At 37.1% G+C, this 288,358-nt stretch overlaps 3 protein-coding genes across 21 annotated transcripts; 2 read left to right on the top strand and 1 right to left on the bottom strand.

Annotated features, from left to right (window-relative positions):
* Positions 1–76,330: 76,330 nt before the first annotated feature.
* Positions 76,331–112,257, bottom strand: DNAAF6 (dynein axonemal assembly factor 6). Of its 3 annotated transcripts, none has more exons than XM_023634484.2 (7): positions 111,937–112,257; positions 105,279–105,434; positions 101,624–101,696; positions 99,515–99,620; positions 96,646–96,742; positions 81,733–81,818; positions 76,331–77,342 (listed from the first exon to the last, which is right to left on the bottom strand). In XM_023634484.2, the coding sequence occupies exons 2-7, from the start codon at positions 105,429–105,431 to the stop codon at positions 77,213–77,215; spliced, it is 645 nt and encodes a 214-aa protein (XP_023490252.1). In that variant the 5' UTR covers positions 105,432–105,434; positions 111,937–112,257; the 3' UTR covers positions 76,331–77,212. The 3 variants fall into 3 exon arrangements, with proteins under 3 accessions (XP_023490252.1, XP_005614448.1, XP_070114069.1); XM_005614391.4 differs by lacking the exon at positions 111,937–112,257 and adding an exon at positions 111,638–111,780; XM_070257968.1 differs by lacking the exon at positions 111,937–112,257 and adding an exon at positions 110,741–111,090.
* Positions 92,927–205,955, top strand: NUP62CL (nucleoporin 62 C-terminal like). 14 transcript variants are annotated; one of them, XR_011434527.1, is made up of 11 exons: positions 92,979–93,120; positions 156,127–156,231; positions 157,749–157,850; positions 162,134–162,290; positions 171,241–171,391; positions 171,649–171,698; positions 171,842–171,976; positions 173,707–173,818; positions 174,496–174,545; positions 177,297–177,363; positions 205,014–205,945. XR_011434527.1 is itself a non-coding variant. In XM_070256677.1 (11 exons), exons 3-10 carry the CDS (start codon positions 156,174–156,176, stop codon positions 174,541–174,543), a joined length of 813 nt encoding a protein of 270 aa, XP_070112778.1. In that variant the 5' UTR covers positions 92,981–93,120; positions 105,425–105,460; positions 156,127–156,173; the 3' UTR covers positions 174,544–174,545; positions 205,014–205,945.
* Positions 205,956–210,221: 4,266 nt separating this feature from the next.
* On the top strand, positions 210,222–272,600 carry RBM41 (RNA binding motif protein 41). 4 transcript variants are annotated; one of them, XM_023634190.2, is made up of 8 exons: positions 210,222–210,401; positions 211,985–212,101; positions 213,007–213,199; positions 213,488–213,692; positions 215,568–215,639; positions 243,520–243,923; positions 267,028–267,175; positions 268,796–272,600. In XM_023634190.2, the coding sequence occupies exons 1-8, from the start codon at positions 210,394–210,396 to the stop codon at positions 268,960–268,962; spliced, it is 1,314 nt and encodes a 437-aa protein (XP_023489958.1). In that variant the 5' UTR covers positions 210,222–210,393; the 3' UTR covers positions 268,963–272,600. The 4 variants fall into 4 exon arrangements, with proteins under 4 accessions (XP_023489958.1, XP_001492854.2, XP_070114068.1 ...); XM_023634191.2 differs by having other exon boundaries at positions 210,367–210,714; positions 268,796–272,142; XM_001492804.6 differs by lacking the exon at positions 215,568–215,639 and having other exon boundaries at positions 210,344–210,401.
* The last annotated feature ends 15,758 nt before the right edge of the window (positions 272,601–288,358 follow it).

Below are 288,358 nucleotides of genomic sequence, written 5' to 3'. Positions count from 1 at the left end.
CTCGCCATGGAGAGAGAGTAATGAGTAAGGAGGCAGAAGGGATAGGCCAGGGCCAGATCGCGGGGGGCCTGAAAGTCACCTGAGGACTTTGCACTTCATCACAGGCAATGAGGAGTCGCTGCAAAAAGTGAAGAAGGGGTGGGACGTTAAATTAGGCGTAGCCTAAGAGAAAGGGAGGTGGTGGTAAGAGCAGAGGGCAAGGGCTGTTGGAGTCATAGCGCCCTGGAGCTGGAAGGGATCCTGGAGCTCACCGTCGTCACTCATCTGACACGTGAGAAAACTGTGGCGCAGAGAGGGGAAGTGAGTTGCTGAAAGGATGCTTGCTGTGGGGCACTGCCCAGCTCTGCCTCGACCCTCAGCGCCGAAGCCCTCAGCTCCCCAGCTGTAGGGAGTGCTGCTGATCGACAGTGCACAGCTGAGCCCCTCACCAGGAACGGCCCTTAGCTGAAGAGAGCCACTGCGCCCAAGGTCGTGCACCCATCCCAGGTGGCAGCCTGCATCCGTGACGGGTCAGTGCAGAAGCTAAAGCCCTGGCCCCTTTACCACAGTGTAGGACAACTCCGAGGGCCACGCTGGCTCCAGAGCTCCCCGTAGGAGGCTTTGCTGTGGCTGCATGGCAGTTCCTCTTCCTCCTCTGCCCGGTCCTGCTTTCTTCACCCCCCATGGGTGTGGATCCTGAGAGTGCCCCCCATCCAGGAGCTCGGGACAAGTGACCTTAGAGACTGGGTCAAAAGATGCTGGGAGAACCCTGCCTCATCCCCCCGGGAGCGCTCTGCATGGTAACAAGTACATGGGTGTGTGGAACAATTAGAGCCACCTGTCACAGGAGGAAATGCCAGGTGCCTCTCTGGCTCCTCCGCTTGCCTGGGACAGTGGCTAGGGGAACTCAGCCTGGACCAGGATGAAATAAAAAAGATCATGTGGGTGGCTCAGGGTTTGGACCCAAGCGCCCCGGACCAGGGCAAGGCTGACCTTGAGGTCCAAAGCTTTGCCCCAAGACAGAGGGAGTCAGGCCAGGGATTCTCAGAGCGCCCCCACACCTGGCTGAAGCACTTCTCTGCTCCTCATTTTGCAGCAAGACCCAGGGTTTCACAACTGGCGCCCATGCTGTGCCCACTGACACGCCCTGTTCACTGGAGTCCTCCCTCACCATGTGCCAGCAGCTGCTGCAGCCCTGTTTGGTGGTGAAGTATGTGCAAGCTCGCATTGTGGCCGCTTTAGGGGCCTGTGGAGCCACAGGGATGGGATCTGTTCGGATTCATTTGCCGCTTTGTTTATTGCTGTGCGGCAGCAGCAGAGCCCAAAGGAGGCCAAACTCGAGCCTTTCAGCAGCTCCCTTGGCCCCTCGGGACCACCCGTCTGTCTCGGGGAGCTGGTGAGGGGCTGAGAGGAGGCCTCTGACCCCAGCTGCCAATCAGGAGGCCAACTACCTGGGAGGACACAAAGCTTTTGTTTAAACACCAAATCCCCCAAGTAGTAAACACGCCAATACTTAGTGCCGCATTCACGATGCTCCAAAGCAAGCGAGACAGATGGGCCACACACCTTAGAAGAAGGCAGTCAATGGCATTTTCAGAAGTTCTAAGACTTGAGTCGAATAAGAGTGAGGGCCAAGCAAGGCGCTTTTTTTTGGTGCTTTTCCTTTCCTCTCTTTCCTTTGTTTTTGATTTATTTATTCTATTGCAGTACCTGGTTTTTAACAGTATATAAATTTCAGGTGTACATGATTATGTATTTTGATTTCTGTGTAGATTACAACATGTTCACCACCCGAAGACCAGTTACAATCCATCACCACACACGTGTGCCCTGTCACCCTTTTTGCACTCCTCCCTCCCTCCTCTCTTTCCCTCTGGTAACCACCAATCCAATCTCAGTTGCTATGTGTTTGTTTGTTGTTTTTATCTTCTGCTTGTGAGTGAGATCATATGGTATTTGACTTTCTCCCTCTGACTTATTTCACTCAGCATAATGCCCTCAAGGTCCATCCATGCTGTCACAAATGGCCAGATTTCATCATTTCTTACGGCTGAGTAGCATTCCATTGTGTATATATACCACATCTTCTTTATCCATTCATCCCTTGATGGGCACCTAGGTTGCATCCAAGTCTTGGCTATTGTGAATAATGCTGTGATGAACATAGGGGTGCATGTATCTTTACTCATTCGTGTTTTCATGTTCTTGAGATACCCAGCAGTGGAATAGCTGGATCTTACGGTATTTCTATTTTTAATTTTTGGCAGAATCTCCATATGTTTTCCATAGTGGCTGCACCAGTGTGCACTCCCACCAGCAGTGTACAAGGGCTCCCTTCTCTCCACATCCTCTCCAACACTTGTTATTTCCTGTCTTGTTAATTATAGCCATTCTGATGGGAGTGAGGTAATATCTCATTGTAGTTTTGATTTGCATTTCCCTCATAGTTAGTGATGTTGAACATGTTTTCATGTGCCTGTTGGCCATCTGTATATCTTCTTTGGAGAAATGTCTGTTCAGATCTTTTGCCCATTTTTTAACTGGGTTGTTGGATTTTGTTGTTGAGACGTATGAGTTCTTTATATATTTTGGATATTAACCCCTTATCAGATACATGGTTTGCAAATATCTTCTCCCAGTTGTTAGGTTGTCTTTTTGTTTTGCTGTGCAGAAGCTTTTTAGTTTGATGTAGTCTCATTTTTTTTTCCTATTGTTTCCCTTGTCTGGTCAGACATGGTACTTGAAAATATGCTGCTAAGACTGATGTTGAAGAGCATACTGCCTATGTTTTCTCCCAGAGATTTAATGGTTCCAGGTTTTACATTCAAGTCTTTAATCCATTTTGAGTTAATTTTTGTGTATGGTGTAAGATAGTGGTCTAGTTTCATTCTTTTGCATGTGGCTGTCCAGTCTTCTCAGCACCATTTATTAAAGAGAATTTCCTTTCTCCATTGTATGTTCTTGGCTCCCTTGTCGAAAATTCTCTGTCCATGGATGTGTGAGTTTGTTTCAGGGCTCTTGATTCTGTTCCACTGATCTGTGTGTCTGTACCATGCTGTTTTTGTTACTATAGCTTTGTAGTATATTCTGATATCAGGGAGTGTCATACCTCCAGCTTTGTTCTTTCTCTCAGGATTCCTTTGGCTATTCGGGGTCTTTTGTTGTTCAATATAAATTTTCGTATTCTTTGTTCTATTTCTGTGAAAATGTCATTGGACCTTTGATAGGGATTGCACTGAATCTATAGATTGCTTTAGGAAGTGTGGACATTTTAACAACGTTAATTCTTCCAATCCAAGAGTACAGAATAGGGGGCCGGCCCCTTGACCGAGTGGTTGGGTTCGTGTGCTCTGCTTCGGCAGCCCGGGGTTCCACTGGTTTGGATACTGGGTGTGGACATGGCGCCGCTTGTCAGGCTGTGCTGGGGGGGCATCCCACGTGCCGCAACTAGAAGGACCCACAACTACAATATACAACAATGTCCTAGGGGGATTTGGGAAAAAAGAGGAAAAATAAAATCTTAAAAAAAAAAAAAGAGCACAGAATATCTTTTCATTTCTTTGTGTCTTCAATTTCTTTCAATAAAGTTTTATACTTTTCAGTGTACAGATCTTTCACCTCTTTGGTTAAGTTTATTCCTATATATTTTATTCATTGTAAATGTGATTGTATTCTTAATTTCTCTTTCTTCTACTTTGTTGTCAGTGTATAGAAATGCAACTAATTTTTGTATGTTGATTTTGTATCCTGCAAATTGACCACATTCATTTATTATTTCTAAAACTTTTTTAGTGGCGTCTTTAGGGTTTTCTATATGTAAAACCATGTCATCTGTAAATAGTGACAGTTTCATTTCTTCTTTTACAATTTGGATCTCTTTTATTTCTTTTTCTTGACTGATTGCTCTGGCTAAGACTTCCAATACTATGTTAAATAAGAGTGCTGAAATTGGTCATCCTTGTGTGGTTCCTGTTCTGAAAGGGATAGCTTTCAGTTTTTTTCCATTGAGAATATTTGCTGTGGGTTTGTCATATATGGCCTTTATTATGTTGAGGTACTTTCCTTCTATACCTATTTTATTCAGACTTTTTACCATAAATGGTTGCTGTATCTTGTCAAATGCTTTCTCTGCATCTACTGAAATGATCATGTGATTTTTATTCTTCGTTTTGTTAATGTGGTGTATCATGTTGATTGATTTGCAGATATTGAACCATCCCTGCATCCCTGGAATAAATCCCATATGATCATGGTGTATGATCTTTTTAGGGTATTGTTGTATTCAATTTGCTAGTATTTTGTTGAGGATTTTTGCATCAATGTTCATCAGTAATGTTAGCCTGTAATTTTCTTTCTTTGTGTTGTCCTTGTCTGGGTTTGGTATCAGGGTAACGTTGGCTTCACAGAAAGAGTTAGGAAGCTTTCCCTCCTCTTCAATATTTTGAATAAATTTTAGAAGGATAGGTATTAAGTCTTCTTTGAATGTTTGGGAGTATTCACCAGAGAAGCTGTCTGGTCCTGGACTTTTATTTTTTGGGGAGGTTTTTGATCTCTTTACTGGTGATTGGTCTATTCAAATTCTCTATATCTTCTTCATTCAGTTGTGGAAAGTTGTATGAGTCTAAGAATTTATCCATTTCTTCTAGATTATCCAAATGTGTTGGTGTACAGCTTTTCGTAGTATTCTCTTATAATCTTTTGTATTTCTGAGGTGTCTGTTTAGTTTCTCCTCTTTCATTTCTGATTTTATTTATTTGAGCCTTCTCTGTTTTTTTTCTTGGTGAGTCTAGCTAAGGGTTTGTCAATTTTGTTTATCTTTTCAAAGAACCAGCTCTTGGTTTCATTGATCTTTTCTATTGTTTTTTAGTCTCTATTTCATTTATTTCTGCTCTGATTTTTATTATTTACTTCATTCTACTGATTTGGGGCTTTGTTTGTTCTTCTTTTCCCAGTTCCTTTAGGTGCATTGTTAGATTGTTTATTTGATATTTTTCTTGTTTGTCAAGGTAGGCCTGTATTGCTCTAAACTTCCCTCTTAGAACTGCTTTTGCTGTATCCCATAGATTTTGGCAGGTCGTATTTTCATTTTCATTTGTCTCCAGGTTTTTTTTTTTTTTGATTTCTTCATTGACCCAATTGTTGTTCAGTAGCTTTTTGTGTAATCTCCATATATTTGTGGCTTTTCTGATTTTCCTCATGTAGTTGATTTCTAGTTTCATACCTTTGAGGTCAGAAAAGATGCTTGGTATTATTTCAGTCTTCTTAAATTTATTGAGACTTGTTTTGTGGCCTAATATGTGATCAATCCTGGAGAATATTCCATGTGCATTTGAAAAGAATGTGTATTCTGTGGTTTTTGGATGGAATATTCTGTATATATCTACTAAGTCCATCTGGTCTAATGTGTTGTTTGGAGCCAATGTTTCTTTATTGATCTTCTGTTTGGATGATCTATCCATTGGCATAAGTAGAGTGTTAAAGTCCCCTACTATTATTGTGTTACTGTTTATTTCTCCTTTTATGTCTGTTAACATGTGCTTTATATATTTAGGTGCTCCTATGTTGGGTGCATAGATATTCACAAGTGTTATATCCTCTTGTTGGATTGTTCCATTTATCATTATGTAGTGCCCTTCTTTGTCTCTGATCACAGTTTTTTTTTCTTTGAGGAAGATTAGCACTGAGCTAACATCTGCTGCCAATCCTCCTCTTTTTGCTGAGGAAGACTGGCCCTGAGCTAACATCTGTGCCCATCTTCCTCTACTTTATACGTGTAACATATAAACACAACCACAGTGTGGCGTGCCAAGTGGTTCCATGTCTGAACCTGGGATCCGAACCAGCAAACCCTGGGCCACTGAAGCAGGATGTGCGCACTTAACTGCCACGCCACCCCCAGTTTTTGTTTTAAAGTCTATTTTGTCTGATATAAGTATTGCTGCCTCAGCTTTCTTTTCTTTGCCATTTGCATGGAGTATCTTTTTCCATTCCTTCACTTTCAGTTTGTGAGTGTCTTTAGGTCTGAGTGTGTCTCTTGTATGCAGCAAATATATGGGTCTTGTATTTTTATCCACTTGGCCACTCTATGTGTTTTGATTGGAGCATTTAGTCCATTGACGTTTAAAGTAGCTATTGATAAATATGTACTTATTGCCATTTTGTTACTTTTTTTTCTGGGTGTTTTAGTAGTTCTTCTCTGTTCCTTTCTTCTTTTCTTGCTCTCTTCCCTTTTGGTTTGATGGCTGTCTTTAGTATTATGTTTGGGTTCCTTTCTCTTAATTATTTGCGTATTTATTACAGGTTTCTGGTTTGTGATTACTATGAGGTTCATATATAATAATGTACCTATATAGCAATCTATATTGAATTGATAGTCTTTTTAGTTTGACGTCTTTCTAAAAGCCCTACTCTTTTACTCCTCTCTCCCTCATTTTATGTTTTTGATATCATATCTAACCTCTTACTTTGTGTGTGTATCCATTACCCTCTTATCATTGAAATAGGTAATTTTAGTTCTTTTGTTTTTTGACCTTCATATTATCTTAATAGGTGGTTGATCTGCTACCTTTACTGTATTTTTTTCCTTTACCAGTGATTTTATTGCCTTTTTTTTGGGATAAGTTTCTTATTCCTATTTGTGCTCTTTCCCACTTAAATAATTCCTTTTATCATTTCCTGTAAGACTGGTTTCTTGATAATAAACTCCTTTAATTTTTGCTTGTCTGGGAAACTCTCTCTCCTTCCATTCTGAATGATAACCTTGCCAGGTAAAGTATTCTTGACTATACGTTTTTTCTTTTCAGACTTTAAATATATCATGCCCCTCCCTTTTATCCTGTAAGGTTTCTGCTGAGAAGCCAGCTGATAGCCTTATCGAGTTTCCTTTGTATGTCACTTGTTGCCGTCCTCTTGCGGCTTTTAGAATTCTCTCTTTATCTTTAATTGTGGACTTTTTAATTATAATGTGTCTTGGTGTGGGCCTCTTTGTTTGATACTCTCTGTGCTTTCTGTTCTTGGATGTCTGTTTCCTTCCTTAGGTTTAGGAAACTATTATTTCTCCAAATAGATTCTCTGCCCCTTTGTCTTTCTCTTCTCCTTCTGGGACACCTATAATACGAATGTGAGTGCACTTGATATTGTCCCAGAGGTCCCTTAGACTGTTCTCATTCTTTTTAATTCTTTTTTCTTTTGTCTGTTCAGCTTGGGTGATGTCCTCTAGTCTTTTGTCCAGCTCACTGATCTGTTCTTCTGCTGTTGAGTCCCTCTAGTGAATTTTTCATTTCCACTATTGTATTCTTCATTTCTGATTGGTTCTTTTTTATATTTTCCAATTCTCTGTTGATGTTCTCACTGTGTTCATCCAGTCTTCTCCCAAGATCAGTGAGCATCCTTTTGACTTTTTGCTTGAACTCTTTGTCAGGTAGATTATTTCTGTTTCATTTAGTTATTTTTCTGGGGTTTTGTCTTGTTCCCTTGCTTGGAGCATATTCCTGTGCCTCCTCATTTTGCCTCTTTCTCTGTGCTTATATCTATGTATTAGGTGGGTCAGGTATGTCTCCTGATCTCGGAGAAGTGGCCTTATGTGGGAGACACCTTTTGAGGCCTAGCAGTGCGCTTCCCTCTTGTCACCAGTTCCAAATGTCCCAGGAGTTATCCCTCTGTGGGCTCCATGTGTCCTGTTCTGGCAGGATTGCTCTTTCTGCAGATGCCCAGGGAGTCTAGGCTGTCTCCCTGATCAGCTGGTTGTAGTGCTCAGCTGTGTGTGGCTGCTATGGACCCTTCAGTCAGTTTATTAGGTTTGGGAAGCCCCGGCACAGTTGGCTGCAAGGTCTAATAGCACATTCCTGTTGCAGTTTTCTGTTAAGTGAATAGGCCCCTAGTGTGGCTGGTTGCAAGTCTCAGGGGCTTCTAATTGCTGTAGACCTCTGGCCGGCAAGGTGAGCAAGCCTTTTGAAATAGTGAAGAGATAGCAATGGGTGACTCTGCAAGGAAGATCATGAATGTTCAATCCAGACATAAGGGTTTTGGTTAAAAATCACCAAAATGGACGTTTATTGTCCTTGCTTCTATGTCCTGCTTAATACATTTCCCTCATCTGTAAAGACCAATCTTTCTCTTATTAAAATATTTTATTATGAAATATTCAGATATACAAAATATATAGAATAGTATAATGAACACTCATTTATTCACCACTGTTTAAGAAATAAAACCTTACAAATATAATTGGCATCTCCTTTTTACCCCATTCCCATCCACTTCTCTACTCCCAAGAAATAGCACCCTGATTTTGCACTTTATCATTCCCATGCATGTGAAAGCCCTTTCTTTGATCTCTGTTATCCATATTCATGAGTAATTTCAAACCAAGTACAAAACTCACCTCCTCTGCAAATCATCCCCGATTAATCCCACCTCACTTAAATTTCTTTACTCTCTCTTCTCAGACTTACATATTCCACTTTTTCACTCTATTCCCTTTTACCTTTGAAGTTGCTCCTTGATAACAGTACACTTCTTTAATAGGCTTCCTTAATCCCTCCAGCCAGCACTTATGTCTGTTCTGTCTGTTCTGAAGGGGAAATGTAGTTGGCTTTTAAGTTGAAACAGTCCTGGATTCAGATCCTGACTCCATCACTTACTAGCTCTGTGACCTTGAGCAATCAACTCCTTTCTTTGGGCCTCTAGTTTCTCATCTATAAGGTAGGGGTCACATTAAGTTTGCTGTGAAGATCAAATGCGATAGCATATTGAGATTTATCATCCCCATACATGTGAAAGTCTTCTTCAATGTATTGAAATGTACAGCCATCATCAATTTCAAACCTGTAATCATTGGTTTGGGTGCCTGTGCTTATTTGATTGACCTTTTGGTTACATACTGCCTCCTGATATGCTATAATTGCTCCACATGCATAAATAAGTCTTGCCTGCCCAGAAAAGCGGTATGCTTGTGAAAAGCAGAGAGAGAGCTACACAGAATGACAATATAATTTATCACCCAAATCAAAACATTATTGAGAGTTGGGGTGGGTGCTATTAATAATTGTACTGGGCCCCAGCATAAACCAGGACTGTCCCAGAGGAACCAGGACATATGGTCACCCGAGTCATATATCTCTTCAGAATTTCCCCCAACCCTCAGCCCAGTGCTAGGTAGGGAGTAAGTGTTGCTAAATCAATACTGTGGAGTGGAATTGAAGGACTGCCAGCCTTGGAAGTTAACAAACATGGCTAGTCTTGTACAGCTCATCCCTTCCTTCCTCTGTCTCTTGCACGCCCTTCTCCTTATTCAGCACTAATGTCACCCCCAAATGGCACATTCATCATCCCAAATTAGCCATTATTAAAGCCATCCATTTGCTGGGCTGCAGCTAAAATGAATTGTGTTATTATTCCAGTTACGGCAATGAATGGCTGAACATCAAAAGCCATTTTGATTTTGCAGCAAGAAGGCAATCAATTATTGTGTCTCACTGGCTTGTCCAAAGCAGCATCCAGCTTGCTACTGGTGAGGACAAGCCTCCTTCCCCATCCAGTAATACACACACTTCCTTAGGCCCCTGATCATGCTTGAGAGCCCAGGAAGGGGAAGGATATATTCCTTCTACCAGTCTGGATCAACTCCCTTTCTCAAACCTGGGATCTTATTGCTTTGAGGCTGAGGTATGAGGCTCCTCCAGGCTTACATTGCTTCCATCTCTCCTCTGATCCTGATCCCTACAGACCTGGCCAGTGAGGCAGCTCAGGGTGAGGTGCTGGTTCCATCCCCTCCACTGCCCTACTTACCTACACTACAAGCTAGTCTTGTCAGAGGCAACCTTGTGAGGTCCAGCAACCTCATTTCTGGGGCCTTCTTCTTGAGTCACACAGTTCTCTGGACCCCCACCCCAGCTGCCCAGTGCCCTCACATTGCAAAGTGATTGATGGATGGGAAAGGCTTGAGGCAGATCATCTCCCAGAAAATGTCTGCATCTTAATAGGGTCTTCACTGCTTTTCCTCAAATGAGCGATCTAAGCTCCCAGGGTAGCACAGTGCAGGTTGGGGTGGGGTGATGGTGGAAACCCTGCCTGGACAGGGTATTGATCAATAGGCCCTTTCTATGGTGGGAATAATGATGATGGTGATGAGAATAAAAGCAGTTACTGGTTTTTGACTGTTTACACTGTGATAGACGTAAATTGAGCAGTCCAGGCTCCTCCAAACCCCACTGTGCACAGCCTTGGGCTGTTGGGAAGATTAAATGAACTAAGGTATTCCAACGCTTCAACGCATATTTCCTGAGGGCTGCACTGGGTGAGGTGCTGTGAGCTTGGCTACTCCTCATCACATAACACTGCAGTTCTGATGCCTGTAGCCAGAGCTCCTCATTGATAGCCCCATCTCCCCATCACCCCACTTTGCTTTAGGAGTCAGGCCTGGAAGTAAGACTCAGCAGGAGTATGCGAGGTACAGAAACTTTCCCAGGCCCTTCTCCCCATCAAAAAGTAGTGGGGAACTGGGGCCACGTTAATTAGCTGAAATTAAGTTCTCAGCTGGATAGTGCCCTCAAGGGCCACTGGTATAGAATTCATTTGCCTGTGCCCAGTGACAGAAATTACACAAGCCCTGGCATCTCCCCCAAGCCCCAGAAACAGAACTGTGTGCAGACTGTCAGCCCCATGCATCTCTGTTCACCATCCCCCTCCCCTACTCCTGACCCTGCACTTCCTAATGTGTGTGTGCGTACAAACACACACACAGCCACACACACCTCCCACCCACACCCACACACATCCACCCACACCCCCTGACTCACACCCCCCCACATATACCCACACCCAATGCACACCCACACCCTCACACACCCTGAGGAAACTTTCTGGCGAGATCCTTCCAAGAAATGTGCTGCAAGGACAGAAACAGTCCTCAAGTGTTGGCCCCCAGATAGTCTCTGGCTAGTATATAGATTATTGATCTATATTTGCATTGCTTATGGGAACACAAGCAAGATTGTGGAATATCTAATCAATGTTTTTGTTTATTTTTTTTAACCCAATTCCTGCATTACCACTAAGAGGAAGGGTAGAAGGTATCCTCTCCATTTACAGGTAAGAAAACAAGTATGTGAGATAAGTGACTCGTCAAAACTATGTGACAAATCAGAAACTGGACTGAAATGACAATGTAGCCTCAGATTTCTGATGTGTTTCTTCACTTTTAAGTCATATTTGAGTTGAGAGTATTCGTTTATTGTTCTGTTGGGCCAGGAATATCCAAAGCGTACTATGATTCTCCAAGTGTTTGTGCTACTCAGATTCAAGTACAAAGTTCTCACTTCTAACCTTTTATCTCCCAAAAGGGAGCAACAGCTTTCAAAATGCAAAGACCGGTCCTTTTAAACATGTACTATTTTTTATAATTTAACAACAATACAGGCTCATTTTAGACAGTGGAAAATGAAGATAAGCAAAAATATACACAACCAGCAATTCCACCACTCAGAGACAACTGCTGTAAGCATTTGGTGCATTTCTATTTTGTCTTTTTTCTGTGCGTGTATGTGTGTTTCATATCATATTTCCTGCATTCTAAGACACATATTCCTCATTTCTGAAATCAGAATGCATCTTATAATGGATGTCAAACGTGACTTGCAAATGGCCAGGCAGAGGAATCCACTGTGATATTCTTGTCATTGCTCGTGTGTGTGCAGACTTAGCTGGGCATAGAGGGTATCTGTTCATCTGATTGTCACTTCAATTGAGTTATTTGCATTGGTAGCACCACTCATGGTTAAATTTTTAACTTAAATTTGGCTTTCTCCCTAATTGTCACTTAAGATGTCTTCTAAAAATTACACTATGATGCATCATTGAAATGAAAAATTATTGTGTCTGCAGAAGATTGCCTGTCACATGCCAGACAATGCAATTAAAGGCAGTAGAAATTGCCAACTCTCTTGGAATAGATCATAAAATTTTCAAAGCTAGGAAAGGTTGGTGTGACCGTTTCATGCATTGTGAGGGACTATTACTCAGGCGCTGAACATCTATCTGTCAAAGCTTGTGAGTGACTTTCAAGAGAAACTGATTGATTTCTAGCTAATGTAATTGAGTAGAAAAAAAAAGACAAAGGAAAGAAAGAAACTATGAGTTTAACCAAACAGGAAATGCGGATGAACTCTCAAGGATTCTTCTACATGCTTTGATATGATCTTGTCACATCATAACAAGCCAGGGTCATGAAAAGCAGCCACATGTCACCACAATATGCTACATCACTGGCAGTGGCCAAAAGTAACTCAGAAGAATCTTTAGAATCTGAAACGTGAAAAAGCTTAGATTCTACTTTTGGTGGTGTTCTTGAAGAAGAAAGTGCTATATAATTGTATGGATATATGTACTTTACTGTCAGCAGAATAAAATTTGGATATATTAAAGGTAATGTTTCTTTCCTCCAAAGCTATTAATAAACAAATGTCTAACAATCTATATCATCTCTGAATTGAAAAAAATAGTTATCATACTATATGTAATTTTGGATTATGCTCTTTAACTTAATATTATATCATGAGTATTTTCAATGTCACTAAATATTTGAAAACATGATTTTTTGGCTTGCTGTTTTTTACTGTATGAGTAATTATAATTATTTTAACCATCCCTCTACTATTGGACATTTAGTGTTATAGATAATGCTGATATCAACATCCTTATCTTTTATCAGGTATTACTCAGTTGAAAGACATAGAAATTGTTAAGGTTCTTGATACATATTAAAAAATGGCTTCTCAGAAAGGTTTTACCAATTTGCAGTACCACCTGCAGTGAATGAGAATGTTTCCCCAACGACACATGTTTTAAAATTAAAAACATAGTCCTTTGCTAATTTGACAGGCAAAAATATAACATCTCATTTTTATTTACAGTTCATTGATTACTACCAAGGTTAAACACTTAAAAAAATATAATTGTTGGTCATTTATATTTTTTGTGTACAATTTGTCAGTTCCTGTCCCTTGCTCATGTGTCCATTGGGGTCTCAAGGTCTGTCATATGTGTTTTCAACAATGCACCAGCTGCTATTAATGCCTCACCTCATATTCCCCCAGACCACCTGATTTCTCCTGCAGCTGCAGTTTCCAGCATTCTGACAGTCTTCCATCTCAAGTAGCCTGTCTCTCTTCTCTGCCTGAGGCTTTCTTGGGCAATGGAAGCTTGCTCTGCCTGAGCCAGGTGCAACCCGGAAGTGCAGGATAGTAAACATCATTGGCGCTGACCTTCAACCAATGGGGATGGAATAAATATCACACACTTCTCCTCCGATGGGATGATTCTGAGGCATGGTCCACATGGTTTATCAGAGAGTCTCCTGCAAGACTGAGTCCCAGCTGCCCACAAGATAACTTGCTCGTTAACGTACTTGTTAGTAGCTTTTCTCCCTTCTTTGTCTCACTTTCCCCATTTTCTTCTTGTGCTCCTGAGATCACCTCCTAAATAAACCACCTGTACCCAAATTCTTCTCTCAGGGTCTGATTTTGGGAAATGAAAGTAAGAGAAAACAAAATGAAAGGAGAACATTTTCTGTCCACACACCTTTTTACAGCCCTGTTCCCCCTCTGTCAGATTGACCTCCTCAATACAGAAGGCATATTTGAAACCAAATACAGAGGAATGAACACTATCTCCTTAGTAAACTTTGGAGTGCAGGATACAGCAATGCAGAGGGCTCTTCCACCTGGCAATTGCCAGTTGGCTGCTTCCAAAAACCTTGCAGGAGATGGCTGGGCTCTTAATGTGGAGACAAAACTAGCTTTCTGAGCTGCAAGGCTAAAGACCAGAATCTGTACTGAGTGGATTCAATAAGGTAAAGTTAACTTAAGCAGGTTCATATGCCTTTTTGATATATAGAGACTGTTATTTTAGCATTTGTATTTATATCTATGCTCTCTCTTTCTCTCTCTCTCTCTCTATATATAGAGAGAGGCATTCTGATCATAGCATATATATATATATATATATATATATATATATATATATGCTTGGATGCCAACTTATTAATTTACAATGAGAAATACAATTGTTAAACAGGCCAAAATGCTTGAGTAGGCAGATCAGTGTATTCTTTCCCTGTGGGCAAGTTGTGTGGGGAGCCAAATAAATTATCAAAAGATTGCTTGGTGAGCATAAAATCAGAACAAGTGGAGTTAGTTGATCATAAGAACGGTCTCTCAGATTAGACAACTTGAAGCACTCTCATCAACTATAGGGCCCGCCTTGCCAAGGAACCCATAATGCTGGGTTCACTTGGCCAAGATCATTCTCTTGGATGGAGCTGGCTGGTAACAGTCATTTCTTTGCTTCTAGCTGGCCAACTACTTTCTATTTACTCCAAGCAGTGTATAATACAATTAATTTGGTTTCCACTTACAAAATTACAATTGCATTCCGGTTCTGCCTCCTTAAGATTTGTCCTAGATCACCTTGAGCAGAGTTTTGAGAGTTCTCGAAGTTTCCAGATTTACAGATAATTTCCTGGTTGATTCCAGATATCTAATCATATTCCTTGCATGAGAATTTTACTAGTTTAACTCCCAGGTAGCAACTTTATTTACTTTTTGTGGGAGGGGGTAAAATGTATATAGGGAGCATCATATAGCTACCCCCTCCTGTTGAGATGAGAACTAATTTCAACTCAACAGATTTCTACTTTCTTTTCCAGCTCCGTCTCCCACAATCCCCCTAAGTTCCAGTCACACCCTTCAACTTGCCATCCCCAGAATAGTCTATGCTCTCTCTTTCCCATATTGCACACGTGCTAGAATGTACTTCCTGCCTCATTTCCCAATGAACTCATCCATTCTTCAAGATCAAGCTCAAACATCACTTCCTCTAAGACGACTTTCTTGAACCACCTCCATCCCCACTCCAGCACCAAAGAAATGGACCGTTTCTCCTTAGTGTTGCTACAACACTTAATTCAAACTTCTATCATAGCACTTACCCACTATACTACATTCATTTATATGTCCATTTTACCGACTAGACTATGGGATCCCTGAGGGCCAAGGCTATAGTCTTATTTATTTGTTATATTCTCAGAGCTTAGCGTAGCGCCTGGCCCTCAGTAAATGCTTGAGTAAATGAATTATTCAAAGTCTGATAGCTGAGCATCCAGGGCTGTTTTATTTTGAAAACTGTGGTATTAGAAGCTATATGACAGAACATCATCTTGGATCATGTAGCAAAGTTGACAGAGCGCTATGAGCTAATATCATGTGCCTTCCATTCATTCATCAATGAATATTTGTTGAGCATTTACTACGTGACCAGCACTGGGGACACAGTGATGAGCAAGACACACCAGGCCTCTGTTTCACAGAATTTGCATTCTACTGGAGGGGGGAGACAGATGATAAGCCATAGATAACTAAAATAATTTCCAGATTGTGGCAACTATAGTGAAGAAAATAAAATAGGGTGACATGAAAATAGGTGACCTGAAGAAAAGGTTATTCTTTTTTGATTGGGTGGTCAGAGAAAGCTTTTTTGAGAGAGTGACATTTGATCAGGTACCAGGCAGAAGGAACAATAGGTGCCAAATTCCTGAGGTAGATATGGGCTTGTGGTTATAAGAACAGAAAGAAATTCTGTCTGGCTGAAGAATTTGTGAGTGCTGGGGACATGGTTCAAGGTGAGATGAGAAAGGCGGCAGAGGCCAGATCATGTAAAGTTTTGTAAGCCACAGGAAGATGTTTTGATTTCATTCAAAGTACGATGGAAAGCCACTGGAGGACTTTCAGTAGAAGAGTGATATGTTTTGACTTACATTTTTAAAAGCTCACTAGCCTGTTGCAGGATAATTATACATAGAAACCAAGATTCCCGTTAGAAAGACAAATCTGAAAGCTATCACTGAATTCTTCTACTTTGGCGGCACTCAGTCATACACTGATAGACATGGAAGTGAATAACCAACTTAAAGTTCCAGTGTATCCTCCAGAAAGTTAGTTGAGTGGCATCAATTTTACAGAAGGCTGAAGCAGGTCATGGAAACCTTAGTCCTTTAAAGAGAGGCCTTTAAACTAGAGAATGCAGAATCCACTCCAGCTATATACTTAAAGGAGGGAAAAGGAAGAAGAGTAGTCCACAAAATTGCCTAGAATAGGTTAGGGAGAAGATTCTTTGGTCTGCTGGCATATTTCATCATTAAGGTATTAGTAGCTTTCAGCTCACTTATAATGGTGGATAATCTGTGCTGAAAACCCCACCCAAACTCCCTAACTAAGGTTTAGGAGTTGAAAGAGAAAAAGACTAAGCAGGAAGCTGTCCACAGAGCATCTACTTTCCCTTCCTGATAAATCACTGCAGAGAAACCATACAGAGTTTGCTCTCATTCTCAGCTCCTCTCTGCCAACTACAGGATTTGGAGCAATATAGGCACCATTACAATTCCAGCATAACATAACCTGTGAGCCCTGTGACGTTCTGTATGTGAAATTTCCCTTGAATAAATCTTAGGAGAGGTATGGGAACTGAGGCCCACTGAAATACTCTGTCAGAAGTTGGGCTTTTTCTTAGTGTGAACAAAGAAGACTGTTCTCTGTTGAAGTCTGAGCAAGACAGAACAACATTACCAACTAGGGAAGGATTTTGAGAGGGCAGAACCATGGAGGTCATTTCAATCCGAACTTTTTCCTTCAAAGAGGCAGGAGATTTGGATAAGGAAGGCAGACCTAGGACACATACCTTAGAAACTGTACATATGGAGAGTTGAGCCCAGAGAGAGAAGGCAGATTTATAAGACAACAAAGAAGAGGTCCAGATGGATGCTGCAAACTGCCAGGAATCTAAGGTAATGGACTGCCAGATGTACTAGTGATGCTGACAAGACAAGGTCTTTGCATGAGAAAGAAGAAAACAAAAAGTCCAAGGCATTGGGACTGCCTAGGTGGAAGAAGGAGGCTACTAATATAATTTGTCCCCAAAGGATATTTAGAATCCAGGGTGTTACAGGCAAGGGGATCAGGGCCCAGCAGTTAAAGGGAGAAAAGGGCATAAAATTCTCTCCCCTAATGGGTACACAAAAATGAAGGTAGCATCCAGGCCATGCATGCAATTGAAACGTCAGGCGGGAGAATTGAAGGTGCTTCTGAAAAATCAGGGTGGTTTGGCCATGTAGATTAAATTCAAAAATGCAAAGACCTTAATCAGTAATCTGGAATTTATCTGGGGGCCCCCAAAAAGGGAAGGGCCTAACATTTTAAAAGTGAGCACCTGGGGGGGAGGTTATGCTGGGCCTTCAGTGAAAAGGAGCCCCAAGAAGAGGGCAGGAAGAGAATTGAATAGAGGAGCTACATGCTGTGAGTAAAATGGCCTACCCAGTGAGAGGAACCTAATGGAAGTGTGTGGGAAGGGCTGATTAATTAACTAACTCATATGGAGGGATGTAATTATAAATCCCCCACAATTCTATTACAGTGACTCCAGTAGGGGCAGCCATTTACTTCATGGCCCTTGAGCATCTGAGTCAACAGTGCATACAGTTCTTCCCCCTTCATATGAGACATCATCCCAAATGGACTGGAGAGGATTACAGATTGGGTATGAGCAGTGCATGGAATTGTACTAAGTCAGGCACGTGAGGGATGAAGTATGGAGGGAGAAAAGTGACCTCCAGGTGGGGAGCCCATTTTTGAAGCTGCGGATTGGCTATTCAGGTGTTAATGGCCTATTAAGAAATATCTGTATCAGTTGCAACCTGCCCCTCCTCCCCAAAATATTGCAAAGCTCCTTCAGCCTAGGGAAATATGACACCTGGTAAATTGGTGGGAAGACAGAGTAGCAACTGGATGATATGCTCTCCAGAAGACAGCTGAAGCTGCAGGTTGGGTGCAGGACATTAGAGGAAGGAGTGAATGTCACAGTTCCTATAAAGGGACATATCACAAAAGAGTCAATTTTTATTATATTGTTTGACCTGATGTGCTTGAAATATAGCAAACTGTCCAACTCTATGACACTTGAAAGATTTTGGCCTGACAGTTCCTGATCCCTTCAATATGGGTGGCATTTCATTTAGAAAAATATATGACCATTGCCAGAGGAGATATAAAGCTGAGAGGGCTATCCCAGCAATAGGTAGCCAATGCCATTTTCCTCAATCTCGTGTTGATCTGCCAAGTCTAAATTGTGTCGTATTTTCACAGAGTCTTTAGTTATTCTTCCAAAGTGCTCCGAGAGGTGGTGGGCTATAGGGGTAGAACAGTGAATTACGTTCAGGCCATCTGAGTTCTTTTAAGTACCAGAGCCGGGATGTGAGTAGCTTAACCACTCTAAGCCTCAGTTTCCCCTATAAAGAGGAGTAACACCTCATCTACCTCACAAGTTTGTTTTGAAAGTCAGCCGAGAGAAAATGAATGTGCCTTGTAAACTGAAATGCACGCTATAAATCTAAGGAATTATCATTTACCATCACCATAGGGCAGGGTCAATGATCTGTTTTTGTAAAGAGCCAGATAGTAAATATATTAGATTTTGTGGCCCACAAAAGGTTTCGTCACATATTCTTCTGTTATTGTTGCTTCTAATCACCTTTAAAAATGTAAAAACCACTCTTAGCTCATAGGCTTTACAAAACAGGCCACTAGCCAGATTTGGCCTGTATACTGTAGATTGCTGACCTCTGTCCCAAATTATCAACATACTGTGGGGCTGATGATTGGCCTTCTCTGTATTTTGTAAGGTTCCCCAGAAAGTCTACTATCTTGCCTGTAAGACTATAAGGATTATTTGAATCTTTCCATTTTTATAGAGGTAAATTCTCACAACATAAAATTCTCCATTTTGACTATATTAAAATGTACAAATCGGTGGCTTTAAGTACATTCACAATGTTGTGCAACCATCACCACTATCTAATTCCAGAACATTCTGATCACCCCAAAAAGAAACTCATACTACTAAACAGTCATTTCCCTTGTTATTTTCTATTTTTTAAAAAATTATAGCCACCCTAATGGGTGTGAAATGGTATCTCATTGTAGTTTTGATTTTCATTTCCTTAATGACTAATGATGTCATGTACTTATTGGCCATTAGTATATCTTCTTTGGAGAAACGTCTATTCAAATTATTTGCCCATTTTTTAAATGAGTTGTTTGTCTCTTTGTAGTTGAGTTGTAAGAATTCTTTTATGTATTCTCGACACTAGACCCTTATCAGATATATGATTTGCAAATATTTTTTGCATTCTGTGGGTTGTCTTTTAACTTTGTTCATAATGTCTTTTTGAGGTCCACAAGTTTTTAATTTTCATGTAGCCCCATTTATCTATGTTTTTTCTTTTGTTGCTTTGCTTTTGGTGTCATATCAAAGAATTCATTGCCAAATCCATGAATCTGGTTTTGTTCTCTGGAGAACAAAATACAGACGGTGTGAGGTAAGGGTCCAACTTCATTTTTTTGCATGTGGATATCCAATTGTCCCAGCACCATTTGTTGAAAAGGTTCTTCTTCCCCCATTGAATGGTCTTGCCTCCCTTGTAGTAAATCAATTGACCATAGATGTATGGGTTTATTTCTGGATATTTAATTCTATTCCATTAATCTGTATGTCTATGGTTCTGCCAGTACCACAGTGTTTTGATTACTGAAGTTCCGTAGTTTAAGTTTTGAAATCAGGAAGAGTCCACCAACTTCGCTCTTCTTTTTCAAGATTGTTTTGCTATTCAGAGTCCCTTGCAATTCAATATGAATTTTAGGATCAACTTATCTCTTTCTGCAAAATGTAGGTGGAATTTTTATAGGCATTGCATGGAATCAATAGATCAATTTGGGAAGTATTGTCATCTTAACAATATTAAATCTTCTAATCCCTGACAGTGAAATGTTTTTCCATTTATTTTTATTGTTTTTAATTGAAGTATAGTTGACCTACAATATTATGTTAGTTTCAGATGGACAACAAAGTGATTCAACATTTATATACATTACAAAATGATCACCATGATAAGTCTAGTAACTGTCAGAGTGCAAAGTTATTACAATCTTATTGACTGTATTCCCTATGCTATATATTACGTCATTGTGATTTATGTATTTATAGCTGAAACTTTGTACGTCTTAATCCTCTTAATCTCCTTTACCTATTTTGCCCAACCTCCCTCTCTACTCCCCTCTGGAAACTACCAGTTTGTTCTCTGTATCTATGAGCCTATTTCTGTTTTATTTTGTTTGCTCATTTGTTTTGTTTTTTAGTTTCCACATATAAGCAAAATTATACAGTATTTGTTTTTCTGTCTGACTTATTTCACTTAGCATAATACCTGCTAGGTCCATCCATGTTGTCACAAATGGCAAGATTTCATTCTTTTTTATGGCTGAGTAATATTCCATTGTGTATATATACCACATCTTCTTTATTCATTCATCTATCAATGGACACTTAGCAACTTAGGTTGCTTCCATATCTTGGCTACTGTAAATTATGCTGCAATGAACATAGGGGTGCATAGATCTTTTCGAGTTAGTGTTTTGTTTTCTTTGGATAAATACCCAGAAGTGGAATTGCTAGATCGTATGGTAGTTTTATTTTTAGTTATTTAAGGAAACTTCATACTGTTTTCCATAGTGACTGCACAAATTTACATTCCCACCAACAGTGCACAAGGGTTCCCTTTTCTCCACATCCTCACCAGCAGTTATTACCTCTTGTCTTTTTGATGATAGCCGTTCTGACAGGTGTGAGGTGATATCTCATTGTGGTTTTGATTTACATTTCCCTGATGATTAGATATTGAGATCTTTTTGTGTGTTGGCCATCTGTCTGTCTTCTTTGGAAAAACATCGATGCAGGTCCTCTGGTCAATTTTTAATTGGACTATTTGGTTTTTTGATATTGAGTTGTATGAGTTCTTTATATATTTTGGATATTAACTCTTCATTGGATATACCATTTGCAAATATGCTTTTCCATTCAGTAAGTTGCCTTTTTGTTTTGTTGATGGTTTCCTTCTCTGTGCAAAAGCTTTTTAGTTAGATGTAGTCCCATTTGTTTATTTTTGCTTTTGTTGCCCTTGCCTGAGGGGACAGATCAAAAAAAATATTGCTAAGACCCATGTCAAAGGGTTTACTGCCTATTTTTTATTATAGGAGATTTATGTTTCAGGTCTTACATTTAAGTCTTTAATCCATTTTGAGTTTACTTTGTATATGGTGTAAGAAAGTGGTTCAGTTTCATTCTTTTGCATGTAGCTGTCCAGTTTTCCCAATACCATTTATTGAAGGGACTTTCTTTTCTTCATTGTATGTTCTTGCCTCCTTTGTTGTAGATTAATTGACCATATAAGCATGGGTTTATTTCTGGGCTCTCTATTTCATTCCGTTGATCTATGTGTCTGTTTTGTGCCAGTCCTAAACTGTTTTGATTACTATAGCTTTATAGTATTGTTTGAAAAGAGGGAGCATGATACCTCCAGCTTTGTTCTTCTTTCTCAAGATCGCTTTGGCTATTCAGGGTCTTCTGTGGTTCCATACAAATTTTAGGATTATTTGTTTTAGTTCTGTGTAAAGTACCATTGGTATTTTGATAGGGATTGCATAGAATCTGTAGATTGCTTTGGGTAGCATGGACATTTTAACAATATTAATTCTGCCAATCTATGAGCACAGTATATCTTTTCCATTTATTTGCGTCTTCAATTTCTCTCATTAACGTCTTATAATTTTTAGAATACAGGTCTTTTACCTCCTTGGTTAAATTTATTCCTAAGTATTTTATTCTTTTTGATGAAATTATAAATTATAAATGGGATTGTTTTCTTAATTTTTCCTTCTGATAGATTATTATTATGGTGTATAGAAACACAACATATTTCTGTATATTAATTTTGTATTCTACAACTTTATTGAATTCATTTATTAGTTCTAATAGTTTTTTGGTAGAGTCTTTAGGGTTTTCTATATATAGTATCATGTCATCTGTAAACAGTGACAATTTTACTTCTTCCTTTTCAATTTGGATGCCTTTTGTTTCTTTTTCTTGTCTGATTACTGTGGCCAGGACTTCTAATACTATGTTTAATAAAAGTGGTGAGAGTGGGCATCCTTATCTTGTTACTGATCTTAGAGGAAATGCTTTCAGCTTTTCACAATTGAGTGTGATGTTAGCTGTGGGTTTGTCATATATGGCCTTTATTATGTTGAAGTACGTTCCCTCTATACCCACTTTGTTGAGAGTTTTTATCATAAATTGATGTTGAATTTTATTAAAAGCTTTTTCTGCATCTATTGAGATGATCATATGATTTTTATTCTTTGTTTTGTTAATGTGGTGTATCATGTTGATTGATTTGCAGATATTGAGCCATCCTTGCATCTCTGGGATAAATTCCACTCCATCATGGTGTATGATGCTTTTAATGTATTATTGAATTTGGTTTGCTAATATTTTGTGGAGGATTTTTGCATCTATGTTGATCAGGAATATTGGCCTGCAATTTTCTTTTTTTGTAGTGTTTGTCTGGTTTTGGTATCTGGGTAATGCTGGCCTTGTAGAATGAGCTGGGAAGTGTTCCTTCCTCTTGGATTTTTTGGAATAATTTGAGAAGGGTAGGTATTAACTCTCTTTAAATGTTTGGTAGAATTCACCTGGGAAGTTATCTGGTCCGGGACTTTTGTTTGTTGGAAATTCTTTTATTACTGATTCAATTTCGTTACTAGTTATTGGTCTGTTCAGATTTTGTATTTCTTACTGGGTAGTCTTAGAAGATTGTATGTTTCTAGGAATTTATTCGTTTCTTCTAAGTTGTCCACTTTATTGGTGGATCATTGTTCTTTGTAATCTCTTATGATCTTTTGTATTTCTGTGGTGTCTGTTATTGCTTCTCCTCTTTCATTTCTGATTTTATTTATTTGGTCCCTTTTTTCTTGATGAGTCAGGCTAAAAATTTATCAATTTTGTTTATCCTTTCAAAGAACCAGATTTTAGTTTCATTGATCTTTTCCATGTTCTTTTAGTCTCTATTTCAATTACTTCCACTCTGATCTTTATTATTTCCTTCCTTCTACTAACTTTGGGTTTTGTTTGTTCTTTTTCTAATTCCTTTAGGTGTAAGGTTAGATTGTTTATTTGAGATTTTTCTTGTGTCTTGAGGTAGGCCTATATCACTATAAAATTCCCTCTTAGAGCTGTTTTTGCTACATCCAATAGATTTTGGAACATTGTGTTTCCATTTTCATTTGTCTCAAGGTATTTTCTGATTTCCTCTTTCATTTCTTCAATGATACATTGGTTGGTTAGTAGCATGTTGTTTAGACTCGATGTGTCTGTGTTTTGTCCAGTTTTCTTCTTGTAGTTGATTTCCTGTCTCATATTGTTGTGGTCAGAAAAGATGCCTGATATGATTTCAACCTTCTTAAATCTATTGACACTTATTTTGTGGCCTAACATGTGATCTATCCATGAGAATGCTCGATGTGCACTTGAAAAGAATGTGCATTTTGTTGTTTTGGGATCGAATGTTCTGTATATATTAATTAAGTCCATCTGGTCTAATATTTTGTTTAAGGCCAATGTTTCCTTATTAATTTTGTGTCTGGATGATCTATCCACTGATGTAAGTGGGGTGTTAAACTTCCCTACTATTATGGTATTACTGTAAATTTCTCCCTTTATGTCTGTTAATATTTGCTTTATGTACTTAGGTGCTCCTATGTTATGTGCATATCTTGTCTTTCCACTTATTTAGGTCTTCTTTAATTTCTTTCAACAATATTTTGTAGTTTTAAGTATATAAGTCTTGCACCTCTTGGTTAAATTTATCCCTAAGTATTTTATTCTTTTTAATGCTTTTATAAATGGAATTGTGTTTTTAATTTGCTTTTCAGATTGTTCATTTCTAGTGTATAAAAATACAGCAGATTTTTGTACATTGTTCTTGTATCCTACAAATTTTCTGGATTCATTTATTAGCTCTAATAATTTCTTCTTATATGGATTCTTTAGGGGTTTCTATATGTAAGAACATGTCATCTGCAAGTAGATATAGTTTCACCTTTTCCTTTCTAATTTGGATGCCTTTTATTTCTTCTCCTTGCCTAACTGCTCTGGCTGAAACCTCCAGTGTAATATTGAATAGCAGTGGTGAGAGCATACATTCTTGTGTTGTTCCTGTGTCTTTCAAAATGAAGTATGATGTTAGCTTTGAGGTCTTTTTTTTTTAAGGGAGATTAGCCCTGAGCTAACATCTGCTGCCAATCCTCCTCGTTTTTTTGCTGAGTAAGACTGGCCCCGAGCTAACATCCGTGCCCATCTTCCTCTATGTTATATGTGGGATGCCTGCCACAGCATGGCTTGACAAGTGGTACATAGGTCCGCACCCGGGATCCAAACTGGTGAGCCCTGGGCCACTGAAGTGGAATGTGTGAACTTAACTGCTGCACCACCAGGCTGGCCCCAGCTTTGAGTTTTTAATAGATATACTTTATCAGGTTGAGGAAGTTTTCTTCTATTCATAGTTTGATGAATTTTTTTTTAAATTTTATTTTCTTTTCCTTTTTCTCCCCAAAGCCCCCCAGGACATAGTTGTATATTCTTCCTTGCGAGTCCTCCTAGTTGTGGCATGTGGGACGCTGCCTCAGCGTGGTTTGATGAGCAGTGCCATGTCCGCGCCCAGGATTTGAACCAATGAAACACTGGGCCGCCTGCAGCAGAGCATGCGAACTTAACCACTCGGCCACGGGGCCAGCCCCTGATGAATTGTTTTTATCATGAAAGTGTATTGGATTTTGTCAAATGCGCCTTCTGCATTATTTGAGGTGATAATGTGTTTTTTTTCTTCACTGTTTTAGTACGGTGCATTATATTATTGATTTTTGTATGTTAAACCATGATTGCATTCCTGGGATCAATCTCACGTGTTCACGTTTTATAATCCTTATAACATGCTGCTAGATTTGGTTTGCTAGTATTTTGTTAAGGATTATTTAATCTATTTTCATAAGGGATATTGGTCTGTAGTTTCCTTTTCTGGTGATGTCTTTGTCTGGCTTTAGTATCAGGGTAATGCTGGCCTTAGAATGAGTTAGGAAGTGTTCTCTTCTCTATTTTTTTCAAAGAATTTGAGAAGGATTCATTTTAATTCTTCTTTAAACATTTGATTGAATTTGCCAGTGAAACTATCTGGTCCCAGGCTTTTCTCTTACAATTATTTTCCTTTCTGTAGGATCAGTGGTAATGTCCCCACTTTCATACTTGATTTTAGTGGTGTGAGTCTTTTCTCTTTATTTCTTGGTATGTAGCTAAAGATTTGTTAATTTTGTTGATCTTTTCAAAGAGCTAACTTTTGTTTTTTGTTAGTTTGAATTGTTTTTCTGTCCTCTATTCCATTTATTCCCTAATCTTTTTGTTTCCTTTCTTCTATTTGCTTTGGTTTTGGTTTGCTCTTCTTTTTCTGGTTCCTTAAGGTGGAAGTTTAGATGATTGATCTGAGATATTTCTTTTTTTTAATATAGGCATTTCCAGCTGTTTCCCTCTGAGCATTGAGTTAGCTCCATCCCATAAGTTTTTGAATGTTATGTTTTCCTTTTCATTCATCTTAAAGCATTCTCTTATTTCCCTTGTGATTTATTCTTTGATCCATTGGTTGTTTAAGAGTGTGTTGTTTAATTTCCACATATTTGTGAATTTTCCAGATTTCCTTTTGTTATTAACTTCTAATTTCATTCCATTGTAGTCTGAAAACATATTTTGTATGATCTAAATACTTTAAATTTATTGAGTCTTGTTTTATGGCCTAACGTGGTTTATCCTGGAGAATGTTCCAAGAGCAACTGAGAAGAATGCATATTCCCCTCTTGTAGGGTGGAGAGTCTTACATGGTTTTTAGGTCTGGTTTGTTTATAGTATTATTTAAGTCTTCTATTTTGTTGTTTATCTTTTGCCTAGTTGTTTTATCCATTACTGAAAGAGGGATGTTGAAGTCTCTAACCATTATTGTTGAACTGTCTGTTTCTCCTTTCCATTCTGTCAGTTTTTCTCTCACATATTTTAGGGTTCTATTGTTAGCTTTATATATGTTTATATCTTCTTGATTAATTGACACTTTTATCATTATATAATGTCCTTATTTGTGCCTTGTGACAATTTTTCTCTTAATGTCTGCTTTGTCTGATATTCATACCAGCTCTCCTTTGGTTACTGTTTGAATGGAATACTTTTTCCATTATTTCACTTTCAACCTATTGTATCTTTGGTTCTAAAGTGAATCTCTTCTCTGCAGTGTATAGTTGCATCATGGATTTTATCCATTCTTCCAATTTCTGCCTTTTATTTGGAGAGTTTAATCCACCTGCACTTAATGTAATTACTGATAAGGAAGAGCTTACATCTACCATTTTAGTATATATTTTCTATATAACTCACATCATTTTGGTTTGTCAATTCCTGTATTACTGCCTTCTCCTTTTTAGATATTTTTTAGTCTCCTAATTTGATTCCATTTTCATTTCTTTTGCTATATAATTTTAGTAATTTTCCTGGATATTACAATTAACATCTTAATTTACAACAATCTAGTTCAAATTAATAATTTCAATAGTTTACAAAAAATTTTCTCCTATATAGATTTGTTCTTTCCCCTTCATATTGTTTGGATCACAAGTTACATTTTTACACATTTTGTGCTCATTAACATAGATTTATGATTACTGTTTTATCTTTTAAATCATATAGAAAAAAGGAGTTACTAACCAAAAATACAGTAATACTGACTTCTATATTTACTTATTTAATTATCTTTACCAGCATTTTTTATTTCCTCATATGAATTTGAGTTACTGTCTAGTCTCCTTCCATTTCAGCCTGAAAGACTCCCTTTGACATTTGTTGTAGAACAGGTATACTAGTGACTGACTTTCTAAGATTTTGGTTATCTGGTAATGTCTTAATTTCTCCTTCATTGTTGAAGGATAGTTTTGCCAAGTATAGAATTATTGGTTGACAGTCTTTTACTTTCAACACTATGAATATGTCATCTCACTGTCTTCTGTCCTCCATGGTTTCTGATGAGAAATCACCTGTTATTTTTTTTTTTTGAGGAAGATTAGCCCTGAACTAACATCTGCTGCCAATCCTCCTCTTTTTGCTGAGGAAGACTGGCCCTGAGCTAACATCCGTGCCCATCTTCCTCTACTTTATATGTGGGACGCCTACCACAGCATGGCTTGCCAAGCAGTGCCATGTCTGCACCCAGGATCCAAACCAGCCAACCCCAGGCCACCGAAGTGGAATGTGTGAACTTAACCACTGCACCACTGGGCCAGCCCCTCACCTGCTTATCTTAATGAGGATCCGTTGTATGTGAGTTGCTTCTTTTTTGCTGCTTTCTGAATTATCTTTGTCTTTGCACAGTTTGATTATAACATACCTTGCTTTTAATCTCTGGATTTATCCTTCTTGGAGTTCTTGAACTTATTGGACATGTAGATTTGTGTACTTTCATTATATTTGGGAAGTTTCGGTCCATTATTTCTTCAAATATTCTTTCTGCACCCCCCATCTCCTCAGTAACTACCTTTAAGCGTATGATGGTACACTTGATGGTGTTCCACAGGTCTCTGAGGCACTGTTCATTTTTCTTCATTCCTTTTTCTCTATGCCCCTCAGACTGGATAATTTCAATTGTTTTATCTTCATCTATTCTTTTTCTTCTGGTTCAAATCTACTGTTGAACTCCTCTAGTAAATTTTTAATTTCAGTTACTGTAGTTTTGAACCTGAGAATTTCTATTTGGTTCCTTTTTATAATTTTCATCTCTTTATTCATATTGTCTATTTGGTGAGACATCATTCTCATGGTTTCCTTTATTTCTTTGTACACAGTTTCCTTCATCTCTTTGAGCATATTTAAGATAGTTGATTTAAAGTCTTTTCTAATAAGTCCAATGGGATTCCACAGGGACAATTTCTATTAATTTCTTTTTTTCCCTGTGTATAGGTCCTACTATCTTATTTTTTTTGCATGCCTTGTAATTTTTTATCAGAAACTAGACATTTTGTATATTATGATGTGGCAACTCTGGAAATCATGTTGTCCACTCCTCCACATAGTTTTCTGTTGCTGCTTGTTGTGGTTGCTCTTGTTGGTTAAGTGACTTTTCTAAACTAGTTTTGTAAAATCTGTATTCCTTGTTGTATATGTCCACTGAAGTCTCACTTAAGTCAGCTTAGTGGTCAGTTAGTGAGTAAAGAGTCACAAAATCTCTCCTACAAAGATTCAGCCCCACTTTTTCTTGGTAAAGTATTTGCCTAGTTGCTGTAAACCTTTGATTAGTTCTCAGAGTTCCAATAAAGTTGATTCTGATAGTTTTGGGCCATTTATTCACTGTTTTTGTGGAGGGATGGGTCCTTGGAGTTCCCTACTCTGACATTTTCATGGACATTACCTGAATCTATAATTTTTAAAGAGAATTATGAATCTTCAACTGTATGCAGTTTTTTGGATTGGATAAGTAATCAAAATAATGGTATCATATGACAAATCCTGGACTCAAATCCTAGTTTTTTTTAATTTACCTTGTTTGTTTTTATTTAACCATTGGTGGCCACTGGTGATTGATCTGGGATAAAATTATAAAGTAAAAAGCTGTCTTTCCTGCCTTCTCACTCTACCCCTGTCCCTAGGAGTCTTCTAATACTTAAATAAAAACAGTGTTCTGTTAAACAAAAACAAACAAGTTCAATTGATCAAGTTTAACTTGTTCAATTTACTTCACCTCTCTGGCCTCAGTTTCCTCATATGATAAACAGGAAGAATACAACCTACCCAATAGGTTGTTGTGGAAATTAAACAGTGCAATCCAGCACAGTAGGCTAGCAATATATGTTGTTGGGGTTTTTTTTTAGCAATATACATTTAACAAAATGCTATTTGGAAATAGTATCACACTAAGCTATTATGGATCATTCCCTCCTTAGCTGTAATTGGTTTCCCAGGAGAAGGTAGATCTTGAGATAAATGTGACATAGGAAAGGGAAGTTGGATTAAGTATAGGACAGCAACTTGGATGCTACTCTGTATCTCCTTGAGAAATATTAGAACACTCTCAGGCACAGGGGTAGAATGAGAATGCAAGAAAGATAACTCTTTATAATTTTATCCTAGAGCAATGACCAGAGGCCACCAGTGGACTTAGCCCCACAGAAAGCCTCTCAAACACATAAAATACCAAGATAAGCAAAAGCAAAATATCCTTTGCTTATTAAGACCTCATTTAACTTCCTACCTTCTCCCCAAAACTTTTCTGACTTGTCCAATCTACAAAGATTTTTCCACCTATAATCTGACTTTTGTTTGTATCACTATTTTGGCATTAAATCATAAATTGTTTTTGTACCATTGTAGTGTTAACTTTTCACGTATGCCAACTCAACTCATCCTCTACTGCCCCTCCCTAATTGTACTAGAATCTCCTTGAGAGTATATTTTGACATGTATTTCTTTGTATTTGTTATAGCACTCAACACAGTGCTATGCACATAGGAGGTATCCAATAAAAATTTTTTTTGAAATAGTTATAGCATGATAAAAATCTCTATTTCAAAAAAAAATAGGTGGAATTCTTCCAGCTATCTCCATGTCAATGCAAATTTTTAAATGGTAGTTACTTCTCTGAGCTCAGGTACAAGCTCTGACATGCTTCAGCAGAGAACAAGGGTCCTAACTAATACTCAAAATGCAATAAAATTCTTGGCCCAAATCAAAGAAATTCTTTTTTAGTGAGAACACTTCTATCTCCATATCCTACTTCTCCCTGTTAATCCAGAGTTACTTCTTGCCCTATCAAAAGTCTAGAAGTTTTTTTAGCCCAAACAACACTGGTTTCAAAGTCAGACTGCCTGGTACATTGTGTTGATTCTCCATGTCAGACCTTTTAAGAAGCAACAGAAACTTTGCACTTGCCGGTTTCTCCACAATCTATCAGGTCAGTTACCTCTGGGATGCATCAGCCCGTCCTGCTAGTATCCAGCTGTCAGAAAGTGATCATTAATGGCAGGGACTCCTCCTCAGCCTCTTGGTTTCCTTACCTCTCTTGATTAGACAGGGCAACCTGGCCCGTTCTACAGAGCCTCTTTCAGCCATCATATTATTGGCCCTTAGCTATGAAAGCTTTTGCCTGGAAAGCTGTGTCAGAGGTTAATGTGACTATTTTTTTTTCTCTCCCCAGATTCACTTTACTGGAAATAAACTCCCAGAATTCTGCTTAGATAGTTATTTATCTTTATAACTTGAAAAGGCCATGTTCATGCTAGGGGCTCTTGGTGAATCTTACCATTGTTATTTTTTCCTCTGTCACCTCCCACCAGTCTCATCAGTTACAAGGATCCAAAACAGACTGTGAAAGAGAGTAGGTCAATGGGATGCAGGCTTGGCTTTCTAAAGGGCATGGCTTTTTTTCCCCAAAATGGTTTGTCACTGGACACTGGAAAGCAAGGACATGGATGGCTCTCTAGGGTTTTTCCATCTTGAATTTGAATGAGCCTGGCACAGGGTGAATCAATAATGATCTTTGCTTTATGCTTTTCATCCACCTAATACGCTGCTCAGAGCAACATCGCTGTTAAAACATAGGGTGGAAGGCAGTTTCCTTGTATTGGAAAGAAAGTCACATTTTCTTTCCAGTTCAATCTTCAACTCAGGATTTTAGCTTACTGCTTTTTCTGAGGCTTGAAGTTTGGGGGGATAGTAGGTGGTCCACCCTAGTATTTCAGAAACCAGATTGCAACTTCTCTGGAGATGCCTCCTTTATCTGGAAGGACAAGAATACAAAAATTTGATCTGTCCTGGACATGGGAGAGCCACAGGGCTGGATGGGGAGCAAGGACTGGGCCAGCCCCAAAACCTGGTTCAAAGGCTTCCCTCTGGGAAGATTTAATAGTTCTCTCCTTTGTGTTTCTAGAGCAGTTAAAAAAGCCTGAAAATATTATTTATTAATTTTTAATTACTCACTAAATATATGAATACATTCTTATTTTAAATGATTCAAATGATGCAGAAAAAGATAAAAACCCACTTACCCATCTCCTTGCTCTGCAATTCCAATCCCTCTCCAGAGGTAACCTCTGTTACCAGCTTGGTGTATGTCCTTCCAGACTTCTTGTATGGACATGCAAACATGTATATACATTGAAAACATGTAGTTTTATCATGCTGTACATTTCATCCTTCAATGTTTCTTCTTCTAAACCAGTGGTTCTCAAATGTCAGTGTGCATCAGAAACACATGGGGGGCTTGTTAAAACAGATTTCTGGTTCCCACCTCCAAGGTTTCTGCTTCAGTAGGTCTGTGGCAAGGCCCAAGAATTTGCATTTCTAAAAAGTTCTCAGGTGAGCTGAAACTGTTGACCCAGGGACCACACGTTGAGAACCACTGCCTTAAACACTATGCCTGGAGATCTTCCCATGAATACACTTCACTCTTATAACTGCTGCATGGCCTTCCATAATAGCATGTTGTACATACCTCTTCTATACTGTTTATCATGTGGCATTATATTTAACAATTCTGGGGGCTGGCCTGGTGGTGTAGTAGTTAAGTTTACGTGCTCTGCTTTGGTGGCCCAAGGTTTGCCAGTCAGATCCTCGGTGTGGACCTGCACTTCACACATCAAGCCATGCTGTGGCGGCATCCCACATAGAAGAACTAGAAGGACTTACAATTAGGATATATAACTATGTACTGGGGCTTTGAAGAGAAAAAAAGAGGAAGATTGGCAACAGATGTTAGCTCAGAGCCAATTTCCCTCACCAAAAAAAAAATTATCTTTGCCATGATTGCCTCCACCACCCCTACACACTCACAATAGAGTGAGTTCTGTGAGAGAAGAGATTGTATCTTTGGTCTTTATAGCCCTCACAGTGGCTGGCATGTACAATACAACAAATACATTAATGAATGAAAAGAATGAATGACATACTGATCTGAAGGGTGATTTGAAGCTGAGTATTTGTCTTTTAGGGGAGGTCCAGTAAGATTTAGGGGCACTAGACATCTTGAACTCCTTTGGACTCTGATGAGAGACTGATAGATCAGTGAGGAGGATGTGTGTTAGTGTGGGGATGGGGAATGTATACTTGGGGAAAAAGCTTGTAACATGATTTCTATATCTCCCCAACCTCTTCTCCACCCTTCCAGCCCCCACTGTCCACCTGCCTTTAAAAAAAAGAAGTGGCTACATCAGGGTGAAATAAATGGTCTCTCTATGTTCTCAGATGCTAATTATTTGCTGGTTACATGTTACCAGAGGTAGAAATCACTCATCTTGAACTCTAGTATTCTCATCTGTAAGATGGAATGCTACTGAGAGAAGATATTCATTTTACACCTTGAATTTAGCACTTTTCCTTTGGGAATCATAAGGCATTCTTATCTCTTTGGTCCTTATCTCCTCTTCCTAGGGCCTGATAGTTTGCTATCAGAGAGACATTCACTACAGTCATATGCAGATACCTGATGTATCTCCAGTGGACGTGAACTATGTTTCTCAGTCACATTTTTTTACTAAAGTGTGAATTACAACCCTGTGCTCACTGAAGGATGTAACTGAAATTATTTATTCATACTATTACCTACTACTAGCATAGCATCATGCTAAAACTTGAGGACCATAGAATAGTTTTAAGGCTAGATTTCCGTTCTCAAGGAGCTTATATATTAGGTGGAAAGATTAGACATTTACACATGAAACATTCAAGAAGCAATACATGATGATGTATGATTAGATGATGATATGCATAGTATAAATCTATGTTGTTCAATACTGTAGCCACTAACCACATGTGGCTATTGAGCAACTGAAATGTGACTAGTCCGAATTGAGATGTGCAGATTTCAAAGACTTAGGACAAAGAAAAGAATGTAGAATATCTCATTAAGAATTTGTATATTGATTATATGTTAAAATGATAATATTTTTGATATATTGAGTTAGATAAAATATGTTATTAAATTTATTTCTCTTGTTTCTTTTCACTTTTTAAAATGTGGCTACTAGAAAAATTACAATTATATATATATATGTAGCTCACATTGTTTTTCTATTGAACAGAGCTGGTATAGACAGTTAAGTGCTGTAAGAATTCATAAAAAGAAAAGACTAATGAGTTGGAGTGATCACAGAGAAGATGGGACTTTTGGTTACAAATGATGAAAACTCAACTCGGACGTCTTAATTAAATAGACATACACACATACACACACTACAAAAGATAGGGGAGTACTTCATTGGCTCAGTTAACTGGGAAGTCTGCAGAGTATATTCGGGACTGTAGGAGGCCATCTCATGCACCATGTGAAAAGCACACAGTCGAGACAGGCAGACTTCTGATGATGCTATTTTGAGTCCCAGACTCACGATGTCCTAGGTAAGCAACCTGAGCAGGAAAAAGAGTCTTTTTTCCTATAGCTTCAACAGACAAGTCCTGAGGAGGACCCTAATCGGCCCAGCCATACCTATGGTTGGAAAAGGCCAGAGCTCTGTGATTGCTAGCTTTATTAGGGTCACATGGTGAGGGGGACGTGTTCTCTAATGGAACCAGAAGAAGAGACGTAGGAGAGTACTCAGAAGAGAAAACAACATAGCTGCTGTATCCTGTACAGCTGAACTATACATATGTAAATACAATTTAGGTAAAAATATAAATACACTTTAGATAAGCTAATGTGCTACACAATGCCAGAGACAGACTTGTTTCTTTCTTTTAATTAACTTTCTTTTCTTTTAATTAAAGTCAAAGAAATAATTTTTTTGGTTTTGCCTCACTGCTTTTCTCTGGCATGTAGTGTTGCCTCCCCTCTAGATAGCCAGCGTGGTATAGTGGAAAGACAAGATTTGTATTGAGCTTAGATCAAAGGCTGAATTAGGGCTCTGTCATTTACTTGACATGCAACATTGATAAAATACTTAATGTCTTGAATCTTAGTTTCCTCATCTACAGTATGGATAGAATAATACCTACCTCAAAAAGTTGTTATGAGAATTCTATGAGCTACCAAATTTAGTAGGTCCTCAATTAATATTTCCTCATCTCCTTCTTTTTAATGGTAGCGAACTAGCTTTGGAAAGAAATGTACAGCATTGTGCTAATAAATGTTTACCAACCAATTCCCTGGATCAAAATTCTCTGATTTGTGGTGTTCGCCAGTTTCTGTGGTGTAAATACTCCCGCCATGGCAGATTTCAAGCTACCAACGTAAGGGTCACCCAACACAGAGTTGGGAATAGATGTGCAGAATCAGCTCTATTCATCCCACCTTTACAACTCAGTTCTCTCCTTGTGCATTTAAACCAAACCACTGCCCCCTTCAAAGAGGAACGTAGAACAAAATGGAGATGTCATTATTTGCAAATATTGTCCCAGAAATTCTCTTCCTAGATCTTTTCTCTGTCTGGATCTTCTGATTACCTCAGATGAATCGCCTGTACATCCCTCAGCTTTGCTTTGGGCTTAGGAGAAGACAAGCAATTATTTTGTGGTTTTAGGATGACTGGCTCCCAGATGAATGGAGATCTTTTGTTGCAAAAGTTCAAAATGGCTTTCCAGGCAAAACCAGTCAGGATGCTTAAACTGAAACAATAAGAGATCTTATCTCAAATAAATTTCAAAAGTTTCTCTCCTCAAGTTTGCTTCTTTTAAAAGTAAAAGATTGGTATCACTACATACCCATCAAAATGACTAATATAAAAAATAGTGATACCACCAAATGGTGGTAAGGTTGTAAAGAGACTGGACCACTCCTACATTGCTGGTGGATGTGTAAAATGGTACAGCCACTCTGGAATACATTTTGGCAGTTTCTTAAAAAACTAAACATGCCACTACCAAACCACCCAGCAATTGCACTTCTGGGCATTATCCCAGAGAAATGAAAATTTACATTCACACACAAACCTGTGCATGAATGTCCATAGCAGCTTTTTTCCAAATAGCCAAATACCGAAAACAGATGTCCTTTAGCAGATGAATGGTTAAACAAACTGTGGTACATCTGTGGTGGTACATACCATGGTATGTGGCATGTGGTGGTACATACCATGGAATACTATTCGTCAATAAAAAGAAACAAACTATTAATACACACAGTCACTTGAATGAATCTCCAGGGAAGTTGTGCTGAGTGAAAAGAAACAATCACAAAAAGTTGCACACTTCATCTATATAACATTCTTAACAAAATTATAGATTTGGAGAACAGGTTAGTAGTTGCCAGGGGTCAGGGATGGGGATATGGTGAAAGGTGGAGGTGAACATGGCTATAAACAACAACATGAGGGATCTTTGGTGTTGGAGCTGCTCAGTATCTTGACTGTTGTGGTGGATACACGAACCTACACAGGTGATAAAATTGTATAGAACTGCATACACACACACAAAATCAGTACAAGCAAAATTGAGGAAATCTGAGTAAGATTGGTTGGTTATACCAATGTCAACATCCTGGTTGTGATATTATACTATAGTTTTGCAAGATGTTACCAGTTGGAGGGACCTGGGCAAAGAATACAAGGGCTCTTTCTGTATTATTTCTTACAACTGCATGTGAATCTACAATTCTGAATAAAAATTTCAATTAAAAATAGGTCAGAGGGGCCGGCCAGTGGCTCAGTGGTTAAGTGTTCATGTTCCACTTTGGCCGCCCAGGGTTCACCGGTTCGGATCCCGGGTGTGGACGTGACACTGCTTGGCACGCCATGCTGTGGTAGGCGTCCCACATATAAAGTAGAAGAAGATGGGCACGGATGTTAGCTCAGGGCCAGTCTTCCTCAGCAAAAAGAGGAGGATTGGCAGCAGATGTTAACTCAGGGATAATCTTCCTCAAAAAAAAAAAAGTCGGAGAAAAGCTGAAAAAAAAAGCAAAAGAATGAAAGAAGATCCTCGATCCCAGAGTTCTCCAATACGACAAAGGCCTTTAATCTATTTGCTTCCTCCAGATGTCTCATCCTGTAGCACTGACCTTTTTGTCCATTAACGTCTTCACTTAAATGCCTATACTTTTTCACTTGCCCCCAATTTGCTACTGTGTAGTGTGTGTGTCATGCGCAGCATTTCTTCTTCTTCTCCTGTCTATCTCACACACTTCTCACATGTAGTATTCTTATTGGTGGACTGTTTGTCTGTTTATAAATCTGGTGACTTAAAAACAACAATGTTGAAGACACTAGCCCAGGGCATTGCACTGCCAGTCTATCTCAATCTGATCTGGCAGCCTCACTTAATCCTCCAGGCCAGGCCTTGCTTAAGCCATGCCACTCTCCTGTATGTAAAGGGAGGTAGTCTAGCAAAGTCTCTATTTTCATCATTTTAGAGTATGCTGGTTAAGACCAAGAGCTTTGGAACTAGACCTAGGTTTGAATCAAGGATTTCCCACTTACTAGATGTGAGCTTAGGCTACTGTGTCTGTTTCCTCATCTGTAAAATGGAGATAATAATAACATGTACCTCACAGGCTGCTGAGGATGAAATGAGATAACGCATGTCAAATGCCTAGCGTACTGTAAGTGCTTGTTTATAATTATTCCATTACTGTTGCTCTCTCTGTGCTTAGACCTCACAGCATGCGAGCTTTGCACCCACAGGCTTTTTTGTGTATCTAAGGCCAGGATCCATTTTTCCAGTCTTTTGCCTCCCAGCACCCTGCATGCTCTTGCTACCTAGTGCCTTTATGAAGCTAAAACAGATGACTGTGGGCAGCATAGTGGAAGAATGTGGCTACTGACCAGGGATACCTCAAGGGTCAGACCCACCCGTGTTTAAGCCCTAAGCCTAGACTCTCCTGCAGCCTCTTCTTGCCTTCTCAGCCCTTGGGTGGGTTTAACAACACCCCATCTAGACCGCCATATGTGTGGGGTAAACATCAAGGAGCTGGTAGGCTTATCCTTGTTTGCAGACCCACCATGTCTCTCAAGCCCTAGAGCTCAATTGATCTCTCCTGCACTAGTCAGAAATATGGTTGCTTTACTCAGCTAATTCTGGACAGGGTGGGAAGATGATTCTTCCCCCACAATCGAAGGGAGAATCTTTCAAAGCCGGCTGGAGAAAGCGAGCAATACCAACAGCATTATCATGAGCATTTCTTTCTGCATGAGAAGTAATATACAGTAGGGCGGTGGTTCTCAGACTGTGCTCTCTGGGCCAGCAGCGTCAGCATCACCTGGGAGCTTCTTAGAGATGCAAAATCTTGGGCCCCATCCAGACCTTCTGAATTAGAAACTCTGGAGGTGGGGCCCAGCAGTGTGTGCGTTAACAAGCCCTCCACGTGGCTCTGATAAACACTAAATTTTGAGAGCCACTAGTGTAATGGTTAGGAGCACAGATTATGAAGTCAGATCGCCTTGATTGAACTCCCTGCTCTTTCATTGCTAGCTGTATGACCTTGAGTAAGCTACTTATACACTCTCATGCCTCGGTTTCCTTCTCCGTAAAATAAGAATAATAGTACTCTCTCTCCTTGAAACTCCCGTTTGTTTCCCTCTTGGCTTCAGTGACACTACGCTCTCCTGGATATCTTATACCTCACTGGTCCCTCAGCTTTTTTGCTGGTTCCTTGTCCTCTGCTTGACCTCTAAATGTTGGAGGCTTCAGGGCTCAGTCCAGGAACCTCTTCCTCTTTTCGGTTCCATTATCTCCGAAGATGATGTCATCCAATCCCAAGGCTTTAAATATCATCTATGTGCCATTGACTGCAAAATTAATTTATATCTCTGACTCTGACATCACCCAGAGCTTGAGACATGTATGTCTAACTATTTGACACCTCAGTCGGGAATTTTGTTAGGCATCTCAACCTTTACATGTTTAAAACTGAACTCTCGATACCTGATCAGCCCCTTCTCCTTGAGTCTTCCCCATTTTAGTAAATGATCCCACAATTCACCCAAGTTAAGAACTGGGAATACCCTTGAGTCTGCTCTTTCCTTTTATACCCTACATCCAGACCATCACCAAAGCTGTTGGCCCTAACTCCAGAATACTTCCGGAATTGTCCTTATCTCTGCTCCCCACCACCTTGCTCCAAGTCGTCTCTTGCATTGTCTACTTGCAATTTCTCCTCACTGGTTTCTTTGCTTCCACTCTCACTATATTATGGTCTATTCTCAAAAAGTATCAGGGAGATCTTTAGCAATATAAATCTGGTCACCTCACTCCTCTGCTTGACCTTCCAATATATTCTCTGAATGAGTATTCAGAATAAAAATGAAATCCAAGCCCCTGACCCAGGTCCACAAAGTCTCCATGATCTAAACCCTACCTGCTCCTTCAACCTCCTCTCACAGGACTCTCCCCATCATTCATGACACTCCTGTCACCCCAGCTTTCTCTGCGTTTCTCCAACATGCCAGCTCCTTCCTGACTCTGGGCTCCTGTGCTAGCTATCCCCTCTGCCTGGAACATTCCTCTCCCAGGTCTGCAAATGGCTGGCTTTTTCCATTCAGATCTTGGCTCAAACGTCACCTCCTCAGAAAGCCCTGCCCTTACCAACCAATCAAAAGTAGGCCCTCTGTCTCAATCACATCACCCTGTGTTTATTTTTTAATAGCTCTTATCAAAGCACCTGTCATTATATACTTGTGTGTTTGTCTTTCTGCTCTAGAGTGTAAGCTCCTTGAGAGCAGGGACCTGCCTGTCTTGTTCACTGTTGTATCCCAGAGTCTAGCACTGTGCTGGCACAAAAAATACCCTCAATAAATATTTGCTGAATTAATGAATATTCTCAAATAGTTGTAGTTCTCAGAAAATGAGTATTTCTCAACTATATGCTGAAACACGCCAGACCTGTGTTCCTACATGCATATGGTTAGGTTCATACCTAACCATAGGCTCTTTTTTTCTCTGAGCAATTTATGGTTCAATGTATATATTAGAAATGTGCTCAATTAATGTTCATGGGATGAATAAATGAAAGAATGAACTTCCGCAACCTCCTCTCTGTTTCACCTAGCATATAGATGATCCTGATTCTAGCAACAGTGGTGATCCTGGTATTTGCTTAGCCATTATTTTGCCCTAAAAGCACTGCTCTCCAAATGAAGGAAGAAGGCTTCCTACATGTAATACTGGAAGAAGGTAACAGTTAAAGCAGTTATCAAAGGCAGTGTCAGAATGAGCCTGCTGCAAACTGGGCGGTGGTCCTCAGTGGGGAATGGAGGAGATGGAGAGCTTTAGTCACTGCAGTGGTTCTCAAACTTCAGTATTTATAAGAAAGCAGTGATTCTGATTGACTAGGTCTGGGGTAGGGGGGACCACCCATCCTAGCTTGCCCAAGTCTTTCCCAGCTTTAGTACTGAAAGTCTGGTGTCTGGGGAAACCTCTCAGTCTAGGGAAAACCCAGATGACTGGTCACCCTAGTTCTGAGTGGGTTATTTTAAAACAACACCCCCAGCTGTTTCTGATGCAGGTGGTCCCTCGGCCACACTTTGAGACAGTGCAACATGAGTAAAAAGCTTGGTGGCAGCCCAACTTACCTCACTAACTCTGATCTCCACTCTGATACAAAATAACAGGATTGGCTCAGCTGCTGCTGTTCTCTTTCCAACCTTAGCTAAAAGGAACACTTTGTAAGGCTTCAATTGATTCAAGAAGATTGAAAATGCAGGGCTAAGTGATTAAAGCTCTTACAGATGGAAGAACATTTAAATGCCTAAATTGCCTGAATACTTTAAAAATAGGGGAAAATGGCCAAATTGTATCACCCCAAAAGTTCTAAATAATCAACTAAAAGGAACCACTCAGAATGTGAGTGGCATAGTGTCATTTTTTCCTAGTCTGCTGACCTCTTCACTTCAATGGCTGTGGGCAGAGTTGTTAAGTGATCTATGAAATGTTAACCTTTCTATCACGGCTGTGGATGCTGTCACGGGAATAAATTTGAATTCAGTCAATGAAAGGGTGTCAAAGGACACCAGTCTCTTTTTCCTCAATCATCTCCAATTCTTTCAAAGATTTTCTGCTCAGTTGTCACTGCAACGCGAAATCCATTTCAGTTTCTTCACCTTAGATTTTATATTTGAAGTGTGTACAATTAAGGATAAATCTTTAGTTTCAAATAAGCCAGGGGGAAAAGAGCCAACTATCTAAGTGAAGGCATATTTTCAATATAGATGCTGTTTATGGTTTGTAGTATGTGTTGGCGGGGATGTGGAGAAATTGGAATCCTCATACATTGCTGGTGGCAATGAAAAATGGTGCAGCTGTTATAGAAAATAGTTTGGCAGTTCCTCAAACAGTTTAACATAGAATTACCACATGACCTAGCAAGTCTACTCCTAGGTATATGCCGCAAAGAATTGAAAATGGAGATTCAAACAAATACTTGTATGCAAATTTTCATAGCAGCATTATTCCCAATAGCCAGAAGGTGGAAATAATCCAAATGTCTATCAATGGATGAATGGATAAACAAATTGTGGTGTATCCCACATACAGTGGAATATTATTCAGCCATAAAAAAGAATGAAATCATTTCATCCATAGTGGAGATCAGATACATGCTACAAATGGATGAACTTTAAGATGTCAGGCTGAGTGAAATAAGCCAGACACAAAAGGACAAATATGGTATGATTCCACTTATATGAAATATATTTAATAGGCAAACTCATAGAGACAGAAAGTAGATTAAAGGTTACCAGAGGCTAGGAGGAGAAAGAAATGAGGAGTTATTGTTTAATGGGTACAGAGTTTCTATTTGGGGTAATGACATAGATTGTAGAAATTGTTGTACAACAATGTGAATGTAATTAATGTCACTGAATTGTACACCTAAAAATGGTTAACATTGTATGTTATATGTATTTTACCACAATAAAACAGGGAAGACCTGGTGGTGAGAAGGAACTAGGAAGTTGGGCAGGGGTGGGGAGGTTGGAGGAGAGCATGAGAAGCTTGATGACCTGAAGGTAGTTGCCTGGTAGCCTACAACTTTGAAGATAGGGATTATCCAGGGTCTGGAACACTGCAACAAAGATACAGAAGGTGGTATATGAGGTGCCACTCAGGGGAGCCATGCAGGTAGTCCCTGGAGCATACTTCCACAAACTGCAGAGTTCATAGATGGATAGGTGATCAACAAAAGTCACGGCACATGAATATTCGAGTGACTGAACTAGTATCTAGGAGCCTAGCACAGCACCTAGTAGATGCTCTAAAAAGATTGTTGCATTATTAATTGATGGGAGAGGATGGAATGCTCAATTAATGTTTTTGAATAAATAAATTCTTATCATTGCCTCTTTTTGAGATGCCTTCTTCCTACATCTCTGGGGAATTCCCTTCTCTATCCCTCAAAACTTGGCATAAACACAGCCTCCTCTGCGAAGCTGCTCCTGATTTCAAGTCCCCTACTCTAAATAGATGTGACCTCTCCTGTGACTATGAGGAGTTATGGAGAGGTGTTAGTGCTGGGATTCAAGGACGTACTGGCACTGGGAAAGGACAGCTAGGCTGGGAATGTCAGAAGGGATCACACTTTTGCTCTTGGAGTTTGTGCACAAGACTTAGCGGTTCCTACAAGGGCAGGAAGCTTAGGGTCAACCAACAACAAAGTAAGTGAAGGCAAGCCCCCCTGATCTGTCAGAAATGTCAACGCAAACTACAAGTTGGAGGGAAACCAGTAAACCGATGACAATGTAACCCAGGCCTAGCTCCCTGATTGGTCCCAGTGACAAATTCAAACCATGTAGTAACCACCCTCTTTACCTTTACATTAATGGCCTTGCTTCCTTTTGGAATATTCTTTCTTTTCATATTTCTGCATCTGAAAATTCTGTCCTGTTCTTCGAGTTCTCCAGGTCAGACTGGAGCCCCTTTTATGAAGCTATCTCTGTTTTCATGTCTCCTGTCTGCAATAGGAAGATGAACCTGCTTGTACTGCAATGAAAAGGAGATATGGGGGCACAAGACCTGGGGTGCAGAGCATTGTTGGAGGTGCTGGGATAAGAGTACTGAAAGGAAGGACTGAGGTTTTGTATTAAGATTTTGCACCTGGGTTTGTTCACTTATGTTGTGATTACTATAAATTATGGCGTAGCCAACCCAGATCTCTGATGATAAGCTCTGAGCCAGTGAGGTAGAAACACATAGATGAAGGCAGGGAGTTGGCAGTGACACCTGAGAAGAGCAGGTAAAACTACTAATCGGTGGGGCTAGGATTGGAACCCCTGTTCTTCTGGCTCCAAAACCCGTGGTGTCATCCTCTACATCAATTGTTCTCAGACTTCAAGATGTATTCAAATTACCTAGGGAGTTAGTTAAAATGCAGATTCCTGGGCCTCACAACTGAGAGTTTGCTTCACTAGATGGGGCCCAGGAATTGACATTTTAACTAACTCCCCAACTGATTCCGAACTCAGGTGTCCAAGGACCACATTCTGGGAAACTTTTCTCTATTTCCTGGTGCCAATGACCTCAATCCTTAACCCACGTTCATCACTCATATTTAGCAATGTGATAGATATCTCATTTTAGAAAAGACTATTTTTTCCCCATTGATTGGTCTTGGTAGCCTTGTAGAAATTCAGTTGACCACACATGTACACGTTTATTACTGGGCTCTCAATTCTATCTCAATTTATATTATATCTTGATTATCTATATGTCTATTCTTATGCCAGTACCACACAGCCTTTTCATATTGAGGTAAAGTGTATATCACATATAATTCACCAACGTAACCATTTTAAGTGTACAATTCAATGGCTTTTAGTACATCCACAATATAGTGCAACCATCAACAATATCTGATTCAAGAACATTTCTATCACACCAAAAAGAAACCCTATACCCACTAAGCAGTCACTGTTTGTTCTGCTTCCCCCCAGCCCCTGGCAACAACTAATCTGCTTTTTGTGTCTATGGATTTGCCTATTCTGGACATTTCATGTAAATGGAATCATAAAATATGTAGTCTTTTGTGTTTTGAAGATTTGTCCATATTGTAGCATGTATCAATACTTTATTCTTTCTTGTGGCTGAATAATATTCCATTGCATGGATATACCACGTTTTGTTTATCCATTCATTAGTTGATGGACAAGAGGATTATCTCCACTTTTTTGCTATTATAAGAAATACTACCATGAACATTTTTGTACACATTTTTCTATGGACACATTTTTTCACTTCTCTAGGAGTGGAATTGCTGGGTCACATGGTAATTCTATGTTTAACTTTTTACTGCCAAAATGTTTTCCACAGTGGCTGCCCCATTTTATGTTCCCACCAGCAATGTATGAGTGTTCCAATTTCTCCACAACCTTGCCAACTCTTGTTATTTTCTGTTTTGTTTTAAAATTATAGCCATCCTAGTGATTTGCATTTTCCTGGTGACTAATGAGGTTGAGCATCTTTTTGTGTGCTTGTTTGGCCACTTGTATGTTTTGTGTGGATAAATGTCTATTCAACTCCTTTGCCCATTTTAAAACTGGGTTTGTCTTTTTTTGTTGTTAAGTTGTATAGGTTCTTTATACAATATTTATACTAAATGCTCTTCAGATATGTGGTTTGCAAATATTTTCTCTTATTCTATGGGTTGTCTTTTCACTTCCTGGATAATGTCCTTTGATGCCTCAAAGTTTCAATTTTGTAAAGTTGAATTTATGTATTTTTTATTTTGTTGTCTGTGCTTTTGGCATATCTAATAAGAATCCATTGCCAAATTCAGGGTCATGCAGATTTTACCTCTATGTTTTCTTCTAAGAGGCTTATAATTTTAGCTCTTGCATTTAGGCCTTTAATCCATTTTGAGTTAATTTGTGTATATGGTGTGAGGTATGGGTCCACCTTCATTCTTTTGCATGTGGATATCTAGTTGTCCCAGCACTATTTGTTGAAGAGACTCTTCTTTCCCTATTGCATGATCTTGGCACCTCTTCAAAAATCAATTGAACTTAGAGTGTATGGGTTTCTATCTGACTCTCAATTCTATTTCACTGGTCTATATGTCTAGGCTTATGCCAGTCCCACACTGTTTTGACTACCATGGTCTGTAGTAAGTTTTGAAATTGAGTTGTCCTCCAACTTTGTTCTTTTTTTTTTTTTTGAGGAAGATTAGCCCTGAGCTAACATCTGCTGCCAATCCTCCTCTTTTTGCCAAGGAAGACTGGCCCTGAGCTCACATCCGTGCCCATCTTCCTCTACTTTATATGTGGGACGCCTACCACAGCATGGCTTGCCAAGTGGTGCCATGTCCACACCTGGGATCTGAACCAGCAAACCCCGGGCCAATGAAGTGGAATGTGGGAACTTAACCGCTGCGCCACTGGGCCGGCCCCCAACTCTGTTCTTTTTCAAGATCATTTTTCTTATCCAGGGTCCCTTGCAACTCAGTATAAACTTTAAGATAATCTTATTCATTTCTGTTAAAAAAAAAAAAGGCAGTTGCATTTTGATAGGGATTGCATTGAATCAGTAGATAGCTTTAGATGGTACTGTCGTCTTAACAATATTTAGTCTTCCAATCCATGAACCCAGGATGTTTTTCCATTTATTTAGGTCTTCTTAATTTCTTTCAGCAATGTTTTATAGTTTTCACTATACAAGTCTTGCACCTCCTTGGTTAGATTTATTCCTAAGTATTTTATTCTTTTTTATCTTGGAATAATTGCTTTCTTAATTTCCTTTTCAGATTGGTCATTGCTAGTGTATAGAAATACAAATGATTTTTGTATGTTGATCTTGTATCTTTGCTGAATTTATTTATTAGCTTTAGAAGTTTTTTTGTTATTTAGAATTTTCTATATATAGGATCATGCCATCTGTGAGTAGAGATAGTTTTTTTTTTCTTTCTAGTTTGGATGCCTTTTATTTCTTTTTCTTGACTAATTGCTCTGGTTGGAACTTTCAGTGCAGTGTTGAATAGAAGTGGTGAGAGCAGACATCCTTGTGTTGTTCTTGATCCTGGGAAAACCTTCCAGGCTTTTTACCATTAAGTATGATGTAAGCCATGAGTCTTTCACATATACTCTTTATCAAGTGGAGGGATTTCCCTTCTATTTTCAGTTTGTTGAGTGTTTAAACCAACCTTGCATTCATGAGATAAATCCCACTTGGTCATGATATAGAATCCTTTTTGTGTGTTGCTGGATTCATATTGCTAGTATTTTCCTGAGTGTTTTTCTTCTATATTCATAAGGGATATCGGTCTATAGTTTTATTTTTGTGTAATATCTTTCAGTTTAGTATCAGGGTAATACTTCATAAAATGTGTTAGGAAATTTCCCTTCCTTTCTATTTTTTTGGAAGAGTTTGAGCAGGATAGGTGTTGATTTTTCTTTAGACATTTGGTAGAATTCACCTTTGAAGCTGTCTGGTCCTGAGTTATTCTTCATGGGAAATTTTTTTATTAGTAGCTCAATCTTTACTTGTTACAGGTCTATACAGATGTTATATATCTTCTTAAATCAGTTTCAGTAGTTTGTGTATTTCTAGGAATTTATCTATCTCATCTAGGTTATCTAATTTGCTAGCATCCAATTGTTCATAGTAGTCCCTTGTAATACTTTTTATTTTCATATAGGTTGCTAGTAATGCCCCCTTTTTCATTCCAATTTTAATAATTTCAGTCTTCTCTCTTTTTTTATTGGTCAGTCTAGCTAAAGGTTTGTTAACTTTGTTTATCTTTTCAGAGACCAAATTTTGGTTTCATTGATTTTCTTTATTGGTTTTCTATTCTGTATGTTATTTATTCCCTTTTAATCTCATTATTTCCTTCCTTCTATTTGCTTTGGGTTTAGTTTGCTCTTTTTTCCTTGTTTCTTAAGGTGGAAAGTAAGACTTTTGATGTGAGATCTTCTTTTCTAATGTAGGCATTTACGGCTATAAATGTCCCTCTGAGCACTGGTTTAATTCTATCTTGTAAGTTTTTGAATGTTGTTTTTTCATTTTCATTCATCCCAAAATATTTTCTTATTTGCTTTGTGATTCTTTTTTGATCCATTGGTTGTTTAACAGTATTTTGTTTAATTTCCACATATTTGTGAATTTTCCAGATTTCCTTTTTTTATTGATCTCTTATTTCATTCCACCGTGATCCGAAAACATATCTTCTATGATTTAAATACAGTATATTCCATGTGCATTTGGGACGAATGCATATTCCTCTGTTATTGGGTGAAATGTTTAGATGTTTGTCATGTCTAGTTGGACAATAGTGTTGCACAAGTCTTCTGTATCCTTACTGATCTTCTGTGTAATTGTTCTATCTATTATTGATAGTGATATATTAAACTCTCCAACTATTATTGTTGAATTGTCTATTTTCCCCTTCAATTCTGTCTGCATTTGCTTCAGGTACTTTGGATCTCTGTTGTTAGGTACATATATGTTTGTAATTGTTGTATCTTCTTTTTGGATTGATCATTTTATCCTTATAAAATGTCATGCTTTGTCTCTCTAAACAATTTTTGTCTTCTTGTCTATTTTGTCTGTTATTAGTCTAGCCATTCCAGCAATCTTTTGCTTACTGTTTTCATGATGTATCTTTTTCCATACTTTTACTTTCCACATATTTATATCTTTGAATCTAAAGTGAGTCACTTGAAGAAAGCGTGTAGTTGGATTTTTTTTATTAAGTTTATGAAAGTTAACATCCTTGTGAAATTACAGTTGTATATCATTATTAGTCATGTTGTAGGTACACCACTTCACCCCTAATGCCCTCCCCCCACCCCCCTCTCCCCTGGCAACCACCGATCAGTTCTCTTTGTCTATATGTTAACTACCACCTATGAGTGGAGTCATACAGAGTTCGTCTTTCTCTGTCTGGCTTATTTCACTCAACATAATACCCTCAAGGTCTATCCATGTTGTTGTGAATGGGACGACTTTGTCCTTTTTTATGGCTGAGTAGTATTCCATTGTGTATATATACACCACATCTTCTTTATCCAGTCATCACTTTCTGGGCACTTAGGTTGGTTCCATGACTTGGCTATTGTGAATAATGCTGTGATGAACATAGGGGTGCATGGAAATGTTGGAATTGCTGATTTCAGGTTCTTAGGATAGATACCCAGTAGTGGGATGGCTGGGTAATAAGGTATTTCTATTCTTAACTTTTTGAGGAATCTCCATACTGTTTTCCATAGTGGCTGCACCAGTTTGCATTCCCACCAACAGTGTATGAGGGTTCCCTTTTCTCCATGGCCTCTCCAACATTTGTCACTCTTGGTTTTGGATATTTTTGCCATTCTAACAGGTGTAAGGTGATATCTTAGTGTAGTTTTGATTTGCATTTCCCTGATGATTAGTGATGATGAGCATCTTTTCATGTGTCTATGGGACATCCGTATATCTTCTTGGAAAATGTCTATTCATGTCCCCTGCCCATTGTGTAATTGGGTTGTTTGATTTTTTTTTGTTGAGTTGTGTGAGTTCTTTGTATATTATGGAGATTAACCCTTTGTCGGATACATAACTTGTGAATATTTGTTCCAAATTAGTGGGCTGTTTTTTTCTTTCAATCCTGTTTTCCCTTGCCTTGAAGAAGCTCTTTAGTCTGATGAAGTCCCATTTGTTTATTCTTTCTATAGTTTCCCTCATGTGAGTGGTTACGGTGTCTGAAAAGATTCTTTTGAAGCTGATGTCAAAAAGTGTACTGCTGATATTCTCTTCTAGAAGACTTATTGTTTCAAGCATAATCTTTAGGTCTTTGATCCATTTTGAGTTTATTCTGGTAAATGGTGAAAAAGAATGGTTGATTTTCATTCTTTTACATGTGGCTGTCCAGTTTTCCCAGCACCATTTTTTGAAGAGACTTTCTTTCCTCCATTGTAGGCCCTCAGCTCCTTTGTCAAAGATTAGCTGTCCATAGATGTGTGGTTTTATTTCTGGGCTTTCAATTCTGTTCCATTGATCTGTGCACCTGTTCTTGTACCAGTACCATGCTGTTTTGATTACTGTAGCTTTGTAGAATGTTTTGAAGTCAGGGATTGTGATGCCTCCAGCTTTGTTCTCCTTTCTCAGGATTGCTTTAGCAATTTGGGGTCTTTTGTCGCCCCATATGAATTTTAGGATTCTTTGTTCAATTTCTGTAAAGAATGACATTGGAATTCTGATTGGGATAGCGTTGAATCTGTAGATTGCTTTAGGTAGTATGGACATTTTAACCATGTTTATTCTTCCAACCCATGTGCATGGAATGTTTTTCCATCTCTTTATATTGTTGTCGATTTCTTTCAAGAAGGTCTGGTAGTTTTTGTTGTATAGATCTTTCACTTCCTTGGTTAAATTTACCCCAAGGTATTTTATTCTTTTTGTTGCGATCGGGAATGGGATTGAGTTCTTGAGATCTTTTTCTGTTAGTTCATTGTTAGCATATAGAAATGGTACTGATTTATGTATGTTGATTTTATACCCTGCAACTTTGCTGTAGTTGTTGATTGTTTGTAATAGTTTTTCTATGTATTCTTTGGGGTTTTCTATATATAAGATCATGTCGTCTGCAAACAGCGAGAGTTTTACTTCTTCGTTGCCTATTTGGATTCCTTTTATCTCTTTTTCCAGCCGAATTGCTCTGGCCAAAACCTCCAGTACTATGTTGAATAAGAGTGGTGAAAGTGGGCACCCTTGTCTTGTTGCTGTTCTGAGAGGGATGGGTTTCAGTTTTTGTCCATTGAGTATGATGTTGGCTGTGGGTTTGTCATATATGGCCTTTATTATGTTGAGGTACTTTCCTTCTATACCTATTTTATTGAGGGTTTTTATCATAAATGGATGTTGGATCTTGTCGAATGCTTTCTCTGCATCTATTGAGATGATCATGTGGTTTTTGTTTCTCATTTTGTTAATGTAGTGAGTCACGTTGATTGACTTGCAGATGTTGAACCATCCCTGTGTCCCTGGTATCAATCTCACTTGATCATGGTGTATAATCTTTTTGATATATTGCTGTATTCGGTTTGCCAAAATTTTGTTGAGGATTTTTGCATCTATGTTCATCCGTGATATTGGCCTGTAGTTTTCCTTCTTTGTGTTGTCTTTGTCAGGTTTGGGGATCAGGGTGATGTTGGCTTCATAGAATGTATTAGGGAGTGCTCCATCTTCCTCTATTTTCTGGAATAGTTTGAGAAGGATAAGTATTAAATCTTCTTTGAATGCTTGGTAGAATTCTCCAGAGATGCCGTCTGTTCCTGGGCTCTTATTTTTGGGGAGGTTTTGGATTACAGTTTCTATTTCTTTACTTGTGATTGGTCTATTCAGATTCTCTATTTCTTCCTGATTCAGTTTGGGTAGGTTGTATGAGTCTAGGAATTTATCCATTTCTTCTAGGTTGTTCAATTTGTTGGCATATAGTTTTTCATAGTATTCTCTTATGATCCTTTGTATTTTTTCAGTATCTGTTGTGATTTCTCCTCTCTCATTTCTAATTTTATTTATTTGAGACTTCTCTCTTTTTTTTTAGTGAGTCTGGCTAAGGGTTTGTCGATTTTGTTAATTTTTTCAAAGAACCAACTCTTTGTTTCATTGATCCTTTCTACTGTCTTTTTTGGTTCAATGTCATTTATTTCTGCTCTAATTTTTATTACTTCCCTCCTTCTACTGACTTTGGGCTTTGTTTGTTCTTCCTTTTCTAATTCCGTTAGGTGTCGTTTGAGGTTGTTTATGTAAGATTTTTCTTGCTTATTGAGGTGAGCCTGTATTGCAATGCATTTCCCTCTTAGGACTGCCTTTGCTGCATCCCAAATCATTTGGTACAGTGTGTTTTCATTTTCATTTGTCTCAGATAATGTTTGATTTCTTCTTTAATTTCTTCAATAATCCATTGTTTCTTCAGTAGCATGTTGTTTAGTCTCCACATTTTTCGCCCTTTCCCAGCTTTATTCTTGTAGTTGATTTCTAGTTGCATAGGATTATGATCAGAAAAGATGCTTGATATTATTTCAACCCTCTTGAACTTATTGATGCTTGCTTTATTTCCCAAGATATGGTCTATCCTTGAGAATGTTCCATGCACTCTTGAGAAGAATGTGTAACCTGCTGTTTTTGGATGAAGTGTTCTATATATATCTATTAGATCCATCTGATCTAATTTTTCACTTAATTCTATAATTTCCTTGCTGATTTTCTGTCTGGATGATCTGTCCATTGGTGTTAATGGGGTGTTGAGGTCCCCTACTGTTATTATATTGCTGTTGATGTCTCCTTTGAGTTTTGTTAATAGTTTCTTTACGAATTTTGGTGCTCCTGTGTTAGGTGCGTATATATTTATAAGTGTTATGTCATCTTGGTTCAGCGTCCCTTTTATCATTATATACTGCCCCTCTTTGTCTTTCTTTATCTGTTTTGCTTTGAAGTCTACTTTGTCTGATATAAGTATGGCAACATCTGCTTTCTTTTGTTCATTATTAGCTTGGAGCATTGTCTTCCATCCCTTCACTTTGAGTCTGTGTTTGTCTTTGGGGCTGATGTGTGTTTCCTGGAGGCAGCATATTGTTGGATCTTGTTCTTTGATCCATCCTGCCACTCTGTGCCTTTTGATTGGAGAGTTCAATCCATTCACGTTTAGAGTGATTATTGAAACGTGGGAGCCTACTGATGCCATTTTATCACTTGTTTTCCGGTTGTTTTGCATTTTGTCCTGATGGAGAGCTGTTACTTTGTGGTATTGTCCTTCTCCTTATCTCCTTTGTTCTGGATTTTGTAACCCCTTTCCTTTTTTTGATTTTTCAGGAATGAGGTTCTTCCTGAGCATTTCTTGAAGAGGAGGTTTTATGGCAATAAATTCCCTTAACTTTTGTTTATCTGGGAAAGTTTTTATTTCTCCATAATATTTGAAGGATATTTTCACTGGGTAGAGTATTCTTGGCTGCAGGTTTTTGTCCTTCAGAGTTTTGAATAGTTCATTCCAATCTCTTGTAGTCTGTAAGGTCTCTCCTGAGAAATCTGCTGATAGCCTTATGGGGTTTCCTTTGTAAGTTATTTTCTTCTGCCTGGCTGCCCTTAGTCTTTTCTCTTTGTCATTGACTTTTGCTAGTTTCACTACTATATGCCTTGGGGTTGGTCTTCTTGTGTTAATAAAGTTTCGAGATCTATTGGCTTCTGTCACATGAAGTTCCATCTCTCTTCCCAAGTTTGGAAAGTTCTCAGCTATTATTTCTTTGAACAGGCCTTCTGCCCCCTTCTCCTTCTCTTCTCCCTCTGGTATACCTTTAATCCTTATGTTGCATTTCCTAATTGAGTCAGATAATTCTCGGAGAGTTTCTTCATTTCTTTTTAGTCTTAGTTCTCGCTCCTCCTCTGTCTGCAGCATTTCTATATTCCTATCCTCCAAATTGCTAATTCTGTCCTCCATATTATCGACCCTACTGTTCAGAGAATCCAGATTTTTCTTAATCTCTTCCATTGTGTTCTTCATCTCCAGTATTTCTAATTGGTTCTCCTTTATAGTGTCAAGCTCTTTTGTGACATAGCTCCTGAACTCATTGAGTTGTCTATCTGAATTCTCTTTTAACTCTTTGAGTTTTTTAATAATGGTAGTTTTGAAATCATCCTCATTTAGGTTATAGATTTCATTGTCTTTGGGATTGTTTTCTGGGTGCTTCTCATTTTCCTTCTGTTCTGGAGATTTAATGTATTTTTTCATACTGCTTGATGGCGTGGATTTGTGCCTCTGCATAGAGATAGAGTTTAGTCGCTGCTTCCACTTGTTGCGACTGTTGTGGAGGGGGGCAGCTGTTTAGACTGCACCAACCAGGAACCCTGTCAGCTGTTACTGACTGGACCTGGACCCCTCCTTGTAGTCACAGTGGTCCTGTGGGGTCCCTCGTCGGTTGTGGGGGCAATTGCAAGGGGGCCTCAGGCTCTGATGCCTACTGTTGCAGCCCACTTAGACGCACTCCCTCCTTGGGGTCTGCAGCAGTGCTGTGGGCTTTCCCAGCAGCCAGGAGCAGGATCACCTATAATCACCACTTTGTCCCTAACAGAGCCCACAAGATCACACTTGTCCACTATAGGTCCCAGCAGAGCTATGGGTATCTTCCACAGTCTGTCGTTAGCTCACCTAGCTGTGCTACTTTTGCCCCAGGGCCTTCCTGCCTTGCGATTGCCAGTCGGGACTTCTCCACTAGTGCTGTGCAGAGGCTTTTGCTGAGGCTGCTGTAGGAACCTGGAGTTCCCCTGTGGGCTACATAGCCATTTCACCGGAGCTCTACTCTGCCCCACTCCACTCTCACGGGATCTCTGGGAGCCCCTTGCCTCGTCTGGGACACTGCCAGAATCCCTGGGCCTTGCAGTGGCTTGTAAGCTGCTGCCTTACAGGGAATTCTGCTCTAGGGAGCTTCCTGGTGTTCCGAATGCTGGGCGGGGCCTCCCTGCCAATGGCGAGCAGAGGCCCTCGCTGCTGGGGGGTGCGGGATGCTGGAGCATACCCCCGGGCCGCAGAGCCGGGTGTTGGAGCTCCACCCAGTCCCCAAGCACGTCCACGGGAAGTCTGCTCACCCCCTGCACTGACCTGTGCGCTGGAGACCGTGGGCCCAGCAGCAGCTGGTGGTCTGGTACAGTGCCAGGGAATCCGCCTGCCAGGAGCTTCCCTTTGTTCTGGATTCTGAGCGGGGCCTCCCAGCTAATGGTGAGCAGAGGCTTCCTCTGCCAGGGGAGTGCGGGACCCCGGATCCTCCCCCCGAGCCACAGAGCTGGGCGCTGGAGCTCCAACCCTGTTCCCAAGTATGTCCATGGGAAGTCTGGGTGCCCCCTGCAGACGCCAGAGTGTGCCGGAGACTGTGGGCCCAGCAGCAGCTTGTGGTCTGGTGCCGTGTTGGGGAATCTGCCTGCCAGGAGCTTCCCTTTGTCCTGGATTCTGGGAGGGGCCCTCCCTGCTAATGGTGAGGAGAGGATTTCCCTGCTGGGGAGGTGCGGGACCCCAGAACCTCCTCCCAGGCCACAGAGCCAGGTGCTGGAGCTCCAACCGTGTCCCCAAGCACATCTCTGGGAAGTCCGGGCGCCCCCTGCACCGACCCGTGCGCCGGAGACCGTGGGCCCAGCAGCAGCTTGCGGTCTGGTGCCATGCCGGGGAATCCTCCCACCAGGAGCTTCCCTTTGTTCTGGATTCTGGGAAGGGCCTCCCTGCTAATGGCGAGCGGAGGCCTTCCCTGCTGGTGGGTGCGGGACCCTGGGGATTCCCCCTGGGCTTAGGCGTAATCGCGGGGGGCTTGAGTAGGTCTGTTGTCACCTGTTTCCACCATCGCTCTGCTGGTGAGTGCACACTCCCGCCCTTGGTGTGTGGCGATGCTATGGAGGAGTCCACTGGAAGAGAGCCTTCTGCAGGAACTAGGCTGTCCGTGGGTCGGGGGTCGGGGGTTGGAGAGTTTTCACCTATTTCCACCTCCTCCCGGGGGGAAGTCCGTCCGCTTTCCCATGTATAGTAGTACGAGACTCTTAGGCATCTTGAGATGCTATCTGGATATCCTTTGTTAATCAGTGAATGTCCAATTAGTTGTAGATTCGACGGGGGAAAGACAAAGAAGACCACTCACTCCATCATCTTGGTCCTGCCTATTAGCACACTCTTATTGCAATTGTCCTCTTAATTGGGTTGGTACCAGTGTAGCTGGTTGCTAGGCTCAGGGGCGTACAGTTGTGATAGGCCTGAGGCCAACAAGGCGGTTGTCAGTTCTCTTAGGAGTGCAGCTGAGTAGGGCTAGCCCTTGGAATGGGGGCACTCAGTTGTTTCAGGCTTTGGAAGGTGGGGCTGATCCTTTTTATGGCTATTTGTGAAGCACAAGTCTTCTGCTGCTGATAAGCCTCACCCCACTCTGGACCACATACACTGTCAGCACAGTCCTGGTCCGTGCACACTTCTCAACCCCGTGGAGCGTACCCCACCGCCACCCTGCAGAGGCCCCCACCTCTGCCCCAATACCCCCCACAATTCACCAGGTCCTCACACAAGCCCTGCCCCACAGAGGCAGACACCTTTGCCTGCCTGTAGAGGATCAAGGCATTCAGTCAATGCAGGCTGAAAAGTAGCCTGAGGGCTTGCTGTTAGGCAGGGCCAGTCCCTAGGGCGGGTTGCCTGCCCTGCCTGAACTGGATTAAATCTATGCTCTAGTGGGTGTGGCAGACCCCTGGGCTAACAGCCCAAGGGATGCACCTCAATGGCTCCCACCTGTGTCCGTATCAGCGTGCCTGGACCAGCTCAGAACAACGGCCCCCACCAATGTCTCATTCTCCAGAGAGGATCCTCCTCTCACCAAGATGCCCCCAGGGCCCACCAGGTGAGTCTTGTTTCACCAAAGGACAGTCAGCCTTCTCTCTGGTGATTTTAGGTTGCTGCAATGAGTGAGTTTCTGCGTGGGCCCTTTAAAATCCGGATCTTTTCGGCTTTCGGCTGATAGCTTTTCTGGGGTGTCCTCACTGCAGTTAATAGCCAGCAAAGCCAGACAGTAAGACCCCCCTCTCAGTTGGGCTGAGTCCAAAGGATGGTTACAGCAGTATTGCCCCAGCTCCGAACCTCACTTCTCCAGGGAGGGCAGCGTACCTTAGGTTGGCTCCCACCTGGCCAGCTGAGAATCTCCGCTGCTCCCAAAGGTGACTTTTTTCCTCTCTGGCTGCACTTACTGCCTCTTCTGCTTTTGTCAGGACTGTCCCTTGTTGTGGGGGTTCTTTTTATCCAGTTTTCAGTAATCAATCTGGGTGATTCTTCCTAAAATTGTTGTAACCTGGTTGTGTTTGTGGGAGGAGGCAAGTTCAACGTCTGCTCACAGCGCCATCTTGACGAGAACTCCTCGCGTGTAGTTGGATTTTGATTTTTATCCATTCTGCCAGTCTCTACGTTTTGATTGGAGAGTTTAATCCATTTACATTTAATGTAATAACTGATAAGTTAGGATCTATGCCTACCCTTTAGCTATTTTTTCTATGTGTCTTATGCTTTTTTTGTTTAACTGTTACTCAATTACTGCATTATTTTTTGTTTAATAGATATTTTCTAGATATTTGAATTCCTTGTCTTTTTTTTAACTATATGTTTTTTAGTATTTTTTCTTTATGGTTGCTCTAGGGAGTATAATTAACCTCTTCATTTATAGCAATCTAGTTTATATTAAAACCAATGGAGTTTTGGGGCCAACCTAGTGGCATAGTGGTTAAGTTCGCACATTCCGCTTCAGCAGGCCAGAGTTCACAAGTTTGGATCCCGGGTGTGGACATGCATGCTGCTTATCAAGCCATGCTGTGGCAGGCATCCCACATATAAAGTAGAGGAAGATGCGCACAGATGTTAGCTCAGGGCCAGTCTGCCTCAGCAAAAAAGAGGAGGATTGGTGGCAGATGTTAGCTCAGGGCTAATCTTCCACACGCAAAAAAGGAAAAATAAATGGAATTTCAATAGTGTAAAAAACTTCTCTCTTATATTGCTTCATCCACCCCTCTTTTATCCATATTATTGTCACAAATTACAGGTTTATATATTGTGTCCATCAACATAAATTTGTAATTATTGCTTTATGATGTCTTTTAAGTCAGGTATGAAAAAATGGAGTTACATACAAAAAAATACATTTGTACTGTCTTTTATACTTTCTGATGTAATTACCTTTGCTAGTGCTCTTTATTTCTTCATGTTGATTCAAGTTAATATCTTGTGTCATTTTATTTTAGCCTAAAAAACTCCCTTTAGTATTCTTGGAAGACTGTTTTGCTAGAGACAAACTCTCTTAGTTTTTATCTATCTGTGAGTATCTTACTTTCTCCTTCATTTTGAAGATAGTTTTGCCAGATATAAGACATTTTGTTGACTTTTTAAAATTTTTTCTTTCAGCGCTTTGAATATGTCATCCTACTGACTTCTGCCTTCCATGGTTTCTGATGAGATATCAGCTATTAATCTTATTGAAGATTCTTTATATATGATTAACCACTTCTCTCTTGCTGCTTTCAAAATTCTTTATCTTTTAACAGTTTGACTATGATGTATCTCAATGTGGACCTCCTAGTTTGTCCTACTTTGATTTCATTGAGCCTCTTTTATGTGTAATGTTTTTCTTCCAAATTTGGGAAGTTTTCAGTCATATTTCTTCAAATATTCTTTCTGCCTTCTTTTCTCTTTACTTTCTTTCTGGGGCTTACAGTATATGTGTGTTGGTATACCTCACGATATCCCACAGATAACTGAGGTTCTGTTCATTCTTCTTCATTCTTTTTTCTTGTTGTTCCTCAGACTTGATAATTTCAACTGATCTATCATCATATTCACTGACTCCTCTGTTGAAATATGCTGTTCAGCCCCTCTAGTGTAATTTTCATTTCACTTATTGTATTTTTCAACTCCAGTATTTCCATTTGGTTAATTTTTATAATTTCTATCTCTTTATACTGTCTGTTTTGTGACACATTGTTCTCATAATTTCTTTTAGTTTTTTAGACATAATTTCCTATAAGTCTTTGTACATACTTAAAATGACTGATTAAAAGTCTATGTCTAGTAATTCCAATGTCTGAGCTTCCTCATGGACAGTTTCTATTGCTTGGTGTTTTTCCTGTGTTATGGCCATATTTTTTTTCTTGTCTCATAACTTTTCATCAAATATTAGATATTTTAAACAATATAATTTGACAACCCTGGAAATTATGTAATTTCGTCTCCCTAGGATTTGTAGTTGTTTTGCTTATTTTTGTTGTTGTTTGCTTATTCAACGAATTTTCTGAACTAATTCAGTAAGCTCTGTATTGTTTGTTATATGTGGCCAGTGAAGGCTGTGCTCAGTTTGCTTAGAGGGCAGCTAATGATTAGATAGAGATTTCCTTGAATGCCTAGAACAAAAATCTCCCAGGCTTTGCCAAGGGGCTGTTTAAGCATGTTGGGCACACCTTCAACTCTCAGCCAGACAGTTTAGAGCTCTGCATTAGCCTGCACTTCCTGCTGCACAAAACCTCAAAGTCAGCCAAAGGTGAAAGCTTTTGGCTTTCTCAGGTCTTTCCTGAATGTGTGCACAGCCCTCCACCTGTGCCTGGTCTATAGAGTACAAGGAATATGTAGTGGCTTTTCAAAGTTACTGTGGACAACTCATTTTTCAGTTTTTCCTTTTAAGCTTTTTAGGTATTCTATTGTTTACTCCAACTGTTATCCATTACCTCAGGCATCCATGCCACTAAAACACTTGCTGAAGTCTTCACAAAGTTAATTCTTCAATACTTCAAAGCAACATATCATTTTGTTTACATTATTTCCTAGAAAACCAATGAAAGGTAAATTTTAGCTCAGTTCAAGTCAAACTATTTGAAAACAATTTTATAAGCATAAATGTAACTGAGGCTCAGGTTAGCAAGCTTTTCCAGAGTCTCATTGTTCAATCATTCTAGGCTTAAAAAGAAAAGAAGAATATTTTTAATAAGCAGTATGTGGGAGAATGCTAGCACAGTTAATGAAAGAAAGTGACAATGATGCCTTGCCATCTGAAGATTCAAAGGTATTAACTAACTTCAAAGCTGTGAAATAGTAAAGGTGCAGTAGTCATAGTGAAAATAGTCTGAATCACTATTCAGTCCTAGGTCTGTCTGACTCTAGAGCTTATGCTCTTTAATTACTAGGTTATGAATTGCCTCTCCTCTCTGTATCATGTCAATTATCTGATAAAAATCTGGATTTACTGGATCAAAACTAAACTCCTCTACTGACTTTCAAGCTCCTCTCTAATTTTTCCTCCACCTATCTAGCCAGATTTATTCTCTGCTAATCCCTAAAGAAATCATCCAATTTAGTCAGATCAGTTTCCATACTGTGCTTCAAATCTGTCATATTAATTTCTCATCTGGGCCTTCATTTACCTAGAGTGCCCAAATCTCAGCTATCCTACAAAAGCCAGATCAAGACTCATCTCTTGTACGAAGCTTTCCCTGATCTCCTATTCCTCTGAAAATCTACAGAATTTATCATCTGTAACATATAATTTTTTCATCTGGTTTATTTTTTAATGATTTTTAAAGTTGTTATAATTTGCATACCATAAAATTCATCCTTTTAGACTGTACAACTCAGTGGTTTTTAGTATATTCACAAAGAGGTACAGCCATATTTTGATTGCCTACTCTTTACCCCATTGTTGAGAAAGGGAGTCCCACTCTGGGATTACGGGGATGGCCAAGCACATGACACCTGACACTGGACAGATGAGACTGACAGCAGTTCATTAATCACATATACTCAAACCCCAGGAGAGGACACAGCATGCCACACAGGGCCACATGGGAGTTGCACTCAGGAATAGAGTGAATAAGCAGGGGCTGTGGGAGGCAGCCTTTGTAGTATCAGGAGGGTGGAGTGGCACTTGGTTCCCACAAGAGCATGTGATTTGTTTATTTGAATAATTTCACAGAGTGGCAGGGAACTGAAGCATTTCACTTATGGATAAGCAGGGATTTTGCCTGGCCCTGTGATAAGGAGGGTTGTTTGGCTAGGGGACTGCAACCACAAGAGTAGATTGGGGAGGATGGCTTGCAGTTAAGACATTAGAGCCATACTCTCCCCCTTATTTCAGATGTCAAGGCAGTACATAATATTGAACCATAAACCATCACCACTTCTTAGTTTTAAAACATTTTTGTCACCCCAAAAAGAATCCCCATGCTTATTAGCCCATTTCTCTGTGTTCCTCCTTTCCCTAGACATAGGCAAGCTCAAATCTCCTTTCTATCTCTGTGGATTTGCCTATTCTGAGCATTCGTGATCATGGTATGTTTGTAGTAAGTATTGAAATCGGGACATTCTCCAACTTTGTTGCTCTTCAAGATTGTTTGGCTATTCCGGTTCCCTTGCATTTCCACATAAAATTTTAGAATCAGTTTGCCAGTTTCTGCAAATAAGCCACCTGGGGTTTTGACAGGGTTTGTGTTGAATCTGTAGATTAATTTGGGGAAGTATTACCATCTTAACAATATTAAGTCTTCCAACCCACAACCATGGAATATCTTTCCACTTATTTAGGGCTTCTTTAATTCCTTTCAACAGTATTTTGCAGTTTTCCATGTACAAATCTTGAAGTTCTTTTTTTTTATAAATTATTCCTAAGTATTTCATTTTTTAATGCTATTATAAATGGAATTGTTTTCTTAGTTCATTTTTAGATGGTTCATTGCTAGTGTATAGAACTACAATTGATTTTTGTATGTTGATTTTGTTTCCTACAGCCTTGATAAACTCATTAGCTCTGAAGGGTTTTTTTTTTTTTTTGAGAAAGATTAGCCCTGAGCTAACATCCACCCCCAATCTTCCTCTTTTTGCTGAGGAAGACTGGCCCTGAGCTAACATCTGTGTTCATCTTCCTCTACTTTATATGTGGGACGCCTGCCACAGCATGGCTTGATGAGTGGTGCGTAGGTCCACACCTGGGGTCTGAACTAGCAACCCCCAGGCAGCAAAGCAGAGTGTGCAAACTTAATCACTATGCCACCAGGCCAGCCCTAAGAGGTGTTTTTTTTTGAGCGTTCTTTAGGTTTTTCTATATACAAAAATCCGTATGTTTTTTTCTATATACAAGATCATGTTATCTGTGAATAGAGTTAATTTTACTTCTTTCCTTCCAATCTAGATAAATTTATCTCTTTTTCTCACATAATTACCCTGGCTAGAATCTCAGTAAAATGTTGACTGGAACTGGCAAGAGTGGACCTCCTTGTCTTATTCCTGATCTTAGGGGGAAAGCTTTCTGCCTTTCACCATTTACTATGTTAGCTGTAAGTTTCTCATAAATGCCCTTTATTAGCGTGAGGAAATTTCCTTCTGTTCTTAATTTGTTGAGTGTTTTTTTCATGAAGAGTATTTGATTTTGTCAAATGCTTTTCTTCTGTATCTATTGAGATGATCGTGTGGGTTTTGTCCTTTATTCTGTTAGTATACTGTGTTACATTGATTGATTTTCATATGTTGAACTAACCTTCTCTTCCTGGGACAAGTCTCACTCAATCATGGTGTATAACCCTTTTTATATGTTGCTGGATTTAGTCTGCTATTATTTTGTTGAGGATTTTTGCATCTATATTCATAAAGAATATTGGTCTGTATTTTTCTTGTCTTGTGATATCTTTGTCTTGTTTAGGTATCAGAGTAATGCTGGGTGTGGAACTTTGAAGGAGCTCTGTATTAGGGCTCTCTAGAGAAGCAGGACTAATAGGAAATATATATATATATATATATATATCTGTGTCTACATATAGGTGTGTATATATATATATATGTATGAAGAATTTTGTTATAAGAAATTGGCTCACACAATTATAGACGCTAAGATGTCCCATGATCTGCCATCTGCAAGCTGGAGACCCAGGAAAGCCAGTGGTGTAATTCAGTCCTTGTCTGAAGTCTTGAGAACCAGGAGAGCCAACGATGAAGATTCCAGTCTTGCATCTGAAGGCCTGAGAACCAGAAGCACTGGGGATAAGAGAAGATCAATGTTCAAGCTCAAGCAATCAGGAGGAAGGGCCAAATTCTCCCTTCCTCTTTGTTCTATTCAGGCCCTCAATGGATTGGATGATGCCACCACATTGGGGAGGGCAAACTGCTTTACTGAGTCCACAGATTCAAATGCTAATCTCATCCAGAAACACCCTCACAGATACACTGGGAAATAGTGCTTAGCCAAATATCTGGACACTCTGTGATCCAGTCAAGTTGACATCTAAAATTAACCATTACAAGCTCCCACCTCATTTTGCTCCCTCCAGTGGTTTCCAGACTGCTTGTTTTCGCCGGGATTGTGGTCCATTGGTTTTTAAGGTTACTGTGGAGCTGGGGAGAGGGTGGATGTGGCAATAGGGTAAGTTAAAATGCCACAAATCTTGCTGATGTTACTCGGGTTCAGCCAGTCTTCTTGAATAAACACTGCCTGTATTGTTGCAAGCTTTTGGTTAATTTCCAGAGTTCTTGGAAAGTTAATTCGTAAGAGTTTTTGCTAGTTTTCTCATTGCTTTTATAAAGAAGAGGATTTTCAGTGGTCCTTACTCCACCATTTTCACTCTGTCCTGCAGTACAAAATTTAACACTTATATATTGTTTTGTTTGCTTTTGTATTATGTGCTACTCATGTTTTTAAAAAGTAACTAAACTGTCGATTTTTTGTACACTTCTGTACCCCACCTCCATAGTGTCTAGTAAAGAATTTCATTAATCAACCTTATTGGAATTGAGATTGAGCTCATTGTTTCTTTATGTCTTTATGTAAAATAGGCTGTATTTGGGAAATAAACTAGCTGTCATCCACAAACAGGTTCCCTGTTTGGTGGAGTTTATGCAGCAAAAATTGAAACATACCACGGGTGAGGATGGCAAAAAGTAGAGTTCCAAGCTGCAAAGGAAGACAGAGCAGTGATGCCATGATCATAATCCTGTAGCTGACATTTTAAAACAAACTTCTTATTTTGAAATAATTTTAGACTCACAAAAATTGTATAGAGTTTTCATAGTTCACCCAGCTTCCCCTAATGGTAGTATCTTGCATAACTATAATATAATTATCAAAACTGAGAAATTAACAATGGTACAATACTATTAACTAAACTACAGACTTTATTCAGATTCCTCAAGTGACTTTTAAAGTCTGTAGTGCAGCAAGGATTATAAAGGAAAATAACAAGAGGAAGCAGAGAAGGACTGCCTGAAGTTGCATAGGGCCAAAGCGATCTGAGCAAAAGGAAGCAAGTTGAGGCCAAAAGTCAGCATAAGCACTGTTTAGTGCCTTTTGCTAATTAGCCTCTGGGGGTCGTGCCTTTTTATACTTGGTCTGTTGTGGAGGGCATTTTCGGGGGTCTTTTTGTCAATCCGTTGCAGGGGGAAGGTTTTCCTTATTTGCATAAAGATTCCACGTTAACCTTGGCCTTGCCTTTCCCTGTGCTGAGTATCCACAAGGTAAATGTTGTAACCAAAAAAATTACCTTCACCTTTACTACCCATCTGTTCAATACCCCCCTCTTGAATGTGGGAATAAACAGACAGTGTGTTTAGAACAAGCAGTGCTTTGCTTGAAAGGTGATACTGTCCTTTTCTGCATGGAGTAAGAAACAAAAACAAATTAAACAGATTGGCAAGATAAGGAAAACAGGGTGCTTTCCAGCACCTCTCTACTTGGATGTTCATTATGCGGCTTCTTAAATTTGTACTGAAATAAACTCAGTGTAAGACCTATTCATATATATGTAACATGTATTTTAAAGTTAAATAGAAACATTTTAAAATTATCTTGTCAGAAGAGTTGACTAAAAGTGCTTTGCACTTGTGGGGGACTGGCATTGGCCACCCCAAGATATGTCTCTTTGGCATGATGATTATTTGGGGCTGGTTACTTTTAATAAACTGCAGACAGGAAAGGAAGTCTTGAGAAGCAGAGTTTACTTACCCTGTGTTAAGAGACATTTACATTGTGAAGGAAATCTCCATCTGTAAAGGTGTCTCCCTCTCTGCACCAGGAAGAAGGCGGGTTGACCTTATCTCTAGAAACTCTTAATCAATGCCAAAGGAAAGGACTTAAACCTGCATTTGTTTACTATACTTGTCTGGTAATCTCCTGTAACTGACTCCCCCCATGCCCAACATCCTCCTTTGTCATTAGCTGAAGATGATATTTAAGGTGGGGGGCTTCAGCCATTTTGGTGAGTTGCTCAGCTTGCCTGAGCCTCTCTCATGTGTACGTGTTATAAAGCTTTGTTTAATTTTCTCCTGTTATTCTGTCTCAAATGAATTTAATTCGTTCTCCGGCCAGAAGAACCCAGAGAGGGTAGAGAAAATGTCTTCCTCCCCTACACACTCAAATTCTGTTACTTTATAATATATTACAAATCATCAGTTACTCTCCTAACAGCATAATTTATGGATGATTTTATGGTAAAATTAAGTGGGAGAAGCCAGAGTGTGACAGTCAATGTTTTAAATGCATTTGTAATGCTCAACTCTAGTATTACAAGGCTAAAAATTAATTGCTCTAAAATAAATTCCAGATGGATACATTAAAAGTAGAAGATTAAACCTTGAAACCACCAAAATAAAAATAAGTGTATAATCTGTCTATGAATATACTACTTAAAAATAAAAAACTTCCTATTAAAAATATTATAAACAAAATTCAAATGCTAAAGAACATCCTGGGGGAAAAGATATTACCGATAATCAAATTTGATACTCTTACTATATAAGAAGGTTTTACAAATAAATAAGAAAAAGTTAAGTATTCTAATACAAAAATGATCAAAAGGAAAAACAGTCCTCAAAACAAAAACATAAATGTCCACTAAATGTAAAAGAAATTGTTCAACCTCGCTAGTATGTTTGTAGCATAAGTGCTTGACAATTAGTTTTTTTGACTGTGATATAAATGCTAACATTAAGCTTTTGATTGCTGGGACATCCATTTCGAAGTCATCCATCATGAACAAACACAAGGCAGCTACACAACCAGATAAAGAGCCAGGCTGCCCCACCCATAAAGTTCCCCTTTTAGAAAGCTCTGGGGGACCTAGATAATCAACCCCCTGCTTTTCCCTTCCTGCGCTTTAATTCCTGCTTTTATGTTTTAAATTCACCGATAAAGCATGAACCTGGGAAACACTAGGTACCCTACCCTTGACCCCAATAAAAGCAGAACCCTAGGTCCACACTCTCTCTCTCTTTAACTGTGACCTCGCTGTGTGGCCCTGGCATGCCGTGTATCCTCCAGAACCTGTAAGTAATAAACCTTGTCTTTTCAAAGTTCCCTGATGGTTGTTGGTGATGCGTGCCTTGCAATCCTAAGAACCACAAGGGCTGGTCCAGCCACAACATTGGCTCTGGTTTGGGAAACATCTTTGGGAACTCTCCAGAGGTAGAACAGGTCCAGGTGAGGGCCCCAGGCATTTCTAACCTATAGCATCACTATCAGTAGGCTGAGACCAACACAAAACAATGTCAAAGAAGCAAATTTGTGAGAATGATATGATGTTATTTTTCCTTACTAAACTGGAAATGATGAAAAGTGACAAATCAAAATGGCAAGCAATAGGATATATTGGAGTATATGAGGAAGCCATTTGGTGTAAACCTAATTCAGCCTGACTTTGTTTTTCCAAAAGGGCCTGATGAGGCCATTGAGCATGCATTGTATGTCTGCTTGAAACATTTCCTATGGCAAGAATAAATGCCCTTAAGATAAAGGTGCAACTTCCCCCCACACTGGCATTTCCTTAAGGATAAGCATCTTTCTTTAGGCTAGGAACTGATTGCTGTGCTCACCTTTGACCGCCCAGCTCACCTGTGACCACCCAGCTCGAGACAACAGACCTGCCACCCTGCTGTGCCCACTGAGACAGCAGACCTACCTGCTGTGTCCATCAATCCTGTGCCGACAGAGCAATCTCACAACTATTGTAAACGGGACATTTCAATCATATGTGAAACATCCTCTTTGAGGGTATATAACCACTCTCTACACTCCACTTCTTTGGTGCACTTTCTTCCTTCAGGAAGAAAGGCCCCAGGCCATGGTCCTCACATTTTAGCTCAGAATAAACTCACCCAAATTTTCATTTATAGATTGGTTATGGATTGTTTTTGTCGACAAAAGGCATGATGATATTCAGGATTAGAGAAATGCATACTCATATACTGTTGGGGAAGTACACACTAATATAAGTTTTTTGATAGGCAAATTGGCTAAATTTATGAAAATATTTTAAAATGTATATAACTAGCAATTTCACTTCTTTTTTTTTATTGAGTTAATGATAGGTTACAATCTTGTGAAATTTCAGTTGTACATTAATGATTATCATTCATGTCGTAGGTGCACTACTTCACTCTTTGTGCCCACCTCCCACCCCACCTTTCCCCTGGTAGCCACTAATCGGTTCTCTTTGTCCACATTTTTAAATTCCTCATATGAGTGGAGTCATACAGAGATTATCCATCTCTAACTGGCTTATTTCACTTAACATGATTCCCTCAAGGTCCATGCATGTTATTGCAAATGGAATGATTTTGTTCTGAGTAGTATTCCATTGTATATATGTACCACATCTTCTTTATGCATTCATCTGTTGATGGGCACTTAGGTTGCTTCCATGTCTTGGCTATTGTAAATAATGCTGCAATGAACATTGGGTGCATAGGACTTTTGGAATTGCTGACTTCAAGCTCTTTGGATAGATACCCAGTAGTTGAATAGCTGGATCATATGGTAGTTCTATTTTTAATTTTTTGAGGACTCTCCATACTGTTTTCCATAATGGCTGCACCAGTTTGCATTCCCACCAGCAGTGTATGAGGGTTCCTTTTTCTCCACAACCTCTCCAACATTTGTTACTATTAGTTTTAGATATTTTTGTCATTCTAATGGGTGTAAGGTGATATCTTAGTGTAGTTTTGATTTGCATTTCCCTGATGATCAGCAATGATGAACATCTTTTCATGTGCCTATTGGCCATCCGTATATCTTCTTTGGAGAAATGTCTGTTCATGTCTTGAGCCCATTTTTTGATCAGGTTGTTTGATTTTTTGTTGTTGAGTTGTAAGAGTTCTTTATATATTATGGATATTAAGCCTTTGTCAGATATATGACTTGCAAATATTTTTTCCCAGTTAGTGGGTTGTTTTTTTGTTTCAATCCTGTTTTCATTTGCCTTGAAGAAGCTCTTTAGTCTGATGAAGTCCCATTTGTTTATTCTTTCTATTGTTTCCCTTCTCTGAGAAGACATGGTGTCTGAAAAGATCCTTTTAATACTGATGTCAAAGAGTGTACTGCCTACGTTTTCTTCTATAAGGCTTATGGTTTCAGGTCTCACCTTTAGGTCTTTGATCCATTTTGAGTTTATTTCGGTGAATGGTGAAAAAGAATGCTCAATTTTTATTCTTTTACATATGGCTTTCCAGTTTTTCCAGCACCATTTGTTGAAAAGACTTTCTTTTCTCCATTGTAGGCCCTCAGCTCCTTTGTTGAAGATAAGCTGTCCACAGATGTGTGGTTTTATTTCTGGGCTTTCAATTCTGTTCCATTGATCTGTGCACCTGTTCTTGTACCAGTACCATGCTGTTTTGATTACTGTAGCTTTGTAGCATGTTTTGAAGTCAGGGATTGTGATGCCTCCCGTTTTGTTCTTTTTTCTCAGGATTGCTTTAGCAATTTGGGGTCTTTTGTTGCCCCATATGTATTTTAGGATTCTTTGTTCTAATTCTGTAAAGAACGTCATTGGGATTCTGATTGGGATAGCATTGAATCTGTAGATTGCTTTAGGTAGAATGGACATTTTAACTATGTTTATTCTTCCAATACATGTACATGGAATGTCTTTCCATCTCCTTATGTTGTCCTCCAGTTTTCTCAGAAAGGCCTTGTAATTTTCATTATATAGGTCCTTCACTTCCTTAGCTAAATTTACCCCGAGGTATTTTATTCTTTTTGTTGCGATTGTGAATGGTATTGTGTTCTTGTGTTCTTTTTCTGTTAGTTTGTTATTAGAATATAGAAATGCTACTGATTTATGCAAATTGATTTTATACTCTGCAACTTTGCTGTAGCTGTTGATTACTTCTAAGAGTTTTCCAATGGATTCTTTGGGGTTTTCTATATATAAGATCATGTCATCTGCAAACAGCAAGAGTTTCACTTCTTCCCTCCCTATTTGGATTCCTTTTATTCCTTTTTCTTGCCTGATTGCTCTGGCCAGGACCTCCAGTACTATGTTAAATAAGAGTGGTAATAGAGGGCATCCTTGTCTCGTTCCTGTTTTCAGGGGGATGGCGCTCAGTTTTTGCCCATTGAGTATGATGTTGGCTGTGGGTTTATCATATATGGCCTTTATTATGTTGAGGTAGTTTCCTTCTATGCCCATTTTGTTCACAGTTTTTATCATAAATGGCTGTTGGATCTTGTCAAATGTTTCCTCTGCATCTATTGAGATGATCATGTGGTTTTTATTCCTCAGTTTGTTGATGTGGTGTATCACGTCGATTGATTTGTGGATGTTGAACCATCCCTGTGTCCCCGGTATGAATCCCACCTGATCATGATATATGATCCTTTTGATGAATTGCTGAATTCTGGTTGCCAAAATTTTGTTTAGAATTTTTGCATCTATGTTCATCAGTGATATTGGCCTGTAGTTCTCTTTTTTCGTGGTGTCCTTGTCAGGCTTTGGTATCAGCGTGATGTTGGCCTCATAGAATGTGTTAGGAAGTGTTCCATCCTCCCTAATCTTTTGGAATAGCTTGAAAAGGATAGGTATTAAGTCCTCTCTGAAAGTTTGGTAGAATTCCCCAGGAAAGCCATCTGGTCCTGGGGTTTTATTCTTTGGGATGTTTTTGATTGCTGTTTCAATCTCTTTCCTTGTGATTGGTCTGTTCAAATTGTCTGCTATTTCTTGAGTGAGCTTTGGGAGATTGTAGGAGTCCAAGAATTTATCCATTTCCTCTAGGTTATCCATTTTGTTGGCATATAGTTTTTCGTAGTATTCTCTTATAATCCATTATATTTCTGCAGAGTCTGTTATTTCTCCTCTTTCATTTCGATTTTGTTTATTTGAGATTTCTCCCTTTTTTCCTTTGTAAGTCTGGCTAGAGATTTGTCAATTTTATTTATCTTCTAAAAGAACCAGCTCTTTGTTTCATTTATCCTTTCTACCGCCTTTTTCATTTCAATAGTATTTATTTCTGCTCTGATTTTTATTATTTCTCTCCTTCTGCAGACTTTGGGCTTTATTTGTTCTTCTTTCTCTAGTTCAGTTAGCTGTAGTTTAAGATTGCTTATTTGGGATTTTTCTTGTTTGTTAAGATGTGCCTGTATTTCGATGAATTTTCCTCTTAATACAGCTGTATTCCATATGAGTTGGTATGGCATGATATCATTTTCATTTCTTTCCAGGTATTTTTTGATTTCTTCTTTAATTTCTTCAATGATCCATTGCTTGTTCAGTAGCATATTGTTTAGTCTCCACATCTTTGTGCCTTTCTCAGCTTTTTTTCTTGTAATTAATTTCTAGCCTTATAGCATTATGATCAGAGAAGATGCTTGTTATTATTTCAATTCTTTTAAATTTGTAGAGGCTTGCCTTGTTTTCCAACATATGGTCTATCCTTGAGAATGTTCCATGTGCACTTGAGAAGAATGTGTGTTCTGCTGTTTTAGGATGAAGTGATCTATATATGTCTATTAAGTCCAATTGTTTTAGTTTTTCGTTTAGCTCCACTATTTCCTTTATGATTTTCTGTCTGGATGATCTGTCCATTGATGTGAGTAGGGTGTTGAGGTCCCCTACTATTATTGTGTTGTTTTTAACATCTTCCTTTAGGTCTGTTAATAGTTGCTTTATGAACCTTGGTACTCCTATGTTGGGTGCATAGATATTTATAAGCGTTATTTCGTCTTGATGAAGTTTCCCTTTGATCATTATATATTGTCCCTCTATGTCTCTCTTTACCTGCCTTATTTTGAAATCCATTTTGTCTGATATAAGAATTGCAACACCTGCTTTCTTTTGCTTGCTATTAGCTTGAAGTATTGTCCTTCACCCCTTCACTCTGAGCCTGTGTTTGTCCTTGGGGCTGAGGTGTGTTTCCTGGAGGCAACAAATTGTTGGATCTTGTTCTTTAATCCATTTTGCCACTCTGTGTCTTTTTATTGGAGAGCTCAATCCGTTTACCTTGAGGGTGATTATCGATGCATGTGGACTTAATGCTGACAATCTGTCGCTTGTTATCTGGATTTCATGCATTATCTTTGTTTCTCATCCTGTGTGCTTTAGCCTACCCATTGACTACTGCAATTTCATATGCTGGGTTTCTTAGATTTTTCCTTATTTATGTTTTGTGGCTCTGTTCTGTTTTTTAGTTTAGTGGCTACCTTGAAGTTTGTATTTAGAATCTCGTGTATAATATAGTCTATTCTCTGGTGGTCTCTTACTTACTTGGCCTAGACTGATTTAGTCCCTTTGCTCTTCCCCTCCTAAGTTATTATTTTCATTTCTTATTCCAACTCGTGTTATGAGTTTGTAGTTAGAGTGATAAGATTGTCTTTGCTTTGGTAGTTTCCTTACCTTTATCCTAATGCTATAGTTGAATATTTGCTATCCTATTCTGGTTCTATCTATCTGTCTCCCTACTCTGTGGTTTGTGACCCATTTCTCCCTTTTTTCTTTTTTCAGGTATGAGAGCCGTCTTGAGGATTTCTTGTAATGGAGGATTTTTGGTTACAAATTCCCTTAACTTTTATTTGTCTGGAAAAGATTTAATTTCTCCCTCATATCTGAAGGATATTCTTGCGGGATAGAGTATTCTTGGCTGAAGATTTTTATCTTTTAAAGTTTTGAATATGTCACTTTATTCTCTCCTAGCTTGTAAGGTTTCTGTAGAGAAATCCAATGAAAGTCTGATAGGAGTTCCTTTGTAGGTTATTTTCTTCTGTCTTGCTGCCCTGAGTATTCTTTCTTTGCCTTTCATTTTTGCCATTTTTACTACTATACGCCTTGCAGTAGGTGTTTTTACATTGACAAATCTAGGAGATCTGAAAACTTCCTCTACACACATTTCTCCCTCAATCCCTAGATTTGGGAAGTTCTCTTCTATAATTTCATTAAGCACACTTTCTGCTCCATTTTCCTTTTCCACGTTCTCGGGAATTCCTATGATACTTAAATTCTTTCTCCTCATTGAATCTGCTATCTCTTGGAGATTTTCCTCATTTTTTAAATTCTTAGTTCTCTTTCTTCCTCTGTCTGGAGCCATTCAGCCTGTCTATCTTAGATTATGCTAATTTGCTCCTCTATGGTATCTACACGGGCATTCAGGGAATCCGTATTCTGTTTTATCTGGTCCATTGTGTTTTTCATCTCTAGTAATTCTGTTTGATTCTTCTTTATAATTTCAATCTGTTTTGTGAAGTAACTCCAGAATTTGTTGGCTTGTTTCTCTATCTTTCTCTCTACCTCATTGAGTTTTTTGGTTATAGCTACTCTGAACTCATTTTCACTTAGTTTACCTATTTCCAAGTCCTCAGGACTTAATTCTGTGTTTTTATTGTTTTCCTTCTGTTCTGGAGCTTTTATAAATTGCTGGATAGTAGAGGAACGGTTTTTTCACATAGTGGTAGAATTCGGTTGCAGTTACAGCCTGCCGCCAGTAGATGGGGGGTCGAGAGCCACGAGTTCTGAGCTCTCCGCCTTCGGACAAGATGGCGGCACCCAGAGTGGTTTGCCAGTGGGGAGGGGCTGTTTTTCTCATGCACCGATCTGGATTCGGATCAGTTCTGTTCTCTGGTCTTCTGGGGCCCTGGCTTTATGGGGTCCCCGCACACGGAAGCTTTCCCATGTCAGTGGGTTTCCACTGTACCGGTGGCGGGAGTCCTGGACGATCCCCCAGTCGCGCGGCCCCTCCCCTGCTCCTTCCCACACCTGCGGCAGCGATCCCAGTATCTAAGGGACAGAGCGAAGTTATCTTTTATCCCGTTCCAGCTCCTCCGAGGCCGGCTGCAGCCTCTCCATCCTCCAGCTTTTTGGTGCTGTACGTCTCTGACAGTCTGGCATTAGGTTTATTGGCTGAAATTTAGTTTTTTCCAATCCTTTGTTGTAGTCTGGAGGGGAGAGAGTCCCGGTTCAGCTCACCCTGCCATTTTGCTCTGCCCACCAGCAATTTCACTTCTTGGAATTTAATCTAAAGGAAAAAATAGGAGATGTTGACAAAGAGAATGTATAATAATGCTCATATCAGTATTATTGATATAGAAAAAAATTAGAAATACCCAATCCATTGTTGTTGGATACTTAGAGTCCATAAATTATGTTATATCCATATGAAGAGATGTTCTGAAACCATTAAAAATCATTGTAGTGGACACTCTTATGTGCATCCAGATCCCTCTTCAAGACAGGAGGACTTATTCGTCAAGCTGCTGCGAGGGCTGCTGGCAGACAGTCCTTAGCTTTCAGCCTCCTCTGGGAGCTTCCCACACCTGAAGAGAGTGACCTATCCCAAGGTTACACTGCCTTCTAAGGTGCAGCTTGCTTCAATGACTAGTCAATGCTGTGGTATAAAGGTTTGGCCTCCTTGCTCCAGTTAGGGACAATTCTGGGAGATTATTCCAGATCCAGAGCTCCCCATGTGATCTGCTGAGGGCTTGTGACTGCAGTGCAGCCCAAGCTCTGTCTTCGTCCAATCTTGTTTCCTTTTCTTCCTCCCACAAGTGTTGATCCCAAAAACACTCTCCAATACACTTTTGCTTGACTTGGATTCTGATTTTGGGGAAATTGAATTTACAACAATTATACGGAAGAATATTTATTAACATGAGAATATATTAAAAATATTTTGCTAAGTTAAGAAAGCATACTGGTCATTTCCAGCAAAATGACCAACTAAAATAACTGGAAACACTTTTCTTTTTTTGAGGAAGGTTAGCCCTGAGCTAAGATCTGCCACCAATCCCCCTCTTTTTGCTGAGGAAGACTAGCCCTGAGCTAAAATCTGTGCCCATCTTCCTCTATTGTATATCTGGGACACCTACCACAGCATGGCTTGCCAAGCGGTGCCATGTCCATACCCAGGATCCAAACCAGCAAACCCTGGGCTTCTGAAGCGGAACATGTGAACTTAACTGCTGTGCCACCAGGCCGGCCCCTGGAAACACTTTTGATAAAAAGTGCAAGATAAAATATACAAACACGCTTTTAATTTTAAGCTGGGCTCACAAGAAATAAACAAAAACTACCAGATGCCAGAAATAACGAGGAAACTGAAAATCCGAGTTGTAATCTTGTGAGTGGAAGTTGTGATTGCCCCAAGAAGGGAGTTTCAACTTTTAAGAACAACAGGGACAAGAGCTGAGGTCTCAGACCCAAGGATCCCATCATAAAGTTCCCCTGGAACGTCTGTACTCTCTGTAAAAGGTTGGACTAGAAAAAATCTGCATCTTTGGCATAAGGAAACTTCTCTCTCTCTAAGTCCTAGGTGGAAGAAAAAAGTTCCTCTGAGAAAGCACAGGAACTCACAAGGGTTTTAGGTTTTAATTTATACTACCTGTGTGACCAGGAAACCTTTACCCTGTGGCTCTTGGCAGAAGCAAAGATAAAACTGCTTTGAAGGGGTGCTCCCACAAGACAGACCACAAGAAGTTTTCACAGAATTTTGTAAAAACCTCATTAAAGAAGATATTGCAGTAAAAATACTACAAGAGTAAATTATCTACCATGAGTGAGAGTCAGTGGACACAGTCACCAGCAAGATTAGAATCCTGAGCATCACTGAGCTTGAGGATAGATTTGAGAAAATTACACAGTGTTAAGAACAAATAGAGATGGAAAATATGACAAGAGAGGCTAAAAGACATGGAGGATAGAATGAAAGATCCAACTTTAAACTAAGAGGCATTCCAGAAGGAAAATAGAGAAAATGGGTGAAAGACAGTATAGTCATCCCTTGGTATCCATGGGGGATTGGTTCTAGGACACCCCCTGAGGATACCTAAATCTTCGGATGCTGAAATCCCTTATGTAAAATGGCATGTTATTTGAATGTAACCTGCACACATCCTCTCATATACTTTAAATCATCTCTAGATTACTTACAATACATAACACAATGTAAATGCTATGTAAACAATTGCTATACCACATTATTTAGGGAATAATGGCACGAAAAAAAAGTCTGTGCATGTTTAGTACAGTTGCCACCATTGTAGGCCTTTCAAACCACAGTTGGTTGAATCCATGGATGTAGAACCTGCAAATAAGAAGGACCAAATGTATTCAAGGAGATAACGGCTGAGGATTTTTCAGGATTGATGAAAGATTTAAGAAGCACAAGTGCCAAGTAAAACAAATAAAATTAAGTCTATATCCAGACATATTATAGTCAAACTGCAGAACACCAAAATCAAAGAGAAAAATCTTTAAAACTATCAGAGAGAATAGACAGATTACCTCCAAAAGAACAACAATGAGAATGAATAGCAGACTTTTAAACTACAAAATATAGTCCAGAACACAGGTAAATAATATCTTCAAAGTTCTGAGAGAAAGTATCTGTCAACGTAGATTTTTAAACCCAGCTAAATTATTATTGAAGACTGACTGCAGTAAAATTATTTCCAGAAATGAACTGAGAAAATCAAGAACTCACAAACCATTGCTGAAAGAAATACTAAAGTATGTACTTCAGAAAGGAAGCACTGATGTGGAAAAAGGAATGGGGAGCAAAGATATTGTTAAATCTGTGGGTTGATCTAAATAAGCATTGGTTGTAAAAACAATAATGATGATAATGAATAATTTAGGGGTATAAAAACAAAGTTGGAGAGGCATAGTTTGGTTAAAACTTTCTAAGTCCTCAAACTGTTTTAAGGGAGGGTAGAACTATTGAGAAACTTTAGACATTTTAAGTGGGGAAAAAAGGAGAAAGAAACTGAATGTATAACTTCCAAACCAGTAGTAGAAAAAAAGAATTTAAAAAATTGACTAATGCAAAAAAAAGGCAAGAAAGGAGGGAAAAAAGCATAGAATAAAGCAGAATAAGAGATAAATTCCATGATAAGGTAATATAAATAAACCTAAATGTATTATTAATCACAATAAATGTGATTAGACTAAAACTTGTGAATTTAAAGAGAGCATTTTGCTTGTATTTAAAAATCCAAAATTTAGGTAAATTCTGTTCATAAAAGTCATACCTAAAATATGAGGTCATGGAAGGTGATGCAAAAAGCTATCCAGGCAAATACTAATCAAAGTTCACGTAGCTATGTTAATGTTAAGCAAAACATACTTTGAAAAGTAACAAATATTATTAGGAATAAGGAATCTTATAGCATATTGATAAAATGAATAATCTACCAGGAAGATAAAACAATTCTAAATCTGTCTGCATCTAAATATAATGCCTCAAAACATATAAAGCAAAACTTGACAGAATTACAAGGAGATAATAACAAATCTATCATCAGTGGTAAATTTTAATACACCTCTCTATGTTGATAGAGAAAGCAGACCAAAAATTAACAAGAATGTGGAATATTTGAACACAATTTTAAAAACCTTGAATTGATATATAGAATTCTGTACCCAATAATTATAGAATACTTACTTTTTAAAAATACACGTAGATCATTTATCACACTCTTTTATCTAGATGCAATAAAATTAGAATTCCCAGAAACAAACAATGAATAAAAAAGAATACACTTGGAAATTTAAATAAAGTAGGTTAGGGACCAGCCCCGTGGCCGAGTAGTTAAAGTTTCGTGCACTCCACTTCAGCAGCCCCAGTTCGTGGGTTCAGATCCCAGGCAGGGACCTACTCCACTCACCAGCCATGGTGTGGATGTGTCCCACATACAAAAAAACAGAGGAAGATTGGCACAGATGTTAGCTCAGGGCTAATCTTCCTCAGGAAAAAAAAAGAAAGTAGGTTATACAACCAGTTCATGCAATATCATCTCATTTGGGGGAAAAATAATATCCATGTTATGCATTGAAGAAAAAAGTTGAAAAGAGACTAAAAGTGGTAAGAGTGATTATTTATGGTTTGGCTTACAGGTGATTTTTAATTTTGCTTTATTTTTAAAGAGCTTTTCTGTATTGTTAAAGTTTCCTGCTTAGAACATGTAAGCATGTGTTTTTTTTCTAACTAGAAAAAAATCAACAATGAATTTTACTTAGGATAACATGTAGAAAAATAACTTGCCTGGGCTATTGCAGTAGCCTCCTAACTGGTCTCCCCATTTCCATTCTTGCCTCCTAATGCATTCTCTTCCCCTAAGCACTTAGAATAAAATCCAAATTCCTAACTTTAGCCTGCAAGGTTCTACATGACATTGCTGCAGACTACATTTCCAACTTTACCTCCAGTCACACTTCCCAGGTTCACTCTACTCCAATCACACTGGCTTTCATTTCCTTGAACTCTCCAAGTTCTTTGCATCCTGAGTCTTCCCATTCGCAAGCCCTTGTACCTAGAAGCCCCACTGCCCTCCTTCCCCCAACACTCTCTTTGCCGGCCTAAGTCCTAGGTATTCCTCATGTTCCGTATGGAGAGTTAAATCCTTAGGGAAGCCTTTGCTGCTCTCTCTCCAGACTAGGTTTGGTTTCTCTGATAGATATTCTCAAAGCACCCATTCTTTTCTGTCATAGCAGTAACAGTAAACTTGAAAATGCATGTTTATGTGTTTACTTGATTACTGTTGTCTCCCTTGCTAAACTGTTTATTTTGTGAGGACAAGAACCACATCTGGTTTGCTATTGCTATATCCCCATCACCTAACTTAGTCCGGGCATGTGGTATGTGCTCAGCGGATATTTGTTGAAAGAATGCATAAATGAGTGAATGAATGAATGATTGAATCCTCACAAACGCTACTGGAGATTACCGAACCAAAACATGAGGTAAAGAAATTCAGGAAGGAAAAGGCAAATGATATGCTGCAATTGCGGCTTTAACTTTCAGTTCTCCTGGTAATGACTGAGATTCATTGAAAAATGCTGACAAGATAAATTTCCTTTTGTATTTTCTTTTTCTACCTTTGCTTTAGTGGGCTATTTCTTCTTGAAGGAAGAAAGTCCTGTGAATTGGTTTAAAAACAAAACAACCACCACCACAAATTTGTTACTTCTGAGGCCAAGGACAGTGAAGTAGGATGATCTGTAGATGGGTATAAATTACCGGACCACATTTCATTGTCTGGAAACTGTTTCATTATATAATTGATACAATACCACACAACCAAAGCCCGATTCAAGCTGGCCTGGATATGCTCTATCTTTTTTCTTCCAGGGACAACTTGTACATATTCAGTCAGCTTGAGTAATAATGGTCTTTGCAATTAGGGCCAGTGCATAGGAAAAAGAGATATATTTTCCACTGATTCACTGTTGCTCTCTAGAGAAGAAAAATATTGGTTACTCCTTAGACTTTCTCCACAGTTTACACTTTAGGGTGCAATCTTAAATTCTTAAAATACAGCCTTTAAAAAATATGCTAAGAGAGCAAAGTCAGACACTCTTTTGATCCTGCAACATCACAGACTTGAACTCACAGACACTAGTTTCCTTTCCGTTAATCTTACCCTCAATTCTTGCCCCCACAGAAGAAAGTCATGGTGGTAATTTCAACGTCAAATTCTCTACAACAGCTTAGTGTTTTAACACAACCATTTTTTGCAAAATCTCAGTCTTTTCCTTCTATTTGATCTAGTCACAAACTAGATGCACAGTAGTTATCTGCATAATTAAGTCTAGAAAATACCTGCTTGAGTATTTAATCCCTTAATAGTTCACATAGACGAAATAAATATCTTCCAGTTGTTCATCTCTTTTCAAAATTTGCTCTTTTCAAAATTTTCAAAATGTAACTCCACAGTTCTACAGTGATGTCTGAGGCAAAGTCACACAAGCTTTAAAATATAATTTATTCATAAATAATTCTGAAATAAACTTATGTAATACAGTACAGAAGAGGTAAGGGGCATTGGCATAATTCATGAAAACAGATATTTCCAATTAAGAATAAACATAGGAAATGAAAGGGAAGAGGATTTGTAAATGTGCCACTCTTTTCTTTATATTCCTTTTAAATGTCAAGGATTTCCATTACTAAATATAAACACAGTACCCCAAAAAGCATTGTTAATAACTGTTATTGCACAAAAGGAAAAATATTTTTAACCTAACTAGATCCAAACATTGAGAGCAGAACTGGGGAAGCCAAATAATACTGTGTACTCAAGACTTTTTCTTATTCAAGTAAAAAACACGTAGTTCATATGGTGCATCAAACTATTTATAATCCTTTATTTGTATATTCCAGAACAATAGTGAGAGCCTAAAGAGAGAACACTCTAATAAATCATTTAATCAAATCAATGAAAAGACAACCAAATAAACTTTTCTGGTGATAATATGACCAATTGCTATGCAGTTGATTGTATCATAGTACAATTAATTGGCTGAAGTTCTTCAGACTACTAAAATAAGTGGACTAACAATTTCATGGTCATATTTTGGTTAATTGACCATGTAGTAATCTAACTGGTTAACCTACAAATTCTATCCAGCTATCACTATAAAAATGGAATAGCTTGTTAATATGAGAAAACAATATTTCCTACCAGAGTAATAGAAATGACTGTAAATGATCAGAATATCACTATAATTGAATTCAAGCCCTTTCCGAATATGTCAGAAAATTAAAGAGAAGATAGAAAACATTAACCAACTTTTTCAAAGTGTGTTATTATTTCTCAGTGCCCTTTTACCACTTATTCATGTATTTTCAGAAGAAATTAACAAAATCTAACTCTCTCTTCATAGGTATGGTGACTTCGAGAGTCTCGGTCTCCTGGACATAGAAAGCTTTGGCACTGTTGCATTCCACAGGATGGGGAAGGGTTATCAAGAGCTTCCTAAAAAACAAAAGAAAAGAAAAACCTAGAATCAGCTTCCTAAAGTGTTATCAAGAAGATATCACTTTTAATAAGGCAATGAAAAGCAGCATAACATTGGAATGTTAGGAACCAAAAAACAATATTTAGACAGTATAAGTACTGGGTCAAAATTACACCTAAATAACACAAATAGTATACTAGTTTTTTGGCCTTAAAAATCCAAGCAGTGGTTTTGATTCCCACCCCCTTTTTTTCTAAATTGACTTCATTTTGCATAATATAAACATAGTCTCAGGCTATGTTTATAGGCATAGAAATAAAACCTCTGCAACTTTCAGTTGGTTCGATAGATGTGTTGCCAGTCATACTTAGGTGCAGATGGAATGTAGCTGACTGATACAAATTTTAAAATTGGAATGGTTCTATAATAATTCTGCTGGCACAACTTCAGGCTGAGTCTCTACAGGTATAGTCATTGAAACTCAGGCTTGGAAGGATTTCAATACCAGATCAATGAAAGCGCTTCTCTCTGCTTGCTTCTGGTTCTTTCTACTACACATTGACAAGAACTCCCTGGGAGAGACTGCAGGGTTATTTTGCAGTTTATGGCTCAGTTGCTGGATAGCTGTATACCTTAAATGCATTGCTGGGATGAGACATCCATAATTCTGTCATAGTGGTATGAATCTGAATTATGCATGGGGTCAGCACATGCTGGTGTCTGAAGAAAATTAAATGCATGAAACACTTGTTACCTCACATTCTCAGCAGAGAAGCTTGAGTATCTCTCTAAAAAGTGGACAGAAAAGCTCTTTTAGAAGGGATAAGATCCAAATCAGCAAAGGAAACTGGTATTTTTTAGGGGTACTTATTGAATACCTGTATAAAGAACTAGTATTTGAAAACAAAACCCTTGAAAATCAATTGCCTGTTTACTCATTTGCAAAGACCTAAGTTCAGGAAACTGGGCTCATTAAAATTATTTATCACACATCTCTGGAACCTAAAGGAGAAATTTTCTGTGACTTTTGTCCCATTCCAGATATTTGGAGTAGGAGAAACAGCTCTCTTCATCTGAAGTAATGTATTTTAATGTAGCCTGTAATATTTGGCATCTCAAAAAAAAATGGGTGCAAAAAATTGATAGAGTCTACCTTTTTAAAGTTGTTTACAACATAGGTTGTGCTAGAGTTCGATTTGCTTTATCCCTTATTCTACAAATGATAATACATTCACTTTAAAAGGAAAGCAAAGTTCAGTGGTGGTAGCTTCATCACACCAAAAGACAAGTATAAATCAGCTGAAGAAGGAGTTCCAATGATAATGTGCACTTCTCTGTCCAGAGGGAAATAAATTCAAAGGAGACAGTTAGTGGCCATTGGAATGATCCATCTATGCCTGCATTTCTGTCCAGTCCTTAGTAGTATGGCTTCACATACTAAAACTCTGAACAATAGCACCTGTGCAACTTATTTCGGCTCTTAGGAGAAGGGAAGTATTTTTGTCTAGTCTGTTTTACTGTCTGCTATCTGAACTGAGATTTATATTTAAACAAAACAAAATTCTACAAATTCCTCTCCATGTACAATTCATTCAAGGACAGGAGTGTATCTTATCTTGGTGTCCCCCTAGTCTCTAGCAGAAGAGTTTATAAATGTTTGTTGAGTGAATAAATAAATGAATGAAAAGCAAATAAGTCTCCACAAAATGGTATTTGAATAACTACTATAGATTAGTACTAAAAATATGAGTAAACATTTAAACCCAAATCCCTCTACCTCTACATTGATAATATATTTGCTTTTTAAGAAGCTACAGTTTAGGCACTGATCAAATGTTTATTCGGTGTTAATTTTTGTTAGAGATTATTTAAATGCAAACAATAATGTATGAAAGGAAAAACAAAAAAATTATACAGTGAACTCTAGAGAGTTACATACTTACATTTACATTTGAGAATTCAAGTTGATGTTGCTTGCAAGAGATTTTTTTAAAAGACAACCTTGTTCTGTGCATATTCACATAATGCAGTTTTTATTTCATGTTATTATTATTAATAAATTATTTTATTTACATATCTGAGTTAAAAACAGATATGGCCTTCTTAAGGTTTCCTATTGGAGACACAGCTATTTTCAAAGAAAGTGCAGAAATAGCCACTGAGCTGCAATTCCCTATTCCATTTAGAAAACTTTTTTTAGGTATCAATGTCTTTGGACATCAGTCAACTCTCAAGCTGAATTAAAGGAGCTCAGCAAAGGTGAGAATCAGCTAAAGCAGAACTCGACCAAAAATTAGCTCATGCTTGTCTTTAGAATGCGTTTTTACTATCACATTCAAGGTATTCATTTATGATATTCTTAGAATTCATTTAGAAAAACAGTAAAACCCCATATGAAAACAAAAGACAAGAGATTGTGGGAAATTATCCAATTTCCCCCATCTTTCCTCCTTTCCATCTATTCCATGTTAGGAATCTACATGCCAAAACAACCAGTTTAAAAAAATGAAGAATTCAGTAAAGTGTGTTATTTCTTTTGGTTGTATAATGTTAAATGTCTTGTTTTCATTGGTAATTATAATGCAATTTGACTGATACTATTAGTCGATTTGATTAAAATGATTTCACTTGTTTTCTGCCATATAGATACATGAACAGAATGTCCTCTCTTATCTTTCTTGGAGTGAGTAAACATAGTGTTACATACATAGTGGTGTTGAAATTAGAAACTAAAGAAAGTTGATGTAAATATCAATAAACTCAAAAAGAAGATACATTTCCAATAATACAATTTCAGATAGTAGCATCTCTCCCAAGAAGGCTCTAGTGTTTAGGAAAGGTGTTAAAACCTTAATTCTATCTTTTGTCTTTTATCTTAATTAATGAATTTTTTCTTAAGAGAGTACATTTCTGCACTGAGCATTTAATATATAAGTGCGGTATGAGCCAAATGACCTAGTGCAGCCTACATTCTATGTGGAAGAGTATCTCTGTGTGAGTCTTTCATTTAGTGGACTCTGATAGGTATCTGGAATGACAGCACAGCCAGAGCAGCTGCCTAAAGATTGATGGAGACAGTGAGAACTGCTAGGGGAAGGGAAATTAATACCATGGTGTGTAGATATGAGTGTGCTTTTAACAAGCACACAAATATCATGGAAGATTGAGTGTTCATTTAACCAACTTTCCTTGCAAAGCTTTTGTGGAAGAGTAAATGTATGTATAATATGCAATGAAAAAATTACAATACTCCTTGAAGTGAATGGTAGAAATAATGGATGTAATTTTTATAACACGAGACAATTTTTTTGTGAGAATACATTTTTGAAATTATATAAGCAATGAGAAAACATTTGATATATATTCATCTGTAGATCATTTGGGGTAAATGCATCCACTGTAGCAATCAAGGTTAAGCTATGTATGAACATTGGGTTGTTTACACATAGAAATCCTTTGTACGAGGGATCTACTTTTTATTTTCTTGAAGCCCTAAGATCAACAAAGGAGAATGATAGGTACTGATACTGGAAGAAAAGAATGTGCCAGCAGCTGACTGCTCCCCACAGCTGGTTTGAAATGTTTATGAGTTACAGAGAAAGAACCACTGCAATCAACCAAAGTGTGCTCACCGCTATACATCCAGATGAAAAGTGGACAAAGCAAGGAGATATTTAGATATTTTATCTAGCACACACCAGGTTCCATCGATTCCCTTTTTATAGAGCTAGTTTTGAGAGACAAGACTGATTTATCCAGGTTTCAGGATCAACATTTTATACCAGAATTTTACTGCCTGTGTTGTGTTTTGGGAACATGATTTGAAGCTGTGTAGTAACAAGACTATTTTGAAAATATCCAAATTTTTAATTGAATTATTCCATTATCATCTGTATGATATTTAAAGGTATTCACACAACTTGAGGATCTAGTGATAATTAGCTGTTAGAATTTTTGTTTTACGTAATTGATGACAAGAATTTTTTGTTGATATTTAGATGAATATAATCAAATTTAACCTTAAAGCCCACAGTATCTAAAAAGTTTAAAGATACTGCTCCTCTGTGCTATCACTGTACAGAAAAACACATGCAATACTTAACACCTGGATTTTTCACCTCTAGCTATTTTTCCTGACAGATAAGCAAACTATATCTGAAGGTCAAGGACTGTGTTTCGGTAGTATCCACCAACTCTAAATGTATGGATGCAAAGTAGAAAAAAATCTAGGTATTTCCAAATATATTTATATTATGTAGATCAAACATCTGAATGGCTAACTGACTTTTTTACTTTTCTTCAGACTTTAGGGGTGATGCAAAATCACGATGTACACTTTGAAAAAGAATATTGACTAAAGATTCATTAGTATTTTAATACATTATTTTAGTTCTAAGTTTTACTCACTTATTAGGAGTACGAAGGTCAAGGATCATTTCCTGGACATCAATTTCAATTTCAGAAGGGTTCGTATTTGGCAGTTTAATTTTAACCTGAAAGAGAAAATGAGAAGAAAAATACCATTGTCTTGAAGAACAGTTAATTTGAAGAGCATAAGAAAATATGGGGAACTGAGAAGTAACATTTATTAAGTGCTAACTATGTGCCAGGTTCTGCTATTTCCTCAGAATGAGCTTGAGACGCAGAGATTATTACCCCTATTTTACAGATGGAGAAACTGAGATACAGAAGTTTAGTGAGTGGCCCAAGGAGAGCCGTCTGTAATTTGTCTAGGGTTTGACTCCAAAGTTATATAGAAAGAGTTTGGTTATTTGCCATTAACCTTCATTGTCTGAAGGTGCATACCAGTGCACCTCCTAGAGTTGGGACCTTCAACTGCCTTAATGGCAGTGGTTACTTTGTATAAAAAATGGCTAGTTCTCATGTTGGGTGTGGGTTGGTGATTTTGTCTTGTAATCTCCTGGTATAAACTCCCATACCACATTTCCTAGAGAAATGTAGGAGTATAGAAAAGTTGTTAATATAACAAAAGAGAAATAACAATATGACCCTTACACACAAAAACAGGGGCTATTTGTTGGTTTCATAAGATTTCACTTAAAAATGTCTCATTTCAATTACTACATGACCTAGCAATTCCACCCCTTGGTACATACCCAAAAGCATTTAAAGCAGGTGTCCAAACAAAAACATGTACATAATGTTTTTGTCCACAGCAGCATTATTCATAATAGCCAAAAGGCACAAATAACCCAAATGTGCATCAAGTGATGAATGGGTAACCAAACTGTGGTATATCCATAGAGTGGACTATTATTCAGCCATAAAAGGGAATGAAGTGCTATTATATGGATGAACCTTGAAAGCATTAAGCTAAGTGAAAGAAGCCAGGCACAAAAAACCACATATTGTAGAATTCTATTTATGTGAAATATCCAGAATAGGCAAATTCATAGAGACTGAAAACAGATTGGTGGTTGCCAGAGGCTGGGGAGGGAGTAAAGAGGAGTGACGATTTAACGAGTACAATTTCCTTTTGAGTTGATGACAATGTTCTGGAATTAGATATTGGTGATGGTTGCACAACATTGTGAATGTACTAAATGTCACTAACAGTAAATTTTATATTCTGTGTATTTTACCACAACACAAAGTCTCAGCCCTCACTCTAACTTAATTATCTTTTTGAGAGAAGTTGATGATCTCTCTATTTATCTATCCATCTATCTATCTGAGAGGACACGGCATATGTTTTCCATAAACAAAGAAAAAACAACCTAAGGTTAAGGTAAATTATGAAACCTTCTCTAAAATGAGCTAGAAGACTTGAAATATTGGACATCTGTTGATTTCAGAGCTGGACTGGCAAGGATAAAAGCAATAGGTTATGAGGGAAATACATATCAAATAAGTAATGTGAAAAAAATGGAATTCCTCGTAAGAAGCCTAAAGTAGGCAATAGTGTTTTTGCAATATAAAGTATGTGGACTAATACATGTCTGTGAGTTATATTTTACTTTATTAATTCTCTCTATAAAAATACTTGTAAATAGAGCCCTAGAGGTCCTACTATCTAAAGATAGCCTATGGTTAATATTTTCATTAAACAAAGAATTATCTCCTAATTGATATTTTGAAAATTCAAATCTTCATAATTAGAGATGCGTTAAGTGAGAGAAATAGAATATTTCTCAAAGAGGTGGTTATAGGTGCTCTACTTCAAAGTCATTGAGCATTCTATCAGACAAAGAAAGACTCATTTTTGCTGTAATAACATTCAGATCTGACAGTCAAGTTTAGATGTCCTTTAGTTGCAGGATGATTCATGTCACCTGGACCAAGGGATATAAATATTTGTTTCTTTAGTCTGAAACATTTACATCTCTCAAGGAAAAAGATTATTTCCCCAGGGTCGAAATGACATTTGAGGAAGGAAAAAAATTATGACTTACGTGAAATTTAGATACAACTTCTGGATAGAACTTCAAAGTGGTTCTTAAAATCATTTGCAACTCCAGTGAAGGGTAATTAAGAAACAACTCACTAAATTTTCCTCTTGAGGAAATTAAAATTGTGTACTAAAATGGTTTCAGAGGAAGGACAGGAAAAGGAATAAATTAAGTGGAATGGTACGCATTAATATCTCATAAGATGGAAGATTCAATGAGGAATCTTAACTGAAAAACTCCTCCTGAAAGATGAATCAGATTTCTTTAGAAATACTTTTAATGAATTCCTGGAAAATAGACATGATTATTTATTGACTTCTAACTGTTTGTACCCAAGACCTAACTTGTCCCACATTAGTAAATACAGTATGTCACTGACAAGCAAGTAAACGGGTTGATGTTCCTCTCTTTACATAGGAGGCAAATAGAATTTATTTCAAAGAATAAATTATTTTAATAGGTAAACTAAGGAAAACTGCTAAAAATTTCATTGGGAAACTTTCAACCTTTTGAGAGCTCAACTTCCGGAGTCAAACTTGGGTTTGAATTCTGATTCTGTCACTATTAGTTCTTTATTGTTTATTAACAAAAACCAACTACACCTCCTCCCAATTTATGGCTCAAAACAACAATAAACAGTATCTCACACATTTTCTGTGGGTTAGGAATTTGGGGGTGGCTTAGCTAAGTAGTTCTGGCTTAGGGTCTATCATGAGGTTGTAGTCAAGTCATTGGCTCTAGCTGCAGACATCTGAAGGCTTTACTGGGGCCAGAGGGTTTGCGTGCAAGATGGCTCACTCACATGGCTGTCAGCAGGAGGCCTCAGTTCTTCATCACATGTACTTCTCCACAGGGTTTAGGGCTGCTTGAGTGTCCTTATGACACAACAGCTGTCTTCTCCCCAGAGTGAATGATCCAAAAGAGCAAGGCAGAACCAATGTGTTTTTTTTTTAACCTAGCCTCAGAAATTATACTTTTTCATTTCTGTAATATCTTATTGGTTATACAGGTCAGCCCTGTTCAATGTGAGAGGGAACTACACAAGGGAAGAATATCTGGAGGTGGGAATCATTGGGGGCCATCTTGTAGGCTGGCTACCACAGTACCCATCACTAACTTCAGTTCAAACCTCTGCCTTCTGGCCTTGTAAATAAAAAGGAAAAGGAAAAAAATTCACTAATTTAAGGTTTGTGAGATCCCTTCTTCCCACTTTCAGCTTGTCTTCAGGCAAGTAGTCAAAACTACTCAGTCTCTGGGAATACATTTTGGGGCTTCCCCGGACAGGTAAAGCTATGTTAAATTGCTTATAAATTGTTCTCATAGTCCTTCGTTTATCCTCTTCTATGTGTTGTAACAGAGCTGGCTTAATACTAAAGCCTTTGGGGGGGGGATCATTAATGCGTGATTATTGTTTTGATTTTTTTTTTAAAGATTGGCACCTGAGCTAACATCTGTTGCAAATCTTTTCTCTTCTTCCTCTTCTTCTCCCCAAAGCCCTCCAGTACATAGTTGTATATTCTAGTTGTGGGTCCTTCTGGTGGTGCTCTGTGGGACGCCGCCTCAGTGTGGCCTGATAAGCGGTACCATGTCCATACCGAGGATCCCAACTTGCGAAACCCTGAACGTCAAAGCAGAGTGCACAAACTTAACCACTCGGCCATGAGGCCAGCCCTTCATTTTGAGTTTTAAGTTTCCTCTTTCTTGTCTTGTTCTTATGATAGATTTATATAACAAGATGGCTCCTGGGGAGATCATATTCCTATAATCTGTAAGTGATTAATACATGTTCCCCAGCTCCTCAGATAAGTATTTATGATCATATTATGTTTGAAAATTAAAATGAGAAGGCCAAATAGCAAGTGTTCCATAGAGGTCATTGGTTCTAGATTTCCTCTTGAATTGTCACTTCCTCACTACCAGAACAGAAGAATAAGTGACACACATCTTATATGTAACTTGGCCAGTCTATGGTATTTATTGAAATTTCAGTCAACCTTAAGATATACAGAAGGGTTTGGGCTGACTCTTTGGAAGATACTCTTATTTAATTTATGGGTTCTAGATACTTAAAAACATTTTTATTTGACAGAGATACAGCAACCACCACCAATATAGTATTTGATTCTTAGCAAAGAAGTTAAGACTATTTGAGTTTCCTTTTGAAACTTAACAACATTAGGATATTTTGACTAACAGAAAAAGTTTGGGTAAGCCTCATTTTGAATTGCTTCAGTGATTTAATTTCCCATTGTTTAACTATGGAAGCACAAGTGAGATATTTTTTCAACTGCAGCTAAGTATTTTATAATTTTATAAGTATTTTATAAAAACTGTCATGAGCAATGTAATCTGTAGGAAAATGAAAAAAATCTAAAGGTGATGGATCCTCACTGTGAAGTTAAATAGAATAAAAACATAGAGTTATGTGTTTTCCAAAACTAGGGCATAAAACCAATACATATCTTTTTAAATTAATGGATAAATTTTCTATAATGTTACCATTTTGAAACATTCCAGTACTATATTGCCATGCCTGTCTTATAAGATGATAGAAGCATGACTCTTCTCTCACAGGAGTTAAGAGTAAGCTCTACGCATTCTGGAGTAAGACCACTCATCTATAGGACCTCTGTACCTCTATTGGCACCCACGCTTACCCCCAAACACTCACAGCCTCACCACCACCAGCTGTCTTGAGACTACCAGAACTAAATTCGTTATACTTTTATCTCTATCCGTCAATAAACACAAGAAGCCTCAGATTCCCAAGTCCTTCCTTATCACCTAATAATTACCATCTGGATCTTCATATCTCCTATTTTGTTTCCATTTCCTACCCCTTATCAACTCATGAAACCCTTCCATTAGGTCCTCTGGAACACATAGTACATTATCCCTTATCTCATAAGCCTCTTTGAATATTCTCTTCCAACTTCTTAGACTAACTGAAATCTGAATCTCCCTTGATGACACTGCTTCCCTTGTAGTCTTCTCAGTTGATGCCTGTTTTTTTCCTCCCATCCTCCTTATATCACTGGGCCTGCTCTTCCCTCCAGTTTTTTGAAATAAATCTCAAGTCTTCACACTATACCACCAATACCCTCATTGTTGCAATCATCTACCAATTCCTGAGTTACCCCCCACCCCGATTTCTCTAAGAATAGTTCTTTGTTCTCTATTGATGTTTCTAACATTGACTTTTGTCTTAAATCTTGGTGATTTAAATATCCACTTAGATAACTTTTTTTTAAACATTCTACATTCACTTCTTCATCTCCTTCAAGTCTTGGCACAAGTATTGCCTTCTTGATGAGGCCTTCCCTCACTACACTATTTAAAATTGCTGCCACTACCAATCCTAGTACTCCCTATCACTTCTCCTTGTTCTTTTCCCTTTCATAGCATTTATCACCTTCCAATGTGTAATAAAATTTATGTGTTTATTTTGTTCCTTTATATCTCCTATTAGAAAGTATGTTCTGTGAGGGAGGTGATATTTGTGTTTTTTTTACAGTATATTCAGTGCTTAGAATAGTAACTGTGCCTCGTAAGCACTCAATAAATACTTGTTGAGTAAATGAATAAATGAATGAATGCAAGGATGGTTCAATATTAGGAAATTTAATATAATTTACCAGTAGATCAAAAGTAAAAATATCATATGATCTCCACATATGTTAAAAAGGCATTTGACCAAATTCATCATCCATTCTTGCTTAGAACTCTTAATAAAATCAGAATCGATGAATAGTTCCTTAATACACAACCAAAAAGTCAGTATCAGGCCAAATGAGGAAACACCAGAAATATTCTAATTAAAGTGAGAAATAAGAAACAATGACCAATATTTACCACTATTATGTAATGTAGTTCTGGAGGTACTAAGTGATGCAATTAAACAAAGAAATAGGAGGTACAATTATCGTTATGTGAGAGAAGAACATTCTAAGTGGAATGAACAGCAAAGAATCAGGAAATAATTTGACATATTGAAGGATCACGAAGAAGGCCAGGGTGGCTAGAAAATAATGAACAAGGAAAAAATGTGGTATTAAAGGAAACTGAAAGACTAAGTATGGTTCAGATCATATAGAGCCTCAAAGGTTAAGATAAGGAGTTTGGATTTTGTTCTAAGTGCAATAGGAAGCCATTGAGGGTTCTGAGCAAAGAAGTGACATGATCTGATTTACTTTTTAAAAGGATCTCGTTAGACACTGTAGAAAGGCTACAAGGAAGCAAGAATGGAAGGAGGGAAATGAGTCAGGAGGGAATCATAATGGTCCAGATGAGAAATGATGGTGGTTTGGAATGTGATGGTAGTTGTGGTGGTAATGAAAATTAGATGGATTTAGAATATATTTTGAAAGTAGAGCCAAGAAGACTTGCTGATGGATTACGTATGAGGTATAAAGGAAAGAGGAATGAGGGATGATTTAGGTTTTTAGCTTGTGCAGTTGGGTAAATATTGTTGCCATTTCCTGAGGTGAGGATGATCAATGAGAAAGAGGTTTGGGAAAGACAATCAAGAGTTCTGTTTTGGACATGTTAGGTTTGAGTTGCCTAATAACCAAGTGGGAGATGAGAAGTAAGCAATTGGTTATAAGAATCTGAAGCTCATGGGAGAGGTCAAGACTAGATTGATAAATAGTATTTAAAGCCACGGGACTAGATGGAAAGAGAATAGAGAAAAAAAGACATAGGTCTTTTTCAGAGACCTAGAGGACTTCAGACAGGAGACGAAGAGCCAGTGATTTGGGACCAAAGGAGATGAGGAATTCCCAGTGATTTTTGAGGAAAACCAGCAGAGAGTGGGGCATTAAAGTAAAGAAGAAAACATGTTTCAAGAAGGAGGGAGTAATTAAGAGCATGGAATACTGCTGACTGGTGCACCTTCTGTTCAGGACAGGACAACTCTTCATTTTTCAGGACTGTCTCTCTTATTGCAGGATTTAGAGCATGCCTGGCCCCTGAGTACTAAATGTCAATACATCCTGTAACTAAAAATGCCTGCACTCATTTCTAAAAGTCCCCTTGGGGCCCATACCATGACTACCTTTGTACTCTTTGTTCATTAGCTCTAGTGACACACAGTAGGCACTCAATAAACATTACATGAGTAAATAAATGGGTCCTTGTCATCAGCTAGAAAGTATTCTTGAGTGTCTTCTATACTAAAAAAAAAAAAAAATCCCCAAATTCTGCTTCCTCTTCAACAACCATCTCCTCTCTTCTCCTTCTCTGCTAAACTTCGTCAGAGAACAATCTATATTTACTGCCTTTTCTTCCTCACTTCCTATTAGCTTCTCAGCTTTCTTCAATCTGGTGTTGGCCCCTACCATGCAACTGAAGCTGCTCTCTTCCAAAGGTCACCAGAGACTTCTTAATGGATGAATCTAAAGGTTCCTTCTGCACCCTAATCCTGCTTTACTTCTCTGCAACAGTAGATACTATTATGATTTCCTCCCATCTCTGAATATCCTTCTCAGTTCCTCTTCCTTTATCCTTCCCTCAATTATTGGTATTTTCTAGGGTCAATCTGTGAATCTGCTTGCATGGATTCAGAAGTTTCTGCCAGTTCTGGTTCAAGGATTCTGGACCATGTGATTCAGATATTTTAATGAAAGCTTCTCAGAATGACATCATCAAATGTAAAATTACTGATTTTTATTACCAAGTAATATGTATAAAACATCTTTCGCCCTTATTTCATCTCTGAACTTAAGCCCATCTCAAACTGTCTCTCCTCCGCATGTCTCTCTATCTCTATCTTTCTCATTATGGGGGACTTTTATTTTCAATTCTACTAATTTTGGTATTATTTAAAATTTTAAATATATATAACTTTCATAATCAGAAATATATTAAGTCTATACAGTTATATTATCTTTAGAGGGGGTATTCATCCCCCACCATTATGAAAGAATGTTATGATATTAACTATAAATGTATGTATATTACTGAGAACCATTAGAAATTTAATTGAAGGTTTACTGGTGCTGTCTGGAGCTGATTATAAGGAATTGTATTACAGCTCAGATATCTTTCTCTCTGCCACACAGTCTGATATATAACCAACCAAATAAGGTTAGCATAATCAGAAAGCCTACAAAAAAATGTGTTCATCCTCTAGAATTTTAAATGGAAAACAGAGTCCATTCCATTATCAAGCAGCCAAATCTATTTATTCTTTAAAAGTAAACAAATATGACTTTTAACCTTAAGAGAGAAAACAGGATTTGAGAGGCAGACCATTCAAGAAACCAGTGAATTCTCAGAGGATGGCAGACACTTTGCTCTGAATGATTGATAGCCCTTTCTCAGTTGAATACGTGTGATAAACATGTGACTTCTGCTTGTGTCTGCCAGGTGGTGACTGACTCCTATCCCATGCCTGATTCTCACTCTATTCTCATTGAGATTTACAGATGGAGTAAGGCTCATATCCAGGTGAGCAGGTGATGATGAAAAAAAAAAAAACAGGCTTGTTTTTCAGGTCAGGTCAGAATGTTCCTTTATCAGTACAGATCAATTAAAGTAGGAACACCAAAATATTATGTATCCATTGAAGCTCAAAAAGAGTAACAAGTTATCTGCAGGCTGCTTTTCCCCTCTCCTAGAACAAATGATGGCACAATACCAGTAACCCTAGCCCATTCATTTTTGGATTTTAGAGATAGTCTGCTGTTCAACACCCATGGGTGAAAATGGGAATCTACTGACATACTGCGCCACTGCACCTATCCCCCTTCCTGCTGCAAATAGTCCTATGGAGAAGCCAGGCTACCTCCCTACATATCTCTGTTACCTACAGTTCCTTTTTTCCACACTCTCCAACTGGCACGCAAGAGTTTAGGTACTTCAGTCAGCCCTGTTTCTCAGGGGTAGGCAGGTTCCCATTCTTTCCTACCTTGTTTCTGTGACAGCTTTTTGGCTTTCCCCATATGGTTGTTCATATCTCTAAGGCCATGCCACAATCTCAACCTCACTTCATTGATCCAATTACTCTTGGTTTTCAATACCTGCCTGGAAATGGAATGAGAATTCACAAGGCCTCTGTTTGAACTCTGCCTCTGATTGTTGACCCCATCCCAAGGGCCACCTATTCTGTCTCCATTTCATCCCATTTCTACAAGTTTCCTAGTCTTCCTCTCAACATCTCTCCCTCTCCAAACACACACTTGCTACCTAAAATCAGTTCTACTTTATTCCACACCTGCTGCAAAGCCAGCACTCTGTGGTAGTATACAAGTATTCTAAGCCCTGCAGAGAGCAAACACCAACTCTGAAAATCAACATCTCCAGTCCCTGTCTTTGAGTTCCCTAGAGATTTGTATTTCTAACTGCCTACTGGACACTTCCAACAAGATTTCCTTCAGGATCTTCAAATTCAATATAACCAAAACTTAATACTTTTCTCCTAGAACTTTGTCTTCTTTCTTTTGCTTTCCATACCCGATCTGCACAACACAAACAAAACCACCCTTTGCTTACTCTCATTCCAAATGTAATAGATGGTAATTGTTAAAAATATGAAAAATTCAGATGAGCAACAAAGAAAATAAAAACCATCTCTAAGACTACTATCCAGAGAGAAACCACTTTATATTCCCATACTTCGATTACTGCCATCACCATTCACCTAGTCACCCAAGCTAGAAGTCTGACTCCTGTTTCTCTCTTACATATCACATTTGACCACTTTCTGAATCCTATCAATACTACCTCCAAAATGTCTACTGAAGCCATTCTTTTCTATCCCCACTGCCACGGTTCAGGCCCTTACTTCTCTCATCTGAACAAGCACAAGTGTCTATCAACTGGTTTTCCTACCACCAGTCTCCCAAACTCACACTCATCTCCTACCACAACCTCCACCAAATTCTCCATCATAATCTGCCACTAGAGTTGTTCTGAAATATGCATCTAATCATTTAACTCACTTGCTTTATAACTTTCAGCAACTCTAATGTCCAGAAAATAAAGTCCAAATTTCATGCTGTCTTAGTCTGCTTGGGCTGCCACAACAAAATACTATAGACTAAGAAGTCTGTGCGTGCCAGACATGACAACATGGTTGGTTTCTGGTGAGACTCTCTTCCTGGCTTGTAGACGGCTGCTTTCTCACTGTGTGTTCACGTCGCAGGGGGAAAGGGTGAGCAGAGCAAGCTCTTTGGTGTCTTTTCATATAAGGGCACTAATAGCATCATGAGGGCCCCACCCTTGTGACCTCATCTAAACCTAATTACCTCCCAAAGGCTCCAATTCCAAATATCATCGCATTGGGGGTTAGGGCTTTAACATATAAGTCTTGGAGGAGCACAATTCAGTCTGTAGCACACGGTATGACTTCAAGGGCTTTTACAACTAGCTCTAAGCTGCCTCTTCTATCTTATCTTTTATTACTTCACACTAGTGCATTCTGGGGCTCCAAGAACATCATGAATAGTTCTCAAAACACATCATATGCTTTCATAGCACTCTGCCTTTGCTCATCCTTTTCATTCTTCTTAGACAGTTTTTCTACCCTGACAAGCTATTATGTCCTTCAAATGTCCAGGTCAAATGCCACCTGTATTGTGAAGTCTGCTTGGATTTCCTCTTTTTTCCACCCATATCACTTTGCACATGCTTCCATCAAATTCAAATCGCCTGGGCTCAAATTGTAGTTTGGCCTGATTCTAAATGTGTGAACTTAAGCAAGTTACTTAACTTCTTTGTGCTTCAGTAACCTCATTTGTACGGTGGCAATAATAGCACTTATTTCACAGAGTTTTGGTGTGGGCATTAATGAGTTATTATGTGCAAAGTTCTTAGAGAAATGCCTGGCACATAGTAAGCATTATATAAAGTATTTGCTATTATTATTGTATCACGTTAAGTGAAAACAATCAGGATAAAAACTTTTATTCATAGACTGTAAACGTAGGGAAAGGGCTCCACTATGGCACTCTGGCAACCTTGCACTATCATCATAGGCCACGTAAGCTACATAGGCAATGCTCGACTGCGGTCTGCCCAGGTCTTGGCAGAACATCCTGTGATCTTCCTGGAATGTGGGAAGATAAGCAGTCTTGTGAGGAGCTGCCTCACGGCTGTTTCTTATCTGTCTTTCTACCTTGTGGGAGGCTCCTTATCTTGCAGGAGGAAGCCACAAGGCAGTTTTTCATCCTACTCTCTGGTTCCTGTAAGGCACAGGACTTTCCACCTCCCTCCTCTTCGGTGCAGGCTATAAAACAGTTAGCTGCAGGCTAGAGTTGGATCTTCAGGAACACAGTGCCCCATTGCTCACGTCACCTGTCATCAGGCTCCTTTAGTTCAATGTTGTCCTGTGGGGCAAAGGGACACAGGGAGCTGACACTCTGCTGATCTTGCTTATGCTGTCTGTGTAAGTAATAAACTATATCCATTTGGGCTTATGTTTCCTTATTGGATGGATCTATGAAAATCTGTTCTGCTGCTTATGGACTGCTTGATCTCTTGACAGTACGCTCCTTGAGAGAAGGAGAACCTTATCTATTTTGTTCAACACTGTATATTGAGTATCTGGCTTATAGTAAGTGCTCAATAAGTATTTGTTGAATTGAAAAATTACAGCAGACAAGATAAATACGTATTCAAGGATATATAGTCAAGGATAGATATCAAACCCATTACAGTGGGAACCTTGTGAGGAGGGATGGAGAAGATGAAAGAGAACATAAAAAAAAAAATAAACCAAAACCAGACAGGTGCATTCTATTCGTGAGTTTTAGAGAAAAACATACATGTATTACCTAGGAGGAAAAAACCCTCTAGCTCTCTTTTCATTCTGTCATTACTTTTTATGAGTATTTGATACCTTGTAAGCTTGACCTTATTTTCTCAACTATAATATAAAGAGGAAAGGATTGATCAGCATCTTTCAAACTGTGTTCCAAGAAGCGCCAATTTTTCTCCTAGGAGCTGCCTCATGGGTGATAGTACCCTTTTAACTAAGGAAGTGGTACTTTTATGTGTTTTATATGTTGGGCTCTCTCACAGAATTTTGTTTGAAGCAAAGGGTTGACAGCTAAAAACCAAATGAAACAATCCTGCCAACCACTGGCCTAGCTCTAGCTCTAAAATTAATGTACAGCATGATGACTACAGTTAATAATACTATATTGAATACTGAGAATTTGCTAAGAGAGTAGATTTCACATGCTCTCATCACACACACATACAAATGGTAAGTATATGAGGAGATGATATGTTAATTAGTTTGACTGTTATCATTTCAATTTGTATATGTATATCAAATCATCATGTTGTATACCTTAAATATATACAATTTTTATTAAAAAAATAAAATGCCTAAATATAGATTAAGGCAAGGGAAGTTTGGTAGCTACAAACGAGAGGGCAGAGCAGCAGGCAGAATTTGGATAATAGAGCTCTTTGGGTTGGGGTTAGAAGGAAAGAATGAAAGGTTTGCTGAAGACATTCATATTCCTAACTCAGAATTTCATTTAGGACAATCGCTTTGATTTAGGACTCATAAATCTTGCTTTCTTATTTGGAGTCTGGGGAGGATAAAGGAAAAGGTGGTCCTTGTGAATTTTTAAACCCCAAATCACTCCTTGTTCTTAAACAGATTGTATGTGCTCCTATTACCTTCCTCAGCTTAAGCAGAGGTCTTCCTCTTAAAGTCTCTACGTTGGATTGTTGCATATAGGCCAGGTCCAGGACCCAAATAGCATATTTAGCCAATTCTAAGGTGCAATTTTCCCCACATTTGAATGTTTCTGATATTGGGATGCATTGCACAATCAATGCGTACATTTAAAGGGGTAGTTTACTTATTTTTCCTTTGTTATTAAATAAATGGCACATTTACAACTTGAGGATGCTTTAGATTTGAGGAAATAAATGCCGTATTATCAACAGAAATAATAAGCTTATAAATTTGAGAAAGAAATACTCGAGATTGGTCAACAACCTCTTTAGTCTACCAGTGGGGGTTAAGCAATGATGGTGGATGTCATCATTAATATGCCTATTGGATAAAATTCAAGCTAAAAATCAGAACTTTTTTTCTTTTATGAGAGTCAGCTTACCAGTACACCACTGTCCACAATTATTCTTATTTTTGTTATAGTCACTGCTTACTCAAATAAGCCATGATATTTCACGCCTGGATACCTTTCCATGTGCTCTTACCTCTGCTTGCTTTGTGTCACCATGTACTTGGTATACGCCTCTAAATACGTACTTACCGTACTCGAACTACAATGATTTGTTAGCGTCCCTCTCCTTTACTGTAAATTCCTTGAGGGTAATTGTTTCTTATTTATCTCTGTATCCTTAGTACTTAGGACAGTGCCCGGTATGTAGCAGTATTCACTAAGTATTTAAATATTGAATATATGAATAAAAAGAAAGAAGGAGGAAAAGAACAGTATACATGCAGTAAAGTGCTATGGCACCAACAAATGTTTCATTTGCTGCTGCCATTCAGTGGTGTCCATGCTTTATCCAAACCCTCTGAACTCCTGGTAGACTTACAATTGTCAACACTGAGTTTATTTATTAACAATAAAATGAGTACATTCATGTTAGTTTTGTCTCCCTAATCGATTATAAATTCATTAGAGGGAGTGATCAAGTCTTCTTTATCTATCTGTTGAGTTTTAGATAAATTCTATATTCCTATTCGGAGGTGTGATTTAATTTCCAAGATTCTTCATTTGGTATACCTTTTTTATTAAAACTAGTAGTGATTTGCATGAGAGAAATGGAAAGGCCCACAACAGTTTTATTTATTTAGGGCCTGGAATTTCTCCAGAGTTTAGAGCAATCCTCGATACTAGACATCAAAAATGTAATTTTACAGTAATTTAAAGAGAGGAATTTGAATATTACTGGTAAAACCCTGGGAGCTAATTACTTTAAGATCACTTGAAACCTTAACTCATTAGAGTTTGAAAAATCTCCTGAGGTCACTATTCCCATTATGTTAGTTGATTCAATTGAATGTCTTAGATTTTGCTAATAAGAGAAAACCTGAAGTTCATGCAAAAAAAGAGAGAGTCCATTTATCATTTGCTTAAGGAAAAAATATTAAGCATCTTCTGTGGACGCCTCAGTAGTCTATACTGTAAAATATTGAAAGAGAGGGAGGTAAACAGAGAGATGCACAGCCCCTGATCTCAAAAAATAAATTCTCAGCACCATAATTACTAGTGTATGTTGCCGGAATGAGTTGCATTCCACACTCTTGGTTAGGTCTAGACTTTTCAAGATCATTATGAAACTCAAATAAGCAAAAGTAAGGTGGTCTCATTGATACTGTTGGTATTGCCAATGTTATTAGATAGAAACAGTGGTTTGGCAAAGAATGCTCTCCAACCTGCTGTAATGTCATTCAGATAAGGGAGCCAAGTGATGTTTTAAATGTCTTTTTAGAGTCTTAAATCAGAAGTTCAGATCCAAAAATTTAAAAAACAAACCTTTTTAAATCTTTACCCCAATGTAAGCTGAATCATTAAAAGAAATACAGATAGAAGAGATAAGACAAATTCAGGGAAGGAAATATTTTATTATGATTGCCTATTAACTCATCAGATCTTAATAACCAATCAGATGGCATGCATGGGACAGAACTAGGATGAAAGAAAATTCAGTCAAATCAGATTGGGCAGTTTTAATAGGACTGGAAATAGTGCGTTATGTCATATGACTCTATTATGTTTGTAAATCTTATCCACAGGTGTAAATTTAGTTTATTTTGTACCGATTTTAAACTGTTTATCCCTTTATTCCCTTAGTACCTGAAAAATAGCGACCACCATTTCTAGAGTTTACAGCCTTGCTTATGGTATTATGTATACACACTCAGTCAATTTAACTATGTGTGGTCATATGGAAAATGGGGAGGACGGGAGACGCTTACCACTAGATCCTCACAACAAGCTGTTGAAGAATCCTTTCTTGTGAATCCTAGGAATATATCCTCAGTTCCCACCTGCTGTTTGAATGTGATCTCATACCTAAACAAAAAGCCAAGGGTATAGAGATTCAAATGAAAGAGCAATTCCCTGTCACAAACAGAAAACTAGAAACTTATGAGGAGGTGCTGTTACAAAAAAATAAAAGGACTAAATAAAGTGCTTGCAGTTTTCCAGGCATGTAGCAGAAGGTAAAGGAACAGAAGTCTAGAAACCCAGTCAAAAACACCTAAGTTGTAAAGCAGGATTTACATTGTATGTATTTCTTTTCTAAAAATAAAGCTTAACTTTTAGAGTTATACAAATAAAACAGATTGAGGGAACTTCTAATAAGATTCTAATAAGATTAAAAGTAGAAGCAAAAAGGAATGTCCTTTCCTGGAAAACAATGGCTCAGAAGAATAGTGGGCCCATAACTCAGGGTTTAATGGATAGATAGAAACCCTCCTCTGCTAAATTTAAGCCACAGAGTAGGCTTAGAAAATCCAAGTTTAGTACTGTTTCTGTCATTAACTGTGTGACCTTGGTCAAGTCACAAACTCACAGGGTCTCGGCTTCCAGATTTGTAAAATTGATCGGAAGGCGTGGGTTTGAACTAAATGATCTCTATGGCCTTTTCCACTTCTAAAATTCTACAGTAGAAACACTGGTAGTGTAGTCAGCATAGCTACACTATAGTGTTTAGAATCTAGTCCTACAGAATTCTTAGTCCAGTGAAAGATTTTCCTGGTATTTCACCTCACACATGACAATCCACAAATCTTGCCTTGCCCCCAAATTTGGGCCCCTAGGGATAGAATGGTTTATAGAAGCACCCAGCCATATGTACCCTATCTTTTTAGATGGAATGAAGTAAGCAAACATTTACAAATAGTCTTTTCCATTTAATTCTACCCTAATGAATAAAAGGTAAATCTCTGGATAGGAAGATTAAAGGACTACATTGAACTTCTGACCACTTGCAAATAGAAATGCCCAGGAATGAAAAGGGGATTTCTCTGAGGTGGAACAGGACTAATAATAAGTAGCTATTTGGTATGGCTTTTTTCTTAATAGCCTATAACATTTATCAGGTATTTACAAAGGTGAAGCCAGGTTAAAATAAAACAGAAAGGTATCGATCCATATACCCATGACTTCCAAATGGATTTGCTGAAGCTGCTGTTCTTCTCTTCGTCTCTAGATGCAATTTTCCAACTGCCTATTCTATACATTTGCCTGGATGTCCCAAAGGCAGCTCACAGTCCACACAGCCAAAACCAAACTCACCGCTTCCCTTCCACCTACATTCCCAATTGCAGTTAACGGCCTCGCTATCCACCCAGTCACTGAAGCTATCATCTTTGATGCTTTTCTCTCATTCATTATATCTAATCAAATACCAAATCCTCTCTCAAAAATCTCTCAAAGACCCTCATACTTCTCCCCGAAGCCAGTATTAGCTCAGGCCCTTATTATTTTTTATTTGGCCAGTTGTGATTCTTCTTTTGTGAACTGCCTGTTCGCATTCTTTACCCATTGGGACATTCTGAAATGTATCTGTATAAGATAGAAAATAAAGATTTAAAAAAATCTTATAAAGCAACTTTATTCATATCCTGACTGGAGTTCTTATTCATTTAAAGCTTTCATGGATGTTCTTTCCACAGAACATCAAACATCACGATAAAAAGCGAAAATTTACCAAATTTGGAGCTTGCCACATATGGATGTTTGACATTCATTAGACAAGATGACAAATGAGTGACTTAATTCTATTCTTTCATACGGATGTATAGGCACTGTACAAACGTAACCTGAGATTTACTCTCTTCATTCTTAAGATACAGAGAGAAATGTTTTAAAATTCTCTTTGATTTTTTTATGGGTTTTACGTATTTTTGACACTGTTTATTTGAAAGCTAGATACTGTTTTCCAGTTAATTATCTGCAGTCTCCCACTGCTTCTATTTTCAGAACTGACAGAAAATAGCAGCATAGGCTTTTTTTTTAAAGCATTGGACACAGTTTATAGTCAGAATTAGAAAAGTTGTCAGATCACTTGCCATAGAAGTCTTCAAGAATTTATAAAGTACATTAAAACTTAGTAAATATTGCCTTCATTTTTCAAGCTGTTCTAAAGATTCAATCAAAATTTCATTTTAAAATACATATATTTAAAGCTTAATGTATTTAGCCATTAATTTAAATTATGTACGTAAACATACTTTAAGTTCCTTAAAAATATGAGTGATTTATCAGAAGGAAAGGCTTTTTTATGATAATAATTCTAAATTTCAGATTTACAATTCCTATTAAAAAAGCTACAAAGTGAGGCTTCAATCCTGCTTGTAAAATATTCTAAACATAATCTTAAAATAACTAGTACATAAAGTAGCTAGCAAATAAATAATTGATAATTGGAGAACATAGCCTTTTACCAAAATTGTGCAACACTGAGTAATTAAAAGCATGTCTTTGACACATAAACATCGTACAATAATTTAGTTTGTATGAATGCTTGTAATTTAATGGGCTGGTTTTTTCCCACTGTTAGTTCCAGATTACACTACTAACTGACATTAAGTATAAATTTATAATGGAAATGACTGTATTTTTGTTAGATAATAACTGAAAGGAAGGTGTTATGTTTTATTATTTGTTTCTGCTCTAGAAGGAAAAAATCATCAATTACACATGCCTTCTGTGTGTCACTGTAGTTTTATCTTTTATGTGGTAGAAGTTACTTTATGAATCTTGTCAAAAATAGAATGGTATCAGATGACAGATCTAACTTAAACCCCTAAACAACATTCCTGGCTTCATTTGACTTACTCTGGTTTTTCTCTAACATCCCACATATCATCGTGCTCTGCTCCTTGTGGAACCTCTTCTGGATTCCAGATTTCTTCTTTATTTTCGTCACTGGGTTGAGGGATGACTGCGAAGAAAGGGAAGATAAAGCTGAAGCTGTTGGTTGTTTTCCCCCTTGAAATCATTCCTTTCTTCACACTCAGTTTGGAATCATTGAAGTAAATATTAGTAATCACTAGCTTGTTTTTTGGTCAAAACAAGCTAAATTACTAAGAAGTGACTTAAAATTTTTAAATCAATACACAACCAATACATTGTAGAATTATAATAATAGTTGTAGAAAATTTGGAAAAGACGTATAAACAAAAAGAAGAAAATAAAATAATCTACAATCCAACTGCCTGGAGATAATCAATGATAGTATTCTGGTGTATATCTTTCCAGTCTCTCTCTCTCTCTGTTTCTCTCTCCAAATACAAACACATACATATTATATACACACACACACACATATATAATAACACATAAACCTTTATATATAAAATATATCACATATATATGCAAAGAAATATCACATATTTTTTTCAGAACCTTAAATAGAATCATATGTAAAATATTTTTATATAAAGGAACAAATCAAACCTACAATCAATCTGATTTGGGTAGAAATATCTTATCTTGCATTGTGTTTTACTATATAAAAGCCCTTTGATACCTTTTCCATGCAAGCATGACATAATTTTTAAAAAATATTTTCAGTTACTAAAACTGAAAACAGTGAATACAGTGATCATTTTTTAACCCAGTATTTTCCTCACGTAGACATGAGCTTTAAAGAAAGTGCCTATCATTTGTCCTTTATGTAGAACTGAACATGTGCCTGGGTTTCTACATGTCATCTTTAAATGTTTGAAAGTAAATCGGCATGCAGAAAACCAGCTTACGTATTTGTTCCAACTATTGGGGCAGCAAATGGAGACCCACATTAGGTGCAGAACATCATTTTGAGTTCTTTTAAGCATCCCCAGAAATGCACCTGATTATCAGGTTTTCAATTCTGCCAATTCTTTTGAAATTATCTGCTTCTATCTGGCATGGGCTTTGTAAAGCCTAATTACAGATTTATATAACGTTTTACATATGACTCATTGTTCTCAGAATTCAGAGATTATTAGACCTACATTATCAGAAATACAGGCAGCACAGAAATACATCCAAATTTGAACTAGTCTTCTGTGGAGAGAACATCTCTTGAATTAGGCGAAGACTCTTAAGTATGTAGAGCGATAATAACTGAAATTTTAAAATCATCCCCTCAGACCTCATTTTAGCCATTATTTTAAATGTTTTTCCAGATAAAATCTTTTACAATTAGCTAAATTGATGAAGGACTTCATTTCCTTTCCCTGCTCACCCTCTGGTAACGCCGATCATGACCAAGAGGATTAGAGCATTCTATATTTGTGAAGATGTGTAAAACGTTCAACTCTGTGAAAATGTATAAGCCAAAATGTTGGGAAACATCCCAAAAATATTTCTTGGAACTGTCACTGTATAAGTCACTTTATGGGCTTTAATTTATAAGCATTTCAACGTAAGATAAAATTGTGTAGTTGTTTTATTGTGTTCTACAAAAGACTATTAGCTCATTGCGGGTAGAGACCTTTTTTATTTTGGTTTCTATCGTAGTCTCAGAGATGATCATACTGCTGGTACATAATAGGCTATCAAAAAATATTTATTCAATGACTTAATAAATGAATTCTATGAAATCGCCAGAATATAGCAGGGTAGAAGGTGAAGAAGCTAAGCATCTTAGTAACTAGACCTTCAAGAATAAAAAAGTTATTTAATCACATGTGACTTTCTTGGCTTTCCATCTCAGGAAATATACCCCCAAAATGTGAGTAATTCCAGACAAACTAATTTCCCTTACTGGAAAAATGACTTACTTGCAACAGTAGAGTAAAAACAACATCTTTATATGTAAATGGCTGTTCATCATTTCCACAATTATTTGAGCTCATCTTTAATAAGTGCTAGTGTTAGTACTACTCTCCCTATAATTTTTCTCCCAAAGAAAAGATTATGCTGATTATATTGATCAATACTCTTTGTTAAATAACTCGCCTTGGAACTCTTCTGTTTTGCTTGGTCCAATATTCCCAGGATCCATGGCTCCAATGGTAGATGGACAGGTTGACTAGGGGAAAAGAAAAACAGTCCAACATTCTGTAATTACCACTTTTATAACTTATATGACCAGTAATACTTTAAACTTGATAGCCTTTCCATCTAAAATTTCATAGAGTTTCCCAGGTTAATTATCTATCATTGCTATATAACAGAGAGACAGATGTCAAGTATTATTTTGAATTTGTCTTCCTTGTCCTTTCAAAAAGTATTTGGTTTAATAGACCCTAAGGCAGAAGTGATCTTTGATCAAACTAAATCCCCAGTTCCAGCCCAGTGAATCATGTATTCCTGGGGCTAGGGGAGTGAGCCACACTCATCTCTTTGAAGGTCAGAACCAAGGGTTAGTATAAGACACCTTTGGGTTTTGGCATTGTCTGGTCATAGTTAGATGGGTGATAGACGTATGGGAAAGTTTTACAGAAATAAAAACAAACACTAAATAGAATCTAAATATTTAAACATCGATTGACTCATTCAAAAGTCCTGATAACAGCTTTTACTTCTTTCCACTGTGGGTATGAAACACTTTCTCATCCCACCACCTCATGACACTAGCGAATTTAAACAGCAACCCTAAATTAATAGTGTCAAATACATGCTGGACCATTTCAGTCTTCATACAGGTTCAAGTTTATTTTGCCATCTTCTGCACAAGCATACATATCCCGACAGGACTGTCCCTGACTCACCAGTACAAGAACAGTTTTTCTTTTTTCAACACATATTATACCATAGTATGGTGGCAACCATTTCATTGGTCCCTCTCAGGGTTTTTTTTGATATTTTAAGAAAATCCCAATTTTTCACTAATTGTTCTTGCTGATGTCAGACTATGCAGTTCCAACTCATTGCTGTCAGTCAAAAAATTCTTACCTCCTAGGATCCTGGCAAACTAGCACCTCTAGCTCTCCTTTCTCAGACCCCTGCCCTTATCTCCCAAGACTTTAGACGTGTACAAAGTTATAATGTCCTGTTTTGACAAGAGGAATACTGTCTGGCCTTGAAACTTGAAAACTGGTGGAAAAGCTCACCTGGATTTTTATTATGCTAAACTATTCCAAAGCTATAAATAAGAAATTAATCTGTAACATCTCAACAATTTCTGAGACAGTAACTATTCCTTTCTAAAAAGGTGCTTCAAAAGTGCTATGTCTGCGTGCTAAGGCGTTACAGGCATTTTTATGTGAAAATCCCAAGACAATAGTCTGTACATTTTTTTTCCTTTTTAATCACTAACGTCATATAAACTTGTAATGCTTTTCTTAAACTATTAATCATCAGAACACTAATAGTCAATAAAGGTAAAGCATTTCTTGGTACATGAGGGCCTCTTATTCTGTTGAGTGCCTCCTTCCACTGAAAATTAAAATCTGTAGAAATAAAAACATGAACATTCCTAACAAAAATTGGTATGCTCTGCATGGACAGTGATGATTTGATCAGTATATCAGAACAGAGGGGGAGTTGCAGTTTATTAACTTAATGAAAATAGATGATTAAAAATAAAATTTTCAAATGAAAAAAGGGATCAGGATAATAAAAACATTAAAAGCCATCTGGCAATTGTTTTCTATAAGAATATGTTTCAGCCTTTACCATCAATCCACACCAATTATCTGAGCAATTTATCATTGCAATTCATGCCACTTTGTAATATGCAAGAGAGTTAGAACATCCTTGTTACAATGACTGTGAAGAGGGTGAACCTTATTTCCCACAGGTCTTATGATCCCCTTGTGAGTTTAAAAAACAACAGACATATTCTCTTTCCAATCTCCCAGATTCTTAACAATTCATGGTGGGGACAGCATAAATAAACCAATGTGTATGCAACAGTTCTAATGATGTTTTCAGAGAGTATATTTTCAAAAACCCATCATTCTTGTAATCATTCCACAGTTCCCAAGATTAATACATGTTAAAAAATGAAAAGCCATTTCTCTCCTGGAAAATTTAATAGTTCATTAGAAACATTAATTATTCTCCCACTGTTCTGATACTCCAATTCTATATCCTCTAATGATATCTGTACTGCAGTGTCTGAATGACCAATTATCTCAAAATTGCTTCTAACCCAGATATACCAAATCATACATTATTATAGTAATTTTCTTTTATAAATTGTACAGTTTGGTAAAATGATCCTAGTCTCTCTACTCTCATAAGCACTCATCTTTCCCCTAGAAACACCTCTAGATACAAATAAACATCGCCATAAATAAACGTCAAAGGGAACAGGCTTTGTAACCAGGGTAAATCCTTATCTCTGAATCTATTCCAGTTACAAAATCCACTTCCCTTTATTCAAGATCACTGTTTCTCAAATACTTAATACACTTTTTCTATGCGACATAACCCTACCTTTCTCAGGATGTATGATTCTCTTTCAGCTAAGGTAGCAAAAGTGAGCTTACCTTCCCAAATTCATTGATACATTGCTCCTAACTTTTTCTCCTGTGTCCTGTTTGTTGTATATATTCAATGCTGTTATTAACATCCTGAGTTTTCTCTATTTGAACAAGCTGGCTCAGTTCCCCCCCTCTACAAATTTTATTTCCATTGCATGTCTTATTTGAGTCTGCCCTGTTTCACCCAAGCTCTTCCCGGAGGGTGCAAGCTCAATCCAGTGTTGATTTGAGCCACTAAATTTTCTGCCTATTCAGATTATCCTTGTTCTTCCACACTATGGCAAAAAAAGAATTTTGAGAGGAGCAAATTTATATGTATGTTCACGGGAGATGGTTTATTCATGGTAAACTGGTCATAATAATGAAAAACTTCATTTATTTAAAGCAAATCGATATATCCTGCTATAGTCTGAGATTTCTGCCCCAAATTTTGTTTGCCTTCACATAGGCAGTCTGAAAGCCAAGGTTTGTGATATCTAAAGAGTAGGAGAATGGAAAGCAGGGGTTACATAAAAGTATTTTGATTATTCTGGGAATAATTTGTGACTGTGGAGTGGCCAAAGGTCGGTCCATGGAACTCTCCTACCCAAAATGAAGCCCACCTGGCTGCTGCTGGGGTTACCTGTCCTGACCCCAAACGCTATTCAACTAATGAGATTCCACAGTTCCATCTGCGCATGTTCCCAGAAGCCAATTTTAGTAGGCTGCAGCTAGTTTGTCCCATTATTTGGTTCAAAATATTTTCTGTTCTGCCTTCATGTGTAGACAAAGAAAATTAAGGGGACTGGGTTTGGGAGGCCTAATTAATTCTGTCTAATTGAAATTACTTGTTTTATAGAACTATTGTCTAGGCTTAAAAATCCCAGCTACCACTCTTTGAAATGGTTGTCAAGCATTCTATGGCCATAAATATAAATGACAAACATTTTGAAATGTGGCTATTGCTACCATAGTTACAGAACTATTTTCCTATTCAGTGTTCAGGTAGTTTAGAAAAAATATAATTATGTTTTCTAGAAATGTACTAGAGGTTACACTTTCATGCATAATCAGCCCTGGACCTCCCGTGAATATATCAGATGACACGGCCCTGCTCACACAGCAAGGCTGGAACAAGCTGTTCAAGTACAGTTTCACAATTTAATTGAACAGAACTAATTCATCTGTAAGTATTCGATCACCTGTCCAGACTCAAAATCATCCTCTTCTTCAGGATAAAGTAGCTTAGAGAGGGCCTGGAGAGCTGAAACTGAAGAAATGGTTTCAATTTCCATATTTTCAGATCCCACATTTTCAGTTTCCATACTTTTATTTTCTGTACTTTCAGATTCCATATTCTGAGAAAGAAGACAATCAGAAAGAGGTATTTTAGTTTCCTATTTCATTTAAGACGAAGATTTTTTTCAATTGTCATAGCTCCCTTCTTTCCCTGGGTCACTCCATTACCTCTTATTCTTTCTTGAAAATCCTTGTACACGTCTTCAGATATATGTATTTGCTGGCTCACAGAGCTGGGGCAGCAAGTAAACTCAAGTATTCAGATTGCTTTACCAAAACTTCATGCTCAATCTAACAAGCAATTATTGAGCACCCACTATAGTGGTTCCCAGGTTTTAGTGTGCTTAAGAATCACCTGGGCAGTTAGCTAAAAACACAGATTCTTAAGCACTGCCTCTAGAGAAAGTGTATGTCGGTGTCGTGTAGAATGCACATCATTATTCGGAAACATCATTTTGTAGACTACCTTTTCATCTGACTCATGTATGCTATCTAGGGTGTACATTCCCTTTAGTGAACTGAATAGGCTGTTTGCCGAGGGGTATGTCTCAAGGAACTTTACTCATTTCACATTTTTCCCTCAGGCAGGCCTGTACATTCTGCTTTATTTAAATTCCTAATTAACCCTTGATGATGCCTAGCATATTGCCATTTGAGAACTCTAATATATTGGTTTGTTGACTTTAGTGAAAGTTCATACAAAATAAATTAATTGTTTTTCTGATTATAATACTGATACTATATATGTCTATTGTGGAAATTTTATGAAATAATACATCAAAAGTATAAATAATAAAATCACAACAACCAGACATCAGTCTTTTAAATAATCTCTACAGTTATATTTGGAGTAGAAATTCAGGATCTTTGAAAATCTTGGAAGTGTCAGACTCAAATGAATAACCTGAATAAAGATTGTAGAAGTAAGCCTATTATTAGTGATTTGGGCATAAATATAATAGGAATCTTTTCTACATTTCTGCTGATATTTTTAAAACATTTTATAAAATTAATTCACAGGAGACATTTCTTTAGTGCTTTTATAAAATTATCCACTAAAATTTTTGCATTGTGCCTAGAACAGTAATGCAAAGGGCTTCTCAAATGTGTGCTGGGACAATCTACCTGTCAAAATCAATCTGCATGCAGCTGGTGTTTTACAAACCTTCTGTTTTACCATTATTTTGACTTTCTTTTTTAAATGGGAAACTGATCTTAATGCTTATTAGAGAGGTCACAGTTCTGAAACAAATGTTAAATTGCCTGGTACATTTAGCATAGAGGCAGTATATCACAGTGGTTAAGAGTAATGCTTATCTTACTTATCTATAAAATGGGAATAATAACAGTGCTACCTTATAGGGTTGTTACAAGGATTAAGTAGTTTAATACGTGTAAAAGTACTTGGAATAGTGTCTGGCACATAAGAAGTACTCAATATATGTTAGCTATTATTGGTCCTCTAAAATTGTGTTTTGCTGGGCATGAATATCACGTCTAATGATGATGTCAAAAAAGTTAATGATAAAACTCATTACATTGGAAACTCATCAAACTGGAAAAGGTGAAATAAGAGGTGATAAAACAATCTTCTCTCACAGTATGGTCTGGGAGCCTACTCTGGAAATGAATAATTGACACATACTAAATTAAACAAAGAGGCTCCTGTTTATATTTTAAAAGTCCTGGTTGATTATGTGTTCATTAAATATTTACTTAACATTAAAAGCAAAAAGTTTATTGAAACATTTTCTACCTTTGACAACGAAAGGGGAAAATGGATCCAGATATCAGATGCAGTGATATAATTAGTATTTTGAGTTGAGATTGTACGAACAATGAGACTTAAAAAATATATATAGCAGAAATTGTTCTATTATTCCAGCATGACCTACCTTATAAAATTGTTGTGATGGGCTTATTACGCAACATAGGTGAAAGAGTTTGCTAAAATATGAAAAGCTATATAAAAATATCATTATTAGCTGGCACATAGTACCAGCACCCACAAATACTTGATGATGAGGCTTGTGAGAGCTCAATGGTGAGTTGATGAGAGGGGAATAAATGGGAACCAGTAGAGCTAACCCAGAGGAAGGGTACTCCAAAGTCCCAGATCAGTGTCTGATGTAGCAATCAGAACTGCTATTCACGCATTCTCATCTGCTTGGCAGGGCCATAGCAGTGGGAGTTTTGGGACATGAGCAGTGTTTCAGGGAAGAAAGGTTGAATACTCGTGGTTACGGGGAGGCTTATTTAGGGTGAAGTAGGACCCTGGTCCACAGGCAGGGGGATAGGAGGCAGGGTCCAGCTCTTGGGGACTATGAGGGAGTTGGAAGCTAGATGAAGGTTCAGAATAGGACAGGACTTAATGTCACAGCTGGAAAGGAGAAAACAAACCAGGCACTGCCTCAGAGGCTTTCTCATGTCACCTGGGCAGCCACAGTGGAGGTGATGAAGGAAGGCTTTGGTTCAGTGGGTACACTGAATACCGGATTTAGAGAAAGCAGATTAATTCTAAATCCCCGCCAGCTGGGAAGGAGCTCTGGCCTCGTTTTAATTTGGTGAGAAGCAGGGCAATGTGAGCAGTGGGATGCTATACCTGTAGGCTGAACATCTTCAATAACTGGAACCGGCGTGTAGTCAGCAGCTGATGAATACTGAATGAAGCATGATTAAATTCATACGAAGGTTGTATTTCAAAGTAGTCACCTTGGAAGGTTATACACTGATGTAAATTGTGCTATCAATGCTCAAAATATTTTGGAATTGCCTTCATATGAATCACCAAGAAAATAGGTATCTTTATGATATCACTCAGTTTGATTACACATCAGATTTGTCTCCAAGTGATTTCTAGATACATCTAGATATCACATCTACTTTCAAAATATGAAGATTTGCTACTTTGAGGATATTTAAAAGAATATGTTACAGCCCAAGGCAATTCTAAAAGAGTAATTTCAAAAGTAATTTGAGCAATAACAACAGCATGAGAATAAGTGGATAGCCTCCCAAAGTGACTGCTTTGAAGGAGATGCCACTCCTTGGGATGTATATGTTTGAGTGTATTTGTTAAACAAATCATTCACAATCGTTTATAGTAACACTCTGTAATTTTGAAGCATATTAAAAATTGGACTTCTTAAATTCCAAATTATGACGGCACAAAATGGCATAGATTCACACTTAGCTAAACTGGAGTAGAAATATAATAATAAAATTGGCTCTTTAGCAAAAATAATTTTTACCATATCAATTGTAACAATAATCTGTAAACACAAAATAATAAATCATGACAAGTTTAATTTGAGAAACAAAAGCATCGCCAATACTTTGTGAATAATTAACTAAATAGTTCAAAGTATCAAAAAACTATGATATGAATTTTTGGAAAAAATATTCTAAATTCAAAGGAAATTAAGATTCTACCAGCATTTTTAGAAGTCTAATAAAACAAGAATAATTTATTAAACTTTATTAAAAACATTAAAGTTCCTTTGACACAAACAGATCACATTGGAAAAACTAAAGCAAGATGCCTTTTTCTGAACTGTGCAGTGTTATTATTTGTAGGGCTATCTTTTATTTGTAAATTTGATATACATTAAGTTCATCTTGAGCCTTGCAATCAAGGTCCTTCCGGATATAACCACAACCTAATTTTCTGCCCTTCCCTCCTATTGTTCTCCTACTGTTATCTGCATTCTGTTAAAAACTGAACTGCTTATTAAACATACCCTATAATCTATTGCCTTTGTACCTTGGAATGTATTCTTCCTTTTGCCTAGACTACTTCAGTGTAGTGATCAAAAGAAAAAAGATTCTGGAGCACACTGCCTATGTTTGCATCTGGCACTGACACTTAAAGAAGCCAAGAATAAATTTAAACTAAGGAAAATTTAAGTAGGAGTTTCATTAAAAACAAAATCTATTGCTAAATCTTTTATTTGAGATTTGATTATTTAGAAAATAAATTTTTTAGGCCATTTTTTTTTCTTGCTCTCCCTCTCCTTTGCTAGATCAATTCCAGTGGCAGTATTTTCCAGACAGAGACTTTGATTTTCCCACATCAACCTGAGCCTTTAGACCTTCACAGGTAGAGCAGTGATTGGGGAATCTTTCTTGGTACCAGCGACAATGAGCTAAAGAGGCAGATGCTTCAGACCCAGCTCATTACGAAAACATTGGAGCCAGTTAGGGACTAAACAAGTTCAACCAGGATGGCTCCAGACCCATGGTTCTGAGAATATTAGTTACGTGAGATTAAGTCAGCCTCTGGGTTGTGAGGGTTTCCTATTTTATTTGCCTCTATCCACGGTGTCAATTGGGATGGTTCTTTGACTTGAATTAATTGGAGATAAGTCTAGGTTAAATTAACGAAAACTTTGAATTACAGACTATTAAAAAAGAAGACATCTTATTAATTAAAATATATATAGTAAATAAAATCAGGGTAATAAAGAATCACCAAATAGTATCCTTTGGGAACTTGTGTAATAGGTAAACACATATCCCTCTGCAAAGTATTGCCTGTTTATAGCTGGATGATTTCAAAGTATTCAAGATCCATTTACTCTCAAATAAATTTGGCATTTCTTCTTCAACTTTATTTACATAATACCTTATTTAGCAATTCTTGCATTACAATTCTTGTGAAAACACCAAAATAAACATCATCTCTGCCTATGTCAGAATTAAGTTACACTGGCTAATTTCTTGTAACATTTTTGACAACTATACACATCTATGATTCTTGCCCATTAAAAATAATTCATTTTGATTTTGTTTTACAATACCAGGAATGATTTCCTCTTTTAGGTCTCTTTCACTGTGATCAAATGTACTGTCATAAGTAACTATGGGGGCTTAGTTTTTGTTACAAATTTAAATTATATTTAATGGAAGATGGTTTTTGAAAGTGCCTGGAATTTTTCATAAACCTATAGCCAAGAAATGAGCCTCTTTTGATTTAATATTTCCCCTATTCTTTTTTTTTTTTAAAGATTGGCACCTGAGCTAACATCTGTTGCCAATCTTCTTTTTTTTCTTCTTCTCCCCAAAGCCCCTTAGTACATAGTTGTATATTCTGGTTGTGAGTGCCTCTGGTTGTGGCATGTGGGATGCCACCTCAGCATCGCTGGACAAGCGGTGCCATGTCGGCGCCCAGGATCCAAATTGGAGAAAGCCCGGGCCGCTGAAGCCCAGCGCGCCAACTTAACCACTCCGCCACGGGCCGGCCCCTATTATTCTTTCTTTTAGCCAATCTTAATACACTTGTCAACGATTTTTTCCTGTTTCCCTGTCTCATTCTCATATTCTACCTCTACGTAAAAAGGAGTTGAGACGAGTTTTCCTTCAGTACCTTGGAATTTTCTCCCCAACAGACCTGTTTTCTTCATTTCTTTAGGAAACAGTCTTTGTTCTGAATCCTTATCTCAACAGGAAGCTCTCAGGAGAAATGACCCCAACTCTCTGGTCAAACTTAGTTCTCTCCTCACTCAGATTTCATTTTTCGACACAGCTCCTCACCTTTTGACAGGTACAGTCCAACGACATATAACACTTACTCTCCCAATCAACCCCTGGTGAGTCGCAGGTTTGTTAGGTACAAGCAGTCTAAGTACACGCTCCACCCCTGGAAAGGTGGTCTCACTGCTTCTCACTCCTCAAGGGATCTGACCAGCGCACGCAGGACGCCAGAACCGTCGGGTCAGAGGGGTCACGTTCTTGCACACCGGAAGTTGGTGTAACGGTGAGCATGGGCCAGTTTTTTCAGTCAGAACAGCATTATACTCCCCCCAAAATATATCCCAACCAAGGCATGCTAGTCCGCGATAAATCATACCCGTACATGTAAAACAGAAGGGACAGTGGCTGCTCCAACTATATATATAAGGATATAGCTATAAGGAAACAGTTTTCACTCTCAAATTAGTGTTACAACCATAAGTGTGTGTACGAGTCGAGAGAAAGGCGTTGGGAAACCTTCACATGTTCATTTCGGCCTCCTGACATTCGGCCAGCAACCATCCCCTGTATGGTAAAACTGCCCCATCTCTTATATCCTGACAGTCTGAGTTTGTCAAAGCTGCGTCCTGCTTAGAGTGACTACGGCAGGGGAAATTAAGGAACCGGTCACTTCTCTCTCAGGGTTGGCTCTCAGAGTTCTAAGTACCTGTAGAGTTCTCCCTACTTTCTGTGATAGCCGCGGCATCTGGGGACCCCTTTTGTCCCCCTCCTAAGGTTCGAATTTCCTCACCTGGGTCAATTTTCTCGTCGCTCACTAGGCTCCGAAAATAGACTGTGGAGAGCTCCGCGTCTCTCCGTTGCCTGGGGAACAACTTAGTCTCCCTCCCCTGCTCCCCGCACCCACCACCTGCCGGGTTCCCGCTCGACTTTCCTGGCCAGTCATAGAAGAGTCTCCTTTGAAACAGCACAGAATCAACCAATCAGAGCGCGGGCCAGTCGGGGTCACTGGCTGCTCTTTCCAGTTAACTAGGTCGACCCCCTTTTAAGCCCTGGTCTCATTTAGTGTCACTCCAGCTGGAATCTACCCACCGTGGAGGACGGTTTTTTCCGGCCCAGGTAGGCTCCGGTCCGCCTCTCTGGCCGATAGGCAGTCGCTGAGGCCTGCCGCTTTACTTTGGAGTCCCGACAGCGAGCGGCGGCGGCGGCTGCCACCAAGGTAAGTTTGCCGGTTTGCGTTTGTCCGGGTCCTCAGCAGGCTCGCTCAGCATTACACTCTTCCTGCATGTGAATTCCAGATCGGAAGACTCGTTCTCCCGCCGATCGGGAGCAGCGGGGGCGGAAGAGTAGGCTCCGTGGCCCGGGGGTTGAGAAGGTTTTGCAGCAGCTCTGCACGCCCCCTCCCCGCCCCGCGACAGAGACACGTGTTGTGGTTCCGTCCCGGCTAAGCGATTGTGTGTGTGTGTGTGTGTAGGGTAGGATCGCGCTTTTTTTTTCCTTTGCTGTGGGTAAGGCTTCTGGGTCCAGAGCCCCAGGGGGAGCACTCCTTCGGCCGGCACCCGGATCCTGTGAGGTACCGGCCGGAGCTACTTGTCGCTGCCGCTGCTGGAGCATCGAGGGACCCGGTGCCCAGCTTTTCCTGCCTTGGAGTGCAGAAAAGCAGGCGCGCTGGCAATCTGAGTGTCTTCATTTCACCTAGAGATATAGTTGTGACCTTAGTTTCCCGTGAATTCCGTGGTTTGGTTTTAAATAAAGGGTGAAAAAAGGGATTGCTTAAAAGTATTTGGAATATTTGGACTGATTAGCTGTGTTCCATAGTGGGGCCCTGCATCCATTGTTTGAAAGTTGTAAGCAAAGAGAGAAGATGGTTTTAATGGATAATTACTTTTGGTTATCCAGGGATTGGAATTCGACTATGAATTAACTAAACTGCCTTCCTTCTTTCTGCTATCATGTTTTTCTAGCTTCCACCACGTCTGGTGAAGGGGTTAGTGAAGCTTCAGTTATTTGTCCATTCTACTTATTACCTACAGTAAACAAAATTGGAGGTACAATATTTAAGCTATTGGCTAGAGTAGACTTATTGGCTTTTTGGCCAAATTGCCTATACCATAATTAGATGGTAGATGATCAGAATTTAAGTGTCTTAGATTTTGTTTTTTCTCTAGATACGTGTGGAGCTTAAGTTATACATGCTATGCTGTCTCCTTCTTGCTTGCTTTTTTTGTTTCTGTTCTGCTTCATTGTGCATTATTCTAAGTCCTTAATGCCTAGCTAGTTCTTTTTGGACCTTTTGGCTATGACTCATAGTAAGAAATAAACTTTATGTAGTGACCCAGTACATACGTACACAATATACAATTGACAATCATTTTGCAGAACCCATACTTATTACATGCAATTTACTCTGATACTTTTCCGTTACATTTTTTAAGATATAGACTACAACCTACTAATGAATTGTCATTCAGAGTTTGAAAAACACTCGTCTTAGACCTTTTGTTTTCAAACGCGCGCGCGCGCGCGCGTGCGTGTGTGTGTGTGTGTGTGTTTAGGAATCACTAAGGATAATTATTACAAATGCGGATTTCCCTGGCTTACTCCAGGAACCGGTTCTGTGAGTCTGTGGTGCGCCTCTCCCGGAAGTGGTTCATATAGCGTATATGAAGTGTTTGGTATGTTGCCAGATGCACAGGTATTCAAGAAATAATAGTTTTCTTCTTGGGCAACAAATGCTATTTATCTTTAGGGATATAATTGCCTCTTCAAGCTTTGGCCTGCCCCTTGTGAGGTGGAATCCAATGCTAAGCACTGTTTTCCCCAGGGTTGAGGAGGTAGGAAGATAGGGGATGGGTCCTGGATCTGAGATGAATCTTGAGTCACTTGACTTCCATGGAGAATTTGGAAATACAGAAACTTAGGAGTTGAGGAACACAAAAATAAGAGAGGTTCAGCGACTTGCCCAGGGTCATGTTGTCAGTGAATGGATCTCAGAGATAGAACTCGCTTGATTAAGCCTAATATTCTTGTCCATTCTGCCTCGACAGCAGGTCAGATGTGGAGGCTGAAGTTGAAACAGAAAGAGAGCTTCCCTGACGTGCCTGTCCCAGAAGCAGAGGCAACAGAATTTCTGGTTTTTGGCTGCTAGTTTGGTTTTAAATTAATGAAATTTGAGAGATCTAAAAGATAAAAACTACACCTAAAAGTTACTGTGGATTATAGCTGTGAAAAGGGGATATAGTTTAGCTAATTCTTTTATAGTACATAGATAAACCATTTTAAAACACTAAATAATTTATTAAACCAGCATTAAAAGAAATGAAAGATGAAAAATTTTCCTCAATTCTGCTACGAAAATATAACACATTTCTGTTCTCCTTCCATTTTATCTATATGTACCCATATTTCTACACAATCTTAATCTTTGTTTTTACAGTTTTTTTTCCCTTTTTCTCCCCAAAGGCCCCCAGTACATAGTTGTATATTCTTCGTTGTGGGTCCTTCTAGTTGTGGTGTGTGGGACGTTGCCTCAGCGTGGTTTGATGAACAGTGCCATGTCTGTGCCCAGGATTTGAACCAACGAAACACTGGGCCGCCTGCAGCAGAGCGCGCGAACTTAACCACTTGGCCACAGGGCCAGCCCCTGTTTTTACAGTTTTTTGTTTATTTAATACTGTTCTGGGATTTTTTCTATGTTGTTGATAGTCTTCATATTTTTCATTATTAATAGCAGCCTAATATTACATAGAGTGAGATGGCCAGAATTTATTCAGCCTAACTAAAACAACCACAGAAGATTTATTTCCAGTTCTTCCATGTTATCAATAACACTGTAAAGTCTTGGTTATTTCAAATCATTTATACAAGTTTTATTTTCTACAACACTCAATAGGAAACCTAATAGGAAGGCCAGGGATCTGGACCTGAGCTGCAAGTTTTTGTCCTCCTTGGATGTATGGATTTGCCCATCTAGGTTTGTGTGCTAGGGCAGTGGTGATCAACCATGATAGCTGTTATACATATGAGTTAGGTTGAATGTATTTTTTTTTTTTTTTTTTTTGCTGAGGAAGGTTCACCTTTAGCTAACATCCGCTGCCAATCTCCCTCTTTTTGTATGTGAGCCACCACCACGGCATGGCCACTGATGGACAAGTGGTATAGGTCCACACCCGGGAACAGAACACAGGCTGCTGAAGCAGAGCGTGCCAAACTTAACCACTAGCTCACCAGGGCTGGCCCTGAATGTATTTTTTCAACTACTAGATATAGATGTTTTCAAAATGATTTGCTTTAAAGAATATATGAATCATGGCAGATTCAAGTGCCATAATAATACTCATGCCCATTAGCTTTCTTTATGAATATCTTTTGCAAAGATTATATGAGTGTGTGTTCATTTGTAATTTAAAAATTTTATATAAAGGAACTGATTAGGTTGACTGGGAGAATAAAAGCTATAAAATATGAACTAATCCCTCTTTTTAAAATTAGAAAATATTTCAAACAGAAAAGTGCAGAGACTGTTATACACCATCATCTGTACAACTACCAAAGATTTAACAATGGTTAATATTTTGCCATATTTTCTTTAGATATGATTATTTAAAGAACTAAAACACTACAGTTATCTCTTTGTTTCCCTTCCCAGTCTCATTTCCTTCCCATTCCAGAGATAACTGTTCTTCTGAAGTTGTTATATATTTTTCCAATCTATGTTTTTAAGTGCACTCAAATGTAGGTGGCTGTACATGACTTAAATAATGTTGTTTTGTATGTCCTTTAACATTTACATAAATGATATATTGTACTTACTCTTCTGCAACTTTTTTGGTCAATAATATGTTTTTGAAATTTATCCATATTGATAAATGTAGATAAAGTTAGTGATTTTTTTATTGCTGTAAAGTATTCCATCATATAACTATACCAGTTTAAAAAATCTCCATGCCTCTATTGTTGTTGGACATTAGGTTGTTTCACATCTACAAGTAGTCATATAAATCATACAAATACTGTATGATTCCACTAATACGAAGTACCTAGAATAAGCAAATTCATAGAGACAGAAAGTAAAGTAGAGGTTGCCAGGGGCTGGAGCAGCGGGGAATGGGGAGTTAGTGTTCAATGGGTACAGAGTTTATGTTTGGGATGAGGAAAGAGTTTTGTAAATACATAGGGGTGACGGTTGAACAACATTGTGAACGTACTTAATGCTGCTGAATTGTACACTTAAAAATGGTTAAAATGGTAAATTTTACGTTATGTATGTTTTATCACAATAAAAAAAAATTGAAAACCTAAGAATCATGCTTATTTTTCAAAGGCGTATACTTGGTTGCCTTGTTTTTGTGGAGTGAAGCCCTGAGAAAAGTGAGATTTATTTTAAAACATAAACTTTAATTGTTATATTAGCCAGATCTATTTTTCCTTGTAAAATGATAGTTTTTGAGACTTTAAGTGACTACTATTACTTGCATGTTTGTATAAGGTTTTTATGAATACTGTGCTTCAGAAGTTTCCAGTTATTTTTCCCCCTCTACTTCTCCATTGTTTTGGGGAGGATTCTTCTAAAAGTAGGTTTGTTTTTGAAGTTGTCTTTTGCATTTGAATGCCATTCCTCCTTTGTTTCTTTGGCTAGTTCTCTCAAATGTTTTACTTTCTTCTCTTTCTCCTCCCCCATCCCATAACCCTCTCCTGCTGCCCTCACCCCCAGCCAAGCTCTTCCCTATTGAGTCCCTCCGCTCTCTTTCCACATAGCCATGCCTTCCCTTAGGACTCTCTGTCCTCCATTCCTCCTCCCCCTTGAGTCCCCTTTCCTCCAGCACACAGCTTGCCCTCTCTTGGGTCCTTCTCAGCTCCTCCAAGATAGTCCCTCTCCTGAGTCCTGCTGCCCACCCTCCCCTTTGGTACCACTCTTCGTCTTCCTTTTCCAATTTTGTAACTGCTAAAGGCATTCACTGAGAATGAGGCCTGTTTCATGGCAATTTACAGTCTTCTGCAGTGTCACACTTTTAATATTTGGAAAGTCGACCTTAATTTTGGGATTAAAAAAGAAAACTCTGGGGCCGGCCCGGTGGTGCAGCAGTTAAGTTTGCAGTTCTGTGTCTAGGCGGCCCAGGGTTCGCTAGTTCGGATCCCGGGTGCGGACATGGCACCGCTTGGCAGGCCATGCTGTGGTAGGCGTCCCATGTATGAAGTAGAGGAAGACGGGCACGGATGTTAGCTCAGGGCCAGGCTTCCTCAGCAAAAAAGAGGAGGATTGGCAGTAGTTAACTCAGGGCTAATCTTCCTCAAAAAAAAAAAAAAACTTTTTCTAGCCCTTAAAATAAGATTCTGAACTTATGGCTTTGACAAATTATAGTATGAAGGGGGAGAAAAGCACTTAATGTGAAAGATAATCAGTAAGTTATACTGCTTGAGATGTTTAATATGAATTCAAAATTAATGTACCATTTTCGGTAGCCCTATATTTTATTTTGACATAAAATGATCACCATTAGAAATTTGATCTTTTCTTATTTCCTTCAAAATGGCTGTGCTGATTTCACCTCTCCCTATTGATTTATCTTTGGGAACTAAACCATTTAGAATAAAACTTTAGTTACTCAGTTTTTACTTCCCCGGTTGGCAACGATAACTATCAGTGCAAATAAGGACCCTATTGAACTTTGAGGTTTAGACTTTTCTACTTTCTTCTTTAGTACCATTTCTGGAAGGCTTTCTTGGTGGAACGAGGGGCTTCTTCAGTGAATTTGTACTTTTCCTTTCCTTCTCTGCCTCTCTCCTTAGTTCCATAATTAATGATATGTTAAAGAACCACGTGTATTATCAGAAGTTGCTGTTTATAAGAACGATTTTATAACATGACTAATCACTTTGCGTGAATTTTCGGGCCATATCCGTTAGTCATGAGGTTCTTGAGAAGGTGAAGTGACTTCGTGGAACTCGATGGTAGTCACATAATTGGGCAGTTTAGGGGGTATGCTGCCTCCAAGGAAGAATAGTTTATTTGCTTCCAAGAAGGTAGGAAAAAGTTTTAATAAACTACATGGCTGAGCTGCTATGCTAGTCACCTCTTGACACTCATTTCTCAAAGTCATGTAGTGGAATAATCGTATAAGTGATCCCTAAAAATCGTTTATACTTTGTGAGACAGAAGCCCCTGGAACAGTTATGCTGAAATGGCTTAGAATAGATACCCAGGCTTGAACTTATTTTGCTTCTGCCTTTTGAAAGACAGATTTATCTTCCTAATAATGTGTTGCCTAAGCTAGTATTAAAATGGAAGTACTGTGCCCAGTTCCTTCACTTACTGGTTGCTTGACCTTGGGAAGTGATTTAGTATCTCAGAGCCTCGGTTTCCTCAACTATAGAACAGAGATCAAAATACCTTTATGATTTGTTGTAGTTAGTTAGAAGATAAGGAATTTCAAATCCAATAGGTGCTATCTTTTATCTCTTCCCATTTCTATTATATAAGAGATTCAAGAACTTAAGTGGTAAAGTGGTATGTCCTGAGATGACCTACCATCATTTATTGATCCTCGGTCAGATTTTTTACTACCCAGAATACACCTAGGATCAATGAATGATGATAGGTAAGTACATACGGAAGATAATTTGCATGCTGAAAAATGAGAAAGATGTGTAGTAATTTTTTTGGATTATAATTTGAAATCCAATTTATGTTTGCTCTCTGGGCCAGCTAAGAGAATGCACCATAAATATCCCTGATTTGCTGATCCTTCGCTGACAGGAGAACTCCAGCATGGTATTTTGGAAAGCTTTCATATAGCACTTTACATTAAGTTAAATTAGATGAGGTAATATATGTGGAGGGCCTTTTGTAAACTTATTTTTAAAAAACATTTTGGTTATGCACTTAGTGCAGTGGCCAGAGCTTTAGAGGTGAGGAAGGTGAGGCTCCAGTGCATGTAAGTGACTGGCACAGTCTGATAGGCAGCAGCCCTCATTGAGTTGTTTTCTTCCTATCCAGTTGTTTAGTTAATTCAGTAATCCCCACATAGACTGGACTGCCAGGCAAGGAATATTTGCCCATTTGCAGCAGCCTTTTCAGTGAACTCCGATCATTTCTTTGGGCCTAGTGGATTTTCTGCAGAAGCCCTTTATCATCTAGTATTTCTTTCTTTGAACAGGTGTGCTTGCATTAAGGCATTCAAGATAGAACTGTAAGCTGGGATCAACATAAAAAGCTGTAGTTTTGTCAACTTTAAGCTCCCATAGTCAGGCAGTGTGGATAAGGAGAGATCACTTAGAAGAGAAACAGAGGTTGGCTGGAGGAACTGAACAATGTTAGAGACAGATATTCACATTCAAAGCCACGTATAGTGAGTACAGACTTGTTTCCCTTTTTTTGTTGTTGTTTTGGTGAGGAAGATTGGCCCTGAGCTAACATCTGTTGCCAATCTTCCTCTTATTTTTGCTTGAGGAAGATTGTCACTGAGCTAACATCTGTGCCAATCTTCCTCTATTTTGTATGTGGGATGTTGCCACAGCATGGCTTGATGAGTGGTGTGTAGGTCTGTGCCCAGGATCAGAACCCGCAAATCCTGGGCCACCGAAGCAGAGTGTGCAAACTTAACCACTATGCCACCAGGCTGGCCCCTGTTTTCCATTTTTTAATAAAGTAGTGATATACGTGGGGAAGCTAAAGTGTGCTGTGGTCCTCTTTGTTAAAAAGGATCGGGAATACTGATTAACTTCTGGCTTGGTTAGAAAAACATGAATTTAAGTCTGTATGTTAAAAGAAAGAATTCAAGAGAAACTCATACAAATTAATATAATTAGAATATGTAATTTCCAAGCATGGGAAAAAGAAAGAGAATAAAGAAAATTCCATCAATCCAGATAGGCAGAAATAGATAGAAGATACATACAACGTGGCAAATAAAAAAAACACAAAATAAGATGAAAGAAGTAAGTCCAATTGTGTCAGTAGTCAGAATAAATGTAAATAAATTAAACTCACTCATTAAGAGACTGTTAGATTGCATTTAAAATTTTTCAGCTTTGCTATTTACAAAAACCGTATTTGAAATGACTCAGAAAGGTTGAAAACAAAGGGATGGAATAAGATACACTAGGTAAATACCAGCCAAAAGAAAAATTGTGAGGCAACATGAATGTCAGACAAGATATGCTTTAAGGCAATTTAGTAATAAACAGACATTTCACCCTGATGAAAGGGTCTACCAAGAGACTATCAGCCTGGAATCCATGCTCCTAACCACATAGTCTTGAAATACATAAAGCAAAAAGCAATGGGATTATAAGGAGAAATTGAAAATCCCTAGTATAATGGAAGACTTTTTAAACACCTTTGTCAGAAACTGGTTAGGCAAAAAAGTTTAAAAGAATAAAAAAGTATGAGGATGCAAAAGATTTGAGATCTAAATGAGATGGAGAAGAGAGAATCTTTACTTCCAAATTCTTAGTGACAAAAATGCAGTTTTTATCCTGAAGCGATTTTTTTGGTTTTATTTCTTAAATTTCTCAGGCAGAAAAAAATTAAAGGTGCATGCTACACTTAACAGGGAGATTCTTAAATAACTTCCAAAAGAATAGAAAGTCCACAAATGCAAGGGCACAGGAAAAAAATTCCACCTTTTGATGGCTACCAGAATACTTTCCTTTGGCCTGCAGTATGACATTGATGACAATCCCTAAATCTGAAAATTTCAATTTCTATAACAATATCAAAACCATGGTTTTACAATGAGTTTTTCTGTCAACGTTTATAACATTATTATATATCATAAATATATATTATATATAATATAAGACTATGTATCATATAACATATATATGTAGTATATAACATAATATATAATTATTATATAATTTACAATAACATATCACATAACTTCCAGAGAATGGTACCCTTTGGAATATAAGACTAAATACAGCAAATACTCTTATTGTGCTCAGAATGCCCCCTTTCTGTGCCTTCCAGGGCTGAGTTATTACACTTGAAATCACCATTTGGAACTTACATTTAGGAAGTTTTAAGATGTGTATATGACTTAAAAATAAGCATGTCATGACTAACACATTCAGATAAATGATGTCCTTTAGAGTTACCCTTGGGAAGGTGTTCCTTTATACCGATGAAACTAGCACTACTCAAGATACTGTATTTCATTAATTTTAAGAGGTACAATTTTTCATATTTTAACATCTGAAATTGAAATGAGTCTTAACGGTTGATGGTGTCTTAGAATCCCCTTTGGCCAGGTGGCAGTTGTGACATTATAGTTGTTCTTGTATGCAGATGTAATATCAAAATGTCTAGGATGAAAACTTGCATAATGGGTGGCTTGGGTAAAAATCCCTGAGACAATACGGAATCACCTTTAACTCCTAGAAACCAGTGGTTGTGGAGAGAGAATGGAGGAGATGGTCAATCAAATTTAGTTATTGATTATACTGAAGTGGGAGACACAAGGAGGCTAGTGTTCATATTTGCAAAGCTGGCTTGAAAGCATTGCAAAAATGACTTTTAGTTCTTTTATGAGTTCTTTTAAGAAATACTGCATCAACAGTGCTCCTGGTGGCACAGAAGATGTCAAGAAATTTGAGTTGAAAATTGGATTATGAATATTTTTTTCTTAATGTATGCATGTTTGAATAAAATCTATGTCTACATTGGAAAGAGCTCTTTCAAAAAGTATAAAAAATTTAAGTGATAAGAAAGAATTATGACAGATTGGTTTTTTTTTCTTACTGGTGCATAAAGTAATGGGGCTCTTAAATTTGATGAAATATTTTTTCAAGCTGATTTCTTAGAATTGCCTTTCAGAGCTATTGTGTAAAGAGTGATCTTTAGTCATATTCCATTTTATAAATCTTGACTGGGATAGGATTATAAGTACACAATGATTTTCCTGTAACATTTTAAAGATATTATTCCATTGTCTTCTAACATTTATTGTTGCTAATGAAGAGCCTGCTGTCAGTCTGGTCATTACTCCTTATTAGGTAAATTTGTTTTTTTCTCTCTGGTAATATTCAGATTTTTATCTCTATATTTAATATTCTAGAGCTTCAATATATTGTATATAAAGGATGTGTGTGTGTGTGCATGTGTATGTGTGTCTGTGTATGGTGGCAGGGAGGGATTGCATGCTTTCATGCTTGCACTTGGTGGCTTTTTAAATCCGAGAACTCATTTTTCATCAATTCTAGCAAACTCCTTTATTAACTCTTTGAGTATTGTCTCTGCCTTTCTATTTTTTCCTTCTAACATTCCTTCTGGATATATATTGAAGCTTCTCCTTTGTTTTCTCCTCATCTCTTAATTTCTCTCTTCTTTCCCATCACTTTATCTGCCCTGTGTTCTGGCAAATTTCTTCTATTCTTTCTTCCAATTCACTGATTTTTTTTCCTCTTCAGTTGTGTCTAGTCTATATTTAAATCTCTCTCTGGAGCCTTTTTATTTCTAATACTGATATCCATTGCTTGGATTTCTCCTTCATTCTTTTTCACATTCATTCGTTCGTTTTATTCATTTTATTTCTTTTTTGAGCCCTTTGAACATATTAAACATATATTTTAATGTGCCATTCATATTGCTGTATTAGCTCTAATTCCTTGGATAAGAAGTCTCTCATTTTTCAGGTCTATAGACCACTTAAGATATTTTGTAATTCTTATCTATGAGTTAATCTTCTGGGGGCTTTTTTGACCCTGTGTGACCTAGGAAGTGGGGGTGCCTCTGCTGAGTGATGTCATAGGCAACCTGCCTGGGCCCTGAAGGTTTCATCAGCTCCTAACCAGTTTTTATGTTAGCATCTTAGCTTGAAGTTTCCACTCTACAAAGGTAAACTGAATTTGAGCCATCTATGCATATCTTCTGTAGCAGCTTGGGTTTTCTTCATGTGTCCATTATCTTTTCCATTCTCCTGTAGATATTTCCCAGACTTAAGCTTCACTAGGTCTCTGCTGATGGAGGAGCCTGTGGCCTTACCCTGTGGCCTCTAATCCTATCCACAATCCAGCATATTTCCAGCTGTTAAGGCATATATCTCATTCAAGTCACCTTGTTGAGTTAAGCAGCTTCAGCTTCTGCTCATAGATATGAATTCCTTCTCTATCTGGAACCTGGAAAATTGTCTTCTTTCTTCAAAAACTCTGCTTTGTATTTTTTAAAAAATGTTTGTATTAAGTGCTTTTTAACTGACATTTCTAGGAGTTCGGAGTACAAGAGAGTGATTCCAGTGTGGCTCCTATGGATCATCTTGACTTGGAGGTCTTATTAAGATCTCTAAAAATTGTTTTCTTCTATTCCTCTCTTACCCCCATTTAGGATTTGGAGTCACAAGCAGGTTTAATTTTAGAGGAACTGATACCCCTACAGGTGGGTTTACCTTTGACTCCGCAAAGACAACCACCACCAATTCAGCTGTAGGGTTTACTTTCTCTATGTCTGGTCCAGGAGGGTTTAATTTTGGGACTCCATCCCAGCCAGTTACAAGTACATCTTCTACTGGCCTGTTCTCATTCAGCAACACAGCTCTGGCTACACAAACTACAGGATTCAGCTTTGGAACACCAGTTGCATCAACTCCTGCCCCAGTAGGAACTAGATTTTCCTTAGGGTAAGAGCAACGCTGTTTGATTCTTTTAGTGGCTACAGAAGTAATCATCTCTCAAAGATAGACTTTCAATTTAGAGTATGGAAAAGGTAAAGAGAGATATGGCATTTCTAAGTCAACTGTTTGGAATTATGCCACTCATTCCCAAGATAGTCTTATAAATTGAAGCCATCTTAGATTTGAGGCACAAGGCACATTGAATTCTGATCTGTGGTCTCCCTTCATCTTATGTGAGCTATAAGAGGAATACTTACTGAGTTTTGGACATATATCATCTTGAAATTAGGCTGCTTGCTTATTAAGTGTCTCTCTCTAGAGAGATCTTTATCTATTGATCATTATAATGACCTTGAATATATATTCTTCCGTCCTGCATCTCAGAATTTTAAGGGGAGCACTCTTTTAATGCCTTTCTATGTAAATCCGCTTGGATCCAGCCATTTTTTCAGTAGCACCTGATAGCTCAATGGAAGCTGGAGTACTCTCTCTGGAATTCTCCCCTATTCTGTTAGTTATCTAATAACATAATATCTGGTTATCTTTCCTTTTCTATTGAAATGAAGTAACCTATAGAGCAAAATTTCATAAACTGTTCATATTTAAAACTTAATTTGACAGAAGCTATGTTATCTGGCTGCCATTTAATGTGTCAGAGAGCTGTTATATTGATTTTTTTCTTTTTCTATTTAGAATAAACGTACTAAAATTAGACTTGGGCAACACTGCTTTCATACAACCTACAGTGGGTACAGGAGCTTTTGGGCTGGGTACCAGCACACTTACTGGTGCTGTAACAAGCAGTGCCCCATCACACCAGGTGACAGCATCCATTCCTTTAGCTTTTGGCTCAGCTGCCACCCCTGCTACTCGGTCTGCAACTGCCATGGGGTTCTCGTTCATCCACGGAAGCTCACGTCAGACTGGAAGCACCAGTTTTAATGCTTTCTTGATAAGGCACGAAGCTCAAGCAACAGCATTTGCAGGATTACCCCTCACTCCTGCTACTCAGGCATCTAGTAGAACAACTGCTACACAACCAATTGTTCCTGTAAACCTTGGTGGACAGTCCACGGGTAGGGTTTGAACTCTGCTTTCTAATGGAGAAGTACAGTATTCAAGGTTGATTTTGAGATTCTCATTTGATTGGTTAAAATCTGAATATGACTCACTTCTCTTGTTGAAGGTTAGTGTTATTGATGAATGTGATAGAAATTAAGTTCAAACTGCTCCTTCTGGCTTTGCAGTTTTAGGTTTGGAACCAAGGAATATTTGTTTTAGAAAAAGTTACAACCTTTTGGAAACCAATAGTCTAGACAAATTGGCATTTAGTAATAATAGAGTTATATGAAATGTTTGTTCAGTTGTTTTATGCTTGCGTTTAGCAAGTATGTTCTTGTTCACAATCTGTTGATATGCTCTGTTTTTCCTTTTCTAAAATAAAACTTATCAGGAGGTACAATAGGACAGGAAAGAGGGAAGGGAGGAGGGTGAAAGGGGTGAGTAGGCGCATGTGTGTGGTGATGGACTGTAATTAATCTTTGGGTGGTAAACATGATGTAATCTACACAGAAATTGAAATATATTATGATGTACACCTAAAATTTATATAATGTTATAAACCAATGTTACTGCAATAAAAAAATAATGCGATAAGAAGTCAGTTATATGGCATGGTTGAGGAATAGTAAAATATTTTGGCTGGTAGAGATCTACATGCATGGGTTATCAGGTTCCAAATAATTGGGATTCAGTAAGATACGTTTAACCTATATTGAGTATTAATGAGAAGGCATTTAGGATCTTGCTAAAGCAAAATGCAGTTAATAAAGAGTTCTGGTTTATAAGACATATGAACTTTGTTTTTTTGTAGATGCTCAGATATTTTAGAACTTGGGAAATATACTGAGTGAGATATTAATACATTTTACTTTATAGTGCATTTTATTAAATTAGATATTCATAGTAATGATTTCAGAACTTTTGGAAACAACCAAAAAGAAAAAATATTTTTTAAATTATAGATAATATAGAAATAACATTTATAATTTGTAGTAGTGATAATAATACCAATTTTGATTGGTTGGTATGGCATTGTAGGTCATAAAGAGATGAAGTGGAGCACTGAAATAATTATAATGCTAGAATATTTGGTCATTACCTTAGGGGTGCATCATTTTAATTGTGTACAAATGAATTTTTGATATTACCAATAATGCATATCTGTTACTAAAAAAAAACCTAGGAAATAAATATTTGAGTCTTGGCTCTGCTATTTAATATTTCTGACTTTGGGCAAGTTACTTTAAACTCTCAATGCTTGGTTTGCTCATGTGTAAGTGCAAAGATAGGGTGGTTGTGAGGATTAGATAAGTTAATATAGGTACAATGCTTAGAACTTTGCCTGACATGTAATAGACACTCAATAAATGTTAGGTATCATTGGTGTTTTTATGAAAGTGTACATTTCCATGCAGTGTTACATACATCTGGTATTATCCTGTTTGTATTTGTTTTTTAAGTTTTGGTAGTTTAATAGTGAAAATAGTGTCAGCATCATCTTCATTTACATTTCCTTAATTACTAGTAAGACTGATTTCTTTTCAAATTATTAATTGCGTGTGGTGGGGGGGAGAGAAAGTGAATGAATTCCCCATTTGTATCCTTTGCTCAGTTTTCTAATAGAGTGCTTATCTTTTTCTCTTGATATGCAAGTGCGATATCTTACCTCATTGATATTTGGATAAGAATTATTTTTCTTAATTTATTTGCTTTTTATTTTTATTGAGTTTTATAGATATTAAAGTATTTTAATTTTTTAATTAAACTTTTTATTTTGACATAATTATAGATTCTCATGCGGTTGTAAGAAATAATACAGAGAAATCCCAGAGACCGTTTGCCCATTTTCTCCCATTGTTAAACAACTTGCATAACTATAGTACAGTATCACAACCAGGATATTGGTATTGATAGACAAGATATAGAATACTTCTATCACCACAAGGATCCCTCGTTTTGCACTTTTCATAGCAACACCCACTTATGTTCTGCTCCTACCCATTATTTAACCCTGGCAACCATTAATCTGTTCTTCATTACTATAATTTTACCATTTCAAAAAAGTTATATAAATGGAATCATACAGTATGTAATCTTTTGGGAATGACTTTTTTCACTCAGTGTAATTCTCTGTAGATTCATCCAGGTGGTTGTGTGTATCAGTTGTTTTATTTACTGCTGCATGGTAGTCCATGGTACGGATGTGCCACAGTTTGTGTAACTATTTGCCCATGGATGGATATTTGAATTATTTTCACTTTTTTGCTATTGTGAATAAAGCTGCTATGAACATTTCTGTATATAGGTTTTTTTTGTGAACATAAGTCTTCATTTCTCTGGGATAAATGCCCAGGAGTGCAATGGCTGGGTCATATGATAGTTGCATATTCAGTCTTATAAGAAATTGATAAGCTGTTATCAAGAATGGTTGTACCATTTTACATACCCTCCAGCAATGTATGTGTGATCCACTTTCTCTGCATCTTCACTATCATTTGGTATCATCACTATTTTTCATTTTAGCCATTCTTGCAAATAGTGATATCATATTGTGATTTTTGTTTATATTTCCCTAAGGTCTAAATATGTTGAACATCTTTTCCTGTGGTTATTTGTCATCTATATATCCTGTCTGTTCATATTTTTTTGGTCAGAAAAATAAAGGATCCCAAAGTAGCAATGGATTGTATGTATGTAGGAATTTAGGAAATGTCAGTGGATAATATGGTTTTACAAAAGACAGAAATGCTGTTCAACTGCAATTTTTTTCCCTATTGTTAGATTTACACCTTAATATTTCTTTCTCTTTTGTCAAGTGGTTGTAAATGGTACTGTATTTTTAATTTCAGTGTTCACTTGTTTATTGCTAGTATGTAGAAATACAGTTGATTTTGTATGTTTATCTTGTATCCTGTGACCTTGGTCACTTATTCTCATTTATTCTAGGAGGTTTTTTGTAGATTTCTTAGGATTTTCTACATGGACAATCATGTCATATGCAAATAGGAACAGTTTCCTTTCTTTCTTTCCAATCTAGGTGTCTTTTTTCCCCCCTTGCCTTAGTGTAGTAATTAAAAGTATCCAGTACTGGATAAGAGTGACGAGAGTAGGCACCCTTGCTTTTTCCCAATCTTGGGGAGAAACGTGTAGTTTCTCACCATTAAGTATGGTGTTAGATGCTCTTCATCAAGCTAGGGATGTTCCCCTCTATTCCTATTTTTCTGAGTGTTTTTACCATGACTGGGTGTTGAATTTTGTAAAATGCCTTTTCCTCATTGGCTGATATGATCATGTGGATCACATCATTTGATTTCCAAATATTATATCAACCTTGCATGCCTAGAATAACTCTTACTTGGTCATGGTCTCTAATCCTTTTATATATTGCTTAATTCTATTTGCTTATAGTTTGTTAAGGATTCTTGTATTCATATTCCTGAGGGATATTGGTCTGCAGTTTTCTTTTTTAAACTGTCTTTGGTTTTGGTCAGGGTATAATACTGGCTTCATAAAATAGCTTGAGAATTGCTTTTCCTCTTTTATTTTCTGAAAGAAATTCTTTTTTAAACATTTGGTAGTATTCTCCAGTGAAACCATCTGGACCCAGAGATTTGTGTTTTAGGAGCTTTTAAATTATGTATTAAAATTAGTTAATAGTTATAAGGCTACTCAAATGATCTATTTCATATTAGTGAGTTGTGGTAGTTTGTGTTTTTTGAGAAGTTGGTCCATTTCTTCTAAATTATCAAATTTGTGGGCATAGTATTCTTTTGATGTCTGCATGGTGTGTCTTGATATACTGTTTTATTCCTGATATTGGTAAGTTGTATCTGCTTCCTTTTCTTTCTCAGTCTTACTAGAGGTTTGTTAATTTTGTTGATCATTTCCAAGAATCAACTCTTTGTATCATTGATTTTTTTCCTACTGTTTTTGTTTTCCATTTCATTGATATCTGCTTTTTATTATTTTCTTTCTTATACTTGCTTTGGGTTTATTTTGCTCTTTTACTAAGTTCTTCAGGAGGGATTATTGATTTTCTTTTCTTTTTAATTTTTTATTGAAATATAATTGACATGATATTATAGTAATTTCAGGTATACAAATATAATGATTTGATACTTGTATAATTGCAAAATGATCACCGCAATAAGTCTAGTTAACATCCATCACCATACATAGTTACAGATTTTTTCCTTGTGATGAGAACTTTTAGGATTTACTCTCTTAGCAACTTTCAAATATACAATACAGTATTAACTTTAGTAACCATGCTCTACACCTTCTTTTCTAATGTGTACAATTACTGCTATGAAATTTCCCTGCCAGCACTGCTTTAAATGTATCCCACAAATTTTAGTATGAAGTATTTTGATTTTCATTCAGTTCAATGTATTTTTAATTTTTCTTTGAGACTTCTTCTTTGACCCATGGGTTATTTAGATGTGTGTTTAGTTTCCAAATGTTTAAATGTTTGGATATTTTCCTGTTATGTTTCTGTTATTAATTTCTGGTTTGATTCCATTGTAGCTGGAGAACGCACTCTGTGTCATTTTTATTCTTTTAAATTAGTTGATTTTTTTTTTATGGCATAGGATAAGTTCTATCTTTGCATATATTCCAGGGCACTTGAAAAAAATGTGTATTCTGCTTTGTTGGGTGAAGTGTTCTGTAAATGTCAATTGGATTCTGATGGTTAATGTTTTGTTGAGTTCTGTGTCCTTGCTGATTTTCTTTCTAGTAGTTCTATCAGATGGTAGGAGGGGTGTTGGAGTTTCTGAGTGTAATAGTGAATTTGTCTCTTTCTTTGTTTTATCAGTTTTGATTGATACATATTTTTATTGAGGTCATAATAGTTTATAACATTGTGAAATTTCAGCTGTACATTATTATTTGTCAGTCACCATATAAATATGCCCCTTCACCCCTGTGCACACCCCCTAACCCCTTTCCTCCTGGTAACCACTAACTTTGTCCATGTGTTTGTTTATCTTCTACATATGGGTGAAATCATGTGGTGTTTGTCTTTTTCTGTCTGGCTTATTTCACTTAACATAATACCCTCAAGGTCCATCCATCTTGTTGCGAATGGGACGATTTTGCCTTTTTTATGGCTGAGTAGTATTCCATTGTATATATATTCTACATCTTCTTTACCCAACCATCTGTCGATGGGCCCTTAGGTTGCTTCCACGTCTTGGCTATTGTGAATAATGCTGCAGTGATCATGGGGGTTCATAAGTCTCTGAATTGTTGATTTCAAGTTCTTTGGATAAATATCCAGTAGTGGGATAGCTAGGTCATATGGTATTTCTATTTTTAATTTTTGGAGGAATCTCCATACTGTTTTCCATAGTGGCTGCACCAGTTTGCATTCCTACCAGCAGTGTATGAGGGTTCCCTTTTCTCCACAAACTCTGACATTTGTTATTTTTTGTCTTGGTGATTATAGACATTCTAACGGGTATAAGGTGGCATCTTAGTGTAGTTTTGATTTACATTTTCTTGATGCTTAGTGATGTCGAACATCTTTTCATGTGTTTATTGGCCATCTTTATATCTTCCTTGGAAAAATGTCTGTTCATATCCTCTGCCCATTTTTTGATCGGGTTTTTTTTGGTGGTGAGGAAGATTCACTCTGAGCTAATATCCGTTGCCAATCTTCCTCTTTTTTTGCTTGAGGAAGATTAGCCCTAAACTAACATCTGTGCCAATCTTCCTCTATGGTTGTATGTGGGATGCCTCCACAGCATGGCAGATGTGTAGAGTAGGTCCATGCCCGAGATCCAAACCCACAAACCCAGACTGCTGAAGTGGAGCACAAGGAGCATTAATCACTCGGTCATGGGGCTGGCCCCTGGGTTATTTGTTTTTTGTTTTTCAATTGTGTGAGTTCTTTATATATTATGGAGATTAACCCCTTGTCAGATATGTGATTTGCAAATATCTTCTCCCAATTGGTAGGTTTTTTCGTTTTGATCCTGTTTTCCTTTGCCTTGCAGAAGCTCTTTAGTCTGATGAAGTCCAACTTGTTTATTTTTTCTTTTGTTTTCCTTGTCCAAGTAGACATGGTATTTGAAAAGCTCCTTCTAAGACCAATGTTAAAGAGCATACTGCCTATATTTTCTTCTAGGAGTCTTATGGTTTCAGGTCTTACATTCAAGTCTTTGATCTATTTTGAGGTAATCTTTGTGTATGGCAAAAGATAATTGTCTACTTTCATTCTTTTGCATGTGGCTGTCCAGTTTTCCTGACACCATTTAATGAAGAGATTTTCCTTTCTCCGTTGTATGTCCTTAGCTCCTTTGTCAAATGTTAGCTGTCTGCAGATGTGTGGTTTTATTTCTGGGCTTTTGATTCTGTTCCATTGATCTGTGTGCCTGTTTTTGTACCAGTACCATGCTGTTTTGATTACTGTAGCTTTGTAGTATATTTTGAAGTCGAGGATTGTGATGCCTCCAGCTTTGTTCTTTTTTCTCAGAATTTCTTTGGCTGTTCGTGGTCCTTTGTTGCCTCATATGAATTTTAGGTTTCTTTGTTCTATTTCCATGAAGAATGTCATTGGAATTCTCCCTGGGATTGCATTGAATCTGTAGATAGCTTTAGGTGGTATGGACATTTTTACCATGTTTATTCTTCCAATCCATGTGCCTGGAATATCTTTCCATTTCTTTATGTCATTATCAATTTATTTTAGTAATGTCTTATAGTTTTCATTGTATAGGTCTTTCACTTCCTTTATTAAATTTATTCCCAGATATTTTATTCTTTTGTTATGATTGTAAATGGGATTGTATTCTTAGGTTCTGTTTCTGTTAGTTCATTATTAGAGTATAGAAATGCAACTGATTGTTGTAAGTTGATTTTGTACCCTGCAACTTTGCTGTAGTGTTTGATGATTTCTAATAGTTTTTCAATGGATTCTTTAGGATTTCCTATATATAAAATCATGTCATATGCAAACAGTGAGAGTTTCACTTCTTCATTGCCTATTTGGATTCCTTATATTTGTTTTTCTTGCTTAATTGTTCTGACCAAAACCTCTAGTACTATGTTGAATAAGAGTGATGAGAGTGGGCACAATTGTCTTGTTCCTGTTCTCAGGGGGATGGCTTTCTGTTTTTCCCCATTGAGTATGATGTTGGCTGTAGGTTTGTCATATGTGGCGTTTATTATATTGAGATACTTTCTTTCTATACCCATTTTATTGAGAGTTTTTATCATAAGTGGATGCTGGATCTTGTCAAATGCTTTCTCTGCATCTATTTAGATGACCATGTGGTTTTTATTCCTCATTTTATTAATGTGGTGCATCACATTGATTGATTTGTAGATATTGGACCATCCCTGTGTCCCTTGTATAAATCCCACTTGATCATGGTGTATGATCTTTTTAATATGTTGCTGTATTCAGTTTGCCAATATTTTGTTGAGGATTTTTGCATCTATGTCCATCAGTGATATTGGCCTGGAATTTTCCTTCTTTGTGTTGTTCTTGTCGGGCTTTGGTATCAGGGTAATGTTGGCCTTGTAGAATGTGTTAGGAAGTGTTCCATCTTGCTCAATTTTTTGGAATAGTTTGAGAAGGATAGATATTTAATCTTCTTTGAATGTTTTTTAGAATTCTCCAGAGAAGCCCTCTGGTCCTGGACTTTTTTTTCGGTGGGGGTGGGGGTGGGGAGGAGGATTTGATTACTGTTTCAATCTGTTTACTTGTGGTTGGTCTATTCAGATTTCCTATTTCTTCTTGATTCAATTTTGGGATGTTGCATGAGTCTAAGAATTTATCCATTTCTTCTGGATTGTCCAATGTGTTGGCATATAGTTTTTCATAATATTCTCTTATAATCCTTTGTATTTCTGTGGTATCCATTTAAATTTCTCCTCTTTTGCTTTTAATTTTATTTATTTTAGCCTTCTCTTTTGTCCTTAGTGAGTGTGGCTAAGGGTTTTCAGTTTTGTTTATCTTCTCAAAGAACCAGCTCTTTGTTTCATTGATCCTTTCTACTGTCTTTTTTGTTTCAATTTCATTTATTTCTGCTCTAATTTATATTATTTCCTTCGTTCTGCTGACTTTGGGCTTTGTTTTTTCTTTTTCAAATTCTATTTGGTGTAGGTTAAGATCGCTTATTTCAGGTTTTTCTTTTTTGTTAAGGTGGGCCTGTATTGCTATGAATTTCCCTCTTAGGACTGCTTTTGCAGCATCCTTATGAGTTGGTATGGTGTGTTTTTATTTTCATTTGTCTACAGATATTTTTTGATTTCTCCTTGAATTTCTTCACTGATCCATTGGTTGTTCAGTAGCATGTTGTTTAGTCTCCACATCTTTGTCCCTTTCCCAGCTTTTTCTTATAGTTGATTTCTAGTTTCATAGCATTATGGTTGGAAAAGATGCTTGATATGATTTCAATCTTCTTAAATTTATTGAGGCTTGCCTTGTTTCCAAACATATGTTCTATCCTTGAGAATGTTCCATATGCATTTAAGAAGAATGTGTATTCTGCTGTTTTGGGGTGGAGTGTTCTATATATATGAAGTCCATCTGGTCTAGTTTTTCATTTAAATCCACTATTTCCTTGTTGACTTTCTGTCTGCGTAATCTATCCGTTGATGTAAGTGGGATGTTAAGGTCCCCTACTATTATTGTGTTGGTGTTACTATCTCCTTTTGTGTTTGTTAATAGTTGCTTTATGTACTTTGCTGCTCCTATGTTTGGTGCATATATATTTATATATGTTATGTCTTCTTGGTGGAATGTCCCTTTTATCTTTATATACTGCCCCTCTTTTTCTCTCATTACCTGAAATATCTTGAAGTGTGATCTGTCTGATATAAGTATGGCAACACCTGCTTTCTTTTGGTTGTCATTAGCTTGGAGTACTGTCTTCCATCCTTTCACTCTGAATCTGTGTTTGTCTTTGGAGCTGACGTATTTCCTGCAGGCAGCATATTATTGGGTCTTGGTTTTTAATCCATCACGCCACTCTGTGTCTTTTGATTGGAGAATTCAATCCATTTACATTTAGAGTGGTTATTGATATATGAGGGCTTAATACTGCCATTTTATTGTTTGTTTTCCAGTTGTTCTGATTTCCTTTGTTTCTCTTCCCATGTATTTTGGACTACCAATATAGTTAGGTAGTTTTCTATGATGGTTTTCTTAGTTTTCTCTTTATTTATCATTTGTGTCCCTGTTCTGATTATTTGTTTAGTGGTTACCATGAGGTTTGTATAAAAAATCTCATAGATTAGATAGTCCGTTTTCTGATAGCCTCTTATTTCCTTAGACTAAGCCAATTCTAACCCTTACCTCTTCCCCTTATAAGTTATTATTGTCACAACGTATTCCATCTTGTGTTGTGAGTTTGTGGTTAAAATGATGAGACTATATTTATTTTTGGTGTTTTCCTTCCCTTTATCTTTAATGTTTTAAGTTTGCTAACCTGTTCTGATAGAGAACTGCAATTTTATGATTTTGTCTACCTATTTATCTCCTTGCTCAAGGCTTTGCCCCCACCCCCCTTTTTTTTCAGGTGTGAGGGCCTTCTTGAGCATTTCTTGTAGGGGTGGTCTTGTGGCAATGAGCTCCCTTAGTTTTTGTTTATCTGGGATAGTTTTTGTTTCTCCATGATATCTGAAGGATATTTTCACTAAATAAAGTATTCTTGGCTGAAAATTTTTGTCCTTCAGAACTTTGAATATATCGTTCCACTCTCTCCTGGCCTGTATGGTTTCTGCTGAGAAATCTGCTGAAAGTCTGATAGAGGTTCCTTTGTACGTGATTTTCTTCTGCCTTGCTGCCCTTAATATTTTTTCTTTGTCATTGACTTTTGCCGGCTTTACTTCTATATGCCTTGGAGAAGGTCTTTTAACATTGTTATAGTTAGGAGATCTATTGGCTTCTTTCACTTGTATTTCCATCTCTTTCCCCAGGTTTGGGAAGTTCTCAGCTATTATTTCTTTGAACAAGCTTTCTGCTCCATTCTCCTTCTCTTCTCCCTCTGGAATACCTATAATCCTTATGTTGCATTTCCTAATTGAGTCAGATGTTTCTCAGAGAATTTCTTCAATTCTTTTCATTCTTAAAAAAAAATAACTTCTCTCTCCTCCTTTATCTGAAGCATTTCTATATTTCTATCCTCCAGACTGCCAATAAGTTCCTCCATTATATCAGCTCTGTTATTTCAGGAGTCTCGATTCTTCTTTATCTCATCCGTTGCAGTTTTCATCTCCAACATTTCTGATTGGTTCTTTATAGTTTCAATCTCTTTTATGAAGAAGTTCCTGATTTCATTGAACTGTCTGTATTTTCTCATAACTCGTTCATTTTTTAAATGATAGCTATTTGAATTCTCTATCATTTAGATTATAAATTTCTGTGCCTTCAGGATTTATTTCTGGGTGCTTGTCATTTTCCTTCTGGTCTGGATATTTAATATATTATTTCATACTGTTTGACAGCATCGATTTGTGCATCTGCATAGTGATAGTATCTGGTTGCAGCTTCCATCTACCACCACTGGGTGGGGATCAAGAGCTGTGTATCCTGAGCCTGCTGTTATCTGCGGCTGGCTCACTCCCAGCTGCTGCTTTTATATCTTTGTCAGCTTTCTTGCTGACCAGCTGAGCTGGAGTGCCGAGCAGGGGGAGAAATGCTTTCTTTCACCTGCCTGATCCTTGGGGGTTATCGCTGTGCCCTTGCTATCTGCTCCCCTGGGGTGCTGGCTTGATGAAGACACCCCTGTAATAGCTTTGTCACCTCTGTGTGGGGCATTCCCATGGGCTGTTAGGGAACTTGGAGAGTGAATGTGTCCTTGTGGAGGGCTGCGCCAACTCCCTCTCCTCTCATAACTATATGGTCCAGAGTCCAGGGATCCTGGTGTTGGGGGAGGGAGAGGAGACTCTCCTTACCTCCTTCCACTTCCTCTGGGGGGTTCCAGCACCTCCACCTTCAGACATATGTCTGTGTGGGTCTCTCAGACGTCTTTTCTGTTTTGTGAACGTGCTCTGTGGGTATATGAATGCCTTTCTCATAGTATCTTAGTGGGGAGAGTCTAAGGGGAGAAGTCACTCCCCCATGATGCTGACGTCACCAGAAATCTCGATTGACATAGTTTGAAGCTCTGTTTGGTGCATACACATGATTGCTAAGACTTTTTGGGAGTTTGTCCCTTTATGTAATATCATTATGTAACATTCTCTTCTGTCTCTGGTAATTTTCTTTGCTCTGAATTCTGTTTTATCTGCTAATAATATATCCATTCTTACTTTCTTTTGATTAATGTTGCATCATATGTTTTTCCATCTTCTTGGTCTCAGCCTGTGCTATCATTATTTTTGGAGTGAGTTTCTTGTAGACAACATATAATTGGCTCATGTTTTTTTAATGCTCTCTGTCAATATCTTAATTAGTACATTTAGACCATTTGTATTTACTATAATTATTGCTATGTTAAGGATTAAATCTGCCATTTTATTTTTTGTTTTGTTTGTTATGTTCCTTATTTCTGTTTTCTGCTTCATGCTTTCCTAATGATTACTTGAACTTTTTAAAAAATTATATTTTGGTTTATCTATCATGTTTTTGAGAGTGTCTTTTTGTACGGTTTTTTAGTGGTTCTAAGTATATATATATACTTAACTTATAATAGTCTACTGATCTTGTCCTTTTCCCAGTGTGAGTGAGGTATAAAAACCTTTCCCCCCGTATGTTCCTTAATGCACCGCCATTTGTAATGTAATTGTCTTTTTTTTTTTTTAAAGATTGGCACCTGGGCTAACAACTGTTGCCAATCCTTTTTTTTTTTCCTGCTTTATCTCCCCAACTCCCCCCCCCCCCCATACACAGTTGTATATCTTAGTTGCAGGTCTTTCTAGTTGTGGAATGTGGGATGCCGCCTTAACGTGGCCTGATGAGCGGTGCCATGTCCGCGCCCAGGATCCAAACTCTGGGCTGCTGCAGCGGAGCATGAGAACTTAACCACTCGGCCACGGAGCCGGCCCCTGTAATGTAATTGTCTTAAATATTCTATCTACATACATTTCAAATCATATCAGGCAGGGTTCTAATTTTTGCCTCAAGTATCAAACATAATTTTTAAAAACTCAAGAGAAGAAGGAAAACCTATTATATTTTCATCTATTTTTGCTCTTCTATTTGTTGTTTCTTCCCTCCTGAGGTTGCAAGTTTCCTTCTTTTATCGTTTCCTTTCTGTTTAGAGAACTTCCTTTAGTCATTCTTTTAAGGTGGTCTGCTGGTGACAGATTCTATTTTTCCTCTCAGTATCCGAATTTCCTCTTCATCCCTGGAGGATATTTTTGCTAGATATAGACTTCTGGGTTGGCAATTGTTTTCTTTCAGTACTTGAAAAATATGGTGATACTTCCTTTTTTCCTTTGTGGTTTCTGATGAGAAATCTGTCATTCAATAGTTGTTTCCCTATAGGTTAGATGCTCTTTTTCTCTTGCTGCTTTCAGGATTTTACTTGTCTTTAGTTTTCAAAGTTTTAATTATATATGTCTTAGTATGGATTTCTGTTATTTTAGCATCCAGTTTGCTGGTTCTTGTCTCTGTCCCCTCCATTCTGCTCCTGAGTCCAAATGCAAAATAGCTTTGCATTTTGGTTATTGTATTTTTTAGATCTCAATTTTCCATCTGCTTCCACCTTATATCTTCTATATCTTTGCTGAAGTTCTAAAAATTTATCTTCTTTTTCTTTCTTTTTATTTGCCAGGGCTATTTTTCCTTGTGTTTCAAGTGTGTTCGTAATTTCTTGTTGGTGTATTTTTATCTTGGATTCTTTCAAATCTTTGTCAGATAATCTAATGTTTGTGTCATCTTGATACTTGATATTGCCTTTTTTTCATTCACTTTGAGATCTTCCTGGTTCTTGGTAGATTGAGTGATTTTTAATTGAAACCTGGACATTTTCATAGTATGTTATGAGACTGTGAATCTGATTTAAGCCTTTTGCTTTAGCTGGCTTTATTTGATGTTGCTCTGGCGGAGGAAGAAATTGTGCTGTATTGTTACTATAAGGTGGGAGTAGAACTTCATTCTCCCCCACTTGGTCTCCATTGCTCCTCACTTGGTGTTTGCTGGTGTAGGTGGGGAACAGGACCACAGTTTTTTATGTGGTGTTTAGTTGTAGCAGAGTGGCTATAGTCTAAAAGTTTTCTTTCTTGTTACTCTGCCCCTTTCCTTGTCTTTTGTCTAGAGAGCAGGCTTTTGTTGGGGCTTTTTTTGGCTATACCCATTAGTTTTTCTGGGTTGCAGCCTCTTCAACTCCAAGCCTGGGAAATATGAGGCCAAAAAAAAAACCCTGTGAAATGCACGACCATATTGCTTCTTGGGTCTCAAGATCCCTAGCTGGTTTTCCTTCTTCTTTCCACCTTTCAGGGTCTTATGTTTGTTTTATATATAACGTCCAGGGGTTTTAGTTGAATAGGAAGAAGTATATGTACTCTGTTTTCCTGGAAGCGGATAGTCCTTAAGATTTAAATTTTTATGTTGCCAAATCTCTCATTCTTCTGAGTTTCTATCTCTGGACTTACTTGTATAGGCCTTTTCCATCTCAAAATTCTTAATTCTTTTTTTTCTTTTATGGTTTATATTTTTAAGAATCTTATTTTTTTCTGAATGGTTATTAAGTTAAACCATTATACTTCATTAAATAGCCATTCTTTCCCTATTGATTTGAGATGTTGCCTTCTTCATACACAAAATTATTATATATACTTGGCTCTACTTCTGCACTTCCTATTCTGTTCTATTGAGCTGTCCTTTTTTGTTCTAGTATTACCATGTTAGTTATTGTAGCATGCCCCACTGTCTTGAGGGTAAGACCACCTTTCCCCATTCTGTTAAAAAAAATTCTTAGCTATTTTCTATGGTGAACTGTTTATTAAGATAGTTGGCATTTTCTTATGTTCTTAAATATCAAGGAATTAAGGCCGATTTGGGTATCCTTATAGCATTAGATGAAGAAAGTTATGATATTGAATCCTTCCTCTAGTCCAGTGATTCTCAACTGGCGGTGATTTTGCCCCCTCTCCCAAGGGATATTTGGCAATTTCTGGAGACATTATTGGTTGTGAGACTGGGGAGATGCTACTGGCATCTAGTGGGTAGAGCCCAGGGATGCTGCTAAATATCCTGCAGTGCATGTAAAGGGAAATCTTGTGTCCTCTACACACAATACTTCTGACACCAAATGTGTGTGGGTTCTTCTAACACCACCCAATTCTCCAGCTCTCCAGACACCAGTTGAGTGTCCTACAATTCAATTATGACCTTCACTATCTGGAGTTAGCATAGATCCCACAGGTTCTCAGTCCCAAAAGACTATCCCCACTTCATACACCAATTGCAAGTCCCAAGTTGTTATCTATACTTCTGACCAAATGGCTGTAATTTGGGGTTTTCCATCACCCTCTCCTTGGGTTGGATAATTTTCTAGAACAGCTCATAGAACTATGGAAAACACTTTACTTACGATTACTGGTTTATAAAAAATGATACAACTTAGGAACAGCCAAATAGAAGAGATACCCAGATCTTCCATGTCCTGTCTAGGTGCATCACCCTCCTTGCTTCTCCCTGTGATCACCAACCCAGAAGCTCTCCAAACACCTTCATATAGGGTTTTGATGGAGGTTCCGTTATGTAGGCATGATTGGTTAAATCATTGGCCACTGGTGATTGAACTCAATCTCCAGCCCCTCTGCCCTCCCCAGAGGTCAGAGAGTGGTGCTAAAAGTTCCAACCCTCTAATCACTTGGTTGGTTCCTTTGGTAACCAGCCTGTCATCCTTAGGGGCTTTCTAAGGTTCACTTCATTTACATAAATCAGGTGTGGTTGAGAGGGGCTTGTTATAAATATCAAAGAGGCTCTTTCATCTTTATTGCTCCTGGAGCTATTTCTGGAACTGGGGACAAAAACCAAATATTGTAACAAAAGATGCTCTTATTACTCTTATCACTTAGAAAATTACAAGAGTTTTAGGATCTCTTTCCAGGAAAGAGGACAAAGACCAAATATACATTTCTTATTATATCCCAGTGTGGGACAGTCCTCCACAACAAAGAATTATCTGGCCCAAAATGTCAGTAGTGCCATGTTGAAAAACCCTGCTCTAGTCCTGTGATTAGGAAAATAAGAGTTTGTCTCTTAAAACCTTTAATGTAAAAGTAAATCATATTGAGTAGTATTTACTTCATTAGTTATCTCTGGGTATGTGATTTAAGGTCAGACCCCTGAAATTATGCCAATATCTAAGACAAATGATCACAATTTTAAAATATGGGCATAAATCAAGTGCAAATTTAATTAGCACTAGGTTTCAGTCATATGGCCAGTTACAAAATAAATAATAGAAAAATCAATAGCTTTCCCATGTTTAAGCAATAGTAGTTAGGAAATACAATGGGGAAATGTCCCATTAACAATTTCAACAGAAAGAATGAAATGCCTAGGAGTATGCTTTAAAAATGTGTGTGAGCTATATAAGATAACCACAAAATTTTACTGAGGAATATGAGAAGACATGAATAAATGAAGAGACCCACTGAATGTGCAGACTCAATAGTATTTATCTTTAAATTATCTTTTATCTTAAATTTATCTTTAAATTAATTTACGCATTTAATGTACTTCTTGTAAGAACACAATGGGAATCTTTGGGGGAAGGAAAAGAGAGATGGAATTCTAAAGGGCTAAAGTTTAAATGAAGGAATAAATGCATGAGACTAGTCATCTCTCTCTCTCTCTCTTTTTTACTCAGGAAGATTGGCCCAGAGCTAACGTCCACTGCCAAGCCTCCTCTTTTTTCTGCTGAGGAAGATTGGCCCTGAGCTAACATTTGTGCCCATCTTCCTCTATTTTATATGTGGGACGCTTGTGACAGCAAGGCTTGATAAATTGTTCTAGGTCCATGTCCAGGATCCAAACTGGTGAACCCCGAGCTGCTGAAGCAGAGTGCGCTAACTTAACCACTACACTACCAGGCCGGCCGTCATCTCTTTTGTTTTTTAAGGAAAGTAATGATAGAGTACTTGTAGGAAAATATATGAAAAGGTATTGTAAGTTTATTCTCTTCCTGTAAATTTAAAATATTTTGTAATATAAAAATAAATTCTAGTGTTATAATAATTGAAATTCTCATGGAACAGTGATAGAAAGAAAAATCAGTTAAAATTTTTGAAGTACAGAAACAAATCTGGGTTTATGAAGATGACAGTTCAAAGCTGTGGGAAGAGAGTGATACCGAGCCTCTTAATCTCAAGTTAATGTGCCGATGCATGGTACACCAAACACTGAGACATTGGTGCTTGGAGATGAAGAAAGATTGATTGGCATTGGCCAAAATGAGTAGGTGGGAGCCTGGGTTCGCTCAAATCCACCTCCCCAAGAACAGAAAGCAGGGGGGTTTTATAGAGCTAAGGGGCTTGGCAAGAGGAGCTTCGTGGAAACAAAGGGGTCACTCCCGATAAGCCCCTGGGCAATCTGACTTCTGGGCTTCAGTGGCTCCTGAAGGCCAGTCATTTGGTGATCACAACCTCCCTGAAGGCGTTCTCTTTCTTCTGTGAAACAAGCTCACAAATCCTCAAAACCCTAGTCACCCCTCAAGTTAAACAGGAAAAACAGCAAATTGGTTTAATATCTACAGTATCTGTCAGGTACCCAGCTTCAAGAGGATGGAGTAGTGAATAAATGAATTGCAATAGCCAGGTAGCCAGGTTATTTAGGGAGAAAGGGATTAATTTTGCCTAAAAAGATTAACCAAAAAAATACTAGGTGAATTAAAGGTAGAAAATGAAGCCATAAACATTTAAAAAGCATAGATGAATATGAAAATATGTAAACATATTTCTTGATTTTGGAAAAGGACCATTTAAATGTAATTTAAAAACATATAAGCAGTCGTGTGGTTCAAAAATAAGACTATAAATAGGTATACTGTCCCCCATGTGCCCTGTATTAACCCCCGCACCCTTCCCCCTTCATTCAGCTAGCCACTGTAATTGTACGTATCCTTGCAAAGTTTCTTCATGGATTTGCTAGCAAATAAAAATATATATTCGCTGGGTTTTTTTTTACAGGTTTGACTTTTTAGATTTCGCATATAAGTGATATATAGTACTTGTCTTTCTCTATTTGTCTTATCGTGCTTAGCAGAATGTGCTCAAAGTCCATCTATGTTGTTGCAAATGGTAGGATAAGATAAGTAGGGGGGATAATATTGATGGTGTTTAAGGGTACAAACTTGTAACAAGTAGTAAATAAGCCATAGAGATCTAATGCACAGTATAATGCATATAGACAATAATATTTACTATAATGATGTGATGTGATAAATATTGCCTCAATGGCAAATTATATTACAATATATAAATGTATCAAAGTAACATGATATACACCATAAATTTACAAAATGTAATGTCAAATTTACCAAATTAAAAAAGTCTTCTGATTGTAGATATTAATCACATCTACAAAATACCTTCACAGCAACACCAGATCAGTGTTTGAGTATAAATGAGGAATATAGCCTGGAGACAAGTTCACATATAACATTGACCATCACCATCATGCCCAGCACTTTCTGATGAATTTTGCCTGTTCTTGGACTTCAAATAAATGGAATCATAGAGTTTAATAAAACGTATATATAGGGGTTGGCCCGGTGGCGCAGTAGTTAAGTTTGCACGTTCCACTTTGGCGGCCTGGGGTTCACCGGTTTGGATACTGGGTGCAGACATGGCACCGCTTGGCAAGCCATGCTGTGGTAGGCATCCCACATATAAAGTAGAGGAAGATGGGCACAGATGTGAGCTCAGGGCCAGTTTTCCTCAGCAAAAAGAGGAGAATTGGCAGCAGATGTTAGCTCAGGTCTAATCTTCCTCCAAAAAAAAAAGTATATGTACTCATATCCTTTATTTTTTTAAATAAATGATAACATACTCTACATACTATTCTATACCCTGCTTTTCAAACTTATAAACTTTATATACTCATTTTAAACATTTTGGAGAGCTTTTTACATCAATCAGTCTGTAGAGAGTTTCCTCAGTATTTTTTATAGCATCATAGTCTTCCATGGTCTGGATGTGCTATCATTTCTCTAGTCCCTTGCTGATGCGCATTCGGCTTGTTTACTCTTTTGCTAATACAGACAATGATGCAGTGGATATCATTTTACTCGCCATTTTACAGGTAGATAAGTACATTTTTAAGGGTGAATTTCCAGAAGTATTGCTTGTCCAAAAGATAGATGTGTTTGTAATTTTTAAAACATTGGCCGCTTATTTTCCAGAGGGCTTATACCAGTTTACACTCCTGTTAGGAACCTTGGAGGCTGCCTGTTTCCTCACAGTGTCCTTAACTGAGTGTGTTACTGGTTTTTCATTTCTTCCCGTCTGTTAGGTAAAATTGTTCTCATTATAGTTATAATTTGCGATTTTCTCCTAAAAATGAGATTAAATACCTTTTATACGTTTAAGAGGGAAAGCCTTTTGAAACATGATATGGAGACATAAATCATAAAGGAAAAAACAATGGAAAGATTTGATTACATAAAATATAAAAACAAAGTTTAAAAAATGACCAACGGGCTGGGAAATTTTTGCCACATTTGACTAAATAGCTTTTAATTAAAAATCAGTAGTTAGAAGATAATACTCCAATGAGAAAATGGGCAGATGACATGAATAGGTAATTTCAAATAAGGAAATTAAGGTAGTCATTAAACCCATAATAAAAATTTAGCCTCACTGGAAGGTAATGAATTATAAATATTAATATACCTTTTCTATAAAATTGGTTATTTCTTTAAAAGTATGCACGTGATGCTTCTCCTAAGTGGAACATAGGGATATTCCACGATACACATTTTATGTAGTTGGAGGTGTGTGGTAATGTTCCCAATTCCTTCCAGGCTTCTCCTCCCTACCCCCTTGCCCCCGCTGGCGCTAGATGTTTTGGATAGCAGAATCGTGCATCATACATTGCCGTGAGTTGTTCAACAGTTGGATGCAGGCAGCAATAGGTTCAAATGCAGTTACTTTAACACTTTTTCCTTTTGAAGAGGAAATAGGCTGTCTGTAATTATGTGTTAGAGTCTGGAGAAAGTTGGTTCAATTCAGCAGAAACATTTATTGAGCGCTTGCTGCCAAGTGCCATGTACAGTGAACTATAGTAAGGATGGAAAGATGAACTTTTCTTTGTTTTCTGTTAACCAATTAATCTTGTTTGTGTCTTTATGTATTTAATTTCTCTAGCTTTATTTTTTTATAGTTTTTATTTTAAAATTTAAAGCAACAGGCAGGTAATCTGTTTTCTGAAACCTTATTCCAGACTTCCATTTATTATTTTTTCTCACAGTTTTATAATTATATAATTCAAATACCATATAATGTACTCATTTAAAGTGCATGATTAATTGGTTTTTAATATAGTCACAGAGATGTACAGCCATTACTGGAGTCAATTTTGGAACATTTTCATCACCCCCCAAAAAAACTCTGTGCCCATTAGCAGTCACTACCAATTCCCCTGTCCCCCCAGTTCCTGGTGTCGGGGCGGGGAGAATTCCCTTTCTTCCCTTCTTGTATTCTTATGGCTGAACTAATAGTAACATTGACACAAAACCAGATTAACAGGAGAAAAACCCAGTTTATTAACTGTGTATTGGAGATCATGGAGAAAAATGATGCTTGGAGAGTGAACAAAGCAGGCTGTATATATATCTTTTACACAAAGAAACGATAAATTTGTGAAGAATTGACAGGACAAAGAAACTTAGGTTTAGGGTATGTAATTAGCGGGAATTTCAGCAGGATTGGGCTTGAGGTAAGAAATTAACAAGGTTTGTTGATGCGGGCTTCTCGGCCCGGTATCTCCAGCTCTGGTATATTGGCGGACGCAGGGAGAGCGCCTTTCACAGGGGAGATGTATTTCCTGCTCTCAGGGGGCACAGACAGGAGGGTCAGAGTGCTCTTTTTGCTTCTCAAGTAACTTTAATTCAAAATAGTCAATACGCTATTGTGGGATATTTTGGGGTGGTCTGCTCTGGGCCCCAACACTGGCAACCACTAATCTGCTTTCGGTCTCTATGGATTTCCCTATTCTGGACATTTCATCTAAATGGAATCATATAATATGTGGTCTTTTGTGATTAGCTTCTTTCACTTAGCATAATGTTTTCAAGGCTCGTTCTCGTTTTAGCATGTATCAGTACTTTTCTTTCTTATGGCCTAATAAAATTGCATTGTATGGATATACCACATTTTATTCATCCATTCATCAGTTGTTCATTTGAGTTGTTTCCGCCTTTGTCTATTATGAATAATGCTGCTGTGAACATTCAGGTACACGTTTTTGTGTGGATATGTGTTTTTTTTTTAATTAAGATTATGATAGTTAACAACCTTGTGAAATTACAGTTATACATCATTATTAGTCATGTTGTAGGTACACCACTTCACCCCTAGTGCCCTCCCCCCACCCCACCTTTCCCCTGGTAACCACCAATCAGTTCTCTTTGTCCATACGTTAACTACCACCTATGAGTGGAGTCATACAGAGTTCGTCTTTCTCTGTCTGGCTTATTTCACTCAACATAATACCCTCAAGGTCTATCCATGTTGTTGTGAATGGGACGACTTTGTCCTTTTTTATGGCTGAGTAGTATTCCATTGTATATATATACCATATCTTCTTTATCCAATCATCAGTTGCTGGGCACTTAGGTTGGTTCCATGACTTGGCTATTGTGAATAATGCTGCGATGAACATAGGGGTGCATGGGACTTTTGGAACTGCTGATGTCAGGTTCTTAGGATGAATACCCAGTAGTGGGATGGCTGGGTCATAAGGTATTTCTATTTTTAACTTTTTGAGGAATCTCCATACTGTTTTCCATAGTGGCTGCACCAGTTTGCATCCCCACCAACAGTGTATGAGGGTTTCTTTTTCTCCATGGCCTCTCCAACATTTGTCACTCTTGGTTTTGGATATTTTTGCCATTCTAACAGGTGTGAGGTGATATCTTAGTGTAGTTTTGATTTGCATTTCCCTGATGATTAGTGATGATGAGCATCTTTTCATGTGTCTATTGGCCATCCGTATATCTTCTTTGGAGAAATGTCTGTTCATGTCCCCTGCCATTTTGTGATTGGGTTGTTTGATTTTTTATTGTTGAGTTGTGTGAGTTCTTTGTATATTATGGAGATTAACCCTTTGTCGGATACATAACTTGTGAATATTTGTTCCCAATTAGTGGGCTGTTTTTTTGTTTCAATCCTGTTTTCCCTTGCCTTGAAGAAGCACTTTAGTCTAATGAAGTCCCATTTGTTTGTTCTTTCTATTGTTTCCCTCATCTGAGGGGTTATGGTATCCGAAAATATACTTTTGAAGCTGATGTCAAAGAGTGTACTGCTGATATTCTCTTCTAGAAGACTTATTGTTTCAGGCCTAATCTTTAGGTCTTTGATCCATTTTGAATTTATTTTAGTAAATGGTGAAAAAGAATGGTTGATTTTCATTCTTTTACATGTGGCTGTCCAGTTTTCCCAGCACCATTTGTTGAAGAGACTTTCTTTCCTCCATTGTAGGCCCTCAGCTCCTTTGTCAAAGATTAGCTGTCCATAGATGTGTGGTTTTATTTCTGGGCTTTCAATTCTGATCCATTGATCTGTGCATCTGTTTTTGTACCAGTACCATGCTGTTTTGATTACTGTAGCTTTGTAGTATGTTTTGAAGTCAGCAATTGTGATGCCTCTAGCTTTGTTCTTCTTTCTCAGGATTACCTTAGCAATTCAGGGTCTTTTCTTGCCCCATATGAATTTTAGGATTCTTTGTTCAACTTCTGTAAAGACTGTCATTGGGATTCTGATTAGGATAGCATTGAATCTATAGATTGCTTTAGGTAGTATGGACATTTTAACTATGTTTATTCTTCCAATCCATGTGCATGGAATGTCTTTCCAGCTTTTCATGTCGTTGTCGATTTCTTTCAAGAAAGTCTTTTAGTTTTCGTTGTGTAGATCTTTCACTTCCTTGGTTAAATTTATCCCAAGGTATTTTATTCTTATTGTTGCGATCGTGAATGGGATTGAGTTCTTGAGATCTTTTTCTGTTAGTTCATTGTTAGTGTATAGAAATTCTACTGATTTATGTATGTTGGTTTTACACCCTGCAACTTTGCTGTAGCTGTTGGTTGTTTCTAATAGTTTCTCTATGGATTCTTTGGGGTTTTCTATATATAAGATCATGTCGTGTGCAAACAGCGAGAGTTTTACTTCTTCGTTGCCTATTTGGATTCCTTTTTCCTGCCGAATTGCTCTGGCCAAAACCTCCAGTACTATGTTGAATAAGAGTGGTGAAAGTGGGCACCCTTGTCTAGTTCCTGTTCTGAGAGGGATGGGTTTCAGTTTTTGTCCATTGAGTATGATGTTGGCTGTGGGTTTGTCATTTATGGCCTTTATTATGTTGAGGTACTTTCCTTCTATACCTATTTTATTGAGGGTTTTTATCATAAATGGATGTTGGATCTTGTCGAATGCTTTCTCTGCATCTATTGAGATGACCATGTGGTTTTTGTTTCTCATTTTGTTAATGTAATGAATCACGTTGATTGACTTGCGGATGTTGAACCATCCCTGTGTCCCTGGTATAAATCCCACTTGATCATGGTGTATAATCTTTTTGATATATTGCTGTATTTGGTTTGCCAAAATTTTGTTGAGGATTTTTGCATCTATGTTCATCCGTGATATTGGCCTGTAGTTTTCCTTCTTTGTGTTGTCCTTGTCAGGTTTGGGGATCAGGGTGATGTTGGCTTCATAGAATGTATTAGGGAGTGCTCCATCTTCCTCTATTTTCTGGAATAGTTTGAGAAGGATAGGTATTAAATTTTCTTTGAATGTTTGGTAGAAGTCTCCAGAGAAGCCATCTGGTCCTGGACTCTTATTTTTGGGGAGGTTTTGGATTACAGTTTCTATTTCTTTACTTGTGATTGGTCTATTCAGATTCTCTATTTCTTCGTGATTCAGTTTGGGGAGGTTGGATTAATCTAGGAATTTATCCATTTCTTCTAGGTTGTTCAATTTGTTGGCATATAGTCTTTCGTAGTATTCTCTTATGATCCTTTGTATTTCTTCGGTATCTGTTGTGATTTCTCCTCTCTGGTTTCTAATTTTATTTATTTGAGACTTCTCTCTTTTTTTCTTAGTGAGTCTGGCTAAGGGTTTGTTGATTTTGTTAATTTTTTCAAAGAACCAACTCTTTGTTTCATTGATCCTTTCTACTGTCTTTTTTGTTTCAATATCATTTATTTCTGCTCTAATTTTTATTATTTCCCTCCGTCTACTGACTTTGGGCTTTGTTTGTTCTTCTTTTTCTAATTCCGTTAGGTGTCGTTTGAGGTTGTTTATGTAAGATTTTTCTTGCTTATTGAGGTGAGCAATGTATTGCAATAATTTCCCTCTTAGGACTGCCTTTGCTGCATCCCAAATCATTTGGTACAGTGTGTTTTCATTTTCGTTTGTCTCGAGATAATATTTGATTTCTTCTTTAATTTCTTCAATAATCCATTGTTTGTTCAGTAGCATGTTGTTTAGTGTCCACATTTTTGCCCCTTTCCCAGCTTTATACTTGTATTTGATTTCTAGTTTCATAGCATTATGATCCGAAAAGATGCTTGATATTATTTCAACCCTCTTGAACTTATTGATGCTTGTTTTATTTCCCAAGATATGGTCTATCCTTGAGAATGTTCCATGCACGCTTGAGAAGAATGTGTAACCTGCTGTTTTTGGATGAAGTGTTCTATATATATCTATTAGGTCCATCTGATCTAATTTTTCATTTAATTCTACAATTTCCTTGTTGACTTTCTATCTGGATGATCTGTCCATTGGTGTTTAATGGGGTGTTGAGGTCCCCTACTATTATTGTATTGTTGTTGATGTCTCCTTTTAGTTTTGTTAATAATTTCTTTACAAATTTTGGTGCTCCTGCGTTGGGTGCATATATATTTATAAGTGTTATGTCATCTTGGTGGAGTGTCCCTTTTATCATTATATACTGCCCCTCTTTGTCTTTCTTTATCTGTTTTGCTTTGAAGTCTACTTTGTCTGATATAAGTATGGCAACATCTGCTTTCTTTTGTTCATTATTAGCTTGGAGTATTGTCTTCCATCCCTTCACTCTGAGTCTGTGTTTGTCTTTGGGGCTGAGGTGTGTTTCCTGGAGGCAGCATATTGTTGGATCTTGTTCTTTGATCCATCCTGCCACTCTGTGTCTTTTGATTGGAGACTTCAATCCATTTACATTTAGAGTGATTATTGAAATGTGGGGGCCAACTGCTGCCATTTTATCACTTGTTTTCTGGTTCTTTTGCATTTCCTTTGTTTCTCGTCCCATGATTTTTGGATTCCTAATTCAAGTAGGTAAATTTCTGTATTGGCTTTTTTCTTATTTGTAATTTGTGTCTTTATTCTTGTTATTTGTTTAGTGGTTACCAGATGGTTTGTATAACACATCTCGTAGATGAGATACTCCTTTTCCCAATTACCTCTTATTTCCTTAAATTAAAACGTTCCATCCCTTTTCTCTTCCCCTTCTAGGTTGTGAATGTCAGATTTTTTTTTCTCTTCTTTTTTGTGTTGTGAGTTTGTGGTTAAAATGACTAGGTTATATTTATTCTTGGTGTTTCTGTTCCATTTATCTTTAATGTTTTATTTAACTTTTGCTAACCTGTCCTGATGGAGAGCTGCTACTTTGTGTTATTGTCCTTCTGCTTATCTCCTTTGTTCTGTATTTTGTAACCCCTTTCCTTTTTTGGGGTTTTCAGGTATGAGGTTCTTCCTGAGCATTTCTTGAAGAGGAGGTTTTGTGGCAATGAACTCCCTTAACTTTTGTTTATCTTGGAAAGTTTTTATTTCTCCATTGTATTTGAAGGATATTTTCGCTGGGTAGAGTATTCTTGGCTGCAGGTTTTTGTCCTTCAGAGTTTTGAATAGTTCATTCCAATCTCCTGTAGCCTGTAAGGTCTCTCCTGAGAAAACTGCTGATAGCCTTATGGGGTTTCCTTTGTAAGTTATTTTCTTCTGCCTGGCTGCCCTTAGTCTTTCCTCTTTGTCGTTGACTTTTGCTAGTTTCACTACTGTATGCCTTGGGGTTGGTCTTCTTGCATTAATAAAGTTTGGAGATCTATTGGCTTCTGTCACATGAAGTTCCATCTCTCTTCCCAAGTTTGGAAAGTTCTCAGCTATTATTTCTTTGAACAGGCCTTCTGCCCCCTTCTCCTTCTCTTCTCCCTCTGGTATACCTATAATCCTTATGTTGCATCTCCTAATTGAGTCAGATAATTCAGAGAGTTTCTTCATTTCTTTTTAGTCCTAGTTCTCTCTCCTCCTCTGTCTGCAGTATTTCTATATTCCTATCCTCCAAATTGCTAATTCTGTCCTCCATATTATCGACCCTCCTGTTCAGAGAATCCAGATTTTTCTTAACCTCCTCCATTGTGTTCTTCATCTCCGACATTTCTGATTGGTACTTCTTTATAGTATCAAGCTCTTTTGTGACTTAGCTCCTGAACTCAGAGTTGTCTATCTGAATTCTCTTTTAACTTGTTGAGTTTTTTAATAATGGCAGTTTTGACATCATCATCATTTAGATTGTAGATTTCATTGTCTTTGGGATTGTTTTCTGGGTGCTTATCATTTTCCTTCTGTTCTGGAGATTTAATATATTTTTTCATACTTCTTGATCGCATTGATTTGTGTCTCCGCATAGAGATAGAGTGTAGTCCCTGCTTCCACTTGTTGCAACTGGTGTGGGAGGGGAGCAGCTGTTTAGAGTGCACCAACAAGGAACCCTGTCATTTGTTACTGACTGGACCTGGACCCCTCCTCGTAGTCACAGTGGTCCTGTGGGGTCCCTCATCAGTTGTGGGGGCAGTCCCAAGGGGGTCTCAGGCTGCTGGTGCCTACTGTTGCAGCGCACTTAGACACACTCCCTCCTTGGGGTCTGTGGTGGTGTTATGGGCTTTCCCAGCAGCCGGGAGCAGGATCACCTATAATCGCAGCTTTGTCACTGACAGAGCCCACAAGATCACACTTGTCCACTATAGGTCCCAGCAGAGCTATGGGTATCTTCCACAGTCTGTCGTTAGCTCACCTACCTGTGCTACTTTTGCCCCAGGGCCTTCCCGCCTTGTGATTGCCAGTCGGGATCTCTCCACTAATGCTGTGCAGAGTCTTTTGCTGAGGCTGCTGTAGGAACCTGGAATTCCCCCCCGGGCCACGTAGCCATTTCACTGGAGCTCCACCCTCCCCACACCACTCTCGCGGAATCTCTGGGAGCCCCTTGCCTCGTCTGGGACATGGCCAGAGTCCGTGGGCCTGGCGGTGGCTGGCAAGCTGCTGCCTTGTGGGGAATTCTGCTCTAGGGAGCTTCCTGGTGTTCTGAATGCTGGGCGGGGCATCCCCGCTAATGGCGAGCAGAGGCTTTCCCTGCTTGTGGTTGCGGGGACGCTGGAGTTTCCCCCTGGGCTGTGGAGCCGGGCGCTGGGGCTCCACTCAATCCCCAAGCACATCCATGGGAAGTCTGGGTACCTCCTGCACCGACCTGTGCACAGCCAGAGACCATGGGCCTGGCAGCAGCTGGTGGGCTGGTGCCATGCCGGGGAATTCGCTCCCTGGGCACTTCCCTTTGTTCTGGTTTTTGGGAGGGGCCTCCCTGCTAATGGCGAGCAGAGGCTTTCCCTGCTGGGGGGGATGCAGGACCCTGGAGTTTCCCCCTGAGCCGCAGAGCCGGGTGCTGGAGCTCCACCCAGTCCCCAAGCATGTCCACGGGAAGTCTGGGTGCCTCCTGCACCGACCTGTGCACAGCTGGAGACCATGGGCCCAGCAGCAGCTGGCGGGCTGGTGCCATGCCAGGGAATCCGCTCCCTGGGAGCTTCCCTTTGTTCTGGTTTCTGGGAAGGGCCTCCCTGCTAATGGTGAGCAGAGGCCTTCCCTGCTGGCGGGTGCAGGACCCTGGAGTTTCCCCCCGGGCTTAGGTGTAATCACGGGGGGCTTAGGTAGGGCTGTTGTCATCTGTTTCCACTGTCACTCCACTGGTGAGTGCACACTTCCTCCCTTGGTGCGTGGTGATGCTGTGGGGGAGTCCACTGAAAGAGAGCTTCTTGCAGGTACTAGGCTGTCCAGGGGTCGGGGGTCGGAGAGTTTTCACCTATTTCCACCCCCTCCCGGGGGGAAGTCCATCTGCCTTCCAATGTATAGCAGCACAAGTCTCTCAGGCATCTTCAGATGCTATCTGGATATCCTTTGTTAATCGGTGAATGTCCAATTAGTTGTAGATTCAAAGGGGGAGAGACAAAGAAGACCACTCACTCCACCATCTTGGTCCCGCCTCTTTGTGGATATGTGTTTTTATTTCTCTTGTGTAGATGACCTAGGACTGGAATTACTGTGTCATATGTTAACTCTATGTTTAACACTTTGAGGCAGTGCCAGTTTTCCAAGAGGCTACACCGTTTTACATTTCCGTTAATATTGTATGAGTTTTCCAATTTCTCCACATCCTCAGCAACACTTTATATTATCTGTCTTTTTGATTCTAACTATCCTAGTTGGTAAGAAGTGATATCTCATTGTGGTTTTGATTTGCAATTTCCTGATGACTAATGGCATTGAGTATGTTTTCATGTGTTAGATGGCCATTTGTATCAGCAAATTTGCATCTTTCTGACCATTCTTTTATGGTCACATCTCCCTCTGGCCACAGTCTGGAAAGGATCTCTACTTTTAAAGATTTAAGTCATGAGATTTTGCATACCTGAATAATCCAGGATAATGTCCCTATCTCAAATACTTAACCTTAATCACCTTTGTAAATTCCCTTTTGCCAAGTAAGGTAATATGTTTCCAGGCTGTGGGTATTAAGATGTGGTCATCTTTGGGGACCGTTTTTCTATCTACTACACCCACGTAGAATATTAAATCTTTTGATCCATGAACATGAGAGCTTCCCATTTAATTGGATGTCTTTAATTTCTTTCAGTGATGTTTTGTATTTTTTCTGGGTACAAATCTTGCACTTCTTTTGTTAGATTTGTTCCTATTTTATTCATTTGAGCAATTGTAAATGGAATTATATTCTCAATTTCATGTTTGAATTGTTCATTGCTAGTATATAGAATTGTAATTTATTTATATATATTGATCTTGTATCCTGCAATTTTGCTGAACTTGTTTATTGTTCTAATAGATTTTTTTATGGATTCCTTAGAATTTTCTGTATTCATGATCATTCATCTATGAACAGAGATAGTTTCATTCTTCCTTTTCCATCTAGATGCCATTTATTTTGTTTTCTTTCTTGCCTAATTGTCCTGGCTAGAACTTCCAATGTATCATTGAACTGAAGTGGTATAAGCAGACATCCTTGTGTGATGTTGGCTGTGGGTTTTTCATAAAGGCCCTTTATCATGTTGAGGAAGTTTCCTTCTCTTCCTAGTTTGTTGCGTATTTTCATCATGAAAGGGCATTGGATTTTCTTTTATTTTTTTATTGCAGTAACATTGGATTATAACATTGTATAGCTTTCGGATGTACATCATAATATATTTCAAATTCTGTGTAGATTACATCATGTTCACCACCCAAAAACTAACTATAGTCCATCCCCTCACACGTGAGCCTAATTACCCCTTTTGCCCTCCCCCCTTCCCCTATGGTAACCACCAATCCAATCTCCAATGCTATGTGTGTGTTTGTCATTGTTTTTATCATCTACTTATGAGTGAGATCATACGGTATTTGACTTTCTCCCTCTGACTTATTTCACTCAGCATAATACCCTCAAGGTCCATCAGTGTTGTCACAAATGGCCGGATTTCATCTGGATTTTCTCAAATGCTTTTTCTGCTTCTATTGAGATGGTCATGTGTTTGTTTGTTTGTTTTTTAATAACAGCATAAATGAGGTATAATTCACATCTCTTAAAATTTACCCTTCTAGGTGCTGGCCTCGTGGTTGAGTGGTTAAGTTCAAGTACTCTGCTTCAGCAGCCCAGGGTTTGCTGTTTCGGATCCTGGGTGCAGACCTACACCCTGCTCATCAGGCAGTGTCCCACATAGAAGAACTAGAATGACTTACAACTAGGATATACAACTACGTACTGGGGCTATGGGGAGAATAAAAAAAGAGGAGGATTGGCAGCAGAAGTTAGCTCAGGACCAAGCTTCCTGACCAAAAAGCATAAAAAACTCACCCTTTTAAAGTGTACAATTCAGTGGTTTTTAATATATTCACAGAGTGTGCAACCATCCCCATTATGTAATTCCAGAACATTTTCATCTTCCCTGAAAGAAACTTTGTACCCATTAGCATCACTCCCCATTACCCCCTCCTCCCAGCTCCTGGCAACCACTAATATACTTTCTGTCTATGAATTTGCCTATTCTGGACATTTCATATAAATGGAATCATATAATATGTGGCCTTTTGTGTCTGGTTCTTTCATTTAGCATAATATTTTCAAGATTCATCTGTGGTGTGGTATGTATGAGTACTTAATTCTTCTGTTCTCAGAAGGAGGGCTGTTTTCAACTGTCTCTTTCCCTGGTTATCTCTGATAAACTAGCTAGCCTACAGCCTAAATTGTTGCTCTCATGAAGCTACTTGTCTCCTTTTAATTGCTTACCACCAAAATCTCCATGTTTTTGAGAGTCCTTTGGCTTGCGCTTCCTACATTCTGTTTCAAATAACGTTAACTTCATTTGGGAATAGCTTGGGAACTCTCTGTTCTTACGGGCTTCCATTATCTCTGGACAAAATCTTTAAACCAGTGCTTTGGGCACTGGGCAGTGGCAGTGCCTCTATCTTGCTTTTCTCTGCAGGCATGGAACCTCAGCCCTACAAGTGAGCAGGGGCAAGACAATCAGGGCAAGGGTGATGGGGCCCTAGTATTCTCTGCCTGCTGTGGCTGCTGTGGAGCCTCTGCCCTATGAGTGGGGTTTGAGTGGAGGAAGAGAGCCCCTCAACCCTTGGCTGTACTCACCAGGAATTTCAACCCTTTAACTTTGTGTTGGAGGTGATGAGAAATGCTGGCTGCTTTCCCTTCCCAATGAGATACTGTATTCCTTGGTTGGGAGCTGGAGGAAGAGGGAGTCCAGTCTTCTTGGCCACTCCTGCCTGGAGTGTGCTTTCCATCAGGGTGAGCCAGGGGGATGGAGGGAAGGAAGAGTGGATTGTGGTTCACATCTCACTGATGTTCTGAGTTTTAGCAGGTTTTCTTGAATAAATGTTTCTTCATTTGTTGTATACCTTTAGGACAATTTCCAGAGATTTCTATTTTTTTTCATATTTTTTTTACCAGTTAATGGTTGTTTCACTGGGAAATGAGTTCCCAGGACTCCTTATGTCGCAATTCTGGAAGTGGATCCACCTCTTATGTTTACTTTTTTAGTAAAGTAGAATTTCTTTATTATGATGGTTCTAGAAGGCTGGCTGTACTAAGCAGTACTGATTATCTTTTTGTTGAGGTAACATTGGTTTATAACATTATATAAATTTCAGGTGTACATCATTATATTTGACTTCTGTATATACTATATCATGTTCACAACCAAAAGTCTAGTTGCCAACCGTCAGCAGACAAACGTGCCCCTTACCCCTTTCACCCTTCTCCCACTCCCTACCCCTCTGGTAACCACCAGTCTGTCCTCTGAATCTGTGTTTGTTTGTTTATCTTCCACATATGAGTGAAATCATATGGTATTTGCCTTTCTCTATCTGACTTATCTTGTTTAACATAACACTCTCCAGGTCCCTCCCATGTTGTCACACATAGCAAGATTTTGTCTTTTTTATGGTTGAGTAATATTCCACTGTATATATATCTTTCTTGTCCATTCATCTGTTGGGCACTTAGGTTGTTTCAAATCTTGGCTATTGTGAAAAATGCTTCATCAAACATAGTAATGCATATATCTTTTCAAATTAGTGTTTTCATGTTCTTTGGATAAATACTCAGAAGTGGAATAGCTGGATCATATGGTAGTTTTCTTTTTAATTTTTTGAGAAATCTCCATTATGTTTTCCATAGTGGCTGCACCAATTTACGTTCCCATCAGCAGTGTAGAAGGGTTTCCTTTTCTCCACATCCTCTCCAACACTTGTTATTTCTTGTCTTTTTAATAATAGCCATTCTGACAGGCATGAGCTGATAGCTCATTGTGGTTTTGATTTGTATTTTCCTAGTAATTAGTGATGTTGAGCATCTTTTCCGGTGCCTGTTAGCCATCTGTATGTCTTCTTTGGAAAATGTCTGTTCAAATCCTCTGCCAATTTTTTTTATCACTTGTTTGTTTTTTTGTTGTTTAGTTGTATGAGTTCTTTAAGTATTTTGGATATTAACCTCTTATCGGATGTATTTTTTAAATCAGTCTTTTACTATGTCATATTTATTAGATTTCAGGGTATTCAATTTTCCTTGCTTTGTTTTTATTTCTTCATATAAGTGAACCTTCTTACAATGGTGTTTTACTTTTTAAAACTTATCTTTTAGTGACATTTTTCTGCTTGTTACTTTTATTTTTAGGTTTGGCTCCAGCATCTCCTGTTGCCACCACTGTTAATTCAAACACCATGCTGTTTTCCTCAATATCAAATGCTTCTGCCTTCACTGCTGCTACTGGGCTCTCATGTAAGTTAGTAGTTGCAAACAAAATAGTATTATTTTGCATTAGGCCACTTAACTCAATTTACCAATATAAGCTATGGATCTCCTGCATCTCGTAAATTATCATTATGTTTGAATCCATTAATAACTGCTGATATCAATAGCTGCTTTGCTTAAGAAACTAATTGTCATGACTTTAGCTGTGAATTTTATATTAACATGATTATTACAGCTTAAAGTGATACTTTTAAGCATATAATTCATTAACGTTATAATGTTTTGAAATAACTTCTTGAGGCTAATGGGAATATGAAGAGTGGGAGTCTTGCCAAGTATGTCTGAAAGGAAGAAGTCTTGTTATCCATGTGAATAAGATAAAATGGGAAATAAATGTTGGACCCTTGCTGTAGTATATTCTTCTATATAGACCAGGTTTGTGGTCCTTAAATTTTACCTATCAGAAATGTCACATGACAAAAGGACCAGCTGTAGTTTTGGGTTTTAATTGACACTGTGTGATGTCGTGTGACCCCTTCCATTGAAGAGGAACATCTGGATGCTTTGAACTGAGAAATGAAACATTATCTCATAACTCCAACTTCTTTGCTAAATATCTTCCATTAGTAGAGTAGTAGCAAATTTTGAGAATATTGCATTCTGTCTATGTCCTGGCAATTCTTTCTTACAGGTCCATATAAGCTGACTGCTTTCGAGACATCTTCACAGTGCTATGATGTTCATTATTAGCCTTTGTTATTGTAATCCTGTCAATAATACAGTCCCCCAAAGCCCTATTATAGCAAGATTGTCACCATTCCTGGCAGTAAAACTTGCCAGGAATTTCTGATGCCTAGTTGAGTGTGAAAACAGTGGCCTACCATCCCTATCCTCTTATGTAGTTGGCATAGGTAAACATTAGTTAAAATTCCTGGTTATCACTTGAATTGTATTTTCTGCCAAGTAGACTTCCAATTTTAAGACATAACCGAGATTCTGGAAACCTTTTGATATATGTAAGAATATCCTTCTCAACTACAATAGATTTTGTGATTATGACGATGTCTGAGGTTGGGAGTTTAAATTATTGAATGAATTCTACTTTCAACCAAAGACTTGCCCTCTGACCTTTGACAGGCTTTTTTTTCTTCCTGTCTTTGATGTCCTTGTCTACATAATGAGAAGAAATGTTAACCACAGTATTTTTTAAATTAACTTTAATAAGATATAACTTACATATCATAAAATTAAGTTTTATAATTCAGAGATTTTTAATAAGTTTACTGAATTGTGTGACTAGCACTGTAATCCAGTTTTAGAACATTTCTATCATCCCAGTAAGATCTCTCAGATGCAGGCAACTACTAATCTTCTTTTTGTCTCCATGGATTTACCTTTTCTGGACATTTCATAGAAATGAATTGAGCACAGTTTTTTGAAGTTTAGCCAAAAGTTTCTGAAGGATCCTTCAGATTAAAAAGACTGTATATAAATTCCTCACTGTTTTTGATTAAAAGGGTAATAGGTTATGTTGTTCTCTGCAGTTGGTGCCCCAACAACTTCGGCTGGAACACTTGGTGGTATGACTTTGGGATTTGGATTAAAAGTCCCTGGAGCAGGTGGAACAGCCACTACTACTGCATCTAGTAAGGTTTTAGAATTATTTGGATGTGTTTGGATGCTCATTGGAAATGTGCTGTATAACAAGCAGTAAGTAGGTTGTATTCCATAGCTTCTAGGACTGTCTAAGCAGGTTTTTAACATCTCATCAGAGTATCCAAAAGGTACACCAATATTTTCAAATGCTAAAGAGTAGAATGAGACAGTTGATATCAATGATATTACTTTTCTGAGATGACTACAATCAAAGCTGCTATCAAATTCTTGTCAACTTTTAAACTTGAGTTATTGTTATTGATCATAGTGTTTAAATTGATCCAATATATTAGGATTGATAGGAGCTTTTTTTCTAAAAGTTAAAGTTTTGACCTGTACTATTAAAGTTGACCCTCTTCTAAAGCTGATTACAAGAGTTTCTGTAGACCTATCCTAAATTTCTTTCTGCCAGTTAGGAGCTAGTTAGGTCATAGTTTGAAGAAAACTTGGTTACCTGTTGCCTTATAGCTATGGTGAGCTGAATGGTTAGGGGTCAGTTGCTAATTAAACCTACTATTTAAGTCAGATTCCATTTTAGGGAAGTCTTATTTGTTTTTACTTTAAAAAGTTTATTTAGGGCTGAAATGAATCTTTTTTCAAACCTAGCGTAAACTAGAAGTCAATCCCTTTTAAACTTAAAGTAACTATTCCTAAACAGAGATGTACACCATGTATTTATTTAGTCTTTTGCATGACCAACACTTCCAACTGAATTTCTACTATGTACTAGGCTAACAGGCCAACCTATGAGAGTTATGAAGGGTGAGTCTTGAGAACTTTATAAGCTACCATATTTGCAAAAAATGTGACTCATAATTTCCCCCATAAAATCCTGAACAAAGAACTGATTCGTTCAGTCATGAGTTGAATCCTTGAAATACGAGTTGACGGGCTTTTTGGTGACTCTGCCATAACCCACCCCCTACCTACTGAAGTCTCAAATTCCTTCCTGCAAACTGGTACCTTTGCTACTAGCCCATCCGTTATCGCCATTCCATCCACCGCTACCTCATGGTCTTACCTGCCTGTCCATCAGATATGTCTCAACTCGACACCCCCAACACAGAGTTGCTTTTTTTTTTAACCCCCTACTCACCTTTCCTTCCCCCAAATGTATTTACTTGCTCAGGTTCTTCATCTCACAAATCAACCTTGTGTAGCAGCTTTCAGATGTCTGTATCTGCAAATTTATAGCCATTTGGGATTATTCTCTGCCCTGGGTATAATCAGCAAGTTTCAAGGGAAGCTGGCTTGTTATCAATCTCATCTTTTGTGTGAGTCTGAGAAGGTAATGATGTCCATTTCCAGCATGGAGTAAGATACACAGTTGTTCACTGGGGACAGGATAGGAAAATTGGATAGTCGGATCTTTTAAAGGATGTTTTCACTATTTTGTGTAATGATTTTTAAGACTATCAGAATGAGAGTTATTTAAATGTAAATCCAAATTTAGTATGCAATTATTTTCTGTTTATAGAACTGGACTTCCCTTTTACTACACAGATAATGTCGAGTTGACTGTATTTAGATTAGACCAAGGTTGTAACTTGCAAAATCAGACTGTGATAGAACCTTCATTCTCAAATCCATTGCTTCTTTCAGTATTAATTGAAATATTATTGTGATTTGAATATTATCTCGTACACCAGAGCTAATTTATACCTTTTAAAAATAGCATAAAAATAAGGAACAAAGATAAATACTGTATATAAAGATTAAAATAATCATTCCTTTTTTATGACTCAGAATTCTTTTGTGTTTAGGCTGACAGGTCTTAATTTCCTGAAAGTGTCACAACATCTTTGGGGAGGTGTTTTGTTTGTCTGTTTAGCTTTATCTTTAGTGGTAGTGATGTTAGTTGCTTTTTTTGTTATAAAAAGCATATACACATGCATATATACATATATACATATATCACTCTCTCTAGAGAGAACAGTTTGGTGTTTATCTTTCCTGCCTTTTTTCCAAATGCGTACAGACACATATGACATTTATTTGTTTTACAAAAGTGGGATATATATATATTCACACAGACGCATACATGCACACATACACATACACGTAATCTTAGCATTTGCTGTTTTCTAAGTATATATCATCTTTGGATATCTGTCCATGTTAGGAAATACAGATTACTTTTTCTAAAAAAATCTTCTTTGGGTGAAGATAAGCTCCTTTACAAGAAGAATTTGTTTTTTTCTTAATTGTTTTTCTGTCTTGAATATAGTAGTTACACAGTGTTTGAATGAATTAATAAAGGGGGGGTTTGACAATGTCATTAATTTTCAGCATTTCTGGGGAAGGATTTCTTTTCAGATAAGACTTTTATTCTCAGATGAAGAACGTGATGACATATAGCTGTAAAGAATGCCACGTGGGAATCCAATCTGTAATCTCTCCAGTGTTTTGGGTGATAGTGACTCTAGGAGTCCTTTGTGATTGGGCATGGGCTTCCCTTGTGGTGCTCGTTCCACCCTCACAAAGGCTAACACAAAGAATGGCGGGAATTATTGTAAGGATCCTTGTGGCCAAAAGGGAAATGGAATCTTGTGGAAATCTAATACAGGTATTGTGGTGGCACTGAACTTTAAGGAAATTGAAAGTTGAGTTGTTTGAAAGGCTTTAGGGACCTCCTGAATCTAATATTGTATAAACATGATTCAGCTATTCTCCCTTTGTCTACTTCTTTTTTTAACTTCTCATTGGTTTCCTTACCTCTTTTTCTGCCTTACTGTTTAGCTTATTCTTAATTTGACTTACTCATCACTCCTTAATTCTACTTTGTGTTCTTCCTCTGTCAGTCCTTTCAACTTCCTCTGCCTATAGTCCTATTCTTTCTACACTTTTGGAAATACTTCCAAATTTCTGCTTAAAGTCTGATTCTTTCCATATTTCTATCTACAGTCTGATTCTTTCCACAGTTCTAAATTTATGAAAATGAGATTCTGACCCATCTTATCCCTGTTTGGGGCTAGAGCTTTTTCTGCCAAACCCTCTCCTGGGCTGCCAGTAGCATATGGGATGCTTCCCATATTTCAGACGGCCACTCTTGTCCCAATCAACTGTGAACCAGGAGCAAAGGACAGAACTACTGGAGTAAAGAATGGGTGTTTGAGCCTGATCCTGCAGCGGGAACTGAGTAGTCCAGTTTCCCTTAGAATAGGCAGTGTATGTTGGCAGGTACCATGATTTATATATTTATCTAGTACAGCCATTAACCAGAAAAATATTGCTAATTGGGAAAGCAAGCCTAATGTAAAACAAACAATTGTGTACATGTTATAATATATTTTTATAACAAATTTCTTGTTACAGAAGCAGCATTTGCTAATTACAAAAACATTTGAAAATACAGAGAACCAAAAAGAAGAAAAGAAAACATTTCCAGTCCCCAGCAGCCACATTTTTATGTGCATTGTTCTCTAAGTGCTCAGTGTATAGAAAAACCCAAAAGTGCTATAGAAGTTCAGAAAACCAAGGGTTAACAGTGAGTAGGAGAGAAGTGACTGACAAACATGGGGAAGGACGAATGTGAGCTAGGCCATGAAGTATACTGAGGATTTCATCTACAGCGAGCAGGGCCTTCTAGTAGGGGTATGATAGAAAAAGACACGTAGGAGACAGGTCTGGGCTGTAGATTAAGCTTTGAGAGTCTTTTACCTAGTAAACTGGCAAAGATATATGCCTAGTATTTGCTATAATGTAGAAAAACAGGCACTCCTCCCCTTTTGATATGAATGTAAATTGGCAAAATCCTTTTGGTAGGGCAATTTGGCAAGAAATATTAAAATTTAGAGCATGCTGACCCTTTGATCCAGCAATTTCATTTCTGGGAATTAATTATGCAGATATATTCCACATAAGTATACGAAGCTATAGATGTATAGAGAGTTTGTGTAAGATTGCAATTATTCTTTCCTTGAACGTTTAGTAAAACTTACTAGTGAGGTCGTCTGGGTCTGGAGTTTTCTTTATGGAAAGAGTTTTGAGGATTGATTCAATTTCTTTAATGGTTATAGGTCTTTTCAGGTTGTAAATTTTATTTTCTTTTACGAAAATATCCAGAATTTTTAGTTCTTAGCAGGAAGGTTAGTTCAGATACCTGACCTGCCATGGATCACTTCATATTACAACAGCATTGAGTTCAAATCCACACAACTTGAGTTCAAATTCACATTTTAAAAAAATGCTTCTATAGATTTTATCCTGAATGCTCAAGGACTAAATAAAATGTTTCTCATTTCTTACTGACATTACACATTTTATTTTCCAGCTACAACGTCAACGACCACCACTACCACTGTCACCACCACCACCACTACTACAACCACCAGTGGCATTACCTTCAATTTAAAACCACTGTCATCAACTGGGATTAATAACACTGTCCCAGTCGGTAGTACTTCCATACCTTTTACTTCGACTGTTAAGTAAGCCTATTTATTTGAAAATTTATGTGAGTTTCATTTTATTTATCATGTGCAAGACATGATTTGCTTGTATAGCTTTAGAATAGTTTTTGAAAGTTAGGTATATGACTCAGAATTGAAGGGGCAGTTAGAGAAAGGATTTCTGTAGTTTAGGAAGTTGAACAATTAGCAGCACACCTTTGTCTTCTTCTTATCATTATAATACAATTATTACTATTACTAATAATAGCTAACATTTATTGTGTAATAATTATATGTTTAGCAATATGGCAGTGCTTTACAGACATCATATCATTTAATCCTCGCAATAAGCCTATGAGGTAAGTACTATTCTTGTTCCCATTTTATAGATGAGAAAACTGGAGCACATAAAAATTTTATAATCTGCCCCTGGTCACACACTTGGTAATGGTTGAGCCAGGATTAAAATTCAGACAGTTGAGCTCTACATCCTATATTCTTACAATCTATTCCATATTTCTCTCTAATTGTTCATTTTTTGAAATTAAACTTTATATTTTGAGATAATTATAGATTCACATGTACTTCTAAGAAATAATACAAAGTATTCTTTGTGTCCCTTTACCTAGTTTCTCCCAATAATAATGTCTTGGAATACTATACTACCATATCACATCCAGGATATTGACATTGATACAATCAAGATGTAGAACAGTCTCATCACCACAAGGATCCCTCCTGTTGCCCTTTTATAGCCATACCCACTACCCTCCCCTCCTTTCTCTGACCCCAGGCAACAATTAATCTGTTCTCCATTTCTATAATCTTGACATTTAAATAAACGATATACAGATAGACAAATGGAATCATATAGTATGCAATCTTTGGAGACTGAGTTTGTTTTAATAGGCATAATTCCTTGAGGTAAAGTCATGTGCATCAGTAGTTTGTTCTTTTTTCATTTCTGAGTAGTATTCCATGGTATTGTGGATGTACCATAGTTTATTTAACTATTCATTTGTTGATGCACATGACACCTAGGTTATTTCCAGTTTCTGGCTATTATGAATAAAGCTACTATGAACATTTACGTACAGGTATTTTGTGAACACAAGTCTCATTTCTCTGGGATAAATGCCCAAGAGCACAGTTGCTGGGGGGTATGGTCATTGCACCTTTATTTTTTTAAGATGCTGCCAAGTTCTTTTCCGCAGTGGCCATGTTACTCTACATGTCCAACAGCAAGGCGTGAGGGATCCAGCTTGTCCGCATTCTCGCCAGGATTTGGTGTTGTCACTATTTTGTATTTTAGGCCTTCTAATAGATATGAAGTGATATCTCATTGTGGTTTTAATTTGCATTTCCCTGCTGATTAATGATGTTGAACATCTTGTCATGTATTTGTCTGCCATCAGCATATTCTCTCTGGTGAAGTGTCTGTTCATGTCTTTTGTCCACTTTCTACTTGAATTTGTTTTTTTACTAAGTTTTGAGAATTTTATATATTCTAGATACCAGTCCTTTGTCAGATATGTGGTTTATAAATATTTTCTGTAACTCTATGACTTGACTTTCATCTTTTGTGCAAGGTATTTTGCCAAACAAAGAATTATAATTGATGAGGTCTAATTTATCAATTTTTCCTTTAATGGATCATGTTTTTAGTGTCAAGTTTAAGAGCTCTTTGTCTAACCATAGATCCCAAAGATTTTCTCCAGGTTTTTTTCCTAAAAGTTTTATAGTTTTATATTTTATGTGCAAGCTCTTGATCTATTTTGAGTTAATTTTTGTGTGAGGTATGAGTTTTAGATTGAGGTTCATCTTTTTGTCTATGGATGTCCAATTTTTCTAGCATCATTTGTTGAAAGACTGTCTTCCTCCATTGAATTGCTTTTGCACCTTTGTCAAAAATCAGTTGCATATATTTGTGTCAAATGCTTTTTCTGCCTCAATTGATACAATCTTTTAAGATTTTTCTTCTTTAGCTTGATGATATAGTGAATTATACTGATTGGTTTTCAAATGTTGAAACAGCCTTGCATATGTGGAATAAATTCCATTTGGTCATAGTATATGATTTTTTTATACATTTTTGGAATTGGTTTGCTAGTATTTTGTTTGAGGACTTTTGTATCTAAGTTCGTGAAAGTTATTGATGTGCTTCTTTTCTTTCTTCTTTTATTCTCTTTCGTTTTGATATGCAGATAATATAGCCTCATAAAATGATCTGGGAAGTATTCCCTTCTCTTCTGTTGTAGAGAAGAAATTGTGTCAAATTTGCGTTAATTTGTTAAATGTTTGGCAGAATTCTCCAGTGAAACCTCTGGGCCTGGATATTTCTTTTTTGGGAGCTTTTAAATTACAAATCAATTTCTTTAATACTTTTAGGACTATTCAGGTGATCTGTTTCATCTTCGATGAGTTTAGTAGTGTGTGATTTTCAAGGAATTGGTCTGTTTCTTCTAAATTTTCAAATTTATGAGCATAAAGTTGTTCAAAATATTCCCCTTTTGTCCTTTTGATAGCTGTAGTGATATTCTCTTGTTTCATTTCTGATATTGGTGATTTTTACCTTTCTTTTATCAATTTTATTGATCTTTTCTCAAAGAAGTAGTTTTTTTTTAAAGAGCATAACATTTATTTTATTTTTTTCCATTTTTTAAATTGAGGTGACATTGGTTTATAACATTATATAAATTTCAGGTGTACATCATTATATTTCATCTTTTGTATTCACCACCAAAAGTCTAGTTTCCATCCATCACTGTACAAATGTCTCCCTTTACCCACTTTCCCCTCCCCACCACTTCCCTTTCCCTCTGGTAACCACCAATCTATTCTCTGTATGTATGTGTTTGTTTCTGTTTTTTTATCTTCCACATATGAGTGAAATCATATGGTATGTGTGTTTCTCTGTCTGACTTATTTCATTTAGCATAATACCCTCCAAATCCATCCATGTTGACGCAAATGGCAAGATTTCATCTTTTTTATGGCTGAGTAGTATTCCATTGCACGTATATACCACATCTTTATCCATTCATCTGTTAATAGGCACTTCGATTATTTCCAAGTCTTGGCTATTGTGAATGCTGCAGTGAACATAGGGGTGCATATATCTTTTCAAATTAATGTTTTTGTGTTCTTTGGATAAACATTCAGGAGTAGGATAGCTGGATCATATGGTAGTTCTATTTTTAATTTTTTGAGGACTCTCCATACTGCTTTCCATAGTGGCTGCACCAATTTTCATTCCGACCAACGGTGTAGATGTGTTCCCTTTTCTCCACATCCTCTCCAACACTTATTTATTGTCTTTTTAATAATAGCCTTTCTGATGGACATGAGGTGATAACTCATGATTTTGATTTGCATTCTCTAGTAATTAATGATGATAAATATCTTTTCATGTGCCAGCTGGCCATCTGTATATCTTCTTTGGGAAAATGCCTGCTCAGATACTCTGTCCATTTTTTAATGGGGTGGGTTTTTTTTTATTGTTATTGAGTTGTATGAGTTCTTTATATATTGTGGATATTAACCACTTATTGGATATATGATTTGCAAATATCCCAATTGGTACATCTTTTCGTTTTGTTGATGATTTCCTTTGCTGTGCAGAAGCTTTTTACTTTGATGTAGTCCCAGTTGTTTATTTTTTCTTTTGTTTCATTTGCCTCAGGAGACAAATTCAAAAAGATATTTCTAAAATTGATATCACAGAGCATACAACCTCTATTTACTTCTAGGATTTTTATGGTTTCAGGTCTTACATTCAAGTCTTTAATCCATTTGGAGTTAATTTTTGTGTATGGTATAAGATAGTTCTTTTGCATGTGACTGTCCAGTTTTCCCAAGATCATTTATTAAAGAGTCTTTTCTTTCTCCATCGTATGTTCTTGGTTCCTTTGTCAAATATTAGCTGTCCAGAAATGTGTAGGTTTATTTCTGAGCTCTCAATTCTGTTTCATTGACCTGTGTGTCTGTTTTTCTGCCATGCTGTTTTGATTATTATAGCTTTGTAGTATACATTCAAATCAGAGAATGTGCTGCCTCCAGCTTTTTTCTTCTTTCTCAGGATTACTCTGGCTATTCGGGGTCTTTTGTCGTTCCACATAAGTTTTGCATTCTTTGTTCTATTTGCATGAAAAATGTTGGGATTTTGATAGGGATTGCATTGAATCTGTTGATTGCTTTAGGTAATGTGGACATTTTAACTATGTTAATTCTTCCAGTACATGAGCATGGAATATCTTTCTATTTCTTTGTGTCTTCTTCAGTTTCTTTCAAAAATTTCTTATCATTTTCAGTGTCCAAGTATTTCATCTTTTTGGTTAAATTTATTCCTAGGTTATTCTTTTTGCTGCAATTATAAATGTTATTGTATTCTTGATTTCTCTTTCTGCTGTTTTGTTATTAGTGTATAGAAATGCAACTGATTTTTGTATGTTGATTTTGTACCCTGTAACTTTACTGTATTTGTTCCTTATTTCCAGTAGCTATTTGGTAGATTCTTTAGGGTTTTCTATATATGAAAATCATGTCATCTCCAAATAGTGACAGTTTTACTTCAAAACTTTTGTTTCATTGATTATTCTCTATTGTTTTTACTTTCAATTTCATTGATATCTATTCATATTATTTCTTTCTTCTAGTTGCATTACATTACATTTTGCTCTTTTTTCTAGTTTTTTGAGGTATTTTTAGGTTATTGATTTGAGACCTTTCTTCTTTTATGTAAGCATTTAGTGCTATAAATATCCTCCTCACCACTGCATTAGCTGTGCACCACATATTCTGATCTGTTGTGTTTTCATTTTCATTCAATTCTATGTACTGAATTTTTTCTTTTTGCAAATTCTTCTTTGACCTGTAGGTTATTTAGACGTGTGTTGTTTAATTTCCAAGTCTTTGGAGATTTTCTTGTTTTCTTTCTGTATTGATTTCTAGTTTGATTCCATTATGGTTGGAGAACATGTTCTGTATAATTTCTGTTCTTTTATATTTATTCAGATTTATTTTATGATAATGATATAGTCTTTCTTGGTGACTGTTCCATAGGCACCTGAAAGTAGTGTTTTCTGCTGTTGGGTAGAGTGTTCTATATGTGATTACATCCTGTTGCTTCATTGTATTTTCAGATCTGTATCCTTGCAGTTTTTTTTTCTAATGCTTCTTTCAGTTGTGAAGCATGGTTTTTTGAAGTCCCCAATTGTTATTGTGGGTTTGTTTATTTCTCTCTTTAGCTCTGTCAGTTTACTTTATGTATTTTGAGGCTCTGCTATTTGGTTGCCTACATGTTTAGGATTAATGGCCATCCTGGTGGTTTGACGCCTTTATCATCATGTGATGTCCCTCTTTGGCTCTGGTAATTTTCTCTGCTCTGAAATCAACTTTATGTGACATTAATGTAGCCATTCTTTTTAAAAGTTAATCTTGCATGTATGTCTTTTCCCTTTGTTTTACTTTCAACCTATCTGTGTCCTTGTATTTGAAGTCAGTTTCTTGTAGACAGCATATTGATGGATCATAATTTTTATCTACTCTGCCAATCTCTGTTTAGTTGGTATATTTAGCACATTTACATTTCAGGTAATTATTGATGTTAGTGCTTAAGTCTGCCACTTTATTATTTAGTTTTTGTTTGTTACCCCTGTTTTTGGTTTTCTGTTTCTTTTTTTTTCTTTTTTAGCCTTCCTGTGGGTTATTCAAACATTTTTTAGGGTTCCATCTTGTTCTGTTTATAGTGTTTCTGAGTACATTGGTTTGTATAGTTTTCTTACTAGTTGCTCTATGTATTACAATATACATACATTTCTTAAAACAGTCAGACATATTGACATTTTATCACTTTGAATGAAGTGTAGAAACCTTACTTCCATTTAGTTTCCTTTACTCTTCTTACTTATTTTTTTTTTTGAGGAAGATTAGCCCTGAGATAACTGCTGCCAATCTTCCTCTTTTTGCTGAGGAAGACTGGCCCTGAGCTAACATCCATGCCCATCTTCCCCTACTTTATATGTGGGATGCCTACCACAGCATGGTGTGCCAAGCGGTGCCATGTCTGCATCTGGGATCCAGACTCACGAACCCCAGGCTGCCGAAGCAGAATGTACACACTTAACTGCTGTGCCACTGGGCCGGCCCCTACTCTTCTTACTTTTGAAGTATAATTGTCTCAAGTATTTCCTCCATCTACATCGAACACCACATTATGTGATGGTATATTTTTTGCTTCAAACATCAAATATTATTTTAAAAACTCATGTGAAGTAGAATAGTCTGTTATATTTTACCCTTTTTATCCATTTTGATCTTCTTTCCTTTATGAAGTTCCAATCCTTCTTCTGTTTTCATTTTCTTTCTCTTTAGCCAATCTTCAAGGGTAGGTTTGCTAGCAACAATTTCTCTTAGGTTTACTTTGCATGAGACTATCTTTATTTTCCCTTCACTTCTGAAGGACATTTTTACCAGATATGGAAGTTGTGGTCAACTTTTTTTCTTTCTGTTCTTGAAGAATGTTGTGAAAATTCCTTTTAGCCTCCATGGTTTAAAATGAAAAATCTGCTGTCATTCGAATTGATGTTCCCTTTTAAATAATGTGTTGTTTCTCTCTGGCTGCTTTCAAGATTTTTTCTATTTTGGTCTTTAGGGTTCAGAAATTTAACTATTGTGTGTCTTAGTGTAGATTTCTTTGAATTATTCTGTTTGGCATTTGCTCAGCTTCTTGAATCTGTAGGTTTACATTTTTTGCTAAATTTCAAAAGTTTTCACCTTTATTTTTCAGAATACTTTTTCAATCCCATTCTTTCTTTTCCTCTCTAACATACCATCCTCCAATGAAACGAATGTTACCTCTTTTATTACTGTCCTCCAGATCCTTGAGGAATTTTTTTCTTTTTTTGTGCATATTTTCTCTCTGCTATTCTGTAAATTCTGTTGGTCTATCCTCAAGTTCACTAATTCTGTCCTCTGTCATCTCCACTCTAGTATCAAACCCTTCAAAGGAGCTTTTTATTTGTTATTTTGTTTTTCAGTTCTCTTATTTTCATTTGATTATTTCTTGTACCTTCTGTTTCTTTGCTGATGTTTTCTATTTTTCATTTGTTTTTAGAGAATTCTTAACGGCTTGTTGGAACATTTTTTGATGGTTGCTTTAAAATATGTTTCAGATGATTCCAACATCTGATACCTCTCAATGTTGGAGGCTGTGGATTGTCTTTTCTCTCTCTTTTTTTGGGGGGGGCAAGGAAGATTGGCCCTGAGCTAACATCTGTGTCAGTCTTTCTCTATTTTTTGTCTGTGGGACGCCACCATAGTGTGGCTTGATGAGCATTGTGCAGATCTGTGCCCAGCATCCGAACCTGCGAACCCTGAGCTGCCAAAGTGGAGCACATGAACTTAACCACTGTGCCACTGGGCCAGCCCCTGTCTTTTTTCTTCTGAGTTGTGATTTTCCTGGTTCTTGATATGACAGATGATTTTCAGTTGTATCCTGAACATTTTGTCTGTTATGTTAGGAGAGTCTGGATCCTATTTAAATCTTCTTTTTTCATCAAGTAATCCTTTTGTTGAAAGTGTAGTGCAAAGATTGGTTGCATTTGTATGTCCAGCTTCCCACTGGACCCTGCCCATATCACCCCAGCAAAAATGGAGCACTTTCGCACACTGCCTCAATGCAGATGAATGGTGTGGAAGTTAAAGATAGAGAAGGTAAAAAGATATTCTCAGCTCCCTCCTCAGCTCTACTGACTCATTCTCTATGAAAGTGGGTCAATGAATCATGCCATTTCATTGCCTCTAAGTGAGGATGTAAGCCCAGCTCCCAGCTGGGCCCTCAGGACCCCAGAACGAAGTGAAGTAGGGGACTACCTCTTACTGTTTAGTTGCTGCAGAGTGGAGGTAGAATTGCAGCTTCGTTTTGGACCCCGCTGATACAAGAGGAGGGTGGAAGCAGGATGTCAACTATACCTCATAGCACTTCATTCAGCCTTGTTGATGCTGGGTTGGTATAGAAACTTAGCTCCCTACTTGGCCTCCCTGACATGGGCTCTGGGGAGAAGGGGGACAGGGTGCTGACTAGCCCTGCTTTTCCCTGCCTTGTTCAGTCTGGGTTTTTCCAGTGGGTGTGAGGTTAAGCTTTTCTCTAAGCCTTACTGATACCAGGGATGGTGGAAAGTGGAGTCCTTACTAGCCCCAACTTGATCTACCTTGTTTAGTCTCAATGATGCCAGGTAGATATAACGGTTAGCTGCCCATTGGATCCCACTGACACTGAAGCCCAATGTAACTCCATCTCATTCTGCCTTATTAAGTTTTGTTGCTGCTGGGTGGTGATTTAGGTTCAGCTTTTCAGTGGACTTCACTAACAGTACCCTGGAGGGGAAATTAGACCACTGCCTGCCTCTGCTGGGTAGGAAATTGATGATGACCTCTCTGCCAAGCTCTGCTGACACTGCCCCAGCAGAGGAATCAGAGCATTGCCTGATTGTGGGATGGAAAATCAGCTACCTGCTCAGTCTTTTGATACCACCTGGCAGGGAAATCAGAATTCTGCTTGGTTCTGCCCGGTGGGGGATGGAACATCAGCTTGCCTACTCTGTTTCATGGATACTGCTTAGACAAGGAATGGATCACTTTGACTAAGCGCTGCGAGGAAAGGGAAACCTACTTCTTTGGACACGTGCACCCAGAATGGAGCTTCCATCATGCTGAGCTGAAAGGGAAGGAAAGGAGCAGGTTGTGGTATGGACTTTAGATGTTCTCACTGAGATTTAGTAGATTTATTAATAAATCTTTCTTTATTTGCTGTATTCCCTTAGGATAATTTCCAGAGAATTTGGTTGTTTTTAAAATAATCTTTACCAGTTATGGTGGTTTTGTTGGGGAGCATGTCTGCTCGTGTGCTATTTTCATCTCTAAGTCCTCCTATATTATTCATTTAAAAAATCTGATCATACTTTTAAAAGTATAGCATCCTTTTTTATAGTGCAATCATGACTCCTGTGATGACGTATGGTCAGCTGGATGGTCTAATAAACAAATGGAGCCTTGAGTTAGAGGATCAAGAGAATCACTTTCTTTACCAGGCCGCCCAGGTCAATGATCGGGACCATACATTGATTGAGAATGGTGAGAAGGTAAAAAGATATTTTAATTAATCTACCTGCATTCCACACGTATTTTCAGATGAACACAAGAGAATAGACCTGTGTTTTGTGGTTAACTTTCTATTCTAGTGTTGGTAAGCAGCTTAAAAATATTTTCCATAGGCAATAAGTACCTTGAATTAAGAAATATTTCATACTTGAAGTATATGTGAGAAAATTAATATTATTTTTAAATGACAATATAAATTCAGATATTTATATTATTATATTCTTATTTTTCTTTATAGATTATTACTTTAAATGGAGAAGTGGAAAAAGCGAAACTGGATCAGCAAAGGTAGAACCTTAGATTCCCTGGGATGAAAGATTAAAGATCTATCTCTTTGTCTAGTTTTATTTCTCCTTGTTGTAATTTATTGACATTTGTTTTGTCACTCCAAATTCCTTTCATCAGCCCTTCTCTTGACTTGTTTTTGTCAGGCTGGAACAAGAATTGGATTTTATCCTGTCACAGCAGAAGGAACTAGAAGATTTCTTGACCCCTGTAGAGGAGTCTGTGAAGGACCAGAGTAGGTCTGATTTTTTCCTGCCTGCAGATGAGGACTGTAAGAGGACGTAAGTAACTGAATAAAGATCAAGGAATGGGGCAGGACTTAGCTGCTATAAAAAGGGAAGAAATGGAATTGAAAGGCAGGGAGTAACTAGTAGAAAAGGACAAGTTCTTATAGTTGCCATTTATCAACTCATTTTGACTTTTTTCTGTTTATCTTTCCAGGATGCTTGAAAATGAAGTAATCATTCTGGCAATTTTGTTTTATAGCATTTTGTACACTGTTATTAATCTCAAGCTTATACATGGCCACTGTAAAGTTTTTATATTTGTCAAGTTTGTTCTTAAATTAGAAATACAAATTTTATGTGTGTGGTGTCATAGTATTGTGGGATATTTATGGTCTCCTATTTATATTGACTCTTTTAAACCTAATGTTCATGCAATTGCTTCAGTGATAAATCATTTGCTATTTTAAAGGTAATTTGTTAATCTGGGGACAAACTGCATAGCTTTCAAAAATTGAATGATTTTGTCAATGTCTTGGGCTGGATATATTTTATGTGTGTGTGATCCAGTCTTTACCCTTGCTTGATGCATTGCCAAATGTTCCCACAGTAACTTTATCTCTCTGGAACTGAGATTTGGTAATCAGGCCAAATTATAAACTTTTGTTAGGAGAACTTCTATAAATGTGCTACATAAACTAGATTAAGACTAAATCGGTCTCATTTTATCAATGGCTTATTAGTGAGCTAAGATTGAGCTTATTTTTTGAAAGGCTTGCAAGTTAACTTTTTTGCAGTTGCATTAAATGTGGAAAGTATAGCTAATCTATATGGACCCTAGTTCTGTTTCTGCTCTTGTATTTCAGCCATGGTGAATTTTTGTTTTTTCATTGCTTTCTCATTTTTTTGGAAACTTATAGGATTATGTTTTTGGCCATGAGATCCTAACTGTAGTTTGAAGGAATAATTGAAACATTAGTCCCTTTCCAGTTGCTTTTATGTAGCTGCATTTATACTGTGATGAAATCTTTACCAGAATCTTCAACAATCTAGGCAACCAATTACCTATAAGTACTTTGGGACAGAAACACAGTAGATAGTTATCAATAAATCTGAATCCTTTAATCCTTATAGACATTAAGGTTGAAAAACCCTCTGGTTACTTTGATTTTCATAAACATATTCCTTGATTAGGTTAAATGAGAGTGTGTGTGTGTATGTGTGTGTGTGTAAATAGTTTGGGTGGAAATCTTGAAAATTTAGCCAACTCATCAGTTTGTTGTGAACTTAGCAGATTTGTCTGCCTTTGGTTATTGTGAATCTCATTTCTCAAAATGTATTTTGTTGAATGATGGAGTATTTATATAAGATTTTACTTTGAAAACTTATATGTTCAAAATCATTGAAGACATCTCAACACTTATTTAACTATTGCTAAACACCAATAACTTCTCATATGTCTAAATGTCCTCTGGGTTTTTTGACACCTAAAACGAGTTCCTTTGCTTCAGAGCTCCCCAGAACGTTATCCGGAGAGTAAATAGGTGACTGTAAAAATGGCAAGGTGGACAAAAGCCTTCACCTATGGAGTCTTTTTTGAATATGGTAATAATAAGGTCATGAATGCTCCATCCATAAAAATGTGCCATTAGTCATGACTGAGACCCACTGAGAAGGTAGGGGAATTGGGGAAAATCCAGTTGGCAGTATCCTTTTTGTATATAAGTAACAATACACAGTAGATAAAACATTTCTTGTTAATCCGTTTATTTCACCTGCCTTTTCAGTTACAAATTCGCAGGAAATATAGATCCTCAGCTGAAACGAATGGCCCAAGATCTCAAGGACGTTATTGAGCACCTGAATACATTTGGAAATCTTGCTGGCACTACTGACCCGGTATGTTAACTGCTTTATCTGTTTAGACAACCAAGATTTAGTATGAAATAGAATTCTGTGGTTCCTTTAGTCACCTTCTCCTGTCCTCTATAGTGCTCTTTACCTACCTCTAGAGATATGAAGCTCTTGGGTGTAGTTAGCGTGACAGGAAATATTTAAGGACAGAAAAGGTGGTGAGTTTTTTGTGCTCATTCCCGGAAGGGTGAAAAAATGACTTTCCTCCCTACATTTTCAGGGTTTTCTCTCTGTTCTTCACTTAACTAAGTATGCCCCTGTACTTATTTTTCTGTTCACTTACTCATTAGCTAGTTCATTCTTCCTTTTACATATTTATCTATATATTCATATAACTGTGAGTGTATATGTTTGAGTCTGTTACGTATATTCAGGCAGTCCTTAATTTATGATTAGGTTATATCTTAAAAGTTTGATAAGTCCAGTATTTGAGACTTAAAATATATTTTTCCATGGAAATTTTGTTAAATATGGTTATTAGGTTTCCACCTGCCTCATAGGATCCTGCTTAACTCATGATGTCATGGGGAAATACAGCCAAGGCTCCAGTTAGAGAGTTGAGACGTTTTGAATTAATTTGGCAGTAAGAAAGGATTGTTTTTTTCTCCTTTATCGATATTAATTAAAGAGCTTATTTCCTCTGTCTTTCCCTATTGTGTTAGCAGCTAGATGGAGCCCTCCTTTTCCCCACTCCTACTCCATGGCAGTAATGGTAAGAGGAATCTCCCATTGTGGGAGCTCCCATTGTACTTTCTATCAGTTGATTATAATTAGGAGTGGGACCAGGATCTTGGTAGTTGAGGATGAATGATAATATATAAGTGGTGATTTTTCTTTAGTAAGCTCTTTGTCTGATTATATACAGATAGTTTTTTACCTACATACATATTACTAACTTTTTAAATTATGAGACACCACAGTATACTTGAGAAAGCATTCGAGTTTTATTTAAGTCACTTAATCTCTCTGGGTCTTGGCTCCTTCTTTTTCAAATTGTCAAGGTTGGACTAAAGGATCTTGAAGTCCTCTCCAGCTATAAAAATTATGCCATTCTCTACTTTGGGTGAATCTAGAGTTGAACAAAGACAAATATAAATTAGTCTGGGATTATCCATGCTACCATCTCCCTGTGTTCACACAGGTTATCAAAAGCTGACAAAATATAGATTTTCTCTTTAATGAATATTAGATCACCATGTAACTCCAAAATTCAAAATTGTTTTGCTGTATAGAATTTTGATGCATAGATAAATTCATGCAGATTTAAACATGAAGCAGAGCTGGTGTCTAGTCTCTCTGTGCTAAAAATAGAAGAGATGCGTTCTGAACAGAGTAAGTAAAAGGAGACTGTAATCCTATCCTTGTCTTTTTTCTCTACGTAGCCTTGAATTGTTTTATTTTAGTAGTGGAGAGCAAATGGTTTGAGCCTTTGTTTTTGTTTTTCCTGGCAAGGGTGATTGAGATGTTTAAGATGAGTGAATGAAAGGATAATTGCTGCTTGATAGCAGGACAAAAGAAGCAAGAGATCAGCAACAATTCTTTGCTTTCCTCAGATAACATAAATCATTGGACAGGAAGCAGAGAAAACATTTACTGAACAATAATATTCTTGTAGATAATTTATTGTAACCGGATCAACAAAGGTTCATTACTGTGGGCCATTCACCAGGGTGGAAAAATAGCAACTATGTTCAACAGCATTCATGATGATGGGATTTGCCCGTTTATTTTTACCTTTTTTGAGGGGAAGTAGAAGAGAGTACTTAATATCTAAAATTTCTGTTAAGCAAGTCCATATTATGGTGTATGATATTTAGTCACATTTTCTTACAAAAATTCATTCTTCCTACTATGTTACATTTTTATATGGTGTATGGAATACACTAAATTTGCTGTTTTTATTACATTCTGTTCTTTCAGGTGTGGTGACATTTTCATTTCCTCCTATTTTCAGTATTATCCTGGAGTTTGCTAGAAAACTCATCAAAAGTGTTCTAAAATTTTTTAAATGTTTAATATTTTTGTTACAAAGTTAATACATATACTTATTCAACGTATTAAGCTTGGAAAATATGGGTATCTGTAAAGAAAATTAAATCACTTATATTACCAGTACTCTGCTAATATATTAGTGTATTTCTTTCAAGTCTGTTTGCTGTGCCAGTAGAAATATTTCTTTTGTTATAAATAGCATTGGAAACATACCTATATAAAGTTTTGTATTCTATCTTCATTTAATATTCTTTCATGGTGTTTTCCCTAAATTTTAACCATTCTTGAAAACATGGCTTTAATGACTCTATAATATTTCATTAGAGATGACTTTATAAATAAAACATTTAATCATGTTTTTATTGTTGGAGATATTGTTTCCAATTTTTTGTCATTATAAAATTGCCCTATAATAACCAGTTGTCTTTAGGCTTGATTATTTCCTCTGGATAGCTTCCTAGAAGTAGAATATACTGAGTTAAAAGATATGAATATTTGAAGACTTTTCATATATATTGTAAAAATTTACATTTTGAAGAGTTGAGTCAATTTATATTAGTATAGGTTGTATATAAATGTACCTGTTTTCCCATGCACTTGACTACTGAGTATTAACATTTATTGAAAATTGCTGATTTGGAAATCTTGCCATTTGTGACAGCATGAATGGATCTTTAGGGCATTATGCTAAGTGAAATAAGTCAGACGGAGAAAGACAAATATCATATGATCTCACTTATATGTGGAATTTAATAACAAAAGCAAACAAAAAGACAAGCTTGTAGATACAGAGAACAGATTGGTGATTGCCAGAGGTAGAGAGCAGGCAGTGGGTGAAATGGGTGAAGGGAGTCAAATGGTACAAACTTCTAGTTATAAAATAAATAATCATGGGCATGTAATCTACAGCATGGTGACTATAGTTAGTAATACTGTATTGCATATTTGAAAATTGTTGAGAGTAGATCTTAAAAGTCTTCATCACAAGAAAAAAAAATTTTTCAACTATGTGTGGTGATGGACATTAACTAGATTTATCGTGGTGGTCATTTTGTAATATACACAAATATCAAATCATTATGTTGTACACCTGAAACTAGTATGATGTTATATGTCAGTTATACCTCAATAAAAAAATTGCTTATTTCGTTGACAAAAAGTAATATTTTAAATTTTTGTGTGAATTTCTTGTAAAATGTCTCAATATTCTTTCTTTATTTTTGTGCTGTAGTAGTCAGTCTTTTACTGAATTGTAGGAATCAAATTCTTTACAATACAAAATAATTAGATTGAACTAATATATAGATGTAATGAATATTACAAATATAAAATAGCAAGAAAAAGCCATTAATATTTAGTACATTCCCAGTCAATTTATTATGAGAAGAAATAAAAAGTCCCTTCGTAATTTCAATTTTCTATTTACCGTATCAGAATAATCACAATCTAAAAATCTTGTGTATGTTTTTAGCTCCAGCAGATCTGCAAAGTTCTGAATGCTCATGTGGACTCTCTACAGTGGATTAATCAGAATTCAGGTGGGAGTTTATTTGTACACCAAGCTATCTGTATAGCAAGTAGAAAATGTGAGACCAGTCAGGTTTTGTGCCCCAAGACCACACTCAAATAATAGCTCAGTTGTAGGAGTGTTGCTTAACTCATGGTATGTCTACATTAGTTCTGAAGAGCTATAATTGCTTATTTTTATAAAGTGAAACACAGGAAAGATAAATTAGAAACTAATGAAAATAGGGGGTGTATAGGAATGAAGTGGAGGAGATAAGGATAGAAGCAGGACTTCTCTGAGTATACCTTTTGATACAGTTTTGACTTTTGGACCATATAAAAGTTTAAATACTCAAAAATTAAAATTAAACCAAAAATAATGGGAAGAAAGACAAATGGTAATATTGAATATGACCTAAAACCGAACAAAGCTGTGTAACTAATTTATAACATAATCATGCATTTCAGATAACTTTTGAACATAGTGATCTTGATGGTACATCCTCATGAGGATGTAATCTTAAGGATAAAAAGAACTGCAAAGAAATCTTAAACTTTCTTAATAAGTTTATTGTTAGTTTCAGAATTATAATATATATGGCATAATAATATTACTGCCCTTTTATATATAGGAGGATACAGCAAATGCATATTCTAATAATGAAAAACAAAGATTTTCATTGAAAGATAAAGGAAATCTATTTTTCCTTTCCTTCTTTTATATTAATATTATAAATTTGAACTGCAAAATATCAGTATGAATTCCTCTCCTCTTGTTCTGTACATGGAAAGGGCCAAGAAGCAATGGCAGACTCCCCAGTAGCAATCAGCACATCTGGCACCTAAATCTTGGTTTCCAAATACCATTCCTGTTAAAAGAAACCAAGGCTTCTTGGGGAAATAACTGATCTCGGGTCTCAGGCAGGAAATGTACAGGGTGAGTTTGGGACTTTATATGCCAGAAAACAAAGATTGTTCAAAGACTAATGAGGTTATATCAGGAGACAAGATTGTGTTTGAATGGTCTTCTATTTGCTAAATTAGGATGGTTCAAACATTAGAAAGAATAATGACAGTAATAGATTATAGTACACTGATGGGGGGGGCGGGAACCGGTGAGTCCACAGTGATACTCCAACAAAAAAGAGAGAAACGGGAGGTCCTTTATAGAAACATGCCAGCTAGTAATTGTAGAAGGAATGATAGAATGAGAGAACCACCATTAAAAAGTTTTCAAAAGAGCACTTTTATTAAGCTTCCCCTGATCTTGGATACCCCACTTCATTTATAAAATCTTTCAACTGTCAGTTATTTCTTGGAAGAAAAAATATGCTAGCAGTAAATGGACCAAATAAAGCTTACAAGTTACTGAGTTATTGTTTCAAAAAGCAGTTTTATTGAGGTATAATTTACATACCATAAATTTCACCCATTTTAATTGTACAATTTGATGAGAAAGTCACCATTTTGCAGCCCCAGCATAATGACTGATTCAGGCAAGGGTCATCAATGAATGCTAAAACCACTGAGTTTAAGATTTTTGGGGAACAGGATATTTATATGATCTCAAAAGTATCACTCCACAGATTAGTTAAAAATTACAAAGGAGAAAATGTACCTTTATCACAGAGCTGTCTGACAAGTACAATTTTAATCAAGTGATCAAATTTAATATCACCAATAGTGGGATAACTTGACACTGTGTGCCTCTTGATCGACGTGATAAAACATACACAATGTCACGTATGTAGTATTCTTACCAAAAATATTTAACCTGAAGCTAACCATAGGAAAATAATCAGACATTCTATGTATGAGACATTCTGAAAGATAATTGGCTTGCACTCTTCAAAAGTCAGTCATGGGAAGCAAAAAAATTAAAAACAAAAAAAATTAAGGAGATTATCTTAGATTAAAAGTAACATAATCAAGTTACCATCTTAACTTTGATTGGATACTGGATCAAAACCAAGAAGATATTATTTTGAACAATTGGGGAAATTAAATATGGACTATATATTAAGTTATATTAAGGAATTTTATTATTTTCCTATGTGTGTTATTGTGGTTATGTAGGAAAATATCTTTTAAGTAATTTTATTGGGATTATAACAGTTTATAACATTGTGTAATTTCGGGTGTATGCTATTATTTGTCAATTCCTGAATATACTTCTTTGTGCTCACCCCCAGTAGTCTAATTTTTATCCATCACCATACATTTGTGCCCTTTTGTCCCTTTTGCCCACCCCCTAACCCTCTCCCCCTCTGGTAACCACTAATCTGTTCTCTTTATCCACGTATTTGTTATCTTCCACATGAGTGAAATTACGCAGTATTTGTCTTTCTCTGTCTGGCTTGTTTCACTTAACATCATACCCTTCAGGTCCATCCGTGTTGTTGCAAATGGGACGATTTTGTCTTTTTTTATGGCTGAGTAGCATTCCATTGTATATATATACAACATCTTCTTTATCCATGCACCTGCAGAAGGGAACTTTGTTGCTTCCACATCCTAGCTATTGTGAATAATGCTGCAATGAACATAGGGGTGCATAAATCACTTTGGATCATTGGTTTCAAGTTGTTTGGATAAATACCCAGTCATGGGATAGCTGGATCATATGGTATTTCTATTTTTAATTTTTTGAGAAATCTCCACACTGTTTTCCGTAGTGGCTGCACCAGCTTGCATTCCCACCAGCAGTGTATGAGGGTTCCCTTTTCTCCACATCCTCTCTAACATTTGTTGTTTTTTGTCTTGGTAATTATAGCCATTCTGACTAGTGTAAGGTGATATCTCATTGTAGTTTTGATTTGCATTTCCCTAATAATTAGTGATGTTGAGCATCATTTCATGTGTCTGTTGGCCATCTGTGTATCTTCCTTGGAAAAATGTCTGTTCATGTCCTTTGCCCATTTTTTGATCGGGTTGTTTGGTATTTTGTTGTTGAGTTGTATGAGTTCTTTATATATTTTGGAGATCAACCCCGTGTCTGATAAATGTTTTGTGAATATTTTCTCCCAGTTGGTGGGTTGTCTTTCCATTTTGTTCATGGTTTCCTTTGCTTTTCAGAAGCTTTTTAGTCTGATGTAGTCCCCCATTTGTTAACTTTTTCTTTTGTTTCCCTTGCCTGAGTAGACAGGATGTTCAAAAAGATGTTATTAAGACCAATGTCAAAGCGTGTACTGTCTATATTTTCTTCTGGGAGTTTTATGATTTCAGGTCTTACATTCAAATCTTTAATCCATTTTGACTTTTAACTTTTGTGTATGGTGCAAGATAATGATCTACTTTCATTCTTTTGCATGTGGCTGTCCAGTTTTCCCAACACCATTTATTGAAGAGACTTTCCTTTCTCCATTGTATGTTCTTGGCCCCTTTGTCAAAGATTAACTGTCCACAGATGTGTAGTTTTATTTCTGGGCTTTCAATTCTGATACATAGATCTGTTTGTCTGTTTTGGTGCCAATACTATGCTGTTTTGATTACTAAAGCTTTGTAGTATATTTTGAAGTCAGGAATTGTGATGCCTCCAGGTTTGTTCTTTTTTTCTCAGGATTGCTTTGGCTATTTGGAGTCTTTTGTTGTTCCATATAAATTTTAGGATTCTTTGTTCTATTTCTGTGAAGAATGTCATTGGGATTCTGATTGGGATTTCATTGAATCTGTAGATTGCTTTTGATAGTATGGACATTTTAACTATGTTTATTCTTCCAACCTATGAACATGGAGTATCTTTCCATTTCTTTTTGTCTTCTTCAATTTCTTTCAATAATGTCTTATAGTTTTCAGTGTACAGGTCTTTCACCTCTTTGGTTAGGTTTATTCCTAAGTATTTTATTCTTTTTTGTTGAGATTGTAAATGGGATTGTATTCTTGATTTTTCTTTCTGCTAGTTCATTGTTAGTGTATAGGAATGAAACTGATTTTTTAAAATTGATTTTGTATCCTGAAACTTTGCTGTAGTTGTTGGTTATTTCTAATAGTTTTCTGGTGGATTCTTTAGGGTTTTATATATATAGAATCATGTCATCTGCAAATAGCAAAAGTTTCACTTCTTCCTTTCCAATTTGGATTCCTTATATTTCTTTTTCTTGCCTAATTGCTCTGGCCAAAACCTCCAGTATTATGTTGAATAGGAGTGGTAAGAGTGGGCACCCTTGTCTCGTTCCTGTTCTCAGAGGGATGGCTTTCAGTTTTTCACCATTAAGTATGATGTGTAGGAAAATATTTTGATTCTTACAAGCTGCATGCTACATTCTTTAGAGATGTGTCATGTCTGTAGTTTTCTTTCAAGTGGTTCAGCCAAAACCGTTGGTGAAGAGAATGCAATGGATCAATTTGTGGCAAGGTGGCAACAGAGGGTTAATCTAGGTAAAAGGTATACAAGTTTGAGATTTTTACTGTTCTCTCAACTTTTTTATAGATTCAAAATAAAAATTGGGAGGAAATCAGTTGTATAGACTTTTGCCTAATAATGAAATGTAATGAGACCTCAGTAATTGAGACAATTGGGGAGTAGTTAGCCAATCATTGTTACTGTTTTTGAAGATGTGGTATGAAAATAATATAAATTTTCTTATTTGCCATTCTAGATTCCTCATTCTCTGCAGTAATAGAGGCCATCAACCATGAGCTTCTTTCCCTTTCAGACATTCCTATATCATCATCCATCTTTTCTTCTTTCTCTCCTGTGTTAGAGGAAGAAATGTCCTATCCCTTTGTAAAGTGTATTTTGAATAATCAGAGGGAGGTTAAATTCTGTATTGCTTTAGTAGTGATTGCCTGATGGGGAGAGGTTTCTGAGTCAGATACATATGAGTTCAAGTCAAGGCATTACCACTTAACAGTTGTGTGAACTTGTTGCTTAATCTCTTTGAGTCTGTGTCCCCATTTTAAAAATGTAGGTTAATATTTACCTTTTAGGTTTTTGTAAGGATTAAAAGAAGCAATGTTGAACTTGCCTTGATCAGTGCCTGGCCTCTGGTTAGTGGTTGGCAAATGATAGCAGCAGAACTGGTTATCAGAGTTTACCATGTACAGGAGAGAGAGAGAAAGACAAGAAGAGTCATTTGATTCGAAAGGTAGCTATTAAATTGGATCTAGAGAAGGCAGTTCTAGGTAGATTGTCATTGAAACCACTTACCTAGAGAAGCTGTAAGAGCAGCTGAGATGTGGGCAATGTCAGTGGCTGGAAATCATTGAAAAATGAGATTATACAGAGTTTGACTCGGTTGTTTTCCTGTCTATTGCATATTTTCCTACAGTCAGCAATGCTTCTTGGGTGGAGCTGAGGGGATGTCAATATGTAATTAGGACTGTAGAGAAAGATTATAGTAATGTTTTTCTTTTGGCTTGAATCCTCTTTGCATAAATGAAATCTCAAGGTTCTCAGCCAGTGTTTTCCTACTAATAAAATTGAGGTTGTTAGCGCTGCAAAGGACTTACTTTATATAAATGAAGAAACTGTGGCCCAGAGAGGTTAAATTATGTCCCTAAGAACACACAGCTAGTTGGTGGTGGAGCTAGGATCAGAATCCAAATTTCCTAATTACCAGAACAGTATTTTTTCTGCTGGTGTGCTCCTAAAACAATTCTAATATAGGCATCACTGGATATAAAAAAAATCTTAATCATGTACCTAAAAATAGAGGACAAGGGTTTTCAAAGTATGATAATAGTAGTACTTTGAGTGGCATATAAGTTCTAGGTGTCTGGGTAAATTTCTCAGTCAACACAGGTTACAAAGAGTAAGACAGTGGAGAGTAATGATTACTGGAAGTTACTTTTCTGCTAAAAATTCAATTTAGCTGGTGAGGCAATAAGATCTCGTATAGGTTCTCGACTGAGACAAGGGAGGCCATGATGAAGAATGGGAAAAGACCTGGTAATTCTTGATACTGTGCTCCTTTTTTCTGTTTCCACCCAAGAAAGCTTTCCTTTTCATATCAGGAAATAACATGATCAAGTAATGGAGAGTGGCAGAGTTTAATTATGCTGTCTAAGACAGGGTTTTTTTTGTTGTTGGTGGTTTATTTTGCTTTTTTATATTTAATGGCATTATGTCTTCTGAAATGGTCTGTGGACTGAGAAATTTTAAGGTTAAGTTCCTCAATGAGTCCATTTATTCACATCCAAATAATAGTTATAGAAAAACTAATACATATGTTATGTAACGATAGAAATAATATAATTTTTTTACTAAAGTGAAACCTCTAACTGTATAGTTTTTAAAATGCTTTTAAAGTTGAAATCTGTATTTTAAAACATTTTTGGGAAATGTTTTTTGAACTTAATATCTTTATGTCAATACAAATTTTTTGCTATTATAAAACATAGTAGCTATTATCCTAATAGGATCATGTATTTAATTTAAAAAATCAGCTTTCCTTTTAAATTGACTTGGGAATCATATGTTACACTTTAAATATGTTAAAATATTGCCCTGTCCAATCAACTTTTAAATACCCATGAGTAAGTTAATAGAGAACCAGATCCTTTTCCTCCTCTAACCTATGTAGAGATCGCTATGATGCGACTGAACTAGAAAAGGGTCAGAGATAGGTACAAGAAAGTTGAATTATGGAGTGTCTAAACAGAGGCCAGTATTGACCAGTTTCAAATTTGATATTTATGTATTGTTTAACATTATCTCTGTTTCTTTTCCTCCTGATTAGTATAGGTAATTGAGAGTCAATAGTAACTATAGTCAAACACCAGTTCCCTCTCTTGTCTTTCTCTTTGTAAAAATTTACAGCATTATTTTGAGGTTGACTTGATGGCATTGCTGCAGTCACACATCTGTCTTCTGAGTTGGCAATCACTAGAACTGCAGCAACTCCAGCTCTTCTGGGACTGCTTATGACAGAGAAGGCAATCAATCTGAGCCAATTTGTGATTCATTTAAAATATGTGGATCTACTTCTCTTCGAGGGAGGAGGTAGGGGTGAAGGATAGGTGTTTTTTGTTTCTTCATGTACCAAACCGTTGTCAAGTCTGTTATATTTATCAAACACTACAGTAAAGGGACAGGCAGTGGAAAATCTTGTCGTTATTTTTTTTTTACTTTTTATTAAGATTATGATAGTTTACAACCTTGTGAAATTTCAGTTGTACATTATTGTTTGTCAGTCATGTTGTAGGTGCACCACTTCACCCTTTGTGCCCACCCCCCACCACCCCTTTCCCCTGGTAACCACTAAGCTGTTCTCTTTGTCTACATGTTTAACTTCCAGATATGAGTGGAGTCACACCAAGATTGTCTTTCTCTATCTGGCTTATTTCACTTAACATAATACCCTCAAGGTCCATCCATGTTGTTGTGAATGGGATGATTTTATCCTTTTTTATGGCTGAGTAGTATTCCATTATATATATACCATATCTTCTTTATCCAATCATCAGTTGATGGGCACTTAGATTGCTTCCACGTTTTGGCTATTGTAAATAATGCTGCAGTGAACATAGGGGTGCATGGGACTGTTGGAACGGCTGATTTCAAGTTCTTTGGATAGATACCCAGTACGGGGATGGCTGGGTCATATGGTATTTCTATTTTTAATTTTTTGACAAATTTCCATACTGTTTTCCATAGTGGCTGCACCAGTTTGCATTCCCACCAGCAGTGTATGAGGGTTCCTTTTTCTCCACAACCTCTCCAACATTTGTCACTTTTCGTTTTGTTTATTTTTGCCATTCTAATGGGTGTAAGGTGATATCTTAGTGTAGTTTTGATTTGCATTTCCCTGATGATTAATGATGATGAGCACCTTTTCGTGTGCCTATTGGCCATCCGTATATCTTCTTTGGAGAAATGTCTGTTCATGTCCCCTGCCCATTGTTTGATCGGGCTGTTTGATTTTTTGTTGTTGAGTTGTGTGAGCTCTTCATATAGTTTAGAGATTAACCCTTTGTCAGATATATGACTTACAAATATTTTTTCCCAATTGGTGGGTTGTTTTTTTGTTTCAATCCCGTTTTCCCTTGCCTTGAAGAAGCTCTTTAGTCTGATGAAGTCCCATTTGTTTATTCTTTCTATTGTTTCCCTTGTCTGAGAAGACATGGTGTCCGAAAAGATCCTTTTGATACTGATGTCAAAGAGTGTACTGCCTATATTTTCTTCTAGAAGCCTGATGGTTTCAGGTCTTATCTTTAGGTCTTTGATCCATTTTGAGTTTATTTTTGTGAATGGTGAAAAAGAATGGTCAATTTTCATTCTTTTACATGTGGCTGTCCAGTTTTCCCAGCACCATTTGTTGAAAAGACTTTCTTTTCTCCATTGTATGCCCTCAGCTCCTTTGTCGAAGATTAGCTGTCCATAGATGTGTGGTTTTATTTCTGGGCTTTCAATTCTGTTCCATTGATCTGTGCATCTGTTCTTGTACCAGTACCATGCTGTTTTGATTACTGTAGCTTTGTAGAATGTTTTGAAGTCAGGAATTGTGATGCCTCCAGCTTTGTTCTTTTTTCTCAGGATTGCTTTAGCGATTTGGGGTCTTTTGTTGCCCCATATGAATTTTAGGATTCTTTGTTCTATTTCTGTGAAGAATGTCATTGAGATTCTGATTGGGATAGCGTTGAATCTGTAGATTGCTTTAGGTAGTATGGACATTTTAACTGTTTATTCTTCCAATCCATGTGCATGGAATGTCTTTCCATCTCTTTATGTCGTCATCAATTTCTTTCAGGAAAGTCTTGTAGTTTTCGTTGTATAGATCTTCAACTTCCTTGGTTAAATTTACCTCAAGGTATTTTATTCTTATTGTTGTGATTGTGAATGGGATTGTGTTTTTGAGTTCTTTTTCTGTTAGTTCACTGTTAGAGTATAGAAATGCTACTGATTTATGTAGGTTGATTTTATACCCTGCAACTTTGCTGTAGCTGTTGATTATTTCTAATAGTTTTCCAATGGATTCTTTGGGGTTTTCTATATATAAGATCATGTCATGTGCAAACAGCGAGAGTTTTACTTCTTCATTGCCTATTTGGATTCCTTTTGTTTCTTTTTCCTGCTCTATTGTTCTGGCCAAAACCTCCAGTACTATGTTGAATAAGAGTGGTGAGAGTGGACATCCTTGTCTTCTTCCTGTTCTCAGAGGGGTGGCTTTCAGTTTTTGCCCAATTGAGTATGATGTTGGCTGTGGGTTTGTCATATATGGCCTTTATTATGTTGAGTTACTTTCCTTCTATACACATTTTATTGAGGGTTTTTATCATAAATGGATGTTGGATCTTGTCAAATGCTTTCTTTGCATCTATTGAGATGATCATGTGGTTTTTGCTTCTCATTTTGTTAATGTAGTGTATCACATTGATTGACTTGCAGATGTTGAACCATCCCTGTGTCCCTGGTATAAATCCCACTTGATTATGGTGTATGATCTTTTTAATGTATTCCTGTATTCGGTTTGCCAGAATTTTGTTGAGGATTTTTGCATCTATGTTCATCAGTGATACTGGCCTATAGTTCTCCTTCTTTGTGTTGTCCTTGTCTGGTTTTGGCATCAGGGTGATGTTGGCTTCATAGAATGTGTTAGGGAGTGCTCCATCTTCCTCAACTTTCTGGAATAGTTTGAGAAGGATAGGTATTAAATCTTCTTTGAATGTTTGGTAGAATTCTCCAGAGAAGCCGTCTGGTCCTGGACTTTTATTTTTGGAGAGGTTTTTGATTATTGTTTCTATTTCTTTACTTGTGATTGGTCTATTCAGATTCTCTATTTCTTCCTGCTTCATTTTTGGGAAGTTGTAAGAGTCTAAGAATTTATCTATTTCTTCTGGATTGTCCAATTTGTTGGCATATAGGTTTTCATAGTATTCTTGAGTATTCATAATCTTTTGTATCTGTGGTATCCGTTGTGATTTCTCGTCTTTCATTTCTAACTTTATTTATTTGAGGCTTCTCTCTTTTTTTTCTTAGTGAGTCTGGCTAAGGCTTTGTCAATTTTGTTTATTTTCTCAAGAATCAACTCTTTGTTTCATTGATCCTTTCTACTGTCTTTGTGTTTCAATTTAATGTATTTCTGCTCTAATTTTTATTATATCCCTCCTTCTGCTGACTTTGGGCTTTGTTCGTTTTTCTTTTCTAATTCTGTTAGGTGTCGTTTGAGATTGCTCATCTGAGATTTTTCTTGTTTATTGAGGTAAGCCTGTATTGCAGTGAACTTTCCTCTTAGGACCACTTTTGCTGCATCCCAAACAAGTTGGTATGGCATGTTTTCATTTTCACTTGTCTCCAGATAATATTTGATTTCTTCTTTAATTTCTTCAATGCTCCATTGGTTGTTCATAGCATGTTGTTTAATCTCCACAGTTTTGGCCAGCTTCATTCTTGTAGTTGATTTCTAGATTCATAGCATCATGGTCGGAAAAGATGCTTGATATTATTTCAACCCTCTTGAATTTGCATTTGTTGTGGCTTGCTTTGTTTCCCAAGATATGGTCTATCCTTGAGAATGTTCCATGTGCACTTGAGAAGAATGTGTAACCTGCTGTTTTTGGATGGAGTGTTCTATATATATCTATTGAGTCCATCTGGCCTAGTTTTTCATTTAATTCTACAATTTCCTTGTTGACTTTCTGTCTGGATGATCTATCCATTGGTGTTAGTGGGGTGTTGAGGTCCCCTACTATTATTGTATTGTTGTTGATATCTCCTTTTAGTTTTGTTAATAGTTGCTTTACATACTTTGGTGCTCCTGTGTTGGGTGCATATATATTTATAAGTGTTATGCCTTCATGGTGGAGTGTCCCTTTTATCATCATAAACTGACCCTCTTTGTCTCTCTTTATCTGTTTACTTTGAAGTCTACTTTGTCTGATATTAGTATGGCGACACTTGCTTTCTTATGGTCATTATTAGCTTGGAGTATGGTCCTCTATCACTTCACTGTGAGTCTATGTTTGTCTTTGGGGCTGAGGTGTGTTTCCTGGAGGCAGCATATTGTTGGGTCTTGTTCTTTGATCCATCCTGCCACTCTGTGTCTTTTGATTGGAGACTTCAATCCATTTACATGTAGAGTGATTATTGAAATGTGGGGGCCTAATGCTGCCATTTTATTGCTTGTTTTCTGCTTCTCTTGCATTTCCTTTGTTTCTCGTCCCATGAATTTTGGACTACCAATTCAGGTAGGTAGTTTTGGCTATATTGGCTTTCTTCTTCTTTGTAATTTGTGTCTTTATTCTTATTATTAGTTTAGTGGTTAACATGTGGTTTGTATAAAATATTTCATAGATGAGATAGTCCATTTTCTGATAGCCTCTTATTTCCTTAGATTAAGCCATTCCATCCCTTGCCTCTTCCCCTTCTAGGTTGTTATTGTCAGATTTTTTTTCTTCCTTCTTGTGTTGTGAGTTTGTCATTAAAATGACAAGATTATATTTATTCTTGGTGTTTCCCTCCCTTTTATCTTTAATGTTATATTTAGCCTTTGCTAACCTGTCCTGGTGGAGAGCTACAACTTTCTGATTTTGTCTTTCTACTTATCTCCTTTGCTCTGGGTTTTGTAACCCCTTTCCTTTTTTTGTTTTTTCACGTATGAGGGTCTACCTGAGTATTTCTTGTAGGGGAGGTCTTGTGATGATGAACTCCCTTAACTTTTGTTTATCTGGGAAAGGTTTTATTTCTCCATCATAGTTGAATGATATTTTTGCTGGATAGAGTATTCTTGGCTGCAAGTTTTTGTCCTCCAGAGTTTTGAATATATCATTCTACTCTCTTCTAGCCTGTAAGGTATCTGCTGAGAAATCCGCTGACCGCCTTATGGGGGTTTCTTTGTAGATTATTTTCTTCTGCCTTGCTGCCCTTAATATTTTCTCTTTGTCATTGACTTTTGCAAGCTTCACTACTATATGCTTTGGGGTTGGTCTTTTTACATTGATAAAGTTTGGAAGTCTATTAGCTTCTGTCACATGGAGTTGCATCTCTCTCTCCCCAGGTTCGGGATGTTCTCAGCCATTATTTCTTTGAACAGGCTTTCTGCCCCCTTCTCCTTCTCTTCTCCCTCTTGGATACTTATAATCCTTATGTTGCATTTCCTAATTGAGTCAGATATTTCTCAGAGAGTTTCTTCATTTCTTTTTAGACTTAGTTTTCTCTCCTCCTCTATCTGCAGCATTTCTATATTCTTATCCTCCAAATTGCTAATTCTGTCTTCTGTATTATTGACCCTACTGTTCAGAGAGTCCAGATTTTTCTTAATCTCCTCCATTGTGTTCTTCATCTCCAACATTTCTGATTGGTTCTTCTTTATAGTATCAAGCTCTTTTGTGACATAGCTCCTGAACTTGTTGAGTTGTCTATCTGTATTCTCTTTTAACTCATTGAGTTTTTTAATGATGGCTATTTTGAATGCATTGTCATTTAAGTTATAGATTTGAGTGTCTTCAGGATTGTTTTCTGGATACTTTTCATTTCCCTTCTGTTCTGGAGATTTAATATATTTTTTCATACTGCTTGATGGCATGGATTTGTGCCTCCGCATAGAGATAGAGTTTGGTTACTGCTTCCACTTGCTTCTTCTGGTGGGAGGCAGCAGCAGGTGTATACTCTGCACTGACCAGGATCCCTGTGAGCTGTTCCTGACCGAGCCTGGGACCCTCCTCCTGATTGCTGTGGCCCTGTGGGGTCTCGCATCAGCTGTGGGGACAATCACAAGACGACCTCGGGTTGCTGGTGCCTACTGTCACAGACTGCCTAGACACGCTCCCTCCTTAGGGTCTGCAGCAGTGTTATGGGCTTTCATTGCATTGGGGAGCAGGTTCACCTAGACTCGCAGCTCTGCCACCATCAGCTCCTGCAAGATCTCACTTGTCCACTATGAGCCGCAGCACAACTATGGGTATCTACTGTAGTCTGTGGTTAGCTCACCCAGCTGTGCCACTTCTGCCCCAGGGCCTTCCATCCTTGTGAGTGCCAGGTGGGTCCTCTCCGCTAACGCTGAGCAGAGGCTTTCCCTGTGGCTACTGTGGGACTGTGGATTTCCCCCTGGACCAGGGAGCCATCACATTGGGGCTCCAAATTGTCACCATCCCCTCGCATGGGTCCCACTTGGTCTCCCTTGCCTCCTTGGGCCACAGCAGGACTTTGTGTGTTAGATGTGGCTGGTGGGTTGCTCAGCAGACTGAGCCCCTTTCGCCTGAGGGCCTCCCAGCCTTCTGAGTGCTGAGCAGGGCCTCTCCACTAATGCTGAGCAGATGCTTTCCCTGTCACTGCTGTGGGACTGTGGATTTTCCCCCAGACTGAGGAACAGTCTCGCTGGGGCTCCAACTTGTCATCGCCCACTCATGCGGTCCCTCTGGCTCTCCCTTGCCCCCTTGGTGTCACAGAAGGGCTTTGTGTGTTGAGTGCAGCCGGGTGGGTTGCTCAGCCAGATAAGCCCCTGTTGCCTCAGGGCCTCCCAGCGGTCTTATTGCTGGGCGGGGCCTCTCCGCTAAGGCCGAGTAGAGGCTTTACCTGCGGCTGCTGTGGCACCATGGATTTTCACACTGGGCTAAGGAGCAATCACGGTGGGGGGGGAGGTTAGGGCTGTAGTCACCTGTGTCCACAGTTGCACTGCTGATGGGTGTGCACACCTGCCCTTGGTGCCGTGGCAATGTTATGAGCATGTCAGCCAGTAGAAAGTCACTTGCAGGTACTAGGCTGGGGGTCAGAGAGTTTTCACTTATCTCCAACTCCTCCTGGGGGGAAGTCCGTCAACCTTCCAATGTATAGCAGTGCAGGTCTCTCAGGCATCCTGAGGTACTGTGTGGATATCCTTTGTTGACTGATGAATGTCCAATTAGTTGTAGTTCGAAGGGAGAAAGACAAAGAAAACTGCTCTCTCCGCGATGTTGCTGACGTCACTCTATACTTGTCGTTATTTGAAAGTTCATTGAATATTTTCATGGCATTTTGCTTCTTTCATGAAATGTCCCAAAGCTTCACAACTAAAATATGTTACATCCATAGTCATTGCAGTCTCTTATGATTAGAACCCCATAATTATTTAATAACTGCTCACAACATTTAGACTACTATCTAGGGCAGAAAGAGAAGAATCCTTGGAGTAACTAAAAGTGCCATAAGGAATTTTATAATATTTCCAAATTATAGTCGCATGAGTACTGATCTAGGAACACCTTATTTGTTTTCTTTTGGACATAAAACATTCTTAGTCATCTGGGGTGATATAACTAACTCTTGCATAAAATGCCTTCAGGATCATTTTAGAGAAGCAGCTTTTAGTGATATGTCATAATCATGCTTCATTTTTACCCAGTGTTAATGTTTATTGTTTGAGGAGATTATTTTAAATAGAATTTTTTGTGGTTGGTTATTTTCTCAATCTTTTTTCTTAATTGAGGTGTATTTAACATATAACATTATATTAGTTTCAGGTGTACAACAGAATGATTCAATATTTGTGTATGTTGCAAAATGATCACCCTATATCTTATGATCATCGTAAGTCTAGTTAACATCCGTCACATTACATGGTTACAAAGAATGTTTTTTCTTGTAATGAGAACTTTTAAGATCTACTCTCTTAGCAACTTTCAAATATGCAATACAGTATTATTAACTTTATCACCATGCTATATTTTTTAAAGAAGCTTTGGTCCAGATAAGAAGCGCTTTAAAAATACTTTTATTAATTTCTTTCAGCCCCCTCATATCTGAAGAGTGTCAAATGCTGAGGTGCCAAAAGATGCCTTGCAATTCCAATTAGTGTCGTCTTCCACTTTCATCTTCTAGAATAGAATCTGATTTACTGATCGAGGTGGTTTCATTTACCTCCTCTTTTTCTTAAGTTCTTTGGGAAATCTTGTTGATAACTGGCTGATCAGTGAGGTCATCTCTTGTGTTCTGGAGTATAATGTTCCACTTCAGATACTTCAGAAGCAAATGCTCTTGGTATGCCAGTGATGTGGCAACAACACAAAGACTCATTTTAAGGGTCTCTTAAGCTCACAAGAGACAGGTACTCACTTTCTTCTTCCCATTGCAGTTAATTGAAAGGTATTTCATCTCTTTCCTCTGCTACCTGTTCATCTCTGCTCCCCTTTACAGACAAAAGAGATTCATTGTCATACCATTGTTCCTTGATTTTAAAGAATCTCTAGTAGGTTAGATTAGGGTACTAAGATTAGAAGTGATCAGGCTTCAGCTCCTGTTAGGAAAGAGTGTGTAATGCTTAACCTTCTCAGAGCTCCACTTCCCAAACTTCCTTTTCTGTATGTAAATCCAGATTTGAAATATACTCGATACATCTGCAAAATTAGATTTCTCACTAATCCTGCTTAGGTACATTCTGTGCCCAAGTAAATTTCCTCAAGCTAGAGAGCCTTCCCAGATGAACTATATGTAACGTGATTTAAATCACTCCCAAATAGCAGAATTTGTATTATTTGTGAGATATATGTAGAGATTTTTCTCTAAAGCAATTTTCTTCCTGTTAGTGACTAAGAACGTTAAATATACTGGAGCCTTGCTATTATGCTGGTTTTGGGCCCATGCTCTATGGTCACCTCATAGATAAAATGGCCTGATAGTATTTCACCAATGAAATCTCCCCAGATGGATTGTAGATAGTCCAGCCTTATTTTGAGCACTTTAGTGTTTGAAAGGACAACAAATAGTGTTATGCTGTGGTGCCAATTATTAGCTCAGCATAGTACATTTTATTTAAAATTTTCACAGCATTTGACAAACAGGTGCACTGTAATAGAAAAAGCACTCTTAGATGGGAATTTGTGTAGGCATTTTCAAAACTGAATGGCTGTATAATTGGAAGGTGTTCTTTTAGATGCAAATCAAAACCACAAAGTAGTTGTGACTCTAAATACAAAGCACCTACTTTGTGCCAAGGTACCGTGTTAATCAGTGTAGGAGGTATAAACATCAATGGCATGCACCTCTTCCTTGAACAGGTTCAAAGTGTGAGAGTGGAAGGCAGTAAAGAAAGAGAAACCTAATCTTTAATTGATTTCCTGGAAGAGGTAGAATTTGAAATGAGACTTGAATAGTAATATTTCAACAGGATCACTGAGAACCACTTAAGATGTAATAATTCTACTACCTTGTCCCTCCCTCCACTTCCTTTACCACTTTTCTTTTTTATACTTTTCCTTGAAATGTATTCTTTATTAATTTTGTGTGAAGGGTAGTGCTGTACACAAGCAGTGTGTCTTGTCATCACCACCTTAATGTATCATTGGCAAGACCAGGATGAGAATTCTCATGGCAGAAGTGAGAGCTTTGTACAGCTCTAGAACACTCTTCTTTCTCTCAGACCATGGTTAGCCTTAAGAATTCAAGTATATTTATTCTGAACGTTACTTTAATTTTAATAAATTTGGAATCGTCTTAAAAGTAGCTATGACAAATGGGAGGACAATGTTCTCTCTCCCTCTGTCTCTCTTCCCCTTCCTACCTCCTTCTCCCCCTTTATGAATGAGAAATAAACCTGAATTATATTAAGCTCCTGAGATTTCCAGGTTGCTTTTAAATGACAGCCTAATCTAATACAGAAGTTTATATTACAGTAACTAAAACCTTAAAATGTGTCTTTGGCTTAGCAGGCCTGCAACAATCAGGAAATCCATATTAAAAGCTGAAAAGATGGCCAACCACATTAGGCAGTGAGAACAGAGTTGTTAAAACTTGCCTCACATAAATTGGGGGTCTTACCGTGTGCCTACTGAGCAGGCAGGTCTAGAAAAGGTTAGGAATCAAAACATTATTTGTGTTTGTTAGTCTTTTTCACTAATTGAAATTTTTATTGAGGTAATTGTAGATTCACATGTAGTTGTAATGAATAATATAAAGGTCCTGAAGAAATAATATAGAGGTCTTATTTATTCTTTACCAATTTTTCCCAATTGGTAGCATCTTGCAAAACTGTAGTACAATATCACAACCAGGGTATTGACATTGATACGATCTAACCATCTTGTTCAGATTTCCTCAGTTTTACTTGTATCGTGTGTGTTTAATTACATACAATTTTAACACATGTATAGATTCGTATATCCACTACCATAGTCAAAATACAGAACAGTTCCATCACCACAAGAATTCCTCATATTCCCCTTTTATTGCCACACCCAACTCTCTCCCACCACATTCCCCTACTGTGGTTCCTAATTCCTGGCAACCACTAATCTATTCTCCGTTTCTAAAATTTTATCGTTTCAAAATACTATATAAATAGAATCATATAGCATGTAAAATTTTTGGGTTGGCTTTTTTTTTCACTCACCATAATTTCCCAGAGATTCATCTGTGTTTTTTTTGAGCAACATTAGCCCTAAGCTAACATCCACCACCAATCCTCCTCTTTTTGCTGAGGAAGATTGGCCCTGAGCTAACATCCATGCCCATCTTCCTCTACTTTTATATGTGGGATACCTACCACAGCATGGCTTGATAAGGCTTGTAGGTCTGCACCTGGGATCCGAACCGGTGAACCCTGGGCTGCCAAAGCAGAGCACCTGAACTTAGCTGCTATGCAACTGGGCCAGCCCATCCCAGAGATTCATCTAAACTGCTATGTGTATTAATGGTTTGATCCTTTTTATTGCTGAATAATATTCCATGATATGGATCCACCACAGTTTGTTTACACATTTGCCTGTTGTAGGCCATCTGGGATGTTTCCAGTTTTTGGCTGTTTATGAGTAAAGCTTCTATGAACACTTATGTACAGATTCTTGTGTGATCATAAGTTTTCCTTTCTCTGGGATCGATGCCCAAGAGTGCAATTGCTGGGTCATTATGGTAGTTGCGTGTTTAGTTTTATAAGAAACTGCTACACTGTTTTCCAGAGTATACCATTTTACATGCCCACTAGCAATGTATGAGTGATCTAATTTGCTTGTGTCCTCAACAGCATTTGGTATTTTCACTATTTTTAAAAGATTTTAGCCATTCTGATAATGTGTAGTGATATCATTAGAGTTTAAATTTGCATTTCCCTTATGGGTAATGACATTAAACATCTTTTCATGTGCTTATTTGCCACCAGTATATCCTCTTTGGTGAACTGTCTATTCTTATCATTTGTTCATTTTCTAATTGGATTGTTTTTTGTTTTTATGGTTATTTTGAGAGTTCATTGATGTCCTAGATACTTTGTTGGCTAGTCCTTTGTTGGCTATGTGGTTTACAGATATTTTCTCCTAGTCTGTAGCTTGTCTATTCTTCTTAACAGAGTTGTTCACAGGATAAACGTTTTTATTTTGGTGAAATCCAATTTATTAATTTTTTCCTTTTATAGATCTTGCTTTTGGTATCAAGTCTGAGAACTTTTTGCCTAGTCCTATATCCCAAAGATTTTCTCCTATATTTTTTCTACATGTTTTATTGTTTTACATTTTACATTTAAGGCTGTGATCCATTTTGAGTGAATTTTTGTATAAGATGTGAAGTTTAGATCACGGTGTTTGGTTTTTCATTTTTTTTTTTTTTTGCCTATGGCTATCCAATTGTTTCAGCACCATTTGTTGAAAAGGCTATCCTTCCTCAGTTGAGTTGCTTTTGCACCTTTGTTAAATATTAGATTCTCATATTTGTGTGGGTCTTTTTCTGGGGTCTCTATTCCATAGATCTATATGTCTTTCCCCCAACCAATACCTCATTGTCTTTTACTGTAGTCATATAGTAAGCCTTAATATCTGGTAGAGTGATTCTTCCCAATTTTTCTTCTTCAAGATTGTTTTAGCTATATTAGTTCCTTTGCATTTCCTTAAAAATTTGCTGGGGTTTGATAGGAATTACATTAAATCTATAAATCAACTAGGGGGAGAATTGACATCTTTACTATATTGAGTCTTCCCATCCATGAACATGGTAAGTCTCAACATTTCTTTGGGTCTTCTTTAATTTCTTTCATCAGCATCTTGTAATTTTCTCACTTCTTAGTTCTAGGAGGTTTTTTTTTTATTCCTAGGGATTTTCTACATAGGTACGTACATCATCTGCAAATAGGGGCAGTTTTATTTCTGCCTTTCCAATCTGTATGCCATTTATTTTTTTCCTCATGCTGCACTGGTTATAACTTCCAGTACTATGTTGAATAAGAGTGATGAGAGCAGACTTTGCCTTGTTCCTGAGTTTGCATGGAAAGCCTTCAGTCTCTCACTTTAAGTCTGATGTTAGCTGTAGTTTTTTTGTATGTTCTTTATCAAGTTGAGGTAATTTCACTCTGTTCTTGCTGAGAATTTTTATCATGAATGGGTACTGGATTTTGTCAAATGCTTTTTCTGCATCAATTGATATAGTCACATGATTTTTCTTCTTCAACTTGTTGATATGGTGGATTATATTGATAGATTTGTTAATGTTGAATCAGCCTTACACTTGTGGAATAAGTGCTACTTGGCCATGGTTATAAGTTCCTTTTATACATTGTTGGATTTGGTTTGCTAGAATTTCCTTGAGGATTTTAAAGTGTTTGAGAGATTTTTAAATCTTCATGGGAGATACTGGTTTGTAGTTTTCTCTTTTTTTACTGTCATTTCTTGGTTTTGTTATTAGTGTAATACTGGCCTCTATTTTCTAGAAGAGTTTGTGAAGAATTGATATTGATTCTTCTTTAATTATTTGGTAGAATTCTCCAGTGAAACCATCTGGACCTGGATATTTCTTTCTTTTTTTCTTGAGGAAGATTAGCCCTGAGCTAACATCTGTGACAATCCTCCTCTAATTTTTTGTATGTGGGCCACCTCCATAGCGTAGCTGGTGAGTGGAGTAGGTCTGTGCCTTGGATCCAAACCCACGAACCTGGGCCACCAAAGCAGAGCATGCAGAACTTTAACCACTCAGCCATGGGGCTGTGTCCTGGATATTTCTTTTCTGGGAACTTTTTAATTACAAAGTCAATTTCTTCAGTGCTTCCAGAACTATTCAGTTTATCTTGGTTGAATTTTCATTATTTGTGGTTTTCTAGGAATCAGTGTATTTCTGCTAAGGTGTTGAATTTATAAGCATAAAGTTGTTCATAGGATTTCCTTTTTATACTTTTAATGGCTGCAGGATCTGTAGTTATATACCCTGTTTCATTCCTTATATTGGTGATTTGTGCTTTCTCTATTTTAATTTTTTTGTATTAATAGAGGTTTATCAATTTTATTTATTTTTCCCCCAAAGAATCAGCTTTTTGTTGCATTGATTTTTCTATATAGTGCTCCTGTTTTCAATTTCATTGATAACTACTCTTATCTTTATTATTTCTTGCTTCTGCTTCCTTTGGGTTCATTTTCTTCTTTTTCTATTTTCTTAAGGTAGGAACTTAGATTATTGATTTGAGAACTTTCCTTGCCTCTAATAGTGTTCTCTTTTAAGGCCTTTCTGATAATCAGCAACTTATAAACCTTAGTTGTTATCTCTAATCATCAGTTTCACTAATGGGTCTTTTACTATTTGTTATAAACCTCCATGTTACCACATCTTTATACAGACATCCCAAAGGCACCTCAAATTAAACTTGCCTAAAACTAAGCTCATTATCTTCACTCTCTCCTGGACCTCCGATATCTGTAACTCCTTCTATTTTTCTTTTCCTCAATTAATGATTGCTAGTATTTACTCAGGAACTTAAGGTAGGCTATTTCTAGTTCTTCAGTAAGTAATGATGGTTATACTTCTTAAGTAGCTCTTAAATTTTTTCTTTTCAGTAGATTCCAGCCACTGCCTTATTTCAGGTCTTCTTCATCTCCCACCTGGAAAGTAGAGTAATTTTATAAGGTTTATGCAAAACATCAGCTTCCTGTACACACCCCATTTCTCACTCTCCAGAAGCTATCACTTTTAATTATTTTAGTTGTGTTTTAAAAAATATTTTTATATCAATAAACACCATATATACGGTTACTTTTTCGTTTTTCCATTTTAGGCCTTCTGCACTGACTTCCCAAAATGGGAAGTAAGGATTTAACTCTTTTATATCATCTTCATGTTTTATATTTTATATATTGTGTGCTTATGTATTTGTAATGTATGTAATATAAATATGTATGCAATATATAAATATATATAATACATATAATATATAATATATATACCACCCCATGTATATATACATATTATATATACAAAATATATATATGCACGTAAGCACACTTTTCTCTCATCTTCCCAATATGGCTATATCATAAATTACACATGGAGCAATATTTATTATTTGAATTATGATTCCATAAATGTTATTCACAGCCTGGCCATGACACATACTATATTATGTCTCCTTTCTTTTACGTGTTTTTGTTTTCCTTTGAATTTTATTTCATCACTTGCTTAGTTTTCTATGTGTTTACTAGTATTTCATTTTCTAATATCCTGCTTTTACTTTAAATCTATCAATGTCACCTTCTTAGATTCATTTCTCCCAGAGCTCTCTAATCTCTAATCTGCCATCTGGAATTGTTGCTCTCTTGGTCTGCCACTGAGCTAGGTTCTCCCTTCTACAGCAATCTTGTATTCCATCTGTTTTGTTCTTTGTTGACTTTCCTGTTTTGTAGCTCTTACTTATACTTTCTGATTCTTAGTTTATTCCCTTGTTTTGGTATAACACTTATTTTATCAGCTTCCTGAGAGAGTCCATTGGAAGTAAATTTTTGAGACCTTGCGTGTCTGAAAAGGTCTCTATTCTACCCTCACAATTAATTGATAATATTGGTTGTCAAATTCTAGCTTGGAAATTATTTTGTCTTAAACTTTTAAGATTTTGTTCCATTGTCTTCTACCTTTGAGGGCCATTCTGAATCCTGAACCTTTGTGTGACCTCTTCATTTTTATGTTTTATTTCTTCCATGGAAGTTTTCAGAATTTTCCCTCCACTACTGAAATTTCAGATGATATGCTTCGGTGTGGGTCTCTTTCATCCATTGAGCTGGTATTTGGTGAGCCCTTCCAATCAAGAAACTCATTTCTTTCAGTTTGGGGAAATTTTCTCGAATTAATTTCTGCTAATTTCCTTCCCTATGTTTTGGCAATCCTCTTATTCTAATGTCTGATGTCTTCAATTGATCTATATTCATTTTCTCTTCAATTTTTCTCTATGTTTTTGTTAAATTTTCTCAAATATGTACTCAACTTTTTATTCCAATCCTCTGTTGATCTTTCCCTTCTGCCAAAATTTTTATTTTGCGAGAGCTTGTTGTGTTGTTTTATGATTGTGTATTTGTGTGTTTTAAATAACATCTGGTTCTTATTTCATGGATTCAATATCTTCTCTCTGAGGATATTAATAATTTTTTAAAATGTTTTATTCTTAATCCCTTGCAAATTTTCTTCCTGGATTGTTTCTTTCAGCTTTCTTTATCTTTCTGTTTTGTTTTGGCTTTCCTAACATGTCCAGTGATCCTTGGTTGTACATTTATTCTCAAGAACAAGGCACTAAATTGTAGGCAGAGCTTACTAACTTACTATCAGATAATTTTGGCAAGAGTTTTTCATTGGGGGATCTCCAACCATTACCTTTAGGACTTTTCTCTTCAGTTTGTCATATTCTTCAGAGGAGAATCTTCCAACTCTTTCCCAGAGATTAATAAGCCTAGTGGTAAGCCAGTGTTCTCGGAGCTGTTAGAAAAGGGACTCGGGGCTCAATGTTCAGTTTGTAGACTTTTACTTAATCCCTTGCACAATTTCACTTAATCTCTGTTTTTAGTACAGATTCCCTGCCCTCAGCTCTGTCTGATATCTCCAGTCTAGAGTTCACCTGATTTACCCTCTCTGAAGAAAAGCCTTCTGCTGAGCTTGGGTAGAGAGACTCACCCAGATGGAGGAAGTGGAGGAAAAGGGGGGTCTGCTTCTTAATCATTTATATTCATACTTTGAATACCACTTTGAACTACCTAGTTCTGCTAATTCCAAATCCTTTCTAGGGTTTTAGTTACAATTTTCAAAGTTTTTCTCTTGTCTCCTTTCTTGTTGTCTTTGTCCTTATGCTTTTCTTTCTCTTCTTTAAAAAAAAAACTCTTCACTGCTATTTCACGTGTGTTTTGGAATGGAGCAGCAGTAAATGCACGTGTTTAAATATTTAACTAGAGACCCTACGGGTCTCCTTTCCCCAGTCTTTTACCCTACTCCAATTCACTTTTATACTACTGCCAGAGTGATCTTGATAGAATGATACTCTGTTCTAATCATCTCTTCATTAAAGCCCATCAGTAGCTCCCATTGCCCAATGATAAATTGTTTGCATAATATACAAAGTACGCTGTATAATCTAACCCCTACCTGATTCTCTGGCCTCATTCTTGTTTGCAGCAGCATTCTTTGTCTTTTTTTTTGGTGAGGAAGATTGGCCCTGAGCTAACACCTGTTCCCAATCTTCCTCTTTTTGCTTAAGGAAGATTGTCCCTGAGCTAACATCTGTACCAATCTTCCTCCATTTTGTATGTGAAACATCACCATAGCATGGCTGGAAGAGCAGCGTGTAGGTCCATGTCTGGGATCCAAACCTGCAAACTCCAGGCTGCCAAAGCAGAACACATGAATTTAACCAGAACGCCACTGGGCTGGCCCCTGCAGCATTTCTTTTTAAGAGGTATTGACAGTTTTGCCAACACCCAATGTTCTTTCCTTCTCCATATTTTGGGATGTTCAGTTGATTCTACCTGATGTACCCTGCCCCATCATTGTCTGCCTGCTAGCTGCTCCCATGTCAGGCCATCTCTTCTATGAAGCCTTCTTTACTCATCATTCTCATAGCTTGTTCTACATATGATATCGTCAGCATTTATCATACAATATTGCAGTTATTTATTTACGTCTGTCTTATTTACATCTTTCCTTACTGAAATTTGAGCTCCTTGGTAATAGAAATTATGTCTTAGTTATTTCTGTATCTTCAGAAGTTAGCAATATCTGACATGAACTTGGGGGCCAGTGTCTGTTTCTAATTTATTTGTTCCATGATATGTACACAGCACACTGTATTGGCTTTTGATGGAAAAAGAGATACAAAGCTAACAGACGTGTGTACACAAATATCATTCCATGTTATTAAATATTCTACATTTTAATGGCTACTAAATTTTTCATTATATGGTTATACCATAGTTTATTTAACTAATACCCATTGTTGGGTATTGGTTAATGTTTTCAAATTTGCTATTTTAAATTATGCTACAGTGAGCCTATATGTAGCTAAATTTTAGGGTGCATCCATGGTTATTGGACATAGATAAAATTCTTAGAAGTTAAAATGCTGAATTAGGAGTAATGTCTGTTTTAAAGGCATTTAATTTATAGTTCCTTCCAAGTAAGTTGTACTAATTTGTATTTTCACCACCAGTTCATTAAGGTGCCCATTTTTCTGCACTCCTTTCGTTGTTACTACTTCTGTAATCATCATCACCACCACCACCATCATCATTATCGTCCCTTGCTAAAACTTGTAGGTGAAAATGTTTCCCTTGTTTAATTTGCTTTCCTCTAGTTACTAATAATGTTGCCTATTTTAAAAATGTTTATAAACAATTTGTATTTCATTTTCTAAGTTGCCTATTTGTGTCTTTTGACAATTTTATGTCAGGATATTTTTTTCTCCCACTGTCCCAGTTTTTTTTTTAACAGGCGAATAAGAGGTATACTATAGCAGTGTTTATGAGACTACATTGTTTCCTTTGACAGTGAATTTAATATTATCTAATAATATTTATATGTAAACTTAAAATAAAAATAATTACAGTAGAAAGCTGTGTTTGGGTGTAATGACCAAATCACTTGTTTTCCTAAATTTCTGTGAAAGTCTTTTAATCTTTACCAAAAATATTTGTAGGCAGGCCAAGATGAAGAGAATAGCTGTTTCCTAAACAGAATGGGCTGGCTGGAAGCAATTTTACCAGAATCTTTGGGGATTGGGGGGGAGTCATTTTTAAGGAATATTTTAAACACACAAATAACTTTCTCAACCAATAGCTGTTTAACTAAAGCTATAGAGTTGTGCAAATATCACACAATCCAGTTTTAGAACATTTCCATTATCCCAAAAAGTTCCCTCTTGCCTGCTTGTGGTTAATCTTCATTCCTACTCCAAATTCCAGGCAATCACTTATCTACTTTCTGTCTTTATAGATTTTCCTTTCTGAAGTTTATAAAAGTGGAATCATATTATACGTGGCCTTTTGTGTCTGCTTAATGTTTTCAAGGTTCATCTAATTGGAACATGCATCATCAGTACTTCATTGTACTGTACAATATGGACATACCACATTTTGTGTATCCATTCATCAGTTGATTGACATTTGTGTTTTATTTTCCAAGTATAGATTTAGGTCAACAGTCTACCTTAAGCTGATTTTTGTGCATAGTCAGGGGTAGGAGCTCAACTTCATTTGCATGTAGATATCCAGTAGTTCCTGTGCCATTTGTTGAAAAAGACTATGCTTTCTCTCTCTGAATTGCCTTGGAACCTTTGTCCAAAATGAATTGACCATAAGTATAAGGTTTTATTTCTGGGTTTCCTTTCTGTCCCATTGATCTCTGTGGCTATCCTATGCCAATACCACACTCTCAATTACTGTAGCTTTATAGTGAGCTTTAAAATTGGGTAATGTAATCCCTGCAGTTTATTCTTCTTTTTCAAGATTTTTTTGGTTATTCTGGATCCTTTGCCTTTCCATGTAAATTTTAAAGCTTGTCTATTTCTACAAAACCAGGTTGCTTGGGGCTGGCCCCATGGCCAAGTGGTTAAGTTCACGTGCTCCTCTTTGGTGTCCTGGCATTTGCTGGTTTGGATCCTGGGCACAGACACATGCACCACTCATCAAGCCATGGGGTGGTGGCATCCCATGTAGAGGAACTAGAATGACTTACGACTAGGATATACTACTGGGACTTTGGGGAGAAAAAAAATGAGAAAGATTGGCAACAGATGTTAGCTCAGGGCCAATCTCCTCAAAAAAAAAAAAAGACAGCAAACCAAAAAACTTTAGCTTTCCAGTCCATCCTGAGGCTCAGCTCCTCCTTCTCCTCAATGTCCTTAAGATGTCCCCATGTCTTTGGAGTAATTTCATCCCCTATTAAGCTTTAAAAATCCCCAGCTTGCTGGAATTTTCATGGAGATTACATTGAATTTGTAGATCAATTTGTGGAGAATTGCCATCTTAACACTATTGAGTCTTTCAATCCATGAACATGGAATATCTCTTCATTGTTTTAGATCTTTAGTTTCTCATAGTAATGTTTTGTAGTTTTCAGTGTACAGGTCTTATACTTCATTTGGTAAGCTTATTCTTAAGTGTTTTAATTCTTTTTGATGCTATTGTGAATGGAATTGTTTTCTTAATTTTATTTTCATATTGTTCAGTACAGTTATTTTCTAATAATGGCAAAACGTGTATGGTCTATTTCCCTCCACATTTTGACTGTTACTAGCATTTTACTTCTAGTATGATATACAATTTAATAGGCCTACAGGAACCAATCACTAATTCATATCATGGGACCAGAACTCTGGGCAGTTAAGTGCCTAGGTGCAGTTTTTGCATTGAAAGAATGAAACTCCTAAAAAATTTAAAGCATGTTAATACAGAAATAGTCCTGAGAATTCAATTTGAAGACATGACAAAGTGTTTATAGTAAGGTTCTCTTAATAATGCTGACTTGTGTTTCTCGACATTTCATTGATTTTTAAGATTTTTATAGATGTACTCCTTTGCGTTTAATATGTATCAATCAGCAAATTAAGTAGATTGTGCTTGTGTTGACACTTTTTGGCCTCAAGTTAATGGTTTGTTGTAGTGCTCGTTTTTGCTTCCATCACATTGAAAAATGTTATTTAGAGAGGAAAAATTGAACTTTGCAGTTAGTTATTACAACAAAAAGGAGATGTATTTTGCCAGCCTCAGTGTACACTGTTTTTCTAGCCTTTCAGTAGACAACCATCATTTAAATCACTTGTTCTTAAAGTGTGATCTTGCAGAATGCCTATGTGTTGTAAGACAGAATGAGGTATTATACTTTAAAAACTGAATAACATTGGGGCTTTTCCAATTGGCTGAAGAAAATGAAACTATATTGTTCCAAACTTTTAGTTTTTCCCTTGTAGAAAGTTTTTCTTAAATCTTTCGCACCAGTTATTGCTTATCGTCTAGTGAGTATTAATGAACACTAATATGAATGATCAAGGTTATTTGCACACATTAATAGAAAAACTCAGATTATCATGCTTACTTCAACAGCTTATTTTTACTACAGAAAGTTACTGTTTTTATATGGTAAAATTAATGGTATTTTGTGTCGCTCTGGGCCTGAGCAAATTTAAGGACTACCAAGTTTAAAAAATCATTAGAAAGAAACAGAAATGTGGATATATTCAGTGTACTAATTTGCTTATAGGCAGCAAAAACCTACCAAAGTCTACACCCTCAATTTAATGACCAAACTGTAGGTCACTTACAGGCTGCAATGAGTAAAAAGCACTTAACACTTCTCTTCAACAAAACATAAATGTCTAGTAGACTGTTACTTGTCTAGAAGCTAGGGAGAGCAAATCGGGAATAGTCTTGTCCACTGTTTTTACAGTTTCCAAGCAGATAGACAAATCTTTTTCTTCTTCTGTATTTTCTATACGTAAAGCTATTAAAATCGATATGTAAAGTTTTATGAATTATATGTTGAAAGGAAAATGTAAGTTATTATGTTCCTGAGATATTTTCACCTGAGTATAATGATGCCTGACTTTTGCCCCTACAGACATCCTGCAAAGAAGGGTAGAAGAGGTAACACTGGCTTTCGAGGATGATTGTTGCAAGGAGCAGGAACGCAACATCAGGATTCTTTTTCGTTGAGTGACCATGTCTTCAGGATGTTGTTTTGGGATTATACATTACCTACAAATTTTGATGATGTTAAATAGAGTAGCATTTACAATTACTAATTAATCTTTGGTTGTGATAAAGTGTTTGTGTATTTGGCTTTTTTTTCCATTTAAATATTGCGCTGTTGAGATTATACTGTAGTTTGGCTTTTAGTATTAGTAAATCAAAAACTATATTAGCCCTTTTGTCTAGGCAGCAACCTATTAGATTTTGACTCTATGTTTGCAATTTGTATCTTATTTTCCTAGATTCCATATCTTACCACCAGCACACACTGTCCTTCTCACTCCAGCCAGATTATAGAGAAATGTTTGCCAAAAAATAAATGCCAACCAATCTTTACTGGGTGCTTGTTAACATTTAATGTACACTGTATAGTGCTAAACACTGTAAAGTCTCGCTCCTCAAAGAAACTTACTAGTTTGAGATATAATTAATGCCTGTCTGTATAAAAACAATATAGACAATACAAGGAAGTGCGTTATAAATTACAGAAGTGTTATGAATTACAGAAAGTGTGCTATAGAAATTCAGAGAAGGAAAGAAAAGTTCAGGTGGATTTGGGACTCAAATTAGGTTACTTTTGAAAGGGCAAGGTTCAGGCAGTTTATTTTTGGTATACAGACATCCTCATGTTTTACTTGGTTTTACTGTATGAATCCTAGTTGTTGATTTTTGTGTATTTTTTTTTTAAGAAAAAGCTCTGTTCTTAGTTTGGGAATAGTCTGATCTCTTGTGTTTCATGTTTCATCTAAGTCATAAATAAAGGTAATGTTCTAAAAAATAAAAGTATAATATCAAAATAAACTACTTAGAAGTTTTTGAGTGACTAGAGTTTAATTGCCTATAATTACTGAGCTGAATTTCTGTTGTAGTGACTACACATGACCATCCTGTGGGGTATATGTTATGGGAAGAAAATATTTTTGAAATGAATATTAGTGATTTTCATCACCTTATGAGTAAACTAAATATTACAACTTTACATGGTTTCTTTTTTCCTAACCAAATTTCTCAAAGTAGCAGCTTCTTATCAGGTAAGTTTTTCTTACCACTCAAAATTATAGAATATGAAAATAATCCAGAGACTATTTAATTTTGTGGATGATTTCTGTCAGTAAACAGCTTTTGAGTATAATCTTAAGTAATCTCTAATCTTTGAGACCAGTATTATTACTATTATACCCTACATAAAGACATTTTCCCTATTGTTTTTGAAGATTCAACTCTTGTAAAGTATCCCCTGCGTAAGTTAAGTTCCACGTTCTGTAAAGAGAATATAGTGTATTGGAGGAAACACTGGATTTAGTCTTGTCCCTGCCTGAATAACTGGACAAATAATTTCATTTTGGGCACTGTCTTTTGTCTGTAACATGAAAGAGACCATATTAAGGTTTCCCAACTGAAACTAGTTTTCATTTCTCTGAAGTTTTGCGATTTCCTTTCACTACCAGTAAGTGCTTACTGTAAAGTTCCTCAGTAAAATAAAGAGGAGGCTACAGTACTCCTATTGACTTTGCACTGGAGGTTCTAGTGTTTTTTCCGGGACACAGAAGAGGCCAGTGGATGGCAAGTGGCTTCCAGATCAATACAGTAACACTGTAAGATTCACTAGTAGATCTCCATGTACTGTCTGGAATCTTGAGGCTTGGACTAAATCACCTCTAAGGTTCCTTCTGGTTCTGGTTCTAACCTGTGTCTAAAACACATGACATCACTGAACAAATATTAATTAAAAGATCAGAAATAACCTGTTTTGGGCAGTAATTTTAAAGCAACATTTATATTAGGTACTGGAGTCTTGAGCCCCTCCTAACCATTGTTGAAGACCAGCTAAGATATTAGCTGAAGGAGAATCTTAAATTTATCATGTTGACACTTTCCTAGTGCTTATCTACTTTTTTGTCCTTTGAAAAAGATGCTATATTTATTCTCTCTGTAACAGCATTTATGCTATCTCATTTGGGGAATTTGAAAGACATGCACAGTTGTTTACTCTTAATGTTAGATGAGTGATGCTAACCATCTTCAAGAGAAGATTTTTTGGTTTTGTCATCTTCTTCCATATCTGGAAATTATAATTGCTTCGTAATATATTCATCAGAAGTGTGCTGTGAACAAAGCACCTAAAAAGGACCAACTCTGGAAATATATCTATGTTAAGGAGGAACTTCTGGCTTAATTAAACTAACCTTGTTAAATTGTCAGAAAGACAAATGAGACATATTTTCCAGTTGGTCATAAATTCTTTTAGGGGTGAAATTGTGAAATTACCTCATGGTAAGATCTCTGTGCCCATGAATAACACCTAGAAATCTCAAAGCTTTTTATTCACTGTCTGAGGAAAGTGGGGAGAGGGATGCCGTGGGAAATGGAATAGCTATCATTCCACAGTTAATAAGTTTGGCAGAGCTAGAAATAGCCTGGATTTCCTTCTAGTGCAATTTTCTGAATGTTTGTCCCTTGGTACCTACCACTTGGACTGGCTACAGTTATACACACACAGTACTTCCTTATGACCTTGCTTTCTAGTTGCAGTTCCACCCTATGTATGTCTTTTTAGCCATTCATTCTCCACTCATCCCACCTAGTGGATTTGTAATGTAGTGTATACCACTTCAGTGCCAGTAGGATGCATGTTATATTAGAAGTTGTATACAAGTCTGGTGTGATGGTCAGTGTAGTATTTGTTTCACCCTTTGCCGCCTTCCCAGGGGACAAACACATTAGGAACCTTGGTGTATTTTTCCATTTCCTTATTGATCAATGTGTCAATAGGAGAGTTTGGTTGAGCAGCAGAATTCAGCCCCATCACTATAGGATTTATCTGGGGCAGGCTATGATATGACCCACACTTTGTTTATGCTTACATTCCGTCCATGTTCTGTGCCAAAGTCACAAAGTGGTGCATGTTATATCTGCATTCATTCACCTCTGTGCTTCAAAAGCAGTCATTTGTATATGACTGGTTTTGAATAACTAATACTTTCCAAGACATTTCCAATCTGTTAGAAGTTCTCAGGATAAGAAGTACAATGTCTTCCAGTAGCTGCTATTTGGTCATATCCTCTAACTTGAGCATGGCAATACAGACAGTCTGAATAAGTCTGAACCTACTGGATAACCTTGAAATATTTGCTCATAGATGACCACCCTATCAAGTGACTTTATTAATTCTTTTCCTTTTTTTGAGGAAGATTAGCCCAGAGCTAACTGCTGCCAGTCCTCCTCTTTTCGCTGAGGAAGACTGGCCCTGAGCTAACATCCATGCCCATCTGCCTCTACTTTATACGTGGGACTCCTGCCACAGCATGGCGTGCCAAGCAGTGCCATGTCCGCAGCTGGGATTGGAACCAGTGAACCCCAGGCCGCCGAGAAGCAGAACGTGTGAACTTAACCACTGTGCCACCGGGCCGGCCCCTCAAGTGACTTTAAAACCATACTTTTGTATAGTACTTTACAATTACCCTATTCTGAGGTATTACCCCCACTTTACACATGAAAAAACTGGCCTACACTAGTTAAAGAAACTCATTGAAACTCAAATAGTCCCATAACTTGAAAAACGTAAGTTAAGTCCTGATTGCCTACTATGTTAAATTGTCAATAACCGGGCACTGAGAAATCCAAGCAGTGTGACCCCCAAACCCATGCTCTTTTTTCTTCTTTGGCTCTTTGTGATAGAAGAAGGGTTCCCTTTAATAAAAAAATATTATTGACTAGGTAATTATGTGGTTCAAAATTCAAAGGGTACAAAAAGATACAGTGAAGAGTTTTTCCCACCCTCGTCCCTCACTGTTCAGTTCCCCTGCCTGGACGTTTTTACTTACCACTTGTCTGTATGTTTTCCCAGAAGTATTTTATGCATATAGAAACACACACATACATATATTCCGTGTTTTTTACTCAAATGGAAGCATGCTATATACATTGTTCTGCACCTTGCTATTCTACTAAATATATTTTAGAGATTGTTCAATAGCAGTCCATACAGAACTTTGTCATTTTTGGGACTGCTGCATAGTTTTCCTTTGAATGAATGTATCACATTCATGGACATATGTTTCCAATATTTTGTTATAAACAATGCTGCATTGAACATTTTATATATATATATATGTATATGTATGTATGTATACACACATACACATACTTGAGGACACACTGTATTGAGGATAATATTCCTAGACACTGAATTGCTGCATTAAAGGGAATGTGCATTTAATTCAATTGTATCCTCAAGTTCCCTTTGGTAGAGGCTTTACCAATTTATGTTCCTACCAGCAATGTACTGAGAGTGTCTATTTTCCCACAATCTCAACAAAACAAGCGTGTTCTCAAACTTGTGGATCTTTACCAATCTAGTAGATGAAAAGTGTTATTTTAGTGTACTTTTTAAAAATAAACTTTATTTTTTAGAACAGTTTTAGATTTACAGAAAAGTTGCATAGTACAGACTTCCATACACCTTCACTCGGTTTCCTTTAGTGTTAACATTTACATAACTCTGGTATACTTGCCACAACTAATGAACCTTATTATTAATGAAAGTGCATCATTTATTCATATTTCCTTAGTTTTTACCTAGGGCCCTTTTTCTGTTCCAGGATCCCATCCAGGATACCACATGACATTAGTCATCACGTCTCCTTTGGTTCCTTTGGTTGTGAAAGGTTCTCAGACTTTCCACGTTTTTTAAGAGTTTTGAGGAGTACAGTTCAGTTATGTTATAGTCCGGGCCTGAATACATATGGATTTGTGATTCTCAGGATAGGAAATACAATGTCTTGTAAAACTCTGTTACAGACAGAGGAGAACCATCAGTGCAAGTGACGTCGTCACACTTGTCTGATCACTGGCTACACTGTGGAGGACGGATCAGAGGCTGGATTGGAAACATCAGGTAGGCCGGGTAAGTCCTTGAAAGCAGAAGCAGGGGGGATGGGGCACATTCAAGAGAAATTAGAAGAGCCAGGTTTGGTGATACTGAATGAGAAAGTCAAGAAGTCGCCTAAGTTTATGAGCTGCATATTTTGCCTTTAACCTCTACGAGAAATTCAAGAGAAATATTTTAACAATTTACAACATACCGGTTACTCCATACGTACTCTCTTTCCGTTTCTTTAGCTCTGCCCTACTACAATTCCCAGAGCCTCGCGCTCCACCACAATCCCCTTAGAGTCTGCCGCGCGGAGTTCTGGGACTTGAAGTCCGCGGCCTATTTACCCAAGTTAGAGATAGGGGCCTGTGGAAACATGAAGAGGTAAGGGCTTGTCTCAGAGGAGGCGGCGAAGGGAGCTCTGTTCGAACTTTTAACTTTTAAAATGGCTTTTATTACTTTGTGTTTGGGGTCTGTCACGTTCTCGGGATGCAGTTTCGTGTGAGCGGGAAGACAAAGGAGGAGGGAGGAGGGGAGACGGGCTGGACAGGCCTGCAGGGTGAAGTTGCGGAAGGGCCGCCGCTGCCTCCGGTTCCCGCCGGCATGCCCTCCCGGCACAGGTCTCTAGGCCACGGCGCCGGCCCCAGGAGCTGGACGGATGCAGTGGCTTCTTCCCGTTTCAGACGGACCCACCCAGGTAAAAGGGTCTTGGCCAACTTGATGCCCAGCGCTGGAGAAACCCAGACGAGCTCCGCCTTGTCCCGCCCTCCCTCCACCTCACCCTCAGAGAGAGGCTCAGGGTGGGCGCGTTTATTTGCAGTGTTTGTGTGCTAAAGAAGACTTGCTCGGGCCCTGAGAGCAGGTAGCGCTTTCAGATCTTAAAGTAAGCAAGTTATAATTTGTTTCTACAAATTTAGAAGGATACAAAGCCGGTTCGATGTATTATGGGAGAAGACTGGCAGCCCTGCGAGCAGTTCCCCCTACTGGTTCTGCAGGAAATAGCAGCTTTAACTTGGCTGGTGATTGTTGAAAGCCCGAGCTTTACAATTACTGACAGTACACAAAGCCTTTTAAAGGATCCTCATTAAATTGGCTTTGTATTCAGTCTGCAAGTAGAATAATCACTCTGGAATAGGGCGGGGCATTTAAAATTCTTACTGATATTATGCTGTCCTGCACTGTCACTTGCTGCATCTTTTAAAAAAACATTTCTGACTTTTCCTGCCTCAAAATGACTTTTAAAAAATGTTTATTATGATATATCTCATACATGCAAAATAATGTATATATATAATTGAAAGAATAATAATAGAAGTCCGTTGTGTACCCCTTCCGGATTGCTTCTTCTCCCTCTCTTCCCCCTGAGGGAACCAGTTGTCCAGAATTTTACACTAATCATTCCCTTGCTTTAAAAAAAAATAGTTTTACTACATATGAATTTATCCCTAAACAAAGTGTTGCTAGTTATATCCATTTTCAACTCTTTATAAATGGACACATTTTTTTTGTGACTTGCTTTTTCTCACTTAACATTTCTTTTTGAGAGTCAAAGCCACTTTAAAAGTAGCAAGAACTGTCAGAATTCTAAATAATACATAAAAATTAAGATACTTAAAAGGAGTTTTTTAAAATCCTGGGCCTAAGCTTTTTCTTAAATTTCCCAGAGTAAGCCTGTGTCTTTCTAGAGCATGAGAATCTTGCTCATAATTATGGGAGATACATCTTCTAGGCCTGCCTCATCATAACCCCAATAGTAAAGGGCTATTTTAGAAGGAAGGTGTGCATTGTGTGTAAGTAGGTATTTGATAAGTAAATGTTTGTGCAATGAATGATAAAGGGCAACAAATAGTTTAGAGAAGTGCCTTTGAACAAATGGGGTCACTAATGGTAGATAATATAGATAAAGAATATATTTTGAGATTTACTGTCTCTTCTACTTTCTGTATCTATTCTTATATCTACTCCAGGGTAAATAGCTGTGTGAAGAGTGATGAGCATGTCCTGGAGGAGTTGGAAACAGAAGGGGAGAGGCAGCTGAAAAGCCTCCTTCAGCATCAACTTGATACCTCTGTCTCCATTGAGGAGTAGGTATTGATTTTGCAAATGGGGAGAGTATTATAGCCCCTCACATCCAGGTGACAGACCCCTCTTAAAGCCTGGATGGAACACTCCTCTCCCACCCGCCTTTTCTTGGCAAACTTCTGCTTATTAGGGATGATTTTGCTTCTGTGTCTCTTCCTCTAGGAAGCCTCCCATATCCCACTAAGTCCGGGCTAGGTGCTTTTCCTATGTTTTCCCTTAACATCAATAGCACTTCTAACCCGATATTATCATTGCCTGTTTACTTGCCTGTCTTCCACTTTTCTTCCACAAAAGCAGAAACCATTTTTATCTCTTCTTTTTGGTGAGGAAGACTGGCCCTGAGCTAACATCTGTTGCCAATCTTCCTCTCTCTCTCTCTCTCTTTTCTTTTTGAGGAAGATTAGCCCTGAGCTAACATCCGCTGCCAATCCTCCTCTTTTTGCTGAGGAAGACTGGCCCTGAGGTAACATCTGTGCCCCTCTTCCTCTACTTTATATGTGGGACGCCTACCGCAGCATGGCTTGATAAACAGTGCATAGGTTCATACCTGGGATCTGAACCAGTGAACCCTGGGCCCCCAAAGTGGAGCTCAAGAACCTAACTGCTACGTCATTGGGCCGGCCCCTCATTTTTATCTTTTTCATTGTTAAATCCTCGGTACCTAGCACCGTATCTGATGCATAATAGGTATTCAATAAATAAATATTTGATTCAGTCATTTATTAGTCCTGGAAGAAAGGACTATTGACTGAGTTCCATATCGTTACAGTGGTGCTTCAGCTTAGAAGTGGGACATGAGAGAGAAATTGTTGATGAGTTTCATTGTGCCTGTTTTAATAGTGAGCCCCTTTTCTTTAAATTATGGTAGCTGGAAGCTTTTCTTACTCTCTTCCTGCTTCTTTTGCAGATGTGTGTCTAAGAAAGAGAGCTTTGCTCCTGGTACTATGTACAAGCCCTTTGGAAAGGAAGCAGCTGGCACGATGACTTTGTCCCAGTTCCAGACACTGCATGAGAAGGACCAGGAAACTGCTTCTCTCAGGGAGCTAGGGCTCAATGAAACAGAAATCTTGATCTGGAAGAGCCATGTTTCAGGTGAAAAGGTGAGTGGGGCAATTTTTTTCTGGAGATTAAGGAGCAGGAGCTCTTCATTTGGCACCGAGAACCTGTTCATTTTTAGTTCTCACAAAACTGAGCTTTGTGTCTGAATCTTTGGTTTCTAGGATAGGGACCTTGGTAAAAGGAGAAGCTCTTCGTTGACTTGTTAGCTAACACATCTATAAGCGATCATTTCTGGGCCCTGACCATCTTCTCTCTTATTTGAGGCATCATATCTTTACTTTCAGGCCATGTCTTCTATGATATATGCCATCTCATTTCTCTGGTTTCAGAGGACAAGACTGAGGGCGACCCCTGAAGCAATACAGAACCGTCTTCAAGATATTGAAGAAAGGATCTCGGAGCGTCAGCGCATCCTTTGCCTGCCACAGAGATTTGCAAAGAGCAAACAGCTGACCCGGCGAGAAATGGAAATAGAAAAGTCTTTATTTCAGGGAGCTGATCGTCACTCCTTCCTCAAAGCTCTTTATTACCAAGGTATGTGATCGCCAATGACTTTGATGTATTCTTTCCCTGAGAGAAAGATCTAACATCAAGGCATTAACTATGAAGAGTTAGTGAAGGGAGTAGGGAAAAGATGAACTATCACTACTCTTGAGCAATGTGTAGTCCCATGAGAGACACAGATATGTACATAGTTAGTTGCAGTGCCCCATGGAAATTGCCATTGTAGAGATGTGAATAAATGCTGAGGGATCACAGAACATAAAACATCTGAGTCTAGTTGGGAGAGTCAGGAGTTGACATTTGTACTAAGTCTTGACAGATCAACAGACATTTGTCAGGTAAATAAGGGGGAGAGATAGTACAGATAGTAGGTGAATAGGAGCAGCGTTGTGAAAGGACCTGGTGTGTCTAGAGAACAACAAAAAGTTCAGTGTGGCAGAAAGTATAGGACGTGGCAGGGAATGACAGGAGATGACACTGGAACGGTAGATGAGGCTAGATTGTGAAGGGTCTTTAGGCTGAACTATAAATTAGCACAAAATATATAGATAAATGGTATGTGTCCTAACTAGAAAGAGTTAGTTTAACAGATAAGTTTTGCTAGGCACTGTGGAAGGTGCACAGTTTAAGAAATGGTTCCTGACTTTGTGTCAATTACAGTCTGGTTGGAGAGAGAAGCATCTAACACTTTGTAGTAATGCTAGATACAGTTGTTAAGTGCTGTTCAGAGGAGGGAAAGGCCACTGTGCATTGGCATGACTGAAGAAGGTCTCTCAGAGGAGGTAAGATTTAAATGTTCTTTTAACACTGCGTATTCTTTAGGAAGGAGAGGGAAAGGCGTTTCAGTTATAGCAGATGTTGTGAACAGTATGGTGCGTTTGGGGGGTTGGGAGAGACACGGTTACAAAGGTAGCTAACAAAATTTTGAACTTTATTTGGTGGGTAATATAGACCTATGCAGAGTTAGTCAGTCAGTTTAGATATGGTTAAAGGTTTTTGAGCCAGGAGTAACATGATAAAAGCAGTATTTGAAAATTGTTAATCTGGTGGCCAATAAATAGGTTGAGAGAGAGGAGGAACTGGAAGCAGGGAGAATGATTTTGGGGATATTACAGTTACTTAGGCATGAAGATTTGGACTAGAATGATGACAGTGGAATTGAAAAGAGTGGTGGGTATGGTTATAAGAGACATTACAAAGGCAGAATTGGTAATACTTGTTGACTGAGAATGAAGGCGGGGGGGTCAATGGAGAGGAATGTGTCAAAGATAACCTAGATGTCTCAAGGCTGTGTGACTTAATTGGTAAAATTAAGAAAGCCTTTATGGGGAAATTTTGAGGAAAGATGATGAGTTTGATTTTAAACATGTTGAGTTTGTGAGAATGGCAGGATCGTTAAATGCAGGTATTGAGGAGGCAGTTGGAAATGCTGCTGTGAAGCTCACGGGCAAGGTCAGAACTAGGTATATAGAATTGGGAATCATCTATGCTTAGATGATGTGTAAAGCCATGAGAATGTATGAATTATTTGTTAGAGACAGACAGACCAGAGACAAGAAAGAACAGTGGTGAAGGAAGGAAAAGAACAAGTGAACAGCCTTTTGTGAAGAGACATTATAGCCTACAGATTAAGAACATGGGCTGCGGAGGCAGACTGCTGGGAAAATTCCGGCTCCCCCATGTACTAGGTAGAAGATGTTGGGCAAGTTACCACTCTTTGCTTCAGTTTCTTCATCCGTAAAATGAGGATATTAATAGTAACTGTGTTATAGGGTCGTTAGGAGGATTAAGTGAGGTAATACATGTAAACCACTTAGAGCAGTTACCTAGTATTTGGGGAGGTGGGTGGTGTATGAATCTGTTCTGTTTCCTATCTTTGAAACTCCTTGCTTTAAACCTTCACAGCATACCACAAAAAGACAAGTGCAGACAAGTACATGACCTCAATGAAGAGGAAGATAAAATTAGGCACAAAAGGCAAGTCGAGAGTTTTCTTACAGTGTTAGATTTAGGAATGTAACGTAGGGTCCCAGACTTCTAAGTTGAGTGCTTATTTAAATTCCATATTCAGTATATGACAATGTTTGTAGGAAATGATCCAGAGGGAGCATATCATCCTGATATAGACTATTAAAGAGAGGAGTTAGTAGAAGTTGTAAAGATTTACATTTAGTGTTGTTGATTTTTTTCTCTATACCTTTAAGTTATTGTACCAGACATGAAATATCCTTAATGAATTTTAGATCCTATTTCACAACTAATTCTGAAGATTTTTATTAATCATTAAAGTTTAGCTATTGATGATGATGATGATGATATAATAGCTAGTATTTTATTTTTGATATGAACTTACAGTAAAATTGCCTGGGGGTTTTTTTGGTGTAGAATACTGTGAATTGTAAATCATGTAGATTCATGTAACCACCACCACAATCAGGATAGAGAACAGCTCCATCACCCTAAAACTTCCTCATACTATCCATTGATAGTCACCCTCAACTCCACCCATAATCTCTGGCAGTCACTGATCCATTCTCCATCACTGTAGTTTTGTCTTTTAGAGAATGTCATATAAATGGGATCATACAATATGTAATCTTTTGAGAGTGGCTTCTTTCATTCAGCGTAATGACTTTGAGATTCATCCAGGTTGTTGTCAGTAGTTCATGTTTCATTGTATGGATCTTACAAGCTTTCTTTGTCCATTCTCCCACTGAAGTGCATTTAGGCTATTTCCAGGTTATGGAGATTATGAATAATACTGATATGAACATTGTTGTACAGGTTTTTGTGTGAACATAAATTTTTATTTCTCGAAGGTAAATATCTAGGAGTGAGATTACTGGGTCATATGGTAAGTGTTTGCTTAACTTTATAAGAAACTGCCAAACCATTTTCCAGAGTGGCTGAACCATTTTGCATTCCCACCAGCAATGTATGAGAGTTCTAGTTGCTCTGCATCTTTGTCAGCATTTGGCATTGTTGATATTTATTTTAGTTATTTCAGTAGCTGTGAAGTGGTATCTCATTGTAGTTTTAATTTGCATTTCGTTAATGGCTAATGATGTTCAACATCTTTTCACATGCTTATTTGCCATCCTTATATCCTGTTTGCTGAAGTGTCTGTTCATATCTTTTTCTGTGTTTTAATTGGGTTGTTTATTTTCTTCTTGATGACCTTTGAGAGTTCTTTATATATTCTAAATGCAATTCTCTGTTGGCTATCTGATTTGCAAATATTTTATACCAGTCTATAGCTTGTTTTTTCATTCTCTTAACAGTGTCTTTTGCAGAGCAAACTTTTTTTTATTGTGGTAAAATATTCTTTACATAAAATTGACCATTTTAAACATTTTTTAAGTGTACAGTTCTGTGGCATTAAGTATATTCACACTATTATGCAGCCATCATCACCATCCATCTCCAGAACTTGTTCATCTTCCCAAACTGAAACTCTGTGCCCATTAAACATTAACTCCCCATTCCGCCCTTCACTCAGCCCCTGGCAGCCACCATTCTACTTTCTGTCTCTATGAAGTTGACTACTGTAGGTACCTCATATAAGTGGAATCATACAGTATTTGGCCTTTTATGACTGGGTTGTTTCACTTACCATAATGTCTTCAAGGTCATCCACATTGTAGTATGTGTCAGAATTTCTTTCCTTTTTAAAGCTGAATAATATTCCATTGTATGTATCTACCACATGTAGTTTATCTACTCATCTGTCAGTGGACACTTGTGTTGCTTCTAACTTTTGGCCATTGTGAATAATGCTGCCATGATCTGGATGTACAAGCATCTGTTCAAGTCCTTGCTTTCAGTTCTCAGTTCTTTTGAGTATATACCCAGAAGTGGAATTGCTGCATCATATGGTAATTCTATGTTTAATATTTTGAGGAACCACCATACTGGTTTCCATAGAGGTTGCACCATTTTACATACCCACCAGCAAAGCACAGGGATTTCAGTTTCTCCACACCCTTGCCAAAACTTATTTTCTTTTTTCTAATAGCCATGCTAATGAGTGCAAAGTAGTATCTCATTGTGGTTTTGATTTGCATTTCCCTAATGACTAATGATGTTGAGTATCTTATGATGTGCTTATTGACCATTTGTATATCTTTGGAGAAATGTCTATTTAAGTCCTTTGCCCATTTTTAAATGGATTGTTTATTTATTTGTTGTCAAGTTGTGGACTTTTTAAAATACATTCTGGATATTGATCCCTTATTAAATATATGATTTACAAATATTTTCTCCCATTCCATGGGTTGCTTTTTCACTCTGTTGATATTGTCCTTTGAGGCACAAAAGTTATTTTTGATGAAGTCAAATTTGTCAATTTTTTCATTTATTATCAGTGCTTTTGGTGTCATATCCAATAAATCACTGCCAAATTTAATGTCGTAAAGCCTTCTCCTATGTTATCTTATGAGAGTTTTATAGTTTTAGCTCTTATGTTTAGGTATTTCGTCCCTTTTGAGTTAATTTTTGTATATGGCATAACGTAAGGGTCCAGCTTCAATTTTTGCACATTGATATCCAGTTTTCACAGTACTACTTGTTGAAAAGACTGTCCTTTCCCCATTGAATGATCTTGACAACCTTCTTGAAAGTCTTGACCATAAATATGAGAGTCTGTTTCTAGGTAATCCCTTCTATTCCATTGGGATATATGTCTTTATGCCAGTACCACACTGCTTTAATTACTGTAGATTTGTAGTAAGTTTTGAAATCAGCAAGTGTGAGACCTCTAACTTTGTTCTTTTTCAAGATTGTTTTTACTATTTGGGGTCCCTCGAGATACCATGTGAATTCTAGGATGGATTTTTCTATTTCTGCAAAAATCGTCATTGGGATTTTGATAGGGATTACCTTGAATCTGTAGATCACTTTGGGTAGTATTGACATTTTAGCAATATTAAGCCTTAAATGTATGAACAAAGGACATCTTTGCAGTTATTTGTGTCTTTAATTTCTTTCAGCAACATTTTGTAGTTTTCAATGTAGAAGGTTTTTGCCTCAGAGCAAATGTTTTAATTTTGATGCAATCCAGGTTATCAGTTTTTCTTTCATGGATTATGCTTTTTTTTCATGTCCAAGAATTCTTTGTCTAACACCAGATTATGAAAAAGATTTTTTCCTTTGCTTTCTTCTAACAGTTTTGTAGATGTATATTTTAAATTTAAATGATCTACAATCCATTTGACTTCATGTTTATATAATGTTTGAGGTATAGCTTAAGGTTCACTTTTTTGCCTACGAATGTCCAATTGTTCCAGCACCAATTGTTGAAGAGTATTCCTTCTCAATTTACTTGCCTTTGCATTTTTGTCAGAAATCAATTGGCTATATATTTATGTTAATAATTAACATCATAATTAATGACAAAAGATTGAAATCTTCCCCCCAATCTCAGGAATAAGCCAAAAATGTCCACTCTCACCACTTCATTCACAGTGGAATGAAATTAGAAATCAATAATAGAAAGACATTTAGAAATTTACAAATATTAAACAACACCCTACTGAATAACCAGTAGATCAAAAATAAGTCACAGGGGACGTTAGAACATACTTTGAGATGAATGAAAACAAAACTTAACATCCAAAACTCATGGAATGCAGTAAAAGCAGTGCTTAGGGGGATATTTTTAGCTGTAAATGCTCATATTAATAAGAAAGATCTCAAATTAATAACCAAAACTTCTACCTTAAGAAAATATAGAAATTTGTCCAAACCTATAGAATGTACAATACCACAAGTGAACTATAATATAAACTATAGATTTGGGGTAATTATGATATGTCAGTGTAGGTTCATCAATTGTAACAAATGTTCCACTCTGATAGGGAATAATGGGGGAGACTGTGTATGTGTGGTGGCAGAAGATATCTGGGAAATCTCTGTACCTTCCCCTCGGTTTGGCTGTGAACTTATAACTGCTCTAAAAGAAAGTCTTAATAGAAAAAAAGAAACTATAAAAAGAAGAGCAAACTAAACCCACATCAAGCTAAAGGAAGGAAATAAAGATTAGAGCAAAAATAAATGAAATAGAGAATTAAAAAATAGAGAAAATCAACAAAACCAAAAGTTGGTTCTTTGGAAAGATCAACAAAGTTTGTAGTCCTTTAGCTAGACTTACCAAGGAAAAAAGAAGGCTCAAATTTCTTATCCCCTGCTCTATTTTGCTTCCTTTTTACGTGGAATATCTTTTTCCATCCTCTTACTTTCAGCCTCTTTTTTTTTTTTAATCTAAAGTGTATCTCTTGTAGACAGCAAACATCATATTTTCTTTTTTTAATCCATTCTTCCAATTAAATAAAGTGTTTGGTTCATTTAAATTTAATGTATTTAATTGGAGTCTTGATAATGTAGGATTTACATGTCATTTTGCTATTTGTTTTCTGTATGTCTTGTATCTTTTTTGTTCCTCTATTACTCTATTTGTTCTTTCATGTTAATTAGGTTTTTCCAGTGTATCATTTTAATTAACTTGTTGCTTCTTTTACTTTTTTTTTTGAGTTATTCTCTTAGTAGTTGCCCTGGGGATTATAATGAACATCTTAGCTTAAACAAACTAGTTTGTATTAATACCAGCTTAATTTCAATAATATTCAAAAACTTTTTTCTGTTTAGCTCTGTTTTCTCCTTCCTCCTTTATTCTATTATTGTCATACAAATTATATCTTTATAGATTTTAAGCCCATCAACACAGTTTTATAATTATTGTGTTATGCAGTTATCTTTTAAGTTAGATAGGATAAGAAAAATAGTTGCAAAAACAAATACATTTATACTGTCTTATGTTTACCTGTATAGTCAACTTTACTAATGTTCTTTCTTTGTGTGGATTTGAGCCCATTTATTTTAGCCTGAAGGATTCCCTATAGTTTTTCTCATAAGACAGGCCTTCTGGTGATGAATTCTCTCAGTCTATGTTAATCTTGGAATGTCTTAATTTCTCCTTTAGTTTTAAAATATAGTTTTTTACCAGACATTGAATTTTTGGTTGGCAGTCTTTCAACACATCAAATATGTCATCTCACTGCCTTCTGGCCCCTATAGTTTCCATTGAGATGTCAACTGTTAACATTATTTAGGACCCCTTGTCCATGATGAGTCTCTTCTCTTGCACTGCTTTTGTTACTGAACCTGGTTCATTTTGCCCATCGCATGAAAAGCCAATCACTGAGACAACGAGTTTGCAGCAGAGAAAGGGTTTATTCCTAAGGCAGCCAATCGAGGAGATGGGAAAACAAATCTCAACTCTACCTCCCTGAAAATGGGGATTAGGGACGTTTATGGTATAAACTGGGAGGATGGTCTGAAGTCTGGAGATAGATGATTGGAGGTAAGGAATCAATGATCTACACAAGCATCGTCAAGCTTCATGGCTCTTCCTAGTATGCGTGTTCACAAAATAGCTGTGTTAGCATGAGCTGAGCATGGAGTTCTCAGCTCCCTGATGTCAGGAGGTCACCTATCAGACACCTATTCAGGCCCAGTTGTTGGGTTGGTGGTTTCAACCAGCCTGAACTGGATAGGGGTCAACTCTTAATTCCTGAAAAACAACTGAGGCACCTGTTACCATGGTGACTTAAGTGTCAGAGGTGTTATCTATGAGGGTGTATTTTAGTAGTGTGTTATCTAACTACTTTCGCAAACAGACAACTGTGTGTAGTTAAAGCAAGTTGGATCCTGGTTTCACTTTCAAGATTAATTCTTCATCTTTTGTTTCTGACAATTGACTACATCTCTCAATGTCTCTTTGGAAAGACTCCGGGTAGGTCTCTTTGAGTTTGTCCTACTTGGACTCTGTCAAGATTCTATGATGTGTAGATTAATGTTTTTCATCAATTTGGAGAAGTTTTCAGCCATAAATTTTCAAATATTCTTTTGCCCTTCCTCTCCTTCTTCTGAGATTGCCATTATGCATATATTGGTATGCTTGATGGTCTCCCAAAGGCCTCTGAGGCTCTGCTATTTTTTCTTCATTCTTTTTTCTGTTTGCTCCTCAGATTGAGTAATCTTCCTCAGATGAGGTAGTCAACATACCTTCAAGTTTGCTGATTCTTTCTTCTGTCAGCTCAGATCTTCTATTGAGCCCTTCTAGTATATTTTTCATTTGTTATTGTACTTTTCGACTCCAGAATTTCTATTTGGTTTTTTATTATAATTTTTATCTCTGAATTTTTGTTCCCTATTTGGTAAGGCATTCTGAAACGTTCTTTTAGTTCTTTATACGTGGTTTCCTTTTAATTGTTTAAAGAACTTATAATAACTGATTTAAAGTTTTGTCTGAGAAACCCAATGTACTTTCTCAGGAGAGTGTCTATCGACTGTTTCTTTTTTCCTGTCTATGAGCCGTACTTTCCTAGGTTTTTTTGCAATTTCTTTGTCTTAGCACAGGCTGCTCTAATAAGTACCATAGAGTGGGTGGCTTATAAACAACAGAGATTTATTTCTCACAGCTCTAGAGGCTGAAAGTCTGAGATCAGGGTTCCAGCATGATCAGATTCTGGTAAGAACTCTCTTCTGAGTGACAGACTGCTGACTTCTTGTTGGATCTTCATATGGCCAACTGCAGAGACAGGAAGCAATCTCTCTCATGACTCTTATAAGGGCACTAATCCCATTCCTGAAGGCTCCACCCTCATGACCTCATCTGGTCCTAATTACCTCCCAAAGGTCCCCACCTCCTAACCATCACATTGTGTGGTAGAATTTCAACATAAGAATTTTGGGGGGACATAAATATTCAGTCCAGAACAGTCTTGTAATACTTTGGTGAAAATTATACATTTAAAATAATACAATATGACAACTCTGAAAATAGATCCACCTCCCCACCCAGGGTTTGCTGTTGTTGCTATTTGTTTGTTTAGTGACTTTCCTGGACTAATTTTGTAAATTTTGAATTCTTTGTCATGTGCAGCCACTGAAGTCTCTGTTCAGTTAGCATAGTGATCCACTGATGATTGGCGAGAGTTTTCCTTAAATACCCTGAACTGACAAGCCTACCAGCCTTTACTGAGGGTGTATGTGCGCGTGTGTGTATGTATGTGTGTATGTTGAGTCACTCCTTCAATGCTCAGGTAGGCAGTTTACAACTCTGCCTTAGACTTCACTTCCTGCTTGTGCAGAGCCTCGAGGTCAGCCAGAAGTCAGAGATTAGTGACTTCTCAGGCCTTAACTTTCCTGGACATACAGTTAGCCCAGCACATGTTTGTTACCTTCTTAGAGTCCCAGGAATATGTCTGAACTTTTCAAAGCCGCCTGTGGACATCTCATTCCTTATTTTTCTTTCTTTCTTTTTTTATTGTAGTAAGAACACTTAACATGAGATCTACCCACTTAACGCATTTTTAAGTGTACAATCTAGATTATTAACTATAGGCACAATGTTGTACAGCACATCTCTGGACCTCAGTCATCTTGCAAAACTGGAACTTTATAACTGTTGAATACTCACTCCCTCTTTTCTCTTTCCCCCAGCCCCTGGCAGCTGCCATTTCACTCTCTGCTTCTCTGTGTTTGATTACAGTAGTCCCCCTTATCCTTGGGGGATATGTTCCAAGACCCCCAGTGGATGCCTGAAACTACAGATAGTACCAAACCCTGTATATACTATGTTTTTCCTATACATGCATACCTATGATAAAGTTCAATTTATAAATTAGGCATAGTAAGAGGTTAACAACATTAGCTAATAATAAAATAGAACAATTATAAAAATATACTGTAATAAAAGTTATGTGACTGTGCTCTCTCTTTCTCAAATTATCTTATTGTACTGTATTCACCCTTCTTGTTAGGATGTGAGATGACAAAAAGCCTGTGTGACAAGATGATGTGAGGTGAATGACGGACTTAGGCATTGTGATGTAGCATTAGGCTCCTATTGACCTTCTGATGATATGTCAGAAGGAGGATCATCTGCTTCCAGACCACGGTTGACTGCGAGTAATTGAAACTGTAGATTGGGGGGTCTACTGTATTTTATATACCTCATATAATTTGTAGCATGTGGTAGTTATCCTTTTGGGACTGGCTTATTTCACTTAGCATAATGTCTTCAGGGTTCATCTATGTTGTCACATGTGGCAGGATTTTCTTCGTTTTAAGAGTAAATAATAGTCCGTTGTACATAAATACCACATTTTCTTTATTCATCCATCAATGAACATTTAGGTTGTTTCCACATCTTGGTTATCGTGAACAGTGCTGCAATGAATACATGAGTGTAGGTATCTCTTGGAGACCCTGATTTCAATTCTTCTGGATAAATACACAGAAGTGGGATTGCATTATCATATGGTATTTCTAATTTTAATTTTTTGTGGAACCTTCATACTGTTTTCTGTAGTGGTTATACCATTTTACATTCCTACCAAAAGTGTACAAGGGTTCCCATTTTTCCAGATCCTCACCAACACTTATCTTTTGTTTTTTTGATAATAGCTATCCTAACAGTTGTGAGGTGATATCTTATTGTGGTTTTGATTCGTATTTCCCTGATGATTACTGATGTTGAGTACCTTTTCATATACCTATTAGCCATTTGTATATCTTCTTTGGAGAAATGTCTATTCAAATATTTTGCCCATTTTATAATCAGGTTTTGTTTTTATGCCGTTGAGTTGTAGGAGTTCCCTATATGGTTTGGATATTAGCCAATTATCAGATATACAGTTTGCAAATATTTTCTCCCATTCTGTAGTTTAATTCTTTTCACTCTATTAATTATTTCTTTTGCTGTGCAGAAGCTTTTTAGTTTGATGTAGTCCCATTTATCTGTTTTTTCTTTTGTTGCCTTTGCTTTTGGAGTTGTAGCCAAGAAATCATTGCCAAAACTAATGTCAAGATGCTTTTTCCCTATGTTTTCTTCTAGGAGTTTTAGAGTTTCAAATCTTATTTTTAAGTCTTTAATCCATTTTTAATTGACTTTTGTGAATGATGTAAGATAAAAGTCCAGTTTCATTCTTTTGCATGTGGATATCCAATTTTTCCAGTACCATTTGTCATAGGAACTATCACTTTTTTGTATTCCTGGCATTTCTCTCGAAGATCAGTTGACCCTATATGTGTGGGTTCAGTTCTGGGTTCTTTATTCTGTTTCACTGGTCTATGTGTCTGTCTTTACGCCAGTACCATACTGTTCTAATTGCTGTAGCTTTGTAGTATATTTTGAAGTCAGGAAACATCATGCTCATTCCCTATGTTTCTTAAGTTTTTTTGTCAGCTTCTTCTTAGCTCTAACTGGTAATGCCATTTCAAGCAGCTGTGGTGTTAAAGAATCCCCGCTTATTGGTTTTGACAAATGCCCTAGGAATAGCCTGTTTCCACAGAGTGAGATATGTATCAAGTCAAAGACAAGCCCTTGGAGTATAACTTTTCAGTAAGGTAGTAGGCAGGTCAAACTGGGACAGTTCTCTGAGAATGGGGCTTTGGAGGAGCTGCGGAACTACTCTGCTTCCTCTAGTGTCAGCTACGCTGCTGTTTTGAACTACCATGGCTGCGAGATCGTTGGTTTTCAAGGCTGCTGCAAAGCTGAAAAGAGGGAAATGGGATTAGGGAAAGTTGAAATACAACAATTACTGAGACTCAGCTATTTTACTCTAATAATTGTTCTTCATATTTTGGCAAGCCATTTACTTAATTTCCAGACCTATCAAAAGTTTGATTTTGACAATTTTTGCCAGTGTTCTTTTTTTCTTTTTAAAGATTGGCACCTGAGCTAACATCTGTTGCCAATCTTCTTCTTTTTTTTTCCTTCTGCTCCCCAGTGCCCCCCAGTACATCATTGTATGTTCTAGTTGTAGGTCCTTGTGGTTGTGCTATGTGGGACATCGCCTCAGCATGGCCTAATGAGCGGTGCCATGTCTGCGCCCAGGATCCAAACTGCAAAACCCTGGGCCACTGAAGTGGAGCGCACAAACTTAATCACTCGGCCACGGGGCTGGCCCTTGCCAGTGTTTTTTGTTTTTTGCTTTTATGGAGAAGCGGATCTTCAGAGGTCCTTACTCCAACATTCCAGAATTACTTTCTTTCCATTTTAGTTTTATCCTATCTATATTATATATTTCAAAGTGAGTTTCATGTTTTTTAAAAAAATTGAGATTCTTATAGAATGTAGTTTGGTCATTTTTTCACTTCTTTATTGAGTTATCACTTATGTACCATAAAACTCACTCATTTTAAATGTACAATTCAGTGATTTATAGTAAATTTACAGAGTTGGTCAACCATCACCACAATCCAGTTTTAGAACATTTCCGTCACCCCAGAGATTGCTCTCAGTCCCTGTTTCCACTCCCAGCCCAGGCGGCAACTAATCTACTATCTGTCCCTATGGATTTGCCTATTCTGGACATTTCATATAAATGGAATTACATGATGTTCTTTAACTTGACACATGTTTTAATTATGTCTAGAACTAGTACTTTTCCAAGTCCTGAAGGATTTCCCAGTCCTGAGAGACTTTGTGTGGAAACTGAGCATGTCTTCAGCAGTCAGCCAGGCAGTTTACAACTCCATCGCAGCCTTGACTTCACCAGCGCAGACTCAAGATTAGTTGAGGAGAGAGCTTGGAGCTTTTTCAGATCTTTCCTGAGCATGCACAAAGCTCTGGCCATGTGGACAGCCCTGTGCATGTGTGTGGCCATCTAGATTCCTACAAATATGTTGGAGCTTTTCAGAGCCGCCTAAGGATATTTTATTCCCCAGGATTTCCTTCCAAGCTTTTTGGTTAGCCTGTTATTTGTATCAACTCTACCACCTCAGGCAGGGGCAAAATTCAACAACTGCCTCTGACTGTTTTTGACAAAAGTTCTGGGGAACAGGTCTTTTGGCACCGGGTGAGCTTTGAGTCAGGTTGAGTAGAGTGCAGCACGTGGGATCTTTCAGGGAACCACTAGAAGGTCAAGTAATGACAGTTCTCTGGGGATGGTGCTTTGAAGGTGCTCCAACCCCATTCTTTCCTCTCCAGTGCCTGCCAGGCTGCTAGTTTTCGCTGATCTGGGGTCATTGGTTTTCAAGGTTACCATAGACCTGGGAGAAAAGAATGAGAAAGGGCAAGTTAAAATGCCACAAAACTTATTATTCTTGCAGAGACTCAGCTATTTTTCTTGAATAAATGTCCCCCAGCTTGCTGGCAGCCTTTGGTTAATTCCCACAGTTCTGAAAGTTGATTCTGACAGTTTCGCCAGTGTTCTCATTGCTTTTATGGAAGAAAGGATTTTAAGAGGTCCTTACTCTGCCATTTTCACTGATGTCACCTCTCTTAAAGGCATCTTCTGAAGCCTGATAGTTTGTGATGTTGACAAAGTCTAACTTACTGATTTTTTTTTATTTTTTTTATTTATTTTTTTTTTAATTTTTTTTTTAAAGATTTTATTTTTTCCTTTTTCTCCCCAAAGCCCCCCAGTACATAGTTGTATATTCTTCGTTGTGGGTCCTTCTAGTTGTGGCATGTGGGACGCTGCCTCAGCGTGGTTTGATGAGCAGTGTCATGTCCGCGCCCAGGATTCGAACCAACGAAACACTGGGCCGCCTGCAGCGGAGCGCGTGAACTTAACCACTCGGCCACGGGGCCAGCCCCTAACTTACTGATTTTTTTAACGACTTCTGCTTTTGCTCTTGTAGCTAAGATTTCTTTCTAACCCAAGGTCAGAAAGATTTTCTCATGTATATTCTTCTACAAGATTTGTAGTTTTAGCTCATACATTTAGGTCTATAAACCATTTTGAGTTAATTTCTGAATTACATGTGTGGTGTAAGGTTAGGTTGTATTAATCACTTTGCAAATGGGTGTCCAATTGTCCTGGCATCTTTAGTTGAAAAGACTGTCCTTTCCCAATGAAATTTTGTGGAAAATCAATTGATCATAAATGTGAGGATTTTAAACTCCTTCTCTTTATTCTTCTACTCTGTTTACTCTTTCTCTTTACTTTTCAGCAGTTTGATTATGCTGTGTCTGGGCACAGTTTCTTTGTTCTTTTAAATTCTGGGCTTCTCACCTATTCCATCTGCTGCTATGTCCTTTCAGTGCTCCATGCAGTCTTTCTAGGTTTTATAACTGTATTCGGAAGGAGAGGCAGAGTGAGGTGTGCTTTCTTCATCTCACCTGGAAACAGAATTCCTAATAGCTAGTAGTTTTTTAGGGCTTATTTGTACCAGTCCTTGTGCTAAGCATTTTGCACGTGAACTCATATAAACCTTACAAATAGCTCTGAAGGTAGTGTCAGTATTACACCCATTTTACAGGTAACAAAATTGAGCTTCTGAAGGGGATAAGTGACTTTCTCAAGGTCAGTTATTAAATGGCCATGCTTAGGACTTAAATCCAGATCTGTTCTTACATGAAAGTCTGCACCTTGATCCTGACATTTATATATGTAATTTGAAGATTTTTTGGTTTATGAAGTGTGATTTTACTATATTTTGAAATAAACTTTTTTAGGGAATAATACATATCCCATTATCTAACCTTAAATCATTGGGAAAACAACATATATTTTCTCTAGAAATATACTTCCTCTGAAATTTAAACTCCAGGATATTACTCTCTAACCACAACTCTTTTCTTATCCTTTGGACTCTCACAACTTTCTTACACCCATTATACCATGTCTTCAGTCCTGTCGAAATCTCCAATTCCTTGACCTTTTTATTTTCTCCCAAGTTGTCATCCCCTTCCTTTCTCCTCTTACTTCCACGTCTCACTTAGACTCAGTCATCCATTGTTCACCCATGTTCTTGCCAGTGAATCATTCTCCTTGCTTCCTTGTCTGTGTATCATACTCGTACCCACCAAAACCTCAACCCTAGATCAATCCAACTCATTGCCTTCTTTATTTCTGCATGATGGTTTTTGAGCACTACTAGAGAAAAATTGTATAATTTTGTTGATTAGTGCCTCTACAAGCCTCATCTCTGGTATTGTCTAGAGCCTTCTTTCTTGCTCTGCAGTCTCTCTCCTAATACTTGATCAGCTCTGTATTTCATTCCTTGTTAATACTATTTTAGGTCTTTATTACTTTTTCCTGTCCTACTTTTTCATTAATTTTAGCAGATAGTCTTCCTTCCTATTTCAAAAGAAACACTGCCGTTGACAGGAACCTTCATCCACTTTCTGCCTGACTCTCTGCTAACTTCTGCATCCTAACTCTCATTTCTTCCATCTCAGCTCAGTGCTAGGGATGTCTTTCCTGCCTAAGGTTAAACTTTACACCTTTGTGCTGGATCCTATCCCTCTTATCTCCCCAGGGACTTCAGTCAGTTACCCCTAGTATTGCTTTTGTCCTTTCAGGATTTTAACATGATTTGTACCATTTGCCAATTTCCATGATGTACATACTCCTACCATGAACTATCTTTAAAAAATGGTAAAGGGGCTGGCCCCGTGGCCGAGTGGTTAAGTTCGCGCACTCCGCTGCAGGCGGCCCAGTGCTTCGTTGGTTCGAATCCTGGGCGCGGACATGGCACTGCTCATCAAACCACGCTGAGGCAGCATCCCACATGCCACAACTAGAAGGACCCACAATGAAGAATATACAACTATGTACCGGGGAACTTTGGGGATAAAAAGGAAAAAATAAAATATTTTTTTAAAAAAATGGTAAAAACAGGGGCTGGCCCCGTGGCCGAGTGGTTAAGTTCGTGTGCTCCGCTGCAGGCGGCCCAGTGTTTCGTTGGTTCGAATCCTGGGCGCGGACATGGTACTGCTCATCAAACCACGCTGAGGCAGCGCCCCACATGCCACAACTAGAAGGACCCACAACGAAGAATATACAACTGTGTACCGGAGGGCTTTGGGGAGAAAAAGGAAAAAAAATAAAATCTTTAAAAAAAAATGGTAAAAACAAAAAATGCCCTTCAGTTTTTCAGCTCCTTAAGCAAACAATGCGTTTAGAACTCTCTCCCTTCACAATATACCATAATAAGTAACAACTGGTTTAAACAATGAAGTATAAAAATCAAAGCCTTAAAAAGGATAAGATTAAGTACATATGTTTATGTTTTTTGATATCCAAATGGGAAAAGATTTTTTTCCAATCTTTAGTGAAAATTTTCAAACACACAGAAAAGTTAAAAGAATTTTATCACAACCACTTATTATATTGCCAACTATATTCTACCATTAATATTTTACTTTATCACGTATGTATCTATCAATCCATTTTACTTTATTGATATATTTAAAATAAATTGCCAATGTAAATATGTGTCCCCTAAGTACTTCAGTATGCATATTGTTAGACAGAATTAAATATTTATATTTTTTCTTTTGATGTAAATTTTGCACGCAATGAAATGTACAAATCTTAAGTATTCATTTGCTGACTTTTGACCAATATATACATCTTTCTAGTGATGTGTTGGTAAGTGTTTAACACCTAGCTCTCTAGAAACAAAAAAGGCTCTGATTTGTATTGTTTCCCATTTTGCATGATGTACATACTCCCACCATGGCTAATTTCAACCTACCAGTGTGTTATCACTGAACATGGAGTTAGGAAGATATGCACACAGTCATTGGATCATCTCCAGCACACCACTGCAACTGTGTAACCTAACCCCAATTAACACATAGAAGATTACCATCACTCCAGAAAGTTCCATCATATTACTTCTCAGTAATTCCCACCCAACCCTCCCAGAGACAACTAGTGTTTTAATTCTTTTCCACTATCGATTAGTTTTGTCTATTAGAACTTCAGGTAACTGAAACCATGCACTATGCATTCTTTGTCTGAGGCTTTTTAAACTTAGCATAACATTTTTGAGATTCATTCATATTGTGTGTATCAATAGTTTTTCCTTCTCTCTACAGCAAAATTTATTGGAAGAGTTTTCTATAATCCCTGTATTATTTCTCTAGGGCTACCATAACATGTTACTACAAATCTAGTGGCTTAGAACAACAGAAATTTATCTTCTCATGGTGGCTAGAAGTCTGAAATCAAGGTGTTGACTGGGCCATGCTCTTTCTGAAGGCTCTAGAAGAGGATCCTTCCTTGTCTCTTCCAGCTTCTGGTGGTTGCCAGCATTCCTTGGTGTTATAGATGCATTGTTCCAATCTCTGCCTTCGTCATCACATGACAGTCTCCCTGTGTCTGTGTCTTCATTTGGCCTTCTTATAAGGATGCTAGTCATTGGATTTAGGGACCACCCTAATCCAGTATGACCTCATCTTAACTAATTACATCTGCAAAAACCCTATTTCCAAATAAAGTCACATTCAGAGGCTCTTTATGGACATGAATTTTGAGGGTACACTATTCAACCCAGTACAATCTGCCCTCTGGCCTCCAAAAATTCATATCTCTCTCACATGCAAAATACATTCACCCTATCACAACATCCCCAAGAGTCTTAACCTATTCCATCATCATCTAAGTCCCCAATCTCATCTAAATATCAACTCAGAAAGTCTCAAGTCTCATTATCTAAATTGTTGAAATTAGATGTGACTCTGAGTGTATTCCATCCTTGCCAAAATTCCTCTCTGTCCAGAAACCTGTGAAACTAGACAAGTTATCTTCTTCCAAAATGCAGTGGTGAGACAGGTGTAGAATAGGCATTCCCATTCTGAAAGGGCAAAAAGGAAGGAATAAATGGATTACTGGTCTAAAGCAAGTTAGCAGCCCAGCAGGGCAAAATCCATTAGGTCTTAAGGCTGAGAGTGATGCTCTAGGCTCCTTGCTCTCTCCTCTGGCCCCCAGGAATGGCCTTACTCTCTGGGACAGCCCCACCCTCTCTGGCTTTTGCATTTGTGGCTTTGCCTGCCCTCAGAGTCATTCTTCCTTCATTTTGTCCTTTCTCTGTCACTTTCACACCAGACTGGCACTGTTTCTGCTGGAATAAAATTCTCAAAAACCTTGTCAGTCTCTCGTGTATGTCAGGAGATCCATACCATTCATACAAGATTTCTCCACAGATCCTTTGGATAACCCCTCCTCTATTCTTGGTTTCTGCTGAGATGGTTGGTCGGATCCATGAGTCACACAATTTCTTCAGTGACAGTTTGTCCAGCCACGTCATTGGTCCTGTTTCCAGAGCACACTCTCTAGATAGGCTGAGAATTCTCCAGATCATCAAGTGCTCTTCCCTTTTTTTAACAGATCCTTCCTCAATTTCTCTCTCTCCTCTCATTTTATTGTAAGCGTCAAGGAAAAACCAGGCTGCATTTTCCACACTTTTCTTGGAAGTCTCCTCAGCTAGATATTCAAGTTCATCACGTATAAGTTATACTTTCCACCTAACAGCAGAACTCAATTCAGCCAAGTTTCTGCCACTTTATGACAAAGATTACCTTTCTTCCAGTGTCCAATAACATGTTCATCATTTCCTTCTAAGGCCGCACCAGAAGCACTTTTAATGTTCATATCTCTAGCAACATTCTGTTCGTGATGATATATGTGTTCTCTAAGATGATAGAAACTTTCTCTACTGTCCTTTTTACTTCCTTCTGAGCATTCACCAGAACTGCTATTAACATCTATACTTCTACCAACAGTCTCTTCAAGGCAACCAACCTTTTTCTATCAAGCACCTCAGAAATTCTGCAGCCTCTATGCATTACTCAATTCCAAAGCCACTTCCACATTTTTAGATATTTGTTACAGCAGCACCCCATTTCTCAGTACGGAATCTATCTTCATTTCCTGGGGCTTCTGTAACAGTCTCACATGCTGGGTGGCTTAGAGCAACAGAAATTTATGCTTTCACAGTTCTAGAGGCTAGAAGTTCAAATCGAGATGTTGGCAAGGTTGATTCCTTCTGGAGGTTCCAAGGGAGAATCTGTTCCATGCCTCTCTCTTTGCTTCTAGTGGTGACTGGCAATCCTTGGCTTGGAGATGCATCACTTTGATCTGCTCCTGTCATCACATGACATTCTCCCTGTGTGTCTGTGTCTCTGTGTCTTCACATGGCTTCTTGAAAGGACACCAGTCATTGGATTTAGGGCCCACTCTAATCCAGTATGACCTCATCTTAACTAATTATATCTGCAACTGCTCTGTTTCCAAATAAGGTTACATTCTGAAGTTCCAGGTGAACATGAATTTTGGGGGGGGATACTGTTCAACCCAGTACACTCACTTATTTCTACTTCCTCACCTGTTATTTACTTTTTTAAAAACAATATTTTTTATAATCCCACAACTAGAAGGACGTGCAACTAAGATACACAACTGTGTACGGCGGGGTTTGGGGAGATAAAGCAGAAAAAAAAAGATAAAAAGATAAAAAATAAATAAAAACAATATTTTTTATAATGAAATGGATCATGCCAAAGAGTACTTAACACATATGTTCAGTCAGATCAAGAAAACATTGCCAATATTCTGAAAGTTTCTGTATGCCCATCAGAAATCACAATACCCTGCCCACCAGATATAACCACTGTCCTGACTTGTGATAACAATTTCTTCACTTTTCTTTATATTTTTACCACCTATTCATATAGCACTAGACAGTGTTTAGTTTCGCCTGTTTTTAGATGTCTTATCAATGAATTGTACTGTGTACTGAGTCTTCCCTTTCTACTTAACATTATATTTGTGAGATTTGTCCATATTGCAATGTATAGCCATATTTCATTCATTTTCATTGCAGTCTAGTATTCCCTTATGTGAACATACCAACATTTATTTATCCATTCTACTGTAGTTAGACATGGGAGTTGTTTCCATTTGGGGGGCTATAAGTATCAGTCCTGCTGTCATGATCATTCTTGTGCATGTTTCCTGGGACACCTGTGCAGGAGTTTCTCAGGGATTATAGACCTAGGAGTGGAATTAAGGTGTGAAGAGTTTGCACATCTTCAACTTTAATAAATGTTAACTCTTTTGTGAAGGGATTGTTCCAAGTTAAAATCCCACCAACCACGTGTGAAGGTTCTGGTTGCTCTATATCTTTGTCCACACTCAGTGTTGTCAGACTCCAGTCTGATGGGTATTTACTTGTATTTCATTGTATTCTTTTTACCCTTTCTTAATAATTAGCATTCATTTATATGACTTTTTATTCTTTTAGTCTTTAGTCAAGTGTTGTTTTCCTCAACCTTCTACTTTGAAAAATTTCAAACATGGAGAAAAATTGAAAGAATAGTACACCCACACCCTTCACAATTTGCCAATTGTTGGCATTCACCACATTTTCTTTACCTCTTCTCTTCCTCTATACAAGAATGTGTGTGTATGTAGTTTGTTTATTGCTAAGCTATTTGAAAGTAAGTTTCAGACATTAAGGGGTTTTACTCCTAAATACTTCATTATGTATCTCCTAAGAACATGGAAATTCTCCTGTATAATCACAGCATTATGGTCACTCTTAAGATATTTAACATTGTTATACTAATATTATCTAATATGCAGTTTGTATTTAGATTTCTCAATTTTAAATCCAGGATACAATCAAGGATCACACATTGCATTTAGTTTGCTTTAGAACAGTTCTCCTGTGTGTGTGTGTGTGCGTGTGTGTATGTGTGTGTCTATCTTTCAGGACATTGGCATTTTTCAGGAGTCTAGGTCTATATTGTTTGTTGGTTTCATTGTGGTTTTAATTTCATTTTCTCAATGTCTAAGGAGGTTGGAAATCATCTCACACATTTATTGACCATTCGGGTAGCCTCCTTTGTGAAATGGCTATTCAGTTCTTTTGCCCATTTGGCAAATGTGGAAATGTCTATTTCCTGCCTGAGTGTCTTTCCATCTGTTTGTATCTGTGTCCAGATGCAGACTTGGTTCAGAGGTCACTTTAGGCATGTATCAAAGCAATAACTCAGCCCCAAAGCCCTGGGATATGGCAGATCTCAGTGATTACTGCTTACCTTCAGTACTGCTACAGAGAAGAGGGAGCTAGGGAAGTGTGTGGTTATATGTCCTGAGTATTCTGTCTCCACATTTCTTCTCTAATATTACATGCGTTTGTTATAAATTTGTATAAGTTCTTTATGATCATGGATACTTGCTCTTTGTTGGTTATATGTGTGAAAATGTCTCTTGCCATTCTGTGGCTTATCATTCTACTGCCTTTATGGTGTCTTTTAATGAATAAAAGTTCTTCACTTTTATGTAATAAAATTTATTAATTTTTCTTTCCTACTTAATGCTTTTTGTGTTTTGATTAGCGAATCCTTCCCTACATGAGCTGAGGAAGATATTGTTCTTTATTCTAAAAGCTTTGTTTTTTGTCTTTCGCATTTAAGTCTTTAATCCACCTGGAGTTGATTTATGTGTATGGTATAAAGTAGAATTCCAGTTTCTTTTTTTTCATATAGATGACCCTCTATCCCAGTGCCATGTATTGAAAATGTTGTCCCTGCACTGTTATTGTATTGCTAGCTCTGTCATATATCAGGTGTTCATAACTGCATGGGTGTGTTTCTGGGTTCTCTCTTTTGTTCCTTTGATCTTTTGGGCTATTAGAATTAATATTACAGAGTTTAGCTTTTCAATGTCTTGATGTCTGGTACAAAAGAACAATTCCTTCCACTTTGTTCTTCTTCTTCAAAAGTGTTTTGTCTACTTTTGGCCCTTTGCTTTTCCATGGAAATTTTAGAATCAGCTTGACAAGTTACACACGCACACACACACACACACTCTCTCTCTCTCTCATGATTTTGATTAAGATGCCATCAAGTATTTAAATCAATTGAGGATGATTGACATATTTACAATATGAATCTTCAAATCTTCAAATGGGAATATGGTATATCTTTCCATTCATTTGTTCTTTAGTGTCTTTCAGTATATTTTTTCCATTTTCTATTCCTTCTAACATTTTGTGACTGAATAGTTTTTTTCTCTTAATTTTTAAACAGTTTTTGAGATATATAATTTACATGTGATGAAATTCACCTGTTGTAAGTTCTCAATTAGGTGATTTTTAGTAAATTTATTGAATTGTGCAGTCATCACTACAATCCAATTTTAGGACATTTCCATCACTCTACAAAATTCCCTTGAGCCTATTTGCAGTAAATCACTCCCATGTCTACCCCAAGCCTCTGTCTCTATGAATTTGTTGTTTCTAGATATTTCATATAAATGAAATCTTAGAATATGTGATCTTTGTAATCTGGCTTCTTTAAGATAGCATGATGTTTTTGAAATTTGCTTAGTTGTAGCATGTATCAACAATTTATTTCTTTCTATTACTAAATAGTTTTCTATTGTATAGGTATGCCACAATTTGTTTATCCATTTACCACTTGATGATGCTTGGACTGTTTTCACCTTTTGGCTGCTATGAATAATGCCATGAACATTCATGTCCAAGATTTTGTGTGGATATGTTTCCAATTCTCTTAAGTAAATGGAATTTCTGGGTTGTATGGTAACTATGTATAACCTTTTGAGGAACTGCCAAACTCTTTTCCAATATGATTGCACCATTTTAGTTTCTCATCGGCCACGTATTAGTGTTCCTACTTCTCTGCATCCTTGTCAACACTTATTACATATTTTTTCATTACAGCCATTCTAGTGGGTGTGTACTGATATCTCATTGTGGTTTGAATTTGAATTTCTGTAATAAAAAAATAGTCTTTAATACTTTTTCATGTCTTTGTTAGCCATTCATGTGTCTTCGGTGAAATGTCTATTCAAGTCTTTTACCCACTATTTGATTGGATATTGGTTTTCTTAGTATTGAGTGGTAAGAGTTCTTTATGTATTCTGAATATAAGCCCTTTATAAGTTATATGATTTGAAGTATTTCTTCCAGTCTGTAGCCTGTCTTTTTATTTTCTTAATGATGTCTTTTGATGTGCAACAGTTTTTAATTTTAATGAAGTTCAGTTTATCAATTTGGTTCTTTGTGCCTTGCACTTTTGGTGTCAGATCTAAGAAATCTTTGCTGAATTCAAGGCCAGAAAGATATTATCCTATGTTTTATTCTAGAAAATGTATAGTTGCAGCTATTACAGTTAGATCTGTTATCCATTTTGAGTTAATTTTTTGTGTGTGAGATAAAGGGTCCAAGTTCATATTTTTTGTATATGGATACCCAGTTGTCCCAACACTATTTATTGTAAAGACTACTATTTTCCCATTGAATTATCTTGACACCTTTGTGGAAAAATCAATTGACCGTAAATGTAGGGGTTTATTTCTGGACACTCATTTTGGTTCTATTGATCTATATGCCTATCCTTATGCTCTGAATCTCTTTACCTTTGTAGTAAGTTTTGAAATGAGATCGTATAACTCCTCCAACTTTGTTCCTCTTTTTCAAAATTGCTTTGGTTATTCTAGGTCCCTTTGTATTTCCATGTAAATTTTAGAAGCAGCTTGTCAATTTTTCTACAGAAAAGCCTACTGCAATTTGATAAGGATTGTGTTGAATCTGTAATTCAATTTGGGGAAATTACCATTTTAATAATTTTGAATATTCTAGTCCATGAACATGGAATGTCACTTCCTTTATTTAGAGCTTCTATAATTTACTTCAGCCATGTTTTGTAGTTTTCAGTTTACAAATATTATACTTCTTTTATTAATTTCTAAATATTTTATTTGATTTAATGCTCTTGTAAATAGAATTGTTTTCTTATTTCATTTTCTGAGTGTTGCATGCAAGTATATAGAAATACAGTTGATTATTGTATATCGATCTTATATTTCGTGACGAAACTCTTATTAGTTCTAGTAGTTTTACTGTGATATCTTAGGATTGTCTATGTAGATAATCATGTTCCCTATGAATAAACATAGTTTTCCTTCTTCCTTTCCAATCTAGATGTCTTTTTTGCCTCCTTGCACTGTCTAGAACTTTCAGTACAATATTTAATGGAAGTGGTAAGAGCAAACATCCTTGCCTTGTTCGCAGTCTTAGGGGGAGAACATTCATTTTTAACTATTAACCATGATCCGAGCTCTAGGTTTTTTGTACATGCTCTTTAGCAGTATAGTACATTACTTTTCTATGGGTTCTGTATCTAATTACCATAAACTTAGTGGCTTAAAGCACCACAGATTTCTTCTCTTACAGTTCTAGAGGTCAGAAGTCCTGAAAGCAAGCTGAGCACAGGATTGCATTTCTTCTGGAGTTCTGTAGAAGCCTTTTCCAGCTTCTGAAATCTCCCTGCATTCCTTTGCTCATGGCTCCTTCCTCACATTACTCCAACCTCTACATCCATCATTACATCTCCTACTCTGTCTCTGACCCTCCTGCTTCCTTCTCATAAGGAACCTTGTGATTACGTTGGGCCTACCTGCATAATCCAGGATCATCTCCCTATCTCAAACTCTGGAATTTCATCATATCTGCAAAGTCTCTCCTGCTGTGTAACATTTTCACAGATCCCAGGGATTAGAGTGTAAACATCTTGCAGTGTCATTCAGCCTACCACATGCAGATTGAGGACGTTCCCGTCTATTCCTAGTTAGTTGAGGGTTGGAGTTTTTTTAATCATGAATAGGTGTTGGATTTTGTTTAATGCTTTTTCTGCACCTACTGTAGATCTTGTGCTTTAAGGTTTTAATCTAGTAATATGATGTATTATGTTAATTGATTTTTAGTTGTTAAACCAATCTTTCATTCCTGGGATAAATCTCACTTATATGTATATAATCATTTATATATGTTACTGGATTAGGCTTGCTAATGTTTTGTTAAGAATTTTTGTGTCTGTGTTCATAAGGGATATGGGTCTGTGGTTTTCTTTGCTTGCGATGTCTTTGTTTTGCTTTGGTTTCAGTGTAATGCTGACATCATAGAATACATTGGACACTATTCCCTCCTGCTCTAGTTTCTGAAAGTGTTTGTGCAGAATTGATATTATTTCTTTAAATATTTGATAGAATTCACCAATGAAGCCATCTGGACCTGGACTTTTCTTTGTGGGCAGTTTGTTGATAATTAAACCTCTTTACTTATTATAGGTTTATTCAGCTGTTCTCTTTCTTCTTGAATCTGTTTTAGTAATTTGTATCTTTCTATGAACTTCTCCATTCATCTAAGCTTTCTAATTTGTTGGCCTAAAGCCATTTATAATATTCCCTTATAGTCATTTCTATTTCTATAGGGTCAGTAATGATGTCTCCTCTTTAATTCTTGATTTTAGTCATTTTTGTCTTCTCTCTTATTTTCTTTTTTTTTTTGTATTTTATTTTTTCCTTTTTCTCCCCAAAGCCCCCCAGTACATAGTTGTATATTCTTCGTTGTGGGTCCTTCTGGTTGTAGCATGTGGGACGCTGCCTCAGCGTGGTTTGATGAGCAGTGCCATGTCCCTGCCCAGGATTCGAACCAACGAAACACTGGGCCGCCTGCAGCGGAGTGCACAGACTTAACCACTCGGCCACGGGGCCAGCCCCTTCTCTCTTATTTTCTTGATCAGTCTAGTGAAGAGTTTGCCATTTTCTTAACCTTTTCAAAGAACCGGCCTTTGGTTTTACTGATTTTCTTTACTTTTCTTTTGCACTGATTTATTCCTTAGTCTTTATTATTTTTTTTTTTTTCCTTCTCCTTGCTTTGTGTTTAGTTTGCTCTTTTTCTAGTTTCCTAAGTTGGAAGCTCAGGTTGTAGATTTGAAACCATTCTTTTCTGATACAGATGTTTAAAGCTGCAAATTTCTCTTTGAGCATTGTTTTAGCTACATCCATAAATTTTTTTATTTATTTTGTTTTGTTTTGCTTTTAAAGATTGGCACCTAAACTAACAACTGTTGCCAATCTTTTTTTTCCTGCTTTTTCTCCCCAAATCCCCCTGGTACATAGTTGTATATCTTAATTGCAGGTCCTTCTAGTTGTGGCCCATGTGGGACACCACCTCAACATGGCCTGATGAGCGGTGCCATGTCCGCACCCAGGATCCGAACTGGCAAAACCCTGGGCCGCCGCAGCAGAGCATGCAAACTTAACCACTCAGCCATGGGGCTGGCCCCCTATACACCCATAAATTTTGATATGTTGTATTTTCATTTTCATTTAGTTCAAAATATTTTTTAAATTTCCTTTGTGAGTTACATGACCTATGGGTTTTTACAAGTATGTTGTTTAATTTCCAAATATTTGTGTTTTCCCGGATTTCTTCCAGTAGTGGATCTCTAATGTGATTCTGTTGTGGTCAGAAAAATACTTTACATGATTTCAGACTTTCTAAATCTTTTGAGACATATTCCCACCTTGGGGCCATCACTCTAATATCAGCATTATGGATTCCCTCACTTTCTTTGTCTTTTCTCAAATGTCACCTTCTCAATGAGACCTACCTAGACCAACATTAAAATTGCAACCACCACCACTACCACCCTCTAGCACTTCCAGTCACCCCTTACACTGTTGTATTTTTTCTTTTTCATAGCACTTATAACCTTCTAACATACCATATAATTCACTGAGCTCTATAAAGGTAGTGATCTTTGTTTTGTTTATTGATGTATTTCAAGAACCTAGAATAGTATTTTGATCATAATATAATAGTCACTGAATAAGTATTTTTGAGTGTATACATTAGTATATTCATCCACTTGATCATATGTAGCTGACATTTTTTCACTTTGCTTGGAATATGTTATTTCATTATATAAACTTGCTATGGTTTTATAATTGATTCTTCTTAGATGGACATTTATATTTTTGCTACTTTCAGGTTATTATAAATAGAATTGATCTAAACATTATGATTGTATCCTGGTAGACATATGCTCAAATTATCTTGAGTATATATGTAGGCGTGGAATTGGTGGGACATCTTATGTGCATATATTCAACATTAGTAGATAATGTCATAGTGATTTGCACTGTGGCTGCACATTCCTACCAGCAGTGTATGAAGGTTCCATTTGCTCTACAATCTCACTGACGTGATATTGCCGTTCTCTTTAATTTTTTGCCAATATGGCAGTTTTTTATTAATATTTCATTCCTTTTTAATTAGCATTTCCCTGAATTCTAATATTGTTGAGCACTTTTACATATATTTGTTAGCTATGTGTATTTCCTCTTTTGTGAGGTACATTTTCAATCTTTTGCTCGTTTTCCTAATGGTTGCGTTCTTTATCAGTGCAGCAAATATCTTTTCCCATTTTGTGACTTTTCTATCCCTTTATGATGTTTTCGATGAACAGAAGTTTTCAAGTTTAATGTAGTTGAATGTGTTAATATTTTCCTTAACGGTTAGTGCTTTTTGGGTCTTAAGAAATCTTTCCATAAATATTCTTATACCTTGCTGGTGGAAGTGCAGAATAGTATGACTCTTATTGAGTAGAATTTAGCAAGATATAGAAAAATTACATACACATTCACCCCTTCTCAGCAATGCCACCTCTTGGAATCTGTTTTAAAGATGTACTGGAAAAATACAAAATTCTGTAAGCACAAGGCTGTTTGTTAGGGCATTATTCATAACAAGAAAAAAGACTCGATGCAACACCAGTGTGCATCAGTCAGGGAGCACTTGAATAAACTATGGTACATCCACCCAGTAGTGTACCATGCAGCTATAAGAAGAAAGGAGACGAGCTCTACAGATTAATATGGAGTTTTCTCCAGGATATATTGTTAAGCACAAAAAAGTAAGTTGCAGAACAGTGTTTATAGTAAGTTACCTTTTATGTAGGAGAGGGATGTAACTAATGAATTATATATGTGTTGTATGTGTGTGCCTATTTGCTTATATTTTCAAAAAAGAAACAAGGGAACCATAAAGCCAGAACCTAACAAAAATTATTATTTATGGGGAAAGAAAGGAATGGGTTGAAGGGGACAGAGATGGAAGTGAGACTTCTGTGAAGGTACTATATAACACAGTTTTCACTTTAGACCCATGTAAATGTTTTGCATAATTTAAAAGAATTAATCAAAAAGGGAAAAAAATCAATCCCTAAAATTCATAAACACCCTGAAGCAAATGAACCTAACTATAAATAAGATTGGTAGCATAACCATACAGAGAAAACAATTATTTAAAGTGACTTTAAAACAGTATTTGCACATTCCTAGTAGGATATATTTTAAGGACAAATGTACCTGCAAAGAAATGTAAAACCATTCAGTAGTGTTATTGTTGATAGTCATATTGGTATTTTATTGACATTTTAAAATTCTATATATTGTAGGAAAAAGCTAATAAATAATTTTGTTAATATCATTAAGAGCCAATATTTTAAGCATATGTGAAAAGAGATACAAGTCTGAAATCAAGGAGTTTAAGTAAAAACCTTATAATCTTAAATTTTAAATGGAAATACCAGTATGAACTCATGATTTATTTTTCTCTTAAAAAAATCTCCTAGCTTTGTTCACTAAAAAGGCCTAGAAGCAACAATAACCCAATAGCTGTGAACACACCTAGCAATACATCGTGGTTGCTAAATACTATTTTCTACTAAAAAGGGCCAGGCGTCCTTGGAGAAACATTCCAGGTTTGAGTCAGGAAACATGCAAAATGAATTTGGGACATCTTACTGTGCCAGAAAACTGGAAAGCAATTTGAAGGGACTCTCACTGGTCCCAAGTGAGATAATTTGACCACTAAAAAGAATAATGACTACATTTAATTGAAACACATCAAATATATGGAGATACATGATCTCACAATTATACGAAGAATAATCATTGGTCACCAGTGGACATTTCTAAGGTACCAACACATTACTCTCAAAGTTGGTAAATAATGGGAGAAAAATCAAGCGTTTATCTTCCCTTTCCTATATAAACTGTATGTAGGGAAACCAAATAGCTGACGACGGTAAGTTCATAATAGAATTCCAGATAATAAATACAAAAGAAATAATAGAACTAGGGGAACCTCATTTTACAACTTTTAATAAATTAATAGATCTAGGCAATGGTCGGATGCAAAACCCATTAGGTGAAAGGTAAATGGGAAAACTTCATGATGGAGGGATCGGGTTAATAACACCTGAATCCACTGATCAATTTCAGCATCACTAAAAATGGGACCACCAAACATTATGTGCCCTATGACATGATGTAATAGGATGTACACATCTATCTATGGAGGATTCTTGCCTAAAATATTAAACCTGAATCTCATCCAGCCACTAGATCAGCATTATCCAATGCAACTTTCTACAGTGATGTAAATGATCTTTCTTCTGCCTAATATGGTCTCCACTAGCAACATGTGGCTGTTGAGCATTTGAAATGTGACTAGTTTAACTGAGAAACTGACATTTAAAAAATTAAATAGATTAGTGTGGCCAGTGGCTACTGTATTAGATAGCATAGCTCTATATTTAACTGCCAGTTTGTAAGAAATACAGGGGATTGAGGAACAAGTTAAACAATACCACAAGGAACAATTATTCAAATTCATTTGTTCAATTAAAAAAATGGTGTGGTTCCTCTAATAAATCAATGAAATGGGGGGAAAATGGGTTGGAGGGGTGGGAAATTAGGGATACTGTTTTAAAATAAAAGAGGCTTAAGAGATATAATAGCCAAAGGCTGGTTTAGATCTTGAATTGAACAAGCAAGTGTAAAAAGCTGTCTTATCAGGGACATTTGAATATGCACTCTGTAGTAGATGATACTAAGGAATTATTATAATTTTGTGAAGTGTGATAATGCTACACTGGTTACATTTTTCAAATGTCTTTGTCAGTTAGGTATAAGTACTTTCATGACCCGGAGAGTGAGCACCTTCTTAAATTTTGCACCCCAGGTGCCTCACTTACCTCACCATAGTTCCGGCGTTCTTTCAGAAGCACTGTAATAACATAGCTATATATTATTGTAATTTGTCACAGGTTGTAAACACCTGCCCCAGCAGAGTTTCTATGTCTGAGATCCAAGATTTAATTTTTATTTATTTGTCAAAGATTGTATTGGTAGGCTTTGTAGAACTTCCCTATCTCTTTGTCTTGATCCAGATGAACCCCAAAAGAAGAACAAAGGTGATCCCATGAACAACCTGGAAAGTTTTTACCAAGAGATGATAATGAAAAAACGTCTTGAAGAGTTCCAACTTATGAGAGGTGAACCCTTTGCTTCCCACTCACTGGTCTCAGCTACATCAGTGGGAGATAGTGGCACAGCTGAGAACCCGTCATTACTCCAGGACAAGGGGAAACAGGCAGCACAGGGTAAAGGTCTCAGTCTCCATGTGACAAAAGTTATTGATAATTCACCTGAGCAGTGTTGGACTGGGCCTAAGAAGCTGACGCAGCCAATAGAATTTGTCCCAGAAGATGAGATCCAGAGAAATCGTTTGTCAGAGGAAGAGATCCGAAAAATTCCTATGTTTTCTTCATATAATCCAGGGGAGCCAAACAAGGTATAGGTCAAACCAAGAAAAAAAAATGGGTTGTTTTCATTTTTATTTACCTCTACCTAAAGTAATACTTTTAAATTAGCTTTGATTATACCAAAGAATCATGACATAGGCACAGTGATTATGTATTTCCTTAACCTTGACTATTCGTTCTCTGTATACTATATAAGTAGCATATTTCCTATGACGTTCTTTGTGGTTTTCTAAGGTCCTAAGCTACCCTTAGAATTTTAAAGAAATGTTGATGAGACTCTAGTCCATACCTATTAGAAGCCCCAAATTGAAGGAAAAGTAACCTCTAATGTCCTGGGCTAGTAGTAAATCAAGTAGTATTCATAAGACCACCATATCTGGTAGCCATAGTGCCTCTGGAATTAGTCAATAAATAATTGACTACCTGGTTGTGAGTAGGGTTTACTGTTATCACATGAGTTTTCTCTTCAGAATGCTCCACCTGGCTTTCATATGATATATGACTTAAGTTGCTGGTAGCTAAGCAGCAAAATGAAAGCACAGGGCCTCTCAGCCTTGAGAAATTGGCACATATCTAAGTAAAGTTGTAAATAATCCTTGTGTTATTGATCAGATCATTATTTCACATTCATGATATATGTTATACCCAGAATGGAAAACTTCATTATCATGTCACACAAAGAGGCAACACTAGTCCCTGGAGCATATGCTTGCTTTTATCTAATTTAAAAAATAAAACCAAAACCATAATATTAGCTTCTGACTGTCCCTGAATTTTAATAAAAAAAGGCATTGTAGGTGAGGGATATTAAAACAGTTTCCTCTGAGCGATTCCATTTTTAATATATTCCTGCTGTTAGTGCAAGGGTAGCTTGGTTTTTTTATTATGAAATATGACTAATATACAAATAGTTATAGAGAATAATACAGCAAACACCTTTGTACCCAGCCAACCATCTTTATTAATTCTTAATAGTTTCCATATTTGCTTAATTAAAAAAATAATAAAGCCTTATAGGGACACCTGAAGACTTCCATGTCTCCCTCACCAATTTCATTCCCCTTTCTTCTTTCCAGAGGTAACCACTATCTTGAATTTGCTATTCATTGTTCCCTTGCATGTTTTTATATGTTTACTGCATATCTATATATTTATAAATAACATAGTTTTACATATTTTAAACCTATATAGATGATATACTTTACATATCCTTCTACACCTTGCTTTTTGACTCAATATACATAATGTTTTTGAAATTTATTTCTAGTGTTAAAAGGAACTATGTAGCATTCCATTGTAGAAATATACTATAATTCATTTATCCATTCTCCTGAAGATTTTTTCTTTTCATTTTTTGCTATTACAGACAATTCTGCAACAAACATTATTGCATTATTGTATATATCTCCTGTTGCACATGTAGAAGAGTTTCTCTAGGATAGTTTTTCAAACTTTAGGTTGCAATTAGTAGGTCACAACCAGCAATTTTTTTTAATGAAATGAAATAGAATAGAATAGAAAATATCAAAGTGCATTCCATAGAGTAAGAGTAATTACTGTTTCTTGAAACTTCTGTTTTGTGTGTGTGTGTGTGTGAGTGAAATCTACATAATGTAAAATGCATTTCTTCCTATAGACCTTAGTAAAAAAAGTTGGAAAAATATTGCTCTGTTGAAGTGATTCTCAAAAGTTAGTGTGTACCAGAATGACCTGGAAAGCTTGTTAAAACACAAATTGCTGGGTTTCACCCGTAGAATCTTTTATTCAGTAGATTTGGAGTAGGGCCTGAGAATTTGCGTTTCCAACAATTCCTAGGAGATGCTGATGCTGCTGGTCTGAGAGTGACATTTTAAGAATCACTATTCTAGATTACATATTTAGGAGTGAAATTACTGTGATATAGGGTATATATATCTTCAACTCCATGAGCAGAGCTTCAGAAATCTGTTTCACATCTTTGCCAAGACTTTGTAGCATTAGACTTTTAATTTTTTGCAAGCCTAATATATTTAAAAGGTATCTCATTGTTTTAATTTGCATGTTCCTGATTTCTGGTGAAGTTATGCATGTATTCAGACATTTATTAACCTTTCAGGAACCTTCTGTGAGTTGCCTGTTCCATTTCTTTGCCCATTATTTGATTGTTTAGTTTTACATATTATTTATAGAGATTATTTTAAAATTCTGGATACAAACCCTTGCTGCTTATTTAGCAAATATATCCTCCCAGTGGGTGGCTTGTGTTTTTAACATTGTTTCTGATATCTTTTGTTAAGGAGAATCTTTCATTTTAATGTAATCAAATCATCAGTATTTTATCTGACTATTGGTGTGTTTTGAGTCATTTTAAGGAAATCTTTCCCTACAAATTAATAAGAAAAACACAAACAGCCCAATGAAAATGACCAGAAGATATGAACAGGCAATTCACAGAGGAGAAAACATGAACGGCCAATTAACTTATGAAGTCTCATTAGTAATCAAAGAAATGCAAAATAAAGCTACAATGAGACACCATTTAATACCCAGGATGTTGACATACGTTTAAAGGCCTGACAATGCCAAGTGTTGATGAACATATGGAGCAGTAAGAACTCTCAGATACTGCTGGGTGGATGTAAATGAATACAACCACTTTTAAGAACATTGTGGCATTATCTAGTAAAATGGAAGATGCTCATACAGTATAAGTCAGCAATCCCACTCCTGAGTATCTATCCTAGAGGAACTCTTACACATGCACATTAGGAAATAAGGTTGCTCACAGTAGCATTGTTTATAAAGAGCATACATGTTCATCAGCAAGAGAATGGATAAAGCATGGTATGTTAATAAAATAGAATACTATACAGTAGAGAAAATGAATAAAACAGAGCTATAGGTATCAACATAGGATGAAACTCCTAAACATAATGTTATACGAAAAAATCTAGTTGCAAACTTCTGGTTTCAGCTCCAACATGTAAAGCGCTTGGAAATCATCACTCCTGTCTTACAACAAGAAACACAGCTGAACAGACTAAAAATCAATGACTTTTCATGGACTCATCAGAGAATTGAAGTCACCAAGCAAACTGCAACCCCAAAATCTGGAGAGAGAGGCAATTACAGAGAATTACAGCCCAGATCTGCTAATTAGGAGCAGAAGGCACTGGAGTCATAAACTGTTAGGAACACTTGAGTGGTAACTTGGACAAATTGCTAGAGGCAAACTTTAGATTAGTATTTAAGTGACAAAGTCCTGGGGGCCACAGTCTAGGGGGACACTCATATTTTTGTGACTTTTACTTCCAGAACACCACTAGGTTCTCAAGTTGAAGAACCAAGAAAAATTCTCCTGTTCCTGGCATGAGGAAGGGAAAAGTAATCATTCTGAAATACACTCAGAGCTTCTACCTAATGAAGGGCTATCCAGCAAGTTAAACAGCTGTACCAAAGCCTTATCCAGTGTGGGAGAGGGGAAATTATCCAATCCCAGACCCCTGTAGCCTTTTTGTCTCATCTCAGAGAGAGAGAGAGAAAGCTGTGAAACATTTATACAGGTTACAAACTGGGGACACAGACACACTGAAAGAATGAGACTTAATTATAGAATTGTAGAATGTTTCCGCTTACCCCACAACTTACTACTACCACATCAACAGGGCTTCACTATAATAACTGTGGATTACAGCTGAAAGGCTTGCAAGGCTCAGACTCTATTCAAGAAGTGTATAGGGAAAGCCAGAGAAAACAGGGGAGATAAAAACAAGGACATTAGAGGAAATTGAAACCTCTGACACCTACAGCTAGAGCAAACATTAAACACAGCCCAACTCCTGGCCAGATTAACATGAAACCGCGCACTAATGGCCTGTTTACCTCAGTTCCTGTTACATTATGCATCATATCTGGCTTTCAACAAAAAAGAAATTATAAGGCATGCTAAAAGAAAAACCACAGCCACAAGAAAGAAAACATGCATCAGAGCCAAACTCAGATACGACACAGGTTTTCGAATGATCACATATATGGAATTTAAAATAACTATGATTAGTATGCTAAAGAGTCTATTAGAAATAGTATACAATATGCAAGAAACGATGTGTAATGTAAGCAGAGAGATGGAAACTCTAAGAAAAAATCAAGAAGTGATGCTAGAAATCAAAAACACTAATAACAGAAGTGATGCCTTTGATAGGCTCATCAGTAGATCAGGTACAGCCAAGGAAAGAATCAGTAAGCTTAAAGGCATGTCAATAGAAACTTCCCAAACTGAATTGCAAAGAGAAAAAAAGACTGAAAAAATGGAACAGGGTATCCAAGAACTATGGGACAATTTCAAAAGGTGTAACGTACACATTTTTGGAATACCAGAAGGAGAAAAGGGAAAGGAGCAGAAGAAGTATTTGAAGTAAGAATGGCTGAGAATTTTCCAAAATTAATGACTGACACTAGAAAACAGATCCAGGATCTGAGCAGAGATAAATACCAAAAAATAAACCTAAGCATATCATCTTCAAACACAGAAAACTGAAGACAAAGGAAATCTTGAAAACAGCCAGAGAAAAACACTTTTCCTATAGTAGAACAAGGGTAAGAATTACATTGGATTTCTCATCAGAAACCATGCAAACAAGAGAGTAGAGTGAAATATTTAAAATTTTGAAGGGAAAAAACCACCCACCTAGAATTCTATATCCAGCAAAATGATCCTTCAAAAGTGAAGGAAATGGGCCGGCCCCGTGGCCGAGTGGTTAAGTTTGCACGCTCTGCTTCAGCGCCCCAGGGTTTCACTGGTTCAGATCCTGGGTGCGGACATGGCACCACTTGTCAGGCCATGCTGAGGTGGCGTCCCACGTGCTACAACTAGAAGGACCTGCAACTAAAGTATACAACTATGTACTGGGGGGTTTGGGGAGAAAAAGCAAAAAAAGATTGGCAACAGTTGTTAGCTCAGGTGCCAATCTTAAAAAAAAAGTGAAGGAAAAATAAAGACTTTATCAGACAAAAAAATAACTGAAGAAATTTGTCACCAGTAAACCAGCCTTATAAGAAATGTTTTTAAAAAAAGTTCTCCAAAGAAAAATGATGTACATCAGAAAATCAGATCTCTATAAAGAAATGAAGAGCATAGGAGAAGGGATATATGAAGGTAAAATAAAATCTTTTATTTTCTTATTTTAAGTGATCTAAAAGAGTTCAAAGTAATAATAGCAATGAGTTAGGTAATTTTAGCATATATGGATAAGTGAAATGAATAGCAGAAATGTTATAAGGGGTAGAAGAGAGGAATTAGTATGTGGTATATATAACTGTTGTAAGGTTTCTGCACTACCTGTGAAGTGGTATAGTGTTATTTGAGAGTGGACTTAGAATAGTTGTAAATGTATATTGCAAACTCTAAGGCAACCACTAAAAATTAATAAAAAGTGTAATTGATAAGCTAAAAGAGGAGTGAAAGTGGAATCAGATAAAATTATACCCATACTCTAAAATCTTTTCCAGAAAATAGAAGCAAAGTGAACACTTTCTGACTCATTTTATGAGACCAACCTTAATACCAAAACCAGATAAAGACATTACAATAAAGAAAGGCTGCAGACCAATATCTCATGAGCATAGATGCAAAAATATTTCCTAAATATTAGGAAAATCTAAATATTTTATTGAAATTTTTTATTATATTTCTTTTTATTTATTATTATTATTATTATTATTATTGTGTGTGTGAGAGAGAGAGGAAGATTTGCTCTGAGCTAACATCTGTACCAATCTTCCTCTACTTTGTATGCGGGATGCTTCCACAGCATGGCTGATGAGTGGAGTAGGTCGGCACCTGGGATCTGAACCCACGAACCTGGGCTGCCGAAGTGGAACAGGCAGAACCCTAAGTACTTGGCCACAGGGCTGGCCCCTAATTGAAATACTTTCATCGAAAAGTTGAGTTATTAGGAAATCAAATCCAACAATGTGTCCAAAGAATTATATATCATGATCAAATGGGATTTATTCCAGGTATCTAAGGCTGGTTCAACACTTGAAAATCAGTGTAAGCCATGGCATCAAGAGACTAAAGAAGAAAAATCACGTTATTATTTCAATTGATGTATAAAAAGCATTTGACAAATCCAACACCCACTAATGACAAAAATTCTCTGCAAACTGAGAAGAGAGAAGAACATCCTCAACTTGATAAAGAATATTTTCAAAACCATACAACTAACATCATACTTAATAAGTGAGGATAACTTATAAGTGAGGATAGCAACGTTGGAGGATACAAGGTTTATATACAAAGGGCAATTGCTTTCCTATATAACAAGAAATGAGCAATTGAAACTGAAATTAAAAACACAACACTATGTACAGTAGCACCACAAAATAGTGAAATATTTGGGTATAAATCTAACAAAATATGTGTAGGTTCTATATGCAGAAAACTATAAAACCCTGGTGAAAAAGAAAATCTAAATAAATGCAGAGATATCCTGTGTGCATGGAATGGAAACCTTAATATTGTTAAGATGCCAATTCTTCCCAAATTGACATAAGGATTCCACATAGTGCCAACAAAATTCCAGCAAACTATTTTGTGGATATAGACAAACTGATTCTAAGTTTATATGGAAGGACAAAAGATCCAGAATACCCAACACAATACTGAAAAAGAAGAATAAGAACAAAGTTGGAGGACTGATACGACTCAACTTCAGGATTTACTATAATCAAGTAGTGTGGTGTTGGTGAAAAAAAGAAAAGACACATAAATCAATTGAACAGAATAAAGACTCTGGAAATATACTCACACAAATATAGTGAACTGATCTTTGACAAGAGGGCAAAAGCAATTCAATGGAGAAAGGATAGTCTTTTCAACAAATTGTGCTGGAACAACTGGATGTCCACATGCAAAAAAATGAATCTAGACACGGGTCTTAGATTCTTCCAAAAGATTAACTCAAATGGATCATAGATCTAAATGTAAAACACAATTACATAAAACTTCTAGGAGAAAATGTAAGTGACCTCATGTTTGGTGATGCATTGATAGACACAACATCAAAAGCATGATTTATGAGAAAAAAATTGATGTCAGACTTTATTAAAATTATAAAATTCTGCTGTGTGAAAGACACTTTTAAGAGACTAAAAAGATCAGCCACAAACTGGAAGAGAATATTTGCAAAACACTTGTCTAATAATGGCCCTGTATCCAAAATACACAAAGAACTCCTAAAACTCAACAGTGGTACACAAACTATCTGCTTAAAAAATGGGCAAAACAACAGACACCTCACCAAAGACGTTATATACATACATGTCAAATAAACATATGAAAAGGAGCTCATCATCATTTGTCATCAGGGAATTGCAAAATAAAACAATAATGAGATGCCATTGCACACCTATTAGAATAGCAAAAATTCACAATAAAATTGACAATACCAAGTGCTATTGAGGATGCTGAGCAACAGGAACTCTTATTCATTGCTGGTGAGAATAAGAAATAGTACAACCTCTTTAGAAGATAGTTTGGCAGTCTCTTACAAAGCTAAACGTTGTTTTACCATACAGTCCGGTAATTGTGCTCATAGTTATTTACCCAATTGATTTGAAAACCTATATTTATACGAAAACCAGCATGTGAATGTTCATATCAGTTTTATTCATAATTGCCAAAAACTGGAAGCAATCAAGATGTACTTCAATAGATGAATAGAATCACTCACCTGTGCTACATCTATGCATTGGAATATAATTCAGCAATAAAAAGAAATGAGTTATCAAGCCACAAAAAGACATAGAGGGACTATAAATGCATATTAATAAGTGAAAGAAGCCAATGTGAAGACTACATATTGTATGATTCCAATTATATGACATTCCAGAAAACGCAAAACTGTAGAGACAGTACACGACCAGTGGTTGCCAGGAGTTTGGGGAGAGTGAGAAAGAAAGGAATAGGTGAAACACCAGGGATTTTTAGGGCAGGAAAATTATTTTGTATGATACTGTAACGGTGGATGCAAGACGTGCATTTGTCAAAACCCATAAAACTGTACAGCACGAAGAGTGACCCTTAATATATACAAATATTAAGAAATACTTGAGAGGTTGGGGAACCCCAGGAAAGAATGCAGACTGTGACAAGAGAATCTAACTGTATTACAAATATATGAAGCAGCTTCAATGAAGGTATGGGGGGAAAGGTGCTGACCTAAGTATGTTTGGAAATGTGTGGAATCTGGAAGACTAAAGGCAAACAGAACTGTGCATAATCACTGTACCCTAGTGGGTAAGGTTGTGTCGCATAGGGGTACTGGTTAGCAATCCCAATACTGATAGACATGTATAATGAAATGGAGCAATTAAGTAAATGGATGGCAGATGGTGGGAGCCCGGTTTCTCACTGTTGGAATTTACAGATAAGCAAAGGGAGGAAGCTAGAATGATCCATGTGGTAATGGTTTAGAGTTGGAGACATCAGTATGAATTCCTGTTTAATTTAATATAGATGGTTACATATAGAAATATTTATAGATATGCATATATACGCAGGTTAGTATAAACATATAGTTTTTTCTCTGTCAGCTAGAAGGATCTAAATTAAATGACACTCCGGTAGCAACAAACATGTTCAGCACCCAGATCTTAGTTTCTAATACCCTTCTCTAATAAAAGGAACCAGAGCTCCGAGCTCCTTGGAGAAATGGCTGATTCTAGTACTGGGGCAGAAAATATACAAGCTGAGCCTTAAGCATTTTGTAGTGCCGGAAAGTAAGGAAGTGCTAAAAACAACAGCATAAAATAATTGTTGGGCATATGTCAAAGGAACACAGGAGTCAACTGAAAGAATTTCCAGTGACCAAAACTGGAACAATTTGTGCAAGAAACTAAGTAAGTTAATGTTAGATTATAACCCAAAGTATAGAATAAATATCTGAGTCCCTACTGATAATAAATAAAATGATTGAGTAAATCAATAAATAGGGGAGAGGAGATAAATATCCCATGCAGAAGAATTCTAAATAATTTATGTAGATGCTCCACCTCAAGGTAGGGGAACATAACTGCCCACTCCTTAGTTTTGAGCAACTCGTAGTGACTTCTTTCCAAAGAGTACAGTATGGAAAGGCAGAAAAAAAAGAGTAACATTACAGTGTGGAAACCTAACAAACACTGCCTCAGCCAGGAGATCTAGGCCAACATCAACAGTCATCAATCACGTTGATAGTATGTATGTGATGTGATCAGAATTGCACTTTTCCTCTGTGGTCTTCCTCCTAGTAATCCGTAACCCCAATCTAACCATGAGAAAAACACCAGAAGAATTCTAGTAGTGGGGTGTCCTGTAAAATACCTGACCAGTACTCCTCAAAACTGCCAAGATCATTAAAAACAAGGGAAGTCTGAGAAACTGCCACAGCCAAGAGGAGCCTAAAGACACATGAAAACTAAATGTGCTGTGTATCATGGATACAATCCTGGAAAAGAAAAAGGACATTAGAGAAAAACTAAGGAAATCTAAATAAACTATGGACTTTAGTTAATAATAATGTATCAATGTTAATTCATTTGTTTTAACAAATCTACCATAGTAAGGTAAGATGTTAATAATAGGGGAAACTGGGTGTGGGGTATATGGCGACTCTTTATACTATCTTCTAAGTTTTTCTAGTAAATCTAAAACTTTTCTAAAAAATAAAGTTTATTTTAAAAGAATTTAAAACAAGTAGCTGTGGAAGAATGCATACAGTATAGTACCATTTATATAAAGTTCAAAAAATGCAAAACAATACTGTGTATTGCAGGGGGATACCAGGAAGAGCTTTATCCTCTATTATCACTTGGAGTTTCTGTTTTTCTGTTTCACAGAAATGTTTATCTTGTTTTTGAGCTTAGCTGTATCTTTGTATGTATCTTAATATATGTGCATATATATAAATATATATGTATGTTGTGGATATATACATACGTACATACCCATGTATATGGATATATGTATGTATGTATGTATGTTTTTGGAGCAGAGAAGATGCATCCAAGCAAGAAGTGACCAAGCCACCTGGACCAGAAGTCCTCTTGATTTTTTTAAAATGTTCAAATCAAAGGGAACAATCTTAGTATGGATCTTTCCTACTTGGTGAGAAACTTGCAGTATGTTTCACATACCCCTTTCTATGGTTATTTAATTTGATAATGTTCTCATGATGATTATTTCAAAGCTAAAACTCTAGATCACCTGAAATTACTTAAGTGAATCACAAATCAGTTATTCTATGCTCTTGCCTTTAAGATACAAGTATAGTTAAATGCTAAATATGTGAATATCCAGCTTCTAAGGACTTTGAGACATAGTCCTTTATTACAATGCTTAATATATTTGTTCATATGTTTCAGCAGTTAAGTCATTTAAATGGGCTCTGTTTTCTAGCTCTTTGCCTTTGCTGCTCCTGTCTGAATTCTTCTCAAGTTTCTTTAAGTTATAAAGGATATAACTTATGCTAGCTAATATAGAGAGATCTCTTTTTTCTCCATCTTTCTTTAATTGTAGTAAAATACACATAACCTGAAATCTACTCTCTTAACAAAACTTTGTACATTACAGTATTGAAAACTGTAGGCACAATGTTGTACAGCAGATCTCTAGAACTTTTTCATCATGTATGACTGGACTTCATACCCATTGAACAGCAACTTCTCATTTCCCTTTCCCCCCAGCCTCTGGCCAACCACCATTCTACTTTCTGCTTCAATGAATTTGACTACTGTAGTTCCACATATAAGTGAAATCATGCAGTACTTGTCCTGTGATTGGCTTATTTCACTTAGCATAATGACCTCAAGGTTCATCCGTGTTGTAGCATATGGCAAGATTTCCTTCCTTTTGCTGGCTAGTATTCCATTGTATGTATATACCACATTTTCTGTATCCATTCGTCCATGATGGACATTTAGATTGTTTCCACCTCCCGGCTATTGAGAGCAGTGCTGCAATGAACATATGAGTTTAGATATCTCTTCAAGATTCTGATTTTAGTTCTTTTGGCTAAGTACCCAGAAGTGTGAGTACTGGATTATATGGTTCTATTTTTAACTTTTTGAGGAACCTTAAAGTGGGATTGCTGTAGCAGCTGTGCCATTTTACATTCCTACCAACAGTGCACAGGATTCTAATTTCTCCACATTTTCATCAACACTTATTTTCTCTATGTGTTCTTTGAAGAAATGTCTATTTAGGTCTTTTGCACATTTTTAAAAATTGAGTTGTCTTTTTGCTATTGAGTTGTAGGAGTTCCTCGTATATTTTGGATATTAACCTCTAATCAGCCATCTGGTTGCCAAATATTTTCTCCCATTCTATAGGTTGCCTTTTCACTTGCTGATTGTTTCCTTTGCTTTGCAGAAGTGTTTTAGTTGATGTAGTCTCACTTCGTTTTCGCTTTTGTTGCCCGTGCTTCTGATGGAATATCCAAGAAATCATTGCCAAGGCCAATGTCATGAAACTTTTCTCCTATGTTTTCTTCTGAGAGTTTGAGAGTATCAGGTCTTATGTTTTACGTCTTTAATCCATTTTGACTTGATTTTTGTGTATAGGAGAAAATGAGTCCAATTTTATTGTTTTGCATGTGGATATCAACTTTTCCCAACACTGTTTGTTGAAAGGACTATCCTTTCCCCGTTGTGTATTCTTGCCCCCTCTCCTTGTTGATCAGTTGGTTGTGTATGTGTTGGTTTATTTCTGGGCTCTCTGTTCTGTTCCATTGGTCTATAGTCTGTCTTTCTGCCAGTGTCATATTGTTTTGATTACTGTAGATTTGTAATATGTTTTGAAATTAAGTGTGAGGCCTCCAGTTCTGTTCTTATTTCCCAAGATTGCTTTGGCTATTCAGGGTCTCTGTGGTTCCATATGAATTTTAGGATTGTTTTCTCTATTTATACAGAAAATACTATTGGATTTTGATAGAAATTACATTAAATCTGTAGATTGCTTTAGGTAATATGGACATTTTCATAATGTTGTCTTCCCATCCATGAATATGGGACGTCTTTGCATTTATTTCTGTCTTCTTTAATTTCTTTGAGCAATGTTTTGTGGTTTTCAAAGTACAAGTCCTTTACTTCCTTGGCTAAGTTTTTTTTAATTGAAGTATGATTGACATACAAAAAATTGTGCATATTTAATGTATGCATCTTGATGAGTTTGAAGATAAGTATACACTGTGAAACTGTCACCATCTGCAATGCCCTAAACTTAACCATCACCTCCAGAAATTTCCTCCCTCCTTATTTTTTTCTTTTGATAAGAACATTTAACGTAAGATCTATCCTCTTAACAAATTTTTAAATATCCAGGACAGTATTGTTAACTATATGCACTATGCTGTACAGTAGATCTATAAGACTCATTTATCTTACGTAAGTGAGACTGTGTACCCTTTGATGAACATCTCCCCACCTATCCCTCCTCCCAGCCCCTGGTAAACATGATTCTACTCTCTGATACTATGAATTTGACTATTCTAGATTCCTGATATAAGTGGGATCATGTAGTATTTGTTCTTCTGTGTCTGGTCTATTTCATTTAGCATAATGTCTGCCAAGTTCATTTAAGATGTAGCAAATGACAAGATTTCCTGCTTTTTTAAGGCTGTATAATATTCCATTGTATTTATATGGTCACATGCTGCATCATTACATTTCAGTCAACGAGGGACTGCATATTTGATGGTGGTCCCATAAGATTAGTAACATATAGTCTAGGTGTGTAGAAGGCTATACCATCTAGGTTTGTGTAGGTACACTCTATGCTGTTAACACAATGACAAAATCCCCTGACTCATTTCTCAGAATGTATCTAACCCTATCATTAAGCGATGCATGACTATACACCTCATTTTCTTTATCCGTTCATCTGTCACTGGACATTTAGATTGTTTCTACGTCTTTACTATTGTAAATAATGCTGCAGTGAACATGGGAATGCAGGTATTTCTTCCAGATTCCGATTTCAGTTCTGTTCAGTATATACCCAGAAGTGGGATTGATGGATTATATGGTGGTTCTATTTTTTCATTTTTTGAGGAACCTCCATACTGTTTTCCATAGTGGTTGTATAAATTAACATTCCCACCAACAGTGCACAAGGGTTGAAATTTCTCCACATCCTCACCAGCACTTATCTTTTGGTTTTTTGATAATAATCATCCTAACAGGCATGAGATGATATCTCCTTGAGGTTTTGATTTTCATTTCCCTGATAATTACTGATAATTGAGCATCTTTTCATATGGCTGTTGGCCATTTGTATGTCTTTTTTGAAGAAATATGTCTATTCAGGTCGTTTGCCCATCTTTTAAATTTTTTTTTTTACTATTGAGTTTTGGAGTCTCATATATATTTTAGATATTAACCCTTTATCAACTATATGATTTGCAAATAGTTTCTCCCATTCTATCAGTTGCCGTTTCACTTTGCTGATTGTTTCCATTGCTGTACAGAAGGTTTTTAGTTTATATAATCCCACTTCTGTATTTTTGCCTTTGTTGCTTGTATTTTTAATGTCATATCCAAGAAATCATTGCCAAGGCCAATATCAGGAAGCTTTTTCCCTATGTTTTCTTCTAGAAGTTTTAGAGTTTCAGGTCTTATTTTTAAGTCTTTAATCCATTTTGAGTTGGTTTTTGTGTATGGTGGAAGATAGGCGTCCAATTTCATTTGTTTGTGCTAGATATCCAGTTTTCCCAAAACCATTTATTGAAGAGACTATCTTTTCCCCATTGTGTATTCTCACGCCTTTTGTCAAAGATCATTTTACCATACGTGTGTGATTTATTTCTGGGCTTTCTATTCTGTTTCATTGGCCAATGTCTGATGTTTTATGCCAATACCGTACTGTTTTGATTACAGTAGTTTGAAATCAGGAAATGTAATGCCTTCTGCTTTGTTCTTCTTTCTCAATATTGCTTTGTCTATTCAAGGTATCTTGTGAATGCTTATGAATTTTAAGACTTTGTTTTGGTTCTGTAAAAATTGCCATTGGGATTTTGATAAGAATTGCATTGAATGTATAAATCGCTTTGGGTAGTGTGGCCATTTTAACAGTATTAATACTTCCACTCCATGAATACGAAATGTCTATCCATTTATTTGTGTCTTTTTAAATTTCTTTCATCAGCGTTTTATAGTTTTCTGTGTACAAGTCTTTCAGCTCCTTGGTTAAGTTTATTCATAAGTATTTTATTCTTTTTTAAAATTTGATTATTTTATTGAGGTCACATTGGCTTATAACCTTGTGTAATTTCAGGTGTACATTATTATATATCAGTTTCTGTATAGTCTGCATCATACTCACTACCAATAGTCTAGTTTTTATCTGTCACCATACATATGTGCACCTTTACCACTTTCACCCTCCCTTCACCACCTTACCCTCTGGTAACCACTATCTGTTCTCCTTATCCATATGTTAGTTTATCTTCCACATAGGAGTGAAATCATACAGTGTTTGTCTTTGTCTGTCTGGCTTATTTTGCTCAGCATAATTCCCTCAAAGTCTTTCCATATTGTTGTAAATGGCACAATTTTGTCTTTTTTATGGCTGAGTAGTATTCCATTATATATATATGCCACATCTTCTTTATCCATTCATTCATTGATGGGCTCTTTGGTTGCTTCCATGTCTTGGCTATTGTGAATAATGCTGCAGTGAACATAGGGGTGCATAAATCTCTTTGAATTGTTGATTTCATGTTCTTTGGATAAATACCCAGTAGTGGGATAGCTGGATCGTATGGTATTTCTATTTTTAATTTTTTGAGAAATCTCCATACCATTTTCGATAGTGGCAGCACCAGTTTGCATTCCCACCAGCAGTGTATGACGGTTCCCTTTTCTCCACATCTTCTCCAAAATTTATTTTTTGTCTTGGTAATTATAGCCATTCTGATGGGTGTAAGGTGATATCTCATTGTAGTTTTGATTTCCATTTCCCTAATAATTAGTAATGTTCGACATCTTTCCATGTGCCTGTTGGTCATCTGTATATCTTCTTTGGAAAAATGTCTTGTGCATATCCTCTGACCATTTTTTGATCTGGTTGTTTGTTTTTTTGTTTTTGAGTTTTATGAGATCTTTATATATTTTGGAAATGAACCCCTTGTTGGATAGATGATTTGTAAATATTTTCTCCCAGTTGGTGGGTTGTCTTTTTGTCTTGTTCATGGTTTCCTTTTCATGCAGAAGCTTTTTAGTCTGACGTAGTTCCATTTCTTTATTTTTTCTTTTTTCCCCCTTGCCTGAGGAGACATAATATTTGAAAAGATACTGCTAAGACTGTTGTCAAAGAGTGTACTGCCTATATTTTCTTATAGGGGTTGTATGGTTTCAGGTCATACATTCTAATCTTTTGAGTTAATTTTTGTGTATGATGTAAGATAATGGTCTACTTTCATTCTTTTGAATGTGGTTGTCGAGTTTTCCCAACATCATTTATTAAGAGAGTTTCCTTTCTCCATTGTATGTTCTTGGCTCCTTTGTCGAAGATTAGCTGTCCATGGATGTGTGGTTTTATTTCTTGGCTTTCAATTCCATTGATCTGTGTGTCTGTTTTTGTGCCAGTACCATGCTGTTAATTGCTATTGCTTTGTAGTATATTTTGAAGTCAGGGATTGCGATGCCTCCAGCTTTGTTCATTTTTCCCAGGATTGCTTTGGCTATTCAGGGTCTTTTGTTGTTCCATATAAATGTTAGGATTCTTTGTTCTATTTCCTAAAGAATGTCATTGGTATTTCATTGAATCTGTAGACTGCTTTATGTAATATGGTTATTTTAACTATATTTATTCTTCCAATCCAAAAGCGTGGAGTACCTTTCCATTTCTTCATGTCTTCTTTGCTTTCTTTCAATAGTGTCTTATAGTTTTCAGTATATAAGTCTTTCAACTCCTTGGTGAAATTTATGCCTAGTTATTTTATTCTTTTTTCTGCAGTTGTAAATGGGATCATATTCTTGACTTCTCTTACTGCAGGTTCATTATTAGTGTATAGAAATGCAACTGATTTTGTACCCTGCAACTTTTCTGTAGTTGTTGAATACTTCTAATAGTTTCCTGGTGGATTGTTTACTGTTTTCTTTCTTTCTTTTATTATTTATTAATTGCAGTAACATTGGATTATAACATTATATAGCTTTCAGATATACATCGTAATATATTTCGAATTCTGTGTAGATTACATCGTGTTCCCCACCCAAAAATTAATTATAGTCCATCACCTCAGATGTGAGCCTAATCACCCACTTTGCCCTCCCCCCTGCCTTCCCCTATGGTAACCACCAATCCAATCACCGTTGCTATGTGTTTGTTTGTCGTTGTTTTTATCTTCTTGTTATGAGTGAGATCATACGGTATTTGACTTTCTCCCTCTGACTAATTTCACTCAGCATAATACCCTCAAGGACCACCCATGTTGTCACAAATGACCAGATTTCATCATTTCTTATGGCTGAATAGTATTCCATTGTGTATATATACCACATCTTCTTTATCCATTCATCCCTTGAGGGGCACCTAGGTTGCTTCCAAGTCTTGGCTATTGTGTATAATGCTGCAATGGACGTAGGGGTGCATGTATCCTTATGTCTTTGCATTTTCAAGTTCTTTGGATCAATACCCAGCAGTGGGATAGCTGGATCATATGGTAGATCTATTCTTAATTTTCTGAGGATACTCCATACTACTTTCCATAGTGGCTGCACCAATTTGCACTCCCACCAGCAGTGTACGAGCGTTCCCTTCTCTCTATATCCTCTCCAACACTTACGGTTTCCTGTCTTGTTAATTATAGCCATTCTGACCAGAGTGAGGTGATACGTCACTGTAGTTTTGATTTGCCTTTCCCTGATAGCTAATGATGTCGAGCATCTTTTCATATGCTTGTTGGCCATCCGTATATCTTCTTTGGAGAAATCTCTGTTCAGATCTTTTGCCCATTTTTTAATTGGGTAGTTGTTTTTTTGGTTGTTGAGCTGTATGAGTTCTTTGTCTATTTTGGATATTAACCCCTTATCTGATATATGGTTTGCAAATATCTTCTCCTAATTGTTAGATTGTCTTTTCATTTTGTTGATGGTTTCCTTTGCTGTGCAGAAACTTTTTAGTTTGATGTAGTCCCATTTGTTCACTTGTCTTTTGTTTCCCTTGCCCAGTCAGACATGGTACTTGAAAATATGCTGCTAAGACAGATGTCAAAGAGCGTACTGCCTATGTTTTCTTCTAGAAGTTTCATGATTTTGGGTCTTACATTCAAGTCTTTAATCTATTTTGAGTTGATTTTTGTGCATGGTGTAAGATAATGGTCTACTTTCATTCTTTTGCATGTGGCTGTCCAGTTTTCCCAACACCGTTTATTGAAGAGACTCTCCTTTCTCCATTGTATGCTCTTGGCTTCCTTGTTGAATGTTAGCTGTCCATAAATGTGTGGGTTTATTTTTGGGCTCTGGATTCTGTTCCATTGATCTGTGTGTCTGTTTTTGTGCCAGTACCATGCTGTTTTGGTTACTATGGCTTTGTAGTATATTTTGAAATCAGGGAGTGTGATAGCTCCAGCTTTGTTCTTTTTTCTCAGGAATCCTTTGGCTATTTGGGGTCTTTTATTGTTCCATATAAATTTTAGGATTCTTTGTTCTATTTCTGTGAATAATGTTGTTGGAAATTTGATAGGGATTGCATTGAATCTATAGATTGCTTTAGGAAGTATGGACATTTTAACGACGCTAATTCTTCCAATCCAAGAGCACGGAATATCTCTCCATTTCTTTGTGTCTTCTTCAATTTCTTTCAAGAATGTTTTATAGTTTTCGGTGTATAAATCTTTCACCTCTTTGGTTAAGTTTATTCCTAGGTATTTTATTCTATTTGTTGCAATTGTAAATGGGATTGTATTCTTAATTTCTCTTTCTGCTACTTCTTTGTTAGTGTATAGAAACACAACCGATTTTTGTATGTTGATTTTGTATCCTGCGACTTGACTGTATTCATTTATTGTTTCTAAAAATTTTTTAGTGGATTCTTTAGGGTTTTCTATATATAAAGTCATGTTGTCTGCAAAGAGTGACAGTTTCACTTCTTCTTTTCCAATATGAATCCCTTTTATTTCTTTTTCTTGCCTGATGGCTCTGGCTAGGACTTCCGATACTATGTTAAATAAGAGTGGTGAAAGTGGGCATCCTTTTCTGGTTCCTGTTCTTAAAGGGATAGCTTTCAGTTTTTCTCCATTGAGAATGATATTTGCTGTGGGTTTGTCATATATGGCCTTTATTATGTTGAGGTATTTTCCCTCTATACCCATTTCATTTACAGTTTTTATCATAAATGGATGCTATATCTTGTCAAATGCTCTGCATCTATTGAGATGATCATGTGATTTTTATTCTTCATTTTGTTCATGTGGTGTATCACATTGATAGATTTGTGGATGTTGAACCATCCCTGCATCCCTGGAATGAAACCCACTTGATCATGATGTATGATCTTTTTAATGTGTTGTTGTAATCGATTTGCTAGTATTTTTTTGAGGATTTTTGCATCGATGTTCATCAGTGATATTGGCCTGTAATTTACTATTTTCGTGTTGTCCTTGTCTGGTTTTGGTATCAGGATAATGTTGGCTTCATGGAATGAGTTAGGAAGGCTCCCCTCCTCTGCAATTTTTTGAAAGAGTTTGAGAAGGATAGGTATTAAGTCTTTGAATGTTTGGTAGAATTCACCAGAGAAGCCATCTGGTCCTGGACTTTTATTTTTTAGGAGATTTTTGATTGCTGTTTTGATCTCATTACTGGTGATTGGTCTATTCAAATTCTCTACTTCTTCTTCGTCCAGTTTTGGAAGGTTGTATGTTTCTAAGAATTTACCCATTTCTTCTAGATTATCCAATATGTTGGCGTATAGCTTTTCATAGTATTCTCTTATTATCTTTTGTATTTCTGAGGTCTCTGTTGTAATCTCTCCTCTTTCATTTCTGATTTTATTTATTTGAGCCTTCTCTGTTTTTCTCTTGGTGAGTCTATCTAAGGGTTTGTCTAGTTTGTTTATCTTTTCAAAGAACCAGCTCTTGGTTTCATTAATTTTTTCTATTGTTTTTTTAGTTTCTATTATGTTTATTTCTGCTCTGATTTTTATTATTTCCTTCCTTCTGCTGTCTCTGTCATTTAGATGGTAGTCGTCTGTGACTTCAAATTTTGTTTCCCGAGAGCTGTCATTTGCCTTCTGTTCTGCAGTGTTACTGTACTTCTTCACGATGTTTGATGAATTGATCCTTTGCCAGTGCATTTGTGTTAGTATCTGGTCACAGATTCCACCTGCTACTGCTGGGGTCGGGGTAGGGGCTGTTTCCTCTTCCCACCCCGTCTGCTCATAGCTGTGCCAGTAGGGCTGCTCTGCGTTCATGCAGGTTGAGCTGCTGTCACTCGATGGGGAGTGTTCGCACAGGCACGGCCATTGCAGTAGGTGCCCGTACCCGTGGGCTAGGCTACCACTCCGAAAGTGTTCATGTTCAAGCCAGGCTGCCCCTGCCTCCACTCACAGATTTGGCGGCCACTGTATGAAGATCTGTGACCTGGACCACTCTTGCTGGGGGTGGGCAGCGCTCCCTTAGTTCTACTACTTCCCAAGGGTCCAGTCCACCCACTTTCAGATGTATAGCTGTGTGGATCTCTCAGGTATCCTGTTGTGCTGTGTAGGGAGTCCTCTGTTGATTAGTGAATATCCACTCAATTGTAACTTAGAAGAGAGAGACAAAGGGAACAACTCACTCTGCCATAATGCTGACGTCACTGTCAGTATTTCATTCTTTTTGATGCAATTGTAAATCAGATTGTTTTCTTGATTTCCTTTTCAGACAGTTCATTGTTAGTGTAAAGAAATGTTACTAATTTTTGTATGTTGATTTTGTATCCTGCAACTTTACTGAATTTGTTTATTAGTTTTAACAGTTTCATAGTGAGGTCTTTAAGGTTTTCTACACATAGGATCATGTCATATACAAACAGATAATTTTACTTCTTCCTTTCCAGTTTGGATGCCTTTTATTTCTTGTTTCTTGTCTAATTACTCTGGCTAGGACTTCCAGTTCTATATTGAATAGAAGTGATAAGAGCAGGCATCCTTGCCTTGTTCTTGATCTTGTAGGAAAAACTTTCAGTTTTTCACTGAGTATGAGGTTAGCTGTGGACTTTTAATATATGGCCTTTGTTATATTGAGGTAAATTCCTTCTATTCTTTGTTTGTTGGAACATTTTTATCATGAGAACGTGTTGGATTTTGTCATATGCTTTTTCCTGCATCTATTGAGATTATCATGTAATTTTTATCCTTCAGTCTGTTAATGTGGTATATCACACTGACTGATTTTCATGTGTTTAACCATCTTTGCATCCCAGGGATAAATCCCACTTGGTCATAGTGTACAATCCTTTTAATGTGCTTTTAAATTCAGTTTACTAGTTTTCAGTTGAGGATTTGTGCATCTGTATTCATCAGGGATATTGGCCTGTAGTCTTCTTTCCTTACAATGTCTTTTTCTGCTTTTAGTATTAGGGTGATGCCAGCCTGATAAAATTCAACTGGGAGTGTTTTCTCTTCTGCACTTTTTTGGAAGAGTTTGAGAAGGATTGGCATTAATTCTTCTTTAAATGTTTGGTAGAATTCACCAGTGAAGTCATCTGGTCTTGGGCTTTTCTTTGTTGGGAAGTTTTTCATTACTGATTCATTCTCATTACTAGTTATAAACCTGAACAGATTCTCTGTTTCTTCATAATTTAGTCTTGGTAGTTTGTACTTGTCTAAGAATTTGTCCTTTTCTTCTATGTTTTACAATTTGTTGGCATATAATTGTTCATAGTAGTCTCTTATAATCCTTTTTATTTCTGTGTCATCAGTTGCAATATCTCCTCTTTCATTTCTGATTTTATTTGAGTCCTCTTTTTTTCTTAGTCTAGCTAAAGGTAGTCAATTTTGTTGATCTTTACAAAAAAAGCAGCTCTTGGTTTAGTTTAATTTTTTCTGTTGTTTTTCTACTCTGTTTTTTTGTTTATTTCTGCTCTAATCTTTGTTATTTCTTTTCTTTTGCTAACTTTGGGGTTAGTTTCTTCTTCTTTGTCTAGTTCCTTGATGTGTAGAGTTATTTATTTGAAATCTTTCTTCTTTTTTAAGGTAGGCATTTAACACTATAAACTTCCCTCTTAGTATATCCCATAAATTTGGGTATTTTTTTGTTTCATTTTTGTTCCTCTCAAGATATTTTCTAATTTCCCTTTTGATTTCTTCTTTGATCCATTAGTTGTTCAAGAGTATGTTGTTTAATTTCCACGTATTTGTGAATTTTCTAATTTTCCTTCTGCTATTGGAAGTGAGGTATTGAACTCTCCTAGTATTATTGTGTTGCTTTATTTCTCCCTTCGGGTCTCTCAATGTTTACTTATATATTTAGATGCTATGATGTTGAGTGCATATATATGTATAGTTGTTATATCTTCCTGGTGAATTGACCTCTTTATCATTATATAATGTTATTTTTTGCTTCTTGTAACGGGTTTTGTCTTAAAGTCTATTATGTCTGATAGAAGCATGGCCACCCCTGCTCTCTTTTGGTTACCATTTGCAAAAAAATCTTCTTCTATTTTTTTCATTTTCAGCCTACATGTGGCTTTAAATCTAAGGTCAATTTCTTGTAGGCAGCATATAGTTGGATCTTGTTTTTTATTCATTCAGCTACTCTATGTCTATGTCTTTGATTAGGGAGTTCAGTCCATTTACATGTAAATTAGGGAAGTACTTACTGTTGCCATTTATTAATTTTTTTCTGTTTTGTAGCTCTTTTGCTCCTCTCTTCCTCTCTTAATATCTTCCTTTATGTTTCATTGATTTTTTGTAGTGACATACTTTTTCCTTTCTCATTTTCTTTTGTGTATCTTCTATAGGTATTTTCTTTACGTTACAATGGGGCTTACTTAAAACATCTTGTATTTATAAAAATCTATTTTAAGCCAATAACAACTTAAGTTTAATCACATTTAATAGCTCTAATTTTTTTCTTGAATGTTCTTTTTCTATAGCATCCCTTTTCTAATAGCTAGAATATTGTCTCTTATTTTTCTGAGGATGTTAGTGATAGTTTGTGTAGTTTTTTTTTTCTTTGCATGGTTTCTGCTTTTTCCCATTTGCTTTCTTTTCTGTTTGTTCTGTTCTGTCTTTCACATTAGAGGCTTTCCTCAGATGCCTGATAATTGTACTCATATTTATGATTAGAGGTCAAAAAACGGATTGGAAACTCTGAGCCACATGAGTGGTCTTTGTTGAATTTGAGTTTCACTTTAAAGTCATCTGGCTGGTCCTTTTGTTGGAGAAATTCCCCATCTCAAATCAGTGTTTTTAGGTATTTCCTCTTGGGGATAATCAAATTCCTCAGAGGAGACTCTTCCAAACTCTTGCTTCGGAGGGGATACTACCAGCATTATAGGAGCTAAATGGGGGGAAACGTCTGGGCATTTCTCAGCATTCAGTATGCATTATTTCTCTTATTCTCCTTGCTTTCAGAAACAGAATTCACACTCTCAACTATGTCTGGCATCCCTCATGTTCAGAGAATGAACCTCCAGCATTCACCAGGATTGGGTCTGCCCTTTACACAGTAGCATATTATAGGGGAGGATATTTAAAGATCTAGTTGGTGTTTAAACAGGTTGCAACCTACCCACTTTATCTAAACCCCATCCTTTTACATCCATTTCCTGAGGTACTTGAAGCTATCAGTTATTGAACTAGTTGAAGATTCTTGGGTGTACATTGGGTTGGTTTCTGTCTTTCCCCACTGCTCGTTTAAGATTCAACTTTCTTAAATACATTCATCCAATTATTTTCCAGCCTCCAGAATAATGTTGCTATTATCTCCTTTTGTTGCTCTTCCTGACCTTGTAGATTTGTGTTTAAAAAAAAAAAATCCCTATGGTTTTAGAGAGTTTTCTGGAGGGAGTGAATTAGATGCATGTATTCAATCTACCATCTTTATCTGAAACCAACTAATTCTAACCACCATGCAATAGTTGCCTTACCTCCCTCATGTGATATTTCTGTTGATCCTCGGTTTATATTAGGTGTTATACCTGAAGAACCTTAGCCCTCGAGTGACCGAAAGAGATCTTGTCTCATTGTTCGCTCGGTTCCAGGAGAAAAAAGGACCTCCAATTCAATTCCGAATGATGACTGGACGAATGAGGGGGCAAGCTTTTATCACCTTCCCCAGTAAGTAGCTTCTCCTGGATAATTACTTAGTTGCAAAATTAGTTCATTAGAGACTACTTATACCCTCTCTACTTTAGATATAGCCCTTTGATTTCTCCATAGCACATGAGAAGCATGTGCTTGAACAAGCATATGGAAATAAGGGAAGAGAAGTAAGGAAACTATGTTTTCAATGTTCCTCTATCCTCTCTTCTGTGCTTCCTCTCCTCCATTGACTGTGCATGACCACCTTACCCCATCGTCCTCAATTATCCCCAATCATAGCACTTCCTTCTCACTTTATCAAAATTTACTTGCCCTTTGCTGATAATGGTATTTCTAGTCCAAGTTATAATTATATTATTTAGTAATGTATTGGTATTCTGATTAGAACACTTGTACTTGCCTTATGCCCTACTCCTTTAGGACTAAGAGACTCCAAGCTAATACACTAATTCACTAGTAATTCATATGTAACTAGTGAATGATAATATATTCTTTTAACTATTTTTTGCATCTTAATAATTGACTTCAGTATCCTAATCCAAAGGGAGGAATAATATAGGAATTTCAGTTTCTATGACAGACCAGACTACTCTGTTTTGGTGAAGGCTGGGTAGGAGCTGTACCATTAATTATCCCTACACTATCATCATTTATAAACAGCCTAGTAATGTATGTATAGGCAAGTGCTTTTACATATGAGCAGTACCAAACTCTCCTCCACTCTTTTTATACAGTCTTGTGCCATCTTTCCTATCCTATTGAAGGTTTGTGGATTCTCTACACTAGTGGTTTCCAGTCTTTTTAAGTGTAAAGACCCTTTTTAAACTTAAAACATATTTTAAGGACCTTCATCTAATATGATCCATTAATTTAAAAATATGTAATGAAAAGGCTTTATAAACTAAGTACTTTTAAATGGATAGTTGTTTTACTGATCATAACAGCAGCTATCTACATTTGAAAATTTGTGGTACACACATATGTGAGGCATAAATTGATTCAGTTTAAAGACATTGCTTGTCTGCTTATAATTTCACAGACTCTGGGCAATAATTCCACTCCTTCCTAACTTCCCACATTCAGGCTCTGAGACCCATAAGTTGAATGCTCCTGCTATACAGTATATACTCTCACGCCTCAAACTTCCGTATGCCCACAAGAATTCTTAAACTTATTTATCCCAATCAGGACTCCCACAATGACTCTCCTATCAAAAGAAAAAAGTAGGAAAATGTCTTCAATACCATGATAACTTCCTTTTTTTGTGTTGCCCATTTTGAAAATGATTTCATTCTTACAATACCTATAATTTGTTATCTAAGATAGAGGCTCATGTATTGTTAGTTATAGCTTAGCCCTCTTTAGCACACTGTCTATATCCTTGTTTCTTTACCTATATATTTGAATTAGGAGACACTCTCAAATATCCATTTAAAGATTGTCATTATTCTTAGCCATTAGTTTAATCTTGCTGAGTTGTATAAATTTGAGATTATGGAAAAGATAATAAAATCAAATAACTATGTGGCCTTATAACTTACATTTAATTCCAAGGCAAAACAACATAAGCTAGACTTGGAATAGAATTGAATTATTAAGCCCTATGTAAATTGATGTTTTATCTTTCTCTTTTAGATAAGGAGATAGCATGGCAAGCATTGCATCTAGTAAATGGATATAAACTGCGTGGGAAAATATTGGTGATAGAATTTGGAAAGAACAAAAAGCAACGGTCAAATCTCCAGGCTGCTTCTGTCATACCATCTGCTACAGATAAAAGTACAGAAATCAGTGGTAGCTAGAAGATATATAGATTGTGAGTCTCAAGAGGTCTTTCTTGCATCAGAATCTTGGATCTAGGATTTGTGTATAGGTAGCAACTTGTTTGGAATCGAAGAAGAAAAACTAACTAAGGGAGAGAAGAACCTAATTTAGATAATCCTATTCAGATTTTGGAAAGAATAGGTAGAAAACATTTTCTGTAATCAAAGACTATATATGACAGACAGTATGCTGAGTATGAAGGGTAGGGTAAAAAGAGTATCATTTTCTCAGGATAAATTACAAAGGATTATTTCCAAGGATTTTTTTAATCTTTATAATTTATCTGGGGTCTTAAATATTTGTCCCTAGAGATAACATTCTTTCCAAGACTGCCTCCTATATACAGAACTAAATAGTGAATTAAATGTTGAAATGTTTATTTACTAGAGCCCATTTGTCCCTAATTTTATTCACCTAGTCAATAAATGACCAGGACCCCAGGCCTAAACATCAACAAATACTGTTAAATGAGAACTATCAACAGTAACAGTAGATAGTTTCATAAGTCAGTCCACTTATTTAATGAATGCTTCCCCATTAAGTTATCGGTGTCTTCAGAAAACTATATATTTTTCTAATGAAAGCATTTAGATTAAAATATTGATGTTCTCATGGTCATTTAAGCTAGCTACCATTGAGTAATCATTGAATTCAAAGCAATAAACATTGAGTAAATGTCTAATATGTGTTAGGTATTAGGTAGATGAATTTTAGAAGAAGAGCATACTAGCAAAGAATACTAAAGGAGAGTGGGAAGAAAGTTCTCTAGAAGAGAGTCCGCCAGCCCCAGATCCCACAGTTGTTTGTTTATACTTGCTGGACATAGAACATGATATGGTACAGAGGAAGTAGTACAAACTTTGGAGTCAGACCTGTGTTTGAACTTCATAGCCTCACTTAACTGCTCTGTGACCTTCGCAACTCACTTAATCTGAGCCTCAGTTTTCTCATCTATAAAATGAGGATGATAATACTACTTACCTCATTGGGTTGTAAGGATTAAATGAGATGATATTATCTGGGCTGAAGAACAGAAAGAAAAAGAAATTGAACAGCATATAGGACCATTATGTACTCCAACATACTTAGGAGTACCAGAAAAAGAGATGAGAAAGAAGCAGAAAAAATATTTCAATTAATAATGGCTGTAAACGTCCCAAATTTGATGAGAAACATTACTTACACATCCACAAATCTCAGTGAACCCCAAGTAGGATAAACAAGAAGAAACCCATAGACACATCATAATAAAATGCTAAAACCCAAAGACAAACTCTTTAAAGCAACATGAGAAAAATGAAGTATAACTTACAAGGGAACCCCAATAAGATTAACAGCTGACTGTTCATCAGAAAAAATGGAGGTGGCAGTGGGATAATATATTCAAAGTGCTCAGAGGAAAAAACTGTCAGTAGAGAATCCTATATCCAATAAAGCTGTTTTTCAAAAATAAAGATGAAATAAAGACATCCCCACATATTCAAAAATGGAGAATTTGTTGCTGGCAGACCTAACTACAGGAAATATTAAAGGAAGTTCTTCAAGTGGAAAGAAAGTGACCTCAGACAGTAATTTGAATCTATACATACAAAAAAAATAGCATGAGTAAAAGTAATTATGTAATTATAAAAGACAGTCTAAATGCGTTTTTCCTTTCTTCTGTTAATTGATTTAAAAGGCAGTTTTATGAAACAATATGTATATATTTGCATTGTGGGGCCTATAACATGTAAAACTGTAATATATTTGCCAATAACAGGACAAAGGAGGTGAGTGGAAGCAAAGCTGTATTGGACTAAAGAAATGACTCCAGATGGTAACTCAAATCCATAGGAACAAGTGAAGAAAGCAAGAAATAGGAAATAGGATTGATATAAAAAGCTATCAATATATACTTGCTCTTTTTTACTTCTCTCAGCTTCTTTAAAAGACATAAAATTATATTAAGTAATAATTATCACAAAGTATTGTTGGGTTTATAGCATGTAGAAATATGTATAGCAATACTACCATAAAAAAGTGAGAAAAGGAATAGGTTTTTATAGGAATAAGTTTTTTATATCTCATTGGAATTTAATTAGTATATATCTGAAGCCATTTCAGTTAAGATGTGTATGGTAGAGCAACCACTAACGGAATAACTGAAAATATATAGTGAAAATATTATTATAGAAATTTAAATGTTACATTAGAGAATATTCAGTGCAAAAGAAAGCAAAAGGGGGAATAAAGAAACAAAAACGAAACAAAAAAACTTGAGACAAAGAAAACAATAAAAGAGGAATTGTAAGTCCACCTATGTTAACAATAACAATAAATATGAATGGATTAAACAATCCAATCAAAAAGGAAAGATTGTTAGGCTGGAGAAACAAACAAGATTTACCCCCGGCTATTTATTGGAGTCACACTTTAGATTCAAAGATACAGACAGATTGAAGATAAAGGATAGAAAAAATATTGGACAAATGGAAACTATAAGAAAACTGGAATGGCTATACTAATTTCAGGCAAAATAGACTTTAAAACAGAAAATGTCACTAGAGATAGTGACATCTTATAGTGGTAAGAGTCAATCCATCAGAAAGATATAACAATTATAAGCATATATGCACCTAACAACAGAGCACCTAAATACATGAATCAAAAACTGAACTAAATGAAGAGAGAATTATACAAGTCTACAATAAGAGTTGGGGAATTCAGTGCTCTATTTCAATAATAGAACAAGTAGACAGAAGATAAACAAGGAAATAAAAGACTTGAACAACATGATATGTTAACTAAGCCTTAAAAAGATCTAGAGAACACTTCACCTAACGAGAGAAGAATATACACTCTCAAGTGCACATGAAATATCTACAGGATAGACCATATCATAGACCATAAAACAAACCTCAATAAATTTAAATGGACGAAAATGCAAAGTATGTTCTCTGACCAGATGGGATAAAGTTAGAAATCAATAACAGAAAGTTGGGAAACTCACAAATATGTATTAGGCACAGTTTTAAATGACCAATGAGTCAGAGAAGAAATCACAAGGAAAATTAGGAAATCTTTTGAGATGAATGAAAATGAAGACACAATATACCAAAACTTACAGGATGCACCTAAAGCTGTGCTTAGAGAGAAATTTATAAGTACAAATACCTATATTTAAAAAGAAGAACAATCACATATCAGTAACCTCACTTTATACCTTAAGACACTGGAAAAAGAGGAGCAAACAACCTAGAGTAAGCAAAAGGAAGGAAATAAAAAAGATAAATAAATGGCATAGAGAATAGAAAAACAGTAGAGAAAGTCTATAAAACCAAAAGTTGGTTCTATAGGAAGATCAACAAAAATGACAAACCTTCTGCTAGGTTGACCAGGAAAAAGAAGACTCAAATTACTATAATCAGAAATGAAGGAGGGAACATTATTACCAACCTTAAATGAAAAGGATTATGAAGGAAGACTATGAACAATTGTATGCCAATAAATTAGATAACTCAGGTGAAATGGACAAATTCCTAGAAATACACAAGCTACTGAAACCAACAGCAACAAAAAACAAGGAAAATCTGAAAAGACCTCTAAGAAGTTAATTAGTAATTTTTTTAAAAATCCACAAAGAAAATCCCGGTTTCAAATAGCTTCTCAAATGAATTCTAGCAAACATTACGGAAGAATTAATACAAATTCTTCACAAACTTTTCCAAAAAGTAGAAGAGGAGGGAATACTTATGATGTATGCTACAATATGGAAGAACCCTGAAAATAAGCTAAATGAAAGAAGCCAGTCACAAAAGACTATATATTATGTGATTCCACTTATATGAAATGTCTGGCATTAACAAATATATAGACACAGAAAGTGGATTAGTGGTTGCTTAGGCTTTGAGTGATAGCTGAAATTAATGAGGTTTCTTTAGAGGTTGATGAAAATGTTCTAAAATTGATGGTGGTGTTTGTATAACTCTGTGAATACACGGCAAACCATGAATTGTACACTTTAAATGGGTAAATTCTATGGTATGTGAGTTATATCTCAATAAAATCACAAAGCAATCAGATACAACCCAAATGTCTGTCAGTAGGAGAATGAATAAATAAATTAGGGCACATCCATTTAGTATCATACTATATAGCCATTAACATAATAGGACACATCTATGAATACATTCTGACCTATATGGTGTCCAGGATTTTGTATTAAGTTAAAAAGGAAGAAATATGCATAATGTGAATTCATTCTGTAAACAAAAGCATTTGTATATGTATGGTATATGTGTATAGAGACATTTCTGAATAAATTTAGGAAAAACCTAGGAAATATACATACCAAATTGTAAACCTTTTAGAGGTGAGATTGGATAGGCTGAAAGGGGACTTTTGCTTTATAAAATTTTTAAAGTGGTGTGATTTGGAGTAATTTTTACTTTTTTCAGTATTTTTTAAATAAAATTGTTTTTAAATACTCTGCCAATGACTTGACTTCCAGAATATTTATCAAGCCTTCTCTGAGGTTATCATCTAACTGTACTCAGGACAAACTTTTATTCCTTTGATATACTGCTCACTTAGGATTAACTCTCCAATTTTGAACATAGTTTAAGGGAGAGCCCTTCGATAGCTCAGTTGGTAGAGCAGAAGACTGTGGGTGTGACTATTAAATATAGCTTAAGGCCAAGAAGTAAGTTATCCTGGTATAATCTCTTGCACATGTTACCCAGGGACATACTTCTAATCTGGACTTGGCAGAAGGAACTTCTCCCTATTGGGAGGAAAATCTCACTTCTTCCCTTTACTAGACCTACAGACCACTAACAACAGAAGAAAGTAAAAATGGAGAATGTCCCTCAACTGGTGCATAGATAAACAAACTGTGGTATATCCATACAATGGAATCCTACTCAGCAATAAAAACAATGATAAACTATGATACATGCAACAAGTTGAATGAATCTCAAATGCATTTTGCTAATAAAAAGAAGCCAAACTCAAAAGACTACTTACTGTTTGTTTCCATTTATATGATATTCTGGAAAAGGCAAAATTGTAGGATCAGAGAAGAAATCAGTGGATGTCAGGGGTTAAAAATGGGAGACTGATTACAAAATGGCAGCACAAGGAATTTGTTTTAAAAATGGAAATTTTCTGCATCTTGATTATAGTTAAATGAGTGTATGCATTTGTCAAACCCCCTGAATTGTACACCAAAAAGGATGATTTTACTGTGTGTAAATGTTTAAATAAATGTAATTTTTAACAGGAAAGAAAAAGTTTCTCAAAGTCATTGCCATAAAAGTTCTTATTCTGTGGTCTTCTGATTACTGTTGAAGACTTGAAGCCACTTGGCTACTGTTCTTTATTTTCTGCCCACATGCCAGCAGAAATTGTCAGTTAAAAACATCTCTATACACATACACACACAAATCCACCATAAAAAACAATCAAAAGACAAACTGGAAAATTTGTCACACATGAGGAGTTAATTTCTTGAACATACAATGTATATAATTTTCTTAATATACAAAAGTCAATAATCAGGTAAGAAAGTGGTTAAATGAAAAGAAAATTTGTAGAAACTGAAATATAAATGATTAACTAAGAAAAATATTTAGAGTAGTAACACAAATTAGGACAATGAGCTCTCTTTTGTAAAAAAAAAAAAAAAACTTTTTAGATTCATAAAAATGTCACAAAGATAGTAAGAGTTCCCATATATCCTTCACTCAGCTTCACCTAATGTTAGCATCTTACATAACCATAGTACAATTATAAAAACCAGGAAAATAATATTGATATATTACTATTAACAAATTTACAGACATTTGATTTTTACCCTTTGTCCCACTAATGGCCTTTTATGATCCAAGATCAAATCTGTGATCTCACATTGTGTTTTATGTATCTTTATTCTGTTCCCATCTGTAGCAGTTCTCTGTCTTTGTCTTTGATGAACTTGACAATGTTTAAGAGTACCGGTTATTTTGTAGAATGTCCCTGATTGGGGTTTAATGTTTTCCCTTTATTAGATTGAGGTTATACATTTTTGGTAAGAATACCACAGAAGTGATGTTGTGCCCTTTTTAGTGCATCGTATCAGGAGATGCTTGATGATATGTCTTAATACTACTGATGTTAACCTTGATCACTTGGTTAAGTTGGTGTCTGCTATGCTTCTTCACTGTAAAGTTACTATTTTCCTCTTTATAATGAATGAGTATCTTGTAGGAAGATACAGTGAGACCATTCAAATATCCTGTTTCTCATCATACTTTTACCCACTCATTCATCAATGGTTCTTGATAGTGACAATTACTACTATGGTGTTTACCTAATGGTGATTTTCTGTTTCTTTCTTTCCTTCTATATGTATTAATTTAAATTCTGTAGGGAAGATGTCCCATCTCCCCCATTTATTTACTCATTTATTTATATCAGCATAGACTAATGGATGTTTACTTTATTCTATGACTTACAACCTAATACTGTCATTAATTTGCTTCTCAAATTGTTTCAGCTTTGGTCATTGGGGGCTTCTATGTCCTCAATTTTTGACCACTTCCTTATTTTCTGGCACTACAAGATGTTCCAGATTCATATTGTATTTTCCCTACCCCAGTGCTGGGATCAACCATTTCTACATGGAGCCCTAGTACCTTTTATTGGAAAAACGGTATTTAGAAACCAAGATCTGGGAACTAGGTGTTATCTTTTTATAACCTGTCAGAATGTCAAATGTTATAAAGATTGATAACACCAAATGTTTCTAAGGAAACATGGAAAACGGACACTCATACACTTTGGATGGGAGTACAAATGAGTATAACCTTTTGAGAGGACAATTTGGCAATATCTATTAAAAATTTAATTGTGAAGATCTAGAAAATCTAGAAATCTGTTATACAGAAATACTTATACATATGCTCAAAGATATATACACATGAATATTCATGGCAACATTGTAATAGAAAAACCTGGGAACAACTTAAAAGTTCATCAATAGGAGACTAAATAATGAAATTGTAGCACAACCATGAGATGAAATATGTTGGCATTATAAGGAATGAGATAAATCTATAGATGTTGATGTTGACCTTGCTTCATATTTCGTTGAGAAAAGCAGTCAGATGAGAACTTCCTTATCTTTCTATTACCAAATCTACCATCTGTATAGCATAGTGGTTAAAGGTGTGGGATCTAATGCAATACTCCCAGAGTTCAAATTCTGACTCTACCATTTACTAGCTGTGTAACCTTGAGTAAGCTATTTAAACTTGCTATGCCTTAGTTTTTTTCACTTTTAAAATGAATACATGTGTTTTGAATAGTATCTGGTCCATAGTAAGAACTCCATAAATGTCAGATTATCGTTACAATGGGTGAAGTATCCTTGCTCCTATCAAAGGCCATCCCCTTCATTTGTGCTTTGGATACCAGTCCCTGATTTGCCAAGGGCTTAACATATGCAATTGTACTCGCTCTCTGCATCACAAATCTATCATTCCCTCAGCATATAAACATGTTCTAGTGTGTCCCGTTTATTTGAAAAGAAAAACTTCCGTGACCTCACATTCCCATCAAGCAATTGCTTCATTTCTCATTTTTCACAGCAAAATTTTTTGAAGTTCTCTGTAGTCGTTGTCTCCACTTCTTCCAGTTTCTCCTGAATTGTCCTTATATATCTCATCTGCTCAGCTGCTATGCTAATATCAGACAAAATAGACTTTAAGTCAAAAAATTGTTATAGATACAAAGAAGGACATTATATATTGATGAAAAGGTAAATCTGTCAAGATATGAAAATTATAAACATATATACATCTCACGACAGAGCTCCAAAATATATGAAGCAACAATTTACAGAATTGGAGGGAAATCCAGGCGGTTCTACAGTAATAGTTGGATATTTCAATGCCACACAGCTGCTAAAGCTGAGTACATTACAATACATCTAGAGCCTAGAACAAAACCTGGCCTGTGGCAGGTGAGCAATAAATATTGGTTTAATAAATTAATACAATTAGTATAATTCTCATAAACCCTAATAAAAGTGTCAATACAACAGAAAGACAATATTCCTCATCCTATGAGCTAGATACGATTTTTTATTATTCCAAATTTTTACAGATGAGAAATCTGTCTCAGAAACGTTAAGGGACCTACACACATCATAAATAATGGATCCAAAGCAAGTTTATGCTTTTAAACACTATACAATATTCTTTGGCAAAAAACCAGATCATTTCTCTTCCTAACTGAAATGAAAGGATTGAACTACCCGGGGAACAAAGCCGCTCTTCTCTATCCCTTTAGGGAAACGGTGATTTCCCCACAGAGGATTAACCATTTAAATTTAAACTTTCACCAGAATGAGGCCTGCTGTGTCATTTCAGTTGTGAAGAAAAACATTCTGGGGTGCCGTCCCCTCCGTGCAAAGGTGCATTCGGCACAGCTGTGGTCTAGGATCCTCGTGGAACTACCTTCCGCTACTGCCAAGAATCAAGTTCAAATCATCCGTTTTTAGATTGCTGTGAAGCAAAGTGGAAACCTTCTTTTTCCATTACTACTCCAACTACTTCAACAAAGCAAGTCCTATATTCCTGGGGAAAACATAGAAAGGGTATGAGTGAAATTTAATTTTGTCAGAAAAGTAAATAAAAAAGAAGTTTCCAGTAAGTCGTTTTCCTCTGTTCTCTGGGAAATAACATTTTCAGTGTGTGACTCTCCTGGAAAAGGCTCTGGACAGGTTGGGAAGCCACTAATCTGCAGGGAGTCATTTGGTCCTTGGCATAATTTTTTCTACTTTTAAAAATATGTTATTAGTTGTTTTACTATAAAACTAATACATACTGGAAAAGGAAAGGGAAAAATAGTAAACTTGAATGTGGAGAACCTTGGGAAACACTGCCTTAACCAAGTGACCAAGGTTAACATCAGCAGTGATAGTCATGTTGCTATCAATGTACTCCTGATGTGAGGCAAAGAGGACACATCACTTCTGTGGTATTTTTTTCCCAAAACTCATAACCCTAGTCTAATCATGATTTTTAAAAAATCAGATAAACACAAATTGAGGGACATTCTACAAAATACCTGACTATGGCTACTCAAAACTGTCAAGGTAACGAAAAAAAGGAAAGAAACTCTCACAGACCAGAGCAGACTGAGGAGACATGACAAATAAATGCAATGTGGTATATTGGATTAAATCCTGGAAATGAAAATGGAATTGATGGAAAAAATGGTAAAATATGATTAAAGTCTGAAGCTTAGTTAGTAAGGTACCGTTGTTGGTTTCTTAGCTTTGAAAAATATGCCACTGTAATATAAGATGATAATATTAAAAGAAACTGAAACTATGTACTATCTTTGCAAACTTTCTGTAAATCTAAAATTATTCCAAAATAAAAAACCTTATTTAAAAATGTAGTACACGATTATGGTGGAAAGGAAAAGAAAATGAATGAGAGAATAAAGAACAAAAAAAGGAAATGGAAGAAACGAGGGCAGGAAGAAAGGAAACAATAAATAATAAATGTAAAAAGTAAATAATTTTTAAAAATTCTCCAGAGGTAAACTATTATTAAAAAGTTTTTTGTGTACAATTCCAAACTTTTCTTCTATGCGTCTAGGCATATTTAAATATATATGATTTTTTTTTTACAGAGGAAGGATAATTTTTGCATGTCTCATAACTTGATTTTTCACTTAATATATAATAGCTATATTTCCATTAACTCACAAATTCATTTAGTAAGAAAATATATAGTGACTGGTAGTTATTCAGGAGGGAAAACTATGTGAATGTGGCCTTACTAACATTTCCTAAAGGTATTATTCTACAGGCCATGAGAAGTATCAGAAAAGGAAAGGGGTAAGTGGAGCACATGGCAAGTAATTTTTAAGGCTCCTCTCTAGGACTCTAAATTTTTAAAAAGACTGAATCTGTGTCTAGAGAGGGAGGGACAGGTGTTATTTGCTATGCCTGCATTCCTTGGGTATGAAGATGCTTCTACAGCACAGCCCAAAGCCTAGTCATTTCACATGAAAAGTTAGACCTGTTATTGGGACAATTGATGCGGAAAGCAGTTTAGCCTCTTGTGGATCATAAAGGATGAAGAACTGAGGACATTCTCAGGGAGTCCTGTATCAGCACCAAGGAAAGAAGCATATAAACTTGGGACATGCTACTGAAATGCAGCAGGAGTGGCATATACCAGATGTAGAAATGAGAAGACAGAGGATCAAAAACTTTAATGCATATTATCCAGGGAAGTAAAGCTTCAGTTAGAAAGACCAAATGTTTGAAGACTCATGAGCTGGCCTTTAGGAGTGCTGAGAGCCACAGGGATGTGCAGAATATAGTTGTCTTTTGGTATCCATGGCGGACTGGTTCCAGGACCCCCAGGATACCAAAATCCACGGATGGCTCAAGTCCTTTATTTAAAATGGCATAGTATTTGCATATAACCTACATTCATCCTTTTGTGTGCTTTAAATCACCTCTAGATTGTTTATTATACCTAATACAATGTAAATGCTGTGTAAATAGTTTTTATAGTGTATTGTTTAAGGAATGATAAGAAAAAGTCTGTACATGTTCGGTACAAATGCAACCATTTGTGATTGTTTGAATCTGTGGTTGCAAAGCCCATGGGCAGGGAGGGCCAACTGTACTGTTCCTTCCTACATAGCAAGGTGTGAGGAAACAAGGGTATCTGCTTAGGGTTTAAGGCTGGAGAAACTGTTTAAAGACAGTCAAGTCTATGGCCATACGACCCTGAACACACCCGATCTCATCTGATCTTGGAGGCTAAGCAGGGTTGGGCCTGGTTAGTATTTGGATGGGAGACAGTCAAAAAAGGGAGCGACGAAAAGGAAGATGAAGACTCACCTCACACTGGTGAAGGCAGGAGCTATCCTGAGATGGATATAGCGAAAGCTCTAGTTTTCCATATAAGGACAGATTCTTTGCTCCTTCCCATGGTGCACATGATATGGAAAGGTGAGAAGAAAAATGCTTGAGTCCTAAGTCAGTAAGAAGAGGAAACCTGGAGCAACTGAGGTGACTATAGAGACTAGTGTGAATGATGAAAAGTCCAGGGAAAAAGGACTTTATTTAGATTTACAGAAAAAAAATGCAAAAATAGTACAGAGAGGTCTCATATACTCCACCCGCACGCCTAGTTTTCCCTATTATTAACACCTTACATTAGTTTGGTACACTTGCTACAGTTAATGAACCAATGTTGATGTATTAAATCTACACTTTATTCAGATATCCTTAGTTTTCATCTAATGTTCTTTTGCTGTTCCAGGATCGCATCCAGAATACACTTTACGTTTAGTCATCATGTCTCCTTAAGTTTCTCTTGGCTGTGACAGTTTCTTAGACATTTCTTGTTTTCAATGACCTTCGAAATTTTGAGGAGTACTGTTCAGGTATTTTGTAGAATGTCCATCAACTTATTTTTTTCCAATGTTCTTCTCATGATTAGACTGGAATTTGAGGAAGAAAAGCACAGAGGTAAAGTGCCATTTCATCACATCACATCAAAGGTACATGCTATCTGCATGACTTAATGTTGATGCTAATCTTGATCTCCTTCTTATTGAGTTTTGACAATTTTTTATGTATTCTCTACACAATTCCTTTGCCACGTGTGTGATTTGCAAATATTTTCTCCAAATATTTAGCTTGTCAATTTTCTTTATGAGCAAAAGTTTTTAATTTTGATGGCGTCCAGTGTATCAATTATTTTCTCCTATAGATCTTACTTTTGCTATCATGTCTAAGAACTCTTTGCCCAACCCCAGGTTTTGAAGTCCTACTGTATTTTCCTATTTTCTTCTACAAGTTTTATAGTTTTACTTTTTTTTTAAGATTGGCACCTGAGCTAACATCTGTTGCCAATCTTCTTTCTTCTTCCTCTCCCCATAGCCCCGCAGTACATAGTTGTATATTCTAGTTGTAGGTCCTTCTGGTTGTGCTATGTGGGATGCCGCCTCAGCATGGCCTGATGAGCAATGCCCTCTCCACGCCCAGGATCCAAACCAGTGAAACCCTGGGCCACCAAAGCGGAGTGCGTGAACTTAACCACTTGGCCATGGGGCCAGCCCTTATAGTTTTACATTTTATGTTAAGATCTATGATCCATTATGAGGTAAGTTTTGTATAAGGTGAATAGAGAGAGGTATTATAGTTTTCAGCATATAGATCCTCTACATATTTTCTCTGTTGTTTTTCTATTTGCTATTTCATTTATCTCCACTCTGATCTTTATTATTTTTTCCCATTTGCTAGTTTTGGGATTAGTTTACTCTTCTTTTTCTAGTTCCTTAAGATGTACAGTTAGATTATTAATTTGAGATCTTTTTTCGTTTTTTAATGTAGGTGTTTACTGTTATAAATTTCCTTCTAAGCGCTGCTTTCACTGCATCCCACAAGTTTGTTATGTTCTGTTTTCATTTTTGCTCACCTCAAGGTGTTTTCTAATTTTCCTTGTGATTTCTTCTTTGACCCATTGTTTGTAAGAGTGTGCTTTTAAATTTCTGCATATTTGTGAGTTTTCTAGTTTTCTAGCTTCATTCCATTGTGGTCAGAAAATGTACTTTCTAAGAACTCAGTCTTTTAAATTTATGAAGACATATTTTTGTGGCCTGACATATGGTCTGTTATGGAGAATGTTCCATGTGCAGTTGATAAGAATGTGCGTTCTGTCCTTGTTGGGTAGAGTGTTCTGTATATGTTCGATAGATTTAATTGGTTAACAGTGTTGTTCAAGTCTTCTGTTTTCTTTTTGTTCGGTGTGGTTATTCTATCCATTACTAAAAGTGGGGTATTAAAGACTCCAACTATTATTGTAAGATTGTCTATTTCTCCCTTGAATTCTATCAATTTTTGTTTTATATTTTGGGGGCTTTGTTTTTAGGTACCTGTATGTTTATAATTGTTGTATTTTCTCGAATCATTGAAACTTCTATCAATATTTAATGTCCTTCTTTGTATCTTATAACGCTTTATTACTTAAATTCTACTTTGTCTGATGATATAGGCACCCCAACTCTCTTATGGTTACTATCTGCATGGTATACCTTTTTCCATCCTTTTACTTTCAAACTCTTTGTGTCTTTGCATCTAAAATGAGTCTCTTATACAAAGTATTTAGATGGATCATGTTTTTCTATCCAGTATTCAAATATTTTCCTTTTAATTGGAGAATTTAATTCATTTACATTTAAAGTAATTACTGATAAGAAGGAATTACTTCAGTTATCTGTTTTCTATATATTTTATATGCTTTTTTTTCCCCTAATTCTTCCTTTACTGCCCTTTTTCCACATTTAGTTGATGTTTTGTAGTGTACCATTTTGATTCCCTTCTTTACTTTTCTGTATACTTTTTGGTTATTTTCTTAGTAGTTATCGTGAGGATTCCAGTTAACATCCCAAATTTGTAACAACCAGTTTTAATAATACAAACTTAGTTTCAATAGTATACAAACACTCCACTCCTATATGTCTCAACCTCTTCCGTTTATATTATTATTTCCACAAATCACATCTTTATACACTGTGTGTCTATTTATGTAAATTTCTAAATATTGGTTTATGCATTTGTCTTTTAAATAACATAGGAAAAATAGAGGACATAAAAACCAGTACCGTAATACTGGATTTTATATTTACCTGGGTACTTGCCTTTACCAGTGTTCTTTATTTCTTCATGTGAGTTTTAATTAGGAGGACCTACTAATACCTAAAGAGAGAATGGTGAGATTGAGGAGGAAGTTCTAAGCCATGAGTATGATTTTCTCCCTCTGTGAATGAAATGTGGGCTGTGCTCAAGGTGACAAGCATAAGAGAGTTAAAGGAATCTTTTCTCATTTAACAAACTATCTAGAAATTTTGAAAAGTAGAAATTTAGAGCACAGACTCTGGGTCTGGGTTCAAATCTCAGCTCCACCATTAACTAGTGTGTGAGCTTGGGCTAGTTAAACTTTCTATGCCTTAGTTTTCCTCATCTGTGAAAAGAGATAACAGCAACTTTCTCATAGGATTGTAATGAGTTAATGTTTGTTGGCCTGAGGGTGTAAGTATTATCAAATACCTATGGATGAAGTGAACAACAACAGAAAAGCTTTCATCTGTTCTGTGAGATTCTACAAGTCTGAAAGCCTGTCATAAATTATCTTGAAGGAGGAGCTGCTGTGTTCCAGCAGTTGATGGAAAAATGACTGGTAATTTGAACTACCTAGAGGTGTTAGTTTATTTAGGTGGCATAATCATATTAGCCAAGAACTTGGAGAAAAATGAATGATGACTGTTTCTAGTATAGGACCACTTGGAAGGTGCAAGCCTGAAAGTATCCATTGACAAACGCCATCTCTACCAGTACTGGATTACGTAGGGTATATTGTGCCACAACCAGAGGTCATCAAGATTATAAAAATATTTTCACTCTTATTAACTGGCCCTGTTCACCAATTACAGAAAATTAAGGATCCTCTTGGATTTGTGAAACTCCTTCATGAACCAACTTAGAGTTATCAGATTAAAAATGGGGCAGTTTAATGATCAGATAGAGAGTAGACAGGTCATCTTACCCCTTTAGGGATTGGCAGGAAAACTCCTGTAGGTAGGTATATAAGACATTGATGACCTGCTTAGGCTCCTGTCCTCGTTGATCTCATCAAACCCTGTGTTTAACATCCTTTTTACATAAAGATTGTGGTTTATCAGGAAAATTATGAAGAGATAACATATAACTATTGCCAGTATAACTCTGTCTGAAGGTAAGACTCAATATTCAATTCACAAAATAGAATTCTTGACTTTAAAATGGGCTCTTACAGAGAATATATTTATGGTGTGCCTTTTCAGATTTACTGCTTGTCTATGTGATTACCAAAGCCAACGTAGGTGCTATTGGAAGTAGCACTAATACAACTTAATTTTATTATTCAATACAATATTTTCTATAGATCTGAACTCAAGATTAAGATGTTGATGCTGTCTCTCATAATGCATACCAATGAGCTATTGAAACTATTTCCAATGAATGGTTCAGGACTATCTGTAGCTCCCAAAGTATAGGACACTTTCCTGAGTGAGAAATAGCCAAAAGCTTGTGGCTGCCGCCAGAGATTGATTCTATGGTTGGGATCAACTCTGTGGTCATAGCAACTTGTCAACGTTCCAAGTAGGAGTCAGACCTGGAGGAAAGGACAATGGACAAAATGCAAGCTAAAATGGCTGATTAAAGGAAAAACCAATGGCCTCTTAGGAAAAACTGTATAAGCTATCTCCAGAGGAATAAATATTTTGCTGGAAGAATAGCATAAACGAGTACTGATTAATGGTATATTGCATTACGCCCTGTGCAAGGGCAATGGGAACAACTGGTTAGACCTCAAGAATGCTATTCCCATAGTTGTGAGAGTTTTATATGATGGCATTAGACATTTGGGGAAGGAAAGAACTATAGACATAGGATCTAGTTTGGGGCTGAGGATGACTAAGGGCACCAGAGTCAAATGTGAAACTTTTACTCTCTGCATTCAATGAAGAGTGTTGCCAATACAGCAGCTTCCCTGGCAGTCATTCAAAGCCAAATATTCTTAGAACTGGTAAGTGTAGCCTCCTAACTGGGCCCTGAATACCCAAATGGAGCACCATAAAATGCATTCCAAAAGAGAAAAATCTTACTCTTCGCCAATCAGCCACATGCGCAAAATCCATAAGAATGTGTAGGAGAGAGTTCTCCTTGTGGGAGAACTGGAAGTAGGTTTTCCGCACTATACAACTCATCCTGCCTGCTCCACTACACGTATGTTGAATCTTTGTCTTGATTTTTGGAGCCACTCATGTAGTCACCTTTCTCCTTGGAAACCTGTTCCCTCTTTCGAGTCATTATCTCCTCTCATTCCTCCACAGGCCCCTCCTGCTCTTAAACCTCTCTGCTTTACTCCTCCGAGCCCCTACATTTTGTTTGCTTCAGTCTTTGACCCAGGTTGTTTGTCATTTGTTCTATCTAGTTCTTTCATGGAAGATGGAGAGGTCTTTAAATCCACGTGAATGGAAGATGAGATGAAGGAATGCAACCTTCATCAGTCTGACATTTGAACATAGTTCCTACGAGTTATTATGCTAAAAGGGTCTCAAGTCTTGTTAGCCTCCTTACAGTTGCCTTTCAAATAGCCCCCTTCTATTATGCTAGTTTCTGTGTATTTGTACTCACAACCCCATCTAACACATGCATCATTCTAAGAAAGGGTCAATTAAACCAAGAGATTACAAAGATTTTACTATTGTGAAATTATAATGGGAAATTTATATTGGCTGCAGCTACCCTCCACATACCAGTATCCGTTTGCTTCCATTCATAAACTATGAGAGGTTGTTTTGTTGTTGTTCTTTTGTTTTTGTTTTTTTATTCTGGGAAGAGGAACTGAAAAAAATGAAGAAAGAGGATAGAGGTGATGATATATGATGTGTCCCCAGCCTTGCGGACTGAGTGACCACTTGTGGTTAGAGAAGAGTGAGAGAGCTAGAAGCTGCAGGGTGCATTCAAGAAAGGCTCTGAAACACTGGGCACAAGCAAGTCGGCTCTAGAACACAGGCAAAACAGTGCAAAGGGGAGGCTTTTTCCTTTACCTCTTCACGGGACTCAGTCCAGGTCCAAAACTCCAAAGATTGGGCATGTTAGAAGCATCTAAAGACAGCCTATTTGACACTATAGGTGGTGTTAGTGGTGGTGCTTTTCTGAGTAACAGAGGTAGATTAATAGGATCCAGAAAAAGAGGAAAGAATAAAGTAGATGCAGAGTGGAAACCACAGCTGATAGATTAGTTCGCAGTCACATGTGAGGCATCCCTTTGCTACAGTCTCCCAGCAGACATTTGTATTACATACATATACACATATATTCATGAAAAAATGTATTGACTGCATAAATGTGTATGTAGAAACACAAAAGAATCTACATATAAATATTATAATAAGTGAATCTTGCAAATGCACTAGGTGAAAGGTCAATGTGCAAAATCAGTTTTATTCCAATATATTATCAACAAGCAATTATAAATAAAATTTTTTAAGGATACCATTTACAATAACATAAAATACCCAGGAATTAATCCAGCAAGACCTCTACATGGAAAACTACAAAATAGTATTGAAAAAAATTTGAAGCAGATGTAAACAAATGGAGGAATTTGCTAAGTTCCTGGACTGGAGGACTCAATATTGTAAAGGTGGCAGTTGTCTCTGAATTGATTTATAGATGCTATCCAACCAATCAAAATCTCCACACATTCATCTTCTCTTTTTTTGATGGAAATTTGACGGCCTGACTCTCAAATTTATAAAGCAGCGCAAAAAGCCAAGAACAACCAAGACAATCTTAAAGATTTGAATTGAAGGATTGACACTATCAGATAGTGAGACTTATAAAACTACATTAATAAAGATAATTTGATCCTTTCAAAAAGGTAGACAAATACAGCACTAGAACAGAATAGAGTCCAGAAAAATACCCACATATATGTGGACATTTGATTCAAGACAAAGGCGACACTGCAGAACAAGAAAAGAAATTCTTTTAAAATAATCATTAGGGGTCAATGGGATATCCATAAAGGAAGAAATGAATCTTGACCTCAACCTCACACTTTTACAAAAACAATTTCAAGGTAGATTGTAGTTCTAAACATGAAAGGTAAAACAATAAAGCTTCTAGAATAACATAGTAGAATATATTCATGACTTTGGAATAACAAAGATTTCTGAAATAGAAAATAAATATAACCCTAAACATTAAATGAAAAGATGGACAAATTGGAACACATTAAAATTTAGAACTTCTGACCATCAAATTATTCCATTAAAAGAGTGAAAAGACAAGCCAAAGAGTATGAAATGTTTGGAAAATATATAACTGACAAAGGACTCATATACAAAATACATAAAGAACTAGAATAAGTTAGTAAGAAAGAGAGAAAACTCTATAGAAAAATGGGCAAAAGATTTGAATAGGCACTTAATAAAAGAGGGTATACAAGTAACAAACATATTAAAAGGTGTGCAACATCATTAATCATCAGGGAAGTTTAAATAAAACCAACAGTGATGTACCACTACACACCCACCAGAATGTCAGAAATTAAAGAGTGACAAGAGCAAATGATGAAGATATAGAGCAACAGAAACTCTCATATATTGCTGGTAAAAATGTAAATTGGTATAACCACTTTGGAAAGCCATTTGGCATTCTCTACTAAATCTGAAAATGTGAATAATATAAATGTGTATAAAAGGCCTAGCACTACAGTAACATTTCAATAAAATTATGTGTAAGATATATGGGACTAATCTTTCCTGGGTAAAGTACTTTGAAAAGCCAGTAGGATGAAGGAAAGATCCTCATGGTGCATGACTTCTAAGAGTAGATTATTGCTTTTTGACTGACCACTAGGCTTTTCTCTAGGTAAGTGGAGTGCCAAGATGAAGATAAGAGTTGGGAATCTATGAATAATTTGGGTAGCCTTGAGAAATAGTTTCTGTGAAGAAGGAGAAGAAAGGATTGGAGTGGATGAGAAGAATTATTCATTGAGAAAGTGTTTGACAACTGTCTTTATGAAGTTTCAGAAAGATGCATGATATAAACTCTTTCCTTGTTTCCCCTAGTATCTTTGGTACCCCCCAGTATCCCCAATATCAACCCCTTTTTGTGAAACAGCATTTGGGAAGGTATAAGGAAGGTCATTACCAGGAATCAGATTTCACTGCTAGCCAATCACTGATGCACAGAGTTAACAGGATGAGACCAACCTTGCTTAATTTTTCTCCATCAAATCATCAGTCAGTCCAAAGTTTTCCTCCAAGGGGCATTTGGGAGTCCCACCTTTCTCCTCCATCTCTTCTACTTCCAGGAGATCTTCTTAAGTCTTGCTCCTACCCGCTATGTTTCCACTCTTGAGTTTCCCACCTGAGACAACTTTATGTAGGTGCTTTAGTTTCTTAGAGGTCTGAGAAACAAATAGACCTTCAGTTGATATTACTGACAGTTTGCTGATATGTTAATATGCTACCTGCCTCCAGCCCCCAAGAAGAGGCGAGAAAGAGAGGGGAGGGGAAGAAAACTCTTTCCTACCAGAAATGCAGTTTTATTAATGCTGTGTGGGCTTGCATTTATTTAGGGGATGCACTGGTAGACCTGGAGTAAGAGCAAGGGATGCCCATGGGGGTCCTGTCACATATTCGTGGCTATTGTTATTATTCCATCCATATTTAACAAATATTATAACCATGTTATTATTAAAAGAAATAAACCTACAGCTTGGAAGTGGTACTTTCCCCTTAAAGGCGCCAGGCTTT

Source organism: Equus caballus, chromosome X (assembly GCF_041296265.1).
Source record: "Equus caballus isolate H_3958 breed thoroughbred chromosome X, TB-T2T, whole genome shotgun sequence".
Classification (NCBI taxonomy): Eukaryota; Metazoa; Chordata; class Mammalia; order Perissodactyla; family Equidae; genus Equus; species Equus caballus.
Note: the sequence above shows the minus strand (reverse complement) of the source record. Positions and strands in the feature narration are given on the sequence as shown.

Excerpts from the sequence above, each read along its gene's own strand:
- RBM41 (XM_023634190.2), top strand. Across the intron at positions 243,924-267,027 it reads ATCCAGGGGAGCCAAACAAG|GTGTTATACCTGAAGAACCT; the intron begins GTATAGGTCAAA and ends GGTTTATATTAG. Across the intron at positions 267,176-268,795 it reads AGCTTTTATCACCTTCCCCA|ATAAGGAGATAGCATGGCAA; the intron begins GTAAGTAGCTTC and ends TTTCTCTTTTAG.
- DNAAF6 (XM_023634484.2), bottom strand. The coding sequence starts at position 105,431 with ATGGAATCTGAAAGTACAGAAAATAAAAGTATGGAAACTGAAAATGTG. Across the intron at positions 101,697-105,278 it reads ATGATTTTGAGTCTGGACAG|TCAACCTGTCCATCTACCAT; the intron begins GTGATCGAATAC and ends CTTTTCCCCTAG. Across the intron at positions 77,343-81,732 it reads GACCTTCGTACTCCTAATAA|GAAGCTCTTGATAACCCTTC; the intron begins GTGAGTAAAACT and ends TTTGTTTTTTAG.
- NUP62CL (XM_070256675.1), top strand. The coding sequence starts at position 156,174 with ATGCTGTTTTCCTCAATATCAAATGCTTCTGCCTTCACTGCTGCTACT. Across the intron at positions 156,232-157,748 it reads TGCTGCTACTGGGCTCTCAT|TTGGTGCCCCAACAACTTCG; the intron begins GTAAGTTAGTAG and ends TGTTCTCTGCAG. Across the intron at positions 171,699-171,841 it reads GCGAAACTGGATCAGCAAAG|GCTGGAACAAGAATTGGATT; the intron begins GTAGAACCTTAG and ends TGTTTTTGTCAG.